A 288,358-nucleotide genomic window follows, 5' to 3' on the forward strand; every position below is an offset into this window, starting at 1 on the left:
GCTGTTGCCACAGTTTCAACATTGTTAATTATAAATTGCGGCCATCAAGTACAACATCGTGACCACTGACTGGTGATGTGAGTAAACACCTCTCACCTTATTACAATGCAGCTCACCACGGAAAAAACCTGCTTCCTGGCTTTCAAATGTATGTTATTGTAGCTGTAACACACCTGACATCTAACAAACATGCAGGGCAGTGGCCCATGTGGACCCGAATTCAACAAACACTCACTTATAGCTGTTGGGTTAACCCTGAAGACATCTGTGGGAAGCAATCCCAATCCACAGAGGCCCCGCTGCACAACCCACAGAGGCCAAAGGTTGCTCTGCTAACATTGCAGCTCCAGAAACGCCACAAGATATGTTCTTTGTCCAGACGCTGACTAGTTAGAGCTCTTTTGGGAGCAAAAGAAAGACCTGCTCAACATCATGTCCAACAGGCTCTGGACTGGCATGGAAGGATCTGAGACGAAGCTCGACTGAGCATCGGCGACCTTTGGCTACAGCCGGAGATTCCCACCAGGGCTAACTGATGCCTCTCGCTCGGCAGCTGCTTGCCCTGACCTGCAACGCTTTGGACCGACCATCTTTGCTCAGCAGATGCTGAGACCCGATTCTGACAAACCCCCTGGGACTCCAAGTCAGTCAGTCACTCAAGGGCGACGGTTGATCTGAGCTCCTGGTAGCCTTGCTTCAGCTTTCGCTTAACCCGTTACAGAAACAAACAGGAGGATGTAGGGACAAACTGAATCTGAATGAATGTAGGAGAACGCTAGTTAGCATCATGCCTCATCTTCTGCCCTCCAAAGGTCCAAGGGAGCCCAAAGCCACAGTACGTCAGAATAGTAACTCAACAATTCAGACTGTTGAGTGCAAAAGGAAAAATACGGTGGTCTCTGAACGTGCATTTTGACCTGGGGCGCATGTGCCTTCAACAGGAGAGACATTCTACATGAACTAAAGATAACGTTGACCTTTTACCTGTACCAAACCCGTTTTACAGAACAGAGGGTGACTCAGAAAAAGAGCTGCATCCAAACAAAGACATAGTCAAGTCAGTGAATCACCTGACTGAATCACCACAAGAGTCAAAGTGCACTTTGTGCTCAACTGAGATGCAACTATTTGGGTGAGAAATCAGAACAAGATGGCGGATGACACATGCTGAATGTGTTTAAAGTCTGTGTATCAGTGCCACGTGAAGGCAACCACTGACAGTACTGTGTTAATTAGTAGAGACGCTCCGTCATGTCTACACCAGGGGCTGGCATGGACCCTCTTGTGATATGTTGCCCCCATGTGATCAGAAATGGGGCCACAGAGTGGCTTTAACGTCACATCAGAGGCGGATCTAGGGGGTGGCTACTTGGGCTCAAGCCCCGAATGTTTTTCCAAAAGCCCCGGATCTGAAAAAACAAAAGTCTAAATGTTCAATTCGGGCGGTCCGCTCTGGGCGCAAAGCGCAGACCGCCGTCGGCTTTCCCATTAATTGTGTACGTGCTGTTGCGGCGCAAGAGCGAACCTCTCTGCCGCCGAGCTCGGCGGCGCGCGAGAGGGTGCCTGCCGCGACGCCTGCTGCAGGGTTTGTGCTGCGCCTGCCTGTGCCCAAATTGAACATTTTTTAATGTCACCATGCCACGCTGTGAAGACATCTCGGCGCGTCCAATAGGAGAGAAGGTGGTGGAGGGTGAAAAAAAAAACTTGCGGGTTTTAGATCAGAGACGATCAAGATGGAAGAAAAATGTGGAGAGAAATCTCCCACAATTTGGGCATACCAGGTGTGTTTCAAAGTGGTAGAAAACTTTTGGTAGTGGTACAGAGCTTTTGCCAACCGAGCTGTAGCTACTGTACATCCAAACGAGTGGGAAAAACCTTTTTTGGGACTTTTTTTGACAAAAGAAACCAGTTCAAACAGCTGCTGACTATTGTAACGTTTCTATAGTAAAAGGGTCTGAATTTATATGTTGTCCTGTTGTCCAGGGCGTTTTGTTCACATTTTCACCACCTGAGCCCCCCCCCCATCAGGGCTAAGCGGATCTCCTGACATCATAGATCCGCCCCTGCGTCACATTCATAAAACTACCGACTAATGTTGGCCAAAATAGCACAAATATGCAGTATAAGTTCACCCTTTAACACATCATTGTTGATAACAGACATGTTTAGGTGGAGGGGTCAAAGACTTGACACCACGCCCTCCTCACTTTGAGGGAGATGCCTCTTTTGTAATCAGTATCACAGCTTTGTGCCGCCGTTTTCACCAAACACTTTAAAAAGCTGAACTTTGGGGTCATCTCTCCAGAGGACATTGTTCCAGGAATCTTTTAGCTTGTTACAGTTTTGCGGGGCTTAGTGGCGCTTACATGTTTCACTTCTCCCGGCAACTTCTCCAAACAAACCCTACTTTTCCTGTCTTCTCTTAATTGTGCTGTCATGGACTAATATCTAAAATGTATCAGCGAAGTCTGTCGGCTGAGACGTCTCTCTCTTTCTGAGCATCACAAGGTCCGACCTCCTGAAATATACAGGAACACTTTTGAGAAGGTTGGCATCGTGAATGCTTTCCACTTTGAATAATCTTTCCGTGGAAGAGAATTTAACCTTTTCCTGTATGATCTGTATCAAAACATTGCATCAGTAAGACCATTCCTTATGTCTGTCCCTCTTGGCACTGTTTACACACAAACACTCCAGTAAGCTCAAACATCTGCTTTTATATCAGAGTGCTCATGTGCTGATCAATTAAAGCAGCACCTGACCACAGTTTATAATCTTAGGAATGTTAAGGGGGGTACTTTGTATTGCCCCCTATTGTAAAAGGGATCTCCAAGGTCTAGGATAATTTCAAAAAAAGAAAGTGCAAACCTATGCAGTTTTGTGTATTGAGTGTTTCTATTGGGGAGATGCAGATTGCAGTTTCAAAAGGTGAAATATTCATCCATCTCTGTACCACCCCCCACCCCCTTCCACCCTGACACGTTTGGCCGCTCTCATTCAACCACAATGTTTCCCCGTGGATCACTTTATCTGCAGCTGCGGTTAAAGACCAGAAGGACCATAAAGCAGTCATCTCAGCGGCGTGCTGCGATACTTACAGCTCCTTTGCTGTACCTGCCGACACCGTCCTTTATCAGTAGCAAGCTTTACATCTGAAACAACTACTGCAAACTTCTGGAACTGAATCACCAGACACTCCCAGAGGTCCAGATGTGCCGTCTCCAACACCATCTAGATATTATATAGTTGTTTATTTGATAGAAAAGTCTGCTGATGTGAACTCATGCATGATCAAACTGATGACAAAGAGGCCCAGGGCCAATCTACATGAGCAAAACGCTTGAGAGCTTATTGAATCTGATCCCACTACGCCAGAGCCAGCAGCAGAGGCGGCGGGTCTGAATTTCCCTGGAGAATATTTGCTCCAAATAGCTCGAACTTTCTGCTCACGGCCCATGTTACAGTGGAAAGGGCCACAGCAATGTTATTTGCAGCTGCGCTGGGAATCCGGTAATGTCCCCTTTCACGTCTAAGAAGCACCTCCGTACACACATCAGCAAAGACCCGAGGGAGGCACCAACAGTGCATACGGCAAAGACTTCAACTTCCACAAATCACAGAGAATTGGGGCGTTTGCGCTGATGTCAGCCACTCTGAGTCCACAGGAGATCAAGCCGAGGAGATTTAGATGAAAAGGGACGTCATGCAGAACAGAAGAGACTCGGCTCTTTGTCTGCTCAGACATGCATTAAGCTATAGTGATAAATTATGTCCTCATGGGTTGTGTTTTTTTCTGTTTGTTTTCCTCTTTAAGATTCATGTGACATTTATTGAAATCAAAATTTCATTATTTTCGAGTCAGCAAACAAGCCTGGCTACCCTGCCAAGTTTTAACTGTAAAAGCTGGATTTATGGTCTGCAGTTTTCCTGATGTGATGTCTTTCGGTGCGTCTCCTGGCTGCTTGGAACAATCGATGGCCGTCCGCAGGGAGCGGAGGGATGAACCGTGTCTCCCCTCACCCCTGAGGTAAAAGGACGGAAGAGTTGAACAAATATACACAAACGGGCCTTGTGTTTTCACCCCGTGTTTGTATGCAGCGCCACAGCCACATTCTTTTTTCATCCCTCCAGAGTGCAAAAGCACCTCTGTCTTCTCCTCCGTCCCTGTCCCCCCGATCTCACCCCCCTGTCTCTTAAACACAAAAAGGCAGAGAGGCTCAGACTAAGCCGAGGTGATGTAGCGCACACCGGGCAGAGGTAAAGCTGCGGAGCCTGACAAGTCTCTGCACCAGCTGGGATGAGGAGCATCATCCTCCGCTTTCTCTCCACCTTTGATGCCTTCAATGAAACCATTGTACGAGCTGGAGGACAGATATAAAGGTCCCATTTGGCTGTCATTGACATGTAAAGAGGGTCTGGCCGTGACAGCTGACTAGATCAGGGGGCTGTAATTAGCCGAGGGTGTAGGACAGCCTCTCACTTCACCCTGTCACACACACACACACACACACACAAAAGGAGTCTGCATATAAAGATATGTAAACACAACCCCAAACTGCCAGGGCTTGTTTGTTAGCAGGAGAAATTATGAGTTATCTGGGAGCGTACGCGCGAGGTTTCGCTCTGACGCAAAGCCGCTCTGGGAGCTGTAAAAACTGAAGGTGTGAACTATGTGTTCTGGCCTCGAGTGGCCCAGATATTTAAATTATCAAACCTTAACATGCTCGGGGGAGACGTTCTGATCCACAGCTGACACATTCATCCTGGGGAGACACAGGTGTGATAAGCCAACTGTGAATAAGACCCTGGCCTCACTGGGGCTCATAAAAACGCATCTGGACCGGAAGTGGAATTTGACAAAGGGTGTTTTAACTCCCCTTTTTGGGTACATTTCACCTGCAAGCCTGCAAAATAAATCAGCGTCAGCCGCAGACTTGTTGTGCTGGGTGGTTTTATTTTGTGTTGAAGTGATTGCTCAGCGCTTGAGAGCATTTCTTTAGGGGTCCGAAATGAATGCCCAATCAAAGCTCTTAAAATCAATATCAGTTTCAGGAAGTAAAAATTAATTCACATTTTTAATTATGTGTTTACATCATAGTAAAAAGTAATGATTGTAGTAGGCAAATAAATACAACCTCAGAAGAACCCCCACCCCCAATACTGTGCCAGAATTAATTAATAAATAGTCAATACTAAGTACCCCCATGAGTATCTTGTAGATGTAGCTTTTGCAGAAATAACATTAAGTCATTAAGTGTCTCACATCATTGAGGTTGAGCATTATTCTAATGCAATATTTCCAATTAAAGATGTTTCAAATTAATGTAGGGCATCTTCAATGTCATGATTTGCTGTGTTGGCGAAAATTTTGACCGAGAAGTGTGTGCCGACCGAGTGCCAACCATCTGACTTCCAGTTTGACGCTCATGCAGAACTAAGAGTCGTTGCCGTTTTATCAACTGACTATAAAAGTGAGTCCATCGTCACTGACTCCCGTGTTCAAATGTCCAACTTCAGGGCAGAGTCTTACGGCACCTCTGCAGATATTTCAGGGCTAAAGCAACCAAGGCCAGTTTCCCACCTGGGGAGTACAATCTGGGATGTGGCTGGACTAAGAATTCATCACTCAGTTGGTCAGTTTGCTTTCACACTTCATTTTGGTTACTGCAGGGCAACTACAGTTTTCACTCTATGGATGTTGTCCGCTTCCTGTATTTGGTTCACTTAAAAAACAACCAACCACATCTTTAGACAGAGTACACTTCATCTCTTTTGATCTACATCAGACTTCAACTGTTCATCTACACCTCCCCAAACCAGCCGGACTATCCAAGCAAACCAAACTCGGCTGGTGTGAATGGACAGTAAAAGACTACGAAAAGTAAAAGCAGGAGAGAAAACGAGAAGTTGAACGAGCAAGACACAAAACGAGATGAAAGCTCATCCAACTAGTGTTGTAAAAGCCACTTATCCTCCGCATCTATAGGGTTAACATCTGAGCTGAGGTTGCAAACGTCTGGCTATTTTCAAGCAAAAAGGAACTGTACCACCATCACATATTGATTTTGTCCAGATGTAGTACATACTGTAACATGTAGTATGCAAACTATTGAACATACCTACCTTGCATACCATATCCCATAATGCAATGCTACAGCACAAGCCTGTTGGAGTGGTCATACTACTGACTTTCATAGGTGTAGTATAGTTGCTTTTTGCCCTGGCATACTACGTACTAACAAACAACGGACCAGTATGCAGTATGAACAGTTCCCTGGTTTTGTTTTTTTTTCTATAAAAAAATTGACATTTTATAAACTACAGTAATTCTCACTCGGTAAAAACACTGGAGTTGATACATTTCAGCTGTTATCAGACCTAAAAAAGAAGGTGTAATTAATCATTTTTTACACCAATTTAACTTAAATCTGAGTAACATTTCTTCACAATAAATCAAAATGTTAGACTTCTTCTGTTGGTGCAGATCTATGCACCGAAAGTGTGACAAGGCAGAGAAAGACATCTAAATCCCAAATAACCCTGAGCTGGATCCATGATGTTATCATGCTATTCCCTTCTGTCCAAAAGAGCTGTTACTTTACCACAGTGCATGTGTGTGTGCAACAGACAAGTTACCGTGGTGATTAAGCTCCTCTTTCAAGCTCGGGTCTCATCTGAAGGTGGTCCCGCTCTTTGAAACTGAAGAGTTGGACTTGTGTCAAATCAGCACAAGGGTCTCAGGGCTGCCTCAAAAAAAAGGTCTGATGACAGTCGCTGCTCGGAGATGAGAGGAGCAATCTCGCTGACGAGGACGTGGACCTGCGAGAGCCAGCGCTCTCATGGGAACCTGCGCGTGGTTCTTGTGAGCCATTGTGGGGCCAATCCTTTGATGTCCTGGGATCTGGACAGCCACGGAGGCCTGCAGGGGAAGATGGCGTCAAAAGTTAGCCAGCATGGAGTGATGGACATGAAGACAGAACGATTTGCATGTTGGACTTGTTTATTGTCATTTGGCTCTTTTTTTCTTTTTAATTATGATTTATGTCCCCCATCTCAGTTGGGTTTGACTTCTTATATTTTTATTTCTTTTGTAGAGCTGTTGTGTCTTTTGCCGAGCATCACATCCCACTCACTTCTTTGTCCTTGTCCAGATCCTTGTTGGTGTTATATGTGTAGTTGTGTTACATTTTTAAGTTTTGCTTTACTCCTGCCTCGCTTTTTCTCTGGATTTTGGACATCCTGTTAAAACAATGATTTTTGTTTGTCAAAAGACACTCACCTGCTCGTGCTTGGGCCAAATACCTTCTCTGAAAATGGGAAGCCAGCAGAGAAAAGATGCTGTTCCTCTAGTCCAGGGGTGTCCAAAGTTGGTCCTCGAGGGCCGGTGTCCTGCAGGTTTCAGATGTCTCCATGCTTTAACGCACCGTGACAGACATGGTAGTTATGCAGACCTTGAAGACAAGCTGATGACGAGCATTAATTAGAATCAGGTGTGTGGAAACAGGGACATTTTTTTGGACACTTTCCACAGTAATTGTACTTGTCACACACTGTGCCACACTTCAGTCAGAGCAGAGGCATATGAATAGGCATACTTTTACACGCAATTTACAGAAAAGTTGTGTGGTTGTCTGAGATGAGCTGGTGTCCACACAGTCGGCACTTCCACCCATCCATCTTTTAAATTCAGGGTCACAAGGGTCTGCTGGAGCTTCTCCAGCTGCATTCTTGCCAGAGACGGGGTACACCCTGCACAGGCATATTGATCACGCTTGCAATTCAGCCTGAAGACCTGATGGTCGTACTCGTCTGACAGTGCCAGTTTTAAATTATTTGCAACTTTGCATAAAGAAAAAGGACTATATCTCACCAGAGATTTTCCTCTCAGTCGTCTTTCAAACGAAAATTCTCTTTCACCCCAATTTCTTCCTGTTCTTTAAATTCAGTATCAAACAAAACACGCTGCAGTGATCCAAATAAGACCAGTATAACTCCACCGTCCCCGTTTAAACCGCCCTCGGCTCAATTCCACCCAAATCTTTGATGTTGTTCCTTTTACAACCAGTTTTTGTCACCTTTCACCATTTAATCTGCTGCATCTTCTGTGACAGGGTTACCTACATCCATCCATCCATTTTCCGCCGCTTATCCGTTCCCGGGTCGCGGGGGCAGCAGTCTCAACAGGGATGCCCAGACTTCTTTCACCCCAGCTACGTATAACTGTTAACTTGAGTTCAATTTATTTTTCCTTACTTTCAATTTCTCTTAAAACTATTTTGCGTTGGTATATTTGAAGTCAAACGCAGGAAAAAACAAATGGAAAGACTCGGCTACGGGATTGGAGGCAGACAGTTGGGAGGACATCAAAGGCGTCGCTCGTCTGCGCCGTAACACTCGGTAGAAATGGAGGGACAAGGACGCCGTTTGTTCTTTAATCCGCTTCCTCATACCGAGTTACTGCGGCATTCATGGGAATCAGTCTCAGCCTGTCATGGACTCGCCACAAGCCCTCTCTCACACACCGAAGACATGTACAGGAGCCAATATGTACCTCCAAAACAAGTTTCTTTTCTCGTGCATTAATGAAGATGGGCTTATACTATATTACGTGACGGCAACACAGTTTATTATCATTTAGGACATACCAACGGGCTTTATCCATCTTGCTAGTGTGATTCAAGCGAAATGAAGAAAATGGCAGTTCCACCTCTGACCGCTAGGACTGCGTCCGAAATTCCATCCTTCCACCCTAATGAGTATGCAAAAAGATGAGATTTTTTAGTGCGTCCGAAACATTAGTACGTACACAATAGTATGTACTATCCATACTCATTCCCGAGAAATGTATTAGTATGGATTGATGGACACTAGCTAAGCAGAAACTTCCCACAATGCAATGCAGCGGTGTTTGGTTGCTAAGTGCTGCGCAGATACGTATATGTCATAAGTGTAATATTAAGTATAATAATATTATTATATAATATTCATAATATAATATTCGTATATAATAATATTATATACAATGTCATTTTGTTTGGGCCGGGATAAACAGGAAAGAGCGGAGCGGTGCTGCTACTGCTGCTGTTACAGGAGTTGTTACCATGGTAACAACTGTGCTCTGAGTAGTACGTCCCAATTAATGCACACTACTGATATTTACTCAAAAGTGTGCCGAACTTAAGTATACTTTTTGAGTATATACTGTTTGGTATAGCATTTCGGACACACGTAGGAGTTTGCAAGTCAATCTTCACTTACGTGTTAAAATGTCCAACATTACCACAGAAATAATACGGAAGGCCTAACATACATTTTATTTCATCCGTTTTCCCGTGATAAGATAATTTTCCTGTTTTCCATAATAACAGGAGATAAAATGTATGTCTGACCTTTTAGGGCTTCCGTGGAAAAATATACGTGTACAATGTAGTCCAAAATGGTTTGTTATCTACTTTACACATTTGGTGAGCTTGTCTTGAGACCATTGTGATTCTTATTCTTAAAATAAAATGACTTAACTGTACTGCAACTGAGTAGCTATCTTCAGCCCCAGTTGTAATCTGCTAGACAGGGTTAACCAGAGCCCCCCCAAAATTAAATTAAAACCAATAAAATTATAAATTACAAGTACAAAATAAGAGCTCACCTTTCCCCGAAGACATCACGGAACAAAGAGGCCAAGTTTAGGCGGGAAAGAGCCTTTTATAGGGGTGTTGCCCCCCCTCCAAATAGACTGTACCAAAACAAACTCAGAAACTAAAGTTCCACCTGAGGAGAAGAGACCTGAATAATTTGGGGGAATTATTAATTGGTCAAAACAACCATTGTTACATATGGATGCAGCAAAGACAAACTGTCTTTTATCGATAATGTCCACGGAGGTGCTACACGGTCCAAGTCCGCATTAGACTCAATTTTCGCGCCATTGCGAACACAGTGACGTGACGTTTACATGGCTCGTGGCTCCCCCTAGGATCCCCCTAGAACCCCGAGCAAGAAAAAACTAACCAGTTCTCAGCTGGTTTGCAAGTTAAACGAACCAGAACCAGCACTGGCCCAGAACCAGATCTGGGGCCGGATTCACAAAACATTTTTAAGAAAAAAAATCTTTTGTTCAGTCTTAAGAAGAAAAAAGAGAAGAATGGTATGGTATTCTTGAAATAAAAGTTCTCAAATTTGTTCTTGACTTTTTTCTTAACTTTAAGACAACCTTGACCTGTCTTAAAATTTCTTCTGTGAAAAGGTAAGCCTCATATATCACCTTTTTTAACACATTTGCACATGCACAAACAAAGACCCGCAATATTGTAGAGCGATGCATCGGTGTAGTGAAGTCTCGCTTCAGGTGCATGACTGAATATAATGAAATGAATAATAATATTATAAATATAATATAATTCTGGGATACTTGGCTGCTACTGCTGTGTGAACGGTCTGCTGGAGCAGCTACTGAATCCTTCATTTAGTATGCAGTATACAGTACATACTGATGCAGTATGTAGCATGTAGTACTTCCATTATGCCAGTATGCCATTTCAGATACAGCCATATTTTAAGAAGTTCTTAAGAAGGAAAAATAAGAAATTCGTAAGAAATGACAGTTCTTAAGATGGTTCTTAAGAAAATATTGAGGAATTGCACTTAAGAACTTTCTTATGAACTTCTTAATTTAAGATCTTAAGACATTTCTTAAGATCGTTCTTAAGAACATATTGGGGAATCCGGCCCCTGGAACCGGCTAGGTTAGCGTCCAAGCCAACAGCCTAGCCTGGTCGGGGGACTGATCCCCCTCAGTGGAGCTAGTCCTGTTTAAGATGTTTCTGTAGCACCATCTGATCATACATGGACAGGTGTGATCCACATTTGTTAGCAGCACAGGGTGGCATGAGCAGAGCCAATCAAGCTAAAGTAGGTCATTTGTGGAAACTGAGCTTGATTGTGGATGAACCGGTGCCTGGCTCATCGGTTACTACCAACATGTGAGCATCTTTGACATCTCTAGTGTGCACCTGTGACTGAAATCTTAACAATAATAGTCCATGGGCCAGAGCCCAAAATTTCACTTGTCAGTACCAATCAAGGTGACAAAACTTACTTATGATTTTTGAAAAGATCTATGTCTATAGATGATATTTTGGTATGATAAACTTCCTGAGTGGCAGCTGGATCATAGTTATCAGCTCAGGAAGTTACCCACCCCCTTCAGAGAATTACATTTTAGATTCTGGTGCATATCCTGGTTTAGACTCATGTACAGGATATGCACAGAGCTAAAAGATAGTACATCATTTAGGCGAAAATTGTTGTAGAAATGTGTGTTGTTTATAGTTTAAAGAGCTGCAGTGACCTCCATGTTGGTCAGAAAGATTCACATCTTAGCTTGAATGAATGATTAAAAAGGTCCCTTTTAAAATGATACCAAAGGAAATATTGTGAAACATTGACAGATATCCTGTACATGAGTCTAAACCAGGATATGCAGCATCTAAAATGTAATTTTCTGAAGGGGGTGGGTAACTTCATGAGCTGATAACTATGATACAGCTGCCACCCAGGAAGGTTATCATAACAAAATATTATCTATAGACATGGATCTTTTTCAAAAATCATAAGCAAGTTTTGTCACCTTGAGTGGTGCTGATATCTGGTCTGGGGTTTGGGGTTTTATGGACTTATTTTGATGTATGAGCAATGAAAACAGTTCTGAGTTTCTTATAAATCAATTTAATAGAGAACATAACTCCACATTAAGATAAAAAGAATATCTTTAGTTACAATTATGAGGTTATAAATGCACACACACATACACACACACACCATGTAGTGATAAAAACAAAAGTCAACACCACTTAGGACACTTTTGGTAATATTAAAAATGGAGTGGCTCTCCCTATGATATGCGTTTGCCACTGATCAGAATATTGAATAGCTATAAATTGTTATGTTGATTTTTTCCAAGAGCCTTGATTATTATAACAAATCATATAAAAATAAAATCAAAGGAATGTCGTCAAAGCTTATAAAATATAGACTCAATCACATGATGATACATTATAAATGAATAAAATGTTTAAGTGCCATGGATTGTGTGAAGGTTGTGGTTTTCTCTCTGATGAAACTCTTCTGCCCTCTAGTGGTAGAAAGCTGCAGCAGCAGACACGAACACCGGTCACGCATCACATGTGCTCTGGGTGGTTCTGTAGACAGGTGATGAACTCTTTCACCTCTTTGCCTTCAAAGCAGATCTTGTAAACTGCTGAAAACAAAGGAAACCTGCAGGAGAATTAAAAATGTGCTTTATCAATTGCAAAAACAGAAAAGTCACTGAGAGGTCAAGTCGCGAAGCGGCTTTGCAGTGTTTTGTTCTTCTGGATAATTAGACCTCTCGATGCCGTTAACTCTGCCTTGAAATGAAAAACAAGTTGTTCAATCCTAAAGATTATTGTTTTCATTTTTAAAAAGGCAGGTTTAGTTCATACATTTTAATAAAGTCCAGGGAAAACAAGTAAAAAGCACCTTTGTACTTTAAATATGCCCACAAATATCAGCAGAATTCCTGTTAGTTTTACAAATGTTTCTGCTGTTAAATCCTATTAAGAAAACGCTTGAACACATACTCATCGTAAAACAATTAAAATTATTCCTTTAATTGCAGAAACTGGGATTTTCAAACATGTGCGTGATTCGTGGGAGCAAGCGGACTCACTTGTCGACCATGTCTCTCTTCTGCAGGATCCTGTAGACCTCGGCTGAGGTCTGCGGACCCTGGAGCTTCTGGCCATTGAGCATTTCTGCCTCCAGCTCAGTGATGGACTGTTAAAGAAGACATGTTTATCAACAGCTGCACCTACATTGGTTAAAACTATTAATCAGGTGAGGTTTTTCCATCTCCTCCCACTCACTTTGGACGTCCTGACGAAGGCCTCGGCCACTTTGCGGTTGCGCCCTCCGTAGCAGGTGGTGATGAGGTCGGCCACGCCGCAGCTTTCCAAGAACGTAGTGGAGCTGACGCCTCCTTGGAAGAAGATCTTGGCAAAGGCGATCATCTCCATTAGGCCCAGCCGGATCACGGCTGCTTTGGTGTTGTCCCCGCAGTCCAGGCCGTCGCAAAACCCGGCGCCCACAGCCACGATGTTCTGGCCACACCGAGGACAAGGACAAAAATGCATTAAAAACATTTCCAGCAACAAGAATAACTACCGTATTTTATGGACTATAGGCCGCTGCATGTAAGCCGCATCGGCTCTATTTTTTAAAAAAGAATCAAAAAAGATATACAAGCCGCACCTGCATACATCTGATCTTTTTTTTTTTTTTAAAAAGATATGCAAGCCGCAGATATTTATGTTGTTAGATTAGATATTTACTACATGTACAGAAGGATTTTGAACTGTAAATGATGTTTGTACCTAAATAGATCCTTTCCTAACAGTGTCTTTTAACACGGCAGCAACTTTGCTGATTAAAACGGGACAGAACCAAGAGAAAATAACCAGTATTTATTTATCTATTTATCTGTTTGAAATCTGCTTCTACCTACTCCTATCTGCTAAAGAAGAAGTAGCGTATTCTTCTTTGCATTTATTTTGTCTTAGTTTTGATTCTAATTCCGGTTAGAGCGCTCCGAGCGGTGGAAGAAAAATCCACAGAATAGCTGCACCTTTGTATAAGCCGCATGGTTTAAAACCTATGAAAAAAGTAGCGGCTTATAGTCCAGAAAATACGGTACATCTTCTCCGACGCCCACCTTTAAGGCTCCACAGAGCTCCACTGTGTGGCTCTCAGGAACAACAGTGATGCGAAAGTTGGGAGTCTGCAGCATCTCTTTGAATATGAGGCCGTTAGCCTCGTTCTTCGCTCCTGTTTCAAATAAAGCATGGATCAAAAACAGAGAAGTAACATTGTGCATCGACTATCACAACATGTCAGCATCTAACCGATCGTAGTTTCGCAGAACTTCTCGTCCGCCACCTCGTTGGCGATGTTTGCCCCCATCAGGACGCTGACTTCAATCTCCAGTTTCTCTCGGATGATGTCGGAGATGAGCTTCAGTCCCTCTGGTCCCTCGTCGATGCCCTGGGTGACAATCACACATTCAGCAGCAGCGTGAGAACTTTCTCCACATCCTTCAGCTACCTTAGTCTGCTGCGACAGCTTCCCCTCCTTTAACCTTGAGGAAAGGAGGTAGGAGAAGGCTGGATCTTAGACTTTCTGACTTTCAGAACGCAAAGAGTCAGAGTAAATGGGCAGCTCTCTGACTTATCCGTAACATCTACTGGCTCACCTCAAGGATGCATCCTTTCCCCTCTGTTGTACATACTGTATACACATGACTGCTGTAGCACTTTTGAAAACTGTCATATACTGAAGTTTGCAGATGACACTGTTATAATGAGCTTGCTGAATGGTACTGAGACTTCACATGGTCCTGTGTTTGAATACTTTTTGAAATGGTGTGAGGAATCTTTTTTACTCTTTTACCATGTTGTCTGATTGCTCACATCCCTTACATAAACAGTTTCAGTTTCTACCATCAATCAGTTACTGCTTAGACTCCCTTTTGCAAAGACAAACAGATACAAACACTCCTTTGTTCCTCCGCTATTGTTCTTTTAAATGCCGGAAGGAAAAGGTAGTGGGTGAAAAAGCCTTCACTCTTAAGCTTAGGTCTATACTATGATGTGTAACCTATTGTAACTTATTATGTATATTTTATGTATATTTACCATTGTGTGCTTATCCTGTCGCGAAACTAATCGCCCCCTTGGGGACAAATAAAGTAATAGATTGATTGATTGAAGTGCAGGCTTTTACTTTGATGAGCGATATCCCGATGGTTCCCTCCGTCACGTGCGGCTTCATCTGATCGCAGAGTCTGTTGATGAACTGGTGTGGGATAACGAAGACGAGGAACTTCGCTCCCTTCACGGCTTCTGTGATGTCGGGGACGGCCACCTGGAGAAGCATCGATGACAGATCAGACGCTGAAATATGTGGAACGTGTCAAAGTTTAAACACCTTTCATCAAACAAAAGATGTTTGGGAAACTGAAGGAAGCTCAATAACTTTACTCACCTACTCATGTGCAAAGGTCTTTCCACACCCAAAAGTTTCCACCAGTGGAGTGTTGACTCTACCAAACCTCTACTGGGTCTAAACCAGTCTGTCTAAAAGATCTGCCGATCACTTTGAAAGGCAGGAGAAGTACTAAATGCTCTCCTGGTCCCGGCATCTACAGTTCAAAGCACTACCTTCTTTCTGGGCGTGTGCATGTCAATGTATGTGCAGCCGCACCTGCAAATATATGACTGTTCTAACATCCTGCTACAATAATGCAGACTGAAATGAGAGACTTTTAGATGCCGTAATCAGAAGGTGTGTTTGGAGAACACAAAGACTGCAGAACACATTTCTAACTATTACGCACAGAGGAGGAGTGATCATGGTTTGGGGTTCTGTTAAAGCCAGGGTAATAAAAAGCTTTAAATGAGTACCGACTGTGCAAGGAGCACAAACTTTTGCAACAAGATCCTTTTTAGATATTTTGCAATACCACAATAACGGTGTGCTTTGCATCAACTCTCCTTTCACAAGCGTATCTGTTCTGTTTAACTGAGTTTTTTTTTAATTATTCATTCAATACTTGAGATGCTTCAGTTACGTTTCTTTGGCAGTTCAGACAATACCTGTTTCTGGCTGATTCGGGTGTTCTCTCTAAAAACTTTGATCAGCTGGATACACTAACAGTCGGCTGAGGGCCCTATTAGCTCTGAATTTGAGTCTTCTTAGCATTCGCAGGAGTCCGGGGTCGTTTTATGGGACATCAAATGTGTCGCACGTCTGCATTATAACAACCCGCTCTGCAATGAGAACTTTCAGGAACTTATACAGGGCCCAAAGAAGTTCCTACCTTGGGTTAGGTACTTCAACCCCCTCCCAGAAAAAAGAAGACTGAGTGTGAGATGCTGCATGGATATGCTGTAATCCACAGGTGTGCCCCTATAGATCAAGTACCACAGGAAGTGGAATTGACGTGATCCCGTAGTGCTAAGGAAGGCTTTGAGTCTATTTGGCCGTTGCAGCGTGAGTAAGCACCAAGCAATTTACAAACAGCAGATGGAACTGGCAGGAAGTCAGAAGTAAAAATGCTGAGGACAACCAATTAGATTAGATTTTCAGTGAGTGGGCCCCGACTCGTACATGGACATTACATCAACCTCTAGAGGCCGTGGGTAATTACCTGAGAGCTTTAGCAGAGAACTGAACCACATTCGAGTCATGATTCAATTTACCATTTGAAAAGCTCAGGTATATAATTCTAGAAGGATGATGATCCTCACATGATCTCGAAACCTTCAGGTAAAAATGATAATCAAACACATCCGACGAGGCAGCTGAAAGAACCGAGGAAAAGGTCATCCCTCTTGCATTTTAAACCGGACTCACGCTAATAATAATTACCTATATCAGATGTCTAACTATAATCTATTCATTTTAAATCTAAAATGATCTTTAATCAGACTGTAACGTCGACAATGTGGCATCTTGGCTCCTTTTATCTATTTACCTTTTTAGATTAACACAAGTTTCAGTTAGAAGCATATTTTACAACTACAGATAGTGAACTTTATCCACAACAAAGACAATAAATGTTATTACCGCAAGATGGATTTTAATTTATAGGGCAATAAAACCCATCTGCATCAATCTGTGTTCTCTCTCACTGAAACACAGGAGATATGTGGGTCAAAGTTAATTCATTTCCACTTATTTATGTAATACCTTAATGAAGACGGTCTCCAGAGTATAGAGGTGCACATGTGTAACTTGTAGATGACAGATTGGCCTTCTAATTAAACTTACCACATTCTTGGGCAGCTTGTGACCTGGCAGATATTTGACGTTTTCGTGCTCTGTGTTGATGATCTCGGTGAGCTTCTTCCCGTTGATGACTTCCTCAAAAACCCACATGTTCACAATGGGATCGAAGCGGTTGTTGCCTTTGACATTGTGACCAACGATTTTGGCAATGGAGGAACCCCTGGAGGGAAAAAAAAAAAACACAATTCTGAATGACTAAATGGATGATTTCAGCCAAACAGGTGGCACAATGGACTGAAGTCAATACAAGTATGGGCTTGCATGAAGAAAAAACAGTCCTAACAAAGAGGACTTCAGGGAACCCGGCTTAGGACATGCCTGCCTGTGCATGAGTGGAAAACCAGATCTTCTTGTAACCTCATTTTTAAACGGACAGCAGTTCTCTGGTGTGATACATACAGATAAAGAAATCCTATTAGGTTACTAACACAAAGGGTTTGCTCATCTTAATCCTGCTTCAGTTAAACGCTGACTGCACACAAATCATCAGGAACTCAGAGACCACTCTTGCTTGAGAAACACAGAAAAACCATGAAACAGCATTGAAAAACAAATGAAAAGTTACCAGTTTCCAGATCCAACGATGCACACTTTCTTCCCAGGCATGTTTTTATGAGTGGCAAATCCTTTCTGGGGACTGAGGAGTCTGTAAGATCCACGGAGAGTCTGCAGCCACTTCCTCATCCGCCCTGCACTTAAACCAGATTTTATGGTTCTGCGTTAAATCGACGCAGAGCCTACGGCGTAGGGTCACCGTACGGTGTGCGTCGCCGCGTACCTTACGCTGTAAGCTCTGCGTCGATTTAACGCAGACCCATAAATCAGCCTTTACTCACCGGTTCACCCGCCCCTCGCTGTCACAGTCACGCCTCCACTTTTAGCTCAAAATCAAACATACACCACGCTGTATCGTGATACTACCACTAAATGTTACCATTATCGACGCATTGTGTGCGTTTTTAACATTTCCATTCCGATGTCAGGGGTTCGTACTGTAGCCTACCGTCGAGCTGTCCTGCTGAGGTCAACCGGCTGCAAAGAGTTTACAGCAATAAAGTAAACCTTTCTGTGAAGTGTAACAGTCTGTTATTACTAATTATTGTCAGGAAATGTGCGAATCTGCCGTTCCCGCTTTCTAGTCTTGACTGTCTGACCAATATTGGACAGCAAGCAGGTGTTTCGTCGCAAAAAGGAGCCCTACACTGAAACAGCATCCGCGGGAACGCGCACATTTGTTCCCATATTTGTATCAGTTGTTTTTAATGGTACTGGAAATAAAAACGTGAACAATCGTCCAGTTTGAAGTTCAATCGCCTTAAAAGTAATGATGAGGGTTTGTGTTACTCATTTCTACAATTATGGGAACGGGAACTGTCCCCAAATGCGCGTTCCCGCAACGAGGCTCCTTTTCACTGCGGGTGATTTTTGCTACATTACACCAGGCAGGGTGGTTTACGATACTTCCGGTCAGGATATTTTCAAAATAAGGCTCGCCTATTCTTTTCATACTTTGTCGACAACTCGCGAGGTTAAGTACATTCAACTGCATAATAGCAAAAAAAGCCCAGCAGAAGTCATTCTTTGGGTCATTTGGATCTTTTTTAATTTTCTTTGTGAAGCACTTTGAATAACCTTGTTGTTGACTTGTGATATACAAATAAACTTGCCTTGCCTTGTTGCAATAGGAGTTCAGTGCCAAGACATTGCTAAATATATGATCACACATTTATGTTTTTTATATTTTTGATGCATTTTTGACAAAAAATATAAACAAACTATTAAAAAAAACATAAAAAGTTAAGAAAAATATATACTATAATGTTTTTTTTTCTGTACAATGCCAGTAAACGCTTTATTTCCTCCTCTCAAAGCCACTGTTTGTTAACATATCAAATTAATCATCACCACAACTTTGCCAGCATTTGATGGATGTGTTGAATGGAATCTGAAATAAAGGACTGTCTCAGAAAATTTGAATATTGTGATTTTTCTGTAATTCTGGATTCATTACAAATCAACTGACTGTTTCTGACTGTTTCAGAAAATTAGAATATTGTGATAAAGTTCTTTATTTTCTGTAATGCAATAACAAAAACAAAAATGTCATACATTCTGGATTCATTACAAATCAACTGAAATATTACAAGCCTTCTTATTATTTCAATATTGCTGATCATGGCTTACAGCTTAAGATAACTCAAATATCCTATCTCAAAAAATGTGAATATTCTGGGAATCTTAATCTTAAACTGTAAGCCATAATCAACAATATTAAAATAATAAAAGGCTTGTAATATTTCAGTTGATTTGTAATGAATCCAGAATGTATGACATTTTTGTTTTTGTTATTGCATTACAGAAAATAAAGAACTTTATCACAATATTCTAATTTTCTGAAACAGTCCTGTAGGACACGTGATCAGGTGTTGCCAGGCAACCCCTAAAGGCTGATTTATGGTTCCGCGTTACACCAACGCAGAGCATACGGCGTAAGGTACGCGGGGACGCGCACCGTCCGCAGCGCGTTGCCGCGTAGCCTTCGCCGTAGGATCTGCCTCGATTTAACGCGGAACAATAATTCAGGCTTCTCCCCCTCATGCCTTTTTACGATTTTTTTATTTTCCAATTTTTACCTTTATTTTTATTTTTTATTTATTTATTGTTAGAAAATTGGATATTATTATCATTTTAATTTATTTTTTTTATAATTAAGTTTTATATTTTCAATCTGACTGCGGAAGCGGTCTGTCGTCATCAGTCACGTGACTGTTCCCCTGCTGGAGCAGTAAATATCCAGGTCGAGCTAGCAGCAGCAGCAGAGGCGTCTTTATCCACCGCTCCGTCGCTGTTTGGGCCGAGCAGACCAATGTTTCCCCACCGTTGTTAGGCGGACAACAGCCCCGGCGTGTGCTCCATCTGGTCCCCGGGATGCCCCGGCGGCCGTGACTGCGGAGGAGGCGGGTTCTGTGGCTGGCCCCGGGCTAGCAGGCTGAGCTGATCGGGACGGGCTTCGCTGCTGGATCACCATGCAGGGAGAAACCGCGGCCATACGGCTCTCGGAGAGCGAGGGCAAGCTGGATGTGTTGTTCCCCCAGAACAGGACCCCCAGCTCGGGCAGGGCCAGCGCCAAGAGCTGGCAGTACAGGTGAGTTCTGTCACCTGAGTCCCGGCAGTGATTTAGGTGATACTGGTCCCAGGTTTCATAATCTTCACATGGCAGTTGACTCACACTGGCCTTTGGACAAACCTGTCTGGAACCAGATTGATCTGTGTGTTTACCTTTGTGGCTTAAGGCAAGTTTATTAGTACAGCACGATTCAACACAAAGTGCTTTACATCAACATTAAAAGCAGCGAGACACAAACAGTAAATAACAAATAAGATGATAAGAAAGGAGGTACAATAATAAAAGGCACAAGTTGTTAAAAAGTAAGGGTGTTCTGCCAATTTCTGCTGCTTTGCTTTGTCATTTTCTTCTTGTCTAGATACCTCTCTTACTTGTCCAATATATCCATTCTTTTTCAATGTTTGAACCCAAATTATTAGTTTTGTTTTGTATAAAACCTCCTGAGTCGAGGTTCATAAAAGGGTAGGCATAATAAGCCTTGGCTTCAGCCTATACCATTCCTATGCCACTTAAAATATTGGACCTTTTTTATGTTGTATTATGTTGTATCCAAATGGACCGAAATAAAAACTCAAAATCAATCAAAATGCTACCTAATGGTTTTCTACCTTTTGTAGAGCTGTAATTTTACTGTCTTTTACTCCCTAAACCACTTCCTTTTCCCCCAAGTGGTCCTTGTCACTTACCAGGCCGTCATTGTAAATAAGAATGTTCTTAATGACCTGCCTGGTTAAATAAAGGCGAATGACTGAATGAATATCAAATAAAGCCATAGAATTGTTTTTTTTCTCTCTCTTTATCGTATAATGTTCACAAAGTGTAATGCAATTCATGTCATGGGTAGTGTATTTTGAAGGAACAAATACTCAACATCCCATATTATCACTTTTACGTCGTGCAAGAAATTATTGACGTGCCAATCAAACTTTGAAAATCGACTGTGTGCATGCGCAGAACCACAAAGTAGCATTTGGCAGAACACCAGCAGTAGAGTACAGCAGGTAAGTATTTAATTTAAGAGTAAGCTTGAGTAAACAGTAATGTTTCTAGGCCTGATTTAAAGGAGCTGACAGTTGGAGCAGACCTCAGGTCTACAGGAAGTTTGTTCCCCCGGTGAGGAGCAGAATAACTGAACGCTGCCTCACCTTGCTTGGTTCTGGTTCTGGAACCACAACAAACCAGATCCAGATGAACCTCAGGGGTCTGGGAGCTTCATAGGAACTAACAGATCCAGCATGTATTTTGGTCCAAGACCATTCAGGTTTTTGTAGACCAGCAGTAAGATTTCAAACTCTATCCTTTGACTCACTGGAAGCCAATGTAGTGATTTCATGACCGGTGTAATGTGGTCCAGTTTCCTGGTGTTTTGAGTGTTTATCCTCTCCTCTCTTTCTGCTAATCTCTTCCTAGTGATCACATGGAGAATATTGACGGCTACTTGATGAAATACACCAACCTGGTAACTGGGTGGCAGTACCGGTGAGTATCGATCCCTCTCTACTTGATCAATTGGGGGTAAATAAAAGAAATCAGTCCTAACCAGTACATTATTTTTATTCTGGTGTCTGTTTTCCAGGTTCTTCGTGTTGAACAATGAAGCAGGTTTGCTGGAGTACTTCGTCAATGAGCAGTCGCGGCCACAGAAGCCTCGCGGCATGCTCCCCCTGGCTGGAGCAGTCATCTCCCCCAGCGATGAAGATTCACACACCTTCACCGTCAACGCCATCAGTGGAGAGCAGTACAAGCTCAGGGGTGAGTTTACCTTATATAACCACTTCTCCTCAGTTAGAAGAGGTGGATTTAGCTTCGTCTGGGCCGTCTCCTGGACTCATATCAGTTGGTTGCGCTTTATCGACGTCTGTCAGGTGCCTTTTTAACTCCGGGCTTTCTGTCGTCATTATCCATCTTGTTCTCAGAGTATTGATCTGGATGTTTTCCATTATCTTCTGCCGGTGAGGCAGGAGCACACGGGGATCGATCCTGAGTAAGATTACCTCAGAGTGGCTGTGAGGAAGTTGAGCGTAACTTGTTTTTCCCCCTTGGTGTTTGTCTCTGTAGCTACCGATGCCAAAGAGAGGCAGCACTGGGTCAGCAGACTGCAGATCTGCACGCAACACCACACAGAGGCCATGGGGAAGGTAAGACACCCCCCCCCCTGCAGGACCACACCTCAGTATCGCTTCCACATCTCTTTATTTGACAGTAGTAGTAGGAGTATTTATGTCATATCTTTTGGTTGGCTGATGTGTCGCCTTTAAGTAATAATGCAGCAGTGCAAACTGATTTTCTTTGGAATTTACTCTGCTAAATTTCTTCATCCAACTAAAACACGTGATTCATGACAGGATGTGAGCTGGGAAGTTTTCAGTTTCCTGTCTTCTTTTTCACTCCAAAGGAAGATATTTAGCAGTGGCAATAGATAAAAAAAAGTAAAAACTTGGAAATACTAATGTTTATGTAAAAATATATCAGGTTTCAACCTGTGCTTGTCTGTGTATTGATCTGAAGACTAGTGTGTTGCCCACAATCTGCTTTAAATGTCTTGAGTTACACGAGAACTCAAAGCAGAGGGCAATGTGGCTGGAAATAGTTTGGAGATATTTTTAGAATACTTTTAATTGTATCAAAGGTGACTGTTTATAATTGATGATCAGTCACTTGGATCATTGTGGGTTTTGGTGTCAGGCAAATACATCATCCAATTGACACCCCTTTTTATAACTGTGCCATTATATTATATATTGATATGACAGAAATGAAGTAAAAAAAAAAAAATAAAGAAAACATTAAGAAAACAAAGTACCCCATTACTATTTCCATAGGATGGTAAGTTACAGCCAAGTGATTTGAGGTGGAAGCCATTGATAAAACTGATTATCGGCAGGTTTGAAAACCTTTGTAAAAGCAGATGTTTTGGCAGTTTACTGACCTGTAGAATTTTGCATTAACATCATGCCAACAGGGACAAACATAAGTAGTGGCCTTAGAGAGGCAATTGCTGCTACGCATCAATTGGGAAAAAAGGCAAAATAAAACACTTCCAGTTGGAGTTCAGTGTTCTACAGTGAGAAAGCTGAAACCCAAGGATTTCAAGAGTTGGTTGTCTTTGCAAATTCACCTCAAGTTAGACCGTGCAGAGCTCAGAGAAATACAAATAGACTCCCGAGAGCTACATCTCAGACCCTCATTGAGGATGTTAAATGCTCAGGTCCATGACAGCACAATGTGTCCTTGGAGGCCTCTTCTTTCAAAAAAAAAAAAAGAATTTGAGGTTTGCGAAATCAAGTAACTTATGAGAAAAAATATATGCACAGATGAGACAATGGTGGAGCTGTTTGTACTGTTTGTTTGGGATGATTCTTGCAGCCACAAGAACTGGGGACATTGTCACCCGGTCAGTGATGGACTATTGAAAAGACATGTACCAAAAAACTCAAGAACACAAAATCAAGGTTTTTGGACCTCAGCTCTGTTGAAATACTGCACCAAAGAAGACTGAGCAAACCTGAACCCTGAGTGACTTTTATTCTGACTATTCTGCTAATGTTTCCACTTTTTCCAGAGTAATCCCCCTCCCAAGTCCCGCAGCTACTCCATGGCGTCTCAAGGCAGCGGCAGCTCGCCCATGTCCGTGCGCCGACCCAGCCAAAACCCGTCCGCCATGTTCGGGTGGCCGCAGGGCCACAAGGGCTCGCTCTACTCCAGCAGGAGGTCCCTGCTGCCGGACCACCTGATGGAAGCCAGAGAGGTAACTCAACCACCCCGTCAGCTCCAGTACTGGCTTACAAAATGATCTAAAAGTGTCTTGCAATCACAAATACCAGTTATACACATCTGCTGAGTTACAGAAGATTTTTATAAAAAACATAGAAAAGGTCTGGATCTGACAGGAAGTAATTGGTGCTTACTAAATGCCTTCTTAAGATAAGATACATTTACTTAATTGATCCCAAGAGTCAGAGGTGATACATTGCTTAGTTAATGTTTGAGCTGAAGAGCGCTGGTACTGGAACGATAAAATGTTGATCTCATTTAGTGAGTGTGAGTGAATGAATGTCCACCAGAGGGTGCTGTCGTCTCCCTCCAAATCTCTTTCTTTCTTTTTTTTTTAAAAGGTTCAGTATGGGCTCAAATTAAAGCCATATTTTGTATCTGTAAATAAACTTTGTACTTGTAGAAATATTTTGTGCGTGTGCAAAAAAATATTTGTACTTGTAGAAATATTTCTGCGAATTTCCCCGCTGTGGGACTAATAAAGGAAATATCTTATCTTATTTTGTGCATGTCTAAAACAATTTTGTAGCTGTGGAATTAATTAGTCTGTGTGCAATTGGATATACAAAGCACATTGCATCGCCTACTGACGTCGCCGTCATATTGGATGTTCAAGACTGCGCTGCAAACTAATACAAGTAAATGGACTTATTTTCATAAAGCGCCTTTCTACAAAGAAATTTACGTTTTACGTCTCATTTATTCATTCACACACGCACTAATATACTTGGGAAACAGTTAGGCACCAAATATAATATATTTAATTTTCTCAGACGACAAAAATAAGAACTTTATTGATCCCACATAGGAGTAATTCATGTTATATCAGCTATAGAGAACAAGGTAGTGCCGAAAAACAATATATATCCCCCCTCACAAAAATAATAAAAATATAAAAACATATTTTCTTATCAACAAAGCATATTTTACATTTTTATACATTACATTACATTTTATTGTTATTGTTATTTTATTGTCTGAAAAATGGTTCAAATATGTTATTTTGTTATTTAAATTTTTTTTAATTTGTTTTGTTGATGAAAATATATGTCTCTATTTTTGTGAGGTACAAGTACAAATATTTTTTTCACATGCTCAAAATATTTCTACAAGTACAAAGTTTATTTACAGATACAAAATATTTATGGCTTTAATTTGAGCCCATACTCCAAACCTCAGAGCAGGTTTCGGTTTTTTAAAAGGTTGGTTTCTCAGGTTATGAAGTTTTGAAGCTGTACAATAGTTTAAAAATAGTGAAACCTTTTAATTGAATTCCTCCGAAACTGAACTTCAGGATTCTTGTGATTTCCTTCCAGATGATGAGCCAGGCCCAGGGCCAGCACAGAGAGCTGCTCCAGGGTATCGAGGGCCTGCCGGCCGCCCCCGGCCTGTCCCCCCTGGACCAGGACCTGCTGATGCTCAAAGCCACGTCCATGGCCACCATGACCTGCCTGAACGAGTGCCTGCACATCCTGCACCTGCAGCAGGTGGCCCGGCAGAGGAGCGCCCTGGGAGGTCAGTGGAGCTTTTCATCTACAAACCCCGTCCTCCACATGGGTTCAACAACATGTATAACCTCTACACTTTTTGTGAAATGGATGCATTGTCTTCTTTTTGTTTGGACATTTTAAACAAAAATTTGGTGCTAACTGAACACAAAAAAGTTGGGGAACTAAAAGTTGTCACTATGTTCATATTATCTTTACATTTAGTATGTTTTTAATTAATCAGCTTAACAGTTTGTGGTCTTAGGCCAATTTTCCTCTTCATGGTGCTGCGAGTGAGAGATCTGGATTAAAGGGAGGCTCGTACAGGCGTAAAATACAGGACTGTCTCAGAAAATTAGAATATTGTGATAAAGTTCTTTATTTTCTGTAATGCAATTAAAAAAACAAAAATGTCATACATTCTGGATTCATTACAAATCAACTGAAATATTGCAAGCCTTTTATTATTGTAATATTGCTGATTATGGCTTACAGTTTAAGATTAAGATTCCCAGAATATTCTAATTTTTTGAGATAGGATATTTGAGTTTTCTTAAACTGTAAACCATGATTAGCAATATTAAAATAATAAAAGGCTTGCAATATTTCAGTTGATTTGTAATGAATCCAGAATGTATGACATTTTTGTTTTTGGAATTGCATTACAGAAAATCACAATATTCAAATTTTCTGAGACAGTCCTGTATACTGAAAGAAAGTATTCTCTGATGTCAAAGCCCATCCAAACTCTTAAAGACTGAGGCTACGTTGAGACAGGACCGACATTTTATTTACTCGCTTCCTTAGCTGTAGATTTACTTAAAGCCACTCTGTAGGAATGCACATCTGACCACATGGGGGCATATAAATGTGTAGTGTCACAGACAGTAACAATGCGTGAATGACTGGATGGTCTGGCATGTCTCCACATCAACTTTCCCATTATATTCTGCCCCCGTGTGGTCAGAATTGTTATTGCAACATACAGTAGCACAGCTCCAAATGCAGTGAAGTCTCCTTTTTTTTTTTTACCCGTCTCTGTTTAACAACTTTTTGCTTCCGACAAAAGTTGATAACTCGTTCTTCTATATTTTTGCTCGTCTCCTTTTTTGGGCGTTTGTTGATCAGTTTAGCGTTGCTGCTTGTGCTGAACTAATTCTGGTCTGACAAATCAGATCAGATCGTCCTGCAGATCTTCACCCAATCCAGACAAACAACTCGTGTTTGCCGGACAGTGGAATTATTTTGCATTATTGATAGGAAACTGTAGCTATTCGTACCACCCGTCTCGACAGTAATTAGATCTCAAAACGGTTAAATATCCAATCGCTGCACTGTGCCGAGAGTGGTTAACGCCGTAAACATACAGTGGGGTAAAGCTCGCGGGCGTCCAGAATCTGCGTCAGATTCACTGATATCCGATTCTGTCCAGGATCATTTGAAATGGGAAAACCTGTCCCCGTTTTTCACGGCAGGTCTCATTACCTCATGTATATTTCATCAGGGCAGAGTCGGGGCAGCAGCCAATCAGATTAAGCTGTCCCACGCTGCGCGACGTGGATTTGAAGGAGGCCTGCGCACTTTTCAGTCTACATGAAAACACCAGTGACTTTCAGCCAATCAGAGGGCGGGGATGCTTCCTGTGGGCGGGGCCAGGTGTGCCGATACCTGTCCCGGCAGGAAGAGTTGGGTTACTCTCTCTCGGTCGAGGACAGCTGTCGAAGGAATAACCATCTGTTCAGTCAGCAGCCAGGCGACGGCGGCGCGTTGTGTGCTGAATGCTTGGCCCACTGTAAAGTGTGTGTGTGTGTGTGTGTGTGTTTACACACACCTTTTGAGTGTGAAGGGGGCTCGGGCGGGAGGGAGGGGGAGTAACAGCATGAGTTCCTCTGAACCTGACGCTCTGCACTCCCCGACATCCACAACAGGACCCACCATCGAGTGGCTGGGGCCCAAACTGCCCGACATCCTGAAGAACGGCAGCAGCTCCCTGGGCAGCTTCACGGCGGGGGAGGGCGACGGCGAGGGCGAGGGCAGCCGCCTGCAGCTCAGCACGCCCGACTCCTGCAGCTTCTCCGGGGTAAGACCTCTCTCGGTTAGACTTGCTCATCAGGGAAACTTTTCAACTTTTTGTCCTTTTCTTTTAAATCTTTAACGCTGTTTCTCTAAAAGTACAACTTTATCCCCCAAAGACAAATGGCACTAGTGTCTCATCTCTTCTCAATCCCCCTACCTCTGTGTCTCAGGAGCAGGAGGACATAGATGCGGAGGACGAGCTGGAGGACTCCTTCACAGACAAGGAGGAGGACCTGGGAGTGGTGGAGGAGGAGCGAAGCGTCATCCTACACCTGCTGTCGCAGCTCAAGCTGGGCATGGACCTCACGCGGGTGGGTCGAGTTCCACGTCCCCCCGAGCAGCGAAACAGGAACCAGAACCAGAGGAAGATTAATTTATTCATGTGGAACCCTGAAACGCAGAATGTTGGTCTCATGCGTCCAAAGATACCTGAAAGTTCAAGTCTTGTTCTTCTTTAAACTAGGGCTGCAACTAACGACTATTTTAATAGTCGACTAGTCACCGACTATTGAAACGATTAGTCGACTAATCGGATAATTAGTATTTTTTTCTTAAAGTTAGTCTGAGGTTGCTTTAATTATGTGGCAAATGATAATAAACGCAAGAAAGATGGGTACCTCAATGAAAAATAGATATTTTATTCAACTTCTTCGGACTGCATGCATTTAATTTAAAATACTTTTGTCAGGCACAGTCAGGCATAACGTTAAAGCTCTCTTTTAAAGCCAAAATACAGTTAATGTCTTACCAAGGCAAGTCTGTTTGGTTCAACTGTCCGACGTGCTTTCTCTTCAAATGCTCATGCATTACCGACGTGCTCCCGTGATAAGCAAGGTCTTCTTTGCAAACCTTGCAGGTCATCTTTTTATTCGGCGTATCCAGGCTAAAAGGCTCCCAGACTTTTAAATTTTTGTTACATGCAGCTGCTGTACAGGATGCCGTCATTTTTGTTTACCCTCTACCGCTCTCAGAGACGCTATCGTGCATACGCGACTCTCGGCAGAGATTGTATTGAAGTGAGACGCCTCACTCCATTGGAAAAACACGGCTGGCAACAATTGTCGTCAAATGCAATTCATTGTCGACAATTTTGATTATCGATTTTTGTCGAAAACGTCGACGAATCGTTGCAGCCCTACTTTAAACTACCGTAGACCATATCTGAAGTTAGTGTTGAAGGCTTGTGACACATCATGCGACTGGAGCATAGCGGCAGCCAGATTAGTGTTCATTTAAAAATACGTCACTGGGTTCAGAGTTACTCGCAAATCAGGGGGGGAGGCGGCACGGACTTGGGTTTTTAGCTCAGAAACTCGGATACGAGCAAGTCGGGTGAAGTGCGTCCCAACGAAAGCCAGTGAACCGTCCTGCGTCTTTTCTCGCAGATAGCTGGGGATGGGAGGCGCGGCAGAACCCTTTCATGAGAGGATGAAGGTGTGACTGGTCAGGGTAGCTGCAAGTGGGACGGAAAGTTAAAGACATTTTAAGAAGTTAAATCTGCTGCAATTTGATGTTTTTGTCTCAGATCGCTGTAACTCTTACTGTAAACTACTTATGTAGTTTAACTAGAGCTGGACCCGGCCGGCTAACATCCCAGAGTTGGTGTTGAAACTTAGTTTTCAGTTTCCTAGAAAGTGATGATTAGTGACTGCTGATCGTCGTCAGCAGATGTCTGGACGCCCCAACCAGCTGAAACTAGAACTTGTTTCTCTGTAATCGCTAGTCCAGGACACCGTCTTGGAAAGATACTCTATCCTCCTCTTGGGTTTCTCGTTTATCCGCGTTATCGACTCAGATCTAATAGACGTTCTGACCACAGGGTCACGGCGTCCGTCACTGTGACTAGTTCCTAAAAGGCTGGGTTTTTTCCCCCTCCAGGTGGTTCTGCCTACGTTCATCCTGGAGAAGCGCTCTCTGCTGGAGATGTACGCCGACTTCATGTCCCACCCGGACCTCTTCGTTGCCATCGCCGACGGCAGCAGCCCGGAGGACCGGATGGTCCGCTTCGTGGAGTATTACCTCACCTCCTTCCACGAGGGTCGCAAGGGGGCCATCGCCAAGAAGCCCTACAACCCCATCATCGGGGAGACCTTCCACTGCTCCTGGAGGGTTCCCCGGACGGCCGACTCCCCCCCGGAGCCGTCGCAGGGAAGTTCAGAGCCGGCGGCCCCGGCCGACGCCAGCGAGCCCTACCAAGTGCGCTTTGTGGCGGAGCAGGTGTCCCATCACCCCCCCGTGTCTGGCTTCTACGCCGAGTGTCAGGAGAAGCAGATGTGTGTGAACACACACGTGTGGACCAAGAGCAAGTTCATGGGGATGTCCATCGGCGTGTCCATGATCGGAGAAGGTAAGCAGGATCTGGCCGGAGAATAGGGATGTAACGATACACTAATCTCACGATACGGTACGATACTTGACATTGAGGTCACGATAACGATACGATATTATAGCAGTATTTTTGTAACAACCTTGAATGAGGAACATATGACTGGAAAACATTGTCTTAATTGTTTTATTTGAAAGACACGAAATACAAAACAATACTGTACGTTTGCCCTATTGTTACAGTTTGTAATGCTTTATAACTGTTTAAGTTTTAAAGAGAAAGCCAGGCCAACCATTTTCCACAAACTGAACTAAAAGTAAATGTCAGGTTTGCATTATGCATCTTCAGTTTCAGACAAGTACAAATATTTTGCCACAAACTGAATAGTTTCTCTCATTTATGATTTGACTTTTTTCTTTTTCCAGAAATTTAACAACTAAAATTAAATAAGTAAATAAATACATACAATTTTACACTGGAACTCAGCAGAAGTTGTCCCCGTGTTTATCCTACTCACCACCCCAAAAAGGTTTAATTTAATAAGGTACGGCTTAACTCTACACCAGACTTACATAAGTAAAATTTCAGAGCTCAAAACCCTGCAAGAGTCCCGTGATCGGGACCAAAACGGTACTAGTTTCTTCTGAGCGGAGGAAGATTTTGGTCCGAGGGTCAAGGCGCGGTCGGATGCGCGTTACTAGTCAACACAATGGATTAATATTAATAACCCAATATCGCAATACAGTTTGTCACCTCCACGACACGTATCGCGAAATTTCGTGGCACGATATATTGTTACCCCCCTACCAGAAAAGGAGATCAGCTGCAGTTTTTGCTGTGTTCTTACATCCTGCCGTCCTCAGGGTGTCTGCATCTGCTGGAGCACGACGAAGAGTACACCTTCACGCTGCCCTGCGCCTACGCCCGCTCCATCCTCACCGTTCCCTGGGTGGAGCTGGGAGGAAAAGTCAACATCAACTGTGCAAAGTCGGGCCACTCGGCGGTCATCACTTTCCAGACCAAACCCTTTTATGGTGGAAAGTTACACAAGTACGTCGCCGCCGTGGTTCAAATGTACTTACCGATTTTACTTGTGGAGGAAAGCCGACTTCCCGCTAACGTTCTTCCTGCTCCCCCTGCAGGGTGACGGCGGAGGTGAAGCACAACCCCACGAACGCGGTAGTCTGCCGCGTTCAAGGCGAGTGGAACGGCGTGCTGGAGTTCAGCTACACCAGCGGGGAGACCAGGGTGGTGGACGTCACCAAGCTGCCCGTCACCAGGAAGCAGGTCCGGCCCATCGAGAAGCAAGGACCAACCGAGTCCAGGTCAGAGCAGCTCCGCCGTCGCACCAGACATCACATTTATGTCGGGAACCAACCCAGCTCAAAGTCTGACATTTGGAAACTTGTCAAAGTTGTCATTGGAAGTCCTGCCCCTTTAAGGCTCTAATCAATATTTCCTGATGTGGATGTGTGTGTTCACGTGAGATTTCACCCACTTTCTTCTTTCAAAAGGCCTGAAAACCTTCCTATTCAGGAGAGCATTTAACTGTTAAGGAGAGTAGAGAGGAGACGCTGGCGTTTTTGTTCGCTGCTTCTCCGTCTCTGAGTTTTTAAATTATTATTGATACTGACCTTTTCTTGTACTTGTTTTAACTGTGTGCGCACAGAACTTATTTCACTGAGTGATTTTAAGTCTAGAATGAGTGCACTTGAGACAGCATCTCTGATTTGTAACTGTTTTAAATGATTTCCTTTTTTTTTTTTTTGTTTTATTTCCATTTTTTGTTTCATTTGATTTTATTTGATTTTAATATTTCACATCACACCTCAGTAAATTTTAATATCTGAAATCTTGTGCTGCCTCTTGGCCAGGACACCCTTGCAAAAGAGATTTTTAATCTCAATGGGTTTCTTTTCCTGGTTAAATAAAAAAAAAACTTGTTTTAATCTTGTAAGCACTCCGAGATTCCCTGAATGCAGAGTGCTCTATAAATAAAATCTATTATTATTTATTACTTGAATGCTTTTTTTAAATGATTTTCCAGGCGGCTGTGGCAGCACGTGACGGAGGCCTTGAGGCAGAAAGATATTGAAAAAGCCACCGAGCACAAAAGGATCCTGGAGGACCGGCAGCGGACGGAGGAGAAGCACCGCGTGGAGACGGAGACGCCCTGGAGGACCAGATACTTCGACAGAGACGTGAGCACCTCAGCACATTCGTGACATAATCCCGTCACTTCTACCCCATAAACATGTTTGTGGTTACCGTGACAACGCTGACGGCGGCATGTTTCTCCTCTTCCTCCAGGGCGACGGCTGGGTTTACCACAAACCCCTCTGGAAGAACTCGGCCTCCAAGTCCTAGGTCCTTCAGTCTTTTCTCTTGGATGTGGTAGATTCAGGAACGTGTGTGTTTGAGTGCGCCTGCACTCATGCATGCTGGGACAGTTGTGACGCGGGAGCATGACCTGCACTGAATGCAACACGGGGGCGGAGACGGACGCGGGGCGACGGGAAGTGTTGGAGTCCCGCTCATGATGCTCACCCAATCTCCAAGTACAAGTTTTTGTGCTGCTGGTCAGTTTTTGTTTTTTATATCTAGATATAATCCAACGTCACTGAAGCCAGATTCTTGGACAGGTTATGGTACTCGCCGCCTTAAGACCGTTTGATGACTGACGCTCCGAGTTCCCCCGGGTTTTGCTAGATTTCTTTACTTGTCAAGACGCCGTCGTGCTCAAAGTCAATTCTGTGGAGCTTTTTTATTTCCCAAAACGAGATAGAGAAAGTCCCGACTAAGTGCAGCGCTGCCTGGTAGATGAAATACTGAGACTGTTTCAAGACAAAACCCAAGCCACGCCCGCCGTCAACGAGTTTACACAGACGCACGTTTAACAGTAAAACGGTCTGAAGAGGAAGATTTAACACAGTTCCCACAATCACAACCGCATTTAGAGCTGCAGTTTGTAAAACTGAGTTAATCCTGTCAGTCAAAGCTGATTTATTTATGACATCCGATGATGGGATGGTACAGACACCCCAGATTACATCATGCTCACAAAACCCAGTCATTGATTACATGTTTATGGAAAAATTATGAACTGGGCCTTTAATCAGGCAGCGTTTCCGCTGAATACAACACTACATGGAATAATCCCAACATATCCTTAATTTAACGACTCAAAAATCACATTCTAATGGAAATAAAGTCAGAACTAAATCCTCATTTAACTTTTTATATGAATGGATAAATGTGGAACTAGATCAAGTCATGTCATAGACGGGATGGAAAATAACCCAAACTGATTAAACTGAAGCAGACCTGCGTCCCAGCTGTCCGTGTGCTTTGTTTCTTTTTAACTTTGGTTACTCGCATGACGACTGCACCAAGTCGACGAAGCCCGCGTCTGCTTGACTTGTTTCTAAATGTCTGTTCAAGCTTTTAAACCAAATTTTGTTTTTCTTGGGAATGAAAAGGAATCTCTCCCTTGAATGCGTGTTTCCTTCCTAAGCTGCGCTTTAATTGCTCTTATTTTCAGAGCTGCTTTTTTTTGTACAGAAAGTGTCTCGTTCCGTCTTGTTTCTTTTGAAAACGATTCCATTCATTTATACTGTGAAGCGTTTTTGTTTTTAAACCGCTGCGAAAAACGCGATTTTTAGCTCCACCTTCTCGCATCGTAGATTCCAGCCGGCCATCGATAAGCTCCTCCCTCCCAGTCTCGGTGCCTTATCAACTCTTTCTGCGCACGTCTTCCCCGCGAGGGAGCGCGGCGTCCTCATCCGTCATTTCCCTCGACCGATGCAACGATATCTGCGGTTTTGGCGTGTTTGGTTTCCTTTTTCTTTTTAAAAGAGAACTGTTGCTTGACTGAGCACTTTTATTCTAGTTTTTGACATTCTGCAGGTTTTTGAAGTCGACTTGTCTTGCTGACCCATGAAATGCACTGATGGTGAAGGAAACCTGATGTAGAAAAATGGATGTGTGATATTAATCAAATAAAACTACGTATCAGTTGGAAGCTGTGTGAAGGCTTGTTTTTCTGCTCCATCGACGGGTTTGATTTCATTAGAAAGGGTGTAAAATAAGCCGAAACGACCTGAGCGCTCATTTCTGCGATTTTCTCCGCGCAGAAGTGGATTTGGGCAATACTAAGTATGCCCTTGCTGTAGCCAGGTGCTGCTAATCATGAGCTATTTAATGAACTGCATGCAGCTTAAAGCAGTTCTTTGGGTGGTTCATGTGTGTATGAACACAATACAGAAAGGGAAAGACATAAGTAATTCTTCATTTCTAAGCTATTGAATGTTGCTCCACTGAGAAATACAGGACTGTCTCAGAAAATTAGAATATTGTGATAAAGTCCTTTATTTTCTGTAATGCAAAAATGTCAAAAGGCTTCCAATATTTCAGTTGATTTGTAATAAATCCAGAATGTATGACATTTTTGTTTTTTTTTAAATTGCATTACAGAAAATAAAGAACTTTATCACAATATTCTAATTTTCTGAGACAGTCCTGTAGTCACGAGTAGACATCTTGGCGAATGTTGAAGCACGGCGGTGGAGGGGAGATGGTGTTATTTTGCAGCTCATTTAGTCTCCTGTCAGAGCTGCAGTTTTGTAGTCATGCAACAGGAAAAAAAAATAATCAGAGCTGTGCATCAACTTAATTAACTATAGCAACGCTGTCGTGATAAATATCAAAAATAAAAAGAAATTGAGTTTGCTGTGGAAGTCTGGACCATCACTGGGTTGCCACAAACATTAACATTCATCTTACTAACTTGGGACTGCAGAGTCTGATTTATCGCGTTTCCTGAGCCTTGGACAGCCTGACCTGAGTGAATTTGCCCCGACGTCCAGTACTGGAATGATCATAAACTGTCTTGAATGTTTCATCCTTGCGAATCATCTCTCAACGTAGAATTGTGGATTCCAGATCGTTCAGAAATTACTGTATCCTTTTCCAGATTGTTGGGTAGAAGCTACTGCTCCTTGTAGCACCCTATATGTAATAAAAATGTAATAAAATTTGCACTTAACTCAATCGAAAATGTAATAAAATCCAATAATGTAATAACTTTACCAATAATGTAATAAAATATCCTGACGGATATTGTAATAACATTTTTACCAATAATGTAATACCTTATTACATTATTGGGAATTTATTACATTTTCAGGTGGGTCTTTTTTCTTTTTTTTTCTTCCAAAACTGATAATGTAATACTTGACAAATAATGTCATGTATATATTCATTTTCAATCCAGAGTTCTACATTTTGTGTTTTAAGTATCTAAGAATGTTATATACGCTGGATTTGAAACACCAGAATGACTATTGGGTTAAATTGCAGACTTTGAGTACCGTGTAATAAATTCCCAATAACGTAACAAAGTATTACATTATCGGTAAAAATGTTATTACAATATCTGTTAGGATATTTTATTACATTATTGGTGAAGTTATTACATTATTGGGTTTTATTACATTTTCGATTGAGTTTAGTGCAAATTTTATTACATTTACAGGAAATTATTACATTATAGGGTGCTACACTCCTCTAAGATCTTTGCTGATGTCCTGTTTACACACGTATAAATGTTCCGGACCATTAAACTGCCAAAAAACATTTGCTTTTATGGAAGTGCTCACATTTCACGATGATCAAATAGGCCGATACGTTAACTCTCAGCTCCTGGAAGCATTTAGACTTGCATGAAAACATTATCCGTCTTAATTACCCCCCCGTGAAATGAATCTCACCTGTCACTGCGCCGACTTGGCACCAAGTCAACTCTCCACCTGACGAGCTGTAAAGACCTCCAGCCCGATTCCACGCGGCATCTGGCATCTTCTCCATTCTTTACACATAAGCCGACAACTAACACCCACTTTTCTCAAAAACAAGCATCATTTTCAGACCTGGTACTTCTGGAGCAATTACAGTCAAGCCTGGTCTCGAGTTGTAAAAAAAAAAATCAGGGGGGGGATGGTGGATTTTATCATATGGGGACAGATAATTTGTGCTGATTACAAATAATATAATATATTACAAATAATAGCAGTGACCAAAACACCTGCAGAAATACTGCAGGAATGACATAGCAGCAGTTAAATGCAGCCTTCTGTAAGCTTTAAATATCCACTGGGCTTACATCAAATACATCAAAACACAACAATAAAAAACACTTTTCTGAACTTATCAATATGACTCTGTCCTTCAAAGGATAAGTAAAATGGATCACTGCAAAAACTCAAAATCTTAACAAGAATATTTGTCTTATTTCTAGTTAAAATGTCTCATTTTAGTAAAAAAAAATTACACTTAAAACAAGACTCATCACTGGAAAAAAAACAACAATTTTCACCTGTTTCAAGTAGATTTTCACTTAAAATAAGTAGAAATATCTGCCAGTGGAACAATTGTTTTGCTTGTAATAAGAAGATAAATGTCCCACTGGCAGATTTCTCTACTTATTTCCAGTGAAAATTGTCAAATAAGTTATTTTTCTGGTGTTATTTTTCTGGTGATGACTCTAAATGTTGAAATAGCAGTAAAACCACATTCATTGATGAAATGACATAAGGCATGGAAAGGGGGGATGGCAGTTTTACAACTCCAGTACTGCTTAAATGTCTCAAGTGCTTCTGGTCCTACCAGAGCTCCACCTACCAGTCCTTGCTCCCCACTCAACTGTGGTCTCTGCATCTGAAATGGACGGAAAGCCGGAAAACATTGTGATGGAAAATTCCGCCTTGGCTACTTGATTAAACCCAAACTGCTGAGAGCAGCAAAACAGCAGCCTTGTGTACAGACTGGTAGTCTGCTAAAAAAAGATTAACACTGACCTTAAAGATGTTTTTGTCTACTCGAATCGTAAGAATGAATCATCCTTTGTGCTTTAAAATCATCATGCTCCCTCTCTTTCATTGTCATTCTGCATCAGGACGCCTGATGTATGTTCTGACCCTTTTGCATGCAGCTGTTTAATTAAATCCACTGTTTCGGTCCAGTTATTCACCTAGTTGGAAAGAACACATTAAAGAGCATTTGATGGGTTTTTCCACAACAAACATTGTAAACAATATACATTTATTTAGATAGACTCCAGATTAATTCCACATTTGCACAAAGAAAACACACATTGACACATTTAAAGGGATACAACAGTCCCACAACCGCGACTAAAGATGCCGATTCTTCCTTGTGTGACGTGGTTGACTTGTTTTACATTTTGGAAAACTAATTTGAGCACAAATACTGTCTCCGATTGGCAAAAATAGAGATACTTGGATCTCAAATAAGCCAGATATTCATTCATTTATATCCATTTATTCCTGTTTAGGGTCATGGGGGTCTTCTGGAGTCTATTCCAGTTGTCACATTTATTTTAATAAATACAATTTTATTTCTTTCTTTGATAATCTCTGAACACTTCTTCCCTAAACATTAAAGACACGTTAAGTAACAATACCACTCTTGACCACATGGGGGCTGCATTTCACAAGAACGTTAATATCATCCTCTATATCTACAGTATATATATCTATACCTCTATATATTATATATCATCCCACCTCTAGTGGGCTAAAGTGGTATTACAAGACATTCTGGAGCATCCCCACTCGCACGGTTTTGTCAGAGGTTCTGTAGTCAACGCAGTTACGCGCCCCCATGTGGTCAGAATCGGTACTGCAACATTTTTTACAACTTGAAAGAAAACTTTTAAAATGGGAGAAGCAGCTATTGACCACTCACAGTGCGTTGGCTGGGAATATGGCACGTATCATCTCTACCGTTCACTTCTGTACTATAAATGTAGCAGAATGAGATTTAAATGTAAATCGTCGCAGCCTCGCATCTACAACTTTCAGTCTTCTACAACAACGTTCTCCACAGTGCTCAGAAGCTCTTGAACGCGTCGTGGACATGCAGGTGTACTTTAAGGTCTGAGATTTCTCTCTGGAATAAATTATTTGATTTGCAAAGACGTGTTGATGTCAACAGAACATTTGCTATTTTAAGGCATGGAACGAGGTCGGACCTCCTACTGCATCGTGTCATCACAGTCACGTCACCCGGGAGTCCTTTTTGCTCCAAACTTATGAAAACAATAGCAGACAGCAACAACAAGAGGTGGTGAGCTGTAGTATTAAATGAATCAATCATCATCATTTATATATATTGTATATATAAACTGTTGATTGATTAAACATGGTAGAGAAATACAGTCTTTGGTCACAAATAAAATCTGATCAGAAACACAGCAGCACAACAAACATTACAGCAGCACTAAACCCAGAGGACATACAAATCAGCAATATTCTCTTAGTTTCATTCAGTTTGAGTAGTTTTAAGTTTAAATACATTCAAAAGTAATATTATTCTTTGACTGAAACGGGCTGATTTGATCTTTTTTTTTTTTAAATAAAAGCCACTCTATGTAAAAATACCACTTCTGTCCACACAGTATGGCAAAAAGGTTTACGTGTCAATCGCTGGTTACAAGTTACAACCAAGTGATGGATAAGTGGTTTCCCAAGACGTGGCCGACTCATTAACCCAGTATTGTCAGTATCCCCAATTTACAGTCCGTTCTTTCTCTTTTGTGCATTTTCCCTGCCGTGTTTCCTGGCTATTCCCCTTCTTTACCACATTGGGAGATAGAAACAGAGGTATAACGAGGAGTTGAATGAGCGTCATTCTAACTGGCACTGCAGAACGATAGAACAGGGGCGGAACTACGGTTGCAAAAAGTTAATGCAACCGACGGAGGAACTGAGTCTGCGTCCCGTTGGAACGAACAAGTAGAAACAAGCAGACTTGTTGCCGCCTGACAGAAGTGGTGCTGCTACACAGAGCGGCTTTAAGGTCCTAAATCAGGATGTTGATTTGTGGAAATGCATATTTTTACAAATAAGTTTTACTTGTTCTATAAAGATTTTAAACAGTGAGATAACACATCTTTAAATACATATAACTGTTTTATATATATATCCATATATATATATGTATGCATATAAGTTATACTTTAATCCTTTTAATAGAATTAATTAAATAAATATGGTGCAAAGTCGCCCACTTTAACTTTAGAATGGCTCTCAGGATATTTGCAGAACTGTACAAGTTATAGCATCTTCCTATTCAGTATAAACATCTATTGTATATTTAATTAAAAGCACTGGTAGTTAAATAATTTGACTCTTAATATTTTCTCTTTACTAATGTTATATAACTAAAAATAAATCTCTGATCTCATTAGATTTAAAATATCCAACATCTGAACTAAGGACCGGATGAGGGATGAGGTGGACGGCTGCTGGGCTTCAGCTCCGAGCTCCAGGACGGACAGAGAGGTTTTTATGTTCATATCCAATAATGAAAAGATGAAAAAGGAGCTGGGTTCAGTCTGGGACAAAACTGAGAGGGAGGGGTCTGGCTTTCCCGTCACAAATACCACGCTTCTCTTGGTCGTACATGTCAAATACATTTTAGACTGTCACTGGTGCAAATCTAGAGTCCTCCTCACACGTGGGACTCGTCCAAGTCCAGGTCGACGGGGGAGAAGGGCAGAGGGGAGCGGCGGGGCGACCTGCGGGAGGGTGACCTGCGGGAGGGTGACCTGCGGGGCGAGGGCGGGGCCAGCAGCGGGGTGAGGAGCGGGTTCTCGGTGCCGTCGTCCTCGCTGAGCTGCAGCAGGGTGTCGCTGCGCGGCAGCAGCGCCGTGGTGTCCTCGTCCCCGGGGCTCTCTCTGATCCGCGAGGGCCCTGAAGGTGGTGGGGGGAGGAACGGGGCCGTGGGCGGCGGTGGTGGTGGTGGGGGCGGCGGGGGACCAGGGGAGGGTGCGGTGCTCAGCACCGGGAGTGGAGGAGGGGCTGGGGAGCAGGTGCGGGACAGAGGGAGGGGGGAGCAGGCCCGGGACAGGGGCAGCGGGGAGCAGGTCCGGGACGGGGGTGTCGGGGTGGAGGCCCGGGAGAAGGATGGAGGGGGGGAGAGGCTGCTGCGGAGCCCCCACTGCTCTCTCTTCTCCTTGCTGCTCATCGCAGAGGAAACCTGGGGAAAAACACACCGTGTTCCTGCAGTTCAGGTTGCCATGGATACAGTCCACACAAATGACATAATAGTTACAGTCCTGTGGAAAATGTAGCCCCCCACCCATTAATCCTGCATCTTTTTGCCTGAAAAATAATCTGATCGTAGTGGATCCTAAACGAAGGGAAACTCAGATTAACTGACACAATTTCTTCCCCACTTCAAACAAAAAAGAAAATGTCCGAGCAAGTTTGTAAGTATTGTGCAGCGTGATCTGGAAATAAATTCTGCAACACTCCTTAGCTCCGCAATATTTGCAAGACCTGATAGTGCCTTATGTTCCTGGCAGAGCTCTTCGTTCTCAGAGTGCAGGTTTACTCGTCGTTCCTAGAGTATCCAAATGTAGATTTGGAGGGCGGGCGTTCTGCTATCAGGCACCGTTACTATGGAACCAACTTCCAATCTGGGTTAAGGAGGCTGACACCACCTCCACCTTTAAAACTAAACTTAAAACCTTTCTGTTTAGTAAAGCCTATAGTTAGTTTTTAGTAAACCTCTAGCTGGTGTTGGTAAATCTCTAAGTAGTGTTTAGTAAACCTCTAGCTGGTGTTGGTAAATCTCTAGGTAGTGTCAACTCTAGTGTGTTAGAGTCAGTAGTCATAGTTGCAGCTATAGAACAAGACTACAATAGTTAGTCTCAAACATAGCTTCATGGTAGATATGCTGCTATAGGCCTATGCTGCAGGGGGGCACCGACATGATCCACTGGGCGGTGCTTCTCACCCTTCTTCTCTTCTCCTCTTCCCTTCCTCTCTTCTCCATTTCCATTTTAAGTATCTCATAGCTATCATTTTTGTCCATCGTTCCTGTAGTTTCTTGTGCTGGCCCCCTTTTTTTTCTGTTTTGTGCATGTTTGCAGGCCGGAGCCTCGGGAGCTGCGTGCTGGCCTGTTTTTGCTTCACAAATTTAACAAAAAGAGTCCGATAGGAGCAAAATCAGTCATTGGCTGCTGCTTGGCTCCGACCCTGTGAGCAAAGCAGCAGCCAATCACAAGCTTGTCTCTGCCCCCCTCTTTAAATACTGACAACAAGACGAGGTTAATCTATGTGTTAAGGCTGGATTATGGTTCTGCAACAAATCGACGCTGAGCCTACGCCGCAGGTTGCGCTGCGTCACGCACCCCACGCCGCGCATCCCACGCCGTACACCCCACGCCACACGCCACGCCGTGCACCTCCCAGAAATTGTAACTACGTGTCGAGAGGTCGCAGACCCAACGCAGACCGACATGGCTGTGATTGGTTCGATTGGTAGCAACACATTTCCGGTTCCGGTTCGTGAAGCAGTCGTGAACTTCCAGCGCTCTTTTCTTCGTGTGTGTGTGATTTTTTTTTGTTTTTGTTTTTGTTTTTCGCACAATAATTGTCCTTATCTCTTTGATTCACTGTGACCGGAAAAAGTCGGATAAATCATTCAGGAAAAGATCGCACCCCCTAGCGTTCGTGGGGGGTATTGCACCGCGGCAAAATGCAGTGACGGAGAAGTCTGGAGGGTTCACGACGGCGTCATGGCAACGGCGTGTGCTCTGCGTTGGTTTAACGCAGAACCTTAATTCAGCCTTAAATCCGTCCCAGGTGTGCTCCTACCTGTGTGTTCGTAGGTCTGTGCAGGTCGGCGGTGACCGTGGCCGACGCGGCCGGAGGAACCTCCAGAGTGGGCGCGTTGGAAGCAGCAGGACTGGACCTCCTGGTCTCAGCCGGACGCTCCGCGGCGCCGGGGGTCTGGCCTTGGTTCTCCGTGAAGGTGACCGACCTCTTCTGGTCCCCGTGGGCTGTGGGCACACATGCACGAGCGCATCGTCAAAAGAGAGGGGCGACGCCGGCCAACGCATCACCAAAAGAGAATGGAGGTGGGGACGGGGGGGGGGACTGGGAGGGGAGGCAAGACAGGCATGCAGAACGCCCTATCGGGTGAGGTTGCAGATATGAGGGGGCGGGCCGTTGCAGGGTGGAGAGGATGGGTTAACGGTTGAGTCTCACCTTCACAGTCCAATAAAGTTTCTTTATTTTTCGATACATAAGGCGTGAGACAGAGCAGAGTGACAACAGTCAGTCTGGAGACAAGGTGGTACAAGAAACAACACTGGAACAGACACAGAGGATCTGAATGGGATGGACGCGTCCGTATGAATCACATTTAATCCACACTGCCTCACCAGGGCAGAAAAGACACCTCCAGGGTTTCAATAAGTGATAGAAACATAAGGGCATTTCCAAACACATGATGCAAAGATGGTTGAAGCTGTGGAGCCTCAAAGGACCACAGAGATGTTTGACATGCAGACCTGTGGAGGAGGTATCATGACACGGGGTTGGCTTCAGTTCTCGCTTCAGAAATATTATCTACCCCAAAAATGTCGTCATACTGTATAACTAACTTAATATACGGAATACCTTTTTTTTGCCATCAATTGATTCTTACCTCCGTACTGGCTCATGTGTACTTTAACATGTAATCATGATACAATTTCTGACAGACATACAGGACTGTCTCAGAAAATTAGAATATTGTGATTTTCTGTAATGCAATTACAAAAACAAAAATGTCATACATTCTGGATTCATTACAAATCAACTGAAATATTGCAAGCCTTTTATTATTTTAATATTGCTGATCATGGCTTACAGCTTAAGAAAACTCAAATATCCTATCTCAAAACATTAGAATATTCTGGGAATCTTAATCTTAAACTGTAAACCATAATCAGCAATATTAAAATAATAAAAGGCTTGCAATATTTCAGTTGATTTGTAATGAATCCAGAATGTATGACATTTTTTTTAATTGCATTACAGAAATTAAAGAACTTTATCACAATATTCTAATTTTCTGAGACAGTCCTGTAAATGTTAAAAAAAATTCTCAAAACAATGGTTCATTTAAAAGCCCTGATGTAGTGCTAATAAAATGCATTTTAAAGTATGTACTGCATACTGGTGTTGAGGTGATTCTTAGTATGTAGAATATGTAGCCACCATGACGGCAACTATACTGCAGCCATGGGAGTTTTTGTTTGCATACTGCATACTAGATCTCGGCAACATCAATAACACACGAGTTGTAAAGTGGATTTATTTTTGTGTAGTATTTATTTGGATGCTTGTTTAAATCGTAACGTGGTCTGTTGCTGTTTTTTTTAAGTGAGTGCCACAGATGACAGCATATGAAGCGTTACCCAGCGGCTTGTTCTTGGGTTGGACGCTCCTGCGAGTCGTGGAGAGTCTCGCTCCGGACCGGCCGCGAGGTTCAGTCTTTGGAATGGACAGCAGGGGGCGTCGCAACTGCAGGGAAGCCACATTTAGATACAATCAGGTTAAGATCTGACAGCAAGTAATTTTTAAATAAGTAGAAGAAACAGAAGAAAAACGTTTGTGACAAAAATTCTCATCCAGTACTTAAAGGAGGATGACGGCGACAGAAGATGTTGTGCTCTGCATATTGATTTGGTATAAGCTTCATGTCTGATGAATCTCCTCACACAGCCCTCCCCATGCATCCATGCACAGTGACAACACTGGCTTGTGACCCCTTCGTGGGTGGGATCAATGTGGGGTTCAGGATCCTGCCCAAGGACACTTCACCGTGGGACGGGATTGGGGATCAATACTTTCCAAGGTTAGAAATACAGCTAGCAGAGCACAAACCCTGCAGCCTCTGCTTCCTTTCACTCACTGAAGGCATCCCTATATTCAGTCTATTATAGATTTTAGAAAGAAAATTGCAATCAACGCACCTTTACTTTGAAATACAATATAGTTACCTTTATATAAAAACGTCAAAGAATGTCAGCTCCCATTCTCAGGTGAAACTGGGGTCCCCTGCAGGGTATTCACTTACGTAGCTACTGTATGTAAAACGTTTTGCACTAACTGGATTATCTAAACCAGAGGTTTTCAACTGGTTTTGTCCCAGGGACCACCATTATAACCAAGAAGCAACTTTGGGACGTTTGTTTTATCTTGCACCTTGCTTTTAAATAAGAGTATGGGCCTATATAGGCTATTTATTTGCATCAGTGTATATTTTTATTTGCTATAAAACATTTTGCTATAAAAAAACAAACAAAAAACAGTCAATGAAAAATTAACAATAAGAAGCCAAGAGGGCTTATAATATTACAAAGTTCACTCCCACTAATTTGACATAATTTGGATGGGTAAATTATTCACAAAAATGAATAGTAAATGGAAAATAAATTGAGTCTAAAGAATAAATATTTTTTTTTTTTTAAATTATTGTTTTCCATTTACAATTTCACGGACCACCTGCAATACTGCCACTGACCACCAGAGGGCCGCAGACCACCGGTTGACAATCCCTGCTCTAAACTATAAACATGGAAGCCCCCACTTCCCTCAGATGTTCAGACTTCAGAAGAATTTTCACAAAACACATGAAAAAAGAAGAAGAGGTGAAGTCCACACCTGTCTGAGTCCTCTCTTCCGTCCTAAAGGAGGCTGGATCAGGATGTTCTGCTGGCCCGGCTCGCTCTGCACGCTGGCAACCCTGTGTCAGTCAGACAGATGCGCACACACACACAAAACACAAATGTAACCCCAGCCCCACCTCATCCCCAGTTGCCATCGTTGGCTGAAGCCACCGCCGACTACAACAGAAAGGTCTCCGCTACTCTACTCATTCACTGACTGCACAACACACACGGTATGCTACGAGACGCCCAGTGACAGAAAACAAGGTGCTGCCATGAGTTAAACACTGAAAACACACCAGAGGACAGTGAGGGCTGGAGCAGCAACGCTGACAAATTACACTCTGGTTTTTGCTTACGGTACATTAATGTAGAGGAGAAAGAACTACACCAGATTAAATGTCGGAGTCTTTGCGCTACGGTTGCCACCCCAGTTCCCCCTTGCCCCGACAGATTGGTATCCACATTCGGGACGCCCAATTTGATCAGCGAGAAGCCTGATAGACATGTAAACAGTATGAGACACCATGGTACCGATGGGAGAGAGGCTGACTTTGGTGATGGCACATCAACCTAAAGACCCACGGCAGACAAGAGGAACGGAGGCGAGAGCTCCCTGGGGGGGAGCTCCCCTCTTTAGCTAGGCCTTTCAGGGAGGAGGCTCCAGGTTAGGACAGCACAGCGGATGAGCTGAGAAGATGAGGGTCAGTGTGGCGCTCAAGAGGAGGAGAGAGGGGTGGGAGTTAGGGGACGGATACAAGTAAGGGTGTAACGATACACTAATCTCACGATACGGTACGATACACGATATTGAGGTCACGATAACGATACGATATTATAGCAGTATTTTTTTAACAACCTTGCATGAGGAACATATGACTGGAAAAAATGGTCTTTTATTTGAAAGACACAAAATACAAAACAATACTGTGCGTTTGCCCTATTGTTACAGTTTGTAATGCTTTATAACTGTTTAAGTTTGAAAGAGAAAGTGAACTGAACTAAAAGTAAATGTCAGGTTTGCATTATGTATCTTCAGTTTCATACAAGTAAAAATACAAGTAAAAATATTTTGCCACAAACTGAATAGTTTCTCTCATGTATGATTTGACTTTTTTCTTTTCCAGAAATTTAACAACTAAAATTAAATAAATAAATAAAAGTAATTTTATATCATAAAACAGATTGATTCATGCTCACCTTATAAGTGTAAGAGGAGATTTATTTTTGTTAAGAAGGTTATTTTGGTAATTCAGGGTTCATTATTTTATAAATATATTCTTTATATTCTGATGTAAATCAGGGACTATAATGACACTAGTCAGTTTATCTGTAGTGATTAGTCTGTTTTAGATTGGGCGGAGTGATACGCCACAGTACGGCACTAGGTGCTGTGTTGATGTTCTAAAATCCTACACTGTTGAGGGACATTAAAGTACACTGGAACTCAGCAGAAGTTTCCCCATGTTTATCCTAATCACGACCCCAAAAAGGTTTAATTTAATAAGATAAGGCTTAACTCTACACCAGCCTTACATAAGTAAAGGTTCAGAGCTCAAAACCCTGCAAGAGTCCCGTGATCGGGACCAAAACGGTACTAGTTTCTTCTGAGCGTAGTAAGATTTTGGTCCGCGGGTCGAGGCGCGGTCGGCACCAATATGCTGCGCGTTATTAGTCAACACAATAGATTAATATTAATAATCCAATATCGCGATACAGTTTGTCACCTCCACGACACGTATCGTGACATTTTTGTATCGCGAAATGTCGTGGCACGATATATTGTTACACCCCTAGATACAAGGCACACTGGACCCACACAGAAGGCGATAGGAGAGAGGAAAGTAGGGGCAGAGCGATTGGATTGGATGTGGATGAGTGATCGACGGCCAGTAGAGGAGGCCGTCCAGAGGCGATGCCCCTCCCAGTGGTGGACAGATGCAAGAATGCACCAACGGGACACACACACACAGAGGCCCACTGTACCTAGAGAGGTTACCCTCCTGCAGAAGGCCCTGGGACTCATCTAGCACATTGGGTTCGCTGTAAAAAGGGGGGGTCGAAGGGAAGGGGGAGAACGGGAGTTCAGGGACGTTAGTGGAAATCCTCCGCCAACCTGAGCCCCTCCCTTATTAGGGGGGGAAAGCCAGGGCGTTCGTCCTCACTACGTCTAACCACTGCGTCATACCAAGATACAGTCTTAGCTACGTCACTATGCTGCGCTGAATACGGACGTTTATACAGAGATATACACAGAAAAATATGACTGTGGTTGTGTGATGTGACTGGTTGGATCCCTTTTAAAGTATCACCTCTTCATGGTGCATAAACAAACCAACACTTACACAAAAAAACTTGAGTCTTACCTCCGCTGGTAATGATAGAAGCTTAGATCAAAGACACACTTCTCCAAACTATTAACGCTGCGTTGTATAGCCTACTATGAGACTTCCTGTTGCCTTGGGAACAATCATATTGTCCTAAACAATAGACTTAAACCACTACATATATGGAAATATAACCTGTATTAACGTCTAGCCCAGGGGTCTTCAACCTGCGGCTCTAGAGCCGCATGCGGCTCTTGAGCCACTAGGGCGGCGGAGCCAGTAGTCACAGCTTTTTCAAAAATGTTTGACCTTTTTTTCTTCCTTTTTTTCTTTTTTTCCTATTTTTGGTTTTTCTTCTTTGTTTAGGGCCCGAGCACCTTCAGTGCGAAAGCCCTATTGTATCTGTAGGAATTTTTTTTTTCTTTCTTTTTTCTTTCTTCTGACGAAAGGAGGGCCTTTTTGCCCCCCTAAACGTGCCCAAAAAGTCACCAAATCTTGCATGCAAGTCAGGGCTGGCGAAAAATTTGATATTTAATGGTTTGCATTAATGGGCGTGGCAAAATGGCTCAACAGCGCCCCCCGGAAAACTTTGTGCCTCAAGCCCCACGATACGGTTTGACGTACATGCACGAAAATCGGTACACACCTGTATCATGTCGCAACTTAAAGAAAAGTCTCTTGGCGTCATGCCCGAAACTGAACAGGATGTCGGCCATTTTGAATTAGTCGTGTCATTTTGGCGAAATCTATGCCATTCCTTCGGCAGTTAATACGGCCCGAACCGTAACGTGCTCCCAAGTGTGTTATACATCAAAATGTGCGTCTCCATCTTGCGACTCCGCGCATTACTTTTCTATTTCAAAAGTGTTACCGTGTCGACGCTAGACGCCAAAAAGCGCGCCTCCCCTTCATCTGATTGGTCCATATTTGATAGTTCTCCAAAAGTCACCAAATTTTGCATGCAAGGCAGACCTGGCGATAATTTTGATATTTCATGGTTTGCATTAATGGGCATGGCCTAACGGCTCAACAGCGCCCCCTAGAATACTTTTCTCTGCCATAACTTTTGAATGGTTTGACATAAAGAGTCCTGGGTGGTGTCATCGGACTCGGTATTGAGTTCTTGACCATAATTGGTGAAAATTGGCCCCGCCCCTTCTTCTGATTGGTTGTCCCTATTCCCTGCTATAACATTTGATTGTTTTGACATAGAGAGTCGTGGGTGGTGTCATGGGACTCTGTAATGAGTCCTTGAGCTTCTTTGGCCTTAATTAGCCCCGCCCCCTCTTCTGATTGGTTGTCCTGATTTTCTGCTATAACTTTTGAATGGTTTGACATAGAGAGTCGTGGGTGGTGTCATCAGATTCTGTATTGAGTCCTTGACCTTCATTGGCCTGAATTAGCCCCGCCCCTTCTTCTGATTGGTTTTCCCTTTTTTCTGCTATAACTTTTGAATGGTTTGACATAGGAAGTCGTGGGTGGTGTCATTTCTGATATGCTTATGGGGGGCGGTGGCCGTGAGTGCGAGGGCCCGTTCATCGCTGCTTGCAGCTTTAATTCTTCTTTTTCTTTTTTTTCTTCCTTTTTCTTTTCCTTTTTAATCTCGACATTTCAACTTTTTTCTCAAAATTTTGACTTTTTTCCCAACATTTCAACTTTTTTCACAAAATTTTGACAATTTCCTTGAAATTTCGACTTTTTTCTCAACATTTTGATTTTTTCTCGAAATTTTGACTTTTCTCAACATTTGGACTTTCTTCTCGACATTTCGACTTTTTTCTCGACATTTTGACTTTTTTCTTGACATTTCGACTTTTTTCTCAACATTTCGACTTTTTTCTCAACATTTCGACTTTTTTCATGAAATTTTGACAATTTCCTCAACATTTCGACTTTTTTCTCAACATTTCGACTTTTTTCTCGAAGTGCATAATGAAAAAAAAAAAATCTTCCCCCAGTTATAACTAACATAGATACATGCAGCATGTGTTGTCTTCATTCTAAGGCTTATACAAAACTTTTCATTTTTTGCGGCTCCAGACATTGGTTTTTGGTCCAATATATTTCAACATTTTTGGTTGCCGACCCCTGGTATAGCCAGTATTGTTAACACATTTTAGTCAACACATAGTTAAACAAGGATCCTTAGATTGACCCAAAAGTCAATATTTGTTGGTTGCGGTCACTGTCTACTCGATTCAGAGGTGTTCCTCCGGCGTATCTGTGCACACCTAAACTAACTGCAACAACGTCAACAGGGTTGCATTGGCGATGTCACCTTTGGCTGGGCAGCATGGTGATGCGGGGAATCTCCGGCTGCAAGGCGGCCGAGCTGGTGACGTGGCTGGAGAAACGCCGCTGCGACGACACCCTGGGAATGAAGGCCTCGTGTTCGCTCACGATGCTGGGAATACTCATGGAGTCGTCTAGTTTGGACAGAGAGGAGGAGAGTGAGTTGGAATGAAAAATGAGATGGAGCAGAGAATAAAAAGGGAAATGCTCCTGACTCTCTTCGTCGTCCTCGTCGGTGCGGCTGAGGGTGTCCTGCGATGGCTGCCGTGACGGTTGGCTGTCCTGCTCCCACACCGTGCCGGTACCCGTGTTGGAGCGGGACATGGTGGCCAGACTGAGGCGATAAGCTGATGTGGACGTGCCCACCGTGCTGATGGACGTCTTGCCCTGGTACGCTGTTGTATGGCAGCAATTTCAACACGATAAGACGGCCGTAAATAGAAGAGAAACTGGGATGAACAACAATTGATTGTGGGATTTACGGCACATCTGACCAGAGCCGCTGTGCACAGCCTCCTTGAGGATCTTCAGTTCGTTGTTGAATTCTGCAAACAGGGAGCTCTTGCAGAGCGGTCTGGGGATGAAGCGTCGCTCCAGCTGGTCGGCGATGTGGTGGCGCGCTGTAATCTCCTCCTGGGAGTCAGCTGGCTGGGTCAGCAGCTGGAAAATAAAGAAAAACACACACAAAACTCTCAAAAGAGAAAAATAAGCCACAATCCCCTGAAGATTTAAAGCCACTAATACCAGTTCTGACCACATAAAAGCAGTAACTCTACTGGGACAAAGTGGTACTACAAGACATGCCGGACCATCCTCACTCATTAGCACATTACAGGACTGTCTCAGAAAATTAGAATATTGTGATAAAGTTCTTCATTTTCTGTAATGCAATTAAAAAAACAAAAATGTCATACATTCATTACAAATCAACTGAAATATTGCAAGCCTTTTATTATTTTAATATTGCTGATTATGGTTTACAGTTTAAGATTAAGATTCCCAGAATATTCAAATTTTTTGAGATAGGATATTTTAGTTTTCTTAAGCTGTAAGCCATGATCAGCAATATAAAATAATAAAAGGCTTGCAATATTTCAGTTGATTTGTAATGAATCCAGAATGTATGACAATTTTGCATTAAGAAAATAAAGGACTTTATCACAATATTCAAATTTTCTGAGACAGTCCTGTATTGTTAGCGGCTCCTGCATCAATACTACAGACCTAAATGCCCCTGTGTGGTCAGCAGTGGTATTACTAGACAGTGTAACTTAAATAATATGCAAATTACACAAACAATAAAACATAAAAAAATCCTCCCTTTAACCCATGTCTTTGGACTACTGCTCACTGCAGATGGTTTTAGAAGGTGGAGTCTGCATCTTAAACCCAACCCCCACTTTTTTTTTTTTTTTTACAATTTACACTGAGGTACAGAACATGTAGGAAGATGAGAAACCAGGTGGGACTAAAGATGGGAAAGCTGAGATAATTGTACTCTGATGTGGGTCAGTGATGTCACGACACCCTGAAGATCTGAACGGCTAATTAAACGAACCATTTTCAGACTGAGGTCGGCTAAGACCTCCAACACCCGGGGAAATTCACTCCAACACAGAAGATGTTAATTTTCATAACGTGGCCTCCTTTAAAGGAAAAGTTGTAAGAGAAAACGAAAGATAAAACCGGCCATTTACCTTGCACTGTATGAAGGGTCTCAGCAGGACAAAGATGGGGATCCGGGTTCGGACGATGAAGTCTATGAAGTCCCAGAAGGCCAGGCCGCCCACCTTCCTCAGAGCCATCTCCTTCACCTGCAGGCTCAGCCGATACCACTGGTTCCCCAGGGAGCGCTCGAAGCAAACCAACACCACCTTCAGAGCTGGGAGAGAAGACGGTGAGACCCCAAACAAGCAGGAACCCGGAGAGAGTCATAAAACGCAGCCGCGGCTTCTTCGTACCAAGATAAGCAGCCTGGCTTGTGGACTCTGCTAACCCCTCTCGACGTAAATCCTTCCCCGCGTCTCCAGGTGTGGAGCAGTGAGCCGGAGAGGCGTCCAGCATGAAGTTCTTGGTGCGGGAGGTGGAGATGATCCGAGGAGGCAGCAGGATGTTGATGACGGTCTGCAGGAGGAGGAAGATCTCCGGCGGCTCAAGATGGGGGCTGTCTGCAAAAATAAAAATAAAAAAACATTCATTTTTGCAGTTTTTAAACCAACTGCAGAAGGTCGGCCCTCCTACCTTTGCTTCCAGACCCCACTGTCAACACAAAGGGGATAAGCAAGTTGAGCAGCATCCCTTCTCGCCTCTCCTGATTGGTGAAAGGTGAGATCACATGACTGAGAGGGAAGTCATCCTTCAAAGCCTGAGAAGACAGAAGAAAGAAGGATAAAAGTTGCAGCATGTGGGACATTCTGCACACATCCAGAACTCTTTACAGCTTAATTTTAATATGGTTCAAGACTGGTTCCGTAAGAACAAACTCATATTGAACAAAAAGAAGTCCTGTAGCTGGTTTTCAGTACACGTCACCTCCGATCCCGTTCATCTGATTTTCATATTTATTTTTCCGATGGATCTTTTGTTGATAAAGTTGACACATTCAAATATCTTGGACTTTGGATTGACCCGGAACTTACCTTTAAACCTCACATTGATTATACTGTTAAAAAAGCACATGGCTGTCTCGCTTCACTTTACCATTCAATCAACTGTTTCACACTTCCTGTCAGAAAAAGGTTAATTTCTCAACTCCACTTGTTGATTATGCAGATATTGTTTATCAAAATACTCCAGATACCCATCTTAAACCTCTGACTGTATTATTTAATTCATTATGTAGATTTGTGTTACGTTGTCCTTTCAGAACATCATTGTTTTATGTTTGATTCATTGAACTGGTTGCAACCCAAATCTAGACGGCAATTTCAATGGCTTCACTTCCTTTTTAAATGTGTTTATTTTCACTTTCCTCCATATTTAAAAGAACTCATGATTCCATATAACTCAGACATATGAATTTTCCTTTTTTCTTTGTTCCTAGAATTTCAAAAGAGGTTGGTAAAAGATAATTTTAAAGCTCCATCAGATTGGAATAATCTTCCTCTCTTTTTGCGTTCTATTACCTCTTTTCATTGTTTTAAGTTGTCATTATACTCTCATCTTAAAACATATTGCCTATGTTTTTAATTTATTTATGTATTTTTTTGTCCTTTTTTCTATTTATTTATTTTTCTCTCTGTTATGTTATATTTATCTCATTGTTCCGGTTATCCAATTAGTCTATTTTGTAACTAGACTTACATGTATATGGGTAGGGGTTGTGTGTGGGAGGGTGAGCAAGATGTCTGTGTTTGTTTTATGTCATGTCTAGACCAGGGGTCGGCAACCCGCGGCTCTAGAGCCACATGTAGCTCTTTAGCACCGCCCTAGTGGCTCCTGGAGCTTTTTCAAAAATGTTTGACCTTTTTTTTCTCTTTTTTTTTCCTTTTTTTCTTCTCTTTTTTCCTTTTTTTTCCCTCTTTTTTCTTCCTTTTTAATCTCGAACATTGACTTTTTTCTTGAAATTTTGACTTTTTTCTCAACATTTCAACTTTTTTCTCGAAATTTTGACTTATTTCTCGACATTTTTCTCGACATTTCGACTTTTTTCTCAAAAATGTACTTCAACATTAATCTTGACATTTCAACTTTTTTTTCTCAAAATTTCGACTTTTTTCTCAACATTTCAACTTTTTTCTCGACATTTCGACTTTTTTCTCGAAGTGCATAATGAAAAAAATCTTCCCCCAGTTATAACTAATATAAATACATGCAGCATGTGTTGTCTTCATTCTAAGGCTGATACAAGACTTTTCATATTTTGCGGCTCCAGACATATTTGTTTTTTATGTTTTTGGTCCAATATGGCTCTAAAACATTTTGGGTTGCCGACCCCTGTCCTAGACTGTAATGTGATGTATTGTAATGTTGTATGTTTTCTTGGGACCCCCTTGAAAATGAGATGTTACATGTCAAGGGACTATCCTTTAATGAATTCAAAAAAATTCTAAAATCCATCTTAAATAAATGGAACGATTCTCACCTGGATCTGCAGCGCGACCAGCCGGACCACGGCCGTGCTGAAGGGAAGCGGAGGAGAGAGGTAGGGGCTGAGGTGGAGAAGAGGCAGCCCGTCTGCCACGCTGGACGGCCCCACCACGCCCATCACCTGACGACGACACAAACACTGAGCGCCTGAGGAATAACCGACGATGACAATCACCTCACGTCTTCTACGTCCGAGCGCTGCCGCACCAGATTGACGCAGACGTTGATCAGCGAGCGAAGGTGCGGGAGGAAGGAGATGATTGGCTGGCGCTGCAGAGTCAGGCAGATCCCCTCGATCAGGTTGCTGGCTGCTTCCCACTCCACCTGTCTCCTAGAGACCACACCACCCAACACCACCCCAACCACAGAAGAAAACACCAATTAAAAACCAAAACTCCCTTTACACTTCAGTTGGTGATAACATACTGTAGACATTGTCTTATTTCTTTATCTTTTAAAACAGCTCAAAAGTGGAATATAATCCATAAAATCATGTGCAGAAACTTGTAAGTATTCGTATGCATCTTTCAAAACCTCGACATCACCGTACACACGAAACATCGAGACAACACAGTCACGATATATTTAAATAGTCAAGGACCCAACGGTACAACGGCAGCCCCGCTTTTAATCCTGTTTGTCTGAGTGAAAACAACAACCTGCTGATTGTAGAGGGTCTTCATGTCAGACAAATGCAACCTCAGATGAACAGCATGCTTGTTTTTTAACTGTGCTTTAATTTATCCAACAAAAATGAAATCAAAAGGGGAAAAAAAAAAATTATGCGGGCAAAACTAAGTACCGCTTTGCTGCTTTCATGGGATTTGAGTGTCAATCACTGATCATCCTCAGGTGTGCAGACCTCAAAAAAGCAGACTGAGTTGCAGTTTGCTAGAAGCACTCGGGTTTGTGTGTTGACTAGGGGTGTAACGATACACTAATCTCACAATACGGTACGATACACGATATTGAGGTCACGATAACGATATGATACGATATTATAGCAGTATTTTTTTAACAACCTTGAAAGAGGAACAAATGTGTGGAAAAAGACACAAAATACAAAACAATGCTGTGCGTTCGCCCTATTGTTACAGTTTGTAATGCTTTATAACTGTAAATGTCAGGTTTACATTATGCATCTTCAGTTTCATACAAGTAAAAATATTTTGCCACAAACTGAATAGTTTCTCTCATGTATGATTTGACTATTTTCTTTTCCAGAAATTTAACAACTAAAATCAAATTAATAAATACATACAATTTTACATCATAAAAAAGATTGATTCATGCTCACCTTATAAGTGTAAGAGGAGATTTATTTTTGTTAAGAAGGTTATTTTGGTAATTCAGGGTTCATTATTTTACAAATATATTCTTTATATTCTGATGTAAATCAGGGACTATAATGACACTAGTCAGTTTATCTGTAGTGATTAGTCTGTTTTAGTTTGGGTGGAATGATACGCCACAGTACGGCACTAGGTGCTGTGTTGATGTTCTAAAATCCTACACTGTTGAGGGACATTAAAGTACACTGGAACTCAGCAGAAGTTGTCCCTGTGTTTATCCTACTCACCACCCCAAAAAGGTTTAATTTAATAAGGTAAGGCTTAACTCTACACCAGCCTTACATAAGTAAAATTTCAGAGCTCAAAACCCTGCAAGAGTCCCGTGATCGGGACCAAAACGGTACTAGTTTCTTCTGAGTGGAGGAAGATTTTGGTCCGCGGGTCGAGGCGCGGTCGGCACCAATACGCTGCGCGTTACTAGTCAACACAATATAGGCTATTAATATTAATAATACAATATCACGATACAGTTTGTCACCTCCATGACACGTATCGTGACATTTTTGTATAGCAAAATTTCGTGGCACGACATATTGTTACACCCCTAGTGTTGACAAACTGCCACAAGGGAAAGACATAAGCAACTGTCTTTGAGAAGAAGTTGCTGCACATAAACAGTTTGAAGCACAATATTCTATAATGAGAAAGATCATAAGTGGAAATAAATAAAGCCAATTGCGAAATTGTGCATAAGTGGACGTCCCAGCTAAGTCCCTGCTAGCTAATCATCATTTGATGCTCCGAGAAATCCAAATATACCCTAAAAGCTGTTAAAACATGTTAAATATATCTGTCAGAGCACAAAGACAGTTTGTTAGGAAGTTGCCAGGATAAAAGTGTCTTCTGTCTTAAAAGAACATGAAACTACATCTGGAAAAACCACGGGGCTTCTGGGAAAATGTCCTGTGGACAAATGAGACCAAGTTAAAGTAGTTTGGCCTTAAAGTCCAGTTGAATGTTTGGGAAAAGTTTATTCTGTAACGTGCTTGAAATGCCGTGGTTTTAAGAGAAGTACGAAGCAAATGCTGTGAAGAAAAATTCACTAAAATACCGGAAACTGTTGCTGTTAAAGGTGTAGTTTCCTTTAAGCTTTCCTGTCTGTCCAATAAAACAGAGACAAAGTTATTCATCGTTTTTCCTCTGAGGCTGCATTTGCAAACAGTAAGACTCAAATTACCAGATTATTTTTAGTATAAATGTATATAAATGAAAACAAGAGCATAGGATTAAAAGGAGGCTCTAAGTTTTCCACACAACTGTATTCAAAAGTAGAGAAACAACCATTTGCTCACTTACCGCCGGCTGTCCCACTCCTCCACCAACAGGGGTCACACCTTTACCATTTGAGTAAATACCAAGTTGACACTGAATACAAAGCTCACAAACAGCCAGCTCAGCGATGCAGCGACGGGTCCTGGTGGAGACGCAGACCTGAGACCAGTGTTCCCTCTGAGCTACACGCGGCTCGGTCTAGCACCTGGACTCTTCTACTGTAAAGCCGCACTGTTTAACGCCTGCTTTGCTTTGCTGGAATAAGCAAAACCTCCACTTCAAACGGTTGCTGCCTTGTGGACGTGCTGGGTGCTCAAGTTCATTTCCCTAAAGATCAACAGTTTCAACGGTGGTAACGGTTTAGCTACTGTGAAAAGGTGACGAAATCCTCAAATTATTATTGATTTTAATTTGAGACGCCTACCCAGAGTACACAAATGTAAACGTGACTGTCGCTGACTTCTCAGGACGATTATGACAACCCCCTACACCAGGGGTCGGCAACCCAAAATGTTGAAAGAGCCATATTGGACCAAAAACACAAAAAATAAATATATCTGGAGCCGCAAAAAATGAAAAGTCTTATATAAGCCATGTCGAGAAAATAGTCAAAATTTTGAGAACAAAGTCGAAATGTCGAGAAAAAAGTCGAAATGTTGAGATTAATGTTGAAGTACAATCTCGAGAAAAAAGTCGAAATGTTGACAAAAAAGTCGAAATGTCGAGATTAATGTTGAAGTACAATTTCGAGAAAAAAGTTGAAATGTCGAGAAAAAAGTCGAAATGTCGAGAAAAAATTCAAAATGTTGAGAAAAAAGTCGAAATGTCGAGATTAATGTTGAAGTACAATTTCGAGAAAAAAGTTGAAATGTCGAGAAAAAAGTCGAAATGTCGAGAAAAAATTCAAAATGTTGAGAAAAAAGTCGAAATGTCGAGATTAATGTTGAAGTACAATTTCGAGAAAAAAGTTGAAATGTTGAGAATAATGTTGAAATGTCGAGAAAAAATTCGAAATGTTGAGAAAAAAGTCGAAATGTCGAGAAAAAATTTGAAATGTTGAGAAAAAAGTCGAAATGTCGAAATTAATGTTGAAGTACAATTACGAGAAAAAAGTTGAAATGTCGAGAAAAAAGTTGAAATGTCGAGAAAAAATTCGAAATGTTGAGAAAAAAGTCGAAATGTCGAGATTAATGTTGAAGTACAATTTCGAGAAAAAAGTTGAAATGTCGAGAAAAAAGTTGAAATGTCGAGAAAAAATTCGAAATGTTGAGAAAAAAGTCGAAATGTCGAGATTAATGTTGAAGTACAATCTCGAGAAAAAAGTCGAAATGTTGACAAAAAAGTCGAAATGTCGAGAAAAAAGTCGAAATGTCGAGAAAAAAGTCAAAATGTTGAGATTAATGTTGAAGTACAATCTCGAGAAAAAAGTCGAAATGTTGACAAAAAAGTCGAAATGTCGAGAAAAAAGTCGAAATGTCGAGACTCTAGATTAATGTTGAAGTACAATTTCGAGAAAAAAGTCGAAATGTCGAGAAAAAAGTCGAAATGTCAGATTAAAAAGGAAGGGAAAAAGGAATAAAAAAGAGGGAGAAAAGAAAAAAGAAGAAAAAAAGAAAAAAAAGAGAAGAAAAGGAGAAAAAAAAAGTCAAACTTTTTTGAAAAAGCTCCAGGAGCCACTAGGGCGGCGCTAAAGAGCTGCATGCGGCTCTAGAGCTGCGGGTTGCTGACCCCTGCCCTACATTGATCCTTCGTAAGACTCGCGCCTCATCCCCGGTTGAGAGGGAACACTGCCAGTGATCTGCTCCGAGTTTAAACACCCCCATTTCACTGCTCACTCACAAACACACACCTGCACAAACACACACCAAAGCAGCACTTATGGCGTGACGGACGCCGGAGCCAAGAAGCCGTCCATCTACTGTACACACCACGGCACGATACAGTCACGGGGAGACGGAGAAGGAGGGTTGTTTTCAACAGACCTGGTGCATAGTGCCTGTGGGCGAGCGCACCTGAGCGTAGGCATCTTGTGGATCTTGTTGAACATGCGGTCCAGCCTCTTCAGGATGAGGATGAGGGCGGGGCGGACGGCCTCCGACGACCAGTCGGTGATGGGCAGCATCTCCATGATGTAGCGCCGCAGGCCCCGGCTCTCCATGGTCAGGGTGTCGTAGGGCGCCAGCTTGAGCAGGGCGTGGGCGATTTCCGCCAGCCTGAGACACAGACAGTACTGGAGTTGAGGGGGGATGAGGGGGGATGGCATCCCCCCTCAAATAAAAACGGTCAAAATCATCCCCCCTGTAAAACTGCCATCCCCCGTTTCCATCCCTTATGTCATTTCATCAATGAATGTGGTTTTACTGCTATTTCAACATTTAGAGTCATCACCAGAAAAATAACACCAGAAAAATAACTTATTTGACAATTTTCAAGTAAATTTTTACTTGAAATAAGTAGAAAAATCTGCCAGTGGAACAAGATTTATCTTCTCATTACAAGTAAAAAAATCTTGTTCCACTGGCAGATTTTTTTACTTATTTTAAGTGAAAATCTACTTGAAACTGGTGAAAATTGTTGTTTTTTCCAGTGATGAGTCTTGTTTTAAGTGTAATGAGATTTTTTTTTACTAAAATCAGACATTTTAACTAGAAATAAGACAAATATTCTTGTTAAGATTTAGAGTTTTTGCAGTGATCCATTTTACTTATCCTGTGAAGGACAGAGTCATATTGCTAAGTTCAGAAAAGTGTTTTTTATTGTTGTGTTTTGATGTATTTGATGTAAGCCCAGTGGATATTTAAAGCTTACAGAAGGCTGCATTTAACTGCTGCTATGTCATTCCTGCAGTATTTCTGCAGGTGCCATGCAGGTTCTGCAGTGCTATTATTTGTAATATATTATATTATTTGTAATCAGCACAAATTATCTGTCCCCATATGATAAAATCCACCATCCCCCCTGATTTTCTTTTACAACTCGAGTACTGGACACAGAGATGCATTCAGTGCCACGCAAGCCGCTACATCTGGGGCCGAACTGATGCCAGAGCTGAAGTGGCAACTCATGCAGTTCCTTGAATGACCACTAGGGGGAGGTTTGGGATATCCCCCAGCTACCACCCCCATCACCTCATGTGAGACTTGATGTCCAGCAGCTCCAGAGCCGTGACGCGCGGCTCGCCAGCGACATTTTGCAGGATCTTGAGTCGAGGGCCGCAGTGTTTGTAAAACTCAGTGCAGATGTTCAACAGCGACTCCCGCGGCCGGCGGAACTCCTCCCTCGCGATGCGCTCATCCAGCTCCTCCCTTGGCATTCCTTGTCCCTCCTCCAGCAGGTGGAGGTTATCCCTGTGAACCCACACCTCCCTTTAATATTAGACCCTCCAGAAAAACGCGATTATGCGATCGCAGAATTTCCCGCATAATCAAGCAAATGGAGCTTGATTGTGCAGGGCTCGCTTGATTTCACAATCCCTGCATAAAGTAGGGTGGAAAAAAGTGAAATGGTGCTGCAACGCACAACGTCACCAGCTTGCGCTGCATTCACAGTCAGGTAAATAAAACAACACTGTGGCGTCTTGCATGAATGTGTGGACAGAGGAACACAGACAATGGCTGCGTCTGAAATTCCATACTTCCACCCTAATGAGTGTACAAAATGAGTATGCGAGAATTTTTAGGGCGTCTGAAACATTACAACGTACTCAATAGTATGTACTATCAATACTCATTCTGGAGAAATGTATTAGTGTGGATTGATGGACACTAGCTAAGCAGAAACTTCCCACAATGCAATGCAGCGGTGTTTGGTTGCTAAGTGATACGTATATGTCATGAGTATAATATTAAGTATAATAATATTATTATATAATATTATTATAATGTTCGTATATAATAATATTATATAATGTCATCTTGTTTCGGCCAGGAAAAACGGGAAAAAGCACAGCGGTGCTGCTACTGCTGCTGTGACACGTCACTTCCTCCCAACGGCAGGAAGTGACGTGTGCGCTCTTAATACAGGGTTTATACAGCAATCCTTATGTTAAATTTAATACCAATTTAATACCTTTTTCACTACCTTCATAATTTTTTAAAAAACTGTCACAACATTAAATGTTTTTAACATTAACAGATTTTGAACTATAGAACACTATAGAGAACAGATTTATAGACTCATTGATGTTGACCAGATGTTTCACATTTATTTCACTTTGTGAATGACAATAAAATAGACTGCTTAAAATGTAAAAGGTAAAAAAATAATACCAATTTAAAAAAAAATAATACCTCTGACAGTGAATTTAACACTTTTAATGGCCTTAAATTTGGCAATTTTCATTTATCACTTTTTAATACTTTTTAAAACCCTGCGGAAACCCTGTAATAGTACGTCCGAATTAATGCATACTACTGATATTTACTCAAAAGTGTGCCAAACTTAAGTATACTTTTTAGTATATACTGTTTAGTATGGCATTTCGGACGCACCGAATCACTATGACCGAAAAATCTAATCCATCTCACTTACCAACAAACATTTCTGCTAAAGAAATGTTTGTTGGACAAACCAGTATCCTGATCTCTTACAAGAAAGTGGGGGGAAACTATTCTGTACCCAATGCAACTCTGTGTTGGAGCACAAGAGTCAAGCCTGAATTATGGTTCTGCGTTAAATCGACGCAGAGCCTACGCCGTAAGGTACGCCGTAGGAAGCGCGTCACCGCGTACCCTACGCCGTAGGGAGGGGTCTATATTATAGTCTTTTTCACTCTTCAAGGCGGTTACGTGAATCATCTCTGACCTGGTGTTGACGCCTCCTGCCATGGTGTGGTTGGCTGTGGTGCCGCCCTTGTGGCCCTGGTCACAGCGGGACAACTGGGGGGCCGTCATGGGCCTAAGGAGGACGGTATGGGTACATTAATGAGACGTGAAAGCACCAAAGTCCACACTGGTTTGGACTGGTAACGGAGACGGACCTTGTGAGGGCCTCGGAGCTGTAGAGGAGAGCCTGCAGAGATGTGGCGAGGGCAGCGATGGCGGCGATCTCGTCCCTGGCAGCCGAAGCACACTCCATCGTAACCGTGTTGCTCTTGAGCTTCTGGAGGTGACAGGGAACCACGGCTTCCAACACCATCAGCATCTGGAGACTGCAGGGACACACGCAGCACCAGCACAGGACTCAACGGGGGCAGGACACTTGAGAAAGAGGCAACAAGGGCGAGCCGTCCTTGACATTTGTCCTTACCTTCTGAAAGACTCGGGGGCATACGCAACCACGGTGACACACAGTTTGATGGCCTCGCTGATGGTAAAGGCCAAGTCTTCATTGCCATAACAGAAGTCTACAAACATAAAAGAGAGAGAGTTTGAGTGACATGAGTGACAACAGTACTTTTGTACGGGGCTGGTTTCTGGCCTTCTTTGATGGATCATAAGCTGACAGAGCAGCAGACTGAAATGTTGGACAAAATTCAACACCACCAGACATTTGATCTGATCTTTAACCCTTGTACTGTCTTTGGGTCAAAATGACCCAATTCTTCTATCCTTCTTTCCTCCTGCTCTCTCCTTCCTTCCTTCTTTCCTCCTTTCTCCCTTCCTTCCATCTTTTCTCCCTTCCTTACTCCCTTTCCTACTTCCTTCCTTCTTTCCTTCTTTTCTCCTTTTTCCCTTCCTTCCATCTTTTCTCCCTTGCTTACTCCCTTTCCTACTTCCTCCTTCTCTTCTCCTTTCTTACTCCCTTCCATCTTTTCTCCCTTCCTTACTCCCTTTCCTACTTCCTCCTTTTTCCCTTTCTTCCTCCCTTCCTTACTCCCTTTCCTACTTCCTTCCATCTTTTCTCCTTTTTTCCTCCCTTCCATCTTTTCTCCCTTCCTTACTCCCTTTCCTACTTCCTTCTTTTCTCCTTTCTCCCTTCCTTCCTCCCGTCCATCTTTTCTCCCTTCCTCACTCCCTCTCCTATTTCCTTCCTTATTTTCTCCTTTCTTCCTTCTTTCCTTCCTTCCATATTTTCTCCCTTCCTTACTCCCTTTCCAACTTCCTTCCTTACTTTCGTCTTTCCTCCCATCTATCTTTTCTCCCTTCCTTACTCCCTCTCTCCTACTTCCTTCCTTCTTTTCTCCTTTCTTCCTTACTTCCTTCTTTCCTTCCATCTTTTCTCCCTTCCTTACTCCCTTTCCTACTTACTTCCTTCTTTCCTTCCTTCCATCTTTTCTCCCTTCCTTCATTCCTTCTTTTCTCCCTTCACCCTCCCTTGACCCAAAGACAGCACAAGGGTTAAAATAACTTGACCACGTGTGATAACGGTGTAGGTTTACCCAGCGAACGGAGGGGTTTCTCAGCCTTGACCAGCTCCAGAGCGTCCAGAGCGTCCAGGGTTTCTCCCTCCAGTGAAACCAGCAGGTCAAACAGACACTGAGCGGATACTCCTTTAGAGAGGCCGGTGCTGGTGCTGGTCTGGTGTGGGCGGAAATAAAAGAGATAAAAGAGACTCAAGCAACTTCAATAAGCACCAGAACTCATCTAAGGCAGATTCAGAAGTCTTACCGTGAACTCCAACAGTGGAGCTACGCTAGCAAACAGCTGCAGGACGAAGGGCTTTCGATGGAGGATGTAGAACTGCCGGCAGCAGAACTCGATGCCCTGCCTCAGTAACGGGTTGCTCTCATAGTCGGCATAGACCTAAAACAGCAGCACGGAGGACGGAGACGGAGTTATGATGCTTGTTGGGGACATTGGATCCAGTAATGTGGGATTCTCCAGCTTGTTAGTCCACGGGCCAGAGCCCAAAATTTCACTGGTCAGTTCCACTCAAGGTGACAAAACTTACTTATGATTTTTGAAAAGATTCATGTCTATAGATGATATTTTGGTATGATAACCCTTCCTGAGTGGCAGTTGTATCATAGTTATCAGCTCATGAAGTTACCCACCCCCTTCAGAAAATTACATTTTAGATGCTGCTGCATATCCTGGTTTAGACTCTTGTACAGGATATCTGTCAATGTTTCACTATATTGTCTTTAGTATCATTTTAAAGGGGACCTTTTAAGCTTTTATTCAAGCTAAGATGTGAATCTTTCTGACCAACATAGGGCCAAATCCACAAAGAATAGATTGCGCCCGCAAATAGCGCTGTGAATTGCTCCGCATTTGCGCCCGCAGTTTGCCCCGCCTTAAGGTCCTATTCACAAAACATTTCGCTCTAATGATATACCAGCGCAAACACGCCCATAAAGTTTTGGAGCTGAGTGCAATTTGCACTTGTCTGAGTCGAGCAGAGCTGTTTCCAGTGTTCTCCATATTTCAGCACACAGAATGGTCCATAATGAAAACTGCAGAAATAAAAAATAAAGCGAGTGAAAATAAAACGCCGTGAGGCGCAAGGGCGCAATTTCTACTGGGAACAGGGGGGACATGCCCCCCCAGTTTTTTTTTTTTTACAGTTTAAGAACCAACGGTAAGCTCAGCCTGTATTACAAATCATCAAGAGACTGTGCGAAGAGGGGACGGGAGCCCGCTCCCCCTCCTCCCTCAGTGCTGTTCAAGGCTGATTTATGGTTCCGCGTTAAATCGACGCAGAACATACAGCGTAGGTTACGCGGCGACGCGCACGTACAGTGCGCGTCGCCGCATCTTTCAGGCCCTTTTTGTGCGCAAGCAAGCTGTATAGATGAGGTCCCAGATCAGGATCTAATGGTAATTCATGTTCTGTGTTTTGCTACACACACCTACAGGTCAGCTGTTAAACACACACATTCTAGATTTATAAGTTTATATGGTGGAATTGTTTTTAATAAAGCAGCCCCTTACTGTATGGATGAATCCTGAGCTCCGTCCTGTTATTTTTATTTTTAAATCCGATAAGTCCACAACCCCACTTGATCTGACTGTCTACAGTCATGTCTGAATGTAGATTTCACCTTTAATATCATTCAGTATCACACAGGCTTGAATGACATTGAAGAGAGAGAGAAACAGAGACAGACGGGGAGTGAGGAGTTTGCGCGCAGTTTAATACACGCTTCTGAAAACGGTATTTGCTCCACTATTTTTGCGTGTGGCAAATAGCGCTGGCCTTTGTGATTTAGGCGCTTTTTGCAATGAGGCTTATTTGCATAGAAAGGGGGCAATTTTGCGCCGAATGTATGAATATTACCTAATTTGCATGCATGCAAATGGCACCGGCGCAGACTGCCACTATTTGCTTGGCAGCGCAGTTTGTGGAGCAATTCCCCCTTTGCGGGTGCTTTGTGAATTAGACGCTCTCTTTTTGTCTCATTTGCACCGGTTTAGCGGCCGCAAAAGCCGCGCAATCCTTTTGTGGATTTGGCCCATAGAGGTCACTGCAGCTCTTTAAACTATAAACAACACACATTTTTACACAATTTTCGCCTCAATGATATACTATCTTTTAGCCCTGTGTCAACGAGGAACAACAGAGACGCAAAATACAAAAACTGGAACCATCACAGGACCATAAGGATTCAGGAAATGTATAATATACCCCTACTATATCATTGTGAGCCTTAAACTAGAAGAGCATCATTAGGCCACTAATGTCACAAACTGGTCTTTATCATGCAAATACAGGACATAAAGAACACCACAATGAGATGAGTAACCAGCTTAGTTTTATAAACAAGCATCTAAAATGTAATTTTCTGAACTTCATGAGCTGATAACTATAGGCAGCCACTCAGGAAGGGTTATGAGACCAAAATATCGTCTACAGACATGGATCTTTTCAAAAATTATAAGCAAGTTTGTCACCTTGAGTGGTGCTGATATCTGGTCTGGAACATGGACTATGTGGAGGTGTGTACCTGGAGCATGGTGGGCAGGATCCACTGGTAACCGCTCAGCGAGAACAGGTGGTTGAAGTGCACGGCGGTATTGATGGCGGTGGCCGTGTACTGCCTGAGGAGGGCGCTGTCCTCCGGGTGCAGCAGCAGCGCCCCGTTGAACACGTTCAGGAACAGCATCATCTCATCGCCCCACGGATACTCACTGGGCATGCCCAGGAACATCTCCTCCAGCAGCTTGATCCACAGCACCTTGTGCAGGGTGTCCAGACCAAACAGCTCCTTCCCTGGAGGGGAGCAGCAGATTGATGAAGCAACAACAATCATTTGGACCACCATGACTTACTCAACGTTGGTGAGGAAGTTTGTGTCACCTTGCGGCTCGTTGAAGAGCGAGAACTCTGCATCGATGGCGGTGCGTGGGAAGGAGGGCAGGCGGAGCAGGTCTTCCTGCAGCAGGGACACGTGGGACTGCTTGTGCACGGCTGGCATGTGCTGCGTGAGGGAGATGAGGAAGAGGACCCGGCCCACCTCTTCAAGTTTACGGGAAAACACCTACGGAGGCAGAGGGGAGAAGTTTTCACCATTCCAGGACAGTGGCGGCTTGTCAATAGGGGGCGCTAGGGCGCCGCCCCCATTAAAATTACAGGGGAAAAAATATATATTTATTTATATACAGTACATATAAATTAGGTAATAAAAAGTAATTATCACATTTGTGCACTCATAAAATGTGTCTGACTTAATTTTTAAAGCCTTCCCATCCCATACTGGGTTTATTCAGAGTTGTTTTTTGTGCAGACTGAAATACATAGGTTTCAATGGGGAGGGGCGCCGGCCAAATGAGTGTGTATTGCATGTTCTTAAACTTTTCTTCCATGTGACTTCATGCTGGTCTCTAATTGGTTACTCAAAGCTCCTCCTCCGGGTGCAGTTCTCTGCGCCCGTGGCCAATCAGCGTGTTTTCTGTCATTCTTCATCCAATCTGATTGATTCATGAGCTGTCAATCAAAGTCACACCCCTGACAGTGTAGACGCGCGACTGCATCTGTCACTCGCATTCAAACGGAGTCACAGCCATAGACATGTATCCGTATCCGCCCCATGGAGCTGCTGCGAAACGTCAACGACGCCGCCATATTGGATGTTCAAGACTGCGCTGTAAACTAATACAAGTAAATGGACTTATTTTTATAAAGCGCCTTTCTACAAAGAAATTTACGTTTTACGTCTCATTTATTCATCCACACACGCACTAATATACTTGGGAAACAGTTAGGCACCAAATATAATATATTTTCTAAGATGGCAAAAATAAGAACTTTATTGATCCCACATAGGAGTAATTCATGTTATATCAGCTATAGAGAACAAGGTAGTGCCGAAAAACAATATATATCCTCCCTCACAAAAAAAAAACATATTTTCTCATCAACAAAACAAATTTTACATTTTTCAAATAACAAAATAACATATTTGAACCATTTTTCAGACAATATCTCTATATAATAACTGAAAAAAAATCTGAAAAATGGTTCAAATATGTTATTTTGTTACTTGAAAAATTTTAAATATGTTTATGTAAAATATGCTACATGTATATGTAGTATATGTATATGTAGTATATGTAGTGATATGTAATAAAAAATAACAAAAAAATTTATGTTCAAGTAGAGTTTATAGTTGTGTTGTAATCCCCACACACCAGTGCGCCCCCAACATTTTTTATCACCAGCCGCCACTGTTCCAGGACCTGAAAACCACCACAAGCTTTGGTTTAAGAGGTTTAACCGCCAGGTTTCATCTGCACCTGCTTCTGGATGAGCTCCTGTCCTCTCTCAGGAAGCATATGGACCAGGTTGAGCTGGGGAGAAACCGACCTCCTGAAGGGGTAGATGTCTCTTACATAAGTCTGAAGGAAGGAGACAGGAGTATATTAGTACATCTACAGCCAGAACAAATAAAATTAACCACTAATTAAGTATTAAATGCCTGAAAATACAGTTAATAATCCTCTTTACTGTAGTCTTTCAAACCAAAACATTTTTAAAATAACAAAACCAAACCAATTCTGTTTCTACCTTGGAGTAATGGATGAGGTTCCATCGTTTGTCCATCAGGAAGTAGTGAGCTGATCTGGCCTCGGGAATGTTGAAGAACTCAAGACATTCCTGTTTGGGTGGAGAAAAGACATCATGAACATTTCTGGTTCTTCACATAGATTCAGCTTTATTTCCACTCAACAGCAGATGTTCAGAACTCCACCTAGATATTGGACCACATGCTGACGAGGAGCTTCAGTTCAGGTCCTCAGGACCCAAAGTGATTTTAAGGTGTTTTAACACACCTGACTCAGGTTAATGGCTCATGAACAGACTTGTGCAGACCTCAATGAAATGCTCATGGTGATCCATTCATTTGATTCAGGTGCGTTGGACACGTCTTAGTCATTGTAGTGGGGTCGTTTAAGGCTCAGTCATTTCAAATTGGTGTTAAAGTTTGGTTTAGGGTCTATAGAACAATTTGAGTCCGAGTGTCAAACACAGAGATAAAAAATGGCCTCTAGGGGGCGCCGTAAAATATGTAAACTGCTACAACTTTTGATTAGATTATCCAATTTTAACATATGAGGTATGTATGGATTCAGAATTAAAGGGAGAAACTGGTATCCTAAGCATTTGGCGACCAGATTAAAAATAAATACACTTTTAGCCCAAAATATTAAATGGACACAAGCGAAATGATGCTTTTTTAAAGATAAAGTCTGAAAATATCCTCACAGTTGCTAAGGAATTTTACTTTTTAATGTTATTTCATTAAGTCAATACTGTGTGGCGATTAAACTGAAATTCTCCTCACTCTTCTATTCTATGCCCAAAATGTAGTAACAGCCATAATCTTTGTATGTATGGATTTAGGATCAGGAGTCCCAACTTTTTTCAATCAATCAATCAATCAATCAATCAATCAATCAATCAATCAATCAATCAATCACACCATCATTTTATACACAAGAAATTTCCACTAAAGAACTTTATATCTGGAAGAAAGTAAATCAATAACAATAAGAAGAGAAACAATAGTTTTTCTGGCATTCAAAAATGAACAGAGGACCATAGGGCTAACATTTATTCTGAGAACTTCACTCTACAATGATAACTATGCTTTACTTCTTTGATTTATTCTATGTCAGTCTTAGAAGTTCTGACATGTGCACTTGGGGCGCGAGGGTACTAGTTCCTGAGGACCTGGACTGAAGAACATTATTGGCTCCAAACCAGAAACGGGTTAACTATTTTGTGGCTGAAGAGATGGACTGAAGCAATGCAAGCTCCATGGTGGTCATCTTTATTGTAGCTTACAGACCGCAGGAATCTTTTCATAGTTATTTTAGGTATGGAATAAAGCCCTATTTTTTTGTTTTTTTTTGTTTCCAGATCGCAGGAACTGTGACCGATGGTAGGTCATTGTACTCCTTTTGTAGCCCCCCCCCCCCCCCCCCAAGGATGAGGGGAATTGCCTGTGACAGTAGAGTTGGCCCAGATAACACAAGTAAACTATAAATATATGATCCATTCCGCCGAAGGTTTGAAATGTCAGCCAACCATAAGTTCCTACACAAAACCACAGGAACTGGCCCACAGACAAGCTGAAACAAAGCAAGTGTACTGGACCGATATGTGAGGAATTGAGGCACGATTTCAGCTTTTTACCTTCAGAAGGGCTTCAAACTGAGTGTCTTCGTGGACTGGTAGCTGCGTGGGGATGTCACACTCGTTCTGACCGTGCACCACCAGAGTTTTGGTTCCTGCACCGACATGAGACGAGGTACGCGTTAAAGAGGCGATCAACAAGAGCACGTTGGTGAAGCTGCGTGTGCAGGTTTACCTGGCATGGACGCAGTGACCAGCAGCTTGACCTCACACTGCTCCTTCTTCATGGTCTGCTTCAGGTCCTTGAAGAACAGCCCCTCCACGTAGCCCACCACCTCCCACAGGAAGGTCAGCGTGGCGGAGATGGCGTCCATGCCCCACTCGCAGGGGGTGCGGACAAAGTACATGATCAGGCCCACCTGACAGGAGGAGATCGGGGAGAAAACCCTCGCTCAGACAGCTTTGAAGAATCAATAGCGGTGATAAGTTAGTTTCTTTCCTCACCAGGTAGTTGAAGAGGATATGAGACGTCTGGGCGGGCAGATCCCCGATGTTGAGCAGCAGCTTCCTGAGCATGAATATCAGCTCGTCCTGTCGGAAAAAACAGAGTTCAGTTATTACATTTCTCTTTTTTTTATTTTCATTTTTGAATACAACATTTTATAGAAAACACAACATATAAACAAAGCAATACAGAACATTCAGGCCACGTTTACACAGAGCCGGGTATTTACAAAAACAGATATTTCCCCATCTACGTTTTGAAAAATACCATCAATTACACAAACAAATAAATATGCTGTTAAGGTGTAATGAGCAGCCAAACCTACAGGGGGCAGTGTAACGAGAAGATAAAGTCATGCTAGCGAATCAGAATCCTGGAAAAAAAACATCAACAAATGACACGAGTAACTTCCAGTTACTTCCAAGATGAACGAGAGTCTTTGATTTGGAGTGACAGAGAAGTGGAGTTACGCGTACCCATCGCCGTAGCCATGCCGTTGATTTAACGCGGAACCATAAATCTGGCTTAACGCGGGCGCATTTGTCAGTTTTCTTTTCGTCTTTTCAACTGAGCACGCAAACACAAACTGAGGGTGCAATGCTTGCTTATGCACCATCGTAGAACCGGGCCTGGCATAATATATGTCCGTATTGGTTCAATACGGAACTTTTAATTCCCAATAACTCCTACCTGGAGGTGAAGCCCGAGTCCTCCCCGCTGTCTGGCACACACACATATATAATAATAATAATAACATATAATGATCTGGGCACAGACGCAGCAGGTCCTGTTGTCCCGCCACAAACATTTTGCTGGCCTTAATGTTTCCTGTGTTTTATTTTGTTATTATTGATCAATTTAGTGTTGATGTGTGTGTGTGACAGATGTGTGTATGGGGGGTTAATGAAAATACGGGACAAATCGCGTCCCGTATTAGTTCAATACGAGACGCAACATTTTTTTCTCAAATAAAGGACAATTCCGTATTTTACGGGACGGGTGGCAACCCTACATGACGCTGCACTGCAAAAACTCTAAATCTTACCAGGAATATTTGTCTTATTTCTAGTTAAAAAATATCATTACACTTAAAGGAGCTTGAGGCCGGATTGTGGCAAGATTTATGAAAAAAATCCGTAAACATTTTAAGATTTCTAGTAATAATGTCAGATGAAGCGTTCCAAACCCAAAAGAATGATCCTCTAGTGTATCTCTCCTTTGCCTTGAACAGGCTGTTGCTGCAAAATGTGCTGCAATTCGGTCCCGAATTTCCCGCGCTGGGCTGTGGATGTGACGTCACATGACGCTGCATGTGCGTTCTCCCCGTTCTCCCGTGCCGGCTTCACTGTTGGCTGCAGTACCCCCAACGGCCATCGTGGTGAAGACTTTGAGCTTCGTTTTCGTGTAAATGAACGGCCAAAACGCATGAAACCACCACAGTTTTTGTTACGTGTAAACGGGGCCTCAGGTCACTGAAGGAGATGTAGTATTGTGTATCAAAAAGTAAAGAAAAATCAAATATTGCTCTACGTAGCATAGAGTTACAGTCGTCCACGGGTGATTCACAGATTCCGTTTGCCACTTTGTAAATATGTCCTTCTGGGGATTATGAAATATCTGATAATGTTTTTCCATGCAGATTCCCTCCACCATCCTGAGCTGGTAGTGGAGGAGTTAACTTGGCATATGTTCAGCCATTCCTCTTCTGACAATGTTATAATTCCTTCCTTCTCCCACATACATTAACATAGGATTTTGACTTTTGAATATAGTCTAGAAACCATTTTCTTATTAATTTGACCTTTATAGGCTTCAGTGAGAGTGGTAATGAGGTCCATGTTACATTCTCCTGAGGTTTTAACATTTCTATCAAAGTGATGCCTAAGCTGTAAATATCTAAACAAATCCTGCTTGTCTAAATCATGTTTTTCCTGCATTTGTCAGAAACTTTCCAGGCCAGTATCGGATAAAATGACACAGTATGAAGTAATGCCTTTTCAGGTCATTTCTTTAAATCTCAAATCAAGTTGTGCTGGTCTAAAATCCCTGTTGTGTTCGACCCGCCTTAATAACCTTGCTTTCCTCTCTAAGTGTGAATTACAGATCTCTTTGAACCAGATGTTAAGGGGTACTTTCATAAGGTCCCTCAAATAATTTGTGTACTTAGTTTTGAGGCTTTTATCACCAAGCAACGATTGAAGAGGGATTGTAGCACCCTATAATGTAATAATTTCCTGAAAATGTAATAAAATTTGCACTTAACTCAATCGAAAATGTAATAAAACCCAATAATGTAATAACTTCACCAATAATGTAATAAAATATCCTGACTGATATTGTAATAACATTTTTACCGATAATGTAATACCTTATTACATTATTGGGAATTTATTACATTACTCAAAGTCTGCAATTAAACCCAATAGTCATTCTGGTGTTTCAAATCCAGTGTACCTGTATATAACATTCTTAGATACTTAAAACACAAAATGTAGAACTCTGGACTGAAAATGAACATATATATTACATTATTTGTCAAGTATTATATTATCAGTTTTGAAAAAAAAAAAAAAAAAAAAAAAAAAAAAAGGCCCACCTGAAAATGTAATAAATTCCCAATAATGTGATAAGGTATTACATTATCGGTAAAAATAGTATTACAATATCAGTCAGGATATTTTAAATTACATTATTGGTGAAATTATTACATTATTGGATTTGATTACATTTTCAGGCGTTATTACATTTTCAGGAAATTATTACATTATAGGGTGCTACAGGGATATCAAGTTGACTTAGCTCTAGTTCCTTCCATTTCGCATCCCAGCTCTCATCACACCAATAGACGGCGTACTGCAATTGTGCTGCCTTGTAATAGCTCTCCAACATGGGAGTGACATCCCTCCTCCATCTTTTGGCAAGTGCAGAGTTTTATAGGTTACCCTTGGTTTCTTGTTCTGCCTACATTTCTATTTTTTATACAGACAAGAACACACGTGATTGTTGTCTGGACCTGACCCCCCCCAGTGTCAGGGTTGGGTATAAAACAGTGTTTCTGTCTCATGTGTGTCAGGTTCTACGGATCCCGTGTACTCGTATCTGCCGATTCACGGCTCAAGCAAGCGTCCGTCCTGAACTTAATAATAATAATAATGACTTGGATTTATATAGCGCCCTTCTGCCGTTCTAGGCACCCAGAGCGCTTTACAGAAATCATTATTCATCCATACACATTCTCTCCAGTGGTGGTAAGCTACATTGTAGCCACAGCTGCCCTGGGGCAGACTGACAGAAGCGTGGCTGCCATATCGCGCCAAACGGCCCCTCCGACCACCACCAACATTCATACACATTCATACACATTCATACGGGGCAAGGTGGGTAAGGTGTCTAACTTGTCTGTACTCCTCAGACGTTGGCCCACCTGTCTGTTGCTCACGGTCAGCTTTTCCAGGAAGTGACGGAGAACCAGAGCTGGATCTTCAATCAGGCAGTTCCAGAGGATTTGCTGGGCCACGGCGCTCACTGAGGAGGAGGGAAAGTAGCAGGTACATCAACTCAGAAATATGGAGAGCATACATCCGTGACGTAGTTAATAAGATTACACGGTGCCAGGATTGGATATAAAAGTCTTTCCCAGATCTATCTCCAATTAGGGTTGTCACCTGTCCCGTAGAATTCAAAGTTGTGTTCCGTATTGAACCAATACTGTACGGACATATATTATGCTCTTATTTATTGATGTCAACAGGTGAAGGTCGGAAAATTTTAATATATTTCAAAACGTCATTCGTAGTAAATTTAACTAAAGGTGAAACAAAAATATTATTTCCCCACTACATTCAAAGTGTAATATTTCAAGCCTTTATTTGTTATCATTTTGATGATTATGGCTCAGTTTATGAAAACCCCAAATAAAAAATAAATTAGAGAATAATTTATGAAATCAATAAACAATTCCACCATCAAAATTATAACAAGTAAAGGTTTAACACATCTTGCTTTGCATGTAATAAGATTAGGTAATATATTAGTTTCACCTTTTAAGTTGAATTATTGAAATAAATGAACTTTTACACCTTATTCTAGTTGAATTATTGAAATAAATTAACTTTTACAGCATATTCTAGTTGAATTATTGAAATAAATTAACTTTTACAGCATATTCTAGTTGAATTATTGAAATAAATTAACTTTTACACCATATTCTAGTTGAATTATTGAAATGAATTAACTTTTACATCATATTCTAGTTGAATTATTCAAATAAATTAACTTTTACACCATATTCTTCACCTGTAGGCTATATTCTACATCTTGGCTGATGTGGACATACATAGCATAGGAGGATATTTCAGTTGCTAGTATGGTTGGCTGTCTCTACAGTCATGAAAGTTCAATGCTATTAAAGCACTAAATCAAAGCATTTTGTTTTTTCATATAAAATAAACACATTTTTATGCAGTTTAGAAGTTTTGGGCCTTTTTTGGCTCCTGCGCTGCTGAAATCAGGGCGTCCCTTATTTCTATTTCTGAAAGATGGCAACCCTATCTCCAATGTCCACCCCTGACTTGCGAGCACCCACCAGCTACGCCATCCTCTCGAACTTCCCCGTCTTCCATCAGGTGCACTATTGGCAGGACGGCAGCACAGATGCATGCTGGGAACACGGCTTGAGGCGGCTGTAGCATGTGGTGCGTAGGAGTGTGTTCCGTTGTGTTCTCCTCATCTGTAACGAGGCGGAAAGCTCAAGTTTTAGATGAGAAAGGTACAAAATAAGAGGGTTTTTTCTTGAAACTTTCCCACCTTCTGCACTGGCCATGGAGCGGACGGACCACATGGAGCCGCGGCGGAAGGAGTAGTTCCTGTGGGAGTTGCTGGAGGTGCAGGACGGGCTGACGGACAGACGGCGCGATGCCAGGTTCACCACTTCTTCTGCTGGCGGGGATCAAAGCCAAACACAACACGCCGTCAGCAGCCGGCCAACTGGACCAGAGCAAGAGCAGCGTGTGGGTGGTGTTGTTTGTGGTTTTGTGTGGCCCCTAGGCCTGTGTTGGAAAAAATCGATTTCCCAATTCTAAATCGATTCTCATATGAATTCATAAAAATCGATTCACATGTCGAAAGATCGATTTTTTTTTATTATTTATTTATGTTTTTTTTTTTTCATCATTACATTACAACTTTTGGTTATTTTTTAGTTTATCCCCAAAAAAGGAGTGTGTTGTTGGACACGAGAATAACTGGTGCCATGTTTTTGCCTTTAAATATGTTTAAAGGTATGAAAACATTAAAGTGTTAGGTTATAATTGCATAAATTGTCTATATTTCATTACTTTATATACTGTCTTGGGGTTACATTTGCAAAAAATGCTAAAAACCAAATGCTCAAAAATTAAAAACCAAAATAGACCAAAAATGGAACAAATAAAAACGGAATGGGAAAAAATAAAACTGATTTCATCCGTCTCCGTTTGCTGCCCTGGATCTGTTTGGTAATTCTGACCCACACGATGTTTCTGAAAGCAGTTCTATCAGCATTCTGGGAGCTGATTGGTCCTTACAGCATCATTAGCTGCCAATACTTGCTGTTTAATCTCAATATAATACTAGTTAGTAGTTACTAGTACCAGTCCAATCGATTCAGCATCTTCTAAAACTTCTAAACTGACTGAAACTTCATCAAAATTGGCCCAGAAGGAGTTGAAATATGGCCACTTCTGGTTTAAACGGCCATTTTGAATTTTGAAAATGTCAGAAATGGATTCAGCATCCTCAATAACCCCCAAAACCACTCCAATATTGTCCAAATTGGCCAAGCAATTGCTGAAATATTGTCCATATATGTGAGTATGCTAATTTATGCTAATTATGCTAATTGCCCAACATATGCAAGTTAGCATCTGGCAGTTTCTAAATGCTGGGGACCTATACTGTACATTTCTAACATAAAACTTTGGGGTACTCAACATTTCCGGGTTCACATTGCTGGCAAGTAGACTAAGTAGTAATATTTTGCATACCTACAGTCATATAATTCATGCAACAGCTCAAAAAACAGTTTTAATAACACTAACCCAAATCAATATCGGAATCGAATCGAATAGAATCGAATATCGATTTGATCCTATCGATTCGATTCTTGACATTTGAATGGATCCCCAGCCCTAGTGGCCCCACCTTCCTCCTCCTGCTCGGGCGGAGGGCTGCACGTGGGCTCGTAGCAGGCCTCCTGGGCCACGGGGATGGCCGTGATGATGCTGGCCTCGCGGCCCAGCCGCCGCTTCTCCTCCTCCTGCTGCAGGTTCTTCAGGATGTGCTCGGCCCGCTGGTGCGAGCGCGACACCGCCCTGGCGGAGAAGGACTTCTACAATACAGAAGGGAGGAAATCCGGTCCCGGCAAGATTCAGGGAGAGTTTAAATCCCGTCGGTCTAACAAGCTGAGTAACGTTTTTTTTTGTCATAAAAGAAATAAATAAATAATGACTGGACGACACATTAATACAGTAACTCTCCACCAGCTGTTTGGTCTCATGCTCGTATGTGATCCTAAGCTTTATGAACAAGTGTTGAATGCGATCAGTCATAACAAGCCGGGACACAGATACACGTATTCAGACTGGAATTTGGAGAACTTACTCTATCTTGTGTACAGTAAATGCCTCACAGCCTTTGCACAAGAACTCATACAAGAACCCAAACAAGCTCAACACATGATGTGAAAAACATTCACGGCAAAGTCATTCTCATCTAATGACCATGCATCAACTGCACTACACACACAAGACGTCTGGATGTCCGATGCATGCTGTTATTTTTTTTATTTTAAAGTCAAAACAAGTGCCTTAAAGACTTTTAAAAAAATGTATCTCTGATCAAGATGCAGCTATCCCACATGACCATGAAACTACCAGAGAGATTCCCCGGAGATAATTTCCCCATCCTGCCGTTTGTGATCGGAAGTAACAAGATGCATCAGCACAAACACTCGGACAGAAATACCCACTTACTATGGTATGGACTGACTGAATTAATGTAGGATACTAAAAACAAAGACAGTCGACAGATAAATTAAAGAACATGTGCTTGCAGGTCGTCATCAAAATCTTCAACACATTTTGATTGTCATGCTTTGTACAAAAAAGGAAAGAAAAAAAGGAAAAGAAAGAAAGTAAAAGAAGACATCAAGAACATTTGAGTCACAATAAGTAATGTGTCTAAAGCAGTCTGAGATGTTTCTTCTCATGTTGGAGCAACATATGTTAGACTAATTAGCTTTTACGGCCCTAGAGTCTCTGACATCTGTCACTTATTGATTTCTGGTTTGCAAACTGAAGCTCAACTATCTTTACAGATTTATTACATACATCCAGGCAGAAATCAATGACCCTATTTTCATCCTATGTTTAGTTTTTTTGTAAAAACTAGAGTTAGGCAGAATACAACCTCAGACAAGCAGCAAAACCTTTATTGCACTGCCGTTATTCATTTAATGAAACTGAAGATAAAAAAAAACTACCGGTAGGTACTTAAATGTATATAGTAACAATGACAAGAAGGCAAGAGATAAGCAACTGCTGCCGCTGCACATCATTTAGGAAAGGAAAATTTAGACTTGAATTAAACACTGAGGACACTCCTTCCCAGGGGTGCAAGATTTAAATAGTTACCCCAAACAAGCACAGCTGAAGAAACCACAAGACCTCAGGATCAATGTCTATGGCCGGCTGTTTCAACTTCATGCTCCAAGTTTGGCAGAAAGAAATGAAACCAGTTCAGCAGAACCAACTTGTTCCCACCGTTAATTAAGATAATGGAAGTGATGATTTGGAGTCGTTTTCCAGTTGCAGGACCTGAGCACCGACCACTGACTCAAACATGAACTCTGGATAAACCGGCTGATGCTGCATCCATTACAGACCAATTATGAGCAACACATACAGTACACACCAAAAGCTTGGACACACTTCCCCATTTGTTGGAATGAGAAGGTGTGTCCAAACTTTTGGTCTGAACTTTACCTGCAGCTTACCAACCTAAAGCAGTGAGGGGATACTTAGTCTTGCCCAAATTATTAGGGCCCGAGCACTTACAGTGCGAAGGCCCTTTTGTATCTGTAGCAATTTTTCTTTATTCTTTCTTCTGACGAAAGGAGGGCCTTTTTTTCCCCCTAAACGTCCCCCAAAAGTCACCAGATTTTGCACTCAAGCCAGGCCTGGCGAAAAATGTGATATTTAATGGTTTGCATTAATGGGTGTGGCCTAATGGCTCAACTGCGCCCCCTAGAAAACTTTGTGCCTCAAGCCCCACAATACGGTTTGACGTACATGCACGAAAATCGGTACACACCTGTATCATGTCACAAAAAAGAACAAAAGAAAAGTCTCTTGGCGCCATGGCCGAAACTGAACAGGAAGTCGGACAATTTGAATTAATCGTGTAACTTTGGCGCAATTTATGCCATTCCTTCAGCAGTTAATACGGCTCGAACCGTAACGTGCACCCAGGTGTGTTATACATCAAAATGTGCATCTCCATCTTGTGACGACACGCATAACTTTTCTCTTTCAAAAGCGTTATCGTGGCGACGCTAGACGCCAAAAAGCGCACCCCCCTTCATCTGATTAGTCCATATTTGATAGTTCCTCAAAAGTCACCATATTTTGCATGCAAGCCAGGCCTGGTGATAAATTTGATATTTCATGGTTTGCATTAATGGGCGTGGCAAGATGGCTCAACAGCGCCCCCTAGAAAACTTTTCTCTGCCATAACTTTTGAATGGTTTGACATAGAACGTGTCATTTCTGATATGCTTATGGGGGGCGGTGGCCATGAGTGCGAGGGCCCGTTCATCGATGCTTGCAGCTTTAATTATTATTTTTTCCTGACTTAATTTTTGCTAAAATAAAAAATAGCACAGTGACAAAAGCTATATGTTGCTGTTCATCTGAGATTTTATTTGCCATGTATCAGGAGCCATCAGATCTTTTTTTTTTTTTTTTTTTTACACAAATAATAATTAAAAAAACAAAACATAGGAGTAAAAGAGGGAGTGCTGACTTTGACACATGACTGCGTGGGATGAGCCAGTTCAGCAGGAGCTCAGACTTACAGACTGGTCTTCATTGATCGGGTCCGTGACGCTGCCCGTGTTCTGTGGCACCCAGGGGGGGTCGAATATGGGGACACAAGGCATGCCCAGTATCGGAGACGGCAGAGTGAAGTTGATGCTGGGGGGCGGGATCTGAGACAAAGGTAGCACAGAAATCAATCCAAGAGGCAACGTGGGACAAAAACGTCTAAAACATAATAGTCCATGGGCCAGAGCCCAAAATTACACTGGTCAGTATCACTCAAGGTGACAAAACTTACTTATAATTTTTGAAAAGATCCATGTCTATAGATGATATTTTGTTATGATAACCTTCCTGAGTGGCAGCTGTATCATAGTTATCAGCTCATTAACTTACCCACCCCCTTAGGACTTTATCACAATATTCTAATTTTCTGAGACAGTCCTGTACATGAGTCTAAACCAGGATATGCACCAGCATCTAAAATGTAATTTTCTGAACTTCATGGGCTGATAACTATGATCCAGCTGCCACTCAGGAAGGTTATCATACCAAAATATCATCTACAGACATGGATCTTTTCAAAAAGTATAAGCAGGTTTTGTCACCTTGAGTAGAACTGATATCTGGTCTGGAACATGGACTATAAGACTCAGATGGGTAACGGTTCTGTACCTTAAAGATCTGCTGCGCTCCCTCCTCCATGCGCGGCCACACCTGGTAGCGGAAGCGCCACAGCGTGTAGAACTTGAGGATGGAGTTGATGCGCTGGCAGGCCTCCTGGTGCTGGAACTCCGCCATCATCATTTCCGTCACGGCGTCGGGGACCTTCACCGCGCAGAGAAGGAACATGGCGGCTGGGGAAGAGGGTGAAGGAGACACGAGGGCACGGGGAAGAAAGAGGGATGAAAGGGGGACTCAAGGGCACAATGACCCCCGGAGCCCTGATGCACAGCCCGGCGGCCACTCACCAGCAGCGGCAGCCATGTGTTCATCCACGCTGAGCAGGAGTTCCCAGGCCGCCGGCTGGATGTCTCCGTACATGTCGTCCGTCAGGATGGGAGCAGCTTTGGTGAGCAAGGAAAGAGGAGCCGGCGACAGGCTCATCACCTGAGAGGCCGAGAACAAAGGAAACCCATCAAACTGAAACTAGGACGTAGAAACGTCCAACACTGGAGCATTCAGCACTTTTGATATAATAATAATAATAATAATAATACATTTAATTTATAACGCACTTTCCATTCGAGAATCTCAAAGTGCTACAAGAAAGTAAAAAATAAAAAAAATAAAAAATAGAAAAATAGAATAAAATCATTTATCATAGCTGGCATATGCTTTCTTAAAAAGGTGGGTTTTGAGCCCTCTCTTAAAAGAGTCAATTGTCTGTGGTTCTCTCAGGTGGGCGGGGAGGGTATTCCATAGTTTAGGGGCAACGGAGCAGAAGGCCCGGTCTCCCATTGTGACCAGTTTAGTCAAGGTGGGTTTGAGGAGGTTGTTCTTGTTTGCTGAACGGGTGCGAGTGGGGGGCTGAGGATGGATCAGTTCCTTGAGGTAAGGAGGTGCGTTGCCATGGATGCATTGGTACGTGAGTAGGGAGATCTTGAATTCAGTCCGGGAGGAGATAGGGAGCCAGTGCAGTGAGTGGAGGATGGGAGTGATGTGGTCATATTTGCGCACTCTCATCAGGATCCTAGCAGCACTGTTCTGAATGTATTGAAGCTTTTTGAGGCTCTTGCTTGGGATCCCGATGAGAAGTGCGTTGCAATAATCAAGCCTGGAGGAGACGAAGGCGTGGACCAGTTTTTCTGCATCTTTCGGGGATAGGATGGGGCGGAGTTTGGCGATGTTTTTGAGGTGGAAGAAGGATGTTTGACGGAGGTGATTGATGTGGGCCTCATAGTTGAGGTGGGGGTCCATTCTGACACCTAGGTTGGTGATGACGGATGACAGAGGGATATCCTGGCCAGAAAAGGTGATGCAGGTGATGGGAGATGACTTGACCTGGTGTGGGGTGCCGATGAGCATGGCTTCTGTTTTGCCGCTGTTGAGTTGTAGAAAGTTCTGTTTCATCCACGCCTTGATCTCCTCCAGGCAGATGGTGAGTGTGGCTGAGGATGACTCTGCAGCAGATGGGTCCAGTTTTATATATAGCTGTGTGTCATCAGCATAGCAGTGGAAAGCCAAACCGTGTCTGCTGATGACACTGCCGAGGGGAAGCATGTACAGGGTGAAGAGGGTGGGGCCAAGTACAGATCCCTGAGGGACACCACAGGTGACGGGCTGGGTCCGGGATTTAACGCCTCCCAAGGAGATGTACTCGGTCCTTTCGGCCAGATAGGATCTGAACCAGTCCAGGGCGGTATTGTGGAGTCCGATGGTGGAGTGGAGGCGGTGTAGCAGGATGGTGTGGTCGACGGTGTCAAAAGCGGCTGTGAGATCCAGGAGGATGAGGAGGGAAGGGGAGCCGCCATCAGCTGCCATTAGAATGTCGTTGGTGACCCTGACCAGAGCTGTTTCAGTACTGTGAGCGGAGCGGAAACCAGACTGGAATTTTTCAGCGAGGTTATTGCTGTTCAGGTGATGATGTAATTGGGCGGCAACTATTTTCTCCAGGACCTTGGAGAGGAATGGCAGGTTGGAGATGGGTCTGTAGTTGGCATGGAGTTCTGGGTCTAGGGTGGGTTTTTTGAGAAGTGGCTTGATGATGGCCGTTTTCAGAGCTGGGGGAACGTGGCCGGACTGAAGGGAGAGGTTAATTGCTTCTGTGATCAGGGGGCTTATGGCTTTGATGTGCAGTTTGACCAGGGATGTGGGAAGGGGGTCCAGGGAACAGGTGGAGGGCTTCATGCGGCAGATGGTGTCTTCAACCTCCTGCTGCGTGGTGGAAGAAAAGCAGCAGAGAGGCTGGGAAGGCCCAGGCTGTGGGCTGGCTGTTGGGGCAGAAGAATTAGGGGGGGCGGAGAGGGAGGAACGAATATTGTCGACTTTTGTTTTGAAGAATGCATGGAATTCGTCACACTGTTCGGTTGTGGCTGCTCTGTTTGAGGGGGTTTGTGGTTTTAGGAAGTGGTCTATGGTTGAAAAGAGCTGTTTAGAGTTGCCAGGGTTGTTATTGATGATGTTGGAGTAGAAGTTGGTCCGTGTCTTTCTGAGGGCCTCGGAGTATGCCTTTTGGTGGTCCCTGTAGGCCAATTTGTGTACCGTTAGACCAGATGTAATATGACGCCGTTCTAGGACACGGCCAGCCGCCTTCATTTTTCGCAGCTCGGAAGTGAACCATGGAGCTGAACGGGAAAATCTGACAGTTCTGGTTTGAAGTGGGGCATGGGTGTCAAGGAGACTGCTCAGTGAGGAATTGTAGAATGCCACCGACTCAGTGGCTGATGAATGGGTGGTAGAGGAGAGATGGTTGAGGTCTGCAGTCAGGGTGTCCGGGTTTATGTTTTTTAAGCTCCTGAAGTTTATTTGACGTTTGGGTTTAGCGTGGGAGGAGGGAAATGGCAGGATGAAGGAAATGGCCTTGTGATCGGACACTCCCATTTCATATGCGACCAGATTGCTGACTGGAGCAGTGTCAGTGATGACCAAATCGAGTGTGTGGGCTTTCTTTTTCCAAACCAGGTCAAACAAAGTAACCAAGAGTGACAGTAAAACCCTAAAAGACTCCACACTTCCTCACTCACCTGCAGAGGTGGGAGTTACATTTACTCCGTTACATTTACTTGAGTAAGTTTTGGGAAATTTTGTACTTTTAGGAGTAGTTTCACTATACTTTTTACTTTTACTTGAATAGATTTGTGAAGAAGAAACTGTTCCTCTTACTCCGCTACATTAGGCTACGTTGAGCTGTTACTTTTCTTTTATCCCTTTTATCCACGTACGCGTCAATCTCATGACATCACTGGGTGATTCTTTGGGAAAAATGTTTGTTTTTGCATGTTTTGTCACATTTACACAGACTCAAACACACACAGAGTTTCTATGAGTTCATGTTTGTTCTAGTTCTGCCTGGTTAAAAAACAAAAGTACAAAGACTTGACATTTTTTACTACTTGTGCTTATTTTTTATTTTATTTATGAAAGTGCTTGAAATTACTTTAACATTATTTTAATTTAAGCTATTTTTTATAAATGTTTATTAATTTTATTATTTTATTGATTGAATTTGCCTGAAGATGATTATTTTGTACTTTTGTCTGTTTGAATGGTTGTGTTAAAAAAATAAATCAGACGTTACTCAGAAGTTACTCAGTACTTCAGTTTTTTCACCAAGTATTTTTTTACTTTTACTCAAGTAATTATTTGGATGACTACTTTTTACTTCTACTTGAGTCATATTATTCTGAAGTAATAGTACTTTTACTTGAGTACAATTTTTGCTACTCTACCCAGCTCTGCTCACCTGGTTGCGGATGTACTTGAGCATGCCCGTGTCCTTCTTCCCTTCTGAGTTGGAGTCGGTGGGTCGTCTCTTCATGGACGGAGTCCTCAGGCAAGACTTGTCCGAACACTGAAGCCAGAAACACTTTGGTAAGATAAACGTTTATTCATTCTCCCAATGTGAATGCTCTGCCCAACGCACCTCCTTGTTTTTCTTTGCGCGTGCTCCGATATTACCGGAGGAGGCGCTGTCCTCCTTCAGCCCGTCCACCGTCTCCCCGTACACCAGCTTGATGGCGCGGACCAGCCGGGCGCAGGAGCGGCTGTGGTGCTGGTAGCAGCGCGGGTGGCAGAAGTCCACGTGCGTACAGATGAAACTCTGCTGGTTGCACAGCAAAATCATGATCTGTGCACAGAGACGGAGAGGGGGAGAGAGGGGAGTCAGTACGTAAAACACAGAGTTCAGAGGTCACGCGAGCAGACTGGTAGACGTACGTGCAGCCAGGACATGTTGCGGTGGTAGTTTTCCTCCGCACCACCCGTGCTCTGACCCTCGGGCTCGATGCTGGGCTCGCTGGTGCTGAAGGGGCTACCTGCAACATTAAAGGTCCCATATGAAGAAATTACACTCTAGAACAGGGGTTGGCAACCCAAAATGTTGAAAGAACCATATTGGACCAAAAACACAAAAAACAAATATGTCTGGAGCTGCAAAAAATTTGTATCTTGTATAAGCCTTAGAATGAAGGCAACACATGCTGCATGTATCTAAATTAGTTATAATTGGGGGAAGATTTTTTTTTTCATTATGCACTTCGAGAAAAAAGTCGAAATGTCGAGAAAAAAGTCGAAATGTCGAGGAAATAGTCAAAATTTCGTGAAAAAGTCAAAATCTTGAGAAAAAAGTCGAAATTTCGAGAAAAAAGTCAAAATGTCGAGATTAATGTTGAAGTACAATCTCGAGAAAAAAGTCGAAATGTCGAGAAAAAAGTCGAAATGTCTAGAAAGTGTTGAAATTTAGAAAAAAAAGTCGAAATGTTGAGATTATGGTTGAAGTACAATCTCGAGAAAAACCCTCAACCTTAACTTGGTTTGACACCAAGTTAAGGTTGAGGGTGCACGAGCAAGCCTTGTAATGCTACTTTGTACCACTAGAGGTCACGTATCATTCCATCTACTTCTGTACATTCAAATGAAGGTACACTGCAAAAACAGTCCTCCTTGAAATAAGCCTACTATTCCATAACTGTAGTTATAATTTTCTCGTTATGAGCAATAAATACTTTGCCAGTGGGGTAAGAAAAACTTACTTGACTGGAATTTCTTGAAAACAGAAAAATAATCTTAAATAGTCTTTGATTTAGCTAGAATCAAGGATTTTTTTAAATGAGTTTTTGCAGTGTAGACTGTAGCTGGTGCGAGTTGTGTTGACTTGGTGCTCGGAAAGATGCCGTTCACCAACTACCTCAGCTCCCCTCAATTCAGTTTACCATATTTTCTGGACTATAAGCCACTACTTTTTTCATAGGTTTTCAACCATGCAGCTTATACAATTCTGTGGATTTTTCTTCCACCGCTCGGGGCGCTCTAATCTATTAGAATCAAAACTAAGACAAAATAAATGCAAAGAAGAATATGCTACTTATTCTTTAGCAGATAGAAGTTCAAACAGATACATAGATAAATAAATACTGGTTGTTTTCTCTTGGTTCAGTCCTGTTTTAATCAGCAAAGTTGCTGCCATGTTAGTTGCTGCCATGTTAAAAGACCACTCTCCAAGTGGTAGAAAGTGCTATTATTTGAACAAGTCAGTGGATCCTGCAAGGTCTTATGCTGTAATGGAGAAAACTGAAAGGACTGTGACCAGCCCAGTTCTAGTTCCAACCTCCTGGCAGACCCCCATGAAAGGGAACCCTTTCCTGGGTTGTAGAGCTGATGCGTGAACTTTCTTGTGATTTATTGCCCCCTATTTGGTCTGAAGCTGTCACATGTTTACCTCTGTCCCCTCTATTTGAAGCTGGGGTTACAGCTTTGCACCACTTTCATCCTCAGAGGTGCAGAAAATACAGCAAGATGGGAAGATGAGTGACGATAATACGTTAGTTACGTTACACTGCAAAAACTCAAAATCTTAACAAGAATATTTGTCTTGTTTCTAGTTAAAATGTCTCATTTTTAGTCAAAAAACATCTCATTACACTTAAAACAAGACTCATCACAATCACAATTTTCACCTGTTTCAAGTAGATTTTCACTTAAAATAAGTAAAACATTTTAATAGAAAATTAATTTTAATGAGATCCCATTTTAAGGAGAAGATAAATCTTTTCCAACTGGCAGATTTTTCTACTTATTTCAAGTGAAAATTTACTTGAAACAGGTGAAAATTGTCAAATAAGTTATTTTCTGGTAATGACTCTTGTTTTAAGTGTAATGAGATTTTTTGACTTTGAAACTAGAAATAAGACATTTTAACTAGAAATAAGACAAATATTCCTGGTAAGAGATTGAGGTTTTGCAGTGTAGATACCCAAACATGAGGTCAAGAAAGACATTTTTCTTTTTTTAAACAACGTTTTTTAGCCCTGAAACCCAAACTCTCACCAATGTCGGTGACGGTGTCCCTGCTGTGCGTTTGTGACAGCGCCCCCTCTTCGATCTCAGACTCGGAGTCCTGCCGGGACAGCTTGGTGCTCTTCAGGCTGCCGGCCCGGCGGATGGAGGACAGGGAGCCTCCCTTCTTCACTCTGAAGCTGCGGGCTCCTTTAATCTGCAGCAGCCGGGAGCCTCCGATACGAATCTTCCTGATCGGAGCTGGGGAGCAGCGGACGGGGGGACATTATGAACAGTAATAATAAGGCAGCATGGTTAACCAGACGGCGTGGTATTGGGTCTCACCCTGAGCCTCCTGGGTCCTCTTGTCATCACAGGTGGTGTCAGACTTCAGGGTGTGGCTGCTGCTGTTGAGCGAGTCGCGGCCGTCTTCGTCATCCAGGATGCCTGCAAAGCTGATCTTCCTTTCATAGCGGTGCCGCCCGAGCTCCGGGTCCAGGCGCAGACGGCAGCTGTCCAGGTCCTACGGCCGACATGTCAACATCTCAGAATTACACCATGGTTTTCCTGATGGTCAGTTTTAGAGTCTCAGTGGTGATTCCAGAAACTGACCACAAGTGGTTCGGTGCGGGGTCGCGGCAAGCAGGGGAAGGTCTCTCGCAAGAAGGTGGTGATTTCCAGCAACAGCTGGCACGCAGCCATCTTCAGGGCGAAGGGGCAGCCGCACTTGGTAGGATTGACTGTGTCTTCGTGGTCAGGGTAGAGGAAAAACAGGACAACGTGGTAAGAACATTGGCATATTAGCAGCAACATTCAACGATCCAAGAAAAGGGTTAAGGAGGCTGACACCACCTCCACCTTTAAAACTAAATTTAAAAACTTTCTGTTTAGTAAAGCCTATAGTTAGTGTTTAGTAAACCTCTAGCTGGTGTTGGTAAATCTCTAGGTAGTGTAAACTCTAGTGTGTTAGAGTCAGTAGTCATAGTTGCAGCTATAGAACAAAACTATAATAGTTAGTCTCAAATATAGCTTGGTGGTAGATATGCTGCTATAGGCCTATGCTGCAGGGGGGCACCGACATGATCCGCTGGGCGGTGGCTCTCACCCTTCTACTCCTCTCCTTTTCCCTGCCTCTCTTCTCCATTACCATTTTTATTTATTATAAGTATCTCATAGCTATCATTTTTGTCCATTGTTCCTGTAGTTTCTTGTGCTGGCCCCCCTCTTTTCTCTTTTGTGCATGTTTGCAGGCCGGAGTTTCGGGAGCTGCGTGCTGGCCCGCGGTCCCCCCCCCTGATCATCCCGCTGCTGCTTCCACCTGCCTGCTGTGTGCTGCTGACGTCCCCGACCCCCCAGTCTGGCCTTCGGCAGGAGGGTCCCCCCTTATGATTCAGGTCCTGCTCAAGGTTTCTTCCCTCCTAAAGGGGAGTTTTTCCTTGCCACTGTTTGGCTTAAGGTTTTTCTCCCACTATGGGAGTTTTTACCTGCCATTGTTTATGTAATAATTGCTCGGGGGTTTATGTTCATGTTCATGTTCTGGGTCTCTGGAAAGCGTCTAGAGACAACATCTGTTGTATTAGACGCTATACAAATAAAATTTAATTGAATTGAATTGAAAAAGCTTCTTTCACTCACTGTCGTCCAAGTAGTCTTCCTCCTCGTCTTCTTTTCTCATCCTCCGCTTGGTCTCTTCGTCATAAATGTAACCCAGGATGTTGGCGGGGCTCTCACTGTCCGAGTGGCAGAGTTCGCTGAGCCGCGTGCCTATAGCCTGATCACATTAAACATGCTTTCAGTCATAGAAACAGCATCGCCAGGGGACGCCGTCAACTTCCACTAAAACTCTTCCACTCACATCTCCCCACTGGCAGAAGTGCTTGGCTGCATTCCATTGCAGCTTCTGGTTCCTTTTGTTTCCCACGATGGGGGACCGGCCCCTGGACAGGCCTTTCTTGGTGATATTCACGTGGTGGCCCTTCATCCACTCGGGCCAGTTGCCACGGTTACAGCGGTGGACAAATCTGGCACATTCCAGGAAAAGGGAAGCGCGGGCCACAACTGGAGCTTCCTGTAATATCCCAGATGCAAATAAAAATGTAGTCAGGGATGAGGAAGTGATGGAGCATCCCCGTGGTGGTGGGTCTGCATCGGTACCTAAACCTACCAGGTCCAAAGCGGCGGCGAGGATGGAGGCGTCGGGGATGGTTCCCGGCTCGCAGCAGTTCAGCAGGAACTGGAAGCGTTTCATTCCCTGGCGGATGGCGCCCAGGTTCACCACGTTCTTGTTCTTCATGGCCTCCTGGCTGGCTGCCAGACGCTCCTGGAAACCGTGAGGTCCTGGAGGGACGAGTGGAGTGGACCCGAGGAGACGGGTACAACGGAAAAGGTGAAAACCCTTGAACAGCTCAGACCAAAGCTGCTCTGATAGACAACAACCAACAAGAACAAATAAACACACAAGAGCCACCGACAAATGGAGCCGAGTGAAAGATGGCACACCCTCACCAGCCGAGCTTACACTTGAACTTTCACTTTCAGCTCCTGATCTCTACGGTGGCCGACAAGGACCAAACGCACTGAAACGGCCTAATGCGTCTCAGTTAAGGAAAACGGCTTCAAGTACAGAAACGATTCAAATTCACAAACTCAAAACAAGGTACAAAAAGAGGAACGTGGTGCAAATGAAAAAACCTGCTGCAAAAAACAAAGACAAATGCAGCATCATCAAACACACCGCAAATAGAGAAACGATGCAAAGCACAAAACGATATAAAACAAGAAAAAAAAACTCTTCATAACCGGTCACTACAACTGGAAGTGCTCCAAACCTGCAGGGGGCGCTGCTGACTGAACCACAGTGTTTACGTCCATGGTTTAAACCAGGGTGTCAAACTCATTTTGCTTGGCGGGCCGGATTTTACCAATTTTTTTCTCGCGGGCCGCACGCTCAAAATAACAAAAACGGTGCGGAAAAATTTTTTCTCTAATTCTTTTTTTTTTTACTATCGTTATCTAATCCAATATTGGTTTAGTTAAATTTAAAGGAAATATGCACTTTGTTTACACTCTAATTATGTAAAATATATTTCTTGGGGATCTTTTCTTGAAATTTCTCGTTTTTTTTCAAATTATGTAAGATACTTTTAATATCATTTTACGAAGATAAACAGAAACAAGTATGTTTTTTTTATATTTCGCTGTTTTATAGGAAATTTAATTAAAAGCAAGTGTTTCTTTGTGATTTAAAGATTTTTGCAGTACAATTAAGTGTATTTATTTTTAAAAATTGGCGCGGATATTTACGCCAGTGTGCCGAAAAAGTCAGCACTTCTTTTTTAACTGTTTTACTTTGTCACTATCTTCGTATTCAAAACTGAAATTCTGAAATTCATCTTTTTTAGCAGTGATATATTTCCTGCGAAAATATATAATAGTAGTCATTTAATAAAAATAAACGACCGTCTACAAAGAAATAAAATCGGCAAATGCATTCTAGAAAACTAAAAAAATTTCAAAAACTGCTCTCTTTGTGGAATAACGATGGATTTGTAGAAGAAATATATTATCGGATATGCTGCGATTCATGGCAATTATTTATGCTTTCCTTTTAAGTAAATTAACATTTTGTTTTTTTGCGTTGGAAACTTCTCACGGGCCGCATGCGGCCCACGGGCTGCACATTTGACACCCCTGGTTTAAACATAATGGTAATTTGTGAATAAGTGACATAATGGTAATGTGATTTTTATCTGACTATATTTATATACGATGTTTATATCACTGTACATCATATCGTCTGGTGTAAAATATAATAAAGAAACACTGTAATTCATCTGTACGTTTATTCTACTATTGTTTGTTGTGCCAAAAATCCAAATAAAAAAAAGATATATATAAAAAAAAAAGAAACGTCTCGTAATGTGCAGCGTTTTACAGTTTCATTTGCACCACGTTCCTCTTTTTGTACCTTGAGTTTGTGAATTTGAATTGTTTCTGTACTTGAAGCCGTTTTCATTAACTGAGACGCATCAGGCCGTTGCAGTGCGTTTGGCCCTTGTCGGCCACCGTAGATCTCCCCACCAGACCAAGCGAGAGGAGAAACGAAACAAACCGGATGACCGAGGCCAAACTCAGGCATCCTGTGGTCTTTGCCTTTTTCTTTCTTTTTTGATAGGATCTGATTAGTTTCCATGAAATATCAAGTGTAACTTGGCCACACAGGAGAAAGCCACATTGTGTTTTCTCTCACTGGAAAATACCACCAGACGTCACCACAGAAGAGACGGAGCGAGCGCCGACAGCGTCATGCTCGTGGCAGCACAGAATCACGCTCAGCAGCAGAAAGATGGGTCACAAAAACGGCTTTCCTCTCTTTCCACCAAGGGAAAGAGAGAGGAGAAGCTTTGTTGGAGAAGCGAACAGGATGGGCTTAGCTGGAGAGACGGAAATGCAGATCAGTGTACCGTTTCCTGTTGTTTTAAATTTAATATGGAACATTTGGGAGTCAAAACAAGACTAGGTTTATTACTAGATTGCAAGAAGTTTACACTTTTATTGGCGGCAAAAACAAAGTTTTGAGTGAGGACGGAGGTCGTGTCTCAAAAATGTCATTCCAGTGGAGCAATAACGTGGATAGAGCCCCTACAGACAAAATCAAGACAAAAAGTGTGTAAAAAGGACAATGTGTAAAGCCATCTGCAACATTTCCACAAGTTTGTATGAGTCGACTGCCAATGCCACGCAAACTACTGCCAATAAATGCATAACGAGGACAAATCGTGGCCTTCTACTTCTCACACTGGCTCAATTTGCCATAAATATCCCAGTACCGATCCAAGTTTCTGTGGAAACGGAGGCCATGAACTCTCCTGTTTTGGCATCTGTTGACAGTAGTTGGAAGCAAATTAATTAAAGTTCAATTTTCAATGTTTTTAGGGATTTTAATCTAAATCATCACCTAAGAGGAAGGATATTTCTGAGTTTTGTCAGATGTCTAGAATAGAGATCTGTTTTTGACCTATCCAGTTTCTTTGTTAACATTAATTGCTGGAGGGCACATATTCTGTTCTCACTCAAAACTGTTTCAGTTCACGTCTCAAACCAACATTTCACCATCTAATAATAGACCGAGGGTTGTTTTAACTCAGGAATGATCCAGTAAACACGGGGTTCTCTCTAGATGGAACATCGTTTGGAAAACAAGAAGCAAAGTTTGTCCTCTGCTAGAGCTTGACGTGCTATTTTAATTGGAGACAGTTTCAATAAGGACACTAGACTGATGGCACTTGCTGGGTTTAAAAGACGTCTTAGGAGATGTCAGATCCAGTTAGATGCTAAAACGGGGTCATTATTTATGAACGAGTCAGAAATTCTAACTTAAATCAATACAGCTTATATTTAATGTAGGGGTTCATTTCTTGTTAAAATATCAGTTTCAATTTCATTTGATGGAATATTTGATTACTTTTGGGCAGCGTTGTGTAGCTCTCGTGGTCTCCCGTCCCTACAATCGGCAAAAACCACATTAAGTAACTTTAGACTCCCATTTGGGTTGTCTCTCGTGCAACTTTGCATCACTTTAAAGCTCGATGTCGCACATCACCCACGATGTAACTTGCTCACTGAACCACAGTGGACACCATGGTTGGGGCGACTTAGAGACTCAAGACAGTAAAAACAGAAAAGAATACGGGAATGACCCAACAAGACACCAAACGACAGTAAATCTTGAGTAGCTTAATAGAAGCAATTCAACTTCCACAGCCAAAGGAAACCCATAAAAGGTCCAACCTCCCATTCATCTCTAAGATTCTGGAAAAGACAGTAGAAACCCACCTCTAGAACCACCTGCACAACAATAGCCTCTTTGAACCATTTCAGACTGGTTTCCGCCCAAAACACAGTACAGAAACTGCATTAATCAAGATCACCAACGACCTCCTCCTGGCAGCAGATTCTGGCCTTCTCACCATCCTCATCCTCCTCGACCTCAGTGACACCATCTCCCACTCCATACTCCTGGAACGCCTGGCTGGCACTGGGGTCTCTGGTACTGCAATAAAATGGTTCACCTCATATCTCTCTGACAGGAAACAGTTCGTTCAAGGTAAAAATGTACACTCACAACCATCACTCATCACACATGGCGTTCCACAGGCATCAGTACCCGGACCGCTTCTCTTCATTGTATACATCCTCCCCCTTGGTAACATCCTCCGCCACTTTGGAATCCAGTTTCACTGTTATGCCGATGACACACAACTCTACATCTCCACTAAACCAAGCAACTGCAACTCCATCCTCACTGGCCTCCCCAACAAACTTCTCCACCGTCTCCAAATCATCCAGAACTCTGCTGCCAGAATCACCATTCGTACAAAACACACTGACCACATCACCCCCATTCTCATCCAGCTCCACTGGCTACCTGTCCATCACCGCATCCAATATAAAGTTCTTCTCTTCACATTTAAAGCTCTCCATAACCTGGTCCCTCAATACCTGTCAGACCTTCTCCAACTGTACACCCCCACCCGTGCTCTACGCTCCTCCTCAGCTGCTCTCCTCTCTCCTGTCTGTACCCAGATTTAAACTGGCCACTATGGGTGGCAGAGCCTTCAGCTGCTCTGCACCCAGACTCTGGAACTCTCTCCCCCCCCTGCATCCGTCACATTGACTCCATTGGACAATTCAAATCTCATCTCAAGACCCACCTGTTCAGACTTGCATATCCAGTCTAAATTTTTTGTATTCTATTTTATTCCTGTTGTATTTTATTCGTATTTTCTATGTTTTTTGTAAGGTGTCCTTGGGTGCTCAGAAAGGCGCCAACAAATAAAATCTATTATTATTATTATTTATTATTGTTCAAAAGTGCCATCACTGCTCCGTTGTTCATTACCGTCCTGGAAGATGTTTCTAGGAGACCTTTTAGAGGAAAGAGCAGCTCTCCGTCAGAGCCGATGGAGGATGGGGACAAAGAGCCGAGACCGCCACGAGGCCAGACAAGACATAACATGGACAAACGAGGTGGAGACGGAGGAGAAGACAGCGGACGATGGGGCGTGGGTGGGCGAGGGGCACCCCGGGGTGGGGGGGGAGGTCTACCATCTTTCTCTTCTGTGTGGTGAAGCTTGGATGGATTCCTCCTGCCAGACCTCCATTTACCGAGCCGCTTGAAGAAATTCTCCTCCTCGTCCCTGCCGTACTCCGGCCCTGCGGCGACGCCTTCGGACAACTTTACCGCACTGGTGAACTTCACCTGAGCGAGAGATTACTCATTACTTTTATTGCATTATATACAGTACTAGAGTTGTAAAAAAAAAAATCAGGGGGGATGGTGGATTTTATCATATGGGGACAGATAATTTGTGCTGATTACAAATAATATAATATATTACAAATAATAGCACTGACCAAAACACCTGCAGAAATACTGCAGGAATGACATAGCAGCAGTTAAATGCAGCCTTCTGTAAGCTTTAAATATCCACTGGGCTTACATCAAATACATCAAAACACAACAATAAAAAACACTTTTCTGAACTTATCAATATGACTCTGTCCTTCACAGGATAAGTAACATGGATCACTGCAAAAACTCAAAATCTTAACAAGAATATTTGTCTAATTTCTAGTTAAAATGTCTCATTTTAGTAAAAAAAAATCTCATTACACTTAAAACAAGACTCATCACGGGAAAAAACAACAATTTTCACCTGTTTCAAGTAGATTTTCACTTGAAATAAGTAGAAAAATCTGCCAGTGGAACAAGATTTTTTTGCTTGTAATAAGAAGATAAATCTTGTCCCACTGGCAGATTTTCCTACTTATTTCAAGTGAAATAGCCGAAATAGATGAAATTAAAAAAATAAAAAACAAATGAAAACATGCATCTCAAACATGATTGCGATCTCTATCACCCCTCCTTGAACCGCCACCTTACTGTGGTGGAGGGGTTTGTGTGCCCGAGTGATCCTAGGAGCTATGTTGTCAGGGGCACTTTCGCCCCTGGTAGGGACTCCCATGGCAAACAGGTCCTGGGTGACGGGCCAGACTAAGAGCGGTTCACAAGCATACCATGAAGAGAAGAAAAACAAGGACCGTTACGTCGCCCGGATCGGCGTCACCGGGGCCCCGCCCTGGAGCCAGGCCTGGGGTCGGGGCTCGTAGGCGAGCGCCTGGTGGCCGGGTCTTTGCCCGTGGGACCCGGCCGGGCTCAGCCCGAAACGGCGACGCGGGTCCGCCTTCCAGTAGGCCCACCACCCGCAGGAAGGACCATGGCAGGCCGGTGCATTGTGGGCTGGGTAGCAGTCGTGGCGGGGTGCCTCGACGACCCAATCCCTGGACATCAACCCTCACAGTGGGGACATGGAATGTCACCTCGCTGGGGGGGAAGGAGCCGGAGCTTGTGCGTGAGGTTGAGAGATACCGGCTAGAGATAGTCGGGCTCACCTCCACACATAGCTTGGGCTCTGGAACCCAGCTCCTTGAAGGGGGCTGGACCCTCCACTACTCTGGAGTTGCCCAGGGTGAGAGGCGGCGGGCTGGTGTGGGCTTGGTTATAGCCCCCCAGCTCAGCCGCCATGTGTTGGAGTTCACCCCGGTGAACGAGAGGGTCGCTTCCCTGCGCCTTCGGGTCGGGGATAGGTCTCTCACTGTTGTTTGTGCCTACGGGCCGAACAGCAGTGGGGAGTACCCAGCCTTCTTGGAGTCCCTGGGAGGAGTACTTGATAGTGCTCCAACTGGGGACTCCATTGTTCTACTGGGGGACTTCAACGCTCACGTGGGCAATGACAGTGATACCTGGAGAGGCGTGATTGGGAGGAACGGCCTCCCCGATCTGAACCCGAGTGGTGTTTTGTTGTTGGACTTCTGTGCGAGTCGCAGTTTGTCCATCACGAACACCATGTTCAGGCATAAGGGTGTCCATCAGTGCACGTGGCACCAGGACACCCTAGGCCGGAGGTCAATGATCGACTTTGTTGTCGTTTCATCTGGCCTTCGGCCGCATGTCTTGGACACTCGGGTGAAGAGAGGGGCTGAGCTGTCAACTGATCACCACCTGGTGGTGAGTTGGATGCGCTGGCGGAGGAGGAGGTTGGACAGACCGGGCAGACCCAAACGGATTGTGAGGGTCTGTTGGGAACGTCTGGCTGAGCCCTCTGTCAGGGACATCTTCAACTCCCACCTCCGGGAGAGCTTCTCTCGGATCCCGGGGGAGGCGGGGGACATCGAGTCCGAGTGGACCATGTTCTCTGCCTCCATTGTCGACGCGGCGGCTCGAAGCTGTGGACGCAAGGTCTCCGGTGCCTGTCGTGGCGGCAATCCTAGAACCCGGTGGTGGACACCGGAAGTACAGGATGCCGTCAGACTGAAGAAGGAGTCCTACCGGGCTATGTTGGCCGGTGGGACTCCTGACGCAGTAGATAGGTACCGGCAGGCCAAGCGGGCCGCGGCTCGGGCAGTCTTGGAGGCAAAAACTCGGGTCTGGGAGGAGTTCGGGGAGGCCATGGAGGAGGACTTTCGGTCGGCCTCGAGGAAATTCTGGAGGACCGTTCGGCGCCTCAGAAGGGGGAAGCAGTACTCTGCCGGCACCATTTATGGTGCTGGTGGGGAGCTGTTGACCTCGACTGGGGACATTGTCGGACGGTGGAAGGAATACTTTGAGGATCTCCTTAACCCGACTGACATGCCTTCCACTGAGGAAGCAGAGGGTTGGGGCTCGGAGGCGTGTTCATCCATCACCCAAGCCGAGGTCACCGAGGTGGTTCGTAAGCTCCTCGGTGGCCGGGCACCGGGGGTGGATGAGATTCGCCCTGAGTACCTCAAGTCTCTGGATGTCGTAGGGCTGTCTTGGTTGACACGCCTCTGCGACATTGCATGGAGGAAGGGGACAGTACCGCTGGGGTGGCAAACCGGGGTGGTGGTCCCTCTGTTTAAAAAGGGGGACCGGAGAGTGTGTTCCAACTACAGGGGGATCACACTTCTCAGCCTCCCGGGGAAAGTCTACGCCAGGGTACTGGAGAGGAGATTACGGCCGATAGTCGAACCTCGGATTCAGGAGGAACAATGCGGTTTTCGTCCCGGTCGTGGAACACTGGACCAGCTCTATACCCTCCGCAGGGTGCTCGAGGGTTCATGGGAATTTGCCCAACCAGTCTACATGTGTTTTGTGGATCTGGAGAAGGCATTTGACCGTGTCCCTCGTGCCATTCTGTGGGGGGTGCTGAGTGAGTATGGAGTCCGGGGCCCTCTATTAAGGGCTGTCCGGTCTCTATATGATCGAAGCAGGAGTCTGGTTCGCATTGCCGGCAGTAAGTCAGACTTGTTCCCGGTGCATGTTGGACTCCGGCAGGGCTGCCCTTTGTCACCGGTCCTGTTCATAATTTTTATGGACAGGATTTCTAGGCGCAGCCAGGGGCCGGAGGGGATCCGGTTTGGGAACCTCAGGATTTCATCTCTGCTTTTTGCAGATGATGTTGGCTTCATCAGACCGGGACCTCCAGCATGTGCTGGGGCGGTTTGCGGCCGAGTGCGACGCGGCAGGGATGAGAATCAGCACCTCCAAGACCGAGGCCATGGTTCTCGACCGGAAAAGGGTGGCGTGCCTTCTCCGGGTGGGTGGAGAGGTCCTGCTTCAGGTGGAGGAGTTCAAGTATCTCGGGATCTTGTTCACGAGTGAGGGAACAATGGAGCGTGAGATTGACAGGCGGATCGGTGCAGCGTCCGCAGTAATGCGGTCGATGTACTGGACCGTCGTGGTAAAGAGGGAGCTGAGTCGAAAGGCGAAGCTCTCGATTTACCGGTCAATCTACGCCCCTACCCTCACCTATGGTCATGAACTTTGGGTAGTGACCGAAAGGACAAGATCGCGGATACAAGCGGCCGAGATGAGTTTCCTCCGCAGGGTGGCTGGACGCCCCCTTAGAGATAGGGTGAGGAGTTCGGTCACCCGGGAGGAACTCGGAGTCGAGCCGCTGCTCCTCCACATTGAGAGGAGTCAGCTGAGGTGGCTTGGGCATCTGTACCGGATGCCTCCTGGACGCCTCCCTAGGGAGGTGTTCCAGGCATGTCCCACCGGGAGGAGACCCCGGGGAAGACCCAGGACACGCTGGAGAGACTACGTCTCTCGGCTGGCCTGGGAACGCCTCGGACTCCCCCCGGAGGAGCTGGAGGAAGTGTCTGGGGTGAGGGAAGTCTGGGCATCCCTGCTGAGGCTGCTGCCCCCGCGACCCGGTAACGGAAAAGCGGGAGAAGATGAGTGAGTGATGAGTGAGTGATTTCAAGTGAAAATTTTCTTAAAACAGTTTATTTTTCTGGTGTTATTTTTCTGGTGATGACTCTAAATGTTGAAATAGCAGTAAAACCACATTCATTGATGAAATGACATAAGGGATGGAAAGGAGGGATGGCAGTTTTACAGGGGGGATGATTTGGACCATATCTATTTCAGGGGGGGGATGCCATCCCCCCTCATCCTCCCTCAACTCCAGTACTGATTATAAATCTCCAGACACATTTCACAAGACAGAGAATCTGTCTCTTTCATCGGCACTGCTCTGACCTTGGAGCTCTGACGTATGAAGGAGAGTCGATCCACCGAGCTGATATCAAGCAGGTCCTCCACGCCGTCCGTTAACCCGGACAGCGAAGAACGCTTCAGCCAGTTTCCTGGAAACACATGACATGAAGAACATGGATATGTGACGGCAGAAAACAAACTCCTGAAGCTACAAACGCATCAGACGTACTGGGTTGTGAATGCACTATGCATGCAGGGCTGAACAGAAGACATATAGGACACATTCATTGTTACAGCACAGAAAATCAAAAATATTAATATCAGCACAAGAGTATCCAACCCTTTAAGAGAAATGGCAAATAGGTGTGCAATAGAAATCTATATAAGTGAAGTATTGCTTAATATACAGGACTGTCTTAAAAAATTAGAATATTGTGATGAGGTTCTTTATTTTCTGTAATGCAATTAAAAAAACTAAAATGTCATACATTCTGGATTCATTACAAATCAACTGAAATATTGCAAGCCTTTTATTATTTTAATATTGCTGATTATGGCTTACAGTTTAAGATTAAGATTCCCAGAATATTAACATTTTTTTTAGATAGGATATTTGAGTTTTATTAAGCTGTAAGCCATGATCAGCAATATTAAAATAATAAATGGCTATATTTAAAAGTGACTTGAAGGATATGAAACGTGGACAAATTTTTCAGGGTGTCTAGCTGAGATTTCCAGAGGTGCATGATTAATTAAGCATTTAAAGAACAGTTTTGAAAAAGTAGTCATACCAGGAGCTACTAAAGATACGTGGGTGATTGATTTAAAAAAGGAAATCAGTAACGGCAGAGTGAGCGTGAGCAGGAGGCCTAACAAGGCGCTCACTGGAGCAAACAGAAAATACAGGAGTTAGGCTACATGATCTGTGTTATTTTAGTCTTGATTACAGTAAAGGGATTATAAGGTAGTGTTTGGGAAAAAGGAATAGGGATCAAATTGGACTGCAGATATCACTACCCTTTGAAGGCATTAAAAAAAATCCACCTTGTAGTTTATCTGACACACTTTAGGAACTGCACTGTGATCCATGTGTTGAACAGCGTGCACACGGGGAGAGATTAACAACACAACAGACACGACATCAATACTGAATGAAGATGGTTCCACGTCCACATACGTAAGACAGAGCGAGTGAGTGGAAGGCGGGCGGTCCCACGGCATGCTGAGGCACAAGAGGAACACACAGACCAAAAACATGAGGTGACCTTGCTGTGTGGCAATGTTGGACATGAAACACATCGTGTTAGAGTGGCACAGCAAATCCAATGAGACACGGTCATGGAAATGAAAACTGCCTCTGAATATTAACAAGAATGAATCGTTTAAAACTGCATTTTTCTTTTGGTTGGCTTTGTATTTTGACAAAACCCCTTAATGCCACTCAGTGTATCAATACCCTCTTCTGACCACATGTCTTGTAATACCACTTTGTACCACTGGAGGTGCCCTTTCTTTACTGCCAGGGGCTGATATGGATTTTTTTTGTCGTATGCAAAAGTGGTATTGCTACAATTTGTAACGCTTAACATGGACATTATTATTTAAATTTGCATCATATTTGCTTATTTGGTAAAAGCTTTTCTACTAAAAAACTCCAAATAAAGACTATTGATTATAAACTAACCCCTTTAGCTACAAGAAGATACACAGAGAGTTAATATAAAAGCATCATTCAAGGTTATATTTTTTTATTCTTTTGGTGAAGAGTAAATATTAGGGTGTCTGAAGTGAGTACCAGACCAACAAATGCAACCCTGAGCTGTTCAGATCTGCAGGATTCTGTGACATCACAAACTCAGGTCAGAGTTATTAATCTTTTCCATCCATATATTTTTACTAGTGGTGGGACTCGATTAAAAAAAATAATCTAATCAATAAGAGGCTCTGTTATTAATTAATCGCAATTAATCGCATATCCATATATAATATAGCAGTTCATAAGTTGGATCAGCCGACGCTAGGGGGGCGGACCGGAAGTTACGTCTACCGGAAGAAAAACAAACTTAGCCGCTACAACTTTGAAAAGCTCACCATTTTGATGTTTCCTGCCATCTGTTCTTTTAATTATTTCCAGGTCCAAGCTATTTATTAAATAAAATCATCTCTGCTCTTGACCACCGTTTACTGCGTGCTGCCATCTTGAAACAAAAACAAGGAAAACAAGCCCAGCGCGGAATATAAGCGTCATGGCGACAGACGGGCGAGGGAACGAGCAGCAATTTGGATACATTTGGATAAAAGCACACAACTGTGCTTTTATCCAGGTTTCCACTCGATAGTTTTTTTAAAACTAAAGTTTCCGCCCACCGAACCAGCAACGACTTCCCAGCGGTTTAGTTTCCATTGTTGTTTCTCATGTTGAGTTCTGTGCATCAATATTACGGGGAACTTATACCGGGAACTCGTGCAACAAGAAACGATCCGCACTGTTTGGAGTGCAAAAGTAAATTGCGGTTAAATGCGTTTTTTTTTTTTGTCGCATTATTTTTCTGTAGTTAATTAATCGTAATTAACGTGATAAAGTCCCAGCCCTAATTTTTACACTATTTTCACTATTCTTCTGAAGTGGGTCAAACATGTTAACACGTCTTTCAAATAAAGCCCTCCCCCAAAAGGGGGTGGAGTCAACTGAAGCAGCTAACTCCACCCCCTAAAACTCAGTGCAACAGATAGAAAACATGTTGAAAAGGTGATATACACTCTCTGCTTGAGTCATGTCAAACATTTCAGGAGAACTTCAGGAAATAGTATCAACTCTCAAAAAAAGACCTGTGTCCTTTGAATAAAAAGAACTTCAGGGTAATTAGAGGCTGAATCAAAGCTCCCCTCACCTATTGGTAGCTTCAGTTTCTTGCGAAGTGAAATGCGACGGGATCTGGACCTGGAGCGCCGGTCGGTGGTGGTGCCAGAGTGTGCAGTGGTGCACTCGGAGGTGTCCTGCTCTGATTGGCTGCTGGTGTCACTGGCGGCGCTCTGCGACTTGAACATCTTCCTCCAAAAGTCCTTCCTGCCCAGCAGAGCCCCAGGGAGCTGTTCTTCACTGGAGAAGGTGGAGAGGCAAGGATATTTATTATTCATTGTCCTGAAACCACACCTCTTAACTACTACTACACTTTTCTTCCTTGTGTTCAGCGAGAAGGAGAACAGCAACAATAACAGGCAGCTGGGCTGGACATAGATGATGCAATATGGACATGCTGCAAGGTTGACACTCACTGTTCGGGGGTCTGGGGGGGTCTACTGGAGATACAGCTGCGACACTCATCTGCAGCACTGGACACCTGACCCTTCTCCCCGGACACACCCGCCTCTGACCTGCGCACACACACACACACACACACACACACACACACACACACAGACAGACACACACACACACACACACACACACACACACTGACTGCGTTTACATGCAGTCAATAACCCTTTTAAAACCCGAATATTGGCAATAACCCGAATTTGCACGGCCATGTAAACACCAATAACCCCTTTGAATAACCAGAATTTGCTCATATTGGGGTTTTTAAAAACCCCAATATGACCCCTGGGTTACTCCTTTTAAAACCTGAATATTGGGTCATGTAAACGCCAAATGGAATATCCCCATCAAACGGAACAGGAATATGTTTTCTGTGCATGCTCTGTTCACAAGGAATCCTGGTCTTTTGAGTCCAGGAAGTTCTACTAAACACGGAGCATTTGTTTTGAATTTGGATACAGGAAGAAGAAGCGGAAATTACGTGAATTGCGTCATGATGTTCTCCGCGCGTCAATGGTTTGATCAGGATATCCCAAATGATTAATTACCATGTAAACGGAATATTCCGAATGTTTCAGTAACCGGAATATTAGCAATAACCTGAATTTTGACTGCATGTAAACGTAGTCACTGATGCAGTCATGCTCAAACACGAACCAGAACACAAAGGTTGTGGGGTTTTCCACCCCGCTACGTCTAGTTTCTCGGACGTCCTTGTTTTAGGTGACTTAATATTAAATGATTTATCAATATTACTCTAATTTTTAATTGCTAAATACTAAAAGACCAGTTACCAGTTAAATCAATGAAAGCGGAGCATCACACTAGGAGGTTGGCTGGTGAATGATTACTTCATTATTATTTGAATTTGTACTGCTATTTTTCAATGTGACAAGATTATTGACAATTAGTTTAATTTATTCTCTTTGCTACATAACAGTATACTAGTTAAATTAAGGTTTTCTGACTTGAGTAAACCACAACTCCAAAGCGAGTTCATAGTGTATGTCCATACGGTGAACAAATTAAATGACATCAGAAGAAAAGCCTAAAATTAAAACCACCTGATCCTGAAAGTGAGTCACGGTTGGTCCCAGATCGGTTTTTGTCCACCGTGTGACCTAATTTGCATATGTGGGTCACACGATGAGGCGAAATGTCACCTGGCAGGGCTGCCCGTGTGCTTTCCTGTCACTTTGACGGTGATAGCATGAAGTCACTCACTCAAGCAAGAGAAACAGATGATGACAAGACAGAAACACAACAGAAAAACCAAAACTCAAGCAGTGATGAAGCAGCGTAGCTCTGATTCGCCACAGAGGAAGAACCTAAGCTACAAGACAGTTTTAAACATGTGAAAGTCTCTAACAGCGAGTGAGTTTCATCTTTAACTCCAGGCCAGTACCTCCTGGGTGCAGGTGGTTTGCTCTCCTCCTTCTCCTCGGGCTTCTTGGTGGCCGTGACTTTCTCAGCGCTGTCCAGGAGCGCGCTCAGGGCCACCCGGCGGAACACGTTTCCGTGGGCCTCCTTTATGAACTGGACCAGCTGGCGGATGTCACAGTACAGGCCCTGCCAGGGAAAACGCAGACCGAGCTGATGTTAGTCTGTGTGTTGATCAGAACCAGGTCCTGATTCTCTACCATGAACTAGGGCTGGGCGATATATCGAGATTTTAATATATATTGATATATTTTCAAACGCGATATGGTACGAGACAATATCGTTTATATCGATTTTTTTTTTTTAATGATTTTGATATAGCTTATTTTGTGACAAATTGACTTGAATGTTTTATTTGAGTTTTGCACAAATGTTTTGTTATTTGCACAACTGTCAACTTCAGTGGAAAAGTCTGCCTGTTACTGTCTACATTGCATTAATTGCACAGTGTATTTTAATGTAATTGTTATGCAGGAAAGGGATATTTGTTTTATTTTATTCAAGAAGCATTTTTATTCTATATATGCAGGCAGTTTATTTTTATTTCATTTGTTTTATACATTTTGATATTGTGCAGACCTCTGTTAATAAAGGAACCTGTGTGACATTTGGCACGAGGCTTTGTATTAAAACTGACTGTTTTTTTAAGGGTTTGCCTCAGAAAAAAATGAAGCTAACAGAGATGCTAACAGAGATGCTATGCTATAATGCTTTGGGGGAAACCCCAATTATGGCACAGAAAAAATATCGATATATATTGGGTATCGACATTTAGCTAGAAAATATCAAAATATGACTTTTGGTCCATATCGCCCAGCCCTACCATGAACAGAACCTTTCTTGTCATTTCCCAACAATCTGCACCAGCGATGTCAGTGTCGATCTAAAACTCCAGATTTACCAACACACACAAGTATACAGGGCTGTCTCAGAAAATTAGAATATTGTGATAAAGTCCTTTATTTTCTGTAATGCAAAAATGTCATACATTCTGGATTCATTACAAATCAACTGAAATATTGCAAGCCTTTTATTATTTTAATATTTCTGATCATAATTTACAGCTTAATAAAACTCAAATTATCCTACCTAAAAAAATTAGAATATTCTGGGAATCTTAATCTTAAACTGTAAGCCATAATCAGCAATATTAAAATAATAAAAGGCTTGCAATATTTCAGTTGATTTGTAATGAATCCAGAATGTATGACATTTTTGTTTTTTTTAAATTGCATTACAGAAAATAAAGAACTTTATCACAATATTCTAATTTTCTGAGACAGTCCTGTATTGCCATTTTAAAAATCCGACAACTGTAGAATGATCTTCTGCGTCTATTTGAGAGAAATAAACAACTCAGAAGATTTAACCGGTGGAACAAACTTCCTGTAGACCTGAGGTCTGCTCCAACTGTCAGCTCCTTTAAATCAGGATAAAAACATTACTGTTTACTGAAGCGTAATCTTAAATTAAATACTTACCTGCTGGACTCTACTGCTCTTATTTTTAACAGCTTGTGCTTTTTATTATTTTACTTCTTTTTTTATCATTTTATTCATAATTTTATTTCATCTTATTTGTTATTTACTGTCTAATTATGTATTTTAATGTCAATGTAAAGCACTTTGAATTACCTTGTGTTGAATTGTGCTATATAAATAAACTTGCCTTGCCTTGCCTTGCCTTAAAATCAGCAAGGCAACTTAAAATAATTTTATACTCTAATTTTAAGCCCGAATTTCACCCAGAAGTAACAGAAAGTTACAGGGTTTGTAAATATGGAAAATAATGACAAATGATGCACTTCATGTGTAAAAAATACTTTAAAATAATTGGCACCACTATACATTTTTCAGAGGGGATCTAGGGGAACAAGAAAACCCTCAACAAGCTGAACCAACAGAGGAAGATCAGCAATGACGAGTCAACAAACAATTGATTAACATGAAGCATTCTCATTAATCGACCTATTAAGCTCGGATGTTGCTGATCTAAACCGTCCATGAGAGTAATTTAATCTGAAACTCAGGACACCGTCCTTGGATGAACATCAGTTGCCGTGGTGATCTCGCCAGGTTCAACATCAGTTGCCATGGTGATCTCTGCAGGTTAAAAAGGACCAACCTTTGTGACCCTGAAAATTGTTTATCTCTAACAAGCTGCTTGAAAAAAAGCTTGGGTCTTGGGAATTTAACCTCCCTCTGCTGTTTTTTTTTGCTCCTTGGAGTAAATGTGACATTTGAGAACCAGATCAGAGTAGAGTTTTTAAGTCTCCTTTACTTTATCTCCTAATTTCACACGGTGTTGCACCTGATGCACAGTGACGTGGGTAGCACCGTACCGTATCACTGTTTTGCTTTTACCAAAACATATCAAATGCATTCCTTTCAAAAGAGTGATTTTGAAAGAGTGATCTTGCTTTCTTTTTTGGTCTGGAAAAATTAAACTCATGTCCAGGCTGCTTAATGAACAAACTGCGTTTCCATGGTGATTAGCCTGAATGGAGGAGCCTGGCCGGCCATGTTACTTTTGTCCTATTTAATATAAACAATAAGTGTGGTTTCCAGGGAGAAGCACCAATGGGAATCTGAACCGCTGTGGAGTGAGAACGACCATGGACAGCAGAGGAGAGAGGGAGCATCAACTCAGACAGAGGAGGAGGGAGGGGAGTACTGCTCCGTCCGTTGCTACTGCCTCCTGGAAATCCAAGTCCAACCCAGAGGAACCAGGAAATTGTGTAATTGTTGTAATTAGACACCTCCTACCAGTATCTTATATCTTCACCAAGAGTCCAATAAATCAATGATAAATTCACCGCGTTTCCTCTGACGAAAATGAGTCTTAGGGCCAGTTCCAATACACCCCCTACTCACTACCACTAGCCCTAAAAACGAAGCCACAGCGGCCCTTGTAATCTTCCCTAGGGATTGGGACACCACTTGCTACGTCACTGCGTGGTTTACGTTCGGGTACGTAAGCGACTGCGTAGTTACGTTTGCACATACGTCACACCATATCAGGAAACCCAGAGCTAAAAGCTGTTTTAATTTCTGCTGTAGCGCTGTTAATATGCCACTTTATTAAGTTTTAATATTTTTTCAGGCGTAAAAGTAACCGTTAAGATCCCCAACCTGGGCTCAGTTTATCCAAATAACGCTTGTTAAGAAATTTGGTCTGATGTTTTCGGGGATGAGAAGAGCCGCCGGCTCGGGAGCTGAATTAAGGCTCAGTTATGCTTCTGCGTCAAAATGGCGCCGTGCCTACGGCGTGTGGTTTGGATCGACGCAGAGGACACGCCGTCACCTGCGCCGTCACTGACGTGCACCTCCCGAAAATTGTAACTACGCGTCGAGGAGACGGCGACCACACGCAGACCGAGAGGGCTGTGATTGGTTCGTTTGAAAGCGAAGCATTTCCGGTTTCCGGTTTGAATCAGTAGTGAACTTCCAGGGCTCTTTTCTTCGTTTATGATTTTTTTTGTTTTTGTTTTTTGCACAATAGTTGTCCTTATTTCTTTGATTTACTGTGACCGGAAAACGTCGGATAAACCATTCAGAAAAAGATCGCTAACTAGCGGTCGCGGGGGGTACTGCACCGCGACCAAATGGAGAGACGGAGAAGTCCGAAGGGTTCAGCACGGCGTCACGGCTGCGGTGTGTGCTCTGCGTTGGTGTGACGCAGAACCATAACTGAGCCTTTATGGTTCCGCGTTAAATCGACGCAGAACCTACGGCGTAGGGTACGCGGTGACGTGTAACCTACGCCGTAGGCTCTGCGTTGGTGTAACGCAGAACCATAAATCAGCCTCTATTTAGACCCTCCAGGAATCCGCAATTCCGCGATCGCGGAAATTTCCGCGGATTTCACGGCTGTCCGTGGATTTACAGACCTTCCGTGGATTTCAATGTCTGGTGCAGAAAAATCCCTTTTTTTACATGTAATTCTCATCCCGGCCGCTAGATGTCGCACATACGTAGTAACACTAGCCGGATAAGGAAACAAACAGTCACCAGCATCGGTCCTTGGCTTCCACGGAGACATAAAGTAAAGTTTAACTATTAACTACATACTGTATGGGGAGACATTACTACATACAGCATAAAGAAAACCTTCAGTTATGGAGCGATTTCTCCGTCCGGTGCCCAGTAAGTCAAATGCCGCGTTCCATTTACCTCGGAAGTCGGAACTGGGAACTGGGAATGGCAGCCATCTTGGAATGGTAACTCGGGGGTGGTGAAGCTTCTCCCACTTTCCCAGTGGGAAATCCCACTTCAAGGGGCGTTCCAGTTGAAAATTCCGACTGGGAACTGGGAAATCCCCACTTCCGAGGACAAATAGTACTGTTCCCTGAACACTGGTTTTCCCAGTGTTCAGGGAACAGTACTATAGGCCTACTGCATTTCACAGACCAAGTGTCAGCATTTTATATTTTTATTTTTACTGCAAATGGCCTTCTCTTTTCGTTGCAAATAAATATGCCAAAGTGGGACAAAGAAAATGTTGATGTTCATTATTTTATAACCAGTAATAGTATGTTACACACTGTTTTACAGTTTTAGAGTGTTTTGGTAAAAATGTACCTAATTTTTACATTAAAAATATATATTTTTTAATGCCCGCGGAATATTAACTTTCAAGCCGCGGAATCAAGAATTCCTCTCCGCGGAATTTAAACTTTTTCTTTGCAGATTCCTGGAGGGTCTATCTATTCTGGCGGGTACGTAAGCGGTCCTGGGCATTTCAAGGATTTTTGTGAGATCAGGTTGAAAACTTTGCAGCTTCACATTATGGCGGACATTTCTCATTTTTTAGTGAATAAAATCAATATTTTGAGTTAGTTTCTGCATAAAAATGCATTTTGATTACATTTCTAGCGAGAAAATGCGTTGGTGTGATGCGGAACCATAAATCAGCCTTTATTCTGGCAAGATCTTCGCAACAACGGGCAAACGAGTGATTATGTACATTCACTGAGTGAATATTATGTAGTAAAGTAAGTAAAGTAAAATATATATTTCTCGCTAGAAATGTAATCAAAATGCATTTTTATGCAGAAACTAACTCAAAATATTGATTTTATTTAAAAAAAATAAAGAAATGTCCGCCATGTTTTTTTGTTTGATTCAGTCTGCAAATGATGACGTAAAGCATTCTGGGAAATTTTTCTAGCCCTCTGTCAGCGAGTCAGCATCTGAAATCCCTCACTGTGAAGGGCTAGATTCATACACACTAGCCCTCGTTATATCCACTAGCCCTACATGCAAAGAGGAATTGGGACACCACTAACCTCACGGGAACGTGCAAAATTTAGGGGTAGGACTGAAAAGTAGGAGTAGGGGGGGATTGGGACTGGCCCTAACTCAGTAAAACCTCAATTCCAGTCCTCGTCTCCACTCACCAAGTTCTCGGGGCTGTGCAGCTCGTGCGTGGTGGAGGCGCAGCGCGTGATCAGGGACTTGAACATGCAGCCCACCACCACGGCCTCCATGTTCTGGGCCAAGGACTTGTTGTCCCCGGTGGTGAAGTTGTTCCCGAAGCCCGCCTTGTCTGGAAGCAGCAGGGAGGCAGGAGAGACCATGGATCACACGGGGGGTGGCACAGTCATGGGGGGTGGGGGGACACATTACTGACCAGAGTATAAAACACCGAGCCCGTACACCAGGGAAGGTTTGGGGAGAGGGGGCAAAGGAAAGGGGTTTGGAAAGCATATGGGGGAGAAGCAAACTTAAAGTATTCAGGGCGGGGGATAAGGAATACATGCAAGTGACTAAGGCCTGCGTTAAGAACATAAAATGACGTGGGGGTGGGGGCTTATTATCTCCGTCCAGTTTGATGAAGCTGCATGAACTGAATAAAAGTCCAGATTCAACCTTACAAGAGTAAATTTAGGAGTTCAAACAGAGTGAGGGGTGCAGCGATGAAAGCAGTGCCTTGGGAAGGGTCTGATCAGGTGAGAATATTCAGCTTATCGCTCCCATTATTCACTTATTAATTATTGATTATGTGTATCTACCGATGTTTCTTTTTTTCGCCCTCCTGGACCTCTCACCTGCACTGCCGTACTCTGCAAGAGAAAAGAGGCGGGGCACAAGTTGATTGACATCAGGCCAGCACAGTCAGAGAGGACGTGGCACCCCGTCTCCGGAAGGAGGTGAACCCAAGATGCACACAAACCAACTGCCACGGTCAAAAATAACTCACATAACATACACCAAAAACACAAACCAAACAAGGTGCCCTGTTCACTTCCATTAAAAAAAGACACTCATCAGTTCAGTAACTTGCCAAAGTGCACAGTATTTTGTATGTACATGGATGTTTGCTGCCGCAGCCAAGCACAAAATACTTCAAATTTCAGGGCAAAAATGTAATTGACATGTAGAATGTGCCGATGCTCAGGGATAAAGCCACCGACTGTGCAGCAATGTAATGAGCAAAGCTTTGGATTGGCAAGTGTACAGAATGGATGAGTGAGTCGGGGAGGGAGCTCGGTGGAGTGGAGGAGGAAAAAGGGAGGAGGATGGAAGCAGGAGGGGAGAAAACCCAAACGGACTCATACGAGCAGGAGGAAGGGGAGAACAGATATATAAACAGAGATAGAGCTGGAATGCAAAGTTAAAATGCGAGGTGAGACAGCATTCGAAGAATCCAGCTTTGAGCTAAAATGTTGCGTTATGCAGCGTCAAAATGAAACCACTGTCAACAGACTTAATCAAAAAACAACTCTAAAGTTTGCCATTAGTCAAATAAGTTAGTTTGTTCTTTAAACCACTGATCAAGCAAAATGGATCCCAACCCTAAAGAATTGACTTTATTTACTTTTCATTACAAGTCTCAGGTCCAAAATGTTGGTTTAGGAGAAACGATGGAGGAAACTGAAGAATTAATTGCAGATAACCAGCTCTTGTTGGTCGTTGAAAGTGTTGAATCTTCACCTAATTGAACATCTGGAAGTTTCCCAGGTCGGAAATAAAATATCAATGAATCTGAAATTGTTCTGTCCAAATGGTATAAGACTAAAAAACATGCAAAAAAAACAAAAAACAAATCAGCTTCCTGGTGGACTTTTGAACGACCAACGGGTCCAAATATAAAGGCTTTTTTAAATCATTCACATTTTTGGCTGCACTTTAGAAGTTTAATTCTCAGATTTTCTTACTTTAATATATATTTATTATTTGATAAATAAATTATAGTTTAATTTGGTAATGTAGGGAAAAAAGTAACAATAAATCAAATCAGTACTCAAGTATTGGCTGATACTTGGAAAGTAAAAAAACAGCAACCTGTCAAAGGCAAGAAGGAAATGATATTGGAGCATTTCTAGTTAGCATTTGAACGTTTAACTAGCTCTAGAATGGTCATTTTTAGTAGTGATGCAGGCAGGGCTCTCAAGTCTCATGCATTGAGCGTGAGACATGCACTTTTCAAGTTCACACGCTGTTAAATCATTCACTTCACCGCACAGTAATTCCCACAGCCCATCTAACGAGTCAAAGGCAGACTACGCTGCTGTGGCTGAGCCAATCAGGAAATACAAGTTTCCTGTTGCCAGGTGAGGTCTGATATTCACCTTCAAGCATTCCATGAATGCGTAGGTCACAACACAACACACACACGGACAGAATAACCACCACTGTTCAAGGGGCCCATTTTAGGCTAAATGCCCCCCCACACCAAAAAATATAAATTTCACTCCAAGCAAACGTCCAAACTTGAGCCCTGGTTGCAGGTATTTAAAAGCCCTGCATGCAAACACACTAAACTTGATGGAAAACAAGCTAATGCTGTTAACTTAAAAGGGAAATGGCTGAAGACTGTGCAGAGTGGAGCTCCGCTGAGCTCTGCTCTAGGCTCCGCTCTAAATCCAGTTCCACTCCAGACCGGCAACATGCAGCTTCAAGAGTATGGAGAACCTTTCGCTGATAAATCAACCCAGGGGTCGGCAACCCAAAATGTTTTAGAGCCATATTGGACCAAAAACACAAGAAACGAATATGTCTGGAGCAGCAAAAAATTAAGTCTTGTATCAGCCTTAGAATGAAGACAACACATGCTGCATGTTTCTATATTAGTTATAACTGGGGAAAGATTTTGTTTTCCACTATGCACTTCAAGAAAAAGTTGAATGTTGAGAAAAAAGTCGAAATGTCGAGAAAAAAGTCAAAATGTCGAGAAAAAAGTCGAAATGTCGAGAAAAAAGTCAAATTTTCGAGGAAATTGTCAAAATTTCGTGAAAAAGTCAAAATGTCGAGAAAAAAGTCAAGATTTCGTGAAAAAAGTCGAAATGTTGAGAAAAAAGTCAAAATTTTGAGAAAAAAGTTGAAATGTCGAGATTAAAAAAGGAAAAAGGAAGCAAAAAAGAGAAAAAAAGGAAGAGAAGAAAAAAGAAAAAAGGAATAAAAGAAGAAAAAAGAAAAAAAAGAAGGGAAAAAAATGGCAAAAAAGAAGAAAAAAAAGAAGAAAAATAGGAAAAAAAGAAAAAAAAATAAAAAAAGGAAAAAAAAAGGTCAAACATTTTTGTAAAAGCTCCAGGAGCCACTAAGGCGGCGCTAAAGAGCCGCATGCAGCTCTAGAGCCGCGGGTTGCCGACCCCTGAATTAACCTAATGCTAATCACTCATGAGTGGAGGTCACATGGTTGCAGGCTCCACTTTAAATCAAGATACACTCCAGAAACATGTGACCTCCAGACGATGGAGCCTTCCCTGATTATCCTAACCACTTGTGAGTGGAGGTCACATGGTGCCGCACACTCCACACAGCCAGATGCTGTTGTTCTCTAATATCTGCATTTAAAAACACTTTCATTTTTAATTGAATAATACTAATCATTTAAAATCAAAGCCATAACATTTGTTTGCAGGTTGTAGAATACTAACTCATAAGCGTTACCGCCAATAGCAGCATTAGTGCTAACCTGTTTGATATCAGCATTCAAATCCAGTGTTATTTAATCCGTCCCTCAACACTACTGCATTTGTCATCAGTGAATATACAGAGGTTTGTGTTTCAGGACCAGCGCCGGACTCACACCCACCACATACTTACTGTCAGTGATGGGCTCCATGCAGAAGCCCAGCAGTGCATGTAAGAAGTCCACAATGTTATTGAGGGAATCTTTGTTGACATACTCGCGCATTGTTTGGCGAAATTGCACCTTGTCCAGTTTATACAGGTTTGTCAGGCAGTTCTGGGCCTGAAAGAGAAGAAAGACATTTCTTACTCTGCATATAGAACCATTTATTCAAAGCAACATTACAGAAGTTTCTCTATTTAGTTCCAGTTATTCTTGCATCCCAAGCTATTTTGATCTATGGTCATTGATTTGACTGAAATGGAGGAGAAAATGGTTCATTTCCACATTGTTACTAAATCTATTTATAAAAACAATTGATTAGGATTGAAATAGAACTACAGCCGTTTCTCAGTGAAGTTTAAAACTCCACCCGGAGCCCTTGTCCAGGATTCATTTCAGTTTCATTAAACTTTTATCATCATAAAGTGGAGATTCGGTTAAAAATTCATGGAGATGAATACTGGTCAGCCTCAGAAAATGACTAAATCACTAAAGCCGAACAGTCTGACCTGCATCCTGAGGCGATCTCCCGACAGCCCCCGGTGACCTTCACCACACCCGTAGGCGCAGCCCAGAGACTTGACTATCTTTATGAGCATGGTCAACGCCAGGCGGTGCGGGCTGAAGCCGGAGCCCTCTTCCTGCCACAGCGGAGCAGAGAAAACACAAACACAGGAGCTTTAGATGTCATCCAAATGTCCAGACTGGACACCCACCGTGAAGACGTTTCAGCACACCTTTTTGTCACTATCCTTGTTTTTCTTCACATCATCCTTGCTCCCCTGCCCACTCCCTCCACCACTTCCTCCCCCACCTCCACCTCCATCTCCCCCTCCACCGGCTCCTCCCTGAGCGCCTGCTCCAAGGCCCTGGGAGGTCGGGTCTCTGGCTCGCACCTCCTGGTTCTCCTTGTTGTCGGGTTTGGACACTTTCTTCCCCATGCCGGGCACCACGCCCAGCTGCAGCAGGCAGTCGATGATGTTGAGCGCTACGTCGCAGATCCTGGAGCTGATGTCGTGGCTGAGGACGGCGTAAAGAGCCCGCAACACTGCCTGGATAACAAGACAGAAGGGAGAAGGTTAGTTATGATCCCGTAGTTAGGATCCCGAATTTTAAGTATTTTTCAATAATGTTTGACCTTTTTTCCTTTTTTTCTTCTTTTTTTCTTTTTTTTCTTCCTTTTCTCTCTTTTTTTCTTTTTTTTTCTCTTTTTTTCCTTCTTTTTTTCCTTTTTTTCCTCTTTATTTCTTCCTTTTTGCTTTCCTTTTTAATCTCGACATTTTGACTTTTTTGTCGACATTTTGACTTTTTTCTCGAGATTGTACTTCAACATTAATCTCGACATTTCGACTTTTTTCTCAACATTTCTTTTTTCCCTATTTTTCTTCTTTATTTCTTCTCTTTTTTTCCTGTTTTTCTCTTTTTTTCCCCTTTTTTTCTTTTTTTTTCTTTTTTCTTCTCTTTTTTTCTTCCTTTTTCCTTTCCTTTTAATCTCGACATTTCGAATTTTTTCATGAAATTTTGACTATTTCCTCGAAATTTTGACAATTTCCTTGAAATTTTGACTTAATTCTCAACATTTCGACTTTTTTCTCGAAGTGCATAATGAAAAAAATAAATCTCCCCCCAGTTATAACTAATATAGATACATGCAGCATGTGTTGTCTTCATTCTAAGGCTGATACAAGACTCATTTTTTGCGGCTCCAGACATATTTGTTTTTTGTTTTTGGTCCAATTTGGCTCTTTCAACATTTTGGGTTGCCGACCCCTGCCCTAAATGAACAGAAACTGCTTGAAGAACTCTATATGATGATGCTTTTGCATTAAAAGCTTCGGATAGGCTAACTGACATTTTCCGACTCAACTGGAAGCATTAAAAGATGTAATTTAAAAAAGGCACACCTTCAACCAAAGGGCCTCATTGCATGAAACAATGAGAGAACAATAATAATTTATGAACACCATAAAAGCACACAGCTCAGGAAGGACACAGCTGTGTCCAAGAGATGAAGGTACTTTGTAGTGAGATGTGCAAACGAACCCCAGAACAATAACAAAAGACCTTGTGGCTGAAATCACCAAGAGAGCATCATTATCTACAGTGAACCACCTTCTGTACAGACATGAGCTGAAAGAGAGCGCCACTGCTCCAAGTTAACCATGAAAAATACTTAGAAAAAGACTTAAGAATCTTAATGACCTAAAACTTAATTGTGTGGTCATTTAGATTGTGATAATGTTTGCAGGAAAAGGGCTGGTTCTTGCAGACCTGGCAACACTATCAGCTGTGAAGTATGAGGGCATCATGTTGTGGAGCTGCTCTGCTGTTGGAGAAACTGGTAAACTCCCCAAAATAGGATGAGGAGGACGGAAGATTCTGGAGTGAAACTAAAGCATGTCTTTCGAGACCAGCCATCAATTTAAACTTTAGGTGTGGGAAGGTTTTACAGATGGACGATCACCCCAATCACAGCTCCAAATGGTTGCAAAGTGGCTTAACGACATCAAAAGTAAGGTATTAGGAGATATTAGAGGACAAGCCAGGGCTGGACACTTGGGAGATAAAGTAAGAGGGTTCGGACACAAAGAGGACATTCATGCAGCTCTGAAACCAAAACTTCAGGAATATATTATGAGAAGCTCGTCAAGTTAAGCCAAGTTAAACAGTTGGAGGACAGTTCTACCAAAGACTAACCAAGGATGCATCAATGTTCTGCAAAAATTCTCATTCTGGCATCTTAACTGACCTAAAACAGGAAAACTTTACCCAACTGTCCGGTCAGGCATCGAGATTTGCCTTTTTGTGAAAAGTGTGCAGACGTTTGAGCAGAACTGTGTCTTTAGTGACATTAATAAAGGAGAGAGACCACGAGCCACCTACGGTGAGATCCAGCATGCCGTTTTTCTGCACAAAGTTATTGGTTCCCTCGATGTTCTCTCCCTCCTCCAGGCAGGAGTAGTTGATGCAGGAGTCGGTGAGGCTGCGCGGCAGGTTGGCGCAGGCCAGCGGCTCCACGGGGATCTCGGGCGGGGCCATGGGGCTGCACAGCTTCTTCATGTGCTCCGTGAAGAAGTCGGCATAGCCCACGTTGAAGGACGCCACAGTCGTGTTGAACGCTGCCATGGTGATGGTGGAGATCTGAGATCGAACTTCGGACGACAGAAGGACAGTTTTTAATCCAACACCAGTGTCAAAGCTCTGGGTTTTTGTTTTATTTTACTGTCGTGTACTTTCAATTAGGATGAAACCTTTCTTTGATTCCTTCATGCTTTTTGCTGATTCCTTATTGTACACAGATGCATTTCAGTGGTTTATTTTCCTAATTTTAACAGGAGATCGACTCACTTCTGGAGCCTAGTGGACACTCTAGGTACTGCACTATTTTCCACTTCCTTATTGATGTCAGGCTAACCAGGTGGATGTAACACCTTGGATAAACGTTAATATTGATGTCTGTGTGTGTAAATAACAGAACTACATGTATTTTAGTTCAGGACTGGCTTCCGTTTGCCACTGATCTTTTCTCTTGGCAGTGAAGGGTGGATTAGAGACGAGAGCCGACACCGTTAACTGTGTTTGAGTAAGCGTTGTCCTATTTCTGCTGAGCTCAACGGGCCTCTGTGGAGTTGGATGCATCTGTTCTGCCTGTCGACTGCAACTGAGATGATATGCACTCTTTTTTTTTGTCGCTTTGTCCCTGAAACATTCATCAAATAATTTTTTTGCTGATTAATAGTCCTAAGATCCCACTCCCGTCCTCTCCTTACCCTCTTTGACTGTGTTGTCGCTGTGGCTGTTGGAGTGGTCGGGCATGTCTCGCAGCAGGGAGTGGTGGGAATGGGAGTGCTTGGCGCTCAGGCTGTCTGCATCCGCAGCCGTGTCTGTGCTGCCTCTGCGCGTGAATTTGCCTGGAAAAGCAACACGACACACATGAAAACACATGAAAACACATGAAAACACTCGCCCCTGTGGAGGAAGACCTTGACATTTAATCCTGTTTCCATACACTTTCCTAAAAAGTAAATTTATTCATGGATAGCCCCTTGAGATGAATCATCTCATTTTCGAGGTGGTCCAACAAAAAACATACAACACAGTACAAAACAGTTACATACAACATACATAATATATAAGGCTCTCACACACCAGTCCCCAAGACCCACCACACCCGAAAGAGCACAAGTAAATACTGCATATAGAGCAGTAATAGCCACAAGAACAACAATATTCATATTAATAATAGTCATTATGATACAATATTTGAAGGAATATATATAAATATAATAAATATATAAAATAAATAAATAAAAATAAAATGAGAAGGCAATACCACTAGAGGCAACTACATGGTTTATTGAGGTTGGAATATAGTGAGTTTTTAAAAAGGTGTAATGAATAAGGTTTTCTTATATTTATAGGTAAGTTGTTATAATCTGACGGGGCTTTAAACTTAAAAGCACTTCAGCCAATTTCTTTAAATGTTAAAGGAACGAAAAAGAAGGGTTGCTGAGTGTTTCTAAGAGAATATGAGGATGTATGTGGAATCAGATATTGTTTTAAGTAAGATGGATAACTAAAGTGGATACATTGAATATGAGTTGGAGCCAGTGGTATAAAGTGGTAAAAAGAGCAAAACGTGCAGCTCAGTGGATGCATGACCAGAGGGGTCATGGAAGCAAAAACTGTTAATGATGATGATGTTCTGGGTCTCTGGAAAGCGTCTAGATCAGGGGTCGGCAACCCGCGGCTTTAGAGCTGCATGCGGCTCTTTAGCGCCGTCCTAGTGGCTCCTGGAGCTTTTTCAAAAATGTTTGACCTTTTTTTCCCTTTTTTTCCTCTTTTTTTCTTCTTTTTTTCCCTTTTTTATTTTTTCTTCTTTTTTTCCTTTTTTTTCTTCCTTTTTCCTTTCCTTTTTAATCTCGACATTTCGACTTTTTTTTATGAAATTTTGACTTTTTTCTCGACATTTTGACTTTTTTCTTAACATTTCGACTTTTTTCACGAAATTTTGACTTTTTTCTCAACATTTCAACTTTTTTCCCAACATTTCGACTTTTTTCTCAACATTTCGACTTTTTTCTCAAGATTGTACTTCAACATTAATCTTGACATTTCGATTTTTTTCTCGAAGTGCATAATGGAAAAAAAATCTTCCCCCAGTTCTAACTAATATAGATACATGCAGCATGTGTTACCTTCATTCTAAGGCTTATACATGACTTTTAATTTTTTGCGGCTCCAGACATATTTGTTTTTTGCATTTTTGGTCCAATATGGCTCTAAAACATTTTGGGTTGCCGACCCCTGGTCTAGAGACAACATCTGTTGTATTAGACTCTATACAAATAAAATTGAATTGAATTGAATTGAATGATGCAAAATGTGAACTAATCAAACAGTTTTAATGAACCAGCCTAATTCACGCGTTGAGAGTCAGAACCATCCAAGACTGGGACCGTCTGACTCCTGAGCCGTGCTGGAGGGGGAAGCTGGACTACAAACCGGTGACATTTAACCTGCTGTCGCTTACTAAAGGTCAGCCTGCTCACCCATGATGGTGGCCGGCCAGCCGCCCCGGTCCAGGGCCCGCCGGTCGTCGCCCAGGCCCGAGAAGCTGCCGAAGGAGAAGGTGCTGCGTGTGGGCGACACGTCCAGGTGGTCCTCGTGCAGCAGGAAGGGAACGCCCATGCGGCGCTGCCGCTTCTTCCCCGTGTGGTGGTACGGGATGGAGCCCTTCCTCTCTCGGTCCTCACGCCGGTTCTTAAACTGAAACACAGAAAAAAGGGATTTTAACTTCAATGTGAATGAACTATGGACAAAAAATAAATCAATCTCATGAAGAACAAAAAAAATTAATGACGAAAAAAAACAATTGAATCCCAATTTAATATTTTTTTCTTAAAAACTGATCTCTTTTATCAATTTATTTATCTTTTATTTCAGTGTAATCCTTGTTTATACTCGAGTGTAAACTCAGAACCAGTCACCTTTACTTGTAATTTCACATAATTATCCAACGAAATCTGTTTCTGAACACTTTTGAGACAAGAAATAAACTCTTCGGCTGCAGAATGAAGATTACATTGTTTGTCCCGACATTTGGAAAAATATGTGAATTCTGTGATGAAGACTGGAAGATCATCACTATCCAGTGTTGGTAACGCGTTTCTGTACCATTAAAGTACTTTAAACAATTACTAACAGGATATTAATAGTAAAATGACCATTTCAAGGAAAATAATTTGTAAAATAATTTTATAGAAAAAAGATAGACTGGACAGCGCAGACAAAAGCTCAAATATATGATGAAGAAAATATAAAAATATATGATAAAAAAAGCTCTGAAAGCAATAAAACTGTTTTGTGCATTGATAAAAACCCATTTTGTTGGGTCTTGTTACCATTTAATGTTTTTGTACACATAAATGGATTTATTTTGTTGCATACTTGCTATTTTTTAATCCTTTTATCTTATAGATTTGTTATTTTTTGTATCACTCATTCTTATTGTCTAATCCAGAGGCAGGAAAATCACAAATCGCTGATAAAAACATCTATTTTTGAATGTTTGACCGTTGAAAGGGCCACGTGGTGTGTTTGTAACCTTCTTGAAGATGTTCATGCCCAGGTCGGAGGACAGATCGGGGACGGCCTGTCGACGCAGATTTGTGAGGGACACCTTTGCAAAGGTCTCTGTGCTCAGAGATTTTCCCTCTTCGTTGCACTTCAGACTCATATCCTGCAAAAAAAGCAACACAAAGCATGAAAGACGCAGCAGACAGAGCCCCAACACGACAAAACATGACCACCATCCCTGCTCTCCTCTCAGAGGTGTCAAGTAACGAAGTAAAAATACTTTGTTTCCTTATTTAAGTAGAAATTATGGTTATCTATACTTCACTGGAGTAATTATTTTTCAGATGACTTTTTACTTTTACTCCTTACATTTTCACGCAATTATCTGTACTTTTTACTCCTTACATTTTAAAAACAGCCTCGTTACTCTATTTCATTTCGGCCTTTAAAACAAAACTATCCAGTTAAATTGCTCCATCCGGATAGAGTGAATTTGGTTGTGGTTGTTTCAGATGTTCTTGTCCAGTTTTGTTCTTACATCCGTTCCCTCAGATTCCTGCAACTAAACTTGGATGTACATTCCAATAAAGGTTAGGATAAATGATAACATGCCTCTGAAGTTTGACTTTTTGCACCATTACAATACTTATAGGCAAATAGTCATCATATCTCCTGCTCTCTGAAACACATGTTAATGCTCAATAGTACACATATATGGTTCTTTAATATATTTGCATTATACTAAGATGCATTCATTTTCAATGGCTTTTGTCCTTAATGGCTTTTTTCCCCCTTACATTACTTTTACTTTTATACTTTAAGTAGTTTTGAAACCAGTACTTTTATACTTTTACTTGAGTAAAAAACTTGAGTTGATACTTCAACTTCTACAGGAGTATTTTTAAACTCTAGTATCTATACTTCTACCTGAGTAACGAATGTGAATACTTTTGACACCTCTCCTCCTCTCGTCTCCCTCCAACTACCTGAGTCTTGTGGGTGTTGACCAGCGAGGGCGTGGCCGCCACCATGGAGCTGCTGCGGGGGCGAGGCAGCGGCGCCACCAGGGGCTCGGGGGCGCGCTCGGGTCTCTCCTCCAGGATCTGCCTCAGACGCTGCAGGTAGAACATCAAGGCCCAGTGGACGCCCTCCTCCATCCAGTGGGGCTGCAGCAGGCAGCGCAGCACCGCCACGTCAAAGTAGGTGGCGTAGCGCGCACGCTGGGAGAGGGAGGCCGGCAGGCCGCCGGGGGCTGAGGTCCTGGAGGAGGAGAAGGAAAGATATCAATAAGACAGCAGAAGCTGCAGGAACGGCCTCAGGATGGCTGTGGATCACCAGGGAAAAGGAGTGGGCTAATGCTACTTCAGGGGTCGGCAACCCAAATTGTTGAAATAGGCATATTGGACCAAAAACACAAAAAACAAATATGTTTGGAGCCGCAAAAAATGAAAAGTCTTGTACAAGCCTTAGAATGAAGGCAAATGGCGAAAGGCAAAATGTCAAGAAAAAAGTCGAAATGTCGAGAAAAGTCAAAATTTCGAGAAAAAAGTCGAAAATGTTGAGAAAAAAGTCAAAATGTCGAGATTAATGTTGAAGTACAATCTCAAGAAAAAAGTCGAAATGTCGAGAAAAAAGTCGAAATATCGAGATTAAAAAGGAAGAAAAAAGAAGAAAGAAGAAAAAAAAGAAGAAAAAAATAAAAAAAGGAAAAAAAAGTTCAAACATTTTTGAAAAAGCTCCAGGAGCCACTAGGGCGGCGCTAAAGAGCCTCATGCAGCTCTAGAGCCGCGGGTTGCCGAGCCCTGTGCTACTTGGATGCAGGCCGGGAATTGATCACTCCTGATCGGGTCACCTGGGAGAGGGGGGTCTAAAGTTGAAAGACCCAAATCCAAGTGCAGGAGATGTTGGATTGAAACCAGAGGTGTATAATCCAGGGGCCATAAAGTAAAAATCCTGTCAAGCAACCATCACTAAATTAGCTCCTCTGCAGGTAAATGGTAGGTTGTTAGTGAAAACCCCTGTTCTAAATGTACTGGCTGATCCAGAAACATGGCAGCGTTTTTACTTTATGGTAGCTGGATTAAACACCTCTTGAGCTTGTGCTTTAATGTTTTTTCAAAAATAGTTTTGAATCAATCTTAAATTAAGACCAATTTGAAATTGGGTCAGTCTCAAAGCACCATTAGTCAAATCATTTTCTTTACATTAAGCTGATATTTGCTCATTAAAACATATACCTGTGGATCAGCCAGTACATTTAGAACAGGTGTTTTCACTAACAACCATCTACCTGCAGAGGAGCTGCTTTAGTGATGGTTGGAACAACTGCTGGACTGGATTTTTACTTTATGGACCTGGATTATACACCTCTGATTGGAACTAAAATCAAACAGGAGCAGACTGATGGGTTGGCTGATATTCAGAAAGGACTTTGCAGAGGCAAGATGAACAATGAATGCTGGGACCAATGCACCAGACAAGACCCCTCAAGATGATGTTTAGACTGCCCAAATGGGAGGTTTTATTTCGATTTTATTTAACCAGGTAAGTCAGGTGAGAACAGTTTCTCATTTACAATGACAACGTGGGCAAAGAGTCAAGCACATACAATCACAGTGTATGAATGGGATGAATGAATGAGTGTTTAAGTGTTTGCTGCAGATGATTCCAACCACTAGTAGCAGCCAACTGAAATGAATTAAGGCCAAAGGAGGTGCAGGCTTTTGGAAAGACCAGTTTAACGTAACTGCTTCAATGAAGGTTCCGATTACTGATGTTGATATTAAGTAGTGAGCCAAGATATGAAGGGGTGCTTCCAGTGATGGTTTTGTAGATGAAATGATACCAGTCTACCAGTACTCGAGTTGTAAAACGAAATCAGGGGGGATGGTGGATTTTATCATATGGGGACAGATAATTTGTGCTGATTACAAATAATATAATACAAATAATAGCAGTGACCACAACACCTGCAGAAATACTGCAGGAATGACATAGCAGCAGTTAAATGCAGCTTTCTGTAAGCTTTAAATATCCACTGGGCTTACATCAAATACATCAAAACACAACAATAAAAAACACCTTTCTGAACTTATTAATATGACTCTGTCCTTCACAGGATAAGTAACATGGATCACTGCAAAAACTCAAAATCTTAACAAGAATATTTGTCTTATTTCTAGTTAAAATGTCTCATTTTAGTAAAAATAATCTCATCACTGGAGAAAACAACAATTTTCACCTGTTTCAAGTAGATTTTCATTTGAAATAAGTAGAAAAATCTGCCAGTGAAACAAGATTTTTTTGCTTGTAATAAGAAGATAAATCTTGTCCCACTGGCAGATTTTTCTACTTATTTCAAGTGAAAATTTACTTGAAACAGGTGAAAATTGTCAAATAAGTTATTTTTCTGGTGATGACTCTAAATGTTGAAATAGCAGTAAAACCACATTCATTGATGAAATGACATAAGGGATGGAAAGGGGGGATGGCAGTTTTACAGGGGGGATGATTTGGACCGTTTTTATTTCAGGGGGGATGCCACCCCCCCTCATCCACCCTCAACTCCAGTACTGAGTCTACGGGAGTGAAGTGAAACCAGATGAGATGCAAAACAAGCGGACAAACCCCAGAAGAAACCAGTGGTGACAGATGAAGAGATCCCAGGAGACAGCAACATCAAGAAGAAGGAAGATGAGAAGTTGGAGAAATTTCAAGGATTGACAAAGGACGTAGAAAAGACAACAGGAACAGCTCGAGCTCTCCTGGGGGGATCCCCAAACTGGGAGAGTGGCTCTAATAGATACACACTTGACATCCGTTAAGAAAGACACAAGGAGATCCTGAGCAGAGCCCCCAAGCTCAGAAGACCATTTTCAACTCTCAGACACAAGTTCAGCTTCAACATCAGCTGAGCTTGTTTAAAGAAGCTTCTCGTAGATCAGGGGTCGGCAACCCGCGAATCTAGAGCCGCATGCGGCTCTTTAGCGCTGCCCTAGTGGCTCCTGGAGCTTTTTCAAAAATGTTTGACCTTTTTTCTTTTTTTTTCTTTTTTTCCTATTTTTCTCTTTTCTTCTTTTTTCTATTTTTTCTTCTTTTTTCCTTTTTTTCTTCTCTTTTTCCTTTTTTCCTTCCTTTTTTCATCTTGACATTTCTAATTTTTTCACTAAATTTTGACTATTTCCTTGACATTTCGACTTTTTTCTCAACATTTTGACTTTTTTCACGAAATTTTGACAATTTCCTTGAAATTTTGACTTTTTTCTCAACTTTTCGACTTTTTTCTCAACATTTAGACTTTTTTCTCGACATTTGGATTTTTTTCTCGACATTTCGACTTTTTTCTCAACATTTTGACTTTTTTCACTAAATTTTGACAATTTCCTCGACTTTTCGACTTTTTTCTCAACATTTCGAGTTTTTCTCAACATTTTGACTTTTTTCTCGAAGTGCATAATGAAAAACAAAATCTCCCCCCAGTTATAACTAATAAAGATACATGCAGCATGTGTTGTCTTCATTCTAAGGCTTATACAAGACTTTTTGCGGCTCCAGACGTATTTTCTTTAGGTCCAATATGGCTCTTTCAACATTTTGGGTTGCCGACCCCTGTCGTAGGTGATATATTAACCACGATGTTGCTTCCACTGACCAAACCACCAAGCATAAAAGGGAAAAAGAAATAAGAACTAGAACAAATTGATGTTTGTAAGGTTCATTAAATCTCCCCAAACACTAATAATTGATCTCCCTCTGCACTTTTACACAATATATCACAGCCTTTCCTGTTAAGTCCACCTTGCATCAGCGGACTGCAACACGTCCTCATTAAAGCATGAAAGGGAGGGCGGTAAACAAGGGCAGAGGAGCCCTTCAGCATCATCGGGAGTGCAGCAGGGAGACAGGGAGCCTAGGCCTACGTGATTCCACTATAAATAAGCTGGAATGAAGGTCAGCGGTTGGTGTGCTGCCGGGCGTTCGGAGCAGAAACATATTGATGCCATAAGAGGAGGGATGAGAGAGAGGGGGACAGAAGACGGCATTTAATCTAGCCTTGGCTGTGATAAACGGAGCAGGAAGAGGAGGTCGATATCTACATGAATCACTTTGAGAGCGGGCGGCGGGGTGGAGAGGGGGGCGGTATCGTGTTTCTCCGTCTCAACAACGCTCGCTCGCTCAGACACACACACACTCTGCCTACTGCTGTTGTGTCAGGTTGCCAAGGAGACCGAGTGACGACAGCCACCCCAGGCCATCCAGTCCCCGACACTATGCGGTAAGAGGGAGAGAGAGAGGGAGAGGGAGACCGACTTGGCAGGTAGTGGTTGCCATGGAAACTGCTTCAGCATCAGCAGCGCAGCGAGAGGTGCGGATTGCAGTGCCACCATATGAATAAGCTGCATTAATCAGAGGTCCTGCTGCCGGAAAACGATGATATCTGGGCAGTGCGGCGCCGACGTGCGTGCACGGGAGGGCGACGAGCAGATGCAGATGGGAACCGGCCCTTTGAGCTGGAAACAAAGACTTGAGATGACGAGATATTTGATTAGATTAGACTGCAGTCTGCTGGTGCACCGCTCTGTTTTCATTCACCCGTACGGCACAAATCCACCAACTAAATCCCTCTTGGCACGCCGGGCTTATCAAAATTCTCTCCTGCCACACTCCACATTTACATCCACCTCCCTTTTGCTCGCCGACTGTGCACAGAATTCCCAAGACAAACACATAAGGAAAGCAAACAATCTGTGTTTGAGCGTGTGAAGAAAAACAGATGGGACTAATCTTTCCCTTCCTACTCTACCATGTGACTCGTGTGAGGATTTTTCCAGGCGTTTCTGATTGTCAGTCAGTTGCTGGATGTCAGGAGGATCATGGGAAGCGTTGGAGAGACTTGTCTGGTTGTCACAAAGAGACGAGATGAGTAACGGAGGCTAATGCAGCTCCTTCTGCGTCACGTCACCCCTCAACCCACCGGTTCAGGTGGATCAATACACTGTGGCAGGATATTTACATCTTGTTTCCAGCACCTTCACAGTTAAAGGGGACCTATTATGAAAAACAGGTTTTTCTTGCTTTAACATATATAAAGGTCTCCCCTCAGCCTGGCAACTCAGAGAAGGAGGAAAGCAACCAAATTCTGCAGTGTCTGTACAGCCGCCCGGATGAGCCGTCCAGTGTCATGTGACTTCTACGAGCCGTTCAGATTCTGCTCCTGTCGTTACGTCACGACAGGAGCAGAGGTTTGGCCTCCGATGCGTGAAACCACGCCCACAACTATAAAATCGTGTAACTGCATGAGAGCGTCCGACTATCGTAGCACTGCGTGACATCGGACGCTCTCTGTCCATCTCCCTCCAGCAGCTGCCACTTTATTGAGGTTTTTGTAGTGAAATGAGGAGGAATCATAGAGATAACTTCTCATTTCAACTAACTGGATCAGCCGTTCCTCATCCGTGACCGTTTCCTACAGCGCTTTCAACCGGCTTTCAACGTGAGCAACAGGAAGAAAATAGAAGCAGGGCGTCCGACAAATGTTCAGCTCAAAACGGCGCACCGCGTCGCTGCGGCCAGTTAGGACAGTCCAATAGAAAATAATGCAATGGAATTGATTTTGTCGCTGGCGCTCGCTTGCATCGCATGCAGTTAGGACATGGTGTAAAGGCTGATTTATGGTTCCGCGTTACACCAACGCAGAGCCACGCCGTATCCTACGGCGTAGCGTCGATTTAACGCAGAACCATAATTCAGGATTAACTCCGTTGGGCGGAGTTTCCGCCATTTTTTCGTAGCGGTGTATCACGTTATTCAGGCAGCCAATCAGCACAGAGCCTCATTATCATAGCCCCGCCCACTCAGAATCCTGCATAGATAATGAGATTAGAAATGGTAAACATAAAGACATGGCCCACTGGCTGAATTTCTAATTTATTTAGCAAAAACAATCAAAAGCTTGTTTTTAAGACATTCAAGGCCTGTTTAAAATAGACATTAAATGCCATAATAAGTCCCCTTTAACTTCCATTGCCAACCAGCTCGATCACCCACTGATCTGCTTTTACTGGGACTAAAAAGCGACTGGCCTGGCTCTCCGCGGGGCAGGCCGGGTCACGCCAGACCAGAGACGCCGCCAGCGCGGGACATGTGGCGCGTTACTTCAGCGTAATTACCCCGCTTATGAGGGCAGACGTCAGATGGGTGCTGGAGGAGCGGGGAGAGACAAGAGCCCGGCGTGAGCCGAGGAGGCGGAGAGCCGCCTAAGGCCATGGGTTACAGATGAGCAGCCGGGGATGTTCATATATACCCCAGCGACGCTGTCACAAGGATTAACGCTCAAGCATCAACAAGAAGACGGCACCAGCTCGGTGTTAGTCTGGGTCACTCGTTTATAAAGAAATACATAAAAACAACACTTCTGAAACGACTCAGCCTGCAGCCTGCAGCTACTGAATCATGGGGGAATGATGTGAAATCAGTAAGTTAAATAAACGACACACTGTCATTAATAAACCATTCTGGTGGAGTTCATTAAAACAGGATTATTTATCAACAGCTGACATCATTATTTCATTCATCATTGAGTTGCAGACCTGAAAGCTGCTACGTGGCTCAGATGTTGTTCAGAGGTGAAGGTTTTTACCCAGGTATCAACACGTTTGACCCAAACACATCTGCTGTTTTCTTCGGTTCACATTTGTCTATTGACTCCTTCTAGAAATACAGGACTGTCTCAGAAAATTAGAATATTGTGATAAAGTTCTTTATTTTCTGTAATGCAATTAAAAAAACAAAAATGTCATACATTCTGGATTCATTACAAATCAACTGAAATATTGCAAGCCTTTTATTATTTTAATATTGCTGATAATGGTTTACAGTTTAAGATTAAGATTCCCAGAATATTCTAATTTTTTGAGATATGATATTTGAGTTTTCTTAAGCTGTAAGCCATGATCAGCAATATTAAAATAATAAAAGGCTTGCAATATTTCAGTTGATTTGTAATGAATCCAGAATGTATGACATTTTTGCATTACAGAAAATAAAGGACTTTATCACAATATTCTAAGAAATAATTTCTGAGACAGTCCTGTATAACTCCTAATATTCCTTAAAACTAGTCAAAATGTCCTATTTAAGAAATGTATTTTGCTAAAGTGATAAGAAATATTTTATTGAGTAGAAATCAATAAAATATTTTTTTTTTCAAGGAAAATCTTTGAAGAATTTTCTTCAAACAAGTTTTTTTGTTTACTTTTTTAGAAATTAGTTTTTATTGTGCAACAATTGATTATTGTTAATACCCATTATCTTTTTTATGAGCTGTCTCTATCAGATGTGTCTGAATTTACACTGGTCAACATCTGGAGAAGCAAAAAAGCGCGGTGGACGCACTTGACTGCTGACCGCAAGCTCCGAGTCCGCCTCATTAAGCAACGTAAGAAAGTAAATACCTTGTTTCAAGGAAATTTGGAGACTGTTTTGTCTAGTTTTCTAAATTCTAGTCAAGAAATGTTTTCTTACACCATCAGAAGGTGCTGAGGAGACAGTCTGCCCTGTTAGAGGTTCCTGTCCGGCAGATTTACCCTGAACTCCTGCAAAGGTGTATAATCCAGGTGCCATAAAGTAAAAATCCTGTACAGCAGTTGTTCCAACCCTCTGAAGAAGCATGTGAAGACAATGCTACAGCAATTTCTGCTGTTTGCAACATGGGAATTGGTTGTTTTTTGCAGAGGTGTTTAATCCAGAAGCCATAAAGTAAAAACGCTGCCATTTTTCTGGATCAGCCAGTACATTTAGAACAGGTGTTTTCACTAAGGACCTACCATTTACCTGCAGAGGAGCTGGTTTAGTGATGGTTGGAACAACTGCTGGACAGGATTTTTACTTTATGGCACCTGGATGATACACCTCTGAACTCCTCCTAGTGGAAACATGCCTTTTGGTGCACCTGCTCAACCCACTGAGCCATCTAGGGTACCAAACCAGAAACATCTTTTGGTCCACAGGGGACATCTCCTCCGAAAATCCCTTTAATACAGACATTTGAGCTTGACATGTGCCCTGAACTGGGTCTAACTGGGTTTTGACATGAGCTGAAGTAGTTGTTTTTTTTTAGTCTTGGGCCAAATTGAAGATGTGGTTCATGTCTGGTGGACAGGTGGCTGAATCAAATAAAACCTGCAGATATGGGCCATGTTTGGGCCAAACATTCTTCTCCGTTCTTCCTCCAGTCTCAACGGACATAATGTTTCAACTCACTCATGTTTCAGCTCATTGTTTCATTCAAGGAAAATTGAGTGCTCACTTTTTCTTGGAAGGGCCTTTAACCGGCGGAGGTTGTTGAGAAGGGCCACCCTTCTCCAGCGAGTTACCACGGCGACAGCTCTGCTCCCCGGCTGCGGGGGAGGTGGAGTCTGATTGGGCCGCTTCGCAAACCACCTGGAAGCCCTGCGGGTTGGAGACGGACAGATAGCGCTGATGGATTAACAGGCAGGCAGGAAGGCAAACAGACGTTGGCGTGATAATTAAAGGGATGGAGAGAGCTTTCCTCCGCGACCCCGCTTTACCACGCTGCTAATGAATATCAGCAGGAAGCCCCTGAGGGAGCAGCCGAGCCGGAGAAGACGCCTCAGACTCCTTCCTGAACACATTCAATCAACATGGGACTCAGATGTGACAAGAGCTGAGCTCAGAACACTCACTCACCGTGGGACCCGGGTTGCCAGATCCACAGGGGCTGCACTGGTTGTTGACTGGGGAGTTCCTCTTTGCTGTTGGGATGAGCAAAGCAATTTATCTTAATCATGTACACATAAAAACAGGGATTATGCAGCTGAGAGAAAGGAATTTATTTTCTCCACCTGTCACGATGTTTCTGACGGGTTTGATGAGGGAGGTGAAGGCGGGGATGTCCGGCTGGCGGTGCTCCCACATCGGCTGCCAGATCACCAGGCCACTGGCCAATCGGAAGGTCAGGTCCGACTCCTGCAGGAATAAAAACACTTCTCTGAACCCTCTATTTTGGTCTTGCCAGTCGTCAGCTTATAAATGCAAGTGTGAGTTTGGAAACAAGCCAGAGTCCCCAGAGTATTGTAACCCGACTGCCGTATGTGTTGGTGCACACAGATCGATGGTGCAGAATGATCCAGAGTGATGTGATATAGGTGTGAGCAGCAGCTGATATGTTACAATCACGCCAAATAAAGCCGTGTGATCCCCTAGATCAGGGGTCGGCAACCCAAAATGTTGAAAGAGCCATATTGGACCAAAAACACAAAAAACAAATATGTCTGGAGCCGCAAAAAATGAAAAGTCTTGTATAAGCCTTAGAATGAAGAAACACATGCTGCATGTTTCTATATTAGTTAGAACCGGGGGAAGATTTTATTTTTCATTATGCACTTGAGAAAAAAGTCAAGATTTCGAGAAAAAAGTCGAAAATGTTGAGAAAAAAGTCAAAATGTCAAGATTAATGTTGAAGTACAATCTTGAGAAAAAAGTCGAAATGTTGAGAGAAAAGTCGAAATGTCGAGGAAATAGTTAAAATGTCAAGAAAAAAGTCGAAATGTTGAGAAAAAAAGTCGAAATGTCAAGAGAAAAGTCGAAATGTCGAGAAAATAGTTAAAATTTCGTGAAAAAAGTCAAAATTTCATGAAAAAAGTTGAAATGTCGAGATTAATGTTGAAGTACAATCTCGGGAAAAAAGTCGAAATGACGAGAAAAAAGTCAAAATTTCGAGAAAAATTTCGAGATTAAAAAGGAAAGGAAAAAGGAAGAAAAAAAGGAAAAAAATAAGAAAAAAAAAGAAAAAAAGAAAGAAAAAAAGGAAAAAAATAAGAAAAAAAGGAAAAAAAAAAGGTCAAACTTTTTTGAAAAAGCTCCAGGAGCCACTAGGGCGGCGCTAAAGAGCCTCATGCGGCTCTAGAGCCATGGGTTGCCGAGCCCTGCCCTAGATAATCACGTGCAAACGCAACCCCTCTTTCAATCCTGGGTTTATTTCATACAGTAATGTCAAAGAATCCTAATCATCTTGTAGGGGTTTTTAGCATTAAACAAATGCAACCTTGGCTGTAACAGATCCTACGTGTTGCCCCTGTGCTATTGGGTAACACCCTCAACTAGGATTTAAGAGGGCAGGTGCTGTTAATCATCAGTTTTTGATTAATTATAATCAGCAAATATGAAAGCAGTTTCTTGGTCTGGAGTAAACACAAAGCCAAGAGGCTCATTTTAGCAGAATCAGCTAATAACCAAACAAAGTAGGAAGTGTGATGATTGGGGGTTGTTTTGTAGCCACAGAACCTGGGGACTTTAATGTCTCATCTCAATATGCCCAAACATGCCGTATGAGTCTACAAAAGCAAATGGAAATGAGAGAAACTGTGAAAAAGGGAATCCTGAAAGTCCTGTGTGAACTGAAACAACACTGAAAGGAAAAATGAGCCGACAGTGCTGTGAGACACTGACAAGGTAATGAAGAAAATATTGCTGCTAAAAGTAGATCTGCAACATTGGAACTGATGGGGGTACTTACTATTGCCCACAAGTTTTCTTTGTGTTCTTATTTCCTTTTGGGATTCACTTTGCTAAATAAATAACTGCCAGATAAAAGTGCATGTTTTTGTTCTTTTCAGGTTGTATTTGACTATAACAGGGGTCGACAACCCGCGGCTCTAGAGCCGCATGCGGCTCTTTAGCGCCGCCCTAGTGGCTCCTGGAGCTTTTTAAAAAAAAAAAATGTTTTTCCTTTTTTTCTTCTTTTTTTTCCTTTCCTTTTTAATCTCAACATTTCGACTTTTTTCTCGACATTTCGACTTTTTTTCTCGAGATTATACTTCAACATTAATCTCGACATTTCGACTTTTTTCTCGACATTTCGACTTTTTTTCTCGACATTTCGACTTTTTTCTTGAGATTGTACTTCAACATTAATCTCGACATTTTGACTATTTCCTCGACATTTTGACTTTTTTCTCAACATTTCGACTTTTTTCTCAACATTTTGCCTTTCGCCTTCATTCTAAGGCTTATACAAGACTTTTCATTTTTTGCGGCTCCAGACATTTGTTTTTTGTGTTTTTGATCCAATATGGCTCTTTCAACATTTTGGGTTGCCGACTCCTGGACTATAAGATCCACAATGGAAAGTTGATTTTGTTTTGTATTTAGACGAATAAACTCATTTTGCGACACAGTATGTCTGTTAAAAGTAAAACCAGAAACAGCTAAACCTGCTGAATGAATTCCGAGACTGTGAATGCTTGCAGTGAGGGCTGCAGACCTTGATGCGGTGGATGAGGGGAGCGAACAGGAACACGAACAGCTCCACCGTGGCCATGCTCTTGTGGAACAGCTTGGTGCGTGTGTGCTCGTCGTCCTCCAGCAGGGAGCTGCTGTGCCGGGGGCCCGAGCCGGAGCCGGGGGCTCCCGGGGAGGAGCCCTGGTTGCCCACGGGCTGCAGGAAGGCGCTGCTGCTGCTGCCCCCGGACCAGCCGTGGCCCAGGCTGGGCTCGTGGTTGCACTCCTGGGCCGCGTCCAGCAGCATCCAGTGCAGCGTGTGCAGCAGCTTGGTCTCCGCCACGCCCAGCTTGTCCTGGTGGCCTGGTGGAGGAGACAGGTAATGATGGATTATTTAACCCTGGTGCTGTCTGCGGGTCAAGGGAGGAGGAAGGGAAGAAGGGAGGAAAGGAAGGAATGAAGGAAGAAAGAAAGAAAAGAAGGAAGGGAGAAAAGAAGGATGGAAGGAAGGGTGAAAAGAAGGAAGGGAGAAAAGAAGGATGGAAGGAAGGAAGGAAGGAAGGAAGGAAGGAAGGAAGGAAGGAAGGAAGGAAGGAAGGAAGGAAGGAAGGAAGGGATGAAGGAAAGAAGGAAGGGAGAAAGCAAGGAAGGGAGGAAGGAAGGAAGGAAGGAAGGAAGGAAGGAAGGAAGGAAGGAAGGAAGGAAGGAAGGAAGGAAGGAAGGAAGGAAGGGATGAAGGAAAGAAGGAAGGGAGAAAGCAAGGAAGGGAGAAAGCAAGGAAGGGAGGAAGGAAGGGAGATGGGAGTTAGAAAAGAGGATGGGAGACAGGAAGGAAGGAAGGAAAGAAGGGAGGACGGAAGGAAGGAAGAAAGGAAGGAAGGAAGGGAGAAAAGAGGAAGGGAAGAAGGAAGGAGAGAGCAGGAGGAAAGAAGGAAGGAAGGAAGGGAGGGAGGAAGGAAGGGAGATGGAAGGGAGAAAAGAGGAAGGGAAGAAGGAAGGAGAGAGCAGGAGGAAAGAAGGAAGGAAGGAAGGAAGGGAGGGAGGAAGGAAGGAAGGAAGGAAGGAAGGAAGGGTGATGGAAGGGAGAGAAGAGGAAGGGAAGAAGGAAGGAGAGAGCAGGAGGAAAGAAGGAAGGAAAGGAAAAAAGAAGGAAGGAAGGAAGGAAGGAAGGAAGGAAGGAAGGAAGGAAGGAGAGAGCAGGAGGAAAGAAGGATAGGAGAATTAGGTCATTTTGACCCAAAGACAGTACCAGGGTTAATCATGTGGGATTTCCTCCTGGAATGCATCATTTCTTAAAACTTATACACATCATTTTTCCTGCTCTCTTAGTTTTTGAGTGCAACTTTTGGTGCCAAGATCCATTTGTGCATTAACAGATTACTGTTCCAGCTCCAAACTGTGAAGAACCTCCTCTTTGTGGCCATTCAGCCCATTTTAAATGCTTAAATCGACTTCACAGACAGGTAGTTACTCGTGTTTTGCATTTATCATGGTAAAAACAGAGAATTCATTGTTTTCATTCACTTTGTGTGTCTGTAAAGTGAATAATGTCTCAGTTTGGGATTCTTGCTGCAGTATTTTGGCACGTGACAGATCTCTGGATCAAATACAGAAAGATGATTTAATTAAACAATCATTAGCTGCAAGAAATATGGATGATGTTTTATAGTGCAGCGGTTTAAATATCACCAACAATATTCCTGTACCATATCGGTCCACGGACAGAAAAAAAACCCTTTTGTTTTGTGCTCTTTTTAAAAAAAAAAGAAGATAAGCCGGATAAGGCTGCCAAGTGAATGGCGGCAGCAGCAGTAATGCGTCTCCTCCATGTCCTCACCCAGTTTGTTCCTGTTGGACAGCAGGATGGAGGTGCAGTGCAGCACATGGGGCAGGGCGGCCTGGACCAGCTCCCAGCGGGAGATGCTCTGGATGGCCTCGGACAGGGCCGGGGACAGGCCGTGCAGCTTGTTCTCCACCAGCACCCGCTCGAAGGACTGGGGAGGAAGCCAGGGAGAGGGAGAAGAGAAACATCAGGCGCGGTTAAAGCCCCCTTTCTTTGACTATCTAAATGCCCCACATGGCCCCGGGCGAGGGAATGCCTGTGGGAGCCACAGTTGCAGCTCTGTGCAGCTCCAAAGGGATCTGGAGAGGTGCCATTATGGATATGAGTTAAGAAAGGCCTAGCTCCTGGGGAATGGGAGGAAACAAGGGGAGGGGGAGGGAAAAACTAATTTGCTAAATGTAAAACAACGAGTTCACTTGATTTGCAGGTGCATTAAGGTAAAACAGATTACAGGGGAGAGATTATTTCAGCTCATCGCACACATGGATGGCATTAGGAAATGACTCACCACACAAGATGCTTCATACTGTTTCCCCAACTTTGGACGCAGAAAAGCACTGAAAAATATTTTGAAAGACAATTGCATGAGAGGAAAATTACTCCCATAAATTACTTTATGTCTCCATAACAGAATGCATGACACTGTGCACAAACAGAAGCAGCTAACCAAACAATATGCTACTACTTTGTTGATGCATAACATCCTCGGCAAACCTGAAACCTGAAGCATGTATTTCTTCTTGCAAATTTGCTAGTTTATAAAATATGATTTTTTTTTTTTTTTTTCACATTTTGAGAATATAAAGCCTATCAGAATTTTTTCGTATCATTTTATTACTTTTTTTTTTTTTTTTTTTAGGTTTTAGCAGGCTAGCCTGATCATATGTTGCTTTTGGGAGGAAATGGCTGTATAAGCCTGCTCTTTTCACAGGGCAAATAAAATGTTTCTACCAGACAGGATTGCAGGTGAATATTACAAAACATCCTACTTTAGGAAGTTTTTGGAGACTTTTTTCATTATTCCTGCTCAAGTTACCAAAGATAGTCAATTCTTCTTAAAGTAGATCTTAAAAGGGTTTTAATTCCCTCATTAAAACTGAGTTTCACACAATATGGTCCCTCAAACAGGTCTGGCTCCTAAAAACCTTTACACAACCACCCTAAAGATCTTTATCCGACCTGCTTTTCCTGCAAATACACAAATGTGACACGATGCAATCTGCATCCATTCCCATTCACAAGTAAATTCACAAGGCTGCCGCCTTGCAAAACAATTGATCCTGCATCAAAACTACACTCTGAGTCGTGAGTTGAATTGTAATAAGGCAGAGCTCCTGCTGAGACCAGAGCAGCAGCAGCCTGTTCTGGTGTCTCCTCTCATCTCCAATGACAAACACCTGTTATCCTGACTGAGCCCGCACTGACCTGGTCTGTCTCCACAGGAAGGTCTGGATGTCAGACGGTATTCCCTTCCCGCATTCCGGCTCGTTGTCGTCCAGGCTCTTTCTCTTCACCATGTTCTCCCCCCGGACCTGCAGGGCTGATGCAGGGCTGGAGCTGGTGCTGATGCTGCGGGCGGGGGCTGGATCTGGATCTGGATCTGCCCAGGTGATGCTCACGCTCCTCACCGCATGATTGGCTTCGTCCTGCGGAAAATGGCTGCAAGTGTCGATCGGCGGCAGCGGAGGGATTGAAAGCGAGAAGGAGAGGGAGGGAGGTGGATGATGAGGATGAAGATGATGATGAGGAGGAGGAGGGTGGAGGAGAGAGAGAGAGAGAGAGAGAGGGAGAGGGAGCTGTGATTTCTGCACCTCCGTCCGCGCTCAGCCCCAGCTGATGGACGGCGGAGCTTAAAGACGCAGCGTGCAGATGTGCCACATGTTTTCCGTGTGTGTGTGTGGAACTACCGCATGAAACTCCACTGGATCCCCATGGTGCATTCAGGGTGAAGGATAATCCACCGTTTGAATATCAACAGGTTGTTCGATGATGACCCAAATGTACAAATATGAAACTCACAGAAATGTAAATGGATCATGGAAGGATTAAAATGTAATGCAATAATGTAATCCAAATGAGCAGGATCTATTTTTACCTAGAAAGTGTAATACATGAATGTGTAACAAGGTTACAATGTAGGGACTGGGATTCTATATGTATATGGCATAGTAATGATGATGGTATAATATTTATAATAAGATATATATATATATATATATATATATATATATATATATATATATATATATATATATATATATATATATATATATGCTCAGGTATAATATTGTAATGAAGTGGTGTAATATTTTTATATTTGTAATAATGTAATAATAGGTATATTTTTTTGATAATGTAAAGCTTGCTGTTTTATTTTTATTTTCTATGTTGTGTTTGAGTAAAATTGAAATAGAAAGAAGGGGTAGGACCTCATAAGTTTTTACTTCCTCCCACTCCCTTTTGGGCATGAAGGTTTACTTCTTTTTGATTTTGTTTAATGACTGTTTATTTGTATTACTTTTTCTGATGTTTTGTGTAAATTGTTTTTTTGTTTTTATAATTATTTTTATGCTCGAAATAAAGATTTCAATTCAAATTCAATTCAAAATGTATAGTTTATTTTTGTTGTTGAAACGCCACTAAATCTCTATTTTATTACAGTATATTCAGTCAATGTTACTGTTCCATTCCAACTGGTGCGTGGCTAATTATAATGTTTTGTTCATGGTTTCCAAATAACATGAAATACTCTTTTGCAACGTTTACAGGAGACATGTATTTTCCAATGTTACAGGGTTCCAAGCGTGTTGCAGAGCCGGTGTTTATGAAGACTGCATATTCACACTGTTGTGTATTTATTTTGCGCCACCATACCATTACTAGTAAAAGAGCAACCAACTGCTACCTGTTGTCCGACTGTCTTCTACAGAGGTTATCAGGGGTTAACAGATGTGCAGCCAGTTAGACTGTATAGTACAGTAGGCACACCCGTTGCAAATGTCATAGTAGGACATTTTCTCTTTTACTGTAACATATGCACCTAGCCATTAAACTTAAATATTACAAACTGTACCGCCAGGTATTTGTGTGCAAGTCACTCAGAATGACAAACTTCTTGGTTGAAGTCAACAAGGAAGTAAGAAAAGCTGCAGTTCCTGGACTGCAGAAATTACAAAAAGCACCAGGCCTAATAAAGTCCACAAAGTCAAAAATAGAAGGAATACTGAAATATGAAAAGGTATGATTACAAGATTAAACAGCTCAAATTAAAGTTGTGAACCAATACAGTAGTTTAAAAATGAATAAAAAAAGTAAAGGAACTGATAAAAGGCTCTAAATATCTACACATTGAATATTATATATTTTTGTCTCACTATGTAATTTTCCCTATATAAAGGTGAAATTGATTAAACTGCAGATTAATTTCTAAATTGTGTTTTCCATGGAAAATGCTGTATTTCATGATTCTCATGAACAAATTTATCTTCTTAACTTTAAAGTTGTTTAACAACAACTGCTGAGTCTTGAAATGTTTTTTTTCTATAAAAAGTGCACAAGCATATATACAAAGCATAATATATATTTTGTCCTGTAAAAAGGAAAAAAACACTCAAGAATGTAGTTAGTTAAAGTATTTCTTTGTTTGAAGAGGATTCATGTGACGTATTTGAATCCTTGGTGTCGAATCTGTGAGAAACAAACTGAACATGACATCACACATCTGCCACCGCCGTCGAGGTTGAAAGTTTGATGTCAGTCGGCTGATTTTGTTTGTCTACTGTTTTTGAGTGTGAAGAAGAACGGCCATCAGTTCACAGAGCTGTCACTGAAACAAAATCATTAGTTTTTGTTTTTTGCAATGTTCCTGTCGGCACTTTTTAAAGGGTTAAAGACACAAAATCCATTGATGTTGACATTTTAAACAAGAGTAATTGAGAGGTCTAGAAGCTCCCAACACACTTACCAGTTAATGACTCAGTAGCTGAGAATAATTTCATTTCAACAACAGACATTATACCATTGAAAAGAAAACCAAAAGTGGAGGAGTGCAACTTTACATCAGCAAGTACCTGAATGAAGCTCTCATTTTATCAGGTTTGTAGAGGTTTTAAATCCATCAACAGCTGAATTGTTCATCCACCTCCAGGGACTTAGGTTTTAAACTCTTGCAGTGATACTACACACCATTGATCTCCTATTTAAAGTCATGTGAGAGGCCTCTGGGTCCGTCCTCCAGTCTGAACCCGATACAGCGTACGATTTCTTAAAGTACAGCGGTTTGGCGGTTTCAGCCTTCCCTCATTTAATCCCCTTTTGTTTCCTCCTTCACTTCCAGGATAAGTGCACTCTCTCCTCCAGTTGAAATTACCATGGCAACCAAAAGCGAGTCCTTCCAATTTGGCAACGCCTTCCTGAGATCCGCTGCAGATTGAAAAAATCATGACAGTACTCTCAGTTTGGAGATCCTCGGCTCAGCTTCAGCTAACAAGAGTTGTAGTTGTTTCTGTCAGTGTTTGACATTTCCCACAGTTTGTGTTTCTGTTCTGCCCCGCCTGTTTTCCATCTGCCCTGATTGTTCACACCTGTGTTTCGTCATCCCCTGTGTATATCTGGTCTCGTCTTCCCCTGCTCCCTGTCAGTCCGTACTGTTTGCTCCCTCCACGTTTCCACGCCTAGTTTTTTGGATCCCTGTTATGTTCTCTTTTTTTGATCCTGCCCCGCAGCGCTTTGGTTTTGTTTTTGTAGGAATAAACTCAGTTTTTGTGAACTCCTGCCTCCCGCTCTCCTGCTTCTGGGTCCTTAACTACACCATCCGTGACAGTTGCAGTTTTCATCACGTTGTCAAACTTAAACTTTAAATGGATTAAGTGATTCAACAGGTTTATTCACACTCCATCACTTTTGCTTCACACAGTAAATAAATATCCATTTCATTCCTCACTAGCTCTTAGCTTACTGTAGCTCCCCACATCTCAAAACTGAACCAATTACCAACACTCTCAATACAAAAGTAAAACTTGTAGTTCATCGGCTGACCACTAGAGGCAGTCCGAGTCCACCGACCCCTAGTGTTAAAGGAGCTTGAGGCAGGATTTATGAAAAAAATGAGTATACATTTTAAGTTTTCTAGTAATAAGGTCAGATGAAGCGTTCCAAACCAAAAAGCAGCACACAGCCTTGAACAGGCTGTGTGCTGCAAAATGTGCTGCAATTCCCGGGCCTGAATTTCCCGCGCTGGGCTGCGGATGTGACGTCACATGACGCTGCATGCGCGTTCTCCCGTGCCGGCTTCTCTGTTGGCTGCAGTAACCCCGACGGTCGTCGTGGCGCTAATGAGTCTCATTTCTTATTCTTGCCTCAAGCTCCTTTAAAATGTCTAACTTTACGGCAGAATTAAACAAATGTACAGTTGAGTATCCATGGCTGGATTTCACATCCACTATGCTGTTCCCGCTGCGCACTGCAGATATTAACTTATAAAGTAATAAAAATATCAGAGGGTCCGAGATGGATTTAAACATGCTAGCTTAATCCAGACCTCCATGTGTCTCAATTTTCTTTTTATTAGCCTTCAAAACTTGCTGCAATCTGGTAACTGCAATAGGGAGGAAAAAAATGCTCAAGGTGGCAAATCACCACCATGAAGCAAAACTGGCAACCTGGGGGAAGTCGACTGCAAAAGTTCTGTGCTGATACAAAAAGACTCGAGGCGAAGCCTTTTTTAATTCTCTTTATTTATGTTGTCGTCGTCCTGTAGGAGCGTTTGTCACCAGTACATCTCAAACATGGGAAAAGTGTGCACACACATCTACATTGTCTTTTAAATACACTTACACAGGCAAGAAACGGGGGCTGGAGGAGAGGAAGCACAGAAAAAACACTGGAGGAGTAGCAGACGGGGCTTTCACAAAGGTTCTGCAGAGATTATGCTAGAAGAGTTTTGCTTTCATCCTTCCTAACAGAAGAGTTTTGCTTTCATCCTTCCTAACAGGAAACGCTTGTGGGGAACGCCCACTCTATCGCGCTCTCGCCACTCTTTCAACTGGAATGTTTTTGTATAAAGCTTCATACTTTACAGTTACATCCTCACAAACTTAGGGCCTTTTACTCGTTCAAATACACCGTACAACGAAGGCTTTGCAAAAATGAAAATAAAAAATAAAAATTAGGAGACGTCGCGGGATCCGATACTTGCGCTAATAAAGAGCTTCGGAAAGCTGCGGATAAATCTACGTTATTTCGTCACGTATTTGCCATGCCAGCATTATAGCATTGCGTAGCCTTGTAAAATTACAGCGCTAGTTAAGTCGAACAGAAAACAGACAGCCGTTCATTTGCTGTGAAGATTAAAATAGAAAATAAAAAAAAAATCTATTGGAAAGCTAGCCGTTTCGCGCTTACACAACAGCAATGGTTGTCCACATTTAAATGCTAACGGGCCAGAACAGCCACAGGGAAACGTACAAAACCGTAACACTACAGTGACATTTATATATAAAAAGAAAACAAGAGAACAAACACAATTCAAGAACATTACAAATCCAATATTTGAAACAAAGAGGATTTTATGTTCAAAATGACACATTTTTTCGCAATCACGCCCGTTTCCTCAGCCATTCTTTAGCAGGTCAGTTACACGAAGTCTCTCGCACACTTTAAGACAAGCATTAATTTTCTCGGAGCAAACCGGTACCGTAGAACTCCCGCACGGACGCAATTCAGTGTGTCCCCATTCAAGTGGAGTGCGCTGATGCCTTTTCACGCACAAGACACGAAAATCATCGTACAATCGTTAAAAACCGCCTTCTTAGACAAGCTTTAAGCCTTTTTTCTTTTTTTGTTTTTCCTTAACAAAGCAGAAAAGTCCTTATTTCAGTGAATGAAGGAAAAAAAACAAGAATAAGAGGGTTTCCCTTTTTTGAAGAGTGAAGATTTTTGTGCACAATTCAGTTTTTAAAATTGGACTGGAAGGGCTGGCTGAAGGAAGTCAGCCGATGTCAACCGTAGAACCTGCAGGGGGTGGAGGTCGGGGGTCACGTTGGGGGACGGGGTCACGTTGCCGTGGAGGACCATGGGGACACAAGATGGTTTTGAGAGAGTGACAGCGAAGGGAAGGGGGTTACGGTGCATTTCCCCGGGCGCTCATAAGCCCTGCTTGGCCAGCGCGGCCGTGACGTCCTGCGCCAGCGTGGACAGCTGGGGCGACTCCATCATGTTGATGCTGCCGGCCGAGGACTGGCGGGGGGAGGTGCCGCCCATCTCCACCCCAGGGGAGTGGGTCACCACGATCTCCGCGCCGTGGTCCACGCGAGCTTTAGCGCCCTCGCGGAAGCTCAGCTTGTGGCTCTCGATCTGGAGAGCGGGGAGAAGACGGTTAGAGAAGCTCTCAGAGGAATTAAACAACCCTTAGATGTTCCTGGGAATCTCCTCACCATGATGTTCCCCCCTCCGGGCATGTGGCAGGTGTTATCCAGGGAGCCCACCTTGGCTTGAGCTTTGTCTTTGAAATCCAGCTTCACATTCTCAATGCGCACGTGTCCTCCTCCTGGGGAAGATGGAAAAGAAACGTGTGAAACCCATGGCAGCAGTCGCCTGCAGGCCAGGACGTCTCCTAGGTAACGAGTCCCAGACCCAACGCTGCAGAGCACGGACAGGACGGCTCAAAGCTGCACCAAACACACTGATGCAAGATTCAACATAAAATAAACCTGTTCTACACCAGGCTTTTGCAACAAGGAAACTTAACTTTACACATAAACACTCAATATAATCATCTTATTTTCATCAAAGTACAAGTAGAAACTACTGCAGTCACAGTAACTGGCAGACGTGGACAGAAACAGTAAAATAATCTGATTTCCAGTCCATCTTTTAATCTTTTTTGTAAGAACATACAGGACTGTCTCAGAAAATTAGAATATTGTGATAAAGTTCTTTATTTTCTGTAATGCAATTAAAAAACTAAAATGTCATACATTCTGGATTCATTACAAATCAACTGAAATATTGCAAGCTTATTATTATTTAATATTGCTGATTACGGTTTACAGTTTAAGATTAAGATTCCCAGAATATTCAAATTTTTTAAGATAGGATATTTGAGTTTTCTTAAGCTGTAAGCCATGATCAGCAATATTAAAATAATAAAAGGCTTGCAATATTTCAGTTGATTTGTAATGAATCCAGAATGTGTGACATCTTTGCATTACAGAAAATAAAGGACTTTGTCACAATATTCAAATTTTCTGAGACAGTCCTGTACAAAAACAGTGTAAGTGCAAAAAAAACATTCCTAAATCTAGTCAAAATGGTAAAAAGTAAAAACTTTGGGTAAAAAACATCATCTTGACACAAATTCTTAAAACTGGCAAAATAGTCTGAAATAGTTTCCTAATTTTCTTGAACAAGGTTTTTTTTTTAATTATGAATTAGTTTTACAGTGTAAATCTGAAAATAGTGCCAGCAGCGCAGAAATCTGAGTCCAACCTGGTCCAAGCCAGGTGAAGCACGTGTCACCTTTTTATCCATAATCGTTAATACATGTTTTAAGTATCCTTAAGCATGTTTGCATCACGCAGAACAGCAGCGATTAAGTAAAAAAAACAACAAAAACCAAGCCAAATGTTAATATTAATAGGCTGCAGGCGTGCAGCCTGCGACAGACGGCCAAGAGAGCGAGATCTGACCCAATGTTTACGGATCAGTAAGCCCCGCCCACACATTTCACACTTCACACTGTAAAAACAGCTTTAAGAAACGTTTGTGGGGCTGCACAGTACCTGGTCTGTGGTGGATGTTGGACATGGAGCCACACTTGGCGGTGATGTGGCTTAGGTCAATCTTCTTGCTCTGGATTTGAACCTGCGGGCGGAAAATTAGGCTTCATTTTTGGGAAGAGGAAGAGAAAACCAAAACTCAACAAATAATGATATGCGTGGGAAGAATCTTGGAAAGACGTGAGCTACAAGGTCTAAGAGGTGAAACGTTGGAGGGGATGGAAGAATGAAGACAACGACAGAGCAGTGAGATGTCAGCATGATCCTGTGGGTTCAAAAACTTCAACGCTGCTAAACTCTCACAACCCTGCATGCTGGAAAGGGATGTCAATGTCAAAAACTCAAGTCCACTATGAAAAGACTTGCGTGTTGTGCCTCAAAAATCACATATGTGCTTCTGAGACACAACACGCCAATGATCCACACAGAACAAAACTCTACAGGTCACAGACACGCCCACATGTAGACGGAAGTTGGAGGAAAGAGGTTTTTGAAATGAACTTTTTTTCTGCGACGTCACTCACGTGTCCACCGCTGGCCGTGTAGTGGACTTTGTCCAGGGAGCCACATTTGGACTGAACGTGGCTAAAGTCCAGCTTAACACTTGGAATCATGACCTGGGGAAGACAAGGTGGACTTTTTTTTTTCCTTTCTCTCTTTTTGTTGTGATACTGAAAAAAACAGCTTCTTATAGTCTCTGCTTGTAGCACCCTATAATGTAATAACGCCTGAAAATGTAATAAAATTTGCACTTAACTCAATCGAAAATGTAATGAAACCCAATAATGTAATAACTTCACCAATAATGTAATAAAATATCCTGACTGATATTGTAATAATATTTTTACAGATAATGTAATACCTTATTACGTTTTTGGGAATTTATTACATTTTCAGGTGGGTCTTTTTTTTTTCTTCCAAAACTGATAATGTAATACTTGACAAATAATGTAAATATGTTCATTTTCAGTCCAGAGTTCTACATTTTGTGTTTTAAGTATCTAAGAATGTTATATACGCTGGATTTGAAACACCAGAATGACTATTGGGTTAAATTGCAGACTTTGAGTACCGTGCAATAAATTCCCAATAATGTAATAAGGTATTACATTATTGGTAAAAATGTTATTACAATATCAGTCAGGATATTTTATTACATTATTGGTTAAGTTATTACATTATTGGGTTTTATTACATTTTCGATTGAGTTAAGTGCAAATTTTATTACATTTTCAGGCGTTATTGCATTTTCAGGAAATTATTACATTATAGGGTGCTACACTGCTTTTCCCCAAAAATGCTCCGGTGAAAACTGCAGGACATTAATCTTATATAAAAACACATGGACCAGCTGAAAATGCCTTGCTGAGGTAAAGAGACGGTCCAGCAAGCCTTGTGGTACCGTTTTGTCCCACTAGAGCTGATATAAACCAGAGATCGTCTCATACTTCATGAGAAATTACCCTTTTTCACTTAACTTGTCCCAAAAAAAGATCATTTAGTTACTGTTGAGCGGCTGCGCTGAAAGTGTTTTTTTCGTGGGGACAATTTACTCTCAGTTTGATGTGACGCATGCAAGAGGCGGTGAAAAAACGTGAACGTTCAGGTGGTGGTGTGCCGCATGACTATTCTGTTCTAAAAAATGTGCCGTGCTTCAAAAGAGGTTGAAATAAATTCAGTCCAAGGAGCGACATCTGCGTTTCCTCCTTGAAAAGAACCAGGAAGTGCAGTTCCTTGAAAGACCTTTAGAGTCTGAATCCCCCTCCTCTCCATCGTTGACTGGCACAGATAGAAAAAACATGTTTTGGTCTCCATAGCTAGATTTTGCATTTATGACAACTGTAGGAGGGTGAATTTTTATGCACTTCATCAGGTAAAATTATGTGAAACAATAAATGTACCGTATTTTCCGCACTAAAAGGCACACCGCACTATAAGGCGCACCTTCAATGAATGACGTATTTTAAAACTTTTTTCCATATATAAGGCGCACCGTATTATAAGGCGCACTAAATACATGGTAAAATACCGTACTATAGTGGCTGGGGTTGGGTTACGTATCTACCTGATGGAGCTGCGCTACAGGAAATGCTACAAAATCCTACAGCAAATGCAAAAAAAAAAAAAAACAAGAAGAAAAGTACCGTATGTCAAATTTTATTAACAAAATAAAAACCAGCTTTGCTCCGTCTCGTCAAAGTCTCCATTATGCGAGTCAGCGTCGCTGCTGTTGTCTTGAACGTCTGTAACGATTCCTGACGTTTTTAGCACCGTTACTTCGGCGACACCAACTACATTACCCACAATCCCCCTGACTACAGTAACAGAAATTACCGTAATGCTCATGTATAAGGCGCACTGCAGTATAAGGCGCACTGCTGGTTTTTGAGAAAATTAAAGGCTTTTAGGTGCACCTTATAGTGATGAAAATACGGTATGTGTAATTTTAGGGCGGGGTCTTTTGCTGGCTTTCATCACGTTTGCTACTTAGTATTGGCTAAATATCATTATTCCAGCTACTTAGCGCCTAGTATTTTTGGTGAACATGACATCTAAGCTGGAAATAAAGAACACAGAGCGTAATTATTTTTTTATTTTAAATGTCGTGTTTATTGTTGCGCTGCTAAATGTAACATCATAGCACTGTGACTGGTTTAGGTTTGGCCTGTGATAAGTAGCAGCAGCTTTGACACGTCACGCTCAGCCAAAGACCACGAGTGCCCCGAACCAGAGCATCGCCTCTGCAAGTTGGACACGGTGCAAAACAATAACTCATGTCGACTAGTCAAAGCAACCAAAATGCTTTCAGAATTACCAAGAACAGCTTGGATCAACACAATTCATGTCCCTGTGCACTTCACTGTACCTTAGGTCCCCATTTGGTGTTACATAGCATTTGAAATCAGGGTTCAGTCAAAGATTGAAGGAAATATCTTCAGCTTCCTTAATTTTATTACTTTAAATAGTAATAAAATCCCTAGTGCAACATCCTGAGTGCTAGAAAAGAAAACATTTGCACAAGTGAGAGGTTCGTCTTCTCCACAACGTAAAATAAATGAGTGATAGTTGGTTTTAAAAGGAAAACCTCTTACTTAAGTGAACAAAGCAGATGGACAGGCAAACATGGACACATAAAAAGCAGCGTGACAGACGGCTCAAGCTGAAAAGCGAAAGAAGAAAAATAGAGAGAAGATAGAGCGGTACATACATTGCCTCCTCTGGCCGCGTGCTTCAGATTATCCTTGGAGCCGCACTTTGACTGAACATGACTGAAGTCCAGCTTCTCGTGTGAAATATGAACCTAAAATTAAATTAAATTGTGAAGCAAAACAAAAACACTATATGTGCCTTATTTATGTAGCTAGCAATGAGCTATGAATTTGTTGAGTTAAAAAAAATAAAAAGTTTTAGACTAAAGTTGTGACTGTTCAACAAAAACATGGGGTGCTTCGGTCCTATTTACAAATGTGTTTGTATCATTTAAAAAAAAATGTACCACATCTGAAGGAGCAAAGTGAGCAGAAACGGCAGGAGACACGAGGTTCAGGAAAAACTCGGGGGAGCACGGGGGAGCGTTGAGAGCTAAGCCGACCTTTGACATCGATTTTATCAAATATGAATAATTATACATAAAAAGTTAGGGCGAAACATATAATATATACAACTTTTATGTACCGTAAACAGATTAAGTTACATTTGCAGAGACACTATGTAATTACTAATACTAATACTTCTCAAATTACTTTATTTAATGTTTGATCTAATTAATTATGATTGTACTTTTAATGTGATCTAATGTTAAATTTTATTATTTGATTTAAAAAAAATTTTTTTCATTAACTTTGTTATTTTAATTCAATGTGTCTATTTTATTTAATTTTTAATGTAATATATTTTATTTTAGTTTTCTATTTTAAGATATCTATTTAATGTACTGTTTGATTTCAGCAATTTAATTGTATTTTCTATGTTTTAATTCAATGTAGTTTTTTATTCTTTTTATTCAATTTAGTTTTTTATTCATTTGCAAAGACACTATGTAATTACTAATACTAATACATTTCAAATTACTTTTTTATATTTTATCTAATTAATTATGATTGTACTTTTAATGTGATCTAATGTTAAATTTTATTATTTGATTTTAAAAATTAGTTTTTTCATTAACTTTATGTTATTTTAATTCAATGTGTCTATTTTATTTAATTTTTAAGGTAATATTATATTTCATTTTAGTTTTCTATTTTAAGATATCTTATTTTCTATTCTAAGTTTATTTTAATATTTTTATTTTTTTAATGTACTGTTTGATTTCAGCAATTTAATTGTATTTTCTATTTTTTAATTCAATTTAGTTTTTTATTCTAATGTATTCTTAACTTTTTTTTCAATCTGTTTTCTTAACTTTGACATCATTTTTCTGTTTTAATTTATTTTTACTTCAACAAAATAACCGCCAGGCAACTAAAAGAAAAACACTAAATGAGTGAAACAACACTTGTCAGCTAAATCTCACATGCAAAATGCCAATAAAGAAACTATCACCAAATCTCCATGGCAACAGCCTCCTTTTGTGGCCCAAAGTGCCACCTTGTAAATTAAAACTAACACATAACGTCATCAAAAATGCCATAAAAAAACAATTTCATCATGAAATATTTCTTATTCTTTTCAGACTTTAAACATCACTGCTTCGTGTGACACTAGACGTTTTATATGATGTTATTTAAAGCCTTTTTTATTAAAGACTGACCTCCAGCTCTCACTTCTAAAAAACATATGTGTCACATTTATCTCTAAAAAGCAAAGAGAAGCTCTCCATGAGTGACTATTCTCAGTAAATGGAGGGAAAATCCCTAATTTGCACCGCTCCCTGATCCAATAAGACTGGGATATTTTTAGCAGGCTGGCTGCTTTAAATCTGGAGGTCCAGCTAATTCTCCTTCAGTGAGGGGGAACATTTAGGAAGAGTGACAGGAAGGAGAGGGAAGACAGAGGCCGGATCAGGATGATGAGGATCATCCACAGTGACAGAGATGAAGTGGACACATGGCGACAGCGGAGCAGAGGGTTAGAGACGGCGGCGAGGAAGACCAGACGCATGAGGAGAGGTATTTTCATTTTCTACAGCTGGGAGTTAAGCTGCAAGGGAGGAAGGCAAGAACATTACAGACGACACTCTTCCTGTCTTGTGGGTCTCTTCATCAGGATGAAGAAGGACAGAAAATGGATGAAGGGGGAAGATTTCACACAAACCTACAATCAGATGTTTATCGACACAATAGTGCGCTTTACTGCCCACAAGAGGCGGAAATGAGAATTGTTTCTCAGGACTTCATGAAGGAGATTGTCAGCTAAAATAAAAAGATAATATTGACCCCTTTAAATATCAGCCAAAACTTTAAAAACACTCACCAATAATAGGAATAACATACAAAATTAAAGCTGCAAGCAGCGATGAACGGGCCCTCGCACCCTTGTGCACGTTCAGGCTGCAGTGGAAGCTTGTATGACTTGCATGTAGATTCTTCAGGCCTGGACATTTAGCGGATGAAACCACCCACGACTCTCTATGTCAAACCATTCAAAAGTTATGGCAGAAAGTAGGAACTATCAGATATCGACCATCAGATGAAGGGGGGCGCGCTTTTGGGCGTCTAGCGTCGCCACGGTAACACTTTTGAAAGAGAAAAGTAATGCGCATCGTCGCAGGATGGAGACGCACATTTTGATGTATAACACACCTGGGTGCACGTTACGGTTCGGGCCGTATTAACTGCCAAAGAAATGCGCCAAAATTACAAGATTAATTAAAAATGGCTGACTTCCAGCCCTGACAAATTTTTGGCAAGTTTACTTCGACACCATGTCCAAGGTATTTTCAAAAACTATTGACGCTTCACCACACATTGGCATTTTTGGTCTTCCTGAGGAATACACCCGATATTCTACTAAGATCTTTACTTTTTGTCTATCCTTATGTTTATATGCCCAGTTGATTATTTCATACAGACTATGTCTATTTTATTATATAGTTTATCTAGTCTTGTTTTGTATTATCGTTATTTGTTCTTAAAAAATATGTAAATTTAAATTCTCTGATGCATACAACCACGTTCATTGCTGTCACCAATGTGCCCTGGTGTATGTAAGTGCCTTTGTTACGTTTGCATCAATAAAAAATATGAAACAGAAAAATGGCTGACTTCCTGTTGGGTTACGGCCATGGCGCCAAGAGACTTTTCCTTAAGTTGCGACATGATACAGGTGTCTACCGATTTTCGTTCATGTACGTCAAACCGTATTGTGGGGCTGGAGGCACAAAGTTTTCTAGGGGGCGCTGTTGAGCCATTTTGCCACGCCCATTAATGCAAACCATTAGATATAACATTTTTCGCCAGGCCTGGGTTGATGCAAAATTTGGTGACTTTTGGGGCACGTTTATGGGGAAAAAAGGCCCTCATTTCGTCGGAGAAAGAAAGAAAGAAAGAAAGAAAGAAAGAAAGAAAGAAAGAAAGAAAGAAAGAAAGAAAGAAAGAAAGAAAGAAAGAAAGAAAGAAAGAAAGAAAGAAAGAAAGAAAGAAAGAAAGAAAGAAAGAAAGAAAGAAAGAAAGAAAGAAAGAAAGAAAGAAAGAAAGAAAGAAAGAAAGAAAGAAAGAAAGAAAGAAAGAAAGAAAGAATGAATTCCTACAGATGGGCCATAATTAGGGCCTTCGCACTGTAAGTGCTTGGGCCCTAATTATTATTATTATTAGTCCCAAAAGACTGCATCATTTATAAAACCTCAGTTTACAGAAATGGAAGTCAAAGCTCAGGTGGGAAATTCCTCTTAAAGTCTTAAAGACAGATATCACCGTGGAAATAAGATAAGAAATCAATCTGGAACTCAGACAGAAGATAGCGGATGCTCTTCTGAACGGGGGAGGTTCCATCATAGAGGACTTTGTTTGGGTGAATGTGATTATGAAGACGTTTAAGGTCAACGCTGGGTCTTCAAAAGAAAGAAAGGCCTAAAACTTGCACGTAAAATCTTTTTGATGGTCATTAAAAATCAAGGTCATGGAGTCCTGGACCTCAATTACTTAGAGAACGGTACAAAAACTACTTAGACCCCACAAGTGACAGATGGTGCATTAGTTAGAAAATACCATAAGAGACTGTCGTCACACTATTGATCATTAAGTGTCAGTGACTGTTGGAACCACCAAAGTCCAACAGGACCTGAATTATCCTTTACAAAGACATGACCACCTCCACTAATGGATGAGGAGGTCAATATAAAATCTGGCAGGTGGTTTTAAAGTCATGGCTGATTATATTAAACTTCTATAAATGAGAAAGGACTTCCTAAAGCATCAAAGTTATTCTGCCACCACGTTCTCCCAGCACGGTCCTGATACCTGTCCGCCTTTAGGCTGGTGTTTCAGGTTGGAGGTGGACCCGATCTTGGACTTTACATTCTTCAGGTCGGGCAGGGGCTGGTTCAGGACCTTCAGCTGCCTCTGCACGGAGGAAGGCGACTTGGGCGGGGTTCGGATCACGGCCACCTTCTTCTCCTGGAGGACGCTGAAGGACTTGGGCGTGTGGCTGCCGGGCGTGCGGGAGCCCGGGGTGCGGCAGGAGTAGCTGGGCGGGGTGCCGGGCGTGACGGCCGAGGAGCCCGGGGTGGAGGCGCCGCTGCGCACCGACCGGGACCGGGCCGTGTCTGTGCCTTGAGAGGAGACCAGATAACATTCAGATGTTAAACTGTTTCAGGAGGTGGAAGCAGAAGAAAAGAAGACCTTTCCTCGGAGAGACAGAGATGTGAGAAATGGATGGAGATGGAGTTTAACCGCTGCACAGAAATATCCCAAAACAAACATCCCAGATCAAACAAAAGTGTTTGACAAGGAACAGGAGAGCACACAGGCAGCTGAACTCATGTAATTGGTTGCGGCTTGTTGCTTGGTTACTCAGAGACGGTGGGATTCCTCTTATGCAGCGATAATTAAAACGGAGAAGACTACTTTCTAAACTACCGGAACCTGCAGAGAGCGTTTTTAATAATGTGGATTCAGGATGAATGAATGAGTGTTACAGCTAGGGTTGCCAACCCTCCCTTGAAAAACGGAATCGTCCCGTATGTATAAACTAAAGTACACGTCCCGTATTGAGCTGAAAAGAGACGCACTTTGTCCCCTATTACTGTGAGAGTCAAAAAATAGTCATAAAATGCCAATGGAAAATGGCATTGAGCTGTTGAGTTCATAAGTAAAACAGAAAAAAAAAAAACAATAAAAATAAGTTGTAACTTCAGCCTACAGTCATGGCCTTTCAGGCACAAATATGTTTACAAGTTTTCTACAGACTTTCTGTTTGCCCTTTTTGTATTGCACTAAAAATAAGCACTATTACAGAATGGATGTTCTGCTTTCTTTCTATTGTTTTATATAAATGTATACAATTTTAAGTTAAGTAGGACAGGTTTCTGTTTAAGAAAGATACTTATTTTATTCAGTTCATTTTGTTAATTTTTATTAAAGTGAATTGCTGGATAATAATGTGTTTTCTACGGTGGCCGAGACCCGCCATTGCGGAAAATTAAAGAAATGCTGCAAATAAAAAGAAACGCCGCTGCAAATAAAAAGAAACGCCGGTGCAAATAAAAAACGCTGAAAATAAAAACAAACGCTGCTGCAAATAAAAGAAACGTTGCAAATATAAAGAAATGCCGCTGCAAATAAAAAAAAAAAACGACGCAAATAAAAAAGACACAACGGAAGTGAATTACCAGGGACTATTTTTGCTGATGCACCGGTGTTTTTTACGTGAGAGGAGAAGAAGACGACGAAAAGGACGTAAGTGAAAAGGAAGAAATAAGAAGAGCGAGGAATAAGAAGAACAACAAATGAGAAAATAAGTGAAAAGGTTAGTGTTCAACGTTGCTACGTGTAATTTTTAATGTGCAACACCGGTGCATCGGCAAAAATAGTCCCCGGTAATTCACTTCCGTTGTGGCTTTTTTATTTGCGTCGTTTTCTTATTTTATTTGCAGCGTTTCTTTTATTTGCAGCGGCGTTTCTTTTTGTTTGCAGCGTTTATTTTATTTGCAGCGGCGTTTGTTTCTGTTTGCAGCGTTACTTTTATTTTCAGCAATGGCGGGTCTCGGCCACCGTAGTTTTCCATGTGTTCATGGCATTCAAAAATATGCACCTAATTCAATTCAGGTTCGAGTCAAATAGTTAAAAAATCGTTTCACTCACAAAAAAAGGAGCTAAAAAAATTCACCATGCCAGGAAAGGTGAGGGCAATCGGGTCGGCCGGCCCTGCAGATGAGGTGTCCCTTATTTATTTTTCAGGGAGTTGGCAACCCTAGTTACAGCACTAGCTGTTCAGAAGTCACACGTTGATGAGGGGAGCGAGCGATGGGTTTAATAGGAGCTACCAGGGGCTCTACCTGCCATACTAGCGGCTCTTCCAGACCTGCCGTCCCCTCTGGAGTCTGTACGGAACGCTTTAAGGAGGAAAAAGAACAAGGACATTGAAGGGAAATAGGGAGCAAAAAAAAAGAAATAAAAAAAGCAAGGTAGGAGGGTGGAGGAGTTAAATTCTGGTAAACTGTTGAAGGAGAATGTGAGAAAGCCGGGTGTGGTCTTACAGGTCGGCCTGGAGGGGGTGCTGTTGTCTTCCTGCTCGGCCGCAGGGATGTGGCGAGTCAGAGACTTGGCCGGCCTGGGGAGGGAGGATCTCTTCTCCGGGCTGCGGTAAGACCTCTCCTGGAGCAACAAACAGTACTCGAGTTGTAAAAAAAAAAAAAAAATCAGGGGGGGATGGGGGATTTTATCATATGGGGACAGATAATTTGTGCCGATTACAAATAATATATTACAAATAATAGCACTGACCAAAACAGCTGCAGAAATACTGCAGGAATGACATAGCAGCAGTTAAATGCAGCCTTCTGTAAGCTTTAAATATCCACTGGGCTTACATCAAATACATCAAAACACAACAATAAAAAACACTTTTCTGAACTTATCAATATGACTCTGTCCTTCACAGGATAAGTAAAATGGATCACTGCAAAAACTCACAATCTTAACAAGAATATTTGTTTTATTTCTAGTTAAAATGTCTCATTTTAGTAAAAAAAAAATCTCATTACACTTAAAACAAGACTCATCACTGGAAAAAACAACAATTTTCACCTGTTTCATGTAGATTTTCACTTGAAATACAGGACTGTCTCAGAAAATTAGAATATTGTGATTTTCTGTAATGCAATTACAAAAACAAAAATGTCATACATTCTGGATTCATTACAAATCAACTGAAATATTTCAAGCCTTTTATTATTTTAATATTGCTGATCATGGCTTACAGCTTAAGAAAACTCAAATATCCTATCTAAAAAAATTAGAATATTCTTAATCGTAAGCTGTAAGCCATAATCAGCAATATTAAAATAATAAAAGGCTTGCAATATTTCAGTTGATTTGTAATGAATCCAGAATGTATGACTTTTTTTTTTTTTTTTTTTTTTTTTTTAAATTGCATTACAGAAAATAAAGAACTTTATCACAATATTCTAATTTTCTGAGACAGTCCTGTAAGTAGAAAAATCTGCCAGTGGAACAAGTTTTTTTTTGCTTGTAATAAAAAGATAAATCTTGTCCCACTGGCAGATTTCTACTTATTTCAAGTGAAAATTTACTTGAAACAGGTGAAAATTGTCAAATAAGTTATTTTTCTGGTGTTATTTTTCTGGTGATGACTCTAAATGTTGAAATAGCAGTAAAACCACATTCATTGATGAAATGACATAAGGGATGGAAAGGGGGGATGTCAGTTTTACAGGGGGGATGATTTGGAACGTTTTTATTTCAGGGGGGATGCCATCCCCCCTCATCCCCCCTCAACTCCAGTACTGCCGCTACGGCTCTGTCCCTCCCACTTTACCTTCCCTGCCCATTTGCAAGGCAGCGGGGGCGGGCGGGAGCATGCGGAGGAGGGCCGGGCCGGCCACAGCTCCGCCTCCACCAGGGGGCTCCGTTTAAGGCTGCAGGCAGAGCCGGGCCGGGGGCCGTGGTGGTGGGACCCCCCGCTGCGCTGCACCGCCTTCTTTAACAGAATGCCCATCGTGGGGCTCTGGGTGGAAGGAAGGCATGCAGGAAAGATGGAAGACGTGCAGAAGTGATGAACAGATGGAGAGATAAGACACGAGGAGAGATGGAGTGAAAATAGTTCACGACGAGGATATGTAGCTTCATGCAGGTTTTACACATTAGGACATGTTTTTAAAACCTTTTTGTTCTTGAAAAGTCTTTCAAATGTGGTAAATCCAACCTTGAATGATTGACATCACATGACATATTACATGATGTCAATATTTATTAAACAAACCTCATCTTATTTAAGCAGCCACCACATGCCGCTAATGAAACGTTTTGTCAGTTTGTTGGTGTGTTCACATAATGCCAAGAAGAAAAGGCAAAGATCTTACAAAGGCCACTTTTGCTGCCCTTGTGTGACGAGTAATGAGGCCATTTCCCAACAATTCCACTGTGAGAAAGGTTATTCATTAGTGGAAAATAAATTAATTAATGAATTAATTAATTATTAAATTTGTCCTAAGATAAGACTGCAATGCTCAGAAACTGCAAAAAAGTTCAGTTATATCTACATAATTAGAAACCACCAAACAAAAGTATGTTTGGAAGTGGGGTACATGGCGGCTTTGCAAACCCCCAGAAATCTGGACCAATGACTGCGACAAATGAGGCCACAGTGGAGTAAGTTTGGCCTGAAACCACAACACCATATTTGATGAAAAACAAATACAGCATCTGAGCACAAACGCCTCACAGCAGCTGTCAAGCACGGTGGTGGAGGGGTGATGATTTGGGCTTGCCGTGTGTCCACAAGGACCTGGGCAGCCTCTCGTCTCTGTACGACCCATAAACTTCTCTAGATGATAAAACAAAGTTCCCAAAAGCCACAATTTAGTCAATCGGGATAGAGAACAATGGTCCCAAATACACTATGAAATCTGAACGGCTGGAAAAGAAAAGAAAAAGGTCCAGACCTGGTGGGAGCCTGAAAGAGCTGTACTGCACACCCTGATGAACTGAAGCATCACTGGGAAGGAAAATAGACTGAAAGCAATTCATTCTATTTATTGCTGCAAAAGGTGCTTCTAAAAGGTTGTGTACTTAGTTTAACACACACAGCTTCTGCATTTTAGATTCATTTTTGTTGAATTTATACATGTCACAGTGTAATGTCATGATTATGTCATGTGATGTTTTTCATATGATGTTAAATTCACATCATTTTAGGAGCAGGAAATGTATTTCTGATTAGAAAAAAAACCCATAGAGACAATCTGAGGAGTAAATACGAAGACAAATAAAGGAAAAGAAACACAAATGGAGGGAAGGTATAACAAGGACGCTTGTAACGAAGTGAAAATGTTGGGCTTTTGTCACAGGAAAGCACAATGACTGCTTTTTTATTTAAATACTGTTAAGAAATAGAAATAATTGCCCGCTGTTTGCTGTCTATACTCACAGGCTTTCTTTGTCGAGACTGACAAGGAAACGGGGCGTGCATGCAAGACAGTGGTGATTAAAGGACAGAGACAGAAAGAAAACAGGTGCAGACATGCAGAAATAAGGAAGGCGGAGTTGTCTTTTCATACAAGACAATAGAAACATGTGATTTGAGATCCATGTACGCATGCTTGGGAGTTGCCCCGTCGTGTTTACAGCTAGAGCTGATGTTTACGTCTTTCAAATCGGCAGAAAAGTGTGACATAAATACATAAAGTAATCAAAGTTTACAACTAAATGGATTTCCATTTAGTTAAAAATCTATTGTTCATTTAAAGAAAGGGGACAGTACTACTGCGTATAGTTGTTCATTAACAATAGTTGGGGAATACAGTTGGGCTATATTCAAGTAAAGGTAATAAAATAAACTTTGATTATGGACTCTGAGATGCACTTTCATTTTGGGATATGCATACTGTATACAAAAGTTAGTACCTCTCTTTAAATCCTTTACTTATTTTGTGCAAAAAACCAACAACATAGAGATTCTAGGCTGTTCTTGGGGTTTCGTCGTATAAGGCTTCAGAAGAATAACAACATATATTTGTGACAGAGAGGCTCTGCAGAGCAACGGAGAAGCAAAATAAAAAATAAACAGTTCCTTTACATCGATTCTACAACTACCACATTTTAAGAGAATTTGAACTCCAATGTTGTATAGGGAGAAAGAGTATCCATAAATGGAAAGGATTTTGGACATTTACCAAATTTTAACATCAATTTAGGTCCCAGCTCACGAAAATCCAAGGTCAGACTCTGACAAACACAAAAAAAACCTTCAACTCATCTGAAATGGTGTGTCAGAACCTTAAGGGAGCTGTGAATTTATGAATCCCCGAAGATCTCAATGAACCGAACCAGAAAAATAAATCAAGATTCCCCATAACGACGCAAGAGACTGATGAAATCCTATGTAACAACTTGAAGTTGTTGCAGCTCAAAGTGGACCTTCAAGCCACTGAATCATAATGAAGCTTATGTTACTACCCACGATGATCTTTTTAAAGTTACGTTTTAACACAGAAAAATATGGGACTGAAAGAGAGGGCACACACTTGTGTACAAGCCTGTTGTTCCAAAATAATGTTTTGAAGTCATTTAAAATGCAAAATACTGCAGCATGTTGTGTTGTACTTACAGTGGGTCTCTCCCTGGACTGGGCCACGCTGAGGGGCTGGTGGTGCTCCACACCTGAGAGGAAAACACACCTATGCTCACAGGGAACCAGCAGGGGGCGACGTTTACACGGGTTACACACAAACACACCCACGTCTACCAAACAGGCAGCCCTGCAGTTAAAAGCTGAAGGGGTAAACGGGGTTTCCTTGTGTTCGACAGCAGAGGTCCTCGCATCACATCTCAGTCACTCCCATTTCACATTCAAAGCTCTTTCGCGCCAAGGCAGAGAACACATAGCCTTAAAATGCACCTACTCCCAGCAATGATGTGCAACATACATAACACTTCAAGAAAAACAAAGAAATCAGAGTCAATGTCTTCGCATAGTTTATGCAAGGAACAATAAAATAGCGTGACATAGCAGAAAGAAAGACGAAGCCAAGCAGGAGGGAGAACTCCACTTTTGACAAATGAGAAAGAAAATACAGAAGTTAATAAAAGAAAATCATGACTTCCAATATGTCTCAGCAGCACATGATGTTTGCCAGCTACACTGCACTTGCTTGACTCCTCAATGATGCCATCAATAGAGAGAGAGAGGAAAAGAAGGAAAATCTTAAAAACTAATTTTCTTTTTTCACTGAAATGTTCAGTATTAAGACGTAGCAATATTAGGTTCAATGTTTGTTCCCAAACTCTCTCTATCCACGGCATTGGCACCTGGTGACAAGGTGTTCACCTGTGGCCTTGTGTCTAGCAGGACCGTGAAGCACGGCGGGCCTAGGATGTCTGGCCGCCACTTTGGCTCCACTTTTTCGAGATGGAGAGCGAGTTAGGAGGGCTGATACCTTATTGTGGTCAGCCCTCCGTACGCCTACTAGTAGAAAGGAGAGATACCGTATTATTATACCAATATGCACACCCTGGTTAAACACAAACATTACATCTTGTTTTTTCAAAAATAGTTGTATTAAGTCTGTCTAAAAAGAATTATTGCTGAAAACATTGATTGCAAACGAGGGTAAAAACACTTCGGTAACAGAAAAAGGAAAACCTTTTCTCTTCTTGACTTCCTCTCTTGGTGGATGATGGATGGGTGTTTTGCGGGACGCTTTGTAATCAGTGGTGGCGGGACGTCCCCTCCCCCTGCCAGGGACCCGTTTAGACGGTCTGTCCACCACCACGAGTATACTGGTAGAAGTCTGGGTCTGAGGTAGCGCTTCGATTTGCTCAGTCATGATACTTTTGTCATCATCTGCAGCGGAGAGTGATCAAAAGAGGACTAACACTTCACACTCCTTACTCCCGACATTTACTAGAGACAACAACTGCAACAATTATAGAACAAGTAATATATACAAGGTCTGGGTACCTTGGGAGTCCATCCAGCCACTGTCTGTTTCAAGAACGGACACGTCCATGGTCGTCTCATCGTTAGCCGTCTGGCTGTCGTCAATATTTTTCTTCTTCTCGTCCTCTTCTTCCATCAAAGCCTTATTTTTCTTCTCTTCCATCTCATCTGAACCAGCTTGCTCCACTTCCTCTTCCCTTATTTGATCTTTCTTTATCCATACATCCCCCTCTTTATCCTTGTCCAACTTTTCTATCTCCTGGTCCTCTTCTTTTTTGCCCTCTTCCATGTGCGTCTGCTTTGGGAGGTCGTGGTCAGAACACGGAGACAAGTGGGAACTGTCTGTTGCAGGCTCGTCGCTGTTTTGGGCGCTATGACTCCATTCTTCGGCTCCAGACTTGGGATCGTCCTCCAGCATCTGATCCCCTACCATAAGCCTAACCTGCTCTTTTTCTTGGCATTGTCTCGCGGGACTCCCCTCTTGCTGTGTCTTGTGGCTGATGGGCTCAGTGTCTTCCATTATCTCTTGAGGCTCTTCTGCAATCTCAATGTCATCGTCTTCCTCTACCTCTTCGTCCACTTGTGCTTGGGGTATGATAATGATTGGAGAGGATATTTGGGGCTTTGGTGGACTTTTTGCTTGAACCACTTCTTGTAACTGGATATGAACCTTTTTCTCATCTAAGGGCTTTTCAGTGCTCAAACCAGGAGGAGCTTGTGAGGACTTTTGCTTTTCTTCTAATTTTGACAGTTTGCCATGTGCACCTTGAATCTTATCCTTTTCTTCTGTACACTCCTGTACAGGGTGAGAGGATGGCAAGGGTTTTTCTGTCTTGTTCTTTCCCGTTTGGTCAGCTTTTCCATCAGAATCTTCTAAATTGGGCTCAGGTTTAGAGATATCTTTGTCTAATTCAGTTTTTTCTGGTGAGTCATCTGTCTTTGCACCTTCTCCAGTGACTTGGATTTCTAAGGGTGTGTCAGGTGGAGACTTGGGGGTGGGTGGAGTCATGGTAGCTTTGTTGCCATTCTCTGGAGGAATGAATGTAAAGGAAATGTCTGGTGGGATAGGAGAAGCTTCTCTAGAGGGGTCTTTTTCAACATCCACCTCTGGGATTGGTTGGATCTTTATATCTCCAGGCAGGCCAGTCTCCAGACGAAATTCAGTCAGTCGGTCCTTTGGGGTAGTCATCGGGATTCTTAGGCGGTCTGGCTTTACTCCACTTGGCACAGCTTTTTCAAGGCTCTTTACAGGTGAATCTTTCTTATCCAATGTTGTTTTTTGAGAGATCACTGGGGTAATTTCTTTAGGAGCTTGTACTGGTTTTGGGGCACTTGCAACTTCCTCTTCCACTTCTGGCTCCACTGAAGGAAAACATTGGTGCGGAGAATCCCCGGAACTGGGCACATCAGCAGGGGATGGCATGGGTGCCGAATACTCACTAAACACACAGTAACCAACTTCTTCCAGCTGGCGTTCCCCCGTGACAACGGTTGAGGTCTGATCTGCCAAGGACAGCTTGGCCAGAGAGCTCCCCACCAACGCTGATACATTGGCAGGCACAGACTTCCGTCTCATGTAGTCGAGCTCCCTTCTCTCTAGTGATGGGCGAGGCAGGGGTCCAGCCAGGTCCAACATCTCAGAGATACTTTCTGATCGTTGGAAATGACATGCGTCCTTTTCAGAGCTTGCTTCTGGCATTCTGGGGATGTCTTCTGGTGTTGCGGTCGATGGTGGGGTAATGGACACCGGTGGGGTAATGGAGACCGGTGGTGTAATCTTGGGTGTCTGGGGCTCCACGGATGAGGTTGAAGGAGAAACCGCTGATTCATCGACGCTTCCACTGATGGGCAACAAACTTTCTGAGGAGGTTTTTGGCTCGTCTCCTATCACTGCCTGTCCCCCAGGAGATCCTACAATAATCTTTATGGAGGGACTCTCTTGTTCCACTGTCATTTTACCAGGTGATGTCGTCAGTCTTGTCTCCTCTTCTTTTGTTTGCACAACAGTTTCAGCTTCTCCTCTTAAATCCATGCCTGCTGTTGTGCTGAGTTCATAGTAGCTTTGTGGAAGCCCCTCTTGTTTGCTTCTTGAGGATGTCTCAAAGTATGTTTTTGATCCTGCAGTCATGTCCGGTGTGGGTTTCAACTGTGTGCCTGCATCTGGACCTGGTTTCCCTGCCTCTTGCTTTTGGTCAGCTTCTGTAATGCTACTGTCTTGATCTTTAATATCAATTACCTCCTCTGGCTTTGTTTCCGCCTTACTTTCATTGATAGTGGCTTCTGATTCACTTGTTGAGGTAATTCCCACTTTGCTGTCTGCCTGAAGATGCGAGAGATCTTCTGTCTGTGAAGGTTGTTTCAATTCTTCTGCTTTATCCTCCATAACCAAGTGGCTTTCAGTGGCTTCTTCTACTGGGTCTTCTCTATCTTCCTTAGCCTTTTTAATTGAAGCATCAGAGGAATCTTCCTCTTTCGGAGTGCTAAAGGGTGGCTCATCCGAAGCAGGGTCTCCACCTTCAGGTTTTGCTCTCTCAGCATCCACCTGTTTCTCCTGCATCGATGTCACGTGATGCTCACCTTCTTTTCCCGCAGAATCACAAGCTGCTTTGCTGATACTCTCCTCTGAGCTGGGTTGGGCTGCGAGTTGAAGGATACTTTACAACTTTTGGGGTCATGTTTGCTCAAAAGCTCAAAGCTGTTCTTGCAGCATCCACATAAGCTAGCCCAAACAGTCAAGCTGAGGCCTTCTGCACATAGACAGCTCTCCATCAAGCAAAACACACAGCCCAGTCTATTTTGTGGCCGGCCACGACAGCACAGGGGTAGGGGCGGGGTCACAGCATCTAAGCGTACAGTACTGGAATGAAGGAATGAGTTGCATGATGTTAAATGACAAGAAATAATAGTACACTGGTACTGAATTCCTATTGCAATACACAAGATTGACAAAAATGGTCAACCCAATGATACAGATAGAAGTTTGTTTTGCGTAACACAACAATTGGAATAGTGTTGATATGAATTTAAATATAACTTGATTAAAAATGGGATATACAATTTATCAAGAGGTGGAATCTTTAATCCTATGATGATACATGTCCAAATGGGGTGAATTTTAATGCCCAGTGTTCTATGCAACAATAGGAAAACATAACTATCCTTTGCCTTGAGATGAGAATGAAAATGAAAACAGTGAAACTTAAAGCAGGGATACACAGACTTAAAATACATCCAGGACTCATTTGTGAAGCACCCAAACAGGTGGGTGTTCTCAGAAGCAGCTTCTTCAAGCACATTATTCCAGCAAAACCCGCACAGAAATGTACACACGACTAAGTCTTACAACGCTTACGTCTACAATGACAATCTAGACATCAGACATACTTGCATTTGCAATGTAGCTGGCAATACAAAAGTGCAGAAATGATCAACTATAATGTGGTTGATTAGGTGCTCTTACAAAGCAAATGGTTATGCATGAAGAACAAAAAAGAAATCAAACTCAAAATGTTATGTCACATCATTTGGCGCAAGTTCAAATACTGAAGCAGAAGCTGAAGGAAGTCAGAGCAACGAAGCAGCATGAAGTTCGGCAGCGGAGCCTGAACTGCATCGCAGTTAGCTTTTGAAACCATCACAGAAGACATGAGGTTCATGCATATTAGGTGCTAGACGTACGCTCGCTCACTCAATCACATTCTCAAAGACAAAATTGTACACGGCTAATACATACAGACAGGGCCCCCACTCAAACTGTGTTGAAATCCACACACACCTTTTTGTGACGGACTGTGTTCACTTTGATGACTTCCTCCATTGACGGCCTCAGGTGTCTGGACTTGCTGGAAGCCCAAAGCCTGGGGCTCTGCTAAGTAATGTGTCTGTTCTAAGAGCGTGTGTCCTGGCTGCTCATGTGCCACTTCCTCCTGGTAACTCCTGGGCTCCTCTGGAGCCGCCTCCTTATCCTGCGGTTGACTGTCAACCTCTACTTTATCCTCTTGGAGCAGGGAAGGGAGACACACAGATGAGACATGGACAACAACAGAACTGGGTTGGAAATGGGTTGACGAGACATTTTTCAGCTTTGATGGAGATGTATGGGATACAATCAAAACATCCTGCAGTTGAATCTTGATGGGCCAAGTGCACTGCCGGCTAGCATGTTATATGGTTATATGTAGGGTTACCACCTTTAAGAAATAGAAATAAGGGACACCCAGATTTCAGCAGCGCAGGCGCCAAAAAAGGGGCATCCGCAAAACTTCTAAAATGCATAGAAATGTATTTATTTTATATGAAAAAACAAAACGCTTAGATTTAAAGTTTAAAGTGCTTTAATAGCATTGAACTTGCATGACTGTACAGACAGCCAACCATTTACCAACTGAAATAGGCTCCTATGCTATGTTTTTTTAGATTTTTTTATTTGGGGTTTTCATAAAATGGGAGACATGATCACCAAAATTATAACAAATAAGGCTTGAAATATCTCATTTCGCATGTAGTCGGAAATAATATATTTGTTTCACCTTAAGTTGAATTTACTACGAATGTTTTGCAATATATTCAAATTTTCCGACCTTCACCTGTATATTATGACATAAATAAATAAGAACATAATATGTGTCTGTATTGGTTCAATATGGAACGCAAATTTTAATTCCCAATTACGTAACAATTACGTATTTCAAGGGACTGGTGGCAACCCTAGCTATACGGTGCAACCTGATGGACAACTACAACATCAGGTTCCTTTAGTGCAGACCGAGCAGCACAAAGAATCTTAATTCCTTATGGACGTGAACTAATGCTGATGCATGATTTTTTCTTAGATTAGATTCTTGTGCAAACCTGTGATGCTAATTAACATTACATTCATTCAGATTCAAACTAGTTCCAGATGTAGCTTCAGTAGCAACATCTGAAAAGAGGTCTGCTGGAACTGCAGCAGTTTTCTGTTGCTAGCCTAGCCCCGACCCAGCTAGATAGCTGTCTGTTGGACCATAAGTGTGACCCGGACCCTTTCAGATTGGTCTTGAATGGTGTGGGGAAGAAGCTACGGGCTTGAGTACTAGTTGGAGTGCTAAACTAGTGTCCAGATTAGCCAGGATGGGCTGCCAGGCGTCGGGAATCACCCCCAACAGAAGGCCAATCAACTACCGCCTTTAGTAGCCTTCTTTCCCAAACCTTGCGAGGCCAATCAAGAGCACAACAAGCCACTCAACAATAAAAATAAATAACACCCTTAGTGATGCATATATTTGTCTTTAGTTTTCATAACTTTGAGGTACATACATAGTCATCCTTTGTACAGTTTCATATTAGAAATAAATGATTGATTTTTTTAAACTCTCCTGGTGTGGTACAAAAAAATCCACCCCTCTCAGAGTCATGGATGTCAAATAAAACGATTGAGACAAAATCGGTTCTTTGAACCGGTCTGAAATATATCTGTTTTTCTGCTCTAAAGTTGGACATTTTAACAATGATGTGAAAGGAGACCGACTCCCTTTTGGAGCCAGTCACTATTCAGTGGAGGAACTGCAACGAATCTTAGTCCCACATGAGACTCAATGCGGAAGTAAGATGGTTGGTGCTTGGGTTAAACTAAAGCTCGGCTAGGGCAGTGCAGTTGGCTCTTTAAATAAATCAAAGGATGTTTGATCACATTCATCTAAAAAAAAACAAAAAACAAAAAAAAAACAATATGCATAAAGATATATATACTGAGTCTATATATAATCTGCACATTTACAATCAGATACAAATCTGTTTTCTTCAGAAAACTTGTAAAACTTGCATCAAAATGCATTATGTACATTGGAGACACTACATGTAAGTTGCTGCTAACCATGTAGCCACTACCTGCCTTGTACTTTCCCTGCTGTGGACAGTTAAACTCCACCATCCTGGACTGCAGTGGTGATATAAGTGACTGCACGGCAAATTAAACTGTTGCCCAAAGCGTAGACTCCAGGATGAAGTTTCATGCAGCCACCTGGCGTGACTGCAGGTGCACAAGCGGGGGAGGGGCGCTTGTTGGTTAGCAGAGACTGGCCTACCAAAGTGAAACTATGGCCGTGTCTTTTAAAAAGTGACTTTGGTGATTGTGAAGCGCATGCAAATGAATGAGTCTACGACAGTAGCATTCTCTGTGAGCGAAGAGAGTTGAAAGTCATTCTGTGATTTAACTCTGGAGAAAATCAATACACAGAATGAAGAAAGGAACAATAGAAGAAGTGCTGAAAGGGCAAAGGAGACTAATGGAGTAAAAGGGCCCCAGTGGCAGGTTATCTACTGTTGCCTGAAGGAGCATTAGTGTTATACAGTCCTCATACTCACTTGTGATTCCATTATATGCTACAACACTAAAATAATTAGAGAAGTGAACCAAAATGTGAGCAGGACAGGGTGGTGTGGCACATGCTACAGGCTCTTACAAGCGAGATAGTGATCAGTGAAAGCAAAGAGAGGAAAAAATTAAGTATAAAAAGGGACCAGGAGTAAGAGGCTCGAGAACAGACTCCTACGATAAGTGAGCTGGGTGTGTGGTTTTCGAGACATTTGCGCCACTTTCACCACCAATCAAATCATGGACGGTCTGGAGTGGTTTTAATGTGTATGTACCTTGTGCCACGGGCCCAATCTGCTCAGCGGATGGAGAAGGGGGAGGGGAGGGAGGCAAATTGGCTGAGTCATCCACTGTGAAGGGAGAGAGAAAGAGAAAGACACACCAGGAAGACGAGACACAGATGGGAGAAGGGAATGAAAAAATGTACAACTCCGCTGTCTTCATCTCTGAGTGGAGACTCCCTCTAAATTTATCTGCAGAGCATTTGTTCCTTTATGGTTTGAGTACGTGGTCCTGGCGAGTAATGTCAACAATTAAACCAGTACAGATGTACAGTATCAGATAGAAAATTGCCCTCATCCTTAAAAATACAGTCATTACTACTGTTTTTCTGCCATTGTTAGCAGCAGGTAGTTCAGTTTTCATTGACATGTGAAGCAGTTTGATCTGTTCAAGCGCCTAAAGGGGATTGATTGTCCTTGCTGGGCATCATGGAGCCAGTGACGAGCGGTCGCAGTTGTAGCAGTGATGCGTGCTGGCAGTCCGATCGATGCCGCCAACACTGCCCTGCACGCAAATGCCTTATGCACGCATGAGCACAAAATGCGCCTACCTGTCGTTCCTGGGTGTGCAGCTGCCGCACCGTGGTACCCGTTCTCCCTGTAGGCAGAGCTGTAGGCGGAGTAGCCGTTCTCGCCGTTCTCCTGGCCGTTTGAGGTCCAGTGCTCATCTGGCTGCCTGCCGTCTGCCATGCCTGCCTGCTGGGACGCCGGGGAGGGGACGGCTCACCTGCAGGAATCAGAGAGAATGAGACAAGGTCATGTTGGAAAGTCTGTGCTGAAGTTCACAAATCAGCCACCAGAGGGCGTTCCATGCTGCAGGATTTCCTCCAGCAGCTTTGCCCTTTGTCTGAGCATCCACATGACTGAAATCTCCATCCTACCGGCCCTGATTTGCAGTTTTATTTCCTCACTTTTGAAGGCCAAAGTTGTTAATGGACACTAAGTATAATATTTGGATACACACACATTAAATTCCCAAATATGTATTAGCCTGCTAAAAAAGAAAATCAAAGCCACACCTTCATTTCTCTTTTGAATCTTAGCAGCCCTTGTTGTTACCTTGGCAACAAGCACGGTGCTTATGGGGAGGTCTTAGAGAGGGATTCAATATGATAAAAGATAAAATCTCTCCCTGAAAATGCAAAAGTACTTGGTCAAAAAAGTGCAGGACATGACAGACAGTGGCAGTCATAAGCTTCTGGTACCAGCAATACACAAAACAGGCTGCTATTGATTAATTACAACAGTAAAAAAAACGCTTGTTCTATTCAATTTAACAACACTAAAAGTATATAAATGTTAATCAAGCATGCACCCTCATAAAAGCAGCATTTTCCCCTTTCAGAGGCGGCACATAATGTTGCTTTTTAAACAAGATTGGCAGGGGGCCCCTTCAGCGCCTGGCAGCTTAGCGGCGCAGCATCATTAACATCACACAGCTGCAGCTAATTTCACCCAAAGATCGTCTCTCTCTCCCTCTCTCTCTCAGCAGGAACACAAACAAGTCTGTTTCCTAAAATGTCAAACTATTCCGGCTCTCGTTCTTCAACGCGTTCCTGCCTCCTCCTCCTTTGTCCTGCAGCGCTGCGTGGTAACAGGCCGCAGGGATCTGGCTGGTGTCTGCTGCATAGAGAGGATCAGAGGAGGGAAAAGAGAAAAGGGATGAGGAGGAGAAGGAGGAGGAGGAGGAGGAGGAGGAGGAGCAGGGAGGAGGAGAAGGAGGAGAAGGAAGACCTACTGACACTCAAAGATACTGGGCCAAACTGTCAGACAGAAAATCTGAGCCCAGGGCTCTGGGCTCAGTCACAGGCCAGTCTGGTCCCAGCTGTTGCCAAGGAAGGAAAAGGAAGAAAAGCGGCGTGCTGACAGGCAGGCTGCGCCGATGCTAGTTTTGGATTTGACCTGCTTTCGGCTGCTGTTTTGGCAATATCACGTCAAGTTTCACACACTGCCCTCACGCAGAGCCGCTGTGTTTTGATTTTACTGCAGAAAAACAGACCCAGAACACCTCACTGTCACTCTTCCAAAAGCATAAACTATTAACCTTGAGGAACCAGTGGTTTGTTGTGCCGTTTGATTACAGTTGGAAAGTTAACAGGCCTCTTTTCTGCTTTTACTTTGCAAAATTCTCTGCAAAAATATGCCTTATACTTTTCCATCCTAGTTCATTATTGAATGTATATACTTGTAGTGCTAATGTACTGGGAATGGCAACAATATCCCGTCCTGGCCAGCAATCGCACATCTCCATTGGATACATACAACCAAGCAGAGAAACGGAACATGTAACCTAGGCAGAATGAAAGTATATCCAAAATAACTAACAGTAAAAAAAGTATGAACTGGGGAATGATGTCAGTTTTTTGAAAAAAAATAAAAATAATAATAATTTAAGCTGTTATTTGCAATTCTGCAATGATATTGATTGCTTTTAATAGTGGCTCCTGTCTGAGTCACCGCATAAAGCCCACCCCCTGCCCATCATGATTAGTTTGGTATGTTCTGTACTGGTGGAAATGGGAATGGGAGGGGTACCAGAACCATTTCATGAGAGGGAATCTTTTAAAGATAAATTATTGTGACTTCTCAGTCTCAGTCTTAACAGTGTTCACACCAGACAACTGAATCATTCCCAGTTTTTCTCCCATCTGTGTTTAATTCTCCTCAACAGGCCGTCGTACTGCTCCTGACTCAGCTTGAAGCTGCAGCTTCCGGACAAACCTAAACTCAAGTCTATGTTTCATAGACACCCAATCACACTGACGATTTCCACTTCTGGGCTCTAATCCTATTTCTCTCTGATTATGGAGATATACTGATATACTGAAAGATGCCAGTTTCAGTGGACTATAAGATAAAAATAACAAACTTATTCCAACACTTAGTGTTGGATCCCGGGCTGGGATGATATAAATGAAGGTAGTAAAGCACGCAGCCTGCAGCTTTTGCTATCTTTCACAGATTGATTATGTTGCAGATGTCTATGGCTTCGAATCAGAAGGCCAGAAGTTAAAAGTACATCAGCCTAAAGAGAACAAAGAACAAAAAACTGCAATCATTCTTTAAAAAAAAAAAAAAACGGAAACATGTACCGCTTTGAACCCTAACTGTTAAATATTGCGTGACATATAGTTTCACAAAGGAATGAATGAAGCCAACAGTTGACCCACAACAGCTCAGCGTGTGAGCGTGGACGGGGTCCTCGTCTTGAAAGGGTTAAATCGATATCCCTGGAAGTCAAAAGCAGGGCTGTCAGATCCCATCACGTCTCAGGACTGATGTGTTCAATTGGTGGTAACTTAGAAAGACGGGGAAGTGTGTTGGTGTTTTCTGTCTCGCACTTTCACATCCCTACCTTCCTTCCACCCCCCACAGGGCCTTGTTTTCTTCCAGTTTTGCCCCACCCAGGCCGTAATCCCACTTCACCCCCAATCCCAGCCAGCCCTCCTCTCCTCTCCTGTCTGGTCCTCATCCCCCACCTTCCTACAACCCCACCCTGATCTGGGTCACCCATCACGCCTCTGTGAGCGCCGCTAACGTCGGAGTGTCACCATCCATTTAGGAGGGAGAATCTCCGGCAGCCGACTGCCTTAATCCTCCGTGTGAGCTGGCCAGTGTTTATATGGGGGTGCACATTTTTTTGGACCACTTTAGGGATGATTTTCTAGTCTCTGTGGTTCATGGTCCAAATTGACAATTTGGGCAATTTTAAAACTTTGACACCCTTTTGACATCCTGTCTTACGGCGTTTTAGTCAAGAGACGAGCTGCAGCTTCTCCGTCCTCCAGTACATCTGGTGAGCAGTCTTATAATAAAGGTCCGTCCACTACAGGACTGTCTCAGAAAATTTGAATATTGTGATAAAGTCCTTTATTTTCTGTAATGCAAAAATGTCATACATTCTGGATTCATTACAAATCAACTGAAATATTGCAAGCTTTTTATTATTTTAATATTGCTGATCATGGCTTACAGCTTAAGAAAACTCAAATATCCTATCTCAAAAAATTATAATATTATGGGAATCTTAATCTTAAACTGTAAGCCATAATCAGCAATATTAAAATAATAAAAGGCTTGCAATATTTCAGTTGATTTGTAATGAATCCAGAATGTATGACATTTTGTTTTTTTAATTGCATTACAGAAAATAAAGAACTTTATCACAATATTCTAATTTTCTGAGACAGTCCTGTAGACATAACAAGGACATCTTTGTTACAGTGAATGAGATTTTCTGGGGGAAAAAGGCCGCCGATGAAGATTAAAGTTATTTTAATGATTATTTATTCCCTTTTTTTTTTTAAGTAATATTGTTCACATTCCTGGCTTCTCACGTGAATAAATTGGTTGTCTCAGTTGATTATCAAAACTATATTATCTTTGGTGCTAGACCACCGATCGAAGTTTATTTTGACTGAAAATGTTATTTTATTCCAAAATTCACAAATCGATCTGGGAAAGTTTCAATGATACATCAGGGCGTTTCAGACAGGTGTTTCCAGAGCTGAACGGTGGAGTAGAGGAGCTTTGCTATGACCTGCTGTTGCCTGACTTGCTACACCTGTTGCAGCTGGACAAACTGGATTACAGACTCCAGGTCCCAGCAGATACGGACTGGAATGGTCCTGAAATGATCCACGGTGGCCGATCCACGCCGGAGCAGGTGTGGAGCTCAGGGTTACCCTTTTGATTGACAGTTGACTCAGCCATTATCAGTTCCCCATCAATCATTGAGAAGCTACAAAGCTAAGTGAAGTAACCGGCATTTTTATTCCAGCATCAACTAAATGCAGCGGTTATTATTGATTTCACCACAGAAACATCTGAAATGGGATATTCATCGGTAAGCACCTGCCGGCAGCTCTTGGCATTGATGGAATGAAGGAGCTGGTGGCCACGGCTAACTGTGATTAACATGATGGGGCCGTGTTTCAGTCGGTTTCTTGGTCTGCTCCTCATCTTCATCCTCCGACTCAATTCTGGTAGTAAAATTAACTGCACACAACAAAAATATTCCTTAAAAATATGACTAATTATGCTGTTTGGTTTTCAGTTGCAGCCCAGAAGCTCAGAACTCAATCCACCGCTAAGTAAGTGACGACAGCTAACTATCGTCTGTGCTGCCACCAATGAAACGTCCATGTTCCTACTTATACATCCCATTCATTTATTGATTAATTTTACCTGATGTGGTACAGAATAATAAGTTAAGACATATTGGGACATAAAAACTGTGTTCCAAACCTCTCTTCAGGAATCTCTATGGGTGACATCACACACGGTTTGTGCACTTGTGTAAAGGCGAGTGAAATGCTGCAGTGGGTGATGGGTCATGTAAGGGCAGCTGCAGAGGCAGCAGTGGGACTGTCAAAAGTGTCCCACTGTGACCTGTAATCAACCCTGTTCCCCCTCCTCCTCCTCCTCCTCTTCCTCCTCCAGCGGCAGCATCCAGCGAGCTGATTACATTTTGCTGACTCAGCAGGACATGTTGGGGAATTAAAACATAATGAGCGCTGCCAGTGAAGTGTGAATGAACTGTGTAAGTGGTGATCCCCGGCGTGACAAGCAAGCCATGAATTCCACGCGGACAGACGACTGAACAGAGAAGAGGAGGAGGATCTGCACCCCAGACAGGTTAAGGGCCGTAATGGCAGCAGAAAGGGAGCAAGGAGATTATGTCCTGGTGTGCAGTTCCTGATGGAAACTCATGCCTATAGGATGTTTTCTCATCAACACCAAGCAGGTGATGATTAATCTGCAGACATCATACAGGACTGTCTCAGAAAATTAGAATATTGTGATAAAGTTCTTTATTTTCTGTAATGCAAAAATGTCATACATTCTGGATTCATTACAAATCAACTGAAATATTGCAAGCCTTTTATTATTTTAATATTGCTGATCATGGTTTACTGCTTATGTTATTTTTAAGACATTAAGAGATGTGTGGATTAGTGAATGCCCAGATTCCTCAATGAAGTCATTGTGAGGAAGAATGAACCAAAATACGGCCCAAAGATGTGAGAGGCTGATAAAGTCGTACAGGAAATGGCCACTTCAAGTTATAAGGTAGATCTACAAGATACTGAAGCTCTGGGACACTTAGTGTCGTTAACATTCTTTGTCTTTTTGGCTTCAATTTTGTTAAACATTTGAACAGTGGGGGGAAAACGTTTGTGATCAGATGACTTTATAATAAAAACAGGAATAAATGAGGGTGCACTAAACTTGCTCCTGCAGCTCCCTGACGATTGTCCTGTGCAGTTATAGATGCTGTTGGACAAAATGCACCTTTTAAATAGTAATTTTTCAGCAAAAGAAGGAATACAGGTAGATACAATCCCTATAATCATCTACATACAGGACTGTCTCTGAAAATTAGAATATTGTGATAAAGTTCTTTATTTTCTGTAATGCAATTAAAAAAAAAAAAAAATGTCATACATTCTGAATTTATTACAAATCAACTGAAATATTGCAAGCCTTTTATTATTTTATTATTGCTGATTATGGTTTACAGTTTAAGATTAAGATTCCGAGATTATTCTAATTTTTTGAGATAGGATATTTGAGTTTTCTTAAGCTGTAAGCCATGATCAGCAATATTAAAATAATAAAAGGCTTGCAATATTTCAGTTGATTTGTAATGAATCCAGAATGTATGACATTTTTGTTTCTGTAATTGCATTACAGAAAATAAAGGATTTTATCACAATATTCTAATTTTCTGAGACAGTCCTGTATATCAGTTTTGATAATTAAAAACAATAAAGTCACCAAAAGGTCTTTTTACTGAATATAAATCCTGACATAAGCAGCTCTCTTCCATCACTTTGCCTGCACCGTGCGACCTCGTCAGATGGACAGACGGATGCTTCCTGCCAAACATCAGCCCCCTCCCAGCGGTGATGTCACTGTTCCCATGGCGATGCAGCACCAGGGTGCGGGAGGGGCTGGTGTGGGCCGGGCGAGGGTGCTAGCGGCAGAGAGCGGACTTTAACCACGTTATGGATCCAGAAATAGGTCAGCAGACCCTGCAGGCCCGGTCCCTCGGGGAGGTGGCCCTAACTGTGCCGACACAAATGGGAGTGGAGCTACTTATACTCATCGATACACCCAGAGCTGGTGGCCGGCTGGGCTTTTAAGGCTCATTTAGAGCTATATGTCGCTGACGCTAATGGAGGGAGTCTGTGTTGTATATTTCTGAATATAAAAGGAGTTAGAATATCAGATATCTGTCCACGGGGTCCTGGAAGCTGTTTTTAAAAAGAAAATGTACCTAAACTTTAAAATCATGTATCTTAGTGATCTTAATGGACTAAAATACACAAAGCAGGATAAATACCTGTTAGGAGTTTTATTAGTGGGATGCAAAAAGGCCCTGACCAGAAAATGGCTTAAGAAGGACAAACCAACAATAAATGAATGGATTGATATAATATATAATATATAAGTGATGGAGAGGATCACATTTAGGCTGAGACAACAAATTGAGATTTTTGAAGGAAATTGGTCAAAGTGGCTCTCTTATGTGTCAAATTTAAGACCTGATTTTGTATAATCGGCAAACCATTAGTAAGGTCATATCTTCCAAATTTAGATGTTTTTTTTTTTTTTTTTTTTTTCTCCCCCCAAGTGCATAATCTTTATGTTTTTTAAGTTTGGATGTAGGTGCCCATGCAAAAACAAAGATATGGTATATAAAGAAAGACACATGCTGTACAAGTAGGAGTGGGTATGGTGTGTATTTATGTGAATATGTGTCTATATGCGAGTAATATGTGGAAACTGACTGAGCTGTCAAGATAAGTAAGGGTGTGGGTACATGTGTCTATGTGTGTATACTGTATTTATGCTGATTCTGATGTATTATTAACACCCAGATCTCCCCCATGTTATATGTGTTGTGCCCAGTTGGCGCATGTATGTTGTTTTGCTTCAAAAGAAAAATGAATAAAAAGTAAATTACAAAAAAAAAAAAAAAGAATATCAGATATCTGGGGCGTATAACTGCCAAAAAAATAAATAAAACCTGGAGCTTTGGAGAGATGTGGAGCTGAACCTGTACTTTTACTATGATCAAAACCTACTTATTGCATCTGAATCCTAAGCTAATTTTGCACCCTCAAAAGTTAATTTCTGATTTTATCTGTAGCAACAAGGTTTTGTTTGTTTTTTTTAAAAAGTAAATCGGCCTTTTCCTTTTATGCACCGCAAGCTTGGAATGAGCTACAACACATACATCAAGTTACTTGTCCTTGTATGCATTTTCTTTTATATGAAACTGAATTTATTTTTCTGCTGCCATCTTGACCAGGACTCCCTGGCAGAAGAGATATTGTATCTCAATGGGACTTTCCTGGATAAATAAAGGATAAATAAAAAAATAAAATAAAGGTTGGAACAAGGTGATATTGTCCACTTTGTAGCATCCCCCATTTTTAACCCAAACAGTCTGGGAAGGGACGAGGAGACCAGTTGCTGGAGGTTGGGGAGACGTTGTCCCGGTCTAGTCCAGGTCTGGACTGCAGGGGGTCGGGTCAGTACCTGCACTCTTCTACTGCAAAGCCATGCTGATATCGTCGTGGTGAAATATGCAAGGCCTCCCCTGAAAATGTGTCATCTACATGGGAGAATATGTTGCTCTTAAACCTGTTTATGCCTTCCAGCAATGACATTTCCTCTCCAAGCGTGCAACACTTTGAGCTGAGCGCTGACAATAAGCCGGATGCTTCCTCTCCTCCTCAGTCTGATGAGATATGGCGTCTATGGCTTCCAAAAACTATTTTAAAATGTTGGTTCAGATTTCCATTCTACCTTAAATCTCTATTATCTGTACTGTTTGCTGAGGATATAATGCACCACATGTGATAAAACATTCAGTGTTTATTCTGAATGAGAGATCCTGTTGTAATCTGCCTTTTAATTTCAACTGCACTGATCATTAGTACTTGTTGCTTTTTAACTTCAGTTCTGATACATAATCATGACTGTATTTGCTAAAATTAAAATCAAAATCAGGGCTTTTTTGCTCATTGACCAATTTCACTCCATTAACTTTGATACACCTAAGATGAATTACTGGTTCTCATTATTGTAAAGTGGGATCATTAGGAAGTGAAATAACTCCTCCAGTATTTGATGAAAAACCCAACAGTTACAACCCTTAAACACAAATGTACTTTAAGTTTACGTCATCACATTTGAAGGTTTGGATGAATTGTCTCGTCTTGAATTGACATCGTCTTGATGAAATATGCAAGGCCTCCCCTACAAAATGTGTCATCTACATGGGAGAATATGCTCTTAAACCTATTTATGCCTTCCAGCAATGACATTTCCTCTCCAAGCGTGCAACACTTTCAGCTCAGCGCTGACAATAAGCCGGATGTTTCCTCTCCTCCTCAGTCTGATGAGACATAGCGTCTACAGCTTCCAAAATCTATTTCAAAATGTTGGTTCAGATTTCCATTCTACCTTGAAATCTCTATTATCTGTACTGTTTTGCTGAGGATATAATGCACCACATGTGATAAAACATTCAGTGTTTATACTAAATGTGTTTTACAGCTCCCAGACTAGACTCTAGTCTCTCTAAGACGCTCGCTTCATCATGTGACTGACCTGCTGCCACCTTTGGGAGTTAAGCACCCACACCAGGGTTGCAATAATAATGAACAATAATGAACAAAATTAAGGACAGGATACATTAAAGACAGCAACATATGTTGGTACGCTCTCTGTTATTTATTGATGTCATGTCACTTAATTCGTTTCAATAAATTCAACTAAGGTGAAACAAATATATTAAATATATTATTTCCCACTACATGCAAAGTGAGATATTTCAAGCCTTTATTTGTTATAATTTTGATGATTATGGATCACAGTTTATGAAAACCCCAAATAAAAAAAAACAAAAAAATTAGAATATTTTATGAAATCAATAAACAATTCAATCATCAAAATGATAACAAATAAAGGCTTAATTAATATATCTTGCTTTGCATGTAATGAGACTATGTAATATATTAGTTTCACCTTTTAAGTTGAATTATTGAAATAAATTAACTTTTACACCATATTCTAATTTTCCGACCTTCACTTGTAGCTATATTTATATTTACTTGCATACAGTACATCTGAGCTGATTTGGACATACATAGCATTTCAGTTGCTAGTATGGTTGCTAGTCTGTGCAGTCATGCAAGTTCAATGCTATTAAAGCACTTTTAACTTTAAATCAAAGCATTTTGTTTTTTCACATAAAACAGAGAAGTTTTGGAGATGTCCCTTTTTTTGGCGCCTGCGTTGTTGAAATCGGGGCGTTCCTTATTTCCATTTCTGAAAGGTGGCAACTCTAACCCACACCCATGTCCCAACCTTTCTGAGAAAAATCACTGCCATCAAATTCAAAATAAATAAAACATTTTAAACGCAGGGGAAGAAAGCGTCTGTGTTGAAAGACTAACCACTAACAGTTACTAACGCACCACCAGTGTGTGAAAAAACCCCAACCCGCTGTTTATCCAATAAGAGAGCGCTGTGTGGAAGTGTTTCACTATGAACACATGAAACAGCTGTCTGACAGGATAAGAACCAAGTCCACTGTGACTTTTCCCCACAGAAGGGAGATCTCCGTCGTCGGCCTCCCTCCTCAGCCGTATTGCATTTCCACGTGTCCTTCATGGCCGACGACCAGCACATTTACAGAACGTACAGCCACATGTATGATCCGCTCCAATGACAGAACCCAGATCCTCCCAAATGCATCCACCAACCCGCAGTTCTCAGGCTGCCAGCAAACGCATTATTACACAGAGCTAAATATAGACTCGCACAAACACAAGACCTCTCAGAAACATTGGGACTTCCTGTCGTGCAACTCAAACGTCTGTCAGCAGTTCCAGCTTCATGACTGCTTTTTGGCGATCAGATATATCTGTCATGAAATCATCCCCAATCACTCGCTCCCTCTTTCTCCCTTCCACATGTTGCCAAATGCAATTCCCGGGCTATTATATGTCCAGGAACAGCCAGGCCAATCATCTGGCTGAGCGCAGACGCTTAGGTCCGACTCCCCGGACCCGTGTGAGTCATGGGAAAAAGGGGCGGGACTTGTCACTGATGGTGGTGAAGAGGACGGCACATGCAGCAGGCCAGGCCTGCAGCTCTCTTCCCCTTGTAGCTGTTGAGGTACAGTATATGTAAAAACATTGACTGGTTGGAACTAACTGCTGAGCAAAGGTTGAAAGATCAATTCCTGCAAAAATGGCGAAGTGAACTCTATAGGATGAACATCATGTGATATTTATGTAGAGATTAAGCAACAGTTTAACCTAGAACAGTACTTACTATGTCAAAATCTAAAGTATAGACAGGCCATTTGTAATTTTAGGACGAATAACAGTATAACACCAAAAGTCACTGGAAGGTGTAAAGGTCTGGATAGAAGTCAGAGATTCTGTAACCATGGGAATCGAAAACCGGTTCTTGTTGAGAACCGGTTCCCAGTGTTTCAATTCCTTGAAATCGTTTGCCTTTTTTGCAAACGATTCCCTTATCGATTCGAGTGGGAAAACATGGTGACAAAGCGGCATAAACGCTCGAAAGTTTGGTTACATTTTACCAAAGCGGATGACAACAGGGCAAGTTGCTGTTCTCCACAGCTGGACACACCATAAGTCCAGAAAGATTGCTTATCCTTCCGGAAAAAGCAGATATGCTTATTTTTCTGCAAAAGAATTGTTAATTGTTCATAGTAGATGGTTGCAGAATTGCACAATGCACAGTTCCATTGCACTTGAGTTGATTGTATTTGTCAGTGGCTGACGTGGTTTTATTTTTGAGTGCTCAGCTCAGATATCCTTTTAAAAAGGAAATTTTAATTTCTATTAGAGAAGAATATTTATTTTATTATTATTTTAGATATTTTATTTATTTTCAAAACAAATAATTTTAGAGATAATTTTAGATATAAGATATAAAACAAAGTTGATGCTAATCGACCTGTTTTTCTCCTTTTTTCCAAATGAGAATCGATGAAGAATCGAATCGTTAAACAGAATCGAAAATAGAATCGGAATTGGAAAAATCTTATCAATTCCCATCCCTGGTAACCTCTGTAACGTCAACCGTATTGGAGATGAGTTTCATATTTTGTTTGAATGTAAAAATGTAAATATAATGAAACTCAGACAAAAATAATTACCAAAGTATTATACAAACCAACCATCTATGTTTAAATTGATTTTGTTACTTCAATCTAATAAGTTAAATGTTATTTATAAATTAGGCACCTTTTTGAAGAATGTCCTTCCTCTGTTTAAATCATTTTGAATTTTATTTATTTATTTATTTTTTTGCCAAATTGAGTATTTTAGTTGAACATGTACAGCCTGCCACTTGCTACAAATGTACAAATGTTTGTGTTCTGTGCTCCATACCATGTGATCATGGCCGTGAGTTAAAATAAATGATTGATTGATTGATAAAATGAAAATTATTCATTTGAAAAACAGCTCTTTATTGTATGCAACATGGTGCCACAGCAGCACTTCATTAGTCTGCCATTTTGCTGGACAGGATGTGATGACACGCTGATGCCTCTTCATCACAGGAGGCAGCAGGAGACGATGAAGCACCGATCCTAACATGTAGTATACCAGAAACTCACCTACAAGCCTCTACCCAGCACTGTCATCCAAACAAAACACATCAAATCTAAAGCAATTATACGTAACAAAATCACAAACAGGGCTTGTCTGATTGCGTGCTCCTGCTAATGTCACCACTTCAAGAACACCACACGAGGAAGGCACCACATTAAAGCAGAGACTGCACCGATTACAGATGTCTGTCATCACTATGCGATGGAAACTCAGAGATCTGGCAGCCAGAGAGGATTCTGAATGAATCACAAACGTCCAGGTTGTTTACGTAAAGACAAAGGGGTTTTTGTGAGGGAATCATGCACTTCTTCTGGATCAACATTGGCGTTTTTTAAGATGAACGCGGATGTTATCCCTTGATTCGATAACGTGTCGATCGTTGAAACCGATGTGTTTCAGAGATATTTAAACGTCTTTTCCTTGGTATTGGTCGTCTGTGAATGGGAACATGTACTGAGGTCTGGGTGAATAGTCAGAAACAGCTGTATTTAATGTGATGAACAACATTGTGACATGTCAGTGAAATATAACTTGTTGTCCAGTGTGGTACTTGGGGAATATATCAAGCCAGATTTGATGGTTCGGCCTTGATGTACTGGTGTGAAAGCATCTGGAAAACTGCTCACATTCACTTTCTGAGCACAGTTACTCATCGGATATCAATGTACCATTTCCTAGATGAATTACAGGCTTCATCCTCCTGCAGAATACAGTATATGTTTAAACTCTTGAGTACCATCAAGGTGAGAGATCCTGTTGTAATCTGCCTTTTAATTTCAACTGCAGTGATCATTAGTACTCGTTGCTTTTTAACTTCAGTTCTGATACATAATCATGACTGTATTTGCTAAAATTAAAATCAAATCAGGGCTTTTTTGCTCATCGGCCAATTTCACTCCATTAACTCTGATACACCTAAGATGAATTACTGTTTCTCATTATTGTAAAGTGGGATCATTAGGAAGTGAAATAACTCCTCCAGTATTTGATTAAAAACCCAACATTTACAACCCTTAAACACAAATGTACTTTAAAGGGGACCTATTATGGCATTTAATGTCTATTTTAAACAGGCCTTGAATGTCTTAAAAACAAGCTTTTGATTGTTTTTGCTAAATAAATGACAAATTCTGCCCCTGAGCCATGTCTTTATCTTCCCATTCTCTAACCTCATTATCTATGCAGGATTCTGAGTGGGCGGGGCTATGATAATGAGGCTCTGTGCTGATTGGCTGCCTGAATGACGCGATACACCGCTACGAAAAAATGGAGGAAGCTCCGGCCGGCGGAGTTAAGCCTGAATTATGGTTCTGCTTTAAATCGACGCAGACTCTAGGATACGGCGTAGGGTCTGCATTGGTGTAATGCGGAACCATAAATCAGCCTTTACACCGTGTCATGCATGCAATGCGAGTGAGCGTCAGCGACAAAATCAATTCCATTGCTTTATTTTCTATTGGACTGTCCTAACTGGCCGCAGCGACGCAGCGCAGCGCGCCGTTTTGAGCTGAACATTTGTCGGACGCCCTGCTTCCATTTTCTTCCTGTCGCTCACGTTGAAAGCCGGTTGAAAGCGCTGTAGGAAACAGTCATGATGAGGAACGGCTGATCCAGTTAGTTGAAATGAGAAGTTATCTCTGTGATTCCTCCTCATTTCACTACAAAAACCTCAATAAAGTGGCAGCTGCTGGAGGGAGATGGACAGAGAGCGTCCGATGTCACGCAGTGCGACGCGATAGTCGGACGCTCGCATGCAGTTACACGGTTTTATAGGTTTTATAGTTTTATAGTAGTGGATCATCCGGGCGGCTGTACAGACCCTGCAGAATCTGGTTGCTTTCCTCCTCCTCTGAGTTGGCAGGCTGAGGGGAGACCACTTTATATATGTTGAAGCAAGAGAAAACCTGTTTTTCATAATAGGTCCCCTTTAAGTTTCATCACATTTGATGGTTTGGATGAATTGTGTCGTATGTGTAGAGGTTATTTGGTTTAACACGGTGCAGATGAGAATGGTTTAGGTCGGTTTAAAGGCAAAAAAGTGTCTTTGTCTTACCTGAGTTGAAGAGCTGTCTTCAACGATGGATCGAGTTGTTGAGCTGGAGTGTCTGTTCAGAGCTGTGTGGATAAAAAACCCAACAAAACACAGAATACATGTTAGTACATCAAACAGTTTAACACTGAGTAGAGATTTCTGCCTCAGGGAAAAGATCTGAACTCCAGAACCAGCCCAGCTACTTGTAAATCAGATTGGGAGCGTCTTCAGACAAACCGCCTCCATCCCAGCGGACACATTTCATCCTCATCTGGGCTACTTCTGGCACTTGTGACTTAATTATGACACTGGCAAGTGTTACACGTTGGCCGGATGTGGCGCCAATTATACACGAGCTTATTTGGGCCATGTCTGCTGCTTTTGTGGTCGAGTTGAGGCAGCCACGTTGATGTGGAGTCAGCGTTGTCATTTAGGGGCAAATGTGGGCCAAAGAAAACGGCGTATTGAGCCATATTCATTCATTGCTATCCGGGATTGCGTTTTATACTATTGCACATGAGGCGTGCAGGGAACAAGGCGGCTCAGATCTGTCACCTGAGTCTGCCAGCAACAATAATCCAGCAAAGCCACACACACACACGATCTAATCTATCCAGCCTGTGCTAGTGCATGCATATCGATCTCTTTCTGTTGCCGCAAACTTAGAAGAAGAAGCAGTTAGGCTATTGATTCGTGACTGTGGGTAGCAGGAAAGACTTAAAAAAACAGATGCAACATATGTTTGTAGAGGAAAAGTTTCCAAGGCAACGACGGGGGGGATACCCAAAAGGGATAATCCAAAACTAAAATCAAAGTGCTTATTTTTCTCAAATAAGTAATAATAATCATCCCCTGGTGAGCTGGTTTTATGATTTTTTTCAGATTCTTGGATTGGTGTGTTGCGGTTAAGCCAGGGGATGAGGAGTTTAGTCTGAAAACACCCGTGAAGAAGGACAGATTTGCACATTTATGCAGCTTTGGGACTGTAAGGATGCTGATGCAAGGGTATCCTGTTAACATGAAGAGAAAGTGAAAGCACTGTTGGGAGGGAAAACCAGCACTTAGATAGAGGATGGAAGAGAAATTCTTCTAATGGGAAGTAAGCTGATTTATTTGAGAAACAAAATGTGTGAAACAGAATTCAGAACAGAAAAGATGAGGGTTTCCACTCCTCTATTAAAGAATAATTCAGCTGACTCTACTTCCTCTATCTGTTCATCACAAATGTATTGGTTTTCTTTTAAAATTTGGTGTTTTTCAGTCTAATTTGCTCTCAAAACTGGGTAATATCTCAGCTAGGAACTGATTTAACCATATACAAGATCCTAACTTCCTCCCTTAAAATGCTTGCATGAAGGAATACACATGTGATTCGTCTTCACTAAACTAAACATTAGTGGGCATGAGAGGATTTTAAACTCACTAAACCACTTTTTGTGTATGTGTGTTCTGGAGTTTGCTGAACTGGATGAGCAGATACAAGAGCAAGGGAAACGAGTTCAGTGAACGATAGGAGAGAAGAAGACTTCGAAGATGCAAGTTATTTTACAAAGTGAAGCTCAGCTGATATCATGAATGAAGATAAAGTATCATAAGAGGGGAAAAAGAAGGAACAGAAATATCAGGAGCGTGACAGGAAAAGCAGCACTGGACTGAAAGCCACTTGTTTAACAAAGGAAAAAAAAGTTGCACAGCAGCTGGTCTGTTTTTGATAAAAACCCAAAGTTCCCCTCGACAAACGTCATCACTCTTTCAATTTTCTCTCCAGAAAACATCCATCTCTTCAACACGATGGTGGATGGAAACTTAAACATGCACATTTCGTTTTGCTCAGTGTTTTTATCCTTCTGAAAGTCCAGAAATGGCAACGGGCCACCACTTCCTGCAGCCTGCCATCCCACAAAGCTTCTGAGATGCATCTTATCTTATCTCCAAAGTCATTAATTGCAGCTTCTAAAGGATGCAACACTGATAAGATTGTGAAGAAATCAAATTTGTCATCCACGACTCGGTCCGCCTCCGTTAAACAACCATGTCCTGTTGAGTCCTAGAAAGGTAGAAGACACTTCATGCTATTCCTCGGTTATGACCTGACCTTGCTCCTCTCATGTGGGAGAGACGAGGCCAAATAGGTCATGCAGAAGGCAGCGAGAGCCACAAGAGAGGAAGGAGAAGGAGGTCAGACCTAATCCACAGATTTGTCCTCTTCATCAAAACTTAAGCAAACAGGAAATGAATCCTAATCTCAGCGCTGCGCTAAAAGGCCTGATATCCTCGCTGAACTTCATTAAAACGATCCGACAGAAGAAAACGGCACAAGGAGCTTTCCAGAATTACCCGTTTCTGTTTCACTCTGCATTAAATGTCTGACGTGCTGGTCCAAAGAACACAGAGAGGTCTTTTCCGCCAAAGTGGTTCCAGCTCTGGTTCAGAGTTAATAACCAACTCTTTGTTTTTTCGACGGACAACCGTGAAAAAGTAGCAATTCAGAGCCAGGAAAACTGGGGCAACAATGGTCCCAAACCTCCGCCGGGCCTGATGGGGGCGAGGGGAAGTCTGACTGGGACCAATCCAAACATTGTGACAGCCGTCGTGAAGTTGTATTGTGCTGAAACAGTAAAGAGGACGCTGATGAAAGGGAATTAAAGAATGGACACCAAAATAAAGCAGTCTTCAAAAGGAGACCATCTCCTTGCTGTATGACTGTTGGCCAAAGTCCAAACGAGATATCAACCCGTCCAACTAAAACATTTACACCACCATATTTAAAAACACGAAAACAACCGGAGCATCTTTCGTCCGATTTAAAAACGTCCATCAGTTTTTGTGAACGTTCCCCGACGCACTGCATAGAGCATTCACACTTTAAACTGAATCTAATCCTTTTCATCTTGATTGATAAATATTACCTGCTGCCGTCAATGGATCCCGTTCAAAACCCCAGGCATGAATCCTACTTGAAGCGGAGCTCGTAAATACCAATCAGCATCTGGAGACACCAGTCTGCACATCAAACGCCAACGACATTTACAAGCGTTGGCATGACTGCAGCATCGGTTCGGGATATTCTCTGATCTCTGTCTTCTGTGCAGGATGGTTGAGAGTTCAGCAAAGGAAAGTTCAGACCATATTAAAAGAGATTACTGTAGGACTGACGTGGCTCCTTCATAGGGTCCCGGGGGTCTGCTGGGGCCGATCACTGCACACTACATGGGGAGGTTCACCTGGACAGGTCACCAGTCCATCGCAGGCCCAAATATACAGACAACCCTGCACACCCTCACTCACACCTAATAATAATAATAATTAAAGCTGCAAGCAGCGATGAACGGGCCCTCGCACCCTTGTGCTTCTACTTGCATGTAGATTCTTCAGGCCTGGACATTTAGCGGATGACACCACCCACGACTCTCTATATCAAACCATTCAAAAGTTATGGCAGAAAGTAGGAACTATCAAATATGGACCAATCAGATGAAGGGGCGGCGCGCCTTTTGACGTCTATCGTGTACCGCCACGGTAACGCTTTTGACTGAGAAAAGTAATGCGCATCGTCGCAGGATGGAGACTCACATTTTGATGTATAACACACCTGGGTGCACGTTACGGTTTGGGCGAAGAACCGGCCGAAGAAATGGCATAAATTGCGCCAAAATTACACGATTAATTCAAAATGGCTGATTTCCTGTTGGGTTTCAGCCATGGCACCAAGAGACTTTTCTTTAAGTTGCGACATGATACAGGTGTGTACCGATTTTCGTGCATGTACGTCAAACCGTATTGTGGGGCTTGAGGCACAAAGTTTTCTATGGGGCGCTGTTGAGCCGTTTTTCCACACCCATGAATGCAAACCATTAAATATCACATTTTTTGCCAGGCCTGGCTTGCGTGCAAAATTTGGTGACTTTTGGGGCACGTTTATGGGGGCAAAAAGGCCCTCATTTTGTCGGAAAAAAAAAAACGAGAACGAGAACTCCTACAGATACAATATGGCCCTAATAATAATAATAATACTACATTTTATTTGTTAGGCGCCTTTCATGGCACTCAAGGTCGCCGTACAACAAGCAAAATATAAAAAAAATATCTAAACAACAGAAAACAGCAGAGTTTGCAGCAGAACATAAAAGACAGTTACTGTAGATCAAATGCCTGTCTAGAGATCAGTCCTAAAAACCTACAGGCCATTTAGAAAAATCAATCTCGCGTGCATTTATTGCACTGTGGGAGGAAGCCGGATACCAAGAGAACACCCACGCAAACTCCAAACAGAGGGAACTCCTGCCAGGCCCGGGAATCGAACCAGGAACCTTCTTGCTATGGGGCAACATTGCTAACCACTAAGCCGCCGTGCTGGAAAAAGTAAACCAGTTCTTACAAAGATCCTGAAGTTGAACCAGCTCCAAACTTGATTCATGCTGAGTAGAAAACAAAAAGAACTGATATCCGTATAGAATCGACAACTGAGTCAGAAGATGAGACGCAGCTGCGACCGCTGAAACTCTTACAAAAGTCTTACAAAATCTTACAATTATTCCTATTCATAAGAAACTGTTTCCGGGGGTGGAGTCAGTCACTCAATTTCACTCCACCTCCACTGTTCCACAAGATGTGGCTCTTTTAAAGCTGCGGTTCTAGCTTTGTGGCATCTACTTCCTGTACACTGCAAAGACAGCGTGATCCCTACAAGGTGATGTCCCGGTACCCTGCAAAAAACCCAAACTGATCAGTGAATCCAATATTTTCTAAACCTAAACCACCCAAACAAAGTGACGGAGTTGTGCTAGTGGGTTACGACAAACGTGATAAACACACTTAAAGGGGACCTATAATGGTTTCTCATACCTATTTTAAACAGGTCTTGAATGTCTTAAAAACAAGCTTTTGATTGTTTTTGCTAAATAAATTAGAAATCCAGCCTCTGAGCCATGTCTTTATCTTCCCATTCTCTAACCTCATTATCTATGCAGGATTCTGAGTGGGCGGGGCTATGATAATGAGGCTCTGTGCTGATTGGCTGCCTGAATGACGCGATACACCGCTACGAAAAAAATGGTGGAAGCTCTGGACGGCGGAGTTACCGTGTCATGCATGTGATGCGAGCTAGCGAGTGTCAACAACAAAATCAATTCCATTGCTTTGTTTTCTATTGGACTGTCCTAACTGGCCGCAGCGACGCAGCACGATGCGCCGTTTTGAGCTGAACATTTTTCAGACGCCCTGCTTCTATTTTCTTCCTGTCACTCGCGTTGAAAGCTGGTTGAAAGCGCTGTAGGAAACAGTCATGATGAGGAACGGCTGATCCAGTTAGTTGAAATGAGAAGTTATCTCTATGATTCCTCCTCATTTCACTACAAAAACCTCAATAAAGTGGCAGCTGCTGGAGGGAGATGGACAGAGAGCGTCCGATGTTACGCAGTGCTACGATAGTCGGACGCTCGCATGCAGTTACACGGTTTTATAGTTTTATACGTGATAGTCGGACGTACAGACACTGCAGAATTTGGTTGCTTTCCTCCTTCTCTGAGTTGGCAGGCTGAGGGGAGACCACTTTATATATGTTAAAGCAAGAAAAAAAACTGTATTTCATAATAGGTCCCCTTTAAGAAAAGGAAAAGATAATATTTTCATATAATGGCCCCATTTAAAGAGAGATAAGAGACCAGCAGGGTTCAAAAATCAGGAAGCAATTAAGGAAACTCATCAATCATTACACCAAGCATGAACAGTTTGATTTTTAAACCATTTAAAAAAAAAAGGGACTCCCTAAATCCCCTAAATCTGTGTTTCTTTCATTGGTAGAAGTTTTCTGCACTAAACTTACAAAGCAAAGATGATATTGCTGTAAAACTCTTAGACAAAATTAAAAAACTGTTTAGAAAGAACCAGGCAGCCGGTCTTATTTTACAATCTAAATCTTCATCTCGGCTTCTCCTTCAGAGGGTGTCGTTTATGATGACACAAATTAAGTTCAAGTCCAATTAAAAACACAAAGTTTTTCCCTGTAACTGTAAAAGGAAAGCCAATCCTGAACTGATTTATGGCGCTGATGTGCCTGTTGAGGCCGGGGTGGTTTGCTCAGTCGATGTCGGTGGCGTGTTGTGGTTCAAGTCTGGGGGTCCGGCCAGCAAATCTGTCAGAGCCTCTTCTCTGAGGTCTCTCTGCTTCCTCCCTTTATAGTTCACCATCACCCCCCCGTTTCCTCATCTATAATTCACACAGACAGCCTCCCTCTCCCCACACACAGAGCAACTCACGCACACAACCACACACACACACACACACACACAACCAACCACACACACGCTCTCCCTCAGGGCAGCACACACACACTTCCATGCAGACACACAAACACATGCATGTTTAATGCATCAAAGCCAGAGGTGAGGGGTATTTACAAGCGTGCACTAAAATACCGTGATAGAAACTGCAAACAGGGGAATAAATTTAAATAAATGCAACTAAAAGCCACTTTCCTTTTATTTTCTGGATAATTACTGCAACGAGGAAACTGGAACTCGTTCATATGAACGCTCCTGTGCTGGTCTTCCACATAATTTTCTGATTTCAAAACCATTTCATAGATGGTGCAACGTATTTTGACTGCCCATTATCTTTTCATCACCAGCTCGCTCAATAGGAACCATTTTGATATTTTCTAATCCCGACTCTCTTTCATTTGACAGTGTGGCTGATTTGATCAGTACAACTTTGTAGATAGAAAGCAAAAACACAGCTGTGGGGCTAAACTGTCAAAAAAGAGGCTCATTTGTTGATTTAAAGATGCAAATACAAGAAAATGAGCATGTCCGGGCACAAGCATTGATTGTGAACAAATTTCCAAAGCACTAGTTTTTCTAAGGAGTATTTGTCTATCCATTCATTAGTCTCCATTTTTCCAGGTTTGGGTCATGGAGGATGCAGCCTAAGCAGAGAGGCACCAAGTTCCTTCCAACAACCTCCTTCAGCTCTCTCCAAGGAATACCAAGGCCTTCCCAATGAAAACTGGAATATATAACCTCTTGAGTGTCCTATTTTTTGGGTCTTCTCCCAGTTGGACACTCCCAACACCTTCCCATGGAGGTGTTGGAAGATTTCAACCACTCGTTCTTTCAGTTACGACCGACAGCCCGTGATTTTGTGGGTAAAAACATAGATTAACAAGTAAATAATCTTGCATTTTGTTCCAGTTCTCTCTTCACCAGTACAGGCCCTGGATGACAGTAAACGCCACAGTTAACACACTTGAAATACTCCACTTTTTCCAACCGAGAACCATGACAGAAAAAAAAAAATTCATAACAAAATGTCTTTTCATTGTCCTATTTGTTCCCACATATCTATGCGTTTCCTCTGGAAACAGTTCCTAGGGAACTCACGTCCCCTAATTTCAAGTTCCAGCAGTAAGAAAAGGACTGAGTCACCAGCACTTTACTTCAGAGCAATGACCAACTTAACAACGCCACTCAAAGCTTTTCTGCTCCATCTGATGGTGTGTAATTTTTACAAGCACCATCCCAATTCCTCAGTCCATTAAAAGCCAAGAAACTTTGCAAAACTCCCTTAAAATGGCCTTTTCTGAGCCCAGAAGTGGTGAAGAGTTGACACGTGGGTTGTTGGACTGGGCTGGATATTTAGGGCCAATCCCAATACACCCCCTACTTTCTACCACTAGCCCTAAAAATGAAGCCACAGGCGTAGGGCCCTTGTAATCTTCCCTAGGGATTGGGACACCACTTGCTACGTCACTGCGTGGTTTACGTTCGGGTACGTAAGCGACTGCGTAGTTACGTTTGCACAAACGTCACACCATATCAGGAAGCCCAGAGATAAAAGCTGTTTTAATTTCAGCTGTAGCGCTGTTAATATGCCACTTTATTAAGTTTTAATATTTTTTCAGGCGTAAAAGTAACCGTTAAGATCCAACCTGGACTCAGTTTATCCAAATAACGCCTGTTAAGAAATTTGATCAGATATTTTCGGGATGAGAAGAGCCGCCGGCTCGGGAGCTGATTTATGGTTCCTCGTTAAATCGACACAGAGCCTGCGGCGTAGGGTACGACGTACGGTGCGCGTCGCCGCGTAACCTACGGCGTAGGCTCTGCGTTGGTGTAACGCAGAACCATAAATTAGCCTTTATTCTGGCGAGATCTGAAGATACAACGCAACAACGAACAAGCAAGTGATTATGTACATTCACTGAGTGAATATTATGAAAGTAAAATATATATTTCTCACTAGAAATGTAATCAAAACACATTTTTATGCAGAAACTAACTCAAAATATTGATTTTATTCACTAAAAATTTGAAATGTCCGCCATGTTTTTTTGTTTGATTCAGTCTGCAAATGATGACGTAAAGCATTCTGGGAAATCTTTCTGGCCCTCGGTCGGTGAGTCAGAATCTGAAATCCCTCACTTTTAAGGGCTAGATTGATACACACTAGCCCTCGTTATGTCCACTAGCTAGATGCTAGCTAGCACTAGCCTAGATGCAAAGAGGAATTGGGACACCACTACCCTCATGGGAACGCGCAAAATGTAGGGGTAGGGCTGAAAAGTAGGAGTAGGGGGGGATTGGGACTGGCCCTTAGCATTAGGCGACTGGTATCAACTGGTACTCAGTATCAGCTAATCCCCAAAATCCAAGTATCAGAATCAATACAGAATCAATACAGAAAAGGAAAAGCATTATTGTGATGCATATCTACCACAAATAACTAAAAATGGACCCACCCCCATATCTATGTAAAGGTTGTAAAGGTTTCCTTTCTTCAAATATTCAACAGCCTGGTTTTTTTCAGTAATAACTCACCTTTGTCACCAAAATCTGTGCAAAGTTACATCGTTTTACTGAGTAAAGAAACCACTGTAAAACACTTTTATAAAATTCTGCCCAGTCTGACCTGAGTTCAGGTCAGGAGTAAAGGAGAGCAATATCCTGTTTATGAGAAGAAGCAACAGGAAATATGGTTTCAATTGGGAGCCTGAATGATCTTAACAAACCGTACAATATGAGGAGGCTGCTTCCGTGTTGGCGGGTCCAAGCCACCCTCTCTTTAATAATTTTATGATGATGCCATCTGGTCATGGATACAGTTAGCCAGAATGCGGAGCAAACAGACTCAAAAACAATCATTAGTTGTTGCTTTTTAGTTTCTGCAGTCTGCACAACAAATCTTTGCTCGGGGACAATAGACGTACCCTGTGACCTCTTACCTGTCATGCAGTGTTTCTAAAATAACCAATGATTTATCCGCAAATATTCCCATTAAAAGAAATGAATGGTCATAATTTTCATGAGTCGGTGTGACATTTAGCAGAGTAGATGAAGCGGAAAATTCAAATTCTCTCAACAGGCCACAATCTTTCATCAAAATGGAGGAAAATATATTAGTTCTTTATCCAAAACAAAAATCAGACCAGGATTTCCAAAGAAAATCAAAACCCTAACCTGTTTTTAACTCACCCATATGTTGACAAGTTTTTACTCCACAAAAGCAAATCTAACACCAAAGTGTGCAGGAATGCCTGGTGGTGCTCACAGTCGTGTCATTTTGAATCACGCTTTCTCTTTAAATATCTGCCTTTTGGGCCAAACCTTTAGTGTGTTTTCTGTCTAAATCATAGAAATTTGTGTTTCATCGACAGAAAATAAAAGGCACTCTTCGTCCATAACATACAAGCTTCAAAACATGTGATGAAAACTTATGCAAACCCGGCAGGACCAGGTGCTGGATTTTGGTACTTTAAAAGTATTCTATACGGACCAGTTTTGCCACCCGTCTTTACTTTTAGTGTCCTGAGAGCCACATATGCACATTAATCAATCAACATGTTTGCACAAAGAGGTGGAAAACTGTGCCCGGGGGCCGTCTTTTTATTTTCCCCGTCAGGAATGTGAGGATGGTGAAAGTTTGTTTGAGGGAGGACCTCTGTGGTTAAGGGGTTGGTCTTTGTTGATCCTGGAAACTTTTTAGACCAAGAGAAATACATTTCTGTCACTACCGTACATTAGAGGTCATATTTTCCTTGCCACTGTTTGGCTTAAGGGTTTTCTCCCACTAGGGGAGTTTTTACCTGCCATTGTTTATGTAATAATTGCTCGGGGGTTTACAGTATGTTCTGGGTCTCTGGAAAGATCCTAGAGACAACTTTTGTTGTATTAGACCAGGGGTCGGCAACCCACGGCTCCAGAGCCGCATGCGGCTCTTTAGCGCCGCCCTGGTCTTCCTTTTTCCTTTCCTTTTTAATCTTGACATTTCCACTTTTTCTCAACATTTCAACTTTTTTCTCGAAATTTTGACTTTTTTCTCAAGATTGTACTTCAACATTAATCTTGAGATTTCGACTTTTTTCTCGAAATATCAACTTTTTGCTCGACATTTCGACTTTCTCGACATTTTGACTTTTTTCTCAACATTTCAACTTTTTTCTTGAAATTTTGACTTTTTTCTCGAGATTGTACTTTAACATTAATCTCGACATTTCGACTTTTTTCTCGACATTTTGACTTTTTTCATGAAATTTTGACTATTTCCTCAACATTTCAACTTTTTTCTCAACATTTTGACTTTTTTCTCGAAGTGCATAATGAAAAAAAACATCTTCCCCAGTTATAACTAATATAGCTACATGCAGCATGTGTTGTTTTCATTCTAAGGCTGATACAAGACTTTTCATTTTTTGCGGCTCCAGACATATTTGTTTTTTGTGTTTTTGGTCCAATATGGCTCTTTCAACATTTTGGGTTGCCGACCCCTGTATTAGACGCTATACAAATAAAATTGAATTGAATAATGGACTTTTGAATTCAAAGTGTCAATGGTATCAATTCATTTTATCCCATGAACTTTCTTGCTTTTTCTCCTCACTTCAACTGAAAAGGAAGCTGTCCTCACCATTAATCCACACCTCTTCGGGGTATTTTATGTTATAGAGCACTATCACACACTCCTCAATGAGGCCAGAAGCAAACATTACAGTTGCACCAACAGTCATCAAGTACCTCCTAAGGGTTTTCTCTCAATAACTCTCCTTTCTCCAGTTATCCCCCTTTAAATAACCTAGATGTTAACGTCCGACTGGTTTAGAAACACTGGATCATGAGAGGATTATGATGAGAAATGTTGCTTTAGCTACTGAATGACTGTTGAAATTACCCGGATTTCCCCGTGAGGGAGTCGAATCAGTAATGAAGGAAAACAATAGCCTTATTTTTCACATTTGGCATCCCACTAAACACCTACAAGCATTTCCAAAGCATCTCAAAAGCCTTGCTGACTAACGACAGTTGGACCCAGAAAGTGAAGTTGACTCCAAAGCAATGTCCCTCCCACCCACTCCTCCTGCCATGCAAACGCAGCAACAGTTGGTCGACTATACGAAAAACAATGTCCTCGGATAAACGTCGACCTCGCTCTGAGGGAGTGAGCTTAACGAGACTCGACGAAGGATGCAGGAAGAGGAGGCAGTGCAGGACCAGCGGGGGGGGAAAGTCGCTTTTTTGCATCCCAAAAATAAAGAGGACGGAGAAGGGCACGTTTGCCCCCTCTGTCATCCCCTCCTACGCCATGGCTTGTCATCCCAAGTTGGTTTCCAAAAAGGAGACAGTTTGCCTGAGAGCTGCCCAGCAACCATGCAGGCAGACGGAAACAGAGATGGACAGACAGACGGGGTGGAGGGAGAGTGGGGCAGATGTGACACACATTGACTTCTAGCACACAGTCATGGAAAGGCCAAGTGGAAAAATCTAGGTTTTTTGCACGCAAACATATGAAACACAAAAAAATTCATACTTTAAACAGCAGTATATGTGATAAAGGGACCAAATTCAGTTATTCCAGCAAAAGCTAAAACAACTTTGTGTAGGTGTTTTGCATAATTGTCCATTAGCTCCCATATCAGCTAAATTATTTTTTTAAAAACACTTTCCCATCAACTAACTGCTGCAAAATGATTTTTGGTGTTTACATCACATTTGTAATGCTCTCGTAACATTTCACTGGTGTCTAAATCTCAGTCAATTCTGCTTGTTCTTGGTGGACCGACCATGATCCTGCTGAAAGAACCCACAACAGTTTCAGCAAAACCTCATATTCTCTTCAAAAAACGTGTGTATTAAGCAGTAGCTTGACCAGTTTTAATAAGCTGGCCAGTTCACGAGGGAGCAGAGAATCCCCATACCACAACACTTCCACCACCGTGTGTCAGAACTGCACACCAACCACTCCTTTTTGCATCATATCATCACCATTTTTGATTTGTAGCACTTTAAATGCATTTTGAGGAAAAGATTGAGCTGGAAAGAGGTTTTTGAAACCTGGTTCATGAATAAAAAGAAGTGTCTTAGACGCCTGAAATGTATAAAATCACCTTTTATATGCTCTCCAGAAGGACTGAATCAAACGACTGACAACATAATAACTTGGAAGGGGGAAAAATGAATGGACTTTGTTTCAAATCATTTCAGCACCAATTGTTCTGGACCATATCACTACAAACCAGCATCAGTTTTAGGCACCAAAAGAGTTTTCTCAGAGATCTTTTCATGATGACGCCATTGATTTCAGCGGAAGGGAGTTTAAGGTTTGAGGATTACACATAAAAAGACAATCAGGTGCCTAAATCAGGCAGCTGAGGGTTCTGATACTGTCAGCTTGGAGGGTCATGTTTCAGTAGATCAGATTCTCCATGAACTATGAATCAAGAGATAAGCTCGTCTGCTGCCATGGCAACTAATTGCTGGCTGGTTGGTTGTCAGAGAAATATGAAGTCACTCCAACGAGAAAATTTACATCAAACCGACATCCCAAGTCTAAAGTCTCAATCTATTTGTGTGGATTTATAGAAATAATTAACAGTTTTGGTACCTTTTTTGTCCCTACACTGCAAAAAATCAAAATCTTAACAAGAATATTTGTCTTATTTCTAGTTAAAATGTCTCATTTTTAGTCAAAATTACACTTAAAACAACCATCACTGGAAAAAACAACAATTTTCACCTGTATTTTGACTTAAAATAAGTAGAAAAATCTGCCAGTGGAACAAGATTTGTTTGCTTGTAATAAGAAGATACATTTTGTCCCACTGGCAGATTTTTCTACTTATTTCAAGTGAAAATTTACTTGAAACAGGTGAAAATTGTCAAATAACAAGTTATTATTCTGGTAATGACTCTTGTTTTAAGTGTAATGAGATTTTTTGACTAAAAATGAGACATTTTAACTAGAAATAAGACAAATATTTCTGGTAAGATTTTGAGTTTGAACTGAGTAAGACTTGTCTGGGGTAAATATCCCTCATTTCAAGTCATTTTGGCTCTTCCAAAACTAAAAAACTTCACCAACAACTCATTCATTTTCCATCTTGGCTCATTTCAGCCTTTCCCAGGCAGCTCAAGTTTAACCATTGGAGGTTGCAGGAAGGAAAACATTAAATATATATATATCAAATGGAAGAAAGAGTGGGAGATAAATTGGACAACAAAACAGATTAAATCAGGAACATGCCTGCAAAGAATGAACACAGCGAGAGGGATAAAAGCGCAAGAAAAGGGCAAACGAGGGAACCAAAATTCTGATCACTTCATCGCTGCCTGGTTTGTCCCAACCAAGCTGTCGGCGAGCTTGTGACAGCCAGGCCTGCTGACGCTGAGAGGGAGCGTAACGTGTCCTGCGGTCTCGCTCAGCCTGGTGCGACTCCCACTGAGAAACCACCACCAACAGTCTGTTGGCCATGAGTCACTCCCCGCCAACGGCCACATGCCATCCAAGTCTCAGCCTCACATCACCCTGAGGAGACGAAAATCTCTGGACATCTGGGTCTCCGGACACCTTGAATGCATTTATTTTTGAACGCGTGCAAAGCGGCAACACGCTTCGATTATTCAGACTGTGAAGATGCTGAATAATCAGCGGTGTCTAGACGAGGAACGTCACAAAGACTAAAAGGTCACCAAAACAGAGAAACAGCCTCTGGCTTATCACAACATCAGCCCTTTCACCAAATTGTTTGAATATGTCAGCAGCGGCCATCCTGGGCAAACAGAATCTCTGCCAACAAAGGACGGGTAATGAAGAAGGAAATATTGATTTAAAGATCATGCACAGCCTGGAAAGAAGAAGGAGAAGCCTCCTGAGGTTTCTAACTGTCATTTTATAACTGTAGCTATTAAAACTGATGCAGAATTCGATTTGTCCTTTCTGTTGCTCTGATATAAGCTAAATTTAAAAAACAAAAATGCTTGATAATGCAGGATAAACAGTGTTACATCTTACCTGGTGAGGTGGGTCCAGCTTGTTGTCTACAGAGAGGGAGAAGGGGTGGCAGCAAAGCTTCTGCAGAGACAAGGAGAAGAAAGAAACAGGAAAAATAGATGAGAAACAGACGAAACAGCGAACGGGAGTCATAGGGGCAGCGCCACACTGACAGACTGATGCGTTTTCCCCGGCAAGCACACTACTGCAGCTTTTACACACACATACGCACGCCGAGCCAACCGGCACGCTGCCTTGCATCCCCTCCGCCAGCACACACACATACAGCGCCGGAGCCGGTGTCTGCACTGCATCGGGGAGGGGTGGAGATGGGGGTTGGGGGATGGCTGAGCTCTGCCATGTCGGAGCACAAGAAACCTGTGCGTACATCCCATTAATTCCTGTTTAAAAAAGGGGATATGAAGCTGATCCAGTCCCGGGGGAATTGATTTTAAGGAGCAAAAACACTCACACGCCACCACCACCACCACCACCAGAAGAGTATTTTATTGTTCCCTTTGTGTCCATCTATCTGTCTTTGCTTAGATTATGAATGGATGAAACACCCAAACATGACAGCGAATGCAGTGTGACTGTATGTGTGCGTGAAGGAGGGGTGCAGGGTTTGCCCAATGCTGAATAATTGCTCTGTCCTGGTGCTCATTTGCAGGCTTGGCCAAATGCTGCAGCAGCACTGGAACAAAGACAGAGAGGGGGAACGAGGGCGAGGAAAGGGGTCTGAGAGAGAGACTGCAGAGGCCACACTACCAGAGCAGAAATCATACAACCCAGAAGGACCCAAAGCCCTAAATTCCCTGCTTATTACCACAACCTCAAACCACATGAAATAAAATATATTTATAGAGGCTCACAATGGTCCCAGTGTAGCTGTCCATCAGTCTCAGTACCAGAGATGTCAGAGGGAATAAATGCAGACATCATGAATGCAACAATAGAGCTGGAAGAATGAGAGAGAGAGAGAGAAAAAACCCTGTTTCTAGTCTATTTTAACACATGAAAAGCAGCATTTTTCCTGTTTTAGCAATGGCAGTGGGAGATCAATTACCTTCAAAACTGGGATGTTTTTTTTAGCAACAAATCTCATATTCTTAACTCTACATTCACCAAACCATCCGACTGAGATCAAACTCAGTTACATTTCTCATAGTTGAACTTAAACACCCAGATAATCTGGTTGGAAGTTAAGGTAACCTCTACATGTAAATGTTCAATTGGCCTAGTACCTAGCTACTGTTGTCATGGAAACGCCTGATGCTGCCAAGCTGAAAGTGGGCACTATCACGGCCTGTTGTGGCAAGAGGCCACTGTGGTTGGTGATGTAGTAATGAGTCCAGTTTAACAGTGTACCTGAGCCATAGCTCGACTAAACTGCACGTTAATGTACTGATTAAATGTACCCAAAGATTGTAAATCAGACAAAAGTAATGTTAGGATTTGAAGGCCCGTTGATGCTTTCTGTAAGTCAGATACCCAACGCCGTGAGCCTCCGCCGAAATCTCAGAGCAGCAGCAGGACGGCTTTCCATTTTTAGCTCAGAGACTCCCTCTATAGGTGTGGGCGTTGAGTCGCTTTTACAACGGTGTCTGAGATTCACCCTCCAGCCACCTTATCGTGGTGGAATGATCCCAGGAGCTGCATCGTTGGGGGCAGGTTCCTCTGGTAGGGTCTCCCAAATTAGTCTTGGAAGGGCCAGATTAAGAGCAACTTTAGACTTAGGATGCTTTCACACCTGTCCCGTTTGGAGCAGTTGTTCCGGAACAGGGAGCGTTTCCCACTAAAGATCGATTCGTTTGGTATACGTGAACACAGCAATCGCGCTCGGATGCAGCACAAAACAAGTGAGCCGAGATCTCCTAGGAGAGGTGGTCTCTGCTCGCTTCCATTCCAGACCTGGAGCGGTGCGTTTTTTTTATTTGGAGTGAGAACATAATCCACACAGCAACCGACACCAACAACTCCATTCATGTGTATGTGCGACCGCGGCGCAAGGAGAAGAGTCGGTGCAGCCTCCACCACCTTCTTCCTAACCTCTACATGTAAATGTTCAATTGGCCTAGTACCTAGCTACTGTTGTCATGGAAACGCCTGATGCTGCCAAGCTGAAAGTGGGCACTATCACGGCCTGTTGTGGCAAGAGGCCACTGTGGTTGGTGATGTAGTAATGAGTCCAGTTTAACAGTGTACCTGAGCCATAGCTCGACTAAACTGCACGTTAATGTACTGATTAAATGTACCCAAAGATTGTAAATCAGACAAAAGTAATGTTAGGATTTGAAGGCCCGTTGATGCTTTCTGTAAGTCAGATACCCAACGCCGTGAGCCTCCGCCGAAATCTCAGAGCAGCAGCAGGACGGCTTTCCATTTTTAGCTCAGAGACTCCCTCTATAGGTGTGGGCGTTGAGTCGCTTTTACAACGGTGTCTGAGATTCACCCTCCAGCCACCTTATCGTGGTGGAATGATCCCAGGAGCTGCATCGTTGGGGGCAGGTTCCTCTGGTAGGGTCTCCCAAATTAGTCTTGGAAGGGCCAGATTAAGAGCAACTTTAGACTTAGGATGCTTTCACACCTGTCCCGTTTGGAGCAGTTGTTCCGGAACAGGGAGCGTTTCCCACTAAAGATCGATTCGTTTGGTATACGTGAACACAGCAATCGCGCTCGGATGCAGCACAAAACAAGTGAGCCGAGATCTCCTAGGAGAGGTGGTCTCTGCTCGCTTCCATTCCAGACCTGGAGCGGTGCGTTTTTTTTATTTGGAGTGAGAACATAATCCACACAGCAACCGACACCAACAACTCCATTCATGTGTATGTGCGACCGCGGCGCAAGGAGAAGAGTCGGTGCAGCCTCCACCACCTTCTTCCTATTGGACGGGCCGAGATGTCGTCCCAGCGCGGCACGGTGAAATTAAAAAAATTTTCAATTCGGGCTGCGGCAGGCGCCCCGCTCTTGCGCCGGTAGCACACACAATGGATGGGAAAGCCGGCGGCGGTCTGCGCTTTGCGCCCTCTCTGAGAAAGGGGCTTGTTGTTTTTCCCGGGGTACAGAAGAGGAAACTCCTTCCGCGTTCATTTCTGACCAATCAGAGAGCAGCTGGTTCACGCATGGTAATTGTTAACAGCTTTGAACCTCTACAGACGGTTGCCTTGTGACAACAAACCCCACAAACGAGAAACAAAACAACTGTATCGATTTAGCCGCTGAATCAGAACAAAACAAACGGGCCACAGGTCTGAAAGCTCCCTTACATAAGGAAGACAAATCAACAAGTCACATTTCCCTCTCCCGGACATGGGTCTCCAGGACCCCACCCTGGAGCCAGGCCTGGAGGAGGACATGGTAGGTGAGCACCCGGTGGCTCAGCCTTTACCCATCAGGCCCAGCCAGGCCAAGACTGAACAACCAACATGGGTTTGCTCTTCTGGGAGGGTTCGTGCAGATCAGGGGCCTCATTTAAAATGGAGTGCGTAGAATTCATACTAAAAGTGCACGTACACCCAAAAGCCGAAAATGGCGGGCGCAAAAAAAAATCCGGATCTATAAAACCGCGTGCACGCAGACTTCCACGCAATGTTCTCTTTATAAATCACAGTCCAGCTGGAAGGTTGCGCACGTGAATCCGCCTGGTATCCCGCCCTCTACACGCCCACTTTCTGCCGAAAATGGAATCATTTTGCATATGAATGAGCCTGCTGAGCATGCGCAGTGGCTTCCTACAACACTGAGATCTGAGATCGAGATGTTGTGGATGAGGTGGAGGACAGGAAAACGACATTATTTTGTGGTCACAGTAAAAGTAGAAAAATAAATAGTATAAAATAAAGAGAGTGAGTGGCAGCACGCCGTTGCTGCGCTAAACGCCGTGAGTGCCCCGGCGCAACAGTGGGGACATGCCCCCGTCTTTTCAAAATCATGTTTTTGTCCCCCCCACTTTTTATAGTTTAAAAACTAACGGTAGGATCAGCCATTAACTGCAAATCACACCATGTGCGAAGGGCCCGGCAGCCCCGCTTCACCCCCCGCTCCCCCTCCTCCCCTCCCGTCTCCCCTCAGAGCTCCTCAGGGAAGGTTTATGGTTCTGCGTCACCAACGCAGAGTCTGCGGCGTAGGTTGCGCGTCGCCGCGTACCCTACGCCGTAGGCTCTGCGTCGTTTTAACGCGGGACCATAATTTAGGCTTACACCCGCACCTAAAGGTTTCACGCGTGCGTAAAACTCATTATATATATAAAAATATCTGTGTCCCTTTAGGGAAGAAATGAGAGGCTCCGTGGAGCCCCTAAACGCTCTACGAAGCCCCTCATTTGTTCTGTCCTAAAGCGGTGTGTGAAGAGGAGGCTGCAGCAGCAGCAGCACCAGAGTCCTGACTGACTGAGCTTCACACACAGAGAGACACGATCAGCGCTATTTTATTTTATTTTATTATTTTAAGTCTGATATATGTTGTGATATGTGATGACATTATTAAGAGTATGACATGAATCTGGCTTCATTTCACCACCTCACAGCCTGCGTCGCCAGTTCCACGTGTCTTAAGTAAATTCTTACGGGAGGGTCCAAGTTGCCGTAAAGATAAGCAGATTTTTCGGTTAGTTTTTTCTTTTTAGATCCGAGGCTTTGCGTAGATGGCGGCTTCCGCATCTTTCAGGCGCTTTTTCTGCGCAAGCAAGCTTTATAGATGAGGCCCCAGGTGTGTTGTGTTATGGGCAGCAGCTGAAGGTGTGGACCTTGGCGTGCTAATATTCGGCTTTTGAAATTGACTAGCGAGACAGCACTTCCTACAAATAATCAAATATCCCTTCTAATGAAATTGAAACTGAGACTTAAAGGAGCTTGAGGCCGGATTGTGGCAGGATTTATGAACAAAATCCGTATACATTTTAAGTTTTCTAGTAATAATGTCAGATGAAGCGTTCCAAACCAAAAAGAATGTTTCCTCTAGTGTATCTCTCCGTTGCCTTGAACAGGCTGTGTGCTGCAAAATGTGCTGCAATTCGGTCCCGAATTTCCCGCGCTGTCCTGCGGATGTGACGTCACATGACGCTGCATGTGCGTTCTCCCCGTTCTCCCGTGCCGGCTTCACTGTTGGCTGCAGTACCCCCAACGGCCGTCGTGGTGAAGGGTGGCGCTAGAGAGTCTCTTTTCTTAAAAGGAGCCTCAAGCTCCTTTAACATTTAAAAAAGTGCCTGGTGTCACTTTAAATACCTGATAGTACATTAGACATACCGTTGTGGCATGATGTGGGAAGAATCACCCAGTCCTGAACATGAGCAAGGCAAAGCAGGCGACTGATGGTTTTAAGAGGAAGAAATAGGCCGAAAAACTATTTTCAATTTTGGAGCATGGTGATTAAAACAACAAATGTCTTTAATCAGAGGCCTTTTCAGGGTCGCTGCAATAAAGACTGGTAGCTTATAAGCTATAGGTGATCATTCCTGACCTCTTTACAGTGACATATTACTACCAACTGACACATTGGAACAGTTCATGTTCCTCTCAAGGACATGGAGTGTATAGAATGTAACTGGAATCAGATAGGTTTGTTTAAAAGGTAAACTCAAAGTCACAGGTGAAGCATCAGGTGTGTTCTTAAATTCATAGACCCTGAGATCTATTTTGCTCTGGATAAGTTGTCAAACAACGGATAGACAGTAGATAGAGTTTTGTGTGTTTCTGTAGCTCTGTATTTAATTCAGACCCCGACTTCGATCTTACAGCCACGTTCTGGACATGTTACTTATTAGTAAAAATTAAATTTTCCCTACAAATGTTCTGCAAGACAAAAATTCTCCACAACTGTGGCAAATCAGTAGTTTGCCCTTTCACAATAAAGTCTCTCTTTGCACCTTTAAATCTCAAACCAAATGTCTCTCATTCACATATACTTTTTTAAATACATGCATTTCTTATTTGCATGTGCTATTATCAATTTAATCTTTTTATAACCTCGGCTAACTTCACTAAAATATTTTAATAGTGGTGACTGAATACAACCTTCAGCTCTCTGGTATTAGCATATTAATGGTTTTGGATTCTTCTCCTGTGACTTAACTTTTGATGACAGCTAACAACGTCTTAAACATATGTTATGAGCCTCAACTTATATTTATTTTAGGTTGTAAAGCTCTGAAAAACTACTATAAACCAAATCTGACTCACTGGCAAACAGGAGTTGCCAGCAACTAGCTAACGGGCAGAGGAGATGAATTGGAGACATTTCTTCCCAGAAGCTACAGCGAGAATGTGTACTGGAGGCCAAACAAACACAAAACATCAAATAAATACTCGTTTACTGTCATATTTTATGAGTAAACTGCTCCAATGTTGCTTTAATGGCTCCCACAACAGCTTCACAAGCTGTTTTAGCAATGCAGAAACATTAGCGTATTTTGTCTCACGATAAAAGGCACTAACAACATCAACTACAACACTGACTCATTCTTTACTCTTTTACATTACATTTTTGGAAATGCGGTGTAGCTTTGAAAGGAAACAAGTGTTTATTGCTGAAGGCTTTAACATTTAGCATAACATTGCTCTGCAGCTGTTTTGAACCACAAAAGCAAACCAGTAGACCCAAACTGATGCGATGAGACACTCCCACACACGATCGCCAACCCTCAGGGAGACCACTGGGGTTGACGTGAGACTGAATCATACAGGATGGAGTCTTAAGGTTCCCAAAACCACTTTAAAAATTAGAGGGGGAGAGGGAAAAGAGCAAGTCTGGCCTGCGCCGTCCACATCCTCTATTAGCTTTGTCCTGCTTCAGGGAGGCAGAGAGAGACATCAGGGTGAGACTATAATCTAACTGTCAGCATCGAGGGCTGGGCCAAGTTTAAAGCACGAAAATAAAACATTTTTATCAAGGCAGCTGAAGAATAATCCGGCTAATAAATTCAATTGTGAGATAAAAGTGAGTTTTTTTTAAACAGGGCTTGGTACTGTCAATGAATCAAGGAGCGTGGGGTGAAGGCCTGAAGAAAGAGTGAGAAGAGATAGGAATAAGAGAAAAGGAAGTGTGGAAGAAGCTTAAAGAAGGTGAAATTAGTGATGCACCGATTGTTCGGTAACCAAAATTGTTCGGCCGAAAATGGCAAAAAAACACTTTCGGTGTTCGGTGGAATAAGTGGGGAAAAAAAACGAACAATTAATAACGGCGTTGTAAAATAAGGAAATAGACTGGCCGCTCCCTCCTGTAACGTTGCGCACTACATAAATCGTTGGCCAACCAAAAACTAACCCCATAAGAATTTTACCTAACATTCACCAGGAGGTGGAACCAAAACAACATAATGCTGGTAAATTAAAATGTTTTAATTTTTTTATGTTCAATAAATATTTTCTACCTTGTAATTTTGTAAAAGATTTTTTTCTTTGAAAAGCATGCCTAAATCAAATTTATTTCATTTATGCAATGGTGAAAAAATTGGCAAAATAAATGAAAACTGCTGAAAAACCATGTTCGGTGTTGTTCGGTATTCAGCCAATAGTTTATTATTATCTTCGGTTTCAGCCACAAATTTTCATTTCGGTGCATCTATGCAGATACAGGTAAAACATGCTTACAAGCCAGTTATTTAATCCTTGTTGATAAATTAATCATTTCTGGAAGCAGAAATAGGACATCTCCATGTGCACAACAGGCTAGCACTGGGGGGCATTTGGAGCTGAAAGGATCTGAGTGATTACAATCTAGTTAGAAAAAAATGCATTGGCCATCTCATGATCAATCATTTTAAATCCAATCACACCTACAAAGATGTTCTATTGGAGATTTGATTAAGAAATAGCATTACAAACCCCGACCCTCATTGGTGTCCATCCTCAAACTGTCAAAAGAATCATAGTGATTCTCAAAAGTACAAATTGAAGAGCAAATTAATGTGAGAAGCTGCCAATTTCCTCCAGCGGTGACCAGGCAGAAACATGTGTGGAACGACCTCTTGCACCCAAGATGAGCTCATCAGTACCAGAGCAGGATCTTGCTTGCACGTATACATGTTTGTTTTTGTTGCTCTTGTGCTACTTAATTCTGCAACAGCGAGGGATCAGTTAGTTTGTGAGAATAGTAAGCATTGCTGATTAGTACTTTATTTCACTCTTGTGGATAGAGGGGATCACTGCCCTGTCAGAGCCTGCCACCTTCAGGGGATGCCTTTTGCCAGTACCGATTAAAACCCAAGGCACTAACCTCTAATCTCCCAGAGATCACATGCGAGCTGTTCTTACTCCGGTCTGCCAAAACTTAAACTGTCAACAGAATATTTACTGCATGCCAGATATACATTTTCTCCAACATGTCTTTAATTAAGGGACTGATACATACTGGACAGACATTCACCATATTTTTAGGGATATTTAAATTATGCTGCATGTTGTCAAGACATATGGCCACAGTGGAAAGTTTTGCCATCTAATCCAGAATTAAAAGGTAGGTCAATCTCATTGCTGCATTAAAAATGGGGTGGTGTATAAAGTCAAGTCACTGGATGAATCCAAACTCACTATTATAAGGATTAGCTGAGTGGATCATCCTCGCTGTAATATGCGCAAACCCCTTCATCCAGATTTGGATGGATCAGAACATTTCTAATTTGATAGAGGCCCCTTTTGATTTGTTGTTAGAGATCAACCACTTTATACTATACAAAGATGTTCTTGACAACAAATGAATCATGTCAAGAATATTATGTGGTTCTACATATTACCGGGCTCCCTTTTTGACCTGAAAATCTAACACCTATGGCCAGTGTCCTTAAAAACCCTGCTGTTTACACAAAGGCAGCTGGATAAGCCTGTGATGAAGGCTTCTCTCCAACAAATCACCACACTGCATAAACCCAGCGAGTTAACCATCACGTGCTGCAGCAGAAAGACAAACAGGTGTTGACTGGAATACTGGATTTCATGTAATTCAGGCTGACTGATGTTATCGTCATACGCGAAGAGGCCTGCTGAGCAATCACAGAATCAGACCTCTTATGAAAGCATGATTCATCCTTTTTATTTTTTTAAATGCTCTGTTAGCACAAGCTACATGTGAGTTGGCAGAGCGTATAGGGACATAGGAGGACACGGTACGTCCTGTCAGCGCTTCCCATGGATCTATACGGCTCTGTTTTTCACCTTATAACGTTAACTGTTAGGTGAGTTGGTATGAATTATTAAAGCAACTAAATAACAATAAATAGAAACAATAATATGCAGTGCTTTAGAACAATAAGCTAGGACAAAATCCTTCCAGTGAAAATGCATCAATACGACAAGCTGATTAAGGCAAATCTACAACCCCAGTGTCAGAGTAAGGCAAGGCAAGTTTCTTTCTATAGCACATTTTATGTACAAGACAATTCTGCTTTACACAAAAACGTTTTAACCCTTGTGCTGTCTTTGGGTCAAGGGAGGGTGAAGGGAGAAAAGAAGGAATGAAGGAAGGGAGAAAAGATGGAAGGAAGGAAAGAAGGAAGTAAGGAAGAAAGGAGAAAAGAAGGAAAGAAGGAAGGAAGTAGGAAAGGGAGTAAGGAAGGGAGAAAAGATGGAAGGAAGGGAGAAAGGAAGGAAAGAAGGGAGAAAAGGAAAGAAGGGAAGGAGGAAGGAATGGAGAAAATAAGGAAAGAAGGAAGGAAAAACAAAGAAGGTAATAAAGGAACGAATGACTAAAGGGAGGTAGGAAGAAAAAGGAGTAAAGGAGGATAAAAAAGGAGGAGCAGAGGAAAGGAAGAAGGAAGGAGAGAGCATAGCAGGAGGAAAGAAGGATAGAAGAATTGGCTAATTTTGACCCAAAGACAGCACAAGGGTTAAAAAATGCATTAAAAAAATAAAATAGTTTAAAAGCAGAATTAAAGACTGAGACATAAATTAAAAAATAATAAAACAAATGAGAAATGGGTTGAAGTGCATTGTGAAATAAGTAAAATGGTTTTTTTTAGCCTTGGCAACTGAGAGTTTCAGCAGCCCTGATGCATTCTGGGAGTTTGCTCTACAAGTGGGGAGCGTAAAAGCGGAACGCGTCCTCACTGTGTTTGGGTCTAACTCAGAAAGTAGGAGGCCCAGACGACCTGAGGGTTCTGGTTGGTTCATAATGGGCCAGGAGATCAGAGATGTACTTTGTCCAGAGACCATTCAGAGATTTATAAACCAACAGCAGGATTTTAAAGTCTATTCTGTGACAGATCTAAGTGTTGAGATCTAAGAAGTGGAGTTATATGGTCCACTCTGTTGGTCTTAGTGAGGACTCGGCCAGCAGAGTTCTGGACTAACTGCAGCTGTTTGATGGATTCTTTAGGGAGACCCGTGAGAAGAGCGTAACAGTAGTCCAGTTGACTGAAGATAAATGCATGGAAACGATTTTTCTAAGTCCTGCTGAGACATCAGTCCTTTAATCCTTGAAATGTTCTTTAGGTGATATTAGGCTGACTTCACTACTGTCTTAATGTAGCTGTTAAAGTTCAGGTCTGAGTCCAGAAACACTCCCGGATTTCTGACTTGGCTATTTGTTTGTAGCTTTACTACTTGAAGCTGAGTGCTGACTTTAAATCTTTCTTCCTTGGCTCCAAACACTATTATTTCTCTTTTGTCTTCATTTAACCGAAGAAAATTCTGGCATTTCCACTCTTTAATTTGATCAATTCATTTGATTGATGTTTGAATTGGATAATGGTCTCCTAGTGAAATGGTTTATAGATTTGTGTGTCATCTGCATAGTTATGGTAACACATATTGCTCTTTTTCATAAATTGAGTGAGTGGGAGCACATAGATGTTAAACTACAGGAGGTCCATGAATTGAACCTTGGGGAACTCCACATGTCAGGTACTGTGCAAAATAATAATAAAATGTAATGAATGCAAGACTTGCAAATCTGTTGAACCCATGATTATTGAAAATTGGCCTTTGAAAACATATCAAATGTTTAAACTAAAAGAAAATAGTAACTTAATGTCAGCAAAAATAGTTAAGACTGTGCAATTTCTTTCCAGTTAGATGCAATATCCCGTTTGGCAATGTCTTGCTGAAGGATGCAAAGCCACAAAAATAAGATTTGAGACCTTTATATATTTTTCAGCATTGATGTTTCCTTTCCATATGTACAAGCTCAAAATTCCAGTGCCACTAAAGCACCCCCAAACCATAAAATGTGTGCTAGATTGTCCCTCACAGAGCAGTTTTCCACTGTCCCCCCACTGTTCCACTGTTCATTTGAAATGAGTTTTGGCTCTCAAATAGTAGTATTTCTTGATCATGTTAACGTATAACTTCTTCTTGGCAGAACTGACCTTTTGTGGAAGGCAAATTACGTTCTTCAATGATTTCCAGATGGCATCCAATATGTAATTTTTGGCATTGTACCTTGTGTGGGATATCCAGATTGTCCATCTATGTATTGTTAAAGATGTCACAATCAAGGTCTTTGCAGTTTTATGCTGAGCAACATTATTACAAAATTGTGTCACAAATGATAGAGGCGTTTTGCTTTTTTCTTGCATTTAATTGAACTTATGCCCATCTTTATTTCCAAGACTCTGCCTCTTAAGCAAGAGCTAATTCCAGCTGTATTTGGATGAAATAAAGTGGTACAGTCTGGACAGGGTGCCACTCCATCACAGTCCACATTTTACAAAATATTCCTACATTTTTGGAATTGGGATTGTATAAGACTGTGAAATTTGCCATAAAAGAAGACAAGGATGGTCAAATCAAAACCTCTTCTAGGTCAAAATTCTTAAAATTTTACTTCCCATAACTGAACTCAAAGCACATGACGAGTTTAAAGCCCAAAGACGTAATAAAGAAGATTGTTTCTTCATCCATGTTGGGATGCCCTTTCAGTTACTTGTACAGGTACTTTTAGTGTTAGTAACATGACAACTTACTGTATGTCAAAGATCTCAACAGCTCAAGATATTTTTGCCTCACTTAAAGTTAGCCGCTATGCCGTTATCCAGACCTTGTAAGCACTCGTGGGGGCAGATAGTTTAATCGGATCACTGCTCAAATAAACAAGAAGTTGGACCAATCGATTACTGACAAAAAGTCCAAGTCCACTTCCACTTCCCTGGAAATGCCTGCTTGTTTGCAAAGTCAATTCAATTGCATGAAGATCTAATGACCCAGATCTGCACTGATCTGACTGCCTGTTCAAAGGTTGATGGCCACTAATCCTTCTCAGCCGCTGCCGGTCATACAACAGTAATATTTTCAACACAGATTTCAGAACAATTACATTAAATCACTTCCTTTGATATGCATAAGCTTGATCCGTTGGTCCAACCTCTCTTTGTTTGGAGTCTCATTTTTATTTGCTTCATTCATCAGAATTTTTTCCCCGAAAGTCAAATCATTCCTGGTTTTATTGTTTGGTTTCAGGATTCTGACCTCAGGGGTCACAGTTAAGTCTGTTAAAAGCAAGTAGGCGGGATGCAGGAGCTGATCCACTTCATCCGTCGGGGTAAACACACACACACACACACACACACACACACACACACACACACAACAGCATGAGTCAAGAGCCCGCACCGCTCAAGTTGCTGATCACCACACGAGAATAAACTTTCAGGAATTATAGCCAATTCTTCCGAATTACTCACTTTACGTTCTCCCACAGTATTTCTCTTTCAAATATTAACTTTATTCTTTTTTAAATTAAACACTTTTTCAACAGTAAGCCAAGAAGTTTTGGCCCAGATGCAGCAAACGGACCCAAGTCATGAATCTCCCACCACCAATTCTCAAGGTTAGGCTAATGTTATTTTGTTTGAATGTGATGTATTAGTTTAAATTATATCTAAAAATGCAACCATTGACTTGTGTCAACTTTAGCACAAACCTATGTCTATAAAATCCCGACATGAGACATACAAGCATGTTAAATGTGTCAATCATCTTTATGCGATTATATTTTCCCCCTAGGTTTTAAATTAATTTATTAAATACATTGTCAAAATGATTCAGAATTACTTATTAATTTGTGCCAAGAACAGTAGATGGTCCTATTTGTTGTTGGTTCTTTTTGGACATATTATACAAAGTTGTATTGGCCTTTAAAGGAGACACATTTTTTATTACTTTTTTTTCCTGTTTGAGAGTATGTTTTGGTTTGAAGTCTAATAAATTAAATAAATAAATCCGACATCACAACCCTGTCATTTTGTTTGGGCCTGATAAGATCTTAAAATGTTTGTTTGAATGAGCCGTTCAGAGTTTCTGTGACATCATAGACGCAGATAAGAGTAGAATTATCCAGCTTCACCATCTTTATCCTTACATAACATGCTGGTTTGTTGTACCTTGGTAGTGGGAACTGCAAAGCATTTAGACAATGTATGAAGAGGCAAAACTGGCCAATTTGAATAGGCATGAATGAAAAGGGAGGTTTTATTTTGCATTTTAAGGTGTTTTGGCCAAAGTTTCGGACAGACACCTCCATGTATAAACTTTTTTGGGAAAAAACATCTATATTCAAACAGTGTAACAAATAAATCACACCAGACAGACTTGAAAAAAAACTCATTATCTCTTGTCAGCTGACTTTCGTCCAAATGTAGCTGGTTATATATCAAAACGGTGCAAAGAAATGTTTGCAATTATTATCTGAAATGGTCTGAGATTACTAGTTTGCTCTATCACTCTGTCACACTCTTGTTTTGTCTTCTATCATTAATTTCTTAAATGTCTTTAGTCACTTTCACTGTAATAGTCACGGCAAATGTGCAGTTAATGGACAGCCACAAAATATTCACTGAATGTAACAAAATATTCAACTTTAGAAATGACTCGCCCCATCTTTAATATGACAAAAAGATTCCTTTATTTCACTTAGAGAATTAAATACATTCAGAGCCAAGTGTTTTCTTATCGACTTATGATTAAGCAGTGTTCATATGAGAATTATGGTGCATATCAGGTGACTTAACCCTGCTCAGCTACAAAAACAGCAGACCAACCCCCTGGCTGACCTGACCTAAAGTTCATTAAAGCTTAGGGGAAAAGAAAATGTTTAGATTATAATTATTTTGACACAAATTTCCACTCAAAAGGGATGTTAACAGCCTGGCTGCTCATTATTTTTGTCAGGGCACGACTGTGACACAGTTTGTGAAAAGCTCTCAAGAGCATAAAAAAAACCCAAAACAAAACAAATGGTTTCATGAAAGCACAGCTTTTCTTGTTTGCAATTACTGCCGAGAGCAAATAGCAGGCTGTCCATCTGCCAAGAGCGAGCGTCAAACACCCTCTCCATGAGCAGCTGACCATTCATGAAAAAGGAAAACAAAAAAACCACAACTCAAATGCTTGAAAATGTCCAGTGCCCATTTTATGCAACTCCTGGACCACCACTGGATGAAATAGTGACGGAGACGGAGGGAACGTCATCTTTCCTCCCTACCGCCCAGAGAGTTGGTCTCCTGAGGGGCACATGTTGTCTCATCACTCATATGTACATATGCATGCCCAATGTGGGAGCTTATCCTCACATCCTGTCCTCCACGCTGATGGGCTAAAGATGCTCAGTGTGTGTGAGCGTGTGCTGCTTTTGGACGATTACTCCTGCCTGATAAAAGCAGAACACAGGAAATTCCTCAAATGTGAAATATGTCTCTGGGCGCCTTGTTAAAAAGAAAAAAAAAAAAAAAGGGAGAAAGTAAGTGGAGTCAGGCCAGCTGACAGTCTTGCCTGGGCCCGGGACAAAATAATCTAAGATGGGCCCCCATGCGCCCGTATCTTTCTTTCACCCTCTGCTCTTCTGGTTTTTATACAAGCTAATGGACGTTAACATTAGAGCTAGCCAGTTAGGTTAAAGGGAAAGTTCGGTTTTTTACAACCTGGACCTTATTTCTGGCATTTTTCATGGTCTTATACTCACCCAGGCAGGTTTGGTTTCATTTGGAGTCCTTCGGAAGATATTAGGGGGTTTTTTGCGAGCCGCTTCTCCATATAACGGTAGCGGATGGGGGCACAGCGGGACACAGACGATGCAGCGTCTAAATAACACATAATTGCCGCGAAACTCGTTCATTTCTTTTATGAATCACTAGATCTGCTTCCAGGACCTGTTGTCTACATCCGGGGCTGTCTGTGTAACAAATAAATCAGTTTGTAAACAAGACCTCTGACCCAGCTCCGTGTACAGCTGGAGTTCGCTACTGTTAGTTTACTGTTAGTTATTTGAAACATGTCTGAATATTTGTCAAATTCTGAGGTTGTGGACGACGACTTTGAATATGATGGACGACCTTACCGTTTTGAGCCAGAGTATACGGCTGAAGAGCTCACTGAACGGAGGACAGAGTGCGCGCACTCGCGATGACGTCATGAGTTCAGAGGTCTTGTTTACAAACGGATTTATTTGTTACACACACAGCCCCGGATGTAGACAACAGGTCCTGGAAGCAGATCTAGTGATTCATAAAAGAAATGAACGAGTTTCGCGACAATCATGTGTTATTTAGACGCTGCATCGTCTGTGTCCCGCTGTGCCCCGTTCACTACCATTATATGGAGAAGCGGCTCGCACAAAAACCCCTAATATCTTCCGAAGGACTCCAAATGACACCAAACTTGCCTGGGTGAGTATACGACCATAAGAAATGCCAGAAATAAAGTCCAGGTTGTAAAAAACCGAACTTTCCCTTTAAGTTACAAGATTGGTAAACGTTGGCTGCGCTGTTTCTTACCTTGCTCTACGCTGACTTTATTAATTCCAGCTTCACCGTCACCACCTTTTTCTTTTAAATATTTGTGTAGAGAATCTATGAGGCCTCTATTTTCTTCTTCTCTTTTCTCTTCTTTTCTGAGCACCGGACTTGTGCTGACCGGACATTTTGACCATTCTAATGGTTGAATTAAATGATAACATCAAATTTTGATCAGCGGCCAAACCATTTTTGTGTTGGGGGTTCTTGACCACAAGGACAATTAGGAAGAAAACACATAACAAGCTTTTATGTAACTCAAATACTACATATTTTTTCCACAAATAGGCATATTTTGAAACATTTTGAAAAATTATTCCATAATTTAATGAGAATATTTCTTTTTTTTCTTTCCCCCCCAGTTCTGGACTTTTTTAACTGTGGGGGAGTTAAGGACTAAGAATGGAGTCAATAGTTTTTATGGCATTAAATAAACGTGTGTGTGAGGGTGTGTTCCCGTCTTACAGTATACAGTGTTTGTTATGTATATTAACGGTTTGCCAGGCTGTGTGTGCGTGTGTATATGCGTGAGTACTCCAGCCTTTATGGCTTTATTCTAACCACAGGGTGTAGCCGAGGGCTTTGAAGTCGTCTCCACACCCGGGGCTCCGCTCCAACACAGGCTACTGTACAATCCCACATTACTGCGCTGGAAAAACAGAAATCACCACTCGCTTTTTACACGCGGGGAACACCGTCCTCTATATTCCGCTTGTAAAAGTCTAATAAAGACGAGAGACGACTCGACTGTAGGAAGTCAGCGGAGTGTAATATAAAATAATGTGATAAATCTGCAATAAGTTAAGTTTGGATGTTGCCTTCAAAAACACTGCCGTTTCCTGGTCTGTGGTGGAAAAGGGACTGCTACTTCCAAAGTAAATGCTGGACCTTCTCACAGTCATAACTGCTACTCATTTTGAAATATTAAAACATATTATTCATAACTTCCACACTCTCAAAACGTGGGTCTATTAATTCAGCGTAAACCTTGAGAGCTAATATGAATGACAGTGTTTTCTTTTTAAATGAGATTAGACACATTCAACATAATGTGGAGCAAATTCATCTTTTTTTCTCTCCAGTTTTTGTGTTTTGGATTTAAAAGGTTTCTGTATGTAATATTTAACAATGCCCCTATAATCATGTCTGCCTCACTCTGCTGCACCTCTCACTGTTTTGTATAATTGTATATGTTATTCAGAGCCGTCATTTTTTTTTCTACATACTGCTGCACCTTAGTTCTTTAATTGTATATATGTCAATAAGTGCCACATTTGTTTATTTACTGTTTGATATTCTAAATCTAAAGAGCGAAATAACCGGAGTCAAATTCCTTGTTGGACAATGTTCGAACCTGGCCAATAAAGACGATTCTGATTCTGATTCACTCTCAAATATTTAAAAATAAACCAAAAATACAGATAAATGGAGATCCCGGACTGCATAAAGACAACTGGACCAACCCTCTGTGACATCGTCCACAGCTTTGTTAAGACTTCTTTGGCTTATGGGGGACACCGATCAAACCCCGGCTAATCCAAAATGTGTAGATGGTTTAAAACCTGAACAAGGCTGGCGGTTATATGTAAAAACTGAAACAAGTTAGCACAAGCTACCTGTTTCAGCTGAGCTCATGTTAGGAATGGGTGATATTTTACCGTTCACGATAAACCGTCAAAAAAATTCCCCACGGTAAGAATTAATCATCTCGCGGTAAAAACGATAAATTCCCATTGATGACGTTTTTGTGTAACAAACATGGCGGAAGGCGGATCTGAGAGTGAGGAGCTCGTTGTTAAACGGGGCTCCAGCTCAGTTATCTGGAACTGGTTTGTATTTAAAAAGAGAGACGAGGAGCAAACATCATCTATTATGTGCAGAGTCTGCAAAAACAGAAGGAAATGGTTGTTACATTTTGATATAACGTTTGACTATTACGAAAAAAAAATTACAATAGTATCTAATTTGTGGCACGTTCCAACCACAGTTGCACATTTTATTTATATTAGAAGAGGTCATCACTGATTGGATTTTATTGTCAGTGAACTTTTATTTATTTGTCCTGTTTCTTTATTTATCAGGTTGTATTTTTTTCTACTTTGTGATCTTATAATCTAAGAAAACTTGAAGGGCAATGGTACTTTTGCTGTTTGTACTGTTATCCCACTGTTTAAGCCATGCAGTTTGAATAAATGTTGAATCTGTTCTTACATTTCAAACTTGTTTCATTTGAGTCATTACAGTTTTGCAGTACAGGTGTACTAATTTAATTTAATTAATTCAATTTGTGTAGTTTAGTAGCATTTAGTATTCTTTTAGAGCAGTGTTTTGGGGGCTCCAAAGACTGAATGTGGTGATAGATTTATAGTTAAAAAAGTTGAGTTGGTATTTTTTTTATCGTTATCGGGATAAATGCCAGAAATTATCGTGATACATTTTTTGGTCCATACCGCCCATCCCTAGCTCATGTTAACCTGCAGCGCCAGCTGGTACAAATGTTCATTGAGATTGAACCCATCATGCTTTGGGATGCTGCTATGGAAACAACATTTGAAAGCAGCACTGCCAGAGCTCGGACTGAGTGGCTGGACTGCTAGTGCGGTCCAAACCCATCCCGGTTGGAATGGTACTTTGAAAGGTGGCCATCCGCATCGCCACCTGCTGTGATGGAGTTTGACATGCGGCATGCATACTGGGATGAGGGCAGCAAACCCATCAAAACCTTCTCAAACCAGAGCGGTCATGGTTTCGGGGAGTCTCAATCACAACTTTGCTATTGCAGCCTGAGGAACCAGAATGACCCAGACAAAAGAGGGAAAAGATTGCGGTTTGTCTTGAACAAGTGGAGGAGAAGAGCATCCCTTGGTTGTTGCAGCTTAGAAACATGGACATTATCTGTATTGTGAGGATTCTACAAGAGTAAAGTTGAGACATTTACAGGACTGTCTCAGAAAATTAGAATATTGTGATAAAGTCCTTTATTTTCTTTAATACAAAAATGTCATACATTCTGGATTCATTACAAATCAACTGAAATATTGCAAGCTTTTTATTATTTTAATATTGCTGATCATGGATTACAGCTTAAGGAAAACTTAAATATCCTATCTCAAAAAATTAGAATATTCTGGGAATCTTAATCTTAAATTGTAAGCCATAATCAGCAATATTAAAATAATAAAAGGCTTGCAATATTTCAGTGGATTTGTAATGAATCCAGAATGTATGACTTTTTTTTTTTTTTTTTCAAAATTGCATTACAGAAAATAAAGAACTTTATCACAATATTCTAATTTTCTGAGACAGTCCTGTATTATTTTTCCCCAGTGGCGCTCACTCTCTAGTAAAGAAGTGGTCTTTTAGTCTGCATGATTATAAGATCACTGTCTCTACCTGCAGGCTGTCTGAATGCAGAAAAGCACACAAACAAAGCCAGACTTCCAAGGTCAGTGGCAATGCACTCACACCTCCAGAGTGAACGGAGATGAAAACGGAAGTGACAATGAAACAATGAATCAAAAAAGGTGCCACAATAGTGAAACTCAACTCCTGTTTGCATTGGCCTTGAGTCTCTCTCTTACAAATGTCATCCTTCTACGGATCACTGAAAGGGCCGGCTACCGCAGAGGAAAAGGTAAACTGTGGTAATTTGTAGTAGGGCTGTCCCTTTTTTCTAAGCCTCTTCCTGTTGATGGGAGATGTGAGCGCTTCTGCATGCCATCTGTTGTAAATTAGCACCTACACAGGGAGCGCTGAGATCTGGGTAGGAGTGGTCAGACACTGCGGTTTAGAGTCCCAAAGCTGCAGCAGCAGAGGACAGATAGACGTCCCACTGATGAATCCAGGCCCAGCAGACCAAGTGAAATATTACTTTTTGTAAAACGAAGTCAAACAAGCTCTACACCAAATCTAAGACTTGAAAAAAAGAACTTGAGAAACCTTCTCTAACGTTACCCAGGCCTTCCAAAGAGTCAAGTTGAAGCTCTTCTGTGGGGATATATTGGCAAAAGATGACCACCACCCAATCCCAATCAATCCAAAAAAAAGAGCTAATGGGTGTAACTAACATGTTTAAAAGTTGTCTGGAATACACTCAAGAACTGCGATTTAACTACACTGATATGCCGCCTTAGCTTGCACTGTGATGCACTTAGCTGTGATGGTAACTAAGATGATCCTGCTTTCATGTGGATCAAATCTGTCAGGCTGTCAATCAAAAGACCAATTCTATGGGCAGAAATATGGGCCACTAGAAACTGAATTTGAATAATTTATATTTGAATTGCTCAACTTGAATAATTGCATTAAAAAACTGAATCTGAATCACATAATTTGAATTTGGTTTCGAAATATCTAGCTCCAATTGGTCGTTTATATCATTGAAAGAAAATAGAGGTTATAGCACAGTAAAATTGAATTGCAAGAACTGAATTTGAATTGTGAGAACTGAATGTAGATTCAGTTTTTCAATGCAATGATTCAAATAAAACAATGCAAATTCAAATTATGTGATTCAGATTCAGTTTTTTTAATGCAATTATTCAAGTTGAGCAATTCAAATTCAAATATAAATTATTCAAATTCAGTTTCTAGTGGCACATATTTCCGCCCATACAATTCATTCAATTGATCAAAAAGGAAATAGAAAAGAGATAACAGCGAGCCATTGGCGGTGCCAGCCACCAATCAAAGGTCCATACTCCACATTAGCCATAAATGCAGGATTTAATACAATATGAAAAGATAAGATCCATAAAAGATTGCTCCCTGTAAGGTTGTCAGGTGAGTCAGGAAAACTGACTCCCTTCTGGAGCCAGCCCCTAGTGGTCATTTGAGGAACTACATGTTTTGGCACTTCCATGTTTTCCTCAGTTTAGCAAACAGGATGACACTCCTTGCACCAACCGGGCTGTTTTTCTTAAGTCAAGCAGAATTTAAGTGAAGACTGAAGAGTTCAGACTTGAAGGAAAGAGGACACGTGTGTCATTGAGGCCGAGTTCAGGCCGGAAGCTTCTGGGAGCCGTCAGGGGCCGGCAGAGGCCAGCTGCACAGGAGGAGGATGTCACACACCTACTACTTCAGTCATTCTCAAGCATGGACACAATGCAGGATACAATGAAACAGGGCATTTACTATATTTGACAGCATGCACAGCAGTCAAATATAGTAAATGAGCAGTATGAGAAAGCCCAGATCCTGCCGTGGCAGGTCAGTGGCTTGGCACACAAAGACACAGCCAAGCGTTAACACCAATAAGCAACAAACACGTCTTGGAGTCAGAGTCAACGACTGTCAAACCCTCATGGGGCAACTTCGTCATTCAGACGTTGCATGAAAAACCACCTCAGCAGAGAATCCAAAACAAGCAAGTCGACACTTCTCTCCTCCTCCTCCTCTTCATCTTCTTCTTCGTCGTCTTCATATCCCCCAAACAAGAATGAATCATGGCAGGAGGCTTGGTAAAACACATGATGTCGAGTTCTGGCCACAATGAATGAGGGGAAAACTGCAAGCACCACTCTCGTGACAAATAAATAATGTGTTGTGTTTTGACGGCTATTTTTGCTCAGAGCAAACGCTTCTCCTCTTCCACGGAGCCATACATGTCGTCTTTTGCAACTGTGGAACTAGTTTTCCCAAATTTCTATATATATCTGAATGGTATGAAAAACAGCACGTAAGCCAGCAGGTTCCCATATATGTCAAAGTTAATGGCATTTAGTGGTGATGGATTTCTCTCCTGGTGAAGGTGGTGACAGCTGTTGCTGGAAACAGAGTTTGTCTCTGCAAGTCACATTTTTCTGAGCTCCAGCAAAACCCTTGAATGTCCCTGCAACATTCAGCAGTCTGCATTTAGAAACCCGATATGATTTGATGACTGATTTCCATGAAGCAACAACAATACTCAAAGGAAAGTGCCACTGGGTGGACATATCAACAGAGCTGGGTACAGGAGCCAAAAATGTACTCAAGTAAAAGTACTGTTACTTCAGAATAATGTGACTCAAGTAGAAGTAAAAAGTAGTCATCCAAATAATTACTTGAGTAAAAGTAAAAAAGTACTTGTAACTGTTGTAACTGTTGAGTAACGTCTGATTTATTTTTTTAACACAACCTTTCAAACAGACAAAAGTACAAAATAATCATCTTCAGGCAAATTAAATCAATAAAATAATAAAATAAATTAAAATTAATAAAAAATAAAAAATAGCTTAAATCAAAATAATCTTAAAGTAAATTCAAGTACTTTAATAAATCCTGGGCAGCCCACTGCTCTCTAGTCTAATTAGAGATGGGTTAAATGCAGAGAAAGAATTTCCCCGTTGTGAGACTAATAAAGGAAGAAGAAATAATAAAATAAATTAATTAATAAACAGAATAAAAAAAATAAATTAAACACAAGTAGCACAAAATTTCAAGCCTTTGTACTTTTCTTTTTTAACCAGGCAGAACTAGAACAAACATGAACTCATATAAATATAATGTGTGTGTTTGAGTCTGTGTAAATGTGACAAAACATGCAAAAACAAACATTTTTCACAAAGAATCACCCAGTGATGTCATGAGATTGATGCGTACGTGGATAAAAGAAAAGTAACAGCTCAACGTAGCCTAATGTAGCGGAGGAAGAAGAACAGTTTCTTCTTCACAAATCTACTCAAGTAAAAGTAAAAAGTATAGTGATTCAAAACTACTCCTAAAAGTACAACATTTCCCAAAACTTACTCAAGTAAATGTAACGGAGTAAATGTAACTTGTTACTACCCAACTCTGCATATCAATCAGAGAAACAAAGCATGCAACAGACACACAACCGGAATAGTATCAACAGAAGAAATGCAAAATGGAGTGCAGTGGATAAGGAACTCTAAATAATTGGCTTTTGACAGTTTTGCAGCAAAAACTTGTTGATCCAGAGTGTTATTAAAAATTCTGCAGCCATCTTGGTTGTTTTGGATAGCGGCTCTACGAGGTTCCTCCACAAAGCCGGCGCTCCACCCCTCTGCAATTGAACCGGCTCACGAGATCATTTTGTGCAGAGTCAGTGGTTATTGTTGGCCAGTCTATCACTCATCTGCAATGACATTATTTTTAGTTTTAGGCCATATGATTTGCGTAGTTACAAAGCAATACTTATCTATTCAGCAAAAACCTCAAACACTATATTTACCGGTCAGATTCGACGGCGTATTTTCACGCAGGATGAAACGGGGGTCATTACACGAAGGGAAAGTGCCCAGATGTGTCGTTCCCTTGATTATCTAAAGCACTTATAAACCATCAGATCCAAACTAAGAGAAACAAAATACGCTGTTTTTGGTCTCCTCTCAAATTGTTTTGTTTTTATTCCCAACTTTTTTTTAGATTATTATATGTTACACTGTATGTTACTCTGCAAGTGGAGTCAAAACTGAAACCCTCCAGTGGTGAAGATGGAGCCATAAAGATGTTGAAATGTTGTGAAACAATGACTGCCTGGCAGAGGTGTCAAGTAACAAAATACAAATACTTCATTACCTTACTTAAGTAGACATTTTGGTTATCTATACTTCACTGGAGTAATTATTTTACTTTTACTCCTAACATTTTCACACAATTATCTGTACTTTTTACTCCTTACATTTTAAAAACAGCCTCGTTACTCTATTTCATTTCAGCCTTTAAATAAAAACTATCCAGTTAAATTGCTCCATCCGGATAGAGTGAATTTGGTTGTGGTTGTTTCAGATGTTCTTGTCCAGTTTTGTTCTTACATCCGTTCCCTCAGATTCCTGCAACTAAACTTGGATGTACATTCCAATAAAGGTTAGGATAAATGATAACATGCCTCTGAAGTTTGACTTTTTGCACCATTACAATACTTATAGGCAACTAGTCATCATATCTCCTGCTCTTTGAAACACATGTTAATGCTCAATAGTACACATATATGGTTCTTTAATATATTTACATTATACTAAGATACATTCATTTTCAATGGCTTTTGTCCTTAATGGCTTTTTCCCCCTTACATTACTTTTACTTTTATACTTTAAGTAGTTTTGAAACCAGTACTTTTATACTTTTACTTGAGTAAAAAACTTGAGTTGATACTTCAACTATTTTTAAACCCCTGCTTTTGACACCTCTGCTGCCTGGAATCACAGGGGAATGTCTGTACATTTAGTTTGTCATCAAGAAGTTAGAACTTTCACCAACGGTGGACTGGCCCTTTAACAATGAACCGCAGTTCAGAAACAAAGGGTGTCAAGAGCTGTGGTGCCGACGGAGCCTGGATGAGTGATAAAGTAGGGAAACATAACTGCTCAATGGATTCAATTAGACGCCTCTTACACTGTACTTCAACAGCAAACACGAGCGGTCATGTTTGGACTCAGAGTGAGCAGGAAGCATCTCAGCGAGGCTTTCACCTTGACATGCTCCAAGTGCAGGCTATTAGTGTAAGTGATGCGGCAATATTGTGGTCAGAGTGAGAAGCCGGATGGAACGAAAAGGCGAGGCAATAACATGTTTGGGCCCTCGGGGCTTCAAATACAGGGAATGGCTTGCCATCTTCCATTAACCAAACAGGAGGAAGTGAGGACTGCAGTTATTAGAAATGAGGAGCGGTGCAGCATCACAGGTTCATGCAGCAACCAGGGGGTTTGGTCTGGAATGAGTTCCTGCACTTGAGGGACTCAGGGGTGAGGTCATTTGTCATTAACTTGCTTTGACATTTCCATGCTTGGAGCCAGCTGCAGCTCAGGACATGTCTCTCTGATTACTTCTGTGGCCTCTGTAAAGTCAGATCTGCCGTTGTGTCCCATCGCAGAACATGAAAGTAAAAGGATTTGTCAGGATTATCGTCTGGAGCCAAACGCTTTGGGTCTGAGATTCAATCTCCCCTCAAACTTCTTACACTTCCTGCCACTTTTTTGCTCATTTTGTTCTCCATGCGCACCGAAAGGCTTCAAATAAAGTTGATGAGCCAGTTATAAAAAAAAAAAAAAAAAAAAAAAAAAGGGAAAACATTCTTAGATCGCAGTGATGAATTAACCTTTAAATCTATCAATAGTTTAATGCACAGTTGGGACGCTGTGTGGGCTCCGGGTGTGCGTGGGGTTCAAGGGTGCAATGCTTTGTTTCCATGACACTGGGATGAGTCACCATGGTTACGACTGCATTTGGAAGCAAAGTTAAAGGAAGGAGGAAGGCCCAAGAACGGCGGTGGCTGAGCTCTTCATATCTGTGAAAGAAACACTTGGAACACTCTGAACTCACAGATGGTGTTTGAAGAGACTTTCTTATCTCTTAAAGTCTCCTTTTGTTCCTAAGCACCTGCCTGGTACTGGATGGAAGAGCCAGAGGCTTGAATGGATCCCCATGTTATTACATGCTGTCAAATCCAACATCATTAATAAAAATAACATGTCACAGATATGATGGATTGTTTTCTTCCACCAGCTTGTCTGCTAGTCCACTCCAGATTCCCATCACACAATAAAAGACAATCACAGATCACTGTAATCTCTGTCTGCTCTTGGATCTTGCTCCTCACCTCATCACCTGGTGATGTGGCTAATCCAGAAAAATTCCTGTATTCATCTTTTTGTGCTGAGTTTCACTATTTTTCATATCTTAAAACAGATTTAATAGTATTTTCCTATAAAATACGTAAGTATAACTCAGAATTAAGTCCATCAATGAGGGCGAGCCGTCCTTGTTAAGGTGCTGCCAAACAAGCCCCAAGCATGATAGTACCATCACTGTGTTTAACGCTTACTGCTGGAAAGCAATGTTCCTTTTTCATTTCATTAAAAATAAACAAAACTTTGCAATAAAACCAAAAACCTCTGTTTTGATCTCTTTTCTCCGCAAACTATTTCTCCTGCTGCTTTTTTATTCTTTAACCTTTAAAGAGATAAAACAACAAAAAAAAAAAGACTGCTGAAGGGGACTAATGTTCTTTCTGGGGAGCAATGGCTTTCTGCTCAGACTTTTACAATTTAAACCATTTAACTAGCATTTTTTGATGGTGTGAATGGTGGGACTATTAAACATTAACAGAGCCAATGTGTGAGGGGTTTATCTACACTGCAAAATCAGGGCCTCCGGAAATAAACCTCCCTTTATCTGGTCAAAATGGTCTTGTATAAAAAATATTTCTCTGCCAGTGGGGTGAGAAAAATGTTTTAGACTAGAATTCTTAAAAACTAGCAAAATAGTCTAAAACAAAACAAGGCTTTTTTTTTTGCAGTGTATCTTTTAGTGAGTTGAGCGTTGTCCAACATGATGAACTTATTTTCATATATCTCCACCTGATTGGCATCACACTGAAAACCAAGTATGTTTCTTTAATTTTTTATCTTTGACTATATGTGTATATGTTTGGCCCACAGACAAACTGGATGATTGTTGTTTTATACCAAAATGATGCATAAGTATGGAAAATCATATTCAAAATGATATGTGGAGAGATTTTGATTTTAGTTTATTCTTCTTATTAATCCCATTTTCATTTTAGTTTAATTTAAGACAGAACTTTAAAAGTTGTTAACTTACCTGTTTAATTTAGTTTAATGAGAAACTGTGGGTATTCAAAAATCTTAAATTGCTTCCACTTGATTATCAAACTGAGAATGATTGAAATAAAGACATTAAAACAGAACAAAGTTCTGTGTTACAGAACTGTAACTACGGGTTTGGTGGGTGTGGGCCGCAACAAATGTGACCGTACCAGCCGAAAAGTGACATAAAATGTGGTGAGACACCCCGGAACAGGCTTCAGAGTTACTTTGGCTGTTTTTGTCTAGCAGGAGGGACAGGAAACCAAAAGAACCAGACAAGATCTCCTGAAATTCAGCCAATGTTCCATCAAATGCAATCAAAACTGGCATTTTTTGGTGCTTCTTTAAATAGTCATGAACTACATGAAGTGGATAGGAAATCCTGCTGATATGGAGATTCCACCTTTCCACTGAGTAATTTAGTATAGTTCTTGTGTGAAAGTGATGACACCAGGCGGTCAGAGCTCCCCAGCGAGCCAGAGCGTGCAGGTGAGTTCATCCATCAGAAACAGGATAGCAGCAGCGCTGGTGTCAGCGCATCCTCAGCACTCGTGGAGCTGCCAGCTCTGCAGCAGACTGACATCCTCTCCTACGTCACCGCCTGAGAGTCACCTCGGTTTACTCCACCAGACAGGACACACGCACGCACGCACAGAGAATGTGGCTGGGCACGCTCAACCAGACTTGTGTTTTCATTAGTCAGATGCAGAAGCCAGATTAAAGCGTCTTGAATCTGCAGCCCCGTGTCTCTGTGGTTCAGATCATAAAGGGTTTGCATGTCTGATGACGGGGCGCCGCCCCATTTGCAGGAAATAGCTGGGTTTAAGAACATGCAAGATGAAATGCATTCCATGTCTGCTGCTCTGAAAAGCGTGGAGCTGCGCTGAATTAGTGCTGAGAACATGGAGCGATAAAACTCGCTGGGAGCAAGACGCCGCATCCAACATCTGAAGGATTTCTTTCCTGTTTACCCCTGAACCGGCTTCCTGATGGATTCTCATGCGATCTGGGAATACGAGGGGCTCAGTTCCTGCGTACCGTCTATATTTGACGCATTTATCACAGTTGTGACGTTTCCATCACTGTTTTGTCATTTGTGTCTCAGGTTTTCCATCCAACCTTCCTTCCCTGATCAAATCTAAGGCACCAGCATCATCACATGGGACTTCCCACCTGCAACTGATGACTGTTGTGCCCGCTTGTATTGAAGAATTATGTCAGACCTTCATCTTTATTCATTTAGACCAAATGTCTGTTGTGAGGCAAACTCACATACAGATCAAGTCAGCTATTTTAGCTTGGGTTAGCATCCTGATGTTGACACTGATGCAACAACTGAAACTAGTGATGCTGGAGTTAAAACGAGGAACGGTGGAAGTCCAACAGATAGGCTGTGTTTCCATGCATCAATAACCCTTTTAAAACCCGAATATTGGCAATAACCCGAATTTGCACGGCCATGTAAACACCAATAACCCCTTTGAATAACCAGAATTTGCTCATATTCAGGTTTTTAAAAACCCCAATATGAGCCCTGGGTTACTCCTTTTAAAACCTGAATATTGGGTCATGTAAACGCCAAACGGAATATCCCCATCAAACGGAACAGGAATTTGTTTTCTGCGCATGCTCTGTTCACAAGGAATCCTGGTGTTTTGAGTCCAGGAAGTTCTTATAAACACGGAGAAACGCAAGACCAGGAGGAGACTAATCACTTCATAAATGTAATGAAGGATATGAACATTTCTGCATTTGTAGACGGTAGAAAGTACCGGGATAGAAGATTTACAAGAAGGTGAGAGAAAAGTTGCGCGAAGCAGCATTTGTTTTGAATTTGGATACAGAAATGACGGGAATTGCGTCATGATGTTCTCCGTGCGTCGCTGGTTTGATCCAGATATCCCAAATGATTAATTACCATGTAAATGGAATATTCCGAATGTTTCAGTAACCGGAATATTAGCAATAACCCCAATTTTGACTGCATGTAAACATAGTCACTGTCTGGGTTGCTCAGCTGCAGGGGGGTGGGGGGGTCAATCTAGTGGTCAGTTGAGGAACTGCAATCAAGTTCACCTCCTGGTTTGTATCAGACTTCACAGCGGGTGTAGCCCCTAGCTTCACATTACCATTGCACACCCAGGAAAACCATAGACTCGAGCATGTAAGAACTGCAAGATCCTCAGTGCAATATATTTATTCCATCACAGTTGTATGAAAATCTGAGGCTGTTGGTGTTGATACAAGCAATTTTTAGCATAACTGGAGCAACTCCAATTTTTCTTTTGCCCCAAATGACAATTTAGACCAAATATTCCGGAGCAACTAAAACTTCCCTTAAAGTTTTCACTGTAAACTACATCTGAAGACAACGTCTCCTTTTTTCCTTGAGTGAAACAGTCTAAATTTGGCAGTAAAAACAACACAGTGCCATAGAAGTCCTTTTATAGATGAAAACCACAATTAGGCCTCATCCATTTAGGGATAAACCACAGAATAAAACTGACCAGGAAATATAGTGTAATATTCACTGCAAATCTCCTTCTAAATACATGCTGCAACCATAAACCGGGACTTCCAGCAGAGACGGCCAGAATGCGCTCATTTATGTCGTCCTGGAGCTGCAAACCCGAGCACAATCCCACACACACCCGTTGGGTTGCAGCCACTCGGAAAACAAGTCGGAGAAGTGTTCCTACTCAAACGAGTGGGAGCCAAAGTCCAGCGCCTCCGAGTTTACGTGTAAATCACATCTGCTGCATTTGATCTGTTGGCAGTTTCTAGGAGCAGCCCGTGACACAGCGCCACCGGCGGATAAGTCATCTGGCCGGACGGCCTCTTGACTCACAATGTGAGCGGGTCATGATGAATAAGAAACCTATTAATTCAGAGAAAGAGGAGCTACTTTCTATGGATATCTCCTGAACGTCCTCTATCAATGACCCCAAGTTTGGAGGAAAACGGGGTGCAGGGGGATTTTCCTCGCTGTCAAGCAGCGTTCACAGACAGGAAGGCAGATGGCGTGGGATTAGCATCTGAATGTGGGGATCCAGGTCCACAGGGGGGCCCCAAATCCTCCTGCCTGCACGCAGGAAGGGGGCACAGGTGAGCTGAGGAAAAGAAGGCTCTGCCGGGACAGAAATCAATAATTGACACCGTGACACGCTCAGACTAAAGAAACGGGGAAGGCTGGTGGCTTTAAGCGCTGGGGGTTTTTCACGAGAAGCATCTAACCACACTCGTCGGGATATGCCCGGACAGATTTTTTACGGTGGCCGAGACCCGCCATTGCTGCAAATAAAAAAAACGCTGCAAATATAAAGAAACGCAGCTGCAAATAAAAAGAAACGCCACTGCAAATAAAATAAACGTTTTGCAAATAAAATAAACGCTGCAAATAAAAACAAATGCCGCTGCAAATAAAAGAAACGTTGCAAATATAAAGAAACGCAGCTGCAAATAAAAAAGCCACAACGGAAGTGAATTACCGGGGACTATTTTTGCTGATGCACTGGTGTTTTTTATGTGAGAGGAGAAGAAAAAGACGAAGAAGACGTAAGTGAAAAGGAAGAAATAAGAGGAGCGAGGAATAAGAAGAACAACGGACGAGAAAATAAGTGAAAAGGTTAGTGTTCAACGTCGCTACGTGTAATTTTTAATGTGCAACACAAGTGCATCGGCAAAAATAGTCCCCGGTAATTCACATCCGTTGTGGCTTTTTTATTTGTGTCATTTTTTTATTTTATTTGCAGCGGGGTTTCTTTATATTTGCAGCGTTTATTTTATTTGCAGCTGTGTTTGTTTTTGTTTACAGTGTTTATTTTATTTGCTAAATCGTTTATTTTATTTGCAGCGGCGTTTGTTTCTGTTTGCAGCGTTACTTTTAATTTCAGCAATGGCGGGTCTCGGCCACCGTAATTTTTTCACTAGATGTCACACAAGACGTAATAGTAATACAGCAGGGAAACAATTCTGAGATGGCAATCAGGCTTATCGCTAATGTAGACGGGACGCCAGCTAAGATGAGATAAGGGCACATACCTTGTGAATCTGCTTTGAACTTAACGTCTGTGATGTTTGGACTTGCACCCGGTCAGAGAGAACCTGCTGGTATCAACAATGAGCTGCATTTACGGCAGAGCTCCCTCATTGCTTTCCAACGCCAACTATCATAAAGCAAAATTATCCAATCGGCACAATGGCTCTCTGACACGGGGGAAAATAATAATCCTCGTGAGCGGCATTTACGCGCATGGAAAACTTGTAAAAAGTCTTAACCTTGACTTGTGCACGAAAATCGTCAGGCAGGTTTGGAGCCGTCCCTTCCAGACCTAGAAACTGAACAGAATTAGCTTCATTCACTATGTAATCTATAAATCTGGAGAACATAAGGTTTACAGTGCAGCTGGGGCTATATAATATGTAGATGCCAAAGTATACGGAGCACGACTGAAATAACAGAAAACCGCTGTATTGTGGCAGACAACTTTGCTACAGTTTACCCTCAGATTTTAGTTATATTTTTGGTTTTATTGCAGTTTAGATTTGAGTTTTTTGCAACCTCAATTCTGCACTGAGCATTCAGGTACCGTTTTCCACACAGTCCTTGGATTGATCGGGAAAACAAAAGTGGTCCCCATGTTTCACACATTTCAAATGCATGGCATTGGGATTCTGCAGGCCTGCGAGCTGCAGCTCTTTAGTTTATGACCAGTTTATTACAACACTGTCAGCATTCAAGGGGCCGACCTCGCTGGGTCAATGACAGCCAGAAATACAAATCTCTCCCCGTCACCAAGCACATTGTGGTGGAGAATAACACCGTCCTTCCCCCAGATGCCTCTCACTGAAATCTTTCAAATCCCAAAATAAAGCCCCTCTTTCCGCGAAGATTTACGCCGTCGAATTAATGAGGGGACCTGAGGCTCTCAAACCACCGGACTGAACCTCCACAGACCTGGGAGACGACTCAGCGGGGCTTGGCCCTTCGCTGACTATTCGTTGGTGTTGTATCTTCAGGAACAATTGGTTCTTAATTAAAACAAACAAGCAAAGATTCTCCAGATTCTTGTAATTAAAAGCGTTCCCCCAAGGAAATGATGTAAATGTAAACACCAATTAGACAACTGTGGTATGCTGACGGGTCAAAGTTTTATTTTCCATATTTGGAGGTCAGACTAAAGGGAAGAGAATGCTATATTCTGTATCCCTTTACTACACAGAGCAACGGCGAGGGTCCACAGTCTCTTAGTTAAAAGGGTCATTCCTGCGAGGGGCTGGTTTCCATAGCAGGGGTTGCCGTGGTGAGGGGGGCCCTTGATGGCCCCAATAAAGCACCGGGCACTGAGAGAGCTGCACAACAACACAGACAGTCCAGGCTGGAGGATACTTGTGAATGAGAGGCCCACGAAAGTGAAGTGCAGTCCAAAAGGAACGCATTTTCCCTTTTTTAATACTAACATTTAATTGCTTAATACTTATAAACATGATGAAGGAGGTGGGGGGTTATTTCCCTAGCCTGGCCAGCTATCCTTATTCTTTTCCAAATCACTACAAAGAAATAATCTGGGACAGCAGCAATGGACACAAAGGAAACACTCTCTGGATGTCACTGGTTAAGGCATCCAACCAGACGACTGGACGGGTCTCAACAAAGACGTGCAGTAGAGCAGGAACACGGCTGAATGACCGTCCATGGTTCTGCATGAGAATCTGTTCACGTTCTGTACCAGCGGAAATGGCTGCAACCAGATCCATTTCATGAGAGATGATTATTGCAAACAGAAGTGGTATGGCAAAAAAGGCTGGACATTTCCATCAGCTTTATATGAAATTGTGGCTTTTTAGTCAAATTCATTAACTTCATATATGAGGGCAATGATCCACGTGACCCACAGCATTGGGAAGAATCCTGTATCTTTAAAGTTGGAGGAAGTTAAGCTTTTCCCACGTAAGCTAAATCGATTTGTGAATGAAATAGTACTTAGGGTCAGGATTGATTCAAAACTCTGAGCGTATCCGTGTAATTACAGGAAGAAATTTGATTGATTTGTTTATGGTATAATGAAGGCTGAGCTCCTGGATGAGAGGGGTGGAAGGTTCGAGTCCCTGAGGGAGTGGGACTGCCATGGTCTGGTTGGGCAGTAATTGTGCTCCGGTCTCAGGTCGACAATGAGAGCATTTCAAGAGCAGAGCAGTTCTGCACTCAACAGCTCAACGGTCAACAGACCCCGCGATGCTCAGCCTAATAGAGCTAGTTTGGTCAGTTTTTGGTTTTGTGAAATTGGTTTGGACTGAAAACATTCCAAATTTGAACCAAATTTTCCGGGAAATAAATCCTGGTTTTTGTTTTGGCAATCCAACGTGGGCCAGGGTCCGTGGGAAAGGTTGTGGCACTATTCATACCGAACTTGTTCCAGATAATTTCATCTGGCCTGCTGAACTCGGACGGTTGAGGAGCCAAACCACTTTAGCTACTTGGGTGAATAATTGCCAGCTTTGCAGGCACAAAGTGGACAAAAGCAACCGTGCTATGCAGAAGAAGGAATCTTGGGATTTGGGAACAAATATGTCCAAGAAAAACATTTAAAATTATTATTTTTCTAAATTTAAGCACCTTGTAACGGTTAGCTTTTCGTTCAAGTGGTAGCAGAGACACTACAGAGAAAATAAAACTGTTTTGAGTAATTCAACAGTGTTGAAAGCGATCAAATTTCTCTGAAAGAATCCGTGCGGCCCAACAAACAAGCTTTGAGAGATGCAAACAGAAACAGAAACATCGCAGCTCTGCCCTGAAAGTCAAGTTTCAGCTGAACCATTGTCTTAGTTCAGCCTGTCGGCATTTGAACAAAGCATTCAACAAATATTACATTTATCAATTAAACTATTATCACTTCCAATACAAAACATTTAAAGTGGGAACAATGAAGTTAGCTGACAGCTAACATAATCACAATATTGTACCAAGCCGATTTAAGTCTGCACTCGGGGATTAACCCGTTAATCCCTGAGTAAACTTCAGAGTAATTTGTGTCAACAAGACAATTTAATTACACATGTATACTTTTAATCTGTGACCAACATGTTGAAAAGCCTAGTGTGGAACGTTAATCATTATTCCCCAATCTCAACTTTTATGATGACTCATTTTGAAATTAATCAGTCACAACGTTCAGGAGAACTTTGAGAAGCGTTATATGTGATGAAGATTAATCTTTGGTCACATCAGCTAAGTAGGTAATCAGCTAATGGTTTCAATTGGTCATAAATTACATCCTGCACATTTTTTCCAACTTCCTGCAGCGGTACGTCTGAGACCTCGCGGGCTTCTCGTTCCCTCTTCAGGCGCATTAAGCTGTGGTTGCAGAGAAAAACCCTCCCTGGACTCCGGCCAGGACGTCCACTGCACACAGTCAGCTGCTGTGTTCATGCCATCCGGTCAAAAACACAGTCACAGAGAACGTAATGTACCGTCGGCACATCTGTTTCTGCGTTTCACACTGGCTTCAGAGAGCTGCTTCCCATGAATCAGTTCCCATTCATCTAAAACACGGACGACCCTGACCAGCACTTGCACTTGAGCATCCATCCACCCAGCGCTGCAAAGCAATTTCCCCTGAATCCTTGGGTTTTATCGCCATGACCACCAATCTTTTCCTCTTAATGGATGAACTGAAACCCACAAATTAAGATGCCACTGAGAAAGTTGAAAACAAAACCCTACAAAGACTGTTCTAACTAGAAATGGACTCCAACAATGAGGCTCATTGAGTCCTCCAGCACTCTTCACTCTATGTTTCAGAGTAAAGCCGCCGCCAGTGTGCTGTTTAGCGAAAGGATGAGGGGCAAATCAGTCGAGCTGTTTAGCTTAAACATCTGGAACTCATAAAAGCCCCAGTGCTACGTATGATCGATGCTTCTCTGTGCGCTAACGGGAGGTCCGAGGCCCATCCAGGCAGGAGCTGAGACTCATGTGTGGTTTCTTCCTGCGGTTGGGCCAGGTCACAGTCCAAAAGAAAAAAAAGATTTAGACCAGCCTGGCACGCGCTGCCAAAAGTACGACTGCAAAGTCTGAAAATAGCTCTGGTTTTTTGATGGACAAGCGAACGCCACACTCCAGAATAGAAATTTACGTTTTCCCTTCAGGGATCTTCGAGACCTCAAGCTACATGGAAACAAAAACGAACATGTGATTTTGGGGAGGACCAATCTCAGGAAATGACACGACCTCAAACTGTGCACGCCTTTCAGTCGTTTCAAAAAATCTTTACAACCCAGAGGAAAATGGATGAACATGTTTTGCTGTAGTGATGCTTATAATTTGAATAAAAATCTCATTTAAATGTACTCTTCTGATTACAAAACCAAGGCACATATTCTGGAAAATCATATAATTTTTTGTAGTTTGGTGAGAGAGAAATTCAAAAACTATGATATAATACAACCTTTTCTTTTGTTTGGGGCTGCCTAGGTCTGAAAATGTGTCGTTGAGTGAGCGAGTGAGGGGTTCAGACCAGCCTGCTCAGCCATGGGAACCATTTGCGTCAGAGAAATTTGGTCTCATGAAATGGATCTGGTACTCCTCGTGTTTCAAGCTATCTCCATCCATACAGAAGGTAAAAAAATACCTTAAAATACCTGCCTGGGCATTTTAACACGGGGGTCAATAGAGATCGACTCGGTTTTGGAGCCGGCATCTAGTGGTCAGTAAAGGAACTGCAACGTTTCTTCACTGGATTCTATCCAGGGGCTGATTCTCTGCAAGTATTGGAAATCGAAGTGGAATCTGACTAATTTTTTGTATTGAAGATGGAAAAAATAACTAAATAGAAAAGCTGGTAAGGATATTTTCCACCTTTATCTCAAACTAGGGCTGGGCGATATATCGAGATTTTAATATATATCGATATATTTTCAAACGCGATATGGTACGAGACAATATCGTTTATATCGATTAAAAAAAAAAAAAAATATATATATATATATATATATATTTTTTTTTTTTTTTTTTTTTTTTTTTTTTGATATAGCTTATTTTGTGACAAATTGACTTGAATGTTTTATTTGAGATTTGCACAAATGTTTTGTTATTTGCACAACTGTCAACCTCAGTGGAAAAGTCTGCCTGTTACTGTCTACATTGTATTAATTGCACAGTGTATTTTAATTTAATTGTTATGCAGGAAAGGGATATTTGTTTTATTTTATTCAAGAAGCATTTTTATTCTATATATGCAGGCAGTTTATTTTTATTTCATTTGTTTTATACATTTTGATATTGTGCAGACCTCTGTTAATAAAGGAACCTGTGTGACATTTGGCACGAGGCTTTGTATTAAAACTGACTGTTTTTTTAATGGTTTGCCTCAGAAAAAAATGAAGCTAACAGAGATGCTATGCTATAATGCTTTGGGGGAAACCCCAATTATCGCACAGAAAAAATATCGATATATATCGAGTATCGCCATTCAGCTAGAAAATATCGAGATATGACTTTTGGTCCATATCGCCTAGTATACGTCAACTCCATCCCTTCAAATCAGCTGCTCTGAATAAGATGAGAAGTATGATTTTACACTGTATCCTAGAAGACTTACAGAAATTGTGTCAGCTAATGACAAAAAAAAAAAGAAACACAACCATCCAGCTACATATATAGCCTCCGATGGCGCCGTATCATTATCCAGAATATCTCAACAGGCCAGTTGTTTGCAGTCTTGCGTGTCAGTTAATGGCGTGAAACACCAAACAGCGACCTAAAGCTGAACCGAAATCATATCATATGGCATTACATCACTAGGACGGCGACACATAAACTTCCTGTGACGGATCAGCCGGGACATACAGCAGCAGACTTGTCTTGCATGGAATGTGTCCAAATAAGCTGCTCCTAAAAAAGAAGGTTTCAAGGGGAGAGACGGAAGTTGCAGGCACATGGATAAACATGGATCGACTGGACTCAAGCCAAGTCAAACTCGGACTTCGCAGAAAAGTAGAGGCGTTTTTCTCTCTCTCTGCGTCTCTCGTGGATTACCTAACGTGGCCAGGAAGCCAGAACATCAAAGAATGTAAAAGATGCCAATAACGGAGAACAAGAATGCCCTGCATGAATGTCCTCTCTGTCGAGGAGCACCGTCCGTGAGGAATGTAATGTGACACTAGCTGTCAGGGCTCGTTTGGGAAACTTTGCCGCCAGTCAGCCACGGCTGGGGCTCTGGTACAAGGGCAAACTGTGTGGATGGATGATCGCAAAGACCGCGCGGGAACATGGAGGTCACTGCACCGGGCACCAGATAAACGCTGTGTACTTGACATCTCATGGTCAATTAAAACACGCAGATCTTCTTTTCACCAGATGTTTGAGCTGTATCTGGAATGCAGATAGAACATGATAGTCCAACGTTGGGCTTTCTGTACAGTTCTGGTTTTGTAAATCCATGTGTTGCTCGACACTTAAGGCCAAAACACAGTGTATACCTCTTGATTAGGTCGGCCCAGGTAGTCAATTAGACTCGTACCAGCCCAAGAGGGCGAAGGAGGAGAAGGAGTGTATGTTATGTCGGCTCCAGATGGAGGTCAGTGGGCCATTTTGCTTCTCTGACGTTGGTGAATTAGATTATGTCCCTCTCGCAGTCGACTTAATCCCCTCGTAAAGACACAGTTCTGCCAGCTCCCATTAGGCACCTGTAGCGAAGAGGTCTCGGACAGGTGGAGCAGCAGGAGACAGAGACGCGTCCACCCTAGACCCGAGCATTCTGTGGTCCTCGTAGCCAGAATAAGTCCCCCAAACGCTCTGCACTAAAAAGCCAGAACAATCCCAGCTGAGGCTCAGATACGATCCCCCTTCCCATGTGAACGCAGCAGCCAAGATGTCTTAACTGGAGCGTGCAAAGGTTCTGCGGGTTTGGGTCTCTGACAGTGCACCTAACCAGAACTGACGTTGAGAAATACACTGAACACAGTCCACGGGGCCAGATTGGGTTTCCCAGTGGTTGGAAAACTAAGACGCGTCTAAATGTTTGGCTTATACGCGTAATTCACATGTACATGCTGGATTTGGACGGAAACTTCAAGTGGCCACAAACTCAACCTGTTGTGTCCCGATTAAGGTCATTTCAATTACTCTGCCAGTGATTAGACTCAGTCCAATCTGGCGTGATGGAGGCTTGTGGGCAAAACATGTTTGCTCTCCTAATGGACTTTGTAAAGGTTTTATGTTAGGAAATACTAAACCTGTGGTCAAAAGCCAAAGAGGAATTATTTCTGGTGCAAACCCTGCTCTGCAGACCACTGACTTCCAGAGAATGGTGAAAATCATCCCCTTTTAGTCACCTGCCACTTCCTGTTGGGTATCATCTGCAAATATACCAACGTTTATCAATCATATGAAGCCATTGCTTTCATTTTCCAACTGCAATAGGAATCTTTCATGCATGACTGCCTTTCTCTGTCCAGTCCAGGGGAATCTAGCTCCTCTGCAGCGCTGAAACGCCTCAGCTTGCAGAAACCGCATCACACGTGTGAGAGAAATTGCAATCCACTGAGAAAGATCTCAGCAAACATTACAGAACTGGATGGCTCATTGCTGTCAAAACAGGTTGATTTATGAGATTGGGACAAAATTCAACCTTTTTTTCCCGATGCAAGGTGTTGCTCCTGGGGCTGGGCTACTCCCACAATCCACCATGCGTGGTTACCGGCAGGACGTTTCTACAATTTACGCACAGATTCTTTTCTCTCCACTCATGTGGGGTTTTTTTTTTTTCTTTCAGGCCACCGCCTTTCCTCGCCCTTGCAGCTGAAACCTGGTCCCGGGTGGGTGTGATGGAAGGGATGGAGGGGATCCCCGCTCCGGCTTCAGCACCCTGCAGGCGTGGACCAGAACAAAAGACGCAGCGCGGAGCTGCGCACCGGCAGGACGCAGCACACAAAACACACACAAAAACCCGCAAATGCAACTATTTATCACCTGATAAGTCTGGGATTTTTCAAAACCCAAGTAATCAGATTTACAGCACATTAAAAATGAATTGCATCCCTTAAATCCATCCACATAACTGCACATGACAGAGGAGCGCAGAGCCGCAGCTGCATTACTGGAACAGAAATCCCGACATTAAACATACAGACTTGGAAACTTTTGCAGCTGTCATTGTTTTGCTGATGGTGCCCCAATTACCTCTTTCTATTAGTCTCACTGACCGTAAAGCCTCGTTCCCATCCAAATACTACCAAGCAAAGTGTGTCACTCCTTACCTGGAGATTAGAGCTGCTGAGCCACTAACACCCTTGTGTGTGGAGGAGCTGGAGCGACAATGAGCCGCTCCGGGGGCCCTGGCCCCGCCCCCTCGCCCATGACCACGCCCCTAGCCCCGCCCATATACATATATGACCACGCCTCTCGCAAATTAAGCTCCCGTAACTGCAGCAGTAGACGCGCAAAGGGACCTGCAACCTGCTTAATGACGTCTGCGCAGCAGCTACGGCGTGTAAATGTGCAACACAAGTAATAATTAACACTGATATATTGCAGCCGGGTGATGCAGAGTGCAATATCAAGGCTCTGGTTCCAGGCAGGTGGAATAATCAGCTGGTTTGAGGAGAGAGGGGGTGATTTCTCTGTCCTCTCAGAGATGAAGCAGCAGGGTGTGGCTGTTGCTGAGGAAAAGGAGGAGAGTGAGGAGGAGGAGAAGGGGGAGAAGGGGGGGATACTGTGGGAAGGATGCCCAAGGGGGAGGGAGGGTGTGAGGAAGGATGGGGCTGTAGAGAAGTGAGCTGCACTTCTATGGCAAGCCGTTTTAATATTTAACAGCTACTGTAGACTGGATATGTGTTGCAGATATCCACAATTACATTCTTCCTAGTCAAAAAGAGCATTTCAGATATCTACAATTACATTCTTGCTATCCACAATTGTCATTTCAGCTGCCTAGGACAAATTACGTCACTTTTGCTATTCATGTGTGTGGGGTTTCTAATTACAGATATCTATAATTCAGTTGCAGATATCTGCAATGTGAATTACGGATATCTGCAACTGAATTACGACTAGCTGTAATTCCAGTTTCAGATATCTACAATTTAATTCTGACTAGTCATAATTCCAGTTCAAGATATCTTTAATTCCCCTCAATTCAAGATATCTACATTGTCCTGTTTAGATATCTTAAATTAAGTTTTGACTAGTCAGAACCAAGTTGTAGATATCTTGAACTGGAATCATGACTAGTCAAAATGACGTTGTAGATATCTCAAACTGGAATTACAGATAGTCATAATTTAACTGTAGATATCTATAATCAAGTTACAGATATCTTGAAATTAATTTTAATTAGAGATATTACAAATTGGAGATATCTTTAACTTTCTGCTTAGTCAAAATGTAATTACAGATATCTTGAATTAGAGTTTTGACTAGTCAAAATGTAATTACGACTAGTCAAAATGCAGTTGTAGATATCTGCAATGTTAATTCCGGATAGTCAAACTTAGCCATTAAATGTTAAACCGGTGTCGTGCCATAAAGTGATTGCCTGCCAGAATCTGATTTCTCCCCTGAAAAAGGGGTCTTTTCACCTGCCAAAAATTGATTGAAGGCCAAATACAGTTAATGAAAGTTTGTTTTTACCTAAATATGATTTGATCTCATTCTTGAGCTTCATAATATATACACTAGAGCTCAGAGGATTGCTTTTAACTCTTTTAAAGGACCATTACAACACTCCCGCAGCCAGAATCTGGCAGGCAATCACTTTTTGGCACGACTTGCCCTGCACTTCAGGCCCCTGCAGGTGAGGTGTGGTGCGCACTGCGCATGTCCGCTGCTTCCTCTGCGGGGACCAGCGTGGCAACAGCACCGGTGCTATCAACTTCTCCAAATCCTCCGCTTCCAGCCAGCAGCTTCTCCTTTCCAGCTCCGCTTGAATCAGACGGGAATCCCGTCCTGCTTCGTTCCGTGCACGCACCGCCCCCTACCGGCGGGATCAAGTCAACGCAGGCTGATGCTGCTGCTCCTGACAAACAGAACCAGATACCTCTCCTTTCCACTTCCACCTAAGGCTAAATAAATTCATTTTAAAATAATGTCATGAGGTTTATCCATGTAATGATTTTTTACATAAAAGGTTTAATTTAGATTTGAATATTTGTACTTTTTGTAACGCAGACATTGAAACCTTAGAGCATCTTTTTTTCTCTTGTAGCTTAACTAGGACCTTTGGGGATGCTTTCCAATACTGGATAACCTATAATGATCAAACCATTCCTATTCTTACATTTGAAAGCATTACATTTGGTTTACAAGTGGAGGACAAAAAAAAAATAGACTTTGGAATCAATCAAACTTAGCTAATTATATTGGCTAAATTTTTTACTCATAAATGTCGCTTTTTGAAAATTTATCTAATCTTTATTGCATATCTAAACAAAATAATTCAGTACAAAAAATGTTTAAAATCTTGCTTGATTCAAAAAGCCCAGCATCTTCAGAAGTATCTTTGTTCCCTAATTCCTGACTGATCACTTGCGTTTTTTTTTAATTCATCATTGATCATTGGTCGCTCAGTGTTCTTTGATGCAAATGTTCCTCTGGAATGTATAATGTGCCTTGATTATTTGTAAAATCAATAAAGGGGTTTAAAAAAAAAAAACTCCACAAACAACTCCACGCAAAACCCCGTCAGACTCAGTGACAAGTTCAAATAAAAATCTTTAATCTGTTTAGGTGTAATAATTTTTTAATGCATGTAAACAAACACAAATTTGATCATTCTGTCGCCTCAGACTGGCACGGGCCATAAAAAGACACACACTTACTTTATAAAGTGAACAGTTAAAGCCTACAGATCTCATGAATGTTATTCACATACAGCACTTTTCAGTTCATTTTAATGTGAAGTTGTTAATTACAGAAAAAAGGTCAGAAAACAAACAGATCAGAGCTGATTTTTATGTAATCTGTATGCTCTACTGACTCTACATGTGTGTTTCTACCGCATTTTTTTCTTTTAAGTTTTTCTTGTATCTGCTAATAATTTCATCTCAGCACCTCCAACACCAAAGAACTTTCACAAAAAGAATCCAATCTCTTAGTTGTACCAAAACCCAGCACAGAAAGTTACTAAAGCTGCCTTGAAACTTCTTGTTTGGAGATGGCGGGTTGAGAAAGGGAGGCACGTCGGTTATCTGTGTAGTATTGGCGTTACACTGGCAACATGGTGTCATTTTTACTTTTTATTACAAAAATAAAACTCAAAAAAGATCCCAGGTATCAGAATCTGTACCCGAAGGTGTTGCACTTAGTCAAATCTCAATTTATGTCATGTGTGAATGTGTATGTGAGTATCAGTGTGTCTATCTGAATGTCAATTTACAATGCTAAAATTTAGCATTAAAATAATATTAAATGACTTTCTGCATCACTTTATATGTAGATATGTTTGTCTGGATGTGGCTCAATAACTGTTAAAGCAGCTGAAGTAGAAGTGTGTCTAATTACCCAGAAGCAGGTGTTCGTGCAACGTGTTAAACCCACGGGTATCTGATATAATTCAAGTACATTCTCCCTCCTTAATGCCCTGCAAGACTGCACTTGCTCGTGGAGAACCGTCCACCACTTTTCCTCCAGAGCTCCAGGAAACCCTCTCACTTCTGGCTGACGATGCCGCGGGCGATGAGCTCCTTCATGATCTCGTTGGTTCCTCCGTAGATCGGCTGAATACGCGAGTCCACAAACGCCCTGAAAGCCCCAACAGACAAGTCCAGCTGCTTATTATGGGCTGGAAGCCAAGGAAAAAACTCCTGCTCGTTCCTGGCTACGTGACACTTACTTGGCGATGGGGTATTCCCACATGTAGCCCCAGCCCCCGTGGAGCTGCAGGCACTGAGTGGCCACCTTGTTCTGCAGATCCGAGGCCCTGGAGACGGGATGAATAGAGTTAGTGTGGCCCGTTTGGATCAAACCAAACCACACGGCATCCTGGGAGAGCTGCTCTCACCAATACTTGGCCATGGAGGCCGTGGAGGGGTCCAGGCGCTTCTCAGCGAGCAGCTGAAGGCAGTTGTCTACGAACGCTCGGCCCACGCAGATCTCAGTCTTCAGCTCTGCCAGTTTGTGCTGCACAGTCTGTGAAGTCAAGTGTCCCGTTAAGCCTCTGGATAAGACATAAGCCATCGCAGTTGCCTGTTTATGGGTTTAGTAAGTGCTTTAGAGTTCGCAGGAACTGGAAAAGTTTTAGAAAGCTAAGACAGTGGAGTCCATCAGTGACTCGAGCTTAACAGCCTTGCTGTTGGCGACCAGATCACTAACCTACTGCAAAAACTCAGAGTCTTAACAAGAATATTTGTCTTATTTCTAGTTAAAATGTCTCATTTTTAGTCAAATCTCATTACACTTAAAACAAGAGTCTTCACCAGAAAAACAACCTGTTATTTCACAATTTTCACCTGTTTCAAGTAAATTTTCACTTGAAATAAGTAGGAAAATCTGCCAGTGGGACAAGATTTATCTTCTCATTAAAGGCAAAAAAAATCTTGTTCCACTGGCAGATTTTTCTACTTATTTTAAGTGAAAATCTTCTTGAAACAGGTGAAAGTTTTTTTTTTTCCAGTGATGAGTCTTGTTTTAAGTGTAATGAGATTTCTTTTGACTAAAAATGAGACATTTTAACTAGAAATAAGACAAATATTCTTGTTAAGATTTTGAGTTTTTGCAGTGCACGATTTCTGAATCATGAACTCAAAATTTGTGACATTTTTCTGATGATACTTATGGGTTTTTAGTCAGGAAATAGCTCCAATACCACCAAAAGAAAAAGTCAATTTGGAGACTTACTTTACTCTGGAAATGCAATTCCACTGTTCTAACCAAAGCAGCCTCGTCGGACCAGGTTCACAAATATGTTACCATGGAAACGGAGTAGAAGTTGCCTCAGGTAATGAAGCAGGCTTGAGTTAACCCTGATTCCCAGGTTTATCTGGAACCATGATCTCCAACATGGCAACAGTTTGCACAAGATATAAACTGCACTCGTTTTTAATATTTCACGTGTAAAAGAAGGAGGTATTTTTATTTTATCTTGCTGTCACTCTGTTCTAATGAGCAGAACAAGTTTGTTGCCGTTACTGACGTGTGTTATTCTACCGCTGCAGTTTTCATTTTAGATTTGTGCTGAACTTGACTTGTAGTTTTATATTTGATATTGATTTGACATTTTGGATAGTCTGTGAAATTCTCATAGTCATTGTAGCTATTTATTTTGTTATTCTGTTATTCTAAAGAAAGAACACTACAAAAAATCTAAATAAAATTGCAATATTTTAACAAAAAGCAGCAGTAAATTGATCCATTTTAAATTGATAAACTCAACTAATAAACAAAACAAACCACACGGGGGATCTAAGTGCACTTTACAGGTATCTTGGAGAGAGAGCCACATGGCCAACACAAAGTCACTTATTCCTCCCAAAAATTAGACATGGATCAATAGTAGCAATGAATAATCCAACCTCAAGAACACGGTGAACCTATGAAAAAAGAAGAGGTCACATCCACAGTTGAGCAATACAAATGCAAATGCTGAACTGAGGAGGAACTCTGGAGTAAGATGACAAATACTCCCCAAAAATGAGAAAACGTGCACTCAAAGTCAAATCATTTCAAAAATACTATTGGCTTTCACATATCTTTTAGCAAGACGCCGTATCCTACTTTCATGGAAATCCCCCAAGTCTCCGTCTATTGCTCTTTGGCTTAGTGATGTTGTGTTTTTTCTCAAATTGGAAAAGGTAAGATATTCAGTAAAAGGCAACTCAGCTAAATGTGTTCATAAATGGCAATCCTTCATAGATTACTTTAACTCGTTGAAGACTGTACCCACTGACTGATCCCCCCTCCCTTAATTTTCTTTTCATTTCTTTTATTTATTTGTTTTTATTATTGTTATTTTTGTTGCATTTTATGTTTTATTTATTATTTTCATTTAATGGGATATCAGTGATTATGGGCATTTGCATTTATGACTGCATTTGTTTTTTGAATGCCACATTTGCTCATCCATTACTTTCCTATATTGATCATTTGTTTATTTATTATTTAACTCTACAGAGACTCTGTTCCTTAGTTAGGTTTTGTGTGTTTAAAAAAAAAAAAAAGGGGAAAATGTATAATGCATATATTTGATTATATTTATCCATGTTATCATTATATGTTGTTTTTTCTAAAAAGATTTAAAAAAAATAAAAAAATTCAAATATACAAACCTGGAGGTGAGCGATAGTTTTACCAAAAGCCTTCCGCTGCATTACGTAGTTCCTCGTTTCTTCAAACATGAACTCACAGCTGGCTATGGCCATGTCAGCAATCACCAGACGCTCCTAGTGCAAGAAAAAAAGGATGATTAATCAACTAATTAGTTCCAGTTGGATAATAATTCAGATGTGAGGAGAGATCTGTTGGTCACCTGTGGCAACTCATTCATGAGGTAGTAGAAACCTTTGTTGAGTTCACCCAGGAGAGCACTAGCCGGGAGGCGGACGTCCTCGAAGAACAGCTCGGCTGTGTCCTTTCAGGAAACAGGACACGTGGAGAGGGAAATATTAGCCTCGCATCAATCCAAGGGTGGTCAAGACCGATCAAAGTACCACGAGGTCCGGCACCTGTGCTTTAAGACCGATCTTATCCAACTTCCGCCCTTTCTGGAAGCCTTTCATGCCGTCCTCCACCAGGAACAGGCTGATGCCGTGTGCTGCCACCTTGGCCTCGCGGTTCGTCACGGCGACCACCACCACCAAATCAGCCATCCAGCCGTTTGTGATGAACACCTGAGGAGGAAGGAACAGCTCTCATGCTCATACTGAGATGCAACGAAGACATTTTAGCGTTTATGACACAATACCTTGTTTCCATTGAGGATCCAATCACTACCATCCTTCTTGGCATTTGTCCTCACACCCTGAAGATCGCTGAACAGAGAAAAGTGGCCACATGACGTGCATGTTTTTGACATGTCTGCAGATTCATTTGACGTGATATATGCTAGGGCAGCGGTCGGCAACCCAAAATGTTGAAAGAGCCGTATTGGACCAAAAACACAAAAAACAAATATGTCTGGAGCTGCAAAAAATGAAAAGTCTTGTATAAACCTTAGAATGAAGGCAACACATGCTGCATGTATCTATATTAGTTATAACTGGGGGAAGATTTTTTTTTTTCATTATGCACTTTGAGAAAAAAGTCGAAATGTCGAGAAAAAAGTCAAAATTTCGAGAAAAAAGTCAAAATTTCGAGAAAAAAGTCAAGAAAAAAGTCGAAATGTTAAGATGTTGAAGTACAATCTTGAGAAAAAAGTCGAAATGTTAAGATGTTGAAGTACAATCTTGAGAAAAAAGTCGAAATGTTGAGAAAAAAGTCGAAATGTTGAGAAAAAAGTCGAAATGTTGAGAAAAAAGTCGAAATGTTGAGAAAAAAGTCGAAATTTCGAGAAAAAAGTCAAGAAAAAAGTCGAAATGTTAAGATGTTGAAGTACAATCTTGAGAAAAAAGTTGAAATGTTGAGAAAAAAGTCGAAATGTCGAGAAAAAAAATCGAAATGTTGACAAAAAAGTCGAAATGTCGAGATTAATGTTGAAGTACAATCTCGAGAAAAGTCGAAATTTCGAGAAAAAAGTCGAAATGTCAAGATTAAAAAAGCAAAGGAAAAAGGAAGAAAAAAGAGAAAAAAAGGAAAATAGAGAAAAAAAGAAGAAGAAAAAGGACAAAAGAAAAAAAAAGAAAAAAAAGGTCATTTTTGAAAAAGCTCCAGCCACTAGGGCGGCGCTAAAGAGACGCATGCGGCTCTAGAGCCGCAGGTTGCCGCCCCCTGTGCTAGGACTTTGGCTCCTCACCTGCCTGCTCCCGGCTCTGTCATGGCAATTGCACTGATGCATTTCCCTGCAACCATGGAGGGAACGAAGTGCTGAACCTGCTCTTTGTTGCCATACTTGACAACGTAGGGCATGGCGATGTCTGAGTGCAGGGCGAACCCTGGGCCGCTGCAGTTGCAGTACATTCTGAAGACAAAAATCAAAGCTCATCTGAAACCCAAACCAGCGTTTGACCTCAGACTTGAATGACAGTCATCTCATCACAGACGACTCACTGCTCTTCCCAGGTGATAGCTGCTGAGAAGACGTCTCCTCCGATGCCCCCGTGCTCTTCTGGGATCATCACTCCCAGCAGGCCTTGCTCCCCGGCCTTCTCCCACACCTCCCTGCTCACCTGACCGGCCTTCTCCCACCTGGGACCAGGAGACGGGGATTCAAAACATCACAATTCATTCATTTTATGGCACCTTAAAGGGGACCTATTATGAAAAACAGGTTTTTTTCTTGCTTTAACATATATAAAGTGGTCTCCCCTCAGCCTGCCAACTCAGAGAAGGAGGAAAGCAACCAGATTCCTGCAGTGTCTGTACAGCCGCCCGGATGAGCCGTCCAGTGTGATGTGGATCTACGAGCCAATAAGATTCTGCTCCCTTTCGTTACGTAACCAAGTGCGTCGCACTGCGTGACATCGGACGCTCTCTGTCCATCTCCCTCCAGCAGCTGCCACGTTATTGAGGTTTTTGTAGTGAAATGAGGAGGAATCATAGAGATAACTTCTCATTTGAACTAACTGGATCAGCCGTTCCTCATCCATGACCGTTTCCTACAGCGCTTTCAACCGGCTTTCAACGCCAGGAAGAAAATAGAAGCAGGGAGTCCGACAAATGTTCAGCTCAAAACGGTGCGCTGCGTCGCTGCGGCCAGTTAGGACAGTCCAATAGAAAATAAAGCAATGGAAGTGATTTTGTCACTGACGCTCGCTCGCATCGCATGAAGTTACGACACGGTGTAACTCCACCGGCCGGAGCTTCCGCCATTTTTCCGTAGCGGTGTATCGCGTCATTCAGGCAGCCAATCAGCACAGAGCCTCATTATCACAGCCCAGCCCACTCAGAATCCTGCATAAAGACATTCCTCAGAGGCTGAATTTCTAATTTATTTAGCAAAAAGAATCAAAAGCTTGTTTTTAAGACATTCAATGCCTGTTTAAAATAGGTATTAGATGCCATAATAGGTCCTCTTTAAGGTTCATTAAACCACATATCTTTCCTTCACTTACTCTTTGTGGTGTGGAACCACTTCCTCTTGAAAGAACCGCCGGACGCTCTGCCGGAACATATCGTGGTCTTCGTTAAAAAAACGGCGGGTCCCGACGTCCATCAGGGACTTGGCGGTGGAGGTCTCCTGTCTTTTTGAGGACGCAGGCCGGCTGAACTGCTGCTGACTGGGAGGGAACACAGCACCAATCATCCTCTGCTCCAAGGCCAACAAGTGACCACTATGACCAATCACATGAATGACTTATAAAGTAGATAGCATGGACTGCACCGAGCTGGGATGGATCTGGGTAAGCTTTGGTATTTAGGGCTCAGTTACACCTAAGCGCTGACATAACTGCCAATTTGAAGCCAACAACAAAATAAGAAAAGTTGAATTACCTTAACTGACCACTGGGAGCTGCCTTTAAAAGTGAGTCAATCTCAACTGACCTCCAATTTTGCATCAGAAATAAAGCCTGGTCATCAATCTAGCTTTGGTCTCCAAACTACGTTGCGCTGCATACCAACTTTTTGAGCAACTGTACAAATAAATATATATATATATATATATATATATATATATATATATATATATATATATATATATATATATATATATATTTATTAGGGGTGTCAAATTAGTGCGTTAATTGCGATTAATTAATGACAGGCATATTTAGCACGTTATGTTTTTTTAATCGCTTAATCCATTTTTTTAATGTCTAATTTTACTTTTTCTCATTGTGAGTTGCCTTTATTATGAAATAATAAAGGCAACTTGCGGTGGGCTTCTTGTGCTTGACTGAGAGGCTGGCGAATGTTCTTGCCAAGTGGATGTAAATGGCTAGAACTGCATCTGTTCAAGTCTGTTAAAAAAATTAAAAATGACTTTATAAAGCCACTTTTTTGTTGTTATATATCAATCTTCTGCCACAATAATGTAATGAATTTAAAGGAAAACACCCCAAGTTGTATATATATATATATATATATATATATATATATATATATATATATATATATATATATATATATATATATATATATATACACACACACACACACACACACATTATATAATATATATATATATACACACACACATACACTACAAAGTCGCTCCTCCGGGTTGGCATTTCAAAATAAAGCTATCTCTATAAGTAACATAAAGGTGACCTGTCACAATAAAAGAAGTGTTTCCAAGGTTGTGGTGACCCACTTACAAACTAACATAGAGTGGAAGAAAGAACAGAACTTTAACATCAACATATAACATTTTGCGTCTATCACGTCAAACAACAGCATATCTTAAAAGCTTTGCATTACAGATTTGTCTCAACACTGATACATATTCAAGTTATACACTAAATACTTCAAAGAGTAAGTTTAACCTTGCAGTTGCTGCAGAAGGCACTTGTCCTCGTACCGACACATTTCTTAGTCCACTAAGAGACGATTTGAAGACTTTACCGGCAAACATTTTGCAGTACAAAAAGAGCAAACTGTTTCAAAAACAACCCAAGTGCATAAGGAAGGATCAGCTGAGAGCACAGGGAGGACGTATCACGTGGTTTCATATTTATAATATCTGTGCCAAAGGGGAAATAATATGCTTGTTTTCTTACGGTTGTGTGTTTGATGTTGTATTTTATTTACATACGTATGACATTGCTTTAATAAATAATAACTACATAATATATATATCTTCATGATTTTGTTTTGCTTTAACGAAAAAGGCATGTCACAGCACTGATGGTTCTGTCGTAGAAAATCGCAACGTAGTGATACATCTTGCTACTCTGACTGCTTGGATATTCTTCTTTGACTAATCTCAACATATTCTTGAAAGTTATTCTTGCTTTGCACTGCCCTCTGCTGCTGTAAATGTGATTGTACATTGTAACAGCTAGAAAGAACACTGACACCTTGAAGAAAGATATACAAAATAATGTAACCTTCATTTTACCAGATAAAAACAAGAAACAACAAAAATGGAACTAGACCCGGCCGAGAGGAACACCGGCACAGTATGCAAAACCGAGTAAAAACTTCACATTAAGGTGTCATAAAGTTATTAAGGTGCACGAGTACAAAGAGCAAAACTTATAAAAGCAGAGCATGCAATTAAGATATCATAAGATTTAGGTCTGGTTTAAGAATAGCAGTTATCTCCTGTTGTTAAACTGTTTAGTAGAATTTTAAATTTGTTTCGGGAAATAAATGTATATCAGTAAAGTAAATCATAGCATGTCTTTAGCAATAGAATAGATCACTTTTTCTTAGGCAGGTAACGGGCATAAGAGTAGGAAGATAAGTATACGGAGCTAAATGAATACCAATTCAGTTCAATTAAAACATACTTTATTAATTCCCGAAAGGGAAAATAATTGATTGATTTATTAATTTGTATTTTTTGTGGCTAAAGAATGGGGTTTAATCCTATGAATATAATTCAAAATAAAACGAAATAAAGAATAATATGGCGAAATACTGTGATTTCCATGCATTTGTTTACCTTGTATGTGCACTTTCTTATGACACCAAAGGAGGGCGCTCGTTCATCATCAACTTATTTGACAATTTTCACCTGTTTCAGGTAAATTTTCACTTGAAATAAGTAGAAAGATCTGCTAGTGGAACAAGATTGTTTTGCTTGTTATAAGAAGATAAATCTTGTCCCACCACTGGCAGATTTTTCTACTTATTTCAAGTGAAAATCTACTTGAAACAGGTGAAAATTGTTGTTTTATCCAGTGATGAGTTTTGTTTTAAGTGTAATGAGATTTTTTTTACTAAAATGAGACATTTTAACTAGAAATAAGACAAATATTCTTGTTAAGATTTTGAGTTTTTGCAGTGATCCATTTTACTTATCCTGTGAAGGACAGAGTCATATTGATAAGTTCAGAAAAGTGTTTTTTTATTGTTGTGTTTTGATGTATTTGATGTAAGCCCAGTGGATATTTAAAGCTTACAGAAGGCTGCATTTAACTGCTGCTATGTCATTCCTGCAGTATTTCTGCAGGTGTTTTGGTCACTGCTATTATTTGTAATATATTATATTATTTGTAATCAGCACAAATTATCTGTCCCTATATGATAAAATCCACCATCCCCCCTGATTTTTTTTTTTACAACTCGAGTACTGATCAAAAATATACAGTAGAATAAAAACAATAAAAATCAAAAGTTTAAAATCCACACCAGGACCAATCAATTCACAGTTCCAGGACCTGATGTTAACCCAATAATCTCCTGTTTTACCAACCTTGTTTTCCTTCCTCAGTTCATGGAAAGGCCATGTCCTGTTGGGAACAGTTCAGTTTCTGGGGCTGAAAGTCTGAAAAAGGAGACGAATCCAGCTGTTTGTGTGATTGTAATGAAGAGAGGCCAGACGGAAGACATCAGAGAGAAACTAAAATACTTGACATGCTTCTGACAGTTTTTAAATCCTGCTTTATGTTCTGTTTTTCTTCAATAAATAATGACACGATGCAAAACCTGACATTAATGTTCATGTGACTTGTGATTTGAGTTTTCTTAAACTCGCGCTGTTTAATCACGTGGTCCGTTGAGCGCCGCGGCAGGTCACGTGATTCACATTTTTATATACGGTATATATTTATTTTTTCCACACAATTCCTCTGCGGTCTGTTAAACTGAAAATATACACATACAAGCTGTACTTTTATTTTGTTTTCTATTGTATTAAATTTGCTTCAGTTTTCAGTTTTAAAAACCCAAATCCTTTGATAACGTAACCCGACTGTGACGTCACACTGCAGTTTGACGTCAGACACGGCAGTCGCGTGCACACAAACCTGTTCGCTGTGAGACTCTCTGGACACGGTTCGCATTTGTTTTATTATTTGCACGAAAACCTTTACATTTTAGAAAAATGGACGTCAGGAACAACAGATATACATCAAATTCAGTGTTTAATATTCGAGTGGAAGAAGTTCTAAGAGGTCCGTCTTCTTCCAGTTACTTTATTGATAAGTTCCTTGGTCAAGGAACTTTTGGAGAAGTGGTCAGGTGTAAAAACCTGAAAACATGGGAACAAGTGGCTGTCAAAGTGGTGAAGAAAGAGCACCATGAGTTAGGACGAACAGAAGCCAAGACACTGGAAAAACTCAGGCAACTTGATCCTGACAGGAGCAGTTTGCTCAAAATCACGGAACATTTCACATACAAGAACCATTTTTGTTTGGTCTTAGAAATGTTGGATGTGAGTTTGTTTGATTTCATGGCAAACAGGAATTTTGCTCCTCTCACCATTTGGGAAATTAGACCGATCGCTCAACAGATGCTCTGCGCTCTTGAAGCTCTGAAAAGCATTAATCTGGTTCATGCTGATATTAAACCAGACAACATAATGCTTATTAACCATCATTCCCAGCCCTTCAAGGTGAAGCTCATAGACTTTGGTCTCGCGACTGAGGCCCCAAACTTGCGGAAGAAAGGTATCGTTCAATACCTTCCGTTCAGGGCCCCAGAAGTCCTACTAGGCCACCCCACCTTGGATGAAGGCATCGATATGTGGCCCCTTGGCTGTGTCCTGGCCTTTTTGTACCTCGGAGAATGCTTGTTTCCGATGGAAAGTGAATACGAGGCCATGAGGGTGATGGTGCAACTGAACGGTCGACCTGACGCTGACTTTCTGTACAAGGCAGCCAAAACCTTGTGCTTTTTTAATCTGGTCGAGGAGGATTCTCGTAATACGTGGTGGTTTATGTCCCCTCAACAATACTCCCAGATGACAGGGCGGCAGGTTCAAAACTATAGTGGTATTTCTTCAAATTTGTTTTCTTTGAAACAACTGATGGCAAAGCAGCCACAAAGAAGTATCCCGGCTTATCGTGAAGACACGAACGCATTCATCGGTCTCCTAGAGCAGATGTTAGCGATGAATCCACGAAAACGGATCACCCCAAGTGAAGCTCTTGACCATGAGTTCATCACGATGAAACACCTTCCTCTCGCTGAAGATGCACCTTATGTGATCTTGGCAAACACTAAAATGACAGTGTGTCGCTTTATTGAAAGAAAGTGGACATCTGTTAAATGTGAAAAGGAAAAGGACAGAACCTCTGGAAGCGATGGCGGCAGCTGTCACAAACAAGCAGCAGCAGCAGCAGCCAGCTTGGACAACAAAACCACCAATGAGGTGACCGGCAGAGTCGCAGCTCCGCAGAGAGAAGAAAACACCACAGCTTCTGCTAAAGCTAAGAAACTGGCAGATAGAAACACAGCAGATGAACCCAGATTAAGTAATGAAGAAGGGCCATCGCTACAAAAGACATTCACAAAGGACCAGCAGGAGACCAAATCTTTTGCTGATAGAAATGAAGCCAGCTCCAGCAAACGAAAAGCAACGTATGTAGAAGGACCTTGCAAGAAAGTCAAGCAGGATGACTCTAAAATATTACCTGCTAAATGTGGATCAAATGATTTGATCTCCATCACACAAGATGCGACATCTGTACAGAAAAATGTCAAAAAAATCCGGAGAGACACCTCTCAATGGTTTGTCATCAATGATGGATTAAAAGACGCCAGCTCCAATAAAAGAAAAGCAACTAATGTAGAAGAAACTTCAAAGAAAGTTGAGCATGACGACTCTGAAACATTACCTGCTGACTTTGGATTAAATGATGTGAGCTCCATCACACAAGATACGACATCTGTACAGAAAAATGTCAAAAGAATCCGGAGAGACCCCTCTCAATGGTTTGTCATTACAGATGTCGTATCTTTACAAGATACGACATCTGTACAGAAAAATGTCAAAAAAATCCGGAGAGACCCCTTTCAATGGTTTGTTATCAATGATGGATTAAAAGACGACAGCTCCAATAAAAGAAAAGCAACTAATGTAGAAGAAACTTCGAAGAAAGTTGAGCATGACGACTCTAAAACATTACCTGCTGACTTTGGATCAAATGATGTGAGCTCCATCACACAAGATACGACATCTGTACAGAAAAATGTCAAAAAAACCTCTGGAAGCAGCGGCAGCAGGTGCCACAAACAAGCAGCAGCAGCAGCAGCCAGCTTGGACAACAAAACCACCAATGAGGTGACCGGCAAAGTCGCAGCTCCGCAGAGAGAAGAAAACACCACAGCCTCTGCTAAAGCTAAAAAACTGGCAGATAGAAACACAGCAGATGAGCCCAGATTAAGTAATGAAGAAGGGCCATTGCTACAAAAGACATTCACAAAGGACCAGCAGGAGACCAAATCCTTTGCTGATAGAAATGAAGCCAGCTCCAGCAAACGAAAAGCAACATATGTAGAAGGAACTTGCAAGAAGGTCAAGCAGGATGACTCTAAAATATTACCTGCTAAATGTGGATCAAATGATGTGAGCTCCATCACACAAGATACGACATCTGTACATAAAAATGTCAGAAGAATCCGAAGAAACCCCTCTCAATGGTTTGTCAACAACAATGAATGAAATGACACCAGCTTCAAAAAACAGAAAGCAACTTGTGACCCAAGATGTGTAAAAAAAAAACGCCCTTAAAAAATGGTCTGCCACTGACAAATCATATAAAGGCATTTCCTGTGAAGAGAAAATATCTCCAGCAATAAGAACTGTGAGCAAAGACCAGCAGGATGAAGAAGCAATGCAGCTGACTGAGAAATGAAGTGATAAAGTGAAACCCTTCAAAATGACACGTTTTAATTGAGCTGCAAGTTCTTCTCTTGGATGTTCAAGCCCCATCCAGCAGAAGAAAGAGAAATAAAAGAGGACACTCAGCTCATTCAACACACCAAGAAGACGACCTGCATTTACACAAACATTTCAATCTCTTTTCATATATTTTATATACATTTATATACAGTACATATCCTGCTGCTGCTTCCACCTGCCTGCGTGGATGTCTGCGGTGCTGCTGACGTCCCCGTCCCAGTCTGGCCCTCGGCAGGAGGGTCCCCCCTTATGAGCCTGGTCCTGCTCAAGGTTTCTTCCCTCCTAAAGGGGAGTTTTTCTTGCCACTGTTTGGCTTAAGGTTTTTCTCCCACTATGGGAGTTTTTACCTGCCATTGTTTAAGTAATTATTGCTCGGGGGTTTATGTTCTGGTCTCTGGAAAGATCCTAGAGACAACTTTTGTTGTATTAGACGCTATATAAATAAAATTGAATTGAATTGAATTGAATTGAATTGAATATATTCACTGTATAAAGCGCTTTGAATTGCCTTTTTGCTGAATTGTGCTATATAAATAAACTTGCCTTAGAAGAGTACAAATTTGTGGAATCTTTTATTATCCTCTACCACCATCGTGAAAGGTCACCAAGTGGAGTTTTTGGAGCGGTATAAGTACCTTGGGTCTCCAATCAATTATAAACTATTTAACAATATCTCTGACATTCTGTTAAGAAGGTTCATCAGTATTTATTCTGCTTTTCTGCTTCTGTTTCTTATGTATTCTCAATTTTGATGCAAAACCAAGTGTTGCTCTGGGGACACAAAGAAATGGAGATAAATAACTTTAGATGGTAGTTTTGATTGTTTTTTTCTCCTTGCAGTTGATATATTTACTTTGACCATTTTTTTTAGAGGCAATGGCAAAAAGGAGGCGTGCTGTCCAGGTAGCTCTCTCTTTTCAGCAGTAGAGCCTATAAATTGATTATTGAGATCTTTTTTTTATCAGTTGATCATTTAAAAGAGGATGACTTGAAGCGAAGCCGGAGTAACCGGAGAGAACCAGCACAGGGAGAACATGCAAACTCCACACAGAAAGACCAGGGAGTCGAACCAGGAACCTTCTTGCTGTGAGGCAACAGTGGTAACCACTAAGCCACCGTGCTGCAGAAAGTAAATATGAAGTGAGAAAATTATGTTTGGTGTGGGATCTTGTAAAGCTGTAACTTTATAAGTGGTATTCGCACAGAGAAAATACACACTACATATTATATGTATGATTTGACTTAAACAAATGCTGAAATGTTTATTTATTTATGCACAACTGTAGAAAAATATGCACACATTTGATTTATGTGCGCAAATTCAATTGACAGTTCCCTTACCCCATATTTTACTTTTTAATACCTGTTAGGATTAAACGTGATCTTTCTTGTTGAAGCCTTTACTTTATTAATTCCCAAAAGGGAAAATAATTGATTGATTTATTAATTTGTATTTTTTGTGGCTAAAGAATGGGGTTTAATCCTATGAATATAATTCAAGATAAAATGAAATAAAGAAATATGGCGAAATACTGTGATTTCCATGCATTTGTTTACCTTGTATGTGCACTTTCTTATGACACCACCGGAGGGCGCTCGTTCATCATCAACTTATTTGACAATTTTTCACCTGTTTCAAGTAAATTTTCACTTGAAATAAGAAGGAAAATCTGCCAGTGGGATAAGATTTATCTTCTCATAACAAGCAAAAAAATCTTGTTCCACTGGCAGATTTTTCTACTTATTTTAAGTGAAAATCTACTTGAAACAGGTGAAAATTGTTGTTTTTTCCAGTGATGAGTCTTGTTTTAAGTGTAATGAGATTTTTTTACTAAAATGAGACATTTTAACTAGAAATAAAACAAATATTCTTGTTAAGATTTTGAGTTTTTGCAGTGATCCATGTTACTTATCCTGTGAAGGACAGAGTCATATTGATAAGTTCAGAAAACAGTTTTTTATTGTTGTGTTTTGATGTATTTGATGTAAGCCCAGTGGATATTTAAAGCTTACAGAAGGCTGCATTTAACTGCTGCTATGTCATTCCTGCAGTATTTCTGCAGGTGTTTTGGTCACTGCTATTATTTGTAATATATTATATTATTTGTAATTGGCACAAATTATCTGTCCCCATATGATTAAATCCACCATCCCCCCTGATTTTTTTTTACAACTCGAGTACTGATCAAAAATATACAGTAGAATAAAAACAATAAAAATCAGAAGTTTAAAATCCACACCAGGACCAATATTTCACAGTTCCAGGACCTGATGTTAACCCAATAATCTCCTGTTTTACCAACCTTGTTTTCCTTCCTCAGTTCATGGAAAGGCCATGTCCAGTTAGGAACAATTCAGTTTCTGTGGCTGAAAGTCTCAAAAAGGAGACGAATCCAGCTGTTTGTGTGATTGTAATGAAGAGAGGCCAGACGGAAGACATCAGAGAGAAACTAAAATACTTGAGATGCTTCTGGCAGCTTTTAAATCCTGCTTTATGTTCTGTTTTTCATCAATAAATAATGACACGATGCAAAACCTGACATTAATGTTCATGTGACTTTATTTATTAGGCAGCTCACCAATAACAGTCATGACAGCTCTAGATCTACAGGACTGTCTCAGATCAGAATATTGTGATAAAGTTCTTTATTTTCTGTAATGCAATTAAAAAAACAAAAATGTCATACATTCTGGATTCATTACAAATCAACTGAAATATTTCAAGCCTTTTATTATTTTAATATTGCTGATTATGGTTTACAGCTCAAGATTAAGATTCCCAGATTTTTTTTTGAGATAGGATATTTGAGTTTTCTTAAGCTGTAATCCATGATCAGCAATATTAAAATAATAAAAGGCTTGCAATATTTCAGTTGATTTGTAATGAATCCAGAATGTATTACATTTTTGCATTACAGAAAATAAAGGACTTTATCACAATATTCTAATTTTTCTGAGACAGTCCTGTATTGTATATTTCAATTGTAGCCAACTTAATAACAGTATTATTATTATTATTATGCTTATGTTTTTTATTAACAGTAAGAAGAAGAATTGTATGTGGCTGTAATTATGTTGTTATATATTGATGTGTGGGCTTTCATTCTGTCTTCAGATAAATGCAATCCCGTGTTTTTTTTCAAATTCTTTTTCCGTCGTCCCTGCGCTGTTTAATCACGTGGTGCGATGAGCGCCGCGGCCGGTCACGTGATTCACATTTTTTTATATATATATATTTATTTTTTCAACAAAATTCCTCTGTGGTCTGTTAAACTGAAAATGTACACATACAAGCTGTAATTTTATTTTGTTTTCTATTGTATTAAATTTGCTTCAGTTTTAAAAACCCAAATCCTTTGATAACGCAACCCGACTGTGACGTCACACTGCAGTTTGACGTCAGACACACGGCAGTCGCGTGCACAAACCTGTTCGCTGTGAGACTCTCTGGACACGGTTCGCATTTGTTTTAGTATTTGCACGAAAACCTTTACATTTTAGAAAAATGGACGTCAGAAACAACAGATCTACATCAAATTCAGTGTTTAATATTCGACTGGAAGAAGTTCTACGAGGTCCGTCTTCTTCCAGTTACTTTATTGATAAGTTCCTTGGTCAAGGAACTTTTGGAGAAGTGGTCAGGTGTAAAAACCTGAAAACATGGGAACAAGTGGCTGTCAAAGTGGTGAAGAAAGAGCACCATGAGTTAGGACGAACAGAAGCCAAGACACTGGAAAAACTCAGACAACTTGATCCTGACAGGAGCAGTTTGCTCAAAATCACTGAACATTTCACATACAAGAACCATTTTTGTTTGGTCCTAGAAATGTTGGACGTGAGTTTGTTTGATTTCATGGCAAACAGGAATTTTGCTCCTCTCACCATTTGGGAAATTAGACCGATTGCTCAACAGATGCTCTGCGCTCTTGAAGCTCTGAAAAGCATTAATCTGGTTCATGCTGATATTAAACCAGACAACATAATGCTTGTGAACCATCATTCCCAGCCCTTCAAGGTGAAGCTGATAGACTTTGGTCTCGCGACTGAGGCACCAAACTTGCGGAAGAAAGGCATCGTTCAATACCTTCCGTACAGGGCCCCAGAAGTCCTACTAGGCCACCCCACCTTGGATGAAGGCATCGATATGTGGCCCCTTGGCTGTGTCCTGGCCTTTTTGTACCTCGGAGAATGCTTGTTTCCGATGGAAAGTGAATACGAGGCCATGAGGGTGATGGTGCAACTGAACGGTCGACCTGACGCTGACTTTCTGTACAAGGCAGCCAAAACCTTGTGCTACTTTAATCTGGTCGAGGAGGATTCTCGAAATACGTGGTGGTTTATGTCCCCTCAGCAATACTCCCAGATGACAGGGCAGCAGGTTCAAAACTATAGTGGTATTTCTTCAAATTTGTTTTCTTTGAAACAACTGATGGCAAAGCAGCCACAAAGAAGTATCCCGGCTTATCGTGAAGACACGAACGCATTCATCGGTATTCTGGAGCAGATGTTAGCGATGAATCCACGAAAACGGATCACCCCAAGTGAAGCTCTTGACCATGAGTTCATCACGATGAAACACCTTCCTCTTGCTGAAGATGCACCTTATGTGATCTTGGCAAACACTAAAATGACAGTGTGTCGCTTTATTGAAAGAAAGTGGACTTCTGTTAAATGTGAAAAGGAAAAGGACAGAACCTCTGGAAGCGATGGCGGCAGCTGCCACAAACAAGCAGCAGCCAGCTTGGACAACAAAACCACCAATGAGGTGACTGGCAGAGTCGCAGCTCCGCAGAGAGAAGAAAACACCACAGCTTCTGCTAAAGCTAAAAAACTGGCAGATAGAAACACAGCAGATGAACCCAGATTAAGTAATGAAGAAGGGTCATCAGTACAAAAGACATTCACAAAGGACCAGCAGGAGACCAAATCTTTTGCTGATAGAAATGAAGCCAGCTCCAGCAAACGAAAAGCAACGTATGTAGAAGGACCTTGCAAGAAGGTCAAGCAGGATGACTCTAAAATATTACCTGTTAAATGTGGATCAAATGATTTGATCTCCATCACACAAGATACGGCATCTGTACAGAAAAATGTCAAAAAAATCCGGAGAGACACCTCTCAATGGTTTGTCATCAATGATGGATTAAAAGACGCCAGCTCCAATAAAAGAAAAGCAACTAATGTAGAAGAAACTTCAAAGAAAGTGGAGAATGACGATTCTAAAACATTACCTGCTGATTTTGGATTAAATGATGTGAGCTCCATCACACAAGATACGACATCTGTACAGAAAAATGTCAAAAGAATCCGGAGAGACCCCTCTCAATGGTTTGTCATTACAGATGTCGTATCTTTACAAGATACGACATCTGTACAGAAAAATGTCAAAAAAATCCGGAGAGACCCCTTTCAATGGTTTGTTATCAATGATGGATTAAAAGACGACAGCTCCAATAAAAGAAAAGCAACTAATGTAGAAGAAACTTCGAAGAAAGTTGAGCATGACGACTCTAAAACATTACCTGCTGACTTTGGATCAAATGATGTGAGCTCCATCACACAAGATACGACATATGTACAGAAAAATGTCAAAAAAACCTCTGGAAGCAGCGGCAGCAGGTGCCACAAACAAGCAGCAGCCAGCTTGGACAACAAAACCACCAATGAGGTGACCGGCAAAGTCGCAGCTCCGCAGAGAGAAGAAAACACCACAGCCTCTGCTAAAGCTAAAAAACTGGCAGAAAAATGTACAAAAATCTTTTGCTGATAGAAATGAAGCCAGCTCCAGCAAACGAAAAGCAACATATGTAGAAGGAACTTGCAAGAAGGTCAAGCAGGATGACTCTAAAATATTACCTGCTAAATGTGGATCAAATGATGTGATCTCCATCACACAAGATAAGACATCTGTACAGAAAAATGTCAAAAGAATCCGGAGAGACCCCTCTCAATGGTTTGTCAACAACAATGAATGAAATGACACCAGCTTCAAAAAACAGAAAGCAACTTGTGACCCAAGATGTGTAAAAGAAGACGCCCTTAAAAAATGGTCTGCCACTGACAAATCATATAAAGGCATTTCCTGTGAAGAGAAAATATCTCCAGCAATAAGAACTGTGAGCAAAGACCAGCAGGATGAAGAAGCAATGCAGCTGACTGAGAAATGAAGTGATAAAGTGAAACCCTTCAAAATGACACGTTTTAATTGAGCTGCAAGTTCTTCTCTTGGATGTTCAAGCCCCATCCAGCAGAAGAAAGAGAAATAAAAGAGGACACTCAGCTCATTCAACACACCAAGAAGACGACCTGCATTTACACAAACATTTCAATCACTTTTCATATATTATATATACATTTATATACAGTACATATCCCGCTGCTGCTTCCACCTGCCTGCGTGGATGTCTGCTGTGCTGTTGACGTCCCTGACCCCCCAGTCTGGCCTCCGGCAGGAGGGACCCCCCTAAGAGCCTGGTCCTGCTCAAGGTTTCTTCCCTCCTAAAGGGGAGTTTTTCCTTGCCACTGTTTGGCTTAAGGTTTTTCTCCCACTATGGGAGTTTTTACCTGCCATTGTTTAAGTAATAATTGCTCGGGGGTTTATGTTCATGTTCTGGGTCTCTGGAAAGATCCTAGAGACAACTTTTGTTGTATTAGACGCTATATAAATAAAATAAAATTGAATATATATATATATATATCACTATATAAAGCACATTGAATTGCCTTGATGCTGAATTGTGCTATATAAATAAACTTGCCTTGCCTTAAAAGAGTACAAATTTGTGGAATCTTTTATTATCCTCTACCACCATCGTGAAAGGTCACCAAGTGGAGTTTTTGGAGTTTTCTACCTTTGAAGAGCTACAATTTTACTGTGTTTTACTCCCTAAACCACTTCATTTTCCCCCAAGTGGTCCTTGTCGTTTGCCAGGCCGTTATTGTAAATAAGATCTTGTTCTTAATGACCTGCCTGGTTAAATAAAGGCGAATGACTGAATGAATATCAAATAAAGCGATAGAATTGTTTTGTTTTCTCTTTATCGTATAATGTTCACAAAGTGTAATGCATTTTACATTGTGCAAGAAATGATGCAAACTTTGAAAATTGACTGTGCGCATGCGCAGAACCACAAAGTAGCATTTCTTGACAGGGAGCAAGGATTGGCAGAACACCGGATTACCCGGAGGGAACCAACACTATGGAGGATTTTTTGTGCCAAAATTAAATAAATAAATACATCATTAATTAATTAAATTGGGAATGAAATATATCATTAATTAATTAAATGTGTCATTAATTAATTAAAATTAGAATGAAATATGTCATTCGTTAATTAAAATACAATTCATTTTTTAAGTAAAAATATATATTTATTGTTTCAGCATTTAATTAATTAATGACACATTTAATTAATGATTTCGTGTTGCGTGTGAATCATGAAATGTAAAACTGCATTTAATTAATTAATGACACATTTAATTAATGATTTCGTGTTGCTGAATCATGAAATGTAAATGTAAAACTGTCAGTTTCACTCGTCAAACTCAGTGGGCGGATTCCAAACACCTGATTGGTTCCCCTGCACATCAAGTCAAGGCAAATCGAATCCATATAATGGATTGTTGCAGGGCTTCGGGACACATTCCGATAAACTAGGGCCACGTTCAGACTGCAGGCAAATCTGATTCATATCTGATTCATTCTCATATCCGATTTATTTTTCAGGGCTGACTGTCCACACTGTTTTTAGCAATTGTCCAAATCGGATCTGGCTCTGTTCAGACTGGGCCACATCATTGACTGATCTGACGGGTTGCCGTAGCAACGACGTCGGAGCGGAGGCGTCACCCAGCGCGTGTATTGTGTGAAGTCATGTATTTATTTTATATATATAAAAAAATACCAAAATATATGTACCGTTTCTGATTGGGTCGGCACTGCGCATCATTTTTAGACATAAAAATGAACGCATACCGCAAAAGTTGTGTCTCGGCGGAGGGACCCGACGTCCCAGCAAAAGGAGAAACAGACAGAGAAAAGTGTTCAGAACAAAACCACCAGCAAACTAACAAACCAACCGACAAAGCTCAGAGTTAACAAAACGAACCAGAAATATTACAACTATAATAATATATAATAACTATATTATATATATATATATATATATATATATATATATATATATATATATATATATATATATATATATATATATATATATATATATATATATATATATATAATACAACTCTATTAAAATAGAAAATAGAAAACATGTTATTATTGCAGGTTTAACATAGGTTTTGAGCATATGGGTATTATATTTCCATCATTAGGGAGAACCCCTATGACAGAATCATCACTGTCTAATGTTCTATCTAATGACAGAATTATCACTGTTTCAGCAGGTCTCTTAGTTTTATAATTCAGATTAATTTTCGTTTACATATAACATTGTTTGTAGTCACTTTAGTGCAATTTAAAGCTTATTTCTTTTTCTACAAATAAAATCAGCATTGTAGGCAGCGATCTTGGACCAGCGGCCACTCTGATTGGTCCAGCACGCTCACGTGACAATGTCGAAGCACTTTGTGTCAACTCCGCCTCTGGAAATAGTTCCACTTTTAAAACGTCGTTTGTGAAGCCAGTTTCCCGAGATCGGACTTCGACGACTAGATAAATGGTCGGCATCAATAGCTGTATATGTTGAAGTGAATGGCATGAGATTAAAAGTCGTGCGCACGAGATAACAATAATAATTTCCATGTCACCTCCAGGGCTCCGTACAGACCAAAGCAGTGGATTCCACTAGATTTGCGTTAGCTCCGCCCACTGAGTTTGACGAGTGAAACTGACAGTTTTACATTTACATTTCATGATTCAGCAACACGAAATCATTAATTAAATGTGTCATTAATTAATTAAATGCAGTTTAACATTTCATGATTCACACGCAACACGCAATCATTAATTAAATGTGTCATTAATTAATTAAATGCTGAAACAATAAATATATATTTTTACTTAAAATGAATTGTATTTTAATTAATTAATGACATATTTCATTCTAATTTTAATTAATTAATGACACATTTAATTAATTAATGATATATTTCATTCTCAATTTAATTAATTAATGATGTATTTATTTATTTAATTTTGGCACAAAAAATCCTCCATACAACACTAGCACAGGGAGAACATGCAAACTCCACACAGAAAGACCAGGGAGTTGAACCGGGAACCTTCTTGCTGTGAGGCAACAGTGCTAACCACTAAGCCACCGTGCTGCTGAAAGTAAATATGAAACCATTTTTTAAAATCGACTAATTGTTTTGAGTCTTTTATTTTTAGACTAAAAAGTCCAAATTCTCTGATTGCAGCTTCCTAAATATAAACATTTTATGGTTTCTCCAGTCTATGACCGTTAATTGAATATCTTGTGATTGTGGATTGTGTTGGTTTGTACAAAATAAGACATTTGAGGATGTCTTCTTGGGCTTTGAGGAACAGGGATCAACATTTTTCACAATTTATCACCATTTTATAGATCAATTATTTTTATTTACCTTTTGTATCAGTAGCAGCTAAATATCGGCAGTAAAGTTGATTAAAATCTTTCTTGTGTTTATTTTATTCATACCATCGGACAGTGTCTTACCTTTTTTAGTTGAGTCGAGTTTATCATTTTCTGTTAAATTCAATTAAAGTAATCTGGCATCAAAATAATTTACAGACAAAATAATACAGTTAAGTTGTTGAGTCCTGTTATGATTGTTGCATTGAACCTCTTGATGAGTGGGGGAGAGAAAAGCACCTTATAGTGGCTTATAGTTTTGTGTTAATGGAGTTTAAATATACATTTGATTTAGAATAAAGAGCTTTTGGTTATTGGACTGTGATGTGGACACCAAAGTCGCTTTATAGTGATATTGACCCAGGAATGTGGTGGCACCTGGGGGGCGGTGGTCATGAGTGTGAGGGCCCGATCAATGCTGCTCGCAGCTTTAATTACAGCTTGTTTTATTCCTTTTTCATTTCTTTGAAAAAAATAATCCAGATTAGGATTATTAAATATACTGGCATAGGTCTATAGGCCTTTCTGTAGGTTACATGACGTTTACGGCTGACTGTCTACCGGTGTATGTGTGCAATGAAAGATCAAGGATCAGCTCAGATGGAATGTACTTTGGCAAAGTTTATTCTAAAGTAAACAGAATGAAAATAAATACAACATTTCAGGGTAATGGGAGATTTTTGGCGGTCTATCCACGACCGTCCACCAGCACCTTTGGCGTCGCTGGGCCAGTGATTGCGTGACTGAATGAGGTGGCGGTGGGAAGGCAGAGATTTACCCTCATTTAATGAGTGGCAGCTCTAATTACAGTTTGTTTTATTCCTTTTTCTTTTCTTTGAAAAAAATAATCCAGATTAGGATTTTCAGTTACAGACTGAATGGTACGAAGAAAAAGAGCAGAAAACATCAACTGAATTGCTGAGAAGTGAAACCGCAGAAGTGAAACTGCTGAAAATGACAAAATATGTTGAACAATCAATTTTTATTCATCAAAGAGAAAATACCCAATTTTTTTCAAGTGACCATTTTAAATATGTGATTTTAGCGCTTTTTTTTTTTTTACAACCCGTTTTATATTATTTAAAGTGTGGTAGAACTGTAATGATGTCCCTTTGGGGACTTTGCGGCCGATCGTTTTTATAACAAATGGTAACACTTAGTGATGCACGATATTATCGGTAGCATATCGGCAAGGCCCCAATAATGGCCAAAAAAATCAAACCGATGTCAAAATAAACCCGATAATTTTTACAGATATAATAATAATGTTCCTCCAATGCCTTGGTAACGTAGGCAGAGCCACCTCAGCACTGCAGTCTTCTCCCCAGCAGGTGGCAGCAGTGTGCTCAATATGCTATGAAAGCAGGTAATAATGTAGATACACTCACATGTGAGGAGTAAAACTAACACAATGAGAGCAAAAGCAAGAAAAATGTCTCGGCTGTGGAGTTATTTTAGTCAGTGACACTGACGTCAGAGTTGCCATTTGTAATGACGGTTCGAGTGAAGTAGTGCAAGGAGGGAATAAACCGTTGTCATTTAATACCACAAACTTAAAGACCCACCTGAAGAGCAAGCACCTTGACAAGTACAATGAGTTGAAAGCAGCAGAGACTGAGACAGCGAAACAGAAAGAAACAACCGCCAACCGCCGCCCCACTCCCTCCACACAGCCGTCTGTTGGGGGGTTACTTGAAAACGCAAAACCATTCGGCCGTGACAACCCGAAGGTAAAGGCATTAAACGCTAATGTGATGGAGTTTATTGCGCTCAATAATCTTCCATTAATAATAAATAATAATAAACCATTTTCAGTCGTGGAAGATGTGGGATTCCACTGTCTGGTTTCACAACTAGAGCCCCGCTATAATCTACCAGACCGGCGCTACTTTAATATAAGAAATACAAATAGTATTGGAATCAGAATCAACAGATATGACCCTGAAAATATCGGACATTGGTCTTAATTTCAATATTGTGCATCTCTCTCTCTCTTTTTTTTTTGTCTGCATATATACTAATGGTTAATACCAAGTTTGGTAAAAACCTAAAGCATATATATGCATTTTAATATATAATCAATGTAATATATAACGGATATAATTTTTTCTTTTGAATTTATATATTATATATATATATATATATACATATACATTTTTTTTATAATATAAACATAAGTGGTTGGGGGGGTGCATCTCTAGTAACACCTTATTTCTAGAGGTATTTAAGAGGTCCATTCACTTGTTTTGTAAAAGATAACATTAATTTAAATACATGCACACACAAAAATCTCCATAAACGCTTGTTATGATATGATTGATGATGATGATAAACTTTATTCCAGACACAAGGGTCCATAAAATACATACAAAAACACACATTACATTACAGACATTACAGAGGTGTACAGTTCCAGACTGTTTTCATTAATAAAAAACATATAAGCATTGTCTCCAGTGTTTCCAAAAACATGATGTAAGCCTTGTATCGCTTAGTGTGATGTCTGTCAAGGCCCTGATTAATTCATTATGAGACTCCACGAGTCTACACATGAATTTATACACAAAATTCCTCAGAACAGCATGAAAGGTTGGCACATTACTAGTCACAAATACCTCACTTGCACTAGTCCATCTTGGGAGCCCCATAAACATTCTGAAGGCATCATTATATGCCACCTGAAGTTTCTTCATTTTAGCACAGCTATAGCGGCACCACAAATGGGCTGTATATAATGGAGTACAATATGTTTTAAAAAGTGCAATCTTTACATCATTTGTACACATATGAAACTTTCTAGATAACATATTGGCTTGTCCGTATAACTTGCCACACTGGCGCTGCACATCATCATCATCACATAAATCATCACTGATGATGTGACCCAGATATTTAAACTTTTTAACCACCTCCAACACTTCACCAGCCAAAAAGAAGGAGGGAAAGGTGAGCTTCTGATCATCCTTAGTTCTTGTGATCATTACTACACTCTTTTTAGAGTTAAACTTTATATCAAATTCCAAGCCATATGCTGAACAGATCCTAAGTAGCTGCTGTAAGCCAGCACTACAAGGAGACAGTACAACTAAATCATCTGCATACATCATATGGTTAATAAGGTTGTCCCCCACCATACATCCAGTTTTACACTCTTTTAACCATATAGAAAGTTCATCCATATATACATTGAACAGTAGGGGCGACAAAATTCCTCCCAGGCGCACGCCATTTGTCACCGAAAAAGGAGTGGACGTACTCGTTCCCCACTTTGCCTGCATATTCTGGTGTGAATACCAAAACTTTAGGATTCTGATAAGATATAAAGGGACACCACGCTCCTGTAGCTTTAAAAACAATTTACCGTGATTAATGCGATCGAACGCCTGAGAGGCATCCAAGAAACACATAAATATGGTACTGTTACGGCTTCTGTACTGACTGACAATTTCCTTAAGCGAATATATACATAGGTCAGTGCCAAGCTTTTTCTTGAAACCAAATTGGTTGTCAGTAGTTGTTATATATTCATTCAATCTTTCCATCAGAATACCTTCCAGTACCTTGGACATAATACTTGCTAGTGCAATGGGTCTATAGTTATTAATGCTTGTTAGTTTACCAGTTTTGTTTTTAACTACTGGTACTAACAAAACAGCAAGCATAGATTCAGGCAGTATGCCATGCATCAATAATCCAGAGAAACACATAGCAAGTAACACTGAGAGTCTGTGGCTGGCATGCCTCAAATGTTCTGATGATATCTGATCCTGTCCACAGGTTGATTGTATTCTTTGTCACTGTTTGGCCAATCAATAATACAGTCAATGATACCGCTCAAAACCTTAGAACATATTAGAATGTGTAATGTGTATTGGTCATATACTTGAAAACCCAAACCCCAGTCACTCAGCACTCCCTTGATTAAGTTACTTCTTTGGAGTTGAGTTACGTTTGCTAGCATGTTAACTGGACCTGGACCAGCTTGTATACTTTACTGGACATGGACCCTATGCGTACCTGGGCTAGGCCAAACAATTTGACCTATGGTAGCACATGTACTGGATCTGGACCTTAGCTGGCATGAAAAACAGTCCCCTATCATGGTAAGGTTTCACCAGAATATTTCAAGCTCATCTTGTTTCCCTCATATCACCGCTTTTCATCATATGTTATTGCTGCCTTGTGGATAAGAGTTGCAGGCAGCCATTGTGGAAAAATTAAACAAAAACTGCTGCTTTCCAGCAACAAACACACAAACTATCACCTCAAAAACTGCTCAAAAACTATTTAGTTAAATATACTGACATAGGTTTATAGGCCTTTCTGTAGGTTACATGACGTTTACGGCTGACTGTCTACTGGTGTACAGTATGTGTGCAATGAAAGATCAAAGATCAGCTCAGATGGGATGTACTTTGGAAAAGTTTATTCTGAAGTAAACAGAATGAAAATAAATACAACTTTTCAGGGTAATGGGAGATTTTTGGCGGTCTATCCACGTCCGTCCACCAGCACCTTTGGCGTCGCTGGGCCAGTGATTGCGTGACTGAATGAGGTGGCGGTGGGAAGGCAGAGATTTACCCTCACTTAATGAGTGGTCACCCCTTCTCCCCCGTTCCTCACCCCATACGGCGAGTGGAGACACGCCCCGGGGGGAAAGTAGAGGCCGAGTGATGGGGGTCTACAACAGAGTGGCGATATCCTGAGAGGAGGGCTCAAAGTGGAAAGGAAAACAAAATAAACAAAAAGATGGGTTTGCTTCAACATCCCTTGTACAAAGTCCTTGTCTTTCCGTAGTTGGTCTTCGAAACAGTGTAGATGTCTTGAACACCGTTGGGCTATCTGTAGGCGAGCTACAGTTTCTTCAGCACTCTTGCTGTGGGTCTCTTACACAGACATGATGTGCTTGACGAAAGCTGTGGGAAGAAGTTCAAATCATTAGCTTTTTTCATCCATGAAGACAAAAAAGGATAAGCTGAGGCATAAAAGCTTACCCTCATAGTGCACACTGCCGTTCTCGTCCTCCTGGCCGGCCATGAGGGCCTCAATCTCATCCTCATTCATCTTCTCTCCTGTGGATGTGCACGGATCAGTTTCAGGGTTCTCCGTTTCACCAACATGGCATACTAAGAAAACTATATTTGCCCGCTGCTATATTTGGGTACCCACCCAGAGTGGACAGCACAATGCGCAGCTCAGCGCCCATGACTGTGCCGTTGCCCTCCTTGTCGAAGACGCGCAGACCCTCAACGTAGTCGTCGTAGGTTCCCTTGGTCAGAGCGTCAACCTGTTTCAGCATGGGGATGAAAGCGTCGAAGTTGATCCTCTTGTTGGCCATGTCTGTCGATTGACAACACACCTATCAACTTAGTTGGACAAATTACGTAAAAAAAACAACACTTGATTTTGTTCAAATGTTGCTGGCTCTCACCATCGGCGGATGGGCTGCCCAGGATTTTGGTAACGTCATGGTTGGTTGGGTTCTGGCCCAGAGCACGCATGATGTCGGCCACCTGGTTGTAGGCCACCTGGCTGTCACCAATTCTGTCAAAGAGACCAAAAGCCTCCTTGAAGTCTGGGCAGGAGGGGAAGAGAAAGGACAGGACAGTCAATTACAAGCTTTTCCAACGTGTGAACATTTCTATCTTGGACGACATCTACACACATCTACACATTGGGAGCCAATTAAGATAAACCCTCTCAAGTTTTTTATTACATCCATTACAAGATTCCTTGATGCCCATGTCAGCTGCATGGTGCCACACTGTACTCAAGGATCAAAGAAAGTCAAAGCCACTTGCTTCCACCATTGTTTCCAGCTAATAGGACACGACAGCTGTGTGCAAGCGGAGGACGACTGCGATCCTGAACAAAGGCTCGCTATATCTACGGATCTCATCAGGAACTCAAAGTGACCTTTTTGGCAGATTAATGCTGTGATGTGGCTCCTCAACAGCAGGAACAGCTGTACTCTCACACCTAATCCCTCCCCCCGCCCTCCTTCATTCCTGCTTCCACCCACAGTTTGGGTGACATCGTTGAGCAAACTGATACATCGCAAAAGAAACACCTCCGCCTTATACAGACACGGTATTTGGCTAGTTAAACCTAAGAAGGCTGACTGTGGTGTAATCAATACCACCGGGGGACTTTTCCATTTTTAAACCTGACAGGATCACTCAAAAATATCATGAAGTCACACCTCAACCAGCACATCTTGTCTGTTTATAGATGACAGGTCTTTCAGCAGGAGGTTGAAGGGTTGAGGATGGTTTGGATGCCTTTTGTAAGGCGATGCCACAAGGCCTGTGTCTTAAACTCTGACCTAAGGATTAACGCTTCTGTAACTTGAAAGACAAGGCTAGGTCGGCTGAGAATAGACTCGCAAACGACAACTGGACAAGACGAAGGAATGCCATCCCTTACGGAGGCCTCCATCCTCATGTCCACTTTCTTACCAGTTCATTTGTGAGTTTGTTTTTAGGATTTTATTCAGAAAATCTCAATTGAGGTGTGGCAAGTGAACTGAAGGGGCCTCTTTTAAAATCTTTTCATCACTGTTTCCCTGCTTGCAACATTGAAGTAAATATCATCTTGGCATGTCTGAGGATATTTTCTTCACTTACCCTCCATCTGGTCCGCTGTGAACTCGGTAGCCGGAGCAGCCGGGGGAGCAGCTGGAGCAGCCTCAGTCTAAACAATAGAAATGGCAAAGATATAAGCAAACTTTTGTAAGTGGTAAAATATTATCCGTAAACTGACCAGTTAAACATGTTTAACCGGTCAGTTTACAGAGTTTTCATGAATTTTTGTACAAGCCCTCACAAATATGTGTCGGGATTCAAGACAACAGTCATCTGATTTTCTTTACTTTCATTTCAATTTTCAAAACTTCACACCCTCACGGAGCACAATGAGAAAACCCATTGAGGTTTTTCCCAAAATCCCAATTTTAAGGTAAGCGATTTCTGAGCGCTGGTATCCATGCCAAAAAAGGCAAAAAGATGAAGTAACTCCACTGATACCGCACCACCCAGAAGGTCCAAAACGCAATCTGTACACACCATTTTGAGGAGTACGGCGAGGAGGAGCGGAAAGAAAGGAGACGAGAGGCTAAAGTCCCAAGACAGAGTGGTCCTGAGCCATGGTTGAAACCCCCCTCTTATTTAATCCCAGGCTTCTGATGTCACACATGCTAATGAGCTGGATCAGATGACACATCGGAACATCTTTAACTTTCTTAGGGAAAGAGGAGCCGTGCGCTCTCGGAGTACTGGGAGAAGGCCTTTAGATGGGGATGGGGCTATTTTGGGAAGGCCGAGACCTATAGTCAAGACTGTCACAAGGTTTTAAACGGATCGAATTTCCTTAAAAAAGCAATTTATTTCAACGGACTATACTGGAAGTATATTTCAGCAGACAGTCAAAAAGTAGAAAACTGATCAACATCAACTCCAGACAGGCTCCAAACCCCAGGAGCTCACATTCAGGGTGGTATTTTTAAACATCAACGGCACTCCTCCTCTTATGGTGAAATGACAGTGGAGCAAAAAGCGCTTGAAAAGTTGACTCCTCCAGTCTTCAGGCCGGACTGGAGGACGTTCGCTTCAAGTGGGGCAGCAGGTTTGACGGTAGTGCGGTATGAGATGTATCTGACACCTCTTCATCAGATCCAGATTATCAGCTGCAAATGAGCCATAAAGGGAATTTACACATGTGGCTTGATTGGCTTTCACCTAAACCCAACCTTCTTTACAAAGACAGGTGCTAGGTTAAAGGAAACACCTGAGTACTTTACTGTTGACAGCAAATGTTTTGGGCTTTTCTTCCATGATGACAATCCTTAGATGTAAATCCTTTGTCCTTCCCAGGATATGAAGGGTGACAGATTTTGGATCGACTATCCATTTGAATAGGCAGGGGCCTTTCTGTGTGGATTGAATGTTCTCCCCGTGCTTGCGTGGGTTCCCTCCGGTTACTCCGGCTTCCTCCCACAGTCCAAAAACATGCATGCTAGGTTAATTGATGATTCTAAATTGCCCGTAGGTGTGAGTTTGAGTATGTCTGGTTATGTGTTTATATATGGCCCTGCGATGGACTGGCGACCTGTCCAGGGTGTATCCCTGCCTCTCACCTGAATACGAGCTGGGATAGGCTCCAGCAGACCCCCGTGACCCTGCAAAGGATAAAAGCGGGTAATAGATAATGGATGGATGGATGGATATCCATTTGAATAATTTTGACATAAACGTGAACTGAATTGGGCCTCCAGCGCACTTTAACGGCCGTTGAATGTAATTGAAAAGATAAAAACGTGCAGAAATTCCTCACCTGCATTGTCAATGAGGACTTGAAGACCACCTTCATCACCCCATGGACAGAAATGCGAAACAGAAGCTTGTTTCAACGCTGAAGACACACTTTATTGAGCTGTTTTTGATGGCTGAAAAAAAAAAGATGTCTTTGATGGAACAAACATAGAAATGTAGTCACCACAGTGAAGCACGGTGGTGGGAGTATAATGCTGAGTGGTTGTTTAGGTTCCTCAAGCAGATGTAGTAATGCTGATATATTGTTGATCTGCCACTGGGTCTTTCACAAAGACAATAACCCAAAACCTTTGGGTTACCTCGGGTTGCCAGGGTTACCAGGGTTACCAGCAAATTCGAGGTCCTGGAGTGAGTCGCATTCTCAAGATCCCAGATCCCAAACTGAGACTTGTTGAAGGGAGCTCAGAAGTTCACGTCCAGAAACCTTTAGCTGGTGTTGGTAAATCTCTAGGTAGTGTAAACTTTAGTGTGTTAGAGTCAGTAGTCATAGTTGCAGCTATAGAACAAGACTATAATAGTTAGTCTCAAATATAGCTTTGCGGTAGATATGCTGCTATAGGCCTATGCTGCAGGGGGGCACCGACATGAACCGCTGGGCGGTGCCTCTCACCCTTCTTCTCCTCTCCTTTTCCCTTCCTCTTTTCTCCATTTCCATTTTTTATTTATTATAAATATCTCATAGCTGTCATTTTTGTCCATCGTTGCTGTAGTTTCTTGTGCCGGCCCCCCTTTTTTCTCTCTTGTGCATGTTTGCAGGCCGGAGCCTCGGGAGCTGCGTTCTGGCCTGCGGCCCCGCCCCCCCCCCCATCCCCGGTCATCCCGTTGCTGCTTCCACCTGCCTACGTGGATGCCTGCTGTGTGCTGCTGACGCCGTCCCGATGTTTAATTGAAAGTAACATAAAGACAACACATCAAATGCTGAAATAGACATTGTTTTGTACAAATAGCCAGTGCTGTCATTTGTTTTGTTTTATAAAGCAGCTGAGGCTTGTTTGCTTGTTTGTTCAGCTCATGTTTGCCGCTGTACTGCATCATCTCTTCTTTTAATAACACAGAGGAGAGGATTTACTGTGGTTTTGATGTCAATATGCGTTGTTGCTCGGTGTTTGACGTCAGCTCCACCTCCTCTAGTTCAGAGGACACAGCTTGATCAGACCATGGGGCAGTTTTTTGCTTCAGGACAGTCCATCTTAAATGAATTCAGAGCCAGGGGCGGCTGTAGTTTTCCCAGTTTTGGTATTATTTTCTTTGCTTTTATGGTGGTGTTTTAAAGGGGGAGACATAGCGACCTTCTCCAACAGTTTCTTCTGTGGTGTAAATAAAATACGAACTGTTTTAGTCAAAATACCACAAAGAAACAGTAGAAAAGCTTTGTTTTCAGCCATACCTTCATAGCTCTGTTCATAAGAGCAGGTTTTAGGGTGGAGTCAGACACTTGACCCAACTCCACCCCCTTCCTCAGCATGGTGTGCCTTTTAAAAAAAATAAAAAAGGATTTGGCTTGTGCTACTCACTTTGGAGGCACAGCAAAAGCTGTATAATGTGAAACCGGTTGGAGAGGAAGATGACCCGTCTGCTCACACGATACGATCATAATCCTCCCGTTGGACCTCTGTGTACTGGAACTCGAGGCCGGTTTTGGGGCAGGGGTGGGTTGTGTCCACCCAAACGTGCGTCCTGCCCACCTGATCAAAGGTTATGGCATCCTTTATTTTTTTATAATTTTATTTTTTTATATATATATATATTAAAAAACTCCCAAAATATCTGTACCGTTTCTGATTGGGTGGGCACTGCGTATCATTTTTAGACACAACAAAGAACGCATACCGCAAAAGTTGTGTCTCGGTGGAGGGATCCGGCGTCCCAGAAAAATGAGAAGAGAAAAAAGAGAAATGTTCCGAACAGCAGACAGCGCACACACTAAAGGCTGATTTATGGTTCCGCGTTACACCAACGCAGAGCATACGGCATAGGGTACGCCGTAAGGCTGATTTATGGTTCCATGTTACACCAACGCAGAGCCTACGGCGTAGGGTACGCGGGCCGCGGCGACCCGCACCGTACGTGGAAATGCAGTCTTTTTTTTTCTATTAAAACATGATTTGTAATGTGAATTTGCAACACTTAACCTACAAATAATAGTTTTTGACGTGACATCAGAGATTGCGCATGCTCTCTGCGAAAGGATGAGTCCAATCGGGTCGTAGCTGCTTCAACTGTGTGATTCCTTCACGAGGAGCGACCAGGATTTCAAACACGCTTGATTTTCTTGCGACCTCACGATTTGTGATCGGGAGCTCGTCGTGAGCTGTTAATCTCTCGTCGTTACCCCAAGTTTACTGCACGAGGCACGAGCAACGATTGGGTAGAAATCGGGCCCGATCAAAAAAAAGTCGCACGACTGGAAAATCGGCTCAAAACGAGCCGATAATCGCACAGTGTCTGCCCGGCTTTGGCTTCACAATTCCACACCCAGGATGCTCTGAACAAAGTAACAGGACTGTGTCACATTGGAGTTCTTGAGATGGCTGTCATTTCAAACAGCAAAATAAATTATCTCAATCACAGAAAAAGTGTTATTTAGTCATATTAAGGGCCTTTTACTAAATTCTGTGACTGCAGTGATTAACTGTGTTCACTGAAAGTCCACTAATGACAAGTTCCCAATTCATGGTGCGATTTCAAACAGAATAATCTCTGCTTTTAATGAAATGCCACATGAGGGACTCAAAACAATAAACAGTAGTTTAAAACAGTACTAATTAATTCTGTTTTACACTAAAACAACAATAACTTCAGATTGTGATGAAAAAAAAACAAGTTTACTTCCTGATTTCTGAATATTTTGTACCTCAACCAAAAGGGAACCTACCTTTACCAGTGTTGTTTTCGTCAACGATGACGAAATCATTTCGAAATCAGCATTAACTTGTTTTGAACCGAACTCTTTGGATGGAAGAGAAAGAAGAAAAAACATAAATCTGGCTCATTCAAAGGAAAGGTGAAAGAGATGAAAGTGAAGCTGGTTGCTTCTTGTCCTCCACTTACTTCCTACTTTTCATCGACATGACATCATGGCCGCCAGTAACACCGGCTAAGACCCGCCCGGCTCATCTGGCAGCCATCAGGAGCTCCATTATATTCTGAGTTAGAATTGGAGCTGAAAACCGGTGCAGTCCTGCATTTCCTGGTTGCTACGTGCACGGACGAGGCCAGACTCTCTATCCTCACTGCTGAGTGTTGAGCGGCACATTAACATTGATGAGGAGAAAGTGGTCGGCAAATTTGCCATGTTGGAGATGAGGGCAAAACTTTAAAAGAGGACTAAGCATTTACAAAGTTTTGAACATTACCTTGTTTTCCAGGTTACCTGGATTATTGTGTTCGGCCCAAAGATTGTGGAGGAGTCGACTGTAAACTGTGGCTGCCAGAGTGTAACCTTCATGAATAATCTCTTTATCAGAATGTTGTTGTAGTTTTGACCACCTGCTTATTTGAATGTGCCTTGTGTTGTTGTCAACTACATATCTGTACACAACTGTACAGGACTGTCTCAGAAAATTAGAATATTGTGATAAAGTTCTTTATTTTCTGTAATGCAATTACAAAAACAAGGAGCTGGTTCCAGAGCCCAATGTGTGGACTAAACTAAACTAAACTACACCAATTATTACACCACTCTGGTGGAGACCTCAGCACCTGCTGTTATATATAATAATATGTTATATATAATATATAATGTAAAATATATAATAAATTACTTGTATTGCCATCCTTTGCACTCACTGTTTTTTTGCAGACTCTGCATATAATAGATGATGTTTGCTCCTCGTCACTCTTTAAATCCAAACCAGTTCCAGATAACGGAGCTGGAGCCTCGTTTAACAACGAGCTCCTCGCTCTCAGATCCGCCATGTTTGTTAAGGCTGATTTATGGTTCTGCGTTAAATTGACACAGAGCCTACGGCGTAGGTTACGCGGCGACACGCACCGTACATTGCGCGTCGCCGCGTAACCTACGCCGTAGGCTCTGTGTTGATTTAACGCAGAACCATAAATCAGCTTTACACAAAAATGTAAATCAACAGGAATTTATCGTTTTTACCACGAGATGACAAATTCTTACTGTGGGGAATTTTTTTGGCGGTATATCGTGAACGGTAAAATATCGCCCATTCCTACTAGCCGGTATCTCTCAACCTCACGCACAAGCTCTGGCTCCTTCCCCCCCAGCGAGGTGACATTCCATGTCCCCACTGAGAGGATTTTGGTCCAGGGATTGGGTCGTCGAGGCCCTGTCAGACTGCTACCCAGCCCACATGGCACCAGCTTATCACGGCTCTTCCTGCGGGTGGTGGGCCTAATTGAAGGCGGGCCCATGTTGCCGTTTCGGTCTGACCCGACCGGGTCCCACGGGCAAAGACGCGGCCACCAGGCGCACCGAGGCCTGGCCCCAGGGGCCCAGGTGACGCCAATCCGGGCGACGTAACCGTCCCCGATTTTTTTCTTTACCATGATTGGCTTGTGTATAGTAAACTTAAACATTTGTACGTTTTCCACATTCTCCTGGCGCAAAAAGGCTGCTAACTTCAGGCCAAAGTTAGCTTTTGTTAATTCAATTCATTATGTGCATGTTACTACAGCAGCATGTTTAGCCATGTTTACGTTCAGTGACGGTGTGGTCATCTCTGTGTGTTTATGTTCTGTCAACTCGGAACTTGATATGTTAAATAGGTGCAGATACAATATAATTTGCCCACTTGTCAGAATGAAAGATCAGAATGCTTTATTACAGGGTCATATGACACAAATATATGGCATCATTGGCTTTTGAATAATATTTGCATATTGTTGTGATTGATTAAGCATCAGGTCTATTTCATCCATCCATCCATCCATCCATCCATCCATTATCTATACCCGCTTTATCCTTTGCAGGGTCACGGGGGTCTGCTGGAGCCTATCCCAGCTATTTTCAGGTGAGAGGCAGGGGTTACACCCTGGACAGGTCACCAGTCCATAACAGGGCCACATATAGAGACAAACAACTAGACACACTCACACTCACGCCTACGGGCAATTTAGAATCATCAATTAACCTACAGTAGCATGCATGTTTTTGGACTGTGGGAGGAAACCGGAGTACCCGGAGGAAACCCACGCAAGCACGGGGAGAACATGCAAACTCCCAGGTCTATTTCGATGATGCTGATATACAGTGTAATTTTGTTACTATAGTGGTAAATAATCCAATTTCAAGTCTATAATTGTATTGTATTTAATATTTAAAATTCATGTTTCATCTACAAACTAAGTCCAATTTAAATCAGTAACATTTCCTATTCCTTCCTTTTCTGAGGTGGAGGGGGGTGTTGGAGCTGGTTATTCTGCTAGAGAACTTTGGGACTAGTTAGTAGTCGTGTCAATCCTTAAAAGCACTGGAGTCAATCCTCCAATAGTGTAGAAATAGCGGTAGTGCAGTCGCCACACAGATCTGATCTCAGCTGATGGATGAAAACATTTATAGTGAGTTCAACATCATCATCCACTTCTCTGTGTTATTGTGCTGCAGTTGAAAACAAGCTCATATGGAAACTAGCTGAACCAGGATGATGGAATACAACTCACCAAAGATGATGAATGTCTTGCTGGTCTTGGTTGTGTCTTGGTCTCAGTTTAGTTTTGACTACAAGTCTATCAGTTAATAAGCTATGTATTATTGTTTTGCTGGTTTGATAGTTAAGATTATCTATTTGTCGCCACGATAACGCTTTTGACTGAGAAAAGTAATGCGCATCGTCGCAGGATGGAGACGCACATTTTGATGTATAACACACCTGGGTGCACGTTACAGTTCGGGACGTATTAACGGCCGAAGAAATGGCATAAATTGCGCCAAAATTACACGATTAATTCAAAATGGCCGACTTCCTGTTCGGTTTCGGCCATGGCGGCAAGAGACTTTTCTTTAAGTTGTGACATGATACAGGTGTGTACCGATTTTTGTGTACGTCAAACCGTATTGTGGGGCTTGAGGAGTTTTCTAGGGGGCCGTTAGGCCACGCCCATTAATGCAAACCATTAAATATCAAATTTTTCGCCAGGCCTGGCTTGCGTGCAAAATTTGGTGACTTTTTGTTTTATTTATGTGCCCTGTGCCTTATGGTGTGTTGTCTTTCATTTGCCTGTCCAGCACTTTGGACCATGTTGGTGTTTTTAAAGTGCTTTATAAATAAAGTTGTATTGTATTGTACTTTTGGGGCACGTTTAGGGGGGCAAAAAGGCCCTCCTTTCGTCAGAAGAAAGAAAGAATAAAGAATAATTCCTACAGATACAATAGTGCTCGGGCCCTAAATAAACTACTGAATATGAAATAAATGTACATGAATTGTAATCTTCTCCCTTACAGGAGATAAGACTACTGCCAACATAGGCAATGCACAGTTTTAGCTTAGCACAGGCCTCCACATTGGAGAGTAAGAAAATCACATGAGTAACTCACATTTATCAAACAAATTACAATAACTTTTTGCTTACACAAAGTCATCTTTACCTATAAGCCCTCCTTTCGTCGGAAAAATAAAAATTAAAAAAATTTAAAAAAAAGCGAGGAAAAAAAAAGAAAAGAAAAATTCCTACAGATACAATAGGGCCTTCTCAATGTAAGTGCTCGGGCCCTAACAATGAGGACAAGTGGACAATGTAAGCGAAGCCAAGTTGAAATAGCGAGCTTATGGTGACTGAGTTGGGGGTTCCAACCAGTCGACTTGGATCAAAACTGATGGTTTCTTGATGCCAATCCGGAGCCTTCCAGAGCCACAAATAACTTTGTATACATCAATGCTGTTGTAATATCTCTGTGAAGCACTTGGGATCACCTTGTTGTGGAATTGTGCTCTAGAAATAAACTTGCCTTGGAGGTATTTCTCCTTCAACTACCTTGAAACATAACTTACGTCTGAGCAGACACCGAACTTTGTAAAGTTTTTTTTTTTTTATACATAATAAAAAAGGCATTTCGGCTTCTAGAAATCAATCAAATCTAAATAAATAAATCCACTGCAGAACCTTTTAGGACTCATAAGACATGATTTTGAAATAAATCCAAATTCTTTTTGCAAGAAAATCGTTTGCAGAATCGGGCAGAAAATGAGAGGAAATGTGAATTAGCACGACCTGCACATGCTGAGATAATTCCCAGCCGAGCTGGTGTGTTCATGCTGCAGCAGGTCAGACTTGTCGGCGCTACCGTTTAACATGACGAGGAAAGCTCTGGAGGACATTTGTAGGAGCTGCGTGAGGAAGAGTGACAGTCGTATCCAGGAGGCCGCTCCCCGGGACAGATGAGCTCTATTTTTACCCCGTGTCCCAGCGGGAGGTGTTTGGTTTCTCCTGCACTGCTGGGGCTCCTGTTTCTTAAGGGTCTACGGTACAGAAACCACATCCCAGTCTCCTCCAACCCTCCTCTTCAGGACAAACCAGCTGACTCTAAGCCATAAAGAAGCATAGGGCTTAAAAAAGAGCAGTGGCATTGTGTCGCCACTTGATTTCAGGGCGTTTCACGTAGAGCTGGGTATCGGTTCAAATGTCAAGAATCGATCGATTCGATTCAGATTCAGAATCGATTATCACCGATCCGATTCGATATTGATTTGGGTTAGTGTTGCCTGGATTATGACTGTAAAATACCTATTGAAATAATAATTTCACAATAATTATTGTGAAATAACTAAGAAATAAATAACTCAAATAGGCATTTCAATATCCATTTAAAGTGCAAAAAAAGAAAAATTGCAACAGCTCAAGCAGTAAACACATTATTTTAGCTTGTCTGATTTATTCTGTCACCAGAACAAACCATGTCCGATAACAGAGAAACCAAACAAGCTTTAGTAAATATAGATAATATGAACTTCATTGAACTAATATAACATTTAGAAATTTAAGCTGAAATGTCCAGCATTTTCTCTAAAGAAAAGTTCATTTAGTTCAGGAGTTTTCAAAACTACTGGGACTACTGGGTTTAAAGTTCACCATGCAAAAATGTAATGATGAAAAAATAAAAATAAAAAATAAAAATAAAAATATTTTTTTAATAAAAAAAAATAAATCGATCTGTAGACATACAAATCGATTTTTAGGAATTAATATGAGAATCGATTTAGAATCAGAAAATCAATTTTTTCAACACAGGCTTAGTTTCACGAGCCTTATTTGGGGTAGACTGGAATTATTCATGTAATATTTAGCGTGTTTATGGAATCCATATGTCCGTCAAATATGGAAAACTGTAGGATCGGCACAGAAATGAGCTTTAAGGTTTGGGCTTGTGCATCTGCAGCTCTCTGCTGCCCCCCTGTGGTTCATCTGTGGAACTGCTGCATAAACAGGATAGAAACGAGCGACTTTTTAATTTTTATTACTCACTGATCACATGACATAGTCGGTTCTGCATTACAATAAGTCAAAAGCTCGAAGCTTTGTCGAAATAGAAATAATAAAAAAACTAAAATAAAAAAAAAGCATCCTTATCAAACCTTTACGTGACATAAATATACAAAAGAAAAAGCCTCTTCTTTTATCATACATTTTCACCTTGTGTTTTGACAGTTTCTGAACTCCCCTCCTCTCCTCCTCTTTTCAGTTACCTTTTTTAAAAACATCACAAAGAACAAAAAAAGGAAGGAGAAAGCAACAGAAGCTCTGCATAACGATGAGACTCGTTAGCCAGCATTGGCAGGAAAAAAAACGTGGCAGAAGGTCATCGTCAGCTGGAGCCCACCAATATCTTCTGAGATGAGAGCCGTGCACCCGTGCATGTGCGTGACAGACAGCAGACTCAGTCCTGTTGTCCGGGTGAGTGCGGGGGTAGAAGTACTACCCCGTGCACACCGTCTACACCTCGAATGCAGGGAACCTCGCTCTCATGGGCTGCAGAATGTCTGCCAGGAAGTAGATGGTCCCGGCCATACCTGCAAGCAGGAAGCACAGCTGCTTCAACTGAAAGAACACGTTGGAGGTCGTGGTCTGGGGTTTTGGGGGGGATTTTAGTTTATTTTAACAGCTCAGTGGAGTCCCGATTTAAACGGGACTGTCTCCAATTATGGTACATAAATAAACCTGGTTCACAGGTCCAGATCAATTTAATTAATTAATTTAATTTGCTGCTACAGGACTGTCTCAGAAAATTAGAATATTGTGATAAAGTTCTTTATTTTCTGTAATGCAATTAAAAAAACTAAAATGTCATACATTCTGGATTCATTACAAATCAACTGAAATATTGCAAGCCTTTTATTATTTTAATATTGCTGATTATGGTTTACAGTTTAAGATTAAGATTCCCAGAATATTCTAATTTTCTGAGATAGGATATTTGAGTTTTCTTAAGCTGTAAACCATGATCAGCAATATTAAAATAATAAAAGGCTTGCAATATTTCAGTTGATTTGTAATGAATCCAGAATGTATGACATTTTTGCATTACAGAAAATAAAGGACTTTATCACAATATTCTAATTTTTCTCAGACAGTCCTGAATACTTGGAAATACACCGACATTTTCTCCTCTGCTTTTAACCCATCACTATTTACAGTAGGAGCAGTGGGCTGCCATTATTCTGGGGCCCGGGTAGCAATTAGGGTGAAGGGCCTTGCTCAGGGGCCCAAAGTGGTTGAACCTCGGTTGCAATCCAGGGGTTTGAACCTCCAGCCGTCCTCTGTAACCACTAGGCCTAAGAGAACCAGGAATTAAGATCCCCTAGCTTAGGTGAAAGAAGGAAAAGTTACCTTCAAAAAGGGAGAAGGGCCTGTCAGGCGTCCGACATCCGTGCTTGCCGTAGTTCATGCACCAATCTGCAAACTGCAAGAAGCCACAAAGATATCATAAATACGTGGAGGTCACGTGTGTGCCGGCTCAGGACACCACGGCTCAGCGGCTGCTCGTCCTCATGTACAAACACTCGGCATCTGTCCAGAGATCAAACCGTGGCGGCGCTCTGTTGCAGTCTGAACACAGGACGAAGCCATCTCAGCACATCTGACGTTTCCTCTGAACAGATTAACGGAAGCTGCCGTCCCGCTCCGCTTACTCTGACGCCGACTCGCACCGGCAGCGTCCAAACTGTTGTCAATAAGCATGAACGGTCATGCCTCTCACGTGTGCTGTTTCCTGAGTAACTGTCAGTTGTAAGGCTGGAGAGCAGCCAGCTGCACGCTGACCGGACGACTCTGGACCAAGTTAAACACGACTTTCACATCTCACATGGAAGTCGGGGAACAGATGCAACCTGAAGGCAGTGGAACTGCTCATCTCACGATAACGTTAAACACTTAGACCAGGGGTGTCAAACTCATTTTGCTTGGCGGGCCCGATTTGACCAATTTTTTTCTCGCGGGCCGCACGCTCAAAATAACAAAAACGGTGCAAACATTTTTTTTTCTAATTCTTTTTTTTTTAACTATTGTTATCTAATCCAATATATGCACTTTCTTTACACTCTAATTATGTAAAATATATTTCTTCAGGATCTTTTGAAATTTCTAATTTTTTTGTCACGATCCTCGTATTCAAAACTGAAATTCTCCAAATAAATATCTTCTATCATCTTTTTTAGCAGTGATATTTCTCCTGCGAAAATATATAATAGTAGTCAGTTAATAAAAATAAACGACCGTCTTCAAAGAAATAAAATCGGCAAATGCATTCTAGAAAACTAAAAAAATGTCGAAAACTGCTCTCTTTAGCCGGGAATACACTGTGCGATATTTTAAATCGTATGAGACTGCCCCATCTCACACTGCACGACTAGATCGCGGAGTTCAAAAGTTTAGAGCCCACGATTTATGTTCTCACACTGTACGAGCAGATGCTCGGATGCTCCGTCTGCTCACACTATACGATCATAATCCTCCTGTCGGACCTCTGTTACTGGAACTCGAGGCTGGTTTTGGGGCAAACGTGCGTCCTGCCCACCTGACCAAAGGTTATGGGATCCTTTATTTGTTTTATAATTTTATATATATATTAAAAACATATCTGTACCGTTTCTGATTGGGTGGGCACTGCGCATCATTTTTTGACACAACAAAGAACGCATACCGCAAAAGTTGTGTCTCGGCGGAGCAAAGTGAGAAGAGAAAAAAAGAGTTCAGCAGACAGCGCACACACTAAAGGTTGATTTATGGTTCCGCGTTACACCAACGCAGAGCCTACGGCGCAGGGTACGCGGCGACCCGCACCATACGTGGAAATGCGGTCTTTTTTGCTATTAAAACATGATTTTGTAATGTGAATTTGCAACACTTGAACTACAAATAATAGTTTTTGACGTGACATCAGAGATTGCGCATGCTCTCTGCGAAAGGATGAGGCAAATCGGGTCGCATCACTGCTTCAACTGTGCGAGGAGCGACCAGGATTTCAAACATGCTTGATTTTCTTGCGACCTCACGATTTGTGATCGGGAGCTCGTCGTGAGGTGTTAATCTCTCGTCGTGAGGTGTTAATCTCTCGTCGTTACCCCACGTACACTGCACGAGGCACGATCAACGATTGGGTCAAAATCGGGCCCGATCAAAAAAAAGTCGCACGACTGGAAAATCGGCTCAAAACGAGCGGATAATCGCACAGTGTATGCCTGGCTTTAGTGGAATAACGATGGATTTGTAGAAGAAATATATTATAGGATATGCTGCGATTCATGGCAATTATTTATGCCTTCCTTTTTAGTAAATTAACATTTCAGTTTTTTTGCGTTGGAAACTTCTCGCGGGCCGCATGAAAATCTCGTGGGCCGCACATTTGACACCCCTGACTTAGACCCTTTTATTTTGGACAGAATGATGAAAACTGGACCCCGATGGCCTCATTTCTGAGCGTGTGTCATGTGCTCTCACCATGCAGGCTCTGTAGAGGTGCTTTGCCTCCCGCGTTTGCCTGAAGAGAGCGAGGAAAGCGTAGGCGTTCCCCGCTGCGCCGTGGCACAAGCCGTATCCCTTGGTCAGCAGGCCGCACTGCCACACCACCTCCCCGCACTGCAGAGCGTCCTCCAGGTAGTGAGGGATCCCAAACACCTGGGAGGAAAGCAGAAAAACCGCCATGAAAACAACAGTAGTGACGTAGCCTCACCTGACCACTAGACGGCAGTGTGACGCCATCGGCAACACCTGAGCATCTTCACTCCAGGACTGACCTTCCCTGTCCAACCTCATTACAGATGCAAAACTAACTAGTGTTGTCCCGATCACGGCATTTCCAAAACATCGGTATCGGCCAAAAAAGTATCAGGACATACCTAGTTATTAATGTTTTTAATATATATTAAATCGTTTTATATATCATTGCATTTGACGTCACTTCCTGCTGTTTGAATTGTGAAATGTTATACATGTTCATGTTGCATTAAGCTGCTGCTATTCATTTCATGCCATTCAGAATGTTGCACTAAGGTTAAGCCAAAAAGTATTTTAATTTTCCTGTGTTTGTGAGTTTGACTGGATGTCATTCAACTACCTCTTTTGAAGTTAAATGTATTTATTTTTATTATTGCACTTTTCTGAACTTTTTGTTTTAGTTTACAATTTCATGTTTTTACATTTTGTGGCACCAGTGCTGATAAGTTTTGTTGAAATAAATGTCCATGTTGTTCTCCAAAGAAATGAAGAAAAGAAAAGAGTTTTAGTCCTTTTTTTAATTCATTGCCAAAATGTATCTCGGGAAAAAATATCGGAAATGTATCGGGAGCCAAAAAAAGTGATCGGATCGGGAAAAATCGTGATCGGCAGAAACTCAAACTCAAGTGATCGGGATCGGATCGGGAGCTAAAAAAATCCTGATCGGGACAACCCTAAACCTAACTGATTGGCTTCAGCGCCGTTTACCTTGTACGCCTGCAGGAGCATGTAGATGACGCCCGGGGATCCGTGGCACCAGTGCACCAGCAGGTCCCGGTCATCCCCGATGCACGGCGGGTAGTTGCCCGTGGGGAACTTGAGACGGCAGACGTGGTCCACGCTGGGCTTCACCAGCCTGTGCACGTGCTCCTCCGCAGAGACGAAGCCCGGCTGGAAAACAAGAGAAATTAAACTGAGCTCACATAACCAGGGCTTGAAGTATTCCGGCACCGTGCCGGATCTCCGGCATATGGAGTTTTTTTCTTGGCGTGCGAAAAAAAAAATAAATAAATGAAAAAAAATAAAATGAAAAGATGAGTAACTTTAACGGTTTACATATAAATACGTGTTGATAGGCTATGGGATATTGTCAGTTTGAGTCCACATAGTTCTTCTACCAATGGAATGAGAGGAAAGCAGCCCTGGTGCTTAACCAAACTAACATTAGCCAATCAGAAGTAGAGCGGGGCGGCTCTTTGATGGTAGCAGGGCGCAGAGCCGTGTGTTTCAGCCCGCCAGAATAAGGGCCAGTCCCAATCCCCCCCTAGTCCTAGTTTTCAGCCCTACCACAAAATTTTGCGCGTTCCCGTGAGGGTAGTGGTGTCCTAATTCCTCTTTGCATGTAGGGCTAGTGGACATAACGAGGGTTAGTGTGTATCAATCTAGCCCTACAGAGCGAGGGATTTCAGATGCTGACTCACCGACCGAGGGCCTGAGAACATTTCCAAGAATGCTTTACGTCATCATTTGCAGACTGACAAAAAACATGGCGGACATTTCTTGTTTTTTAGTGAATAAAATCAATATTTTTAGTTAGTTTCTGCATAAAAATGCTCAGTGAATGTACATAATCACTCCCTTGCCTGTTGTTGCGAAGTCTTTTCAGATCTCGCCAGAATAAAGGCTGATTTATGGTTCCGCGTTACACCAACGCCGTAGGCTTTGCGTCGATTTAACCCGTAACCATAAATCGCTGGTGGCTGTTCTCATCCCGAAAACATTGGAGCAAATTTCTTAACAGGCGTTATTTGCATAAACTGAGCTTGTAAATCTATGTAAAAAATTAGCTGTTGATAAAAAAAAGCTTTGACGAACCTGACCATTTCTAATCAGCGTGCCAGTTACTGTATATGAATACTCATGGCATACATACCTGTCAACTTTTGGATTTAAGAATAAGGGAAATTTTCTGCCACCCGCTGTCCCACCAGCTCAACCGAGGTCCAGTTTTACATTTTAAGACAGGTTTACAAAATATTTAAAATATTTACCTGTCAATCACTTACAAACTAAAGGAGGTGCTCTTTATGTACCTTTGTTGACACTGAAATGCTGTGGACATTCCTATGTATGCAATTCCTATAATAGTCTAAATGAAAACAAAGGGGAATTAAAGCACATTTATTTATTTTAAATATTTTCAGTTTATATACAAATTGATTGTCTTCAAGTGAAACACTTTCTTTTAATTTGTCATCGTCACTCATGTGGGTATCTGGCTCCCATTTTTAGATATATTTACATAAAGTCTTAGCTTTTCTGGCAGAAATGTCATCTTTCTCATTACATCCAGTTTGTTCCCGTTGTTGCCACTAACCTGGGGAGAACTGCCTCCAGGCTACAGCAAGGGACAGTTCTCACCAGGTTAGTGACAATTCAGTTTGTAGAGGCACAATAACCCTTTTAAAAATTATTATATTATAAAATGGGAAATTTACGGGAAAATACTAATATGGGAAGACGGCGGGAAAGAGGGGTAAAATACAGTAGTTTCCGGCCAAAGCGGGAGACCTGACAGGTATGGGAAGAGCACCAGAGTTTAAAGAAACGGCTGTCAGAAGTTCAAAAAGAGTGTTTTCATGAAACATTGATGAAGCCACCGGCCAGAGCAGGACAAAATTATGAAAGTACTTGTTCACTCTTTTCATGATGATGCGACCTGAGTTTCACCTGCCCTTATAACATTATGACCTTTAAAATATTCATATTTCAGATTGTATGTCATCTTATACCCTGTTAAACACAATGACAACTAGCGAAACTTGATATCAAAAGCATCCATAGTGAGAAGGAAAATAATATTCTTGCGTGCCCCCCCGCTCCCGGGAAAAAGTTCAGGCTCTTTTTTTTTTACTTTAAGCCCTGCATAACAGAAAAAAAAGGTAAGCTTGGAGACACAGTGAGCGCAGTGGCTTCATGATAAACACCCAAATGCTCATTATAGACTGGGTGTGGCCTCTTAAAATGATAAAAATTTGCTAATTTTATACTTCAACTTGAACTCAAATCAACCTGAATATTTCCAACACGTCACATTCAAGGAATTCTATGATTCAACATTTAAGGAGGTTGGTCTTCATTTATTTGAGCCCCAGACACGTCCTATGATAGCTGAGGTTGCTGGGACGTCCACTCCTGGGAAACCCGTCTTGAATGCTTGAAAACTTGTGACTAATCTTTGTCTCTATAGAATTTTGAGCTCTAAATTGCTTGGAAATTCTTCTGTAGCCATTTCCAGATTAATGTCTAGCAACAACTGCTTCTCTAAGACCAGTGCTTATGTCTTCCTCTCCTGGCATTGTGTCATCAGCCACACCCGTCTGGACGCTTGAGTCCAGCAAACTGTCACATCTGATTTCTGAAGCTCTAATGATCCAATCACCAATACATTCCTACCATAAACCCTTCTGAAGCAGTAATAGGTAATTTCCTGTGATTTTTGTTCCCCGTAGTCATTTTTGTTTTCAAAAAAGTCTAACTTCCTATATCTATATTCCTATTTTAATTTTTAACTTTATTTTTTAATCTTACTGTTAATGTTTTTACTGTGTTCTGTATGATGTTGATTGTAATTCAAGAAGCCTATTGGAACATTAGGTTCTGGTATGTTGTTGATCTCTTTGTATTTTACTTGTGCTATGCATTGCTCTTGCTGCTTGTCCCACACAGAGTTTATGTAAAGCACTTTGAGTTGCTTTGTGCATGAATTGTGCTATATAAATAAATCTGACTTGACTATACAGGACTGTGATAAAGTCCTTTATTTTCTGTAATGCAAAAATGTCATACATTCTGGATTCATTACAAATCAACTGAAATATTGCAAGCCTTTTATTATTTTAATATTGCTGATCATGGCTTACAGCTTAAGATTAAGATTCCCAGAATTTTTTTGAGATAGGATATTTGAGTTTTCTTAAGCTGTAAGCCATGATCAGCAATATTAAAATAATAAAAGGCTTGCAATATTTCAGTTGATTTGTAATGAATCCAGAATGTATGACATTTTTGCATTACAGAAAATAAAAGGACTTTATCACAATATTCTAATTTTCTGAGACAGTCCTGTATTGTATATTTCAATTGTAGCCAACGTAATAACAGTATTATTGTTATGTTTTTTATTAACAGTAAAAAGAAGAATTGTAAATGGCTGTAATTATGTTTCTATATATTGATGTGTGGGCTTTCATTCTGTCTGCAGATAGATAAATACAATCCCGTGTTTTTTTTTCAAATTCTTTTTCCGCAGTCCTTTTTTTAGCCTTTTATTATTTTAATATTGCTGATCATGGCTTACAGCTTAAGAAAACTCAAATATCCTATCTCAAAAAGTTAGAATATTCTGGGAATCTTAATCTTAAACTGTAAAACATAATCAGCAATATTAAAATAATAAAAGGATTGCAATATTTCAGTTGATTTGTAAAGAATCCAGAATGTATGACTTTTTTTTTTTTTTTTTTTTTTTTTTAAATTGCATTACAGAAAATAAAGAACTTTATCACAATATTCCAGTCCTGTGTGTGTAAGGAAAAGGCTTATCTGTGTGTATGGATCCCTACCTGCATGAGGAAGTAGTAGATGCCGGCCAGTCCGTGAGCAGCTCCAACGTAGAACTCCTGGTACCACTCGTACATCAGCGGGGTCTGGTTCTGGACTCGTAGCTTCTTGCTGAGGTGATCTCCCGATATGAGCATCGACTCGCTGATCTGAGGGAGGAAACAAAAAACAAAGAGCGTATAAAGTCCGTGCATATAGAGGAGTGATGTCAGTTATTTATAAGAGCAGAAAGTGGAGTGTATAACGATTCTTTTTGCTTCGTTTCTCCCTCTTGTTGAAGTGCAGCCTGCAGCTCGGCGTGACTCACCTGCTGGATGTACTGCAGGGGGATCCGGTCCTGGCCGAGCTGCTGGTTGATGAAGACGAGGGAGGAGAGGTAGCCCGCTCGTCCGTAGAGCAGCTCATCTGGCAGCCCACCCAAGCCCTTCACCACCGTCTGGTGATACTGCATCAGTCTGGGAACAGAAGCACACGGGGTTCGTTTAGCAGACCGTTTCACCGATGAACCAATGAAATTAATCTGGATGGGAAATGCAACCCCAGCTCCAGCTACTGGGAGTTAACTGGACTGGGAACACCAGACTGGCTTAAATCAGCTACATGCCAGTGATTCATGGATCAGGATGGAATCGTCAGTACCACCTGCTATTGAAACATGCCTGCTCTTTCAGTTCCTATTTTTGGTACCTCGGATGCACAAAGTGCTGCCTGTGAGCGGCTGTAAAGTTACACGTGAGTTAGTTGTGTTTACGCCCACAGACGGGTTCACGTGTGAGTTGTGTTCTTGTTAAACATGCAGTCTATTGATGCCACTAGTGCGCAGTGCAATATTTGCAGAAAGAGCGTAGTTGCTAAGGCCGGAAACACATTTGAATGTGCACGGGATGAATGTATGAGCGGAAAGGTGTTTTGATGCAAAAAGACGAGCTCCATCCATCTTCCTCTGAGCCTGCATGTCCGCCCAGCGTTACCGGGTCGGAGCGGCCTAGGGGTGTAACAATATATCGTGGCACGAAATTTTGCGATACAAAAACATCACGATACGTGTCTTGGAGGTGACAAACTGTATCTTGATATTGGGTTATTAATATTAATCTATTGTGTTGACTAGAAACGCACATCCGACCGCGCCTCGACCCGCGGACCAAAATCTTCCTCCGCTCAGAAGAAATAGTCCCGTTTTGGTCCCGATCACGGGACTCTTGCAGGGTTTTGAGCTCTGAACTTTTACTGATGTAAGGCTGGTGTAGAGTTAAGCCTTACCTTATTAAATTAAACCTTTTTGGAGTGGTGAGTAGGATAAACACGGGGACAACTTCTGCTGAGTTCCAGTGTACTTTAATGTCCCTCAACAGTGTAGGATTTTAGAACATCAACACAGCACCTAGTGCCGCACTGTGGCGTATCACTCCGCCCAATCTAAAACAGACTAATCACTACAGATAAACTGACTAGTGTCATTATAGTCCCTGATTTACATCAGAATATAAAGAATAGATTTATAAAATAATGAACCCTGAATTACCAAAATAACCTTCTTAACAAAAATAAATCTCCTCTTACATTTATAAGGTGAGCATGAATCAATCTTTTTTATGATGAAAAATTGTATGTATTTACTTACTTTTATTTAATTTTTATTTAATTAAAAAAAGTCAAATCATACATGAGAGAAACTATTCAGTTTGTGGCAAAATATTTTTACTTTACGTATGAAACTGAAGATGCATAATGCAAACCTGACATTTACTTTTAGTTCAGTTTGTGGAAAATGGTTGGCCTGGCTTTCTCTTTAAAACTTAAACAGTTATAAATCATTACAAACTGGAACAATAGGGCAAACGCACAGCATTGTTTTGTATCTTTCAAATAAAAGACCATTTTTTCCAGTCATATGTTCCTCATTCAAGGTTGTTAAAAAAATACTGCATTAATATCGTATCGTTATCGTGACCTCAATATCGTGTATCGTACCGTATCGTGAGATTAGTGTATCGTTACACCCCTAGAGCGGCCTCTCTCAGAATCTCCACCAGGCTCTGCTTCATCAGGTCCAGAGGACGGTTCAGTCTCTGGGATTTCAGCTGACAGCTCTACGTTTAGCAACATTCAGCCAACTTATGTCGGTCTATTTAGGTTAACGTTGTTACAACTTAGAGGGGCATCACGGTGACTTGAAATGTGAACAACCTAACGCTAATTTAAGATTATATTGTTGCATAAATTCAGTGTTTTGCTATCTAGCTAAATCACTATTCCTATCAACTATTGGGACGGCTGGTTGGTTGATGGAGATACAGCAGTACAGAGCTCTGCCCTCGACCCGGACTCTTGTCAGTCCAGGAACCTGGTGGTGGAACGTGATGGACACTCCAATGTTATCACACTTGGCAACCAGGTGTCTGCGTGTCCAAGCGTCACCCAGACCGTCAGAGCTACGGGGGGGCTTGTCTGTCACCAGAGGAAGCAGACGTGATGGTTTTCCTCAAAAAGAACTGCTCAGGGAGATCTGTGGGATTTAAAGCTGCTTAGTGTGCAGCACTGCAACTAAACAACACCGATTTTTTTCATTAAAAATATTTTTTTATGTCACCATGGGACATAATTGTTATAATAAGTCTTTGTAAGACATAGTCTTACAAAAACATGTGTAAAATACTCATTTTTTTGTGGTATTGTTATCAAATTTGAACTCGCACTAGATAAGGCTTCAGGCTGTGTCTCAATGTGTTTTCCAGCTAATAAGTCACAGATTCTCAGACATCTAATTATAAAACAAATTTCCGGCTGAAATAAAAACCTTCTATTTCAGTGTGTTCAAAATTAGATTACTCAATTCTAGTAGCACTTACAGTGATTCTGAGTTCAGAGTGTTACCTTTCAAAAGATACCAGAACCATCCATGTACTACAAACGGTTCAATAACAGCTTTCAATTTACTTTGGGTATAACTTGGATAGGCGTTTTGGGGCGACTTTTACAAGAGCAGGATCAGGTTAAATTATTTTATTTGTTGGTTTGCAACCATTTGTTTGGACTAGAATTATGTATTTGTTTGAATCTTCTTAAGATTCAATTACCAACATTAGTGTGGTGACGTGTTATGGCTTTTTTTTTTTTTTACTCTTTACAATTAATTTCATAAATTGCTATGGAGGAACCGGTATGGAAGTGAAGGTGTCGGTACTGAGTTATTAAAAAGGCAGCCAGCCCTGACCTGTTGATGCACTCCTCGGCTTCCTGGATCCTCTGCAGGCGGGAGTAGACGACGGCGGCCACGGCCAGCGGCCCGGCGTCCCCGCACAGGAAGGTGACGTCACGGCGGCGGGTCAAACACCTCAGGCTGTGGCTGACGTAGTCCAGGGCTTTCTGGAGGAAGGATTCTTCCTTAAACACGCTGTGGAGGTGCAGGTAGAGCAAAGCGATGCCTGGGAACAAACACACGTGTAAATCATTACTAACAGAAAATACTCATCAACCAATGTTTGGATCTTGACCTCCAATTAATCATTTAGAGGAGAAAAAAAAAAGAAAAAAAAAAAAGGGGCAGATTGTGAATCGGCTTTCCCAAACCAGCTGAGCTTGGTGTTGGGAACCCGGAGGAGCGAGCAGTTTGTAGATCTGAGGGTGCGGGTAGAGGTTTGGGGAGTAATGAGTTCTAGTAGGTATGGAGGTGCATGTCCATTTATGCACTTGTGGGTGAGGAGTAGGACTTTGTGGATATAATCTCTGGCAACAACCCACCTGGATGGACTTTACTGCCCAAGTGGTAGTCCAAGCCAGAGAAACCTGACTAGTTCTTTGCATCCAAGAGGAAAATAATTATGATGGCTGGTGACTCAGTGAATGAAAAGTGCTGCCTAACAAAATCAACTCTCCTCTGTATGTTTGAGTCGTACCTGTCAAGTCTCCCGTTTTGGCCGGGAAACTACCGTATTTTCACCCCTCTTTCCCGTCGTCCTCCCGTATTAGTATTTTCCCGTAAATTTCCAGTTCCCATGATGTGAGCAAACTCGGAAAAACAAATCAGAGATGGATGGATGTAACGAAAGAGAAAATATTTCTGCCAAAAAAAGTGAAAACATCTCTAAAAATGGGAAACCGAATTTACTTTCCTAAAGAGGAGCAGGATGGGGCTCAGCTACCCGCTCTGAAAGATGTGTAGCTAAGATTTTAGTGTCTCACGGAGGAAGGACCGATCTCTTTTCAGCAGCACCAGCGCTGTGTAATAATCAGTCAGTGAATACCAGAGAGCCACATGTGTAAAAATGATAAATTAAAAGAAAATGTAAATGTTTCACTTGAAGACAATCAATGTGCATATAAACTGAAAATATGTAAAATAAATAAATGTGCTTTAATTCCCCGTTATGTCTTCATTGATATTATAGGAACGTGGCCCTCGGCAGGACGGTCCCCCCTTATGATCCTGGTCCTGCTCCAGGTTTCTTCCCTCCTAAAAGGGGAATTTTTACCTGCCATTGTTTATGTAATAATTGCTTGGGGGTTTATGTTCTGGGTCTCTGGAAAGCGTCTAGAGACAACATCTGTTGTATTAGACGCTATACGCATAAAATTGAATTGAAATGAATTGAACGTACATGGGAATGTCAGAATTTCAGTGTCAGCAAAGGTCACGATCAGGCTATGAGCACATAATTTTAGTGTGTAAGTGTTTGACAGGTAATTATTTTAGATTTCTCGTAAATTCAATTCAATTTTATTTTGCGTCTGATACAACAGATGTTGTCTCTAGATGCTTTCCAGAGACCCAGAACATGAACATGAAAGCTTGTGCTTTTTATTATTTTACTTCTTTTCTTATAATTTTATTTATTATTTTACCTCCTTTTCTCATAATTTTATTTACTGTCTAATTATGTCTTGCTGCTTTTAATGTCGATGTAAAGCACTTTGAATCCCCTTGTGTGGAATTGTGCTATATAAATAAACTTGCCTTGCCTTAAAATGTAAGACACTGGACCTTGGGGGAAGATTTCCCTTATTTTTAAATCCAAAACTTGGAAGGTATGGTTTGAATTAATATGCTGTTTGGATTTTATCAAAAAATTTCCACTTTTGGTGTGGTCTTTGCACATGTTTTGTATTTATTGAGCTTGGTGATGGGAACCCGGAGGAGCCAGCAGTTTGTAGATCTGAGGATTCTAGCAGGTAGTTTGGGGAGTGATCAGTTCTAGTAGGAGGTGCATGTCCATTTATGCACCTATGGGTGAGGAGTAGGACTTTGTGGATATACCATAATAGATTTTACCAACAAATCTCCACTTGTGTTCTGGTCTTTGCCCATGTGTTGTATTTAGTGCATATGCAGGGTTAGCAGACACGTGTCCTCCTCACCTGCCCAGCCGGTGTACGTGGTGCAGTCCCGGGGGTCCGCAGACTTCAGCCCGTTCTCCATCACGGCCAGCAGCTCGCTCACCTTGCTGCTCAGCCTGTGGGCGAACTCCGGCGTGATCTGCGGGGAACAGAGAGAACAGGCCGGGATGAGGCGGGTCTGAGCCGTGTATGAGCCGTGTATGAGCCGTGTACGAGCCCTGGATGAGCTGTAAACCCTCTCACCTGTCCCTGGTAGTCGAAGAAGGCCTGCGTGCTCGCAGGACTCCCGTCATAGTCCGGGTACGGGTTCTTCAAAGCTCTGGTCTCCATGGTCCCTCGCGTTTATCTGGGTCACGCTGAAAAGCAACAACGATCTGCGGAGAAATCAGGCAATATGAGGAATACACGGGCCCGGGAAGACGAAGGGCAAACACAGCCATGGATGTTATAAATAAAAGACGACGGCTCGCCCGCACATAACGGTCTAACGCTCCGCCCGCAGCTAGCGGCGGCTACAGGAGGCATGCTGTAAACGCGGTTACACTCGGAATGTTTCACACATACGCCACAGTATTCAGGGTAAATGGGACATTTGGTGCATACATGTACCTCTGCAGCGCTGCAATGTTGTAATGTTGCTATTTATTTTTCTTTGTGGGTCATTTCACTGAGGCTGCGACTCGCAGCGGCGAGCTCAGTACCGCCCCCTGCTGGTGGACACGCGGTACTGCAGGAGATAAAATGGGGATTGTGGCGTTAAAAACAAAGGCGCCCCCCCCCCCTCCCCTCACCCCCCCCTCATCCCCTCATCCCCCCTTCCCTTTCACTCTCATTTCTTCCTGCATTAACCCTTGTGCTGTCTTCGGGTCAAGGAAGGGAAGAAGGGAGGAAAGAAGGAAGGAAGGAAGAATTAAAAGGAGGAAATAAGGAAGAGAGAAAAGAAGGATGGAAGGAAGGGTGAAAAGAAGGTAGGGAGGATGGGAGAAAAGGAAGGGAGAAAAGAAGGAAGGAAGGGGGGAAAGAAGGAAGGAAGGGAGAAAAGAAGGAAGGAAGGGAGAAAAGAAGGAAGGAAGGAAAGAAGGAGGGAGGAAGGAAGGAAGGAAGGAAAGAAGGAAGGGAGAAAAGAAGGATGGAAGGACGGGTGAAAAGAAGGAAGGAAGGGAGGAAAGAAGGAAGGAAGGGAGGAAAGAAGGGAGAAAAGAAAGAAGGAAGGAAGGAAGAAAGAAAGGAAGGAAAGAAGGAAGGGAGAAAAGAAGGATGGAAGGACGGGTGAAAAGAAGGAAGGAAGGGAGGAAAGAAGGAAGGAAGGGAGGAAAGAAGGAAGGAAGGGAGGAAAGAAGGAAGGAAGGGAGAAAAGAAGGGAGGAAAAAAGGAAGGAAGGGAAAAAAGAAGGAAGGAAGGAAGGAAGGAAGGAAGGAAGGAAGGAAGGAAGGAAGGTAGGAAGGAAGAGAAAAAAGAAGGAAGGACGGAAGGGAGGAAAGAAGGAAGGAAGGGAAAAAAGAATGAAGGTAATGAGTAATGAGTCCTTGATCTTCATTGGCCTGAATTAGCCCCGCCCCTTCTTCTGATTGGTTGTCCCTTTTTTCTGCTATAACTTTTGAATGGTTTGACATAGAGAGTCGTGGGTGGTGTCCAATGTTCCCTCTAAACTGCGCGCGTGCGCAATCGCGCACTGCCCGCATATTCTCAGCGCACAAGAAAGTCTATCCAGCGCAGTGCTTTAAGTGGGCCGGTACGCGCCGGTACCGAGTACCCCCACTTCTCACTACGCCTCTGGCGTACTGGGACTTCTCATGAGCTCAGTTCTCTGTTCTCTCCTTGCGATTTGGCTACAGTGGCGTCGCAACGCGACTGCCCCTCGTGAGACGTTCACTCGCAAAGCGTGATTTATGGTTCCGCGCTAAATCGACGCAAGGCCTACGCCGTAGGGTACGCGGCAACGCGCAACGTACATGCGCGTCGCCGCGTACCCCACGGCGTAGGCTCTGCGTTGGTGTAACGCGGAACCATAAATCAGTTTACGGAGGTCCCGCAAGTCGAGAGGAGGAAAAGTATTCAAGGATTTGGGGAATACAAGGAGCTGTGGGGATCCCGGACACGAGAAAGTCTGAAGCCTCTGCTAAAAGCTATCCATACCATTGCTGTGTCTACCAGCAGTACTGGAGTTGATGGGGGATGAGGGGAGATGGCACCCCCCCCTGAAATAAAAACGGTCCAAATCATCCCCCCCTGAAATAAAAACGGTCCAAATCCTCCCCCCTGAAATAAAAACGGTTTAAATCATCCCTCCTGAAATAAAAACGGTTTAAATCATCCCCCCCTGAAATAAAAACGGTCCAAATCATCCCCCCTGAAATAAAAACGGTCCAAATCACCCCCTTGTAAAACTGTCATGCCTCCTTTCCATCCCTTATGTCATTTCATCAATGAATGTGGTTTTACTGCTATTTCAACATTTAGACTCATCACCAGAAAAATAACACCAGAAAAATAACTTATTTGACAATTTTCACCAGTTTCAAGTAAATTTTCACTTGAAATAAGTAGAAAAATCTGCCAGTGGGACAAGATTTATCTTCTTATTGCAAGCAAAAAAATCTTGTTCCACTGGCAGATTTTTCTACTTATTTCAAGTGAAAATTGACTTGAAACAAGTGAAAATGGTCAATTAAAACAAAATTTTGTCAACATTTCAACTTTTTTCATAAAATTTTTGACTTTTTGTTCCTCAAAATCTCAACTTTTCTCTGGACATTTTGACTTTTTTTCTCTAAATTTTGACTTTTTTCTCAAAACTTTTTTTCTCAACATTTCGATTTTTTTTCTCAAAATTTCGAGAAAAAAGTCGAAATTTTCACCTGTTTCAAGTAGATTTTCACTTTAAATAAGTAGAAAAATCTGCCAGTGGAACAAGACTGTTTTGCTTGTAATGAGAAGATAAATCTTCCCAATGGCAGATTTTTCTACTTATTTCAAGTGAAAATTTACTTGAAACAGGTGAAAATTGTTGTTTTTTCCAGTGACGAGTCTTGTTTTAAGTGTAATGAGATACTTAAAAATAAAGCGTGCATATGTGATGTTGCTCACAGTCGTCCTCAGTTTGCTCAGGGAGCTTGTGTGTGTGCCCAGATACATGAAAAATTAGAGGGAACATTGGTGGTGTCATCAGATTCTGTATGGAGTCCTTGACCTTCATTGGCCTGAATTAGCCCCGCCCCTTCTTCTGATTGGTTGTCCCTTTTTTCTGCTATAACTTTTGAATGGTTTGACATAGGAAGTCGTGGGTGGTGTCATTTCTGATATGCTAATGGGGGGCGGTGGCCGTGAGTGCGAGGGCCCGTTCATCGCTGCTTGCAGCTTTAATTTCTAGTTAAAATGTCTCATTTTAGTAAAAAAATCTCATTACACTTAAAACAAGACTCATCACTGGAAAAAACAACAATTTTCACCAGTTTTAAGTATATTTTCACTTAAAATAAGTAGAAAAATCTGCCAGTGGAACAAGATTTTTTTGCTTGTAATAAAAAGATAAATCTGGCAGATTTTTCTACTTATTTCAAGTGAAAATTTACTTGAAACAGGTGAAAATCGTCAAATAAGTTATTTTTCTGGTGATGACTCTAAATGTTGAAATAGCAGTAAAACCACATTCATTGATGAAATGACATAAGGGATGGAAAGGAGGGATGGCAGTTTTACAGGGGGGATGATTTTGACTGTTTTTATTTCAGGGGGGATGCCGTCCCCCCTCATCCCCCCTCATCCCCCCTCAACTCCAGTACTGGGTAACCCTATTTATTTATTTAGCTTTATTTACTTATTTATTTTTGGCTGCATTCCTCTCCTTAAAAAAAAAACATTATTGTAGAACACCATCCATACACACCACACATGTGCATACATACATAAGCGCACTCATACACACACACACACACACACACACACACACACACACACACACACACACACACACACACACACACACCTGATCGGAATCTGTGCAAAAACATTGACTTTGAATATGGAGGGTTGTAATAAGAAAATACAAACTCAAGAGGAATATATGCACTCTAAGGTGGTTCACATACGATCCGAAATTCTTACCAGGGGCGCTCGATCCAGTATTCAAAGAATGGACACAAAAAGGAATTGATTTTATTTTTGTACATGTAAAAAAAAAGAAACACTTCATGAGAAGTTTAAGAAAACAAAACAACAAAAGAAAGAATTTCATCCTTTAAAACTTGCTATCTTGATTTACATGTGCCAAAAAAGGAGTAGGAAGAAGTGTAAACTTATTTAGTCCTACCCCCATTCACTGATCATTTAAC

The 288,358-nt window shown here is 41.8% G+C and overlaps 7 protein-coding genes across 19 annotated transcripts; 1 reads left to right on the forward strand and 6 right to left on the reverse strand.

Moving 5' to 3' along the window:
* Window positions 1-11,708: 11,708 nt before the first annotated feature.
* LOC133425174 (glycerol-3-phosphate dehydrogenase 1-like protein) lies at window positions 11,709-18,028 on the reverse strand. Its single transcript, XM_061715868.1, has 9 exons — window positions 17,718-18,028; window positions 17,447-17,575; window positions 16,864-17,041; window positions 14,815-14,955; window positions 13,938-14,076; window positions 13,748-13,860; window positions 12,903-13,136; window positions 12,707-12,813; window positions 11,709-12,273 (listed from the first exon to the last, which is right to left on the reverse strand). The coding sequence occupies exons 2-9, from the start codon at window positions 17,563-17,565 to the stop codon at window positions 12,177-12,179; spliced, it is 1,128 nt and encodes a 375-aa protein (XP_061571852.1). The 5' UTR covers window positions 17,566-17,575; window positions 17,718-18,028; the 3' UTR covers window positions 11,709-12,176.
* Window positions 18,029-19,673: 1,645 nt separating this feature from the next.
* Window positions 19,674-33,692, forward strand: LOC133424972 (oxysterol-binding protein-related protein 11-like). The gene is made up of 13 exons (XM_061715593.1): window positions 19,674-20,026; window positions 21,419-21,487; window positions 21,585-21,760; window positions 22,067-22,146; window positions 23,571-23,756; window positions 25,099-25,297; window positions 27,198-27,349; window positions 27,516-27,656; window positions 29,224-29,692; window positions 30,535-30,721; window positions 30,814-30,996; window positions 31,719-31,872; window positions 31,982-33,692. Exons 1-13 carry the CDS (start codon window positions 19,908-19,910, stop codon window positions 32,036-32,038), a joined length of 2,172 nt encoding a protein of 723 aa, XP_061571577.1. The 5' UTR covers window positions 19,674-19,907; the 3' UTR covers window positions 32,039-33,692.
* A 3,936-nt stretch (window positions 33,693-37,628) lies between these two features.
* On the reverse strand, window positions 37,629-132,191 carry LOC133425206 (protein unc-80 homolog). The gene is made up of 66 exons (XM_061715921.1): window positions 131,953-132,191; window positions 131,036-131,084; window positions 130,522-130,678; window positions 128,728-129,047; window positions 126,308-126,431; window positions 126,153-126,217; window positions 125,752-125,894; window positions 117,431-117,704; window positions 116,473-116,607; window positions 115,418-115,634; window positions 113,636-113,776; window positions 112,749-113,017; window positions 110,603-110,917; window positions 110,375-110,506; window positions 109,838-109,985; window positions 106,801-106,851; window positions 106,186-106,334; window positions 100,753-100,916; window positions 99,305-99,403; window positions 98,920-99,128; window positions 96,071-96,177; window positions 91,612-91,765; window positions 86,669-86,841; window positions 86,360-86,572; window positions 86,140-86,275; window positions 85,117-85,250; window positions 84,850-85,027; window positions 84,556-84,765; window positions 82,447-82,544; window positions 82,154-82,357; window positions 81,974-82,081; window positions 78,540-78,678; window positions 78,244-78,425; window positions 77,607-77,738; window positions 74,675-74,861; window positions 73,301-73,432; window positions 73,080-73,223; window positions 71,919-72,019; window positions 68,494-68,580; window positions 68,225-68,408; window positions 68,050-68,144; window positions 66,418-66,507; window positions 66,147-66,248; window positions 64,711-64,891; window positions 64,358-64,623; window positions 62,079-62,213; window positions 61,850-61,988; window positions 60,778-60,874; window positions 60,509-60,679; window positions 60,334-60,426; window positions 58,659-58,877; window positions 57,513-57,743; window positions 53,114-53,237; window positions 52,902-53,027; window positions 51,059-51,182; window positions 50,779-50,985; window positions 50,515-50,699; window positions 49,312-49,477; window positions 49,033-49,212; window positions 48,804-48,951; window positions 46,185-46,241; window positions 44,194-44,275; window positions 42,945-43,050; window positions 41,749-41,769; window positions 41,356-41,540; window positions 37,629-39,730 (listed from the first exon to the last, which is right to left on the reverse strand). The coding sequence occupies exons 1-66, from the start codon at window positions 132,042-132,044 to the stop codon at window positions 39,203-39,205; spliced, it is 10,314 nt and encodes a 3,437-aa protein (XP_061571905.1). The 5' UTR covers window positions 132,045-132,191; the 3' UTR covers window positions 37,629-39,202.
* Window positions 132,192-136,243: 4,052 nt separating this feature from the next.
* On the reverse strand, window positions 136,244-228,568 carry LOC133424852 (microtubule-associated protein tau-like). Of its 13 annotated transcripts, none has more exons than XM_061715387.1 (17): window positions 228,480-228,568; window positions 189,984-190,043; window positions 175,725-175,786; window positions 161,549-161,724; window positions 160,992-161,066; window positions 158,140-158,361; window positions 153,033-153,085; window positions 151,854-151,871; window positions 150,243-150,431; window positions 148,942-149,059; window positions 148,741-148,797; window positions 146,705-147,015; window positions 142,513-142,605; window positions 139,829-139,921; window positions 139,308-139,389; window positions 137,961-138,073; window positions 136,244-137,880 (listed from the first exon to the last, which is right to left on the reverse strand). In XM_061715387.1, exons 4-17 carry the CDS (start codon window positions 161,685-161,687, stop codon window positions 137,671-137,673), a joined length of 1,773 nt encoding a protein of 590 aa, XP_061571371.1. In that variant the 5' UTR covers window positions 161,688-161,724; window positions 175,725-175,786; window positions 189,984-190,043; window positions 228,480-228,568; the 3' UTR covers window positions 136,244-137,670. The 13 variants fall into 13 exon arrangements, with proteins under 13 accessions (XP_061571371.1, XP_061571373.1, XP_061571372.1 ...); XM_061715389.1 differs by lacking the exon at window positions 228,480-228,568 and adding an exon at window positions 190,835-190,853; XM_061715388.1 differs by lacking the exon at window positions 228,480-228,568 and adding an exon at window positions 190,195-190,228.
* A 2,669-nt stretch (window positions 228,569-231,237) lies between these two features.
* On the reverse strand, window positions 231,238-238,881 carry acadl (acyl-CoA dehydrogenase long chain). The gene is made up of 11 exons (XM_061715459.1): window positions 238,734-238,881; window positions 237,363-237,527; window positions 236,359-236,496; window positions 236,105-236,269; window positions 235,118-235,184; window positions 234,879-235,043; window positions 234,683-234,784; window positions 234,483-234,596; window positions 232,220-232,347; window positions 232,052-232,138; window positions 231,238-231,960 (listed from the first exon to the last, which is right to left on the reverse strand). Exons 1-11 carry the CDS (start codon window positions 238,820-238,822, stop codon window positions 231,867-231,869), a joined length of 1,314 nt encoding a protein of 437 aa, XP_061571443.1. The 5' UTR covers window positions 238,823-238,881; the 3' UTR covers window positions 231,238-231,866.
* A 19,148-nt stretch (window positions 238,882-258,029) lies between these two features.
* mylz3 (myosin, light polypeptide 3, skeletal muscle) lies at window positions 258,030-260,827 on the reverse strand. Its single transcript, XM_061715481.1, has 6 exons — window positions 260,685-260,827; window positions 260,247-260,313; window positions 259,052-259,195; window positions 258,790-258,960; window positions 258,615-258,692; window positions 258,030-258,536 (listed from the first exon to the last, which is right to left on the reverse strand). The coding sequence occupies exons 1-6, from the start codon at window positions 260,685-260,687 to the stop codon at window positions 258,508-258,510; spliced, it is 492 nt and encodes a 163-aa protein (XP_061571465.1). The 5' UTR covers window positions 260,688-260,827; the 3' UTR covers window positions 258,030-258,507.
* Window positions 260,828-270,356: 9,529 nt separating this feature from the next.
* lancl1 (LanC antibiotic synthetase component C-like 1 (bacterial)) lies at window positions 270,357-284,748 on the reverse strand. The gene is made up of 10 exons (XM_061715455.1): window positions 284,637-284,748; window positions 284,271-284,401; window positions 284,049-284,166; window positions 281,908-282,118; window positions 278,998-279,145; window positions 278,693-278,839; window positions 274,836-275,018; window positions 273,852-274,028; window positions 271,743-271,815; window positions 270,357-270,925 (listed from the first exon to the last, which is right to left on the reverse strand). The coding sequence occupies exons 2-10, from the start codon at window positions 284,355-284,357 to the stop codon at window positions 270,849-270,851; spliced, it is 1,221 nt and encodes a 406-aa protein (XP_061571439.1). The 5' UTR covers window positions 284,358-284,401; window positions 284,637-284,748; the 3' UTR covers window positions 270,357-270,848.
* Window positions 284,749-288,358: the final 3,610 nt, after the last annotated feature.

This window comes from Cololabis saira, chromosome 24, assembly GCF_033807715.1.
Source record: "Cololabis saira isolate AMF1-May2022 chromosome 24, fColSai1.1, whole genome shotgun sequence".
NCBI lineage: Eukaryota > Metazoa > Chordata > Actinopteri > Beloniformes > Belonidae > Cololabis > Cololabis saira.

Excerpts from the sequence above, each read along its gene's own strand:
- lancl1 (XM_061715455.1), bottom strand. The coding sequence starts at position 284,357 with ATGGAGACCAGAGCTTTGAAGAACCCGTACCCGGACTATGACGGGAGT. Across the intron at positions 271,816-273,851 it reads ACCTCTACAGAGCCTGCATG|TTTGCAGATTGGTGCATGAA; the intron begins GTGAGAGCACAT and ends GGCTTCTTGCAG. Across the intron at positions 270,926-271,742 it reads GCCCTTCTCCCTTTTTGAAG|GTATGGCCGGGACCATCTAC; the intron begins GTAACTTTTCCT and ends TCCTGCTTGCAG.
- LOC133424852 (XM_061715387.1), bottom strand. The coding sequence starts at position 161,687 with ATGGCAGACGGCAGGCAGCCAGATGAGCACTGGACCTCAAACGGCCAG. Across the intron at positions 148,798-148,941 it reads CACCCCCTCCAGGCCGACCT|CGTTCCGTACAGACTCCAGA; the intron begins GTAAGACCACAC and ends TCCTCCTTAAAG. Across the intron at positions 139,922-142,512 it reads ACGCGGCCAGAGGAGGCAAT|GTCATGATTCCAAGTGTTAA; the intron begins GTATGTACCGCT and ends TGTCTTCCCCAG.
- mylz3 (XM_061715481.1), bottom strand. Across the intron at positions 259,196-260,246 it reads CACAGCGGACCAGATGGAGG|ACTTCAAGGAGGCTTTTGGT; the intron begins GTAAGTGAAGAA and ends CCTCCTGCCCAG. Across the intron at positions 258,961-259,051 it reads GGGCAGCCCATCCGCCGATG|ACATGGCCAACAAGAGGATC; the intron begins GTGAGAGCCAGC and ends GTCAATCGACAG.
- acadl (XM_061715459.1), bottom strand. The coding sequence starts at position 238,822 with ATGTTTGCCGGTAAAGTCTTCAAATCGTCTCTTAGTGGACTAAGAAAT. Across the intron at positions 237,528-238,733 it reads CCTTCTGCAGCAACTGCAAG|TCAGCAGCAGTTCAGCCGGC; the intron begins GTTAAACTTACT and ends GTTCCCTCCCAG. Across the intron at positions 234,597-234,682 it reads TCATGAATGAGTTGCCACAG|GAGCGTCTGGTGATTGCTGA; the intron begins GTGACCAACAGA and ends TTCTTGCACTAG.
- LOC133425206 (XM_061715921.1), bottom strand. The coding sequence starts at position 132,044 with ATGGTGAAGAGAAAGAGCCTGGACGACAACGAGCCGGAATGCGGGAAG. Across the intron at positions 131,085-131,952 it reads TTCCTGTGGAGACAGACCAG|TGCTTTTCTGCGTCCAAAGT; the intron begins GTCAGTGCGGGC and ends AATATTTTTCAG. Across the intron at positions 115,635-116,472 it reads GCATGAACATCTTCAAGAAG|TTTAAGAACCGGCGTGAGGA; the intron begins GTTACAAACACA and ends TCTGTGTTTCAG.
- LOC133424972 (XM_061715593.1), top strand. The coding sequence starts at position 19,908 with ATGCAGGGAGAAACCGCGGCCATACGGCTCTCGGAGAGCGAGGGCAAG. Across the intron at positions 29,693-30,534 it reads CGTGTCCATGATCGGAGAAG|GGTGTCTGCATCTGCTGGAG; the intron begins GTAAGCAGGATC and ends TGCCGTCCTCAG. Across the intron at positions 30,997-31,718 it reads CAAGGACCAACCGAGTCCAG|GCGGCTGTGGCAGCACGTGA; the intron begins GTCAGAGCAGCT and ends ATGATTTTCCAG.
- LOC133425174 (XM_061715868.1), bottom strand. The coding sequence starts at position 17,565 with ATGAGGAAGTGGCTGCAGACTCTCCGTGGATCTTACAGACTCCTCAGT. Across the intron at positions 13,861-13,937 it reads GTTCTGCGAAACTACGATCG|GAGCGAAGAACGAGGCTAAC; the intron begins GTTAGATGCTGA and ends TATTTGAAACAG. Across the intron at positions 12,274-12,706 it reads AAGAGAGACATGGTCGACAA|GTTTCCTTTGTTTTCAGCAG; the intron begins GTGAGTCCGCTT and ends ATTCTCCTGCAG.